Raw genomic sequence first — 262,899 nt, 5'->3', positions numbered from 1 at the left:
TACTGAATTCAAAGTTATTCATAGAAATAACATCGTCTATGTATCTATATGTTAGATTGAAAGTTCGAGCTACAGAGACCTTTTTCTGTTTAATTAAGTTCTGGATAAATTCTGCCTCATATGAGAACAGAAATAAGTCTGCAAGCAAGGGAGCACAGTTAGTGCCCATAGGAATTCCTATACACTGTTGGAAAATGTGCCCTCCAAATTCTACAAATATGTTGTCGATGAGGAAATCAAGCATACTGATAATGTCTTTCTCGGTATAAAACACTTTAGCGTTAGTAGTATTTTTAACAAAATATGTAGAATTATACCCCAATACCACATATTTGTAACGGCGTGAACCGTTTTTGTAGAAAAATGCTTGGTTGATGATGTTTTTCAAGCGTTCTTTTAATTTATTATGTGGTATTGTGGTATACAATGTGGAAAAATCGAAAGTTTTAATAGATGTTATATTTGAAACAGATCTTGATTTCAAATTTTCCAAGAGTTCCTTCGAATTTTTTAATATCCACAATTGATTTATACCATACCGAGAAAAGACAACATCACAGTATGCTTGAAGTCCCCGTTTAACAGTATAAAGAACAGAAGTCAGTTTCTTTGATAACTCTGTAGTTGAACATTATGAAGATCCTGCGATAAACCTAGCTTTGTAAGGTGTTTGTGGAGCTTTGGTATCCAGTATAAGCTAGGCAACTTATTATGGTCATCCTTTATTGTAACGTTAAAATTATCCATGAATGACTTATGGCTTGCCAAAATTTCAGATTTGCTGAACATTGATTGTCTGTAAGTGGAGTTGGTGGAGGTCTTAGTTACACCAAGTTCGTCTATAAGACATTCAAAATAATATTTCTTACAGACAAATACAATGTTATTGGCAGCTTTATCAGCAGGAACGACAACATATTTGTCATGGATATCATTCAAACACTTAACAGCATCAGGATCTTTAAATACAGAAAAGGGTCTTCTGCAAACATGTGATCTTAGTCGACCAATACGGCCACGAACTATTTTCCTTACAGATTTGACCCATTCTGACAGTGTGTCCAACTCTACATCCTCCCTTTAGCCCATTTCCTGGCATATTCTTCAACAGAGTCCATAACGATCTTAAAATTATAGTTCCAGTTGATCCTGCGAGGATCACAGTATTCGATATTTCTAAGTCTGTATTTTTTCCATTTTATATTCTGAATAATTACATTAAACATATTTCACTGTCTCCAGTACATTTCATTTAAGTATTTTCACTTCATGCACTTTATCCCTTTCACACATGTTCAAATATCTGACCAGAGAACAAACACTAAATAGTCCAGGATGGGAGCTACAGTGTCATTGACGCTATTTTTGACTTTTGTGATAGGGGGGGTCACCATGTTTTTGAAATGCCCAATAGGGGGGGGTCAGTGTGTTTTTGAATTTTGACACAGGCTCATCATTGCCTAAAATGCTAGTGTCAGCCACAAATTTCATCATTCAGTTGTATTTTTCGGCGCGCCCTAACTTTAATAATCAGTCATATTTTTCAGCACACCCAACTTTAACATATCAAGCATACATACATCAGAGATATCTGTATGTTCAATATTTTTCAGCGTGCTCTTCAAGCTCATTACTTTAATATATCAGACATTTTTCAGCATGCCCTTCAGGTGCATGACTTTAATATACAAGGCATATATATCAGAGATATCAGGATGTTTCATATTTTTCGGCGCGCCCTTCGGGCGCAATACTTTAATAAATCAGAGATATCTTGATGTTTGCTAAGTGAAAGTGTACCATTATGAAATCTGCATTTCATATGAAAAGGATGACAAATTCCTGATACTTTTCTGTTCCCTCTATGAGAATTCAGTATGAGAAAGCAACATGCACAAATATTTCACAATATATATTTGATACAGTGACTTATTTTAGAGATAGAAAAATGACAAGATATCTTTCCTTCTCATTGATGCAATTATTTTCCTTTGTTGCACAGGTTTTCTGTAGAAAGATGCTTTTTTATGAACAAATAACAGTTAAAAAAGGCAGTTTTTGTCATTATTAGCTGTGCTTTTATGGTTTCAATGCTACAAGAAAAGGTCCTCTAAGACACTGTACACATCAGATTTGGTTAAAAAACTCTCTCTATTGCTCCTTAGGAGATTTAATTGGATGGTTGGCAAGTCTTAACACCCATCAAAGTTTTTGATTCACTGGTTTTGCCTCTTTGATATTAATGATTGACATCCATTTCTGTACAACAGTTCAGGACATCTGGTTAAGCATAGAAAGTGTGCAATACATTCACAGCTCATTCAAAATACAGCTCATTCAAAATGTACTGTATTCAAACTTTAAGATTGACACTTTGAAATTCCTATCTTACAACTGACATGTCAACAATTTCATTAAAACATAGAATGACTATTTAAAATATAAATATATGTAAAATGTAAATATATATATATATATATATATATATATATATATTATATATATATATATATATATATATATATAATATATATATATATATATATATAATAATTTATGTCCACCTTTTGTTTTACTGATGTCGCGCCCGGGGGGGGGGGGGTCACCCTGTTTTCGAAATTGGAATAGAGGGGTCACCCCGTTTTCAAAATTTGGAATGGGGGGGTCAGCCACTTTTTGACATCGGCAAAAAATAATCCACCGCCCCCCCCGGCCGAAGAAACTGACCAGTCCCTTAGCGGCAACCCTACACTCGGCACTGACAACATTTTATGCTGAGGTCCGGACTCAGAAGGCGAACTGTACTCGAAGAAGTCTTGTGTTTTTGTTTCTTTGCATGTTAGCTTGTTCGGTGTAATAAAAATAATAACACATGAGAGCTTGGGCAATATCACGATTTTTTGCCTGCCCTCCGGCTGGTGCACAGGTCGAGTAGGCTTATTTGTGATTATTTTTCCTATTATTATCATAACAAATGATTATGTATATTAATAAATCATTAATATGAATGTTACAGAATATTAAAACATTTTTTACAGACAATGTCGTCTACTTTGTGTTAATACCGTCTGGAAACCCCAGTTGTGATAATCATATTTTACACATTGTAATCTGCTTATGTGAACAACCCTCTGGAAACCCTTATATAGTTTCACAATCTATGCCAAAATATACAAGTGACTCAATGCCCAGGTTCAGTCTACGGCGAGAGTTACCATTGCCATGGTTCAGTCTACGGCGAGAGTTACTACACAGTGACACTGTGTAGTAACTCTCGCCGTAGACTGAACCTGGGCAATGGTAACTCTCGCCGTAGACTGAACCTGGGCAATGGTAACTCTCGCCGTAGACTGAGATAAATGTTACACCTTATCTCCAATTCGATACAGTTATTTCAGCTATACTATGAGTAATGAAAAGATACTGGGCCACGCCCCAAATGAAATGGCAAAATTGGACATTTGAAAACATGGAAATGTGCATTGTGGGAAAAATAGTTTGTCAGAGGGAAATTTGAATGGTCGCAAAGTGCCACATACCTGTACATATACAGTATATATACCTGTTTCCTACATTTCAATCTCAGCCCAAAGATTTTAAATTTAGAGAGAGGCTTTAAGATGATAAAACCATTTGAAAATTGAAACTTAGTTCCATTTTGATTTTCTTTTTTGAAAATGCAAATCGGTTTATTTAAAATCTTCTGAAATGCTGTCATTTGACTTGTCAGTGCAATCTGTCCATGTCACAACCATACCAGAGAACAATAATATTTATTGGTCAACACAAAAGAGATGATATGCATGTATTTACAGAGTGTGTTCACTTATCTAGAATCAGTGAACAATTTAAAAGCCAAATGTAACTGAAAATTAATTCAAGAGGCTTTTGGAAATACAAGAAGGGTACACGGAAATGAAAAAGTTACATCCCAAATGGTTCTTGCTGTTACTGTGATAGATTTTTTTTTCTTCCACATTAGCTTGCCAGTTTTTGTTTCATAAGTCATCTAAGGCAGATTTTTTTCCCCCTTGTATCTGCTGGGAATTTTAATTTTGTCGAAAATCTTCCACACCCCCCCCCCCACCAGGATATCAAATGGTCCACTCCTTACTGACGTTGGCGCCGCCTACCCATGTGGGGTGATTGGCTTAGTGTTAAAATGGGCAAAATTTGGCCAAATTTTCCTGTCGGGCAGTCCTTAGGCAGCTGCAGGCACAGTTACATGTGAAATGCATACCACGCGGCGGCCGCTATGTACAGATGTATCGAACTACACGTAACCGTGGCTACGGGCAGTCACGATCACGGGTGGTAGGACCGTACAAAAATACTGTCAAGCTTGGCAGCTGCATGCACAGGCGCTCCTTAGCTGGGTAGTCTGCTACGTAGATCGATTTCGGATCGATCTATTGATCCCGTAGTCGATATGCCCGCCACTGCAACCTAAATGTGTATTTAGGTTGCAATGGCGGGCATATCGACTACGGGATCAATAGATCGATCCGAAAATCGATCTACTTAGCAGACTACCAAGCTAAGGAGCGCCTGTGGCTGCATGGCTTTCTGCAGCTGCATAGTTTATGAACGACTATTACAAAAGTAAGGATATTTTTGCCCAACCGCAGTTCTGTTCCACTTTTCCAATTTTATGTTATTTCATTCCATTCATTCATTAATTTAATACACCGGGATATAACCGCGCTGGCCGTACAATAAGAAGTTAAAAACACAGGCGCTCCTTGCTGGGTAGTCTGCTAAATAGATCGATTTTCGGCTCGATCTATCGATACCGTGGTCGATATGCCTGCCGCTGTAACCTAAAGTGAGTATTCAGGATACAGTGGCAGGCATATCGACTACGGGATCGATAGATCGAGCCGAAAATTGATATATTTAGCAGACTACCCAGCTGAGGAGCGCCTGTGGTTAAGAAGTGTCCGCACGCCGAATATGCATGCGCCAAATGAGGGCGCACTTATACGCCGGCGAAGCGGGTCAACAAGGTCACGACGCCACTTGTTTGTTGGGTCATTCAGTGTTCATGTCGGCCTCAGCTGAAGGCTAAATCTCTGCCATTCATGATCAAATCGACATTTCTTAGAAGAGGACCATCGCGGAGTTTGTGTTTCATATACATGCTCAATCTTCACGGTACCTTCTGTGAATTCGATAAGCAGAGAGCTGCTGGGCCGGGCCCTGTTGCTACTGTGCATCCACCAGATGCAGTGTAATTGTCTCATAGGGTACATTGTACTCATACACAAGTGAATCGGATTCAGCAAGTGAGTACCATGCATACCCATCGACTTAGAATGATACTCCATGCTGTTCCTGTTTACATTGCAATGTCATATTTCAAGACTATATCCAGTGCTGTTTTATATAATGTAGTTTTAAAGGGAAACCGTCGTCGGAACTGCGCCTGTGCGAGTTTCTTGTTTACAAACAATGTACTTCGTGCACGATATCTAGATGCACTTCATCATCATAGCTGCAACATTTAAATTATACGATGTAGATTATGTCAGACATGTTTTACCATCGTACCTTGGATACGGTATTACAGTGTTTATATTGGTCGTATGGTACACATATGACCTTTGAGCGCAGTTCCGAGGACTGTATTCCTTTAAAGCCGCAATCCCAGGTTCCCACATTAGTGGAGTTCTCTTCCCAGTCAATCACTTGGCCAGTATAACATTAATTACACAAAGTGATCTCAATCTTTTGTCACCTTTTGCTAATCCCGCAAACAGAGTTTATACCAGCGTTTGATTGACGGTCGGTTCAATCGCCAACAGTCATTGATTCCCCACCACCAACAAATTTCTTCCAGTCGCGTTAGAATTTGAATATAACCACAGAGTTCGATCGGCAGCAGCTTCGTGCTGACCGCTTTGCAGTCTATCTGCATTTTTGTGGTCGGAGAAAACTAAAAAGTGGCATTTTCTGGAGCGTGTGCCGGCGTGTTGCCTGTTTGGTGTCCACTTACACAATGAACGCCGCAATAGCTTGGTGCCTTTTTGCTGCGAATCCGTAGCCTCTGCCACTCGGGTAGCTTGGTCATTGGAGTGGTAGGCCCCACTCCCAGCAGAACACGTCAAGGAGTGGCAGGGCTCGTTTTCGCAGCAAGGTGCCTTTTAAAGGAAGGCTGCACTTTTCAATCCCAGGTTCTCGCATTAGTGGAGTTCTCCTCCCAGTCAAACACTTGGCCAGTACGATCTTTGAATTGCAGTATAGCTAAGCTTTCTGGAGCAACAGCTGTTGCCACACTGGTACAGCCTATCAGACAATAATATCTACTAGCTCTGAATGGCAGTGCTGTATGTAACCAGCTGTAGGCCTCCCACCAACAGTAACAAACAGCCCTGCCTCACAGAACTAAATATATGTACAGTCCAATCATGTTCCACTTGAACTTCCAGTAACCATATGCCAACTGTGTGCTTCATTACAATCCCTGGATTATAATTTGATGGTTCTGATTTTGGCAAAGATCCGTTCCTCATGATCGGACAGAGGTTATGATTTTTACAGCTTATATGTATCACAAAAGTGGAAAGCCACAATGGAGTCAGTCCAGAATCATTCCAAAAACTAAATTACATGCAAAACAGGTTACAATATTTACAAACAACTTGTATTGCAGGGCTCGAAATTAGCAGTAGTCTGGCATCAAATGACTACCAATTTCTCTTTGCAAAATGGTAGTCACAATTGACTACCAGTATTGAGCTGACCATTCTCCGTTGTGACAGGCAGAAAAGAGTACTGACCTAGTTGATACTGTAATTCAAACCGGTCCATGGCATCACAGACGGAAATTTTGTAGCAAACTTCACAAACTGTTCTACAATTGGTAAATGATTTTGCAATGTTTATGTAAATATATATGTTTTTCTCAATCTCATTTCATCAAAATTCTTTTCAACATGGTTGCGTCAGTCATGTATGTACAACACGTAGCTCTTTCATGAGTTGATTTTTTTTCAAACATGTGAATGTTCATGTTTTGCTGCAACCTATTTTCTATCATTTGTTTTAATACTTCTGGAATTGAAAAAGTGACAAGTTACTGCAGCTATAAAAATACACTCAAACTTTATTGAATATCATGACATGTACATGTAAAAATGTATTTTATTTTATAAACAAATGTTGACTACCAAGTTTACTCACCAGACAACCAATTTTTGAAGTTGGTAGTCACAGCTGACTACTAAGCAAAAATGTTAATTACGAGCCCTGTAACGGAACCCCTTTGGTTCACATCACACGCTAACACTATCAATAAACAATGAGGTATACTTTGCCAAATCAGATAAACTGGAACTGTATAAAAAAAGTGACTGGGTAAACACATATTAGGTTAGAGGGGTTTGAAGATGGTCATAAACAGGGCAATGACTCTATCAGAAAGTGCAGATCCTTGAAAGATAGTGTTACAAATACTTAGCCAATCAAAATTACTGATACACCTCACAAGAAAACAAAGAAATAAGAGACATGCTCAAAAAATGAGATCCCAAAAGTGTAAATGACTGCTTACTCCAAGTACTTTTAAACAAATGTACACCAATACAAAGGCTTTTGTAAAACACGTAAATTAATTATCTGTAATTTAAATGTACTTCTAATGTAATAATCATGGACTTTACACGGGTGTTGTCATTTTGTAACTTTTTTCATACATCATCACACTGTATTGCATAGGACCAAAGTCACTCTTTTTGACCTCTTTCCTGAAAGTTGTTTCATGCTTTTCAGTAGAAGCTGGAATAAATTCCATGGCTGGCGAGGTCATTTCTCTGGCTGTAAAATCTCAAAGTTGCAAACAAATGATAAACGGATTAAGAAAATAACTGACTCTGACTGTTGGTCCATTAATATCATTTACAGAAATGTAATATTTTGCAAACAACGCAATCAAAGTGCAGATTTGCCATTCTTGCATGTTCTTTGATCTGCAATCTCATGCAAACTGAGAGCTTTTTTTACCAGGTACAAAATGTATTGTCATTGTTTGATTGACTCAAACACTGATAATGCAAAAAATTTATAAAGAGTATTTATACCAATAGTGCAAAATAAATTGGAACACCTTTCAGATTTCACCATTGTACACATCAATTTCTTCCTTTGGCAGTGTCTTATGTTATTCTCTATCAGTCTTACTCAGTGAAGAAATTGAAAACACCTCTCAGATTGCACCATTGCACACATCAATTTCTCAAAATTTTCCATGCAAGAGAGTGGATATCCCCCTCTTGCTCTCTCCCCCTCAGCCTCTTGCGTTTCCCCCCTATACTTTCAAATTCTCCCCTGTCAGAACCCTGTGTTTGTGCTGTGTGACTTCTTGGAAAATACTGAAATATTGGCAAATGTACACAATTACTCTCCTTGCTGTGAACAGTCTAGGGTCTTTACTGTAAGATGAAGTACAGTGTACATTCTCACCATGCATGGCTGAGTATACACTTTTATATGTATGCAAGCTTTTCTAAAGAAATCTTTATTGGCAGTGTCTTTCATATTGATTATTTTGTGAATGGAAAATGCTATCAATAATATTCATATCTTTGGATTTCATATCTTTGAAGATTTTTAATCTGAGAACAACTTTCAGCTGAATGTTACTGCCATATATTAATTCCTTCAGTATTTGAAAAAAACATATCCCAATAGATTGCTGACAAGCAATTCTCATGACATGTTGAAAAACTTAATTAGCTCACACTGTTACCTTCAAGCTCTAGTATTTTGATATTTTGGTCATGAAATTTTGCTTTTACGAAATGGCTGATCCTATGTCTGTAATAAGTGGTTAATATATGAACTGGGTTCCATCAGTCAGGGTTGAACAACTCATTTTTCCTGCCAGAGAAATCATCAGAACAGCTGTTGCAGTTCTTGGATTATTTAATTCTCAGCTGGTATTATCTGATATACTGACTCCAGTGTTTGCACACTGCTATGATGTTACCATCGTTAATACATATAGCTTCATGTTGACCAATATATGACACATTATGGGAATTATTCAATACCAGAACCAATGAGGTCTTTATTGTTATCTTGTTTGAAATAACTTTACTTGAACCAAGTTCTAAAATTACTTGTCATCTGTCAGTATTATCATAGTCCAGTATGTAGAAAGTTAATATGCTATTGAAAATTACTAGACACAATGCAACAAACAGTTCTGAAAAATATACTTGCAGTGATACAAATTTTCCTTCAAACACACATTAACAAATCTCTAAAATAGTGTTTTTTGGTTTTTTTCATTTGGCAGGTTATACCATCGTAGGCTGCAGGTAACATTCTGATGAAGAAGTTCCAATGATCATGAAGGTATTTGCATCCAGGAAAATCAGATTCATATTTTTAGTAATTTTACTCGTAGGAATATTTTTGTGTGTTCTTAATCTGTACGGAGTTGATATCACACTGCAGAAAGATTGGAGGAAATGCTCTTGTGTTGGGCAGCCATCTTGTTTGTGTGATACTGCCAGAAACTATGATGTGTCACAGAGAAAGACAAACATTGATAGAAGCAGTGATGGAACATCAAGAATATCAGTTGTTAAAAATCCACCAAAAAACAACGCTCAGAAGTATTTTCACCAAGGAAAGAATAGAAAGAAGAAGACAGAACTTCATGAGAGATTCACTACTACAGAGGAAACAAATGATACCGGTCGCAGGCAGAAAGAATCCAACAAAATAAAGAAGGATTCACTCTCCAAAAATGCAGTGAAACAAAATAAGGATACCCAGACCAATCAAACTATCAGTAGTAATGGATCTAGCAAAAAGCGACAAAATAATGAAAACACGATGAAGAATGGTGCAAAAATAATGAAAGACACAAATGAAAGGCAACATGGTAGTGATTACAATGGAAAATCTGTAGCTCGTGAAAACAAAGAGTGTAAAATCCCTCGCCTTGATCCATTTCACTCCAGTCTCAAACATTTGTTTGAGAAACCATCAATTCTTCAATGCCAAGAAAAGAATGGTGGACCGGATCTGACTTATTTTGATACAAATGAGAACAAAGTTTATATCAACCACACAGTGCTTGGCCAGAAAACATTAAACATTTGTAGTTATTCATACATTGTTATGCTGGATGACTCCTACACTGTGTTCAATGATTCAATAATTATAGAATTCGATGAAAATACTGACTTTACAAAAGATATTCTTCTAATAGATAATGTAATATCGGATTATTTTGGTACTGTGTGTTATGCTGGTAATGATGACAAGGAAGATGGTGACATCTACAGAGATTTACATGCACACATTGTGCCTCAACCTGATGTCTTTCTTCATGCAGAACAAGTTAAGCCACTGCCATCAACAGCCTTGGGAGTTGACGTTATTATTGTGGGCTTTGATTCAACATCACACATGAACTTTATTCGGCAAATGCCTAAATCCTACAAGTTTTTGACCTCTGTAATGCAGTCTACAGTACTGAATGGCTTCAACATCGTTGGAGATGCGACATCAGCAGCATTGATACCAATGCTGACCGGTCAGTTTCCACAGGACTTGCCAGAAGCTCGTCGAAACACTCCAGGTGCTACAACTGTTGATGTCTTTCCATTAATATGGAATCAATTCAAACAATTAGGATATGTAACATTATTTGCTGAGGATTCTCCCTATCTTGGTGCTTTCAATCGCTTATTCAATGGCTTTGAAAACCAACCAACAGACCACTATATGAGGACATTTTGGCTTAAATCTGTTGAATTAACTGAAGATTACAATAGCATAAGTAATCCTAAAATGTGCCAAGGAGCTCAACCTTCTCATCGGGTCATGTTTGAATACTTGAAGGAATTTCAAATCAGATACAAAGACATTCACAAATTTGGTTTTATGTTTCTGACAGAATTGACCCATGGAAATATTAACTCTATCAATCTAGCTGATGATGATTTTTATGAATACTTAAAATTTATGTACTTAAAAAAATATTTGGAAAATACACTTTTCATTGTTCTTGGTGATCATGGAGCTCGATATACAGCTATCCGTGCCACGTTACAAGGAAGACTTGAAGAGAGATTACCATTTGTGTCAATCCATATTCCAAAAACTCTGCGTCGTACACACCCTTGGATGTTTAAAAACTTGAAGATTAACGCTGACCGACTGACTACTGCATTTGATTTCCATGCAATGTTAGAAGATGTGATCAATTATTCTCCAGAGGTGAATGATTCCAGACGAAATGGACAGAGTCTGTTTAAAGAGATTTCATCATCACGTACATGCCGGAAAGCTCACATAGCAAAACACTGGTGTACCTGTTTGGATTGGGTTCCAGTCGAACAAGGAAATGAAAAGGTTTGTATCCTTATATGTAGATGTAATCTTAAATTTGATAAACTTCATGGATTTAGGACTATCAATTAATCTTACTTTTCATATAATACTGTGTGAAAAATGTAGTGCCTCTCATTGTTGATTTTTCTGAACAACTGGAACAGATTAGTTTGTAAGTTTGTAAGCATTGCCAATGATCAACAAAGAACAGATTGTGTGTCTTTCACTATTTGCATGCAGTGTATGGTGGTATTATAGTTCCATTCAGTATTTGAAAGTGTCTCACCATTCCCTTGCAATTTATGGTGGAGTTAAGGTAGAACGCACCTCGGGGACAGACATTCGGACTCTCAAACTTTTACAATTCTCTTCTGATATACCACATGTGGGGGTTTATTTTAAAGCTCTTGGTGAAAGAAAACTTTTCACCGGCTTAATTTTTCGAAATTCGAAAATTTTTATTTTTCTCCATAGAGTTAACACAGGGATGGCGGCCATTTTGAATTTCTAATATCGGTAAATCTTGGGAAATTTGTTTCTCTAGTACCAAAATTTGCACGGTGACCCCTATTTTTATTCTTGATTTTGAAAGAGAATGATTGAAAGATTCCTTGAAGAAAGTTAGAGCAAAAGTTTAAGTCTTTCACTTTCGAGGTGCATACTACCTTAACTTCCGTTCAGCATTTGTTAGTTTCTCTTGGTTATCAACACAAATCAAGCAGTTCTGCAGTATAATTCTCTGGGGTCTGTATAGCCTAAATGAACACCGATATTGAATTGCCCAACCAGTAACTGATGTTATAATTACATGGCAAAGTCGGATTGTTCTAAGGTTCTGTTTGAAATAAGGCTGTATATTTTAGTTTGCTATTTTGAATCTTTGTCACCTGCCATTGATAAGAACTAAAAAGAACAGTAACCATGTATAAGTATTGCATTGTTATGAACTGAACATAGATACACATCTACTTCTGTAGTATATAGAGTTACATACATGTAGTACATGTACAGTGTGTTTGGTACATGTATCAGTGAATGCAGAGTCCAATAGCCTTTGATAACATTGTGACCTTTGATCTGACAAAACTGAAAACTCTTGACACCAGCAAATTACTTTTTAGCTCACATTTGGTATACCAATGTGAGGTTATCGTATAAGCTGAAGTCGGTGGCGTCTGTATGTATGTGTGTATGTATGTATGTATGTATGTATGTATGTATGTACATATGTACAGTACTGGTATGTCCATCAACATCAAAAACATGTGAACCGCTGCACGTTTCAGCTTGGTATTTGGTGTGTTGATGCATCCTGGGCTATAGATGGGATTTTGTTCAAATGAAGTTTGCATTGCCCAAATTATGCAAATGAGCTTACAAAATGTGAAAATGGTCAAAAATTAATGATGACTGAAGAACCACTCTTTTGATTGCTTTGAAAATTAGTATGCAAGTACCTTAGGTGGACCTTATACAGTTATATGTACGGTATATTGTGAAGCTATCTTGAATTTTGTATTTTTGTGGAGATTTTTGGTTATTTTTCTCATTTTAACCCTTTCAGGCCTGACTTTCTGGGAGCATACCCAAATTTCCTCTATATGTAGGGTATCTGGCCTGAAAGGGTTAAGTAAAAAATTCTTCTTCTCTAGAACCACCAGCCCAATTGCTCTCAAATTTAGTTTGGATCTTTGCAAGGATGTTACACTTCTAATTTGCTGAATTACAACAGAATTGGCAAAAATACCGTTTTGGGGCAATTTTTTGTCAGTTTTGGTCAAAATATCATAAAAAATATTTTTCTTTAAAAAGCTTTTATATTTGGTGTACAGTTGCCCAGGGATGACAATAGTTGGATATGTGGAAATTGTCCAGAAATATGCAAATTTGTATTTTTAAGACAATTTTGTCATTTTTGGTCAAGAAAACATATTTTTAAAACAATTTTGTCATTTTCGGTCAAGAAAACTTGTTCTCAAAAACTACTTGTCTGATAGCTTTGTAATTTGGTATAAAAGTCCTGAAGGATGTTATCTTCTGCTCAAAGTGTTGGGAAACCCCAAATTTGTATAATTTAGGTAATTTTCTCAGTCTTTGACCTTAAATGACCTATACCAACCCAGGATATGTTGTGAGACAGTGGTTAAGGCCGTGAACATAATTTTGTCATATTTGGTATCAATTTGTAGTGAAATTGGATCCAGAAAAGTTTTAAACTAAGCTGAGGTTAATTTTTTCATTTTGGACCAATGTTTACAACTTTTCCATGCACGACACACATGAACTGATAAGAAATTTCAAACCAGGATAATTCCAGATGTCATAATCACCCCCACAGTGGAAGGCATTTTACCATCTGTAACTAACTTAAGTGCTGTTTACATTTGAATGGCAGAACTGATAGCATTTTAAAAATCCCCAAGGTTTTAAATAAATCACCTAATTTATATTTCACCGCTCTCCCACCTTTTTTGTCAAGCCTAATCTCTGGCTGATTTTTTTTATTGACATGTGCAATGTATGAAGGATCTGCTTGCCTCATTGCTGCAGAAGTTGGTATGCATGTTTCTAAAGTTTACCTCCAGTACCTATATGTTGCAGACCTTATTTGCTGTTGTCATTCTTGTTTTTCTGGTTGTACTGTGTAGAAATCATTGTCATAATATCAATGTAGAATTTTGCTACACTAAACAGATAGAAATAACATTCATTGTTGACCTTTGGTACCAATACTACTAGTATGTAACAATTGCGATCAATGTGAGCAACACCGTATCATTGGCGGTATTTTTAAAATACTCATGTTCAATGATGACTGATTCATACTGTAAATCTTAAACAAAAGCTGATTTCTGTGCAACAATTCTGCTGAATTATGAGTTCTTCACTGTGCAAGCAGTATTTTCATTCTGTATGCATACATGTATTTACAACGGTGAACGCATACCTTTGGTCATCATGCAATAGTGTCACCCAATGTACCTAGGGGGTGTTATGGGGAACAATAATTCCAACTCTATTTATAAAATTCCATATGAAAAGCCTTATTAAACAAAGTGAATACATACTCAGAATTCTGTCCCAAATAGGGTGTATATCTTATTATGCTTTCGTATTGTCTACAACACCACACATCTTGAACAATACTGTTGCTCTACAAGATATTTTGTCATGGAGTACCAGTTTTATGTGAATAAACTTATATTATTGTGAAGCAATTTCTATTTAGATGATAGTGATTCACAAGATTATTTATTTTTGTCAGGGGATGGCTCTGGAGTGATTGCTGTAGAAACTTATTTGTCAAAAGCTTCCAATGGATTGAAGCATTGATATCAAAAATGTGTTTTGCTGAAAGAACTTCAGTCAGTGGGTACATGTATATTCAAAACAAAGATAATAATTTCATGAATACATTTTAGTGATTAATTCAAGGCCAGTTAGAATGTAGTGCCACATTTTTTACAATTTATGGAAAATAAAAACTGCAAAAAATCCATCATGTACAACCAACAAGTATGATCAATGTGTATAGCAATAGTTCTTAATTTTCATTATTCTCATGAATTCACCCTGTTATGAAAGAATTCTGTATCAATTACCAATAGCTATTATTAATTCTTATTTCTACAGCACTTAATTGTGGATTTTGGTGTATTTTTTATCAATTCTCTATATTCTGATAATTGCTCATTTCTACTAGGCTGCACATTAATTCAAAGCTCTTTCTGTCTGAATATTTATACTACTACTAATACCATAATAATAATTAATTTATTTCACAGGTACAGCATGCAGCAGGAGAGTTTGTGAAGTATATCAATAACTTAACTGAAGCATATCGGGAACACTGTGCAATTTTACAACTGAAGAACATCAGCCATGCAGAACGCAATGTACCGAACAATAAAGTAAGTAATTATCAGTTGATGTTAAATCTTCCATGACAAATTAAAATGGCAAAAACACAGTTATCAATATGCTTGTAAAACTTCTGATAGATTTTTATGTTTCTACCCTCAGCGAAGATAGACCACAAGATTTGAACTGGTTCATGACAAGTCCATGTACATCTACTTGTATGCATGAGTAATAGCCAGTGCATACATGTATAGGGGTGAACTGGTCCAAATCAAGTGGTATATCTGTTGCTGAGATGTTTTATTACTATGATGTCAGTGTATTGAAATTCTGCCATGAAACATTAAAAAAAGGGATTTTTCTGTCATTGAGACTTTGCATGTGTTCAAACTGTTATTTTCCCATCTCTTCCAATCACATTGGTTTAGTTTTACAATCAACATACTGGTATAACTATATTAAAGTTAGTGATTTTTGTTTTTCATGAGACGCATATATGTACCAGAAAAGATTTTCTGACAATACAGCCTCCAATATCAGAATATTTTAACCTCTATTTCAAACACCAAAGGATTAAATTGTGGGTCACTTTGATGTAACATGTGAAAATTCACTTCAAGAATTGTTCATTGCAGAAAGGGTCTTACTGCTGTTTGGTCCAGAAATATTATCATGTTACCAATTTATCAGTAAAGTTCTTAATTGCAATTGAAAAGGAAAAAATAATGCACTTGACACAATGAAATACTAATTCTGCTACAGTGCTAGGTCCATACACAGTTCTGTATTAAAACTTTGGGCTTTCAGATAGAAATCCTAGGGCTATAAATGTATTCCAGAGATCTAGTTACACAGGTATCAATATTAAAACTTTTAGTATAGGTCTTTTAGATAGAAATCCTAGGGCTTTAAATGTGTAAAGTACACAAGATGCTGCAAGTATATGTGCCTGGACACAATTTGTAAATTAGCTCCTGATTATGCTGAATTCACAAATGAGACGTTTATAAAGGTACAAATGTACATGTATGAAAAACTGATGTGAGTATAGAAAATTATGGATTGTTGTGTTTAAGAAGCACAAAACTCTGGCAAACTTCCTTCATATCAGGTCCAACCATCCTATCAGTGTCAGAAAATGTCTTGGACTAAAACCATCAACATTTTCAAGCACAATCACACTCATGTTATTGGATAAACCCTGAGTTTGAGTGCTTTTCCTGATTTTCAATAAAGTTTTTAGCATTCATTACTATCTCATACATACTGCCGTCTGGTATACATGTATAATGAAGAAGTTGAAGACTAAACATGGAGAGGCTTTTGCTCTAAACATGAGAAGTTTTTCTCAAAGAGGGAGTTTACAAGCAGAGTGCTTGTACTTGCCATCTGAAAAAACTTAAACTATAAATTGAAGGGACAAATGTTGCATATCACTTGTTTTATGCCTGCTATATTATGATTATATTATTCCAGTATATTGATGCATGGTGCTAATACTGCTATCTGATTGGTTGAGACGTGAAAATAACTGTGTTATATTGGCAATATAGCATGGTTGAAACAGGCATGAGCTCTTAGCTAGAGAAAAATTTTCTTCTTGAGGTTTCACATGAGAATTTCCATTTTTAATATGGTAGCAACAAACCACCTCAGCAATGGGTAAACCACTAGAATTTGACCAGTTCACTCCATATAGATGCACTCACACTATCGCTTATGAATGTTTGTCAAAACTGGTCAAACTCTCATTGTGTACCATTGCTGGGTGTGGTTTATTGCTCATATGCTAAAGTCTTGTAATGCATAACATGATTTATGTCACTGACAGATGTTTTTTAACGAGATGAATTACTTAAATGTCAGTTAAATGTCACAGATACAACAGCTGCATGCCCTTTAAAAGTTTGAACAAATGAACAAAAATTGATCTCAAACTACTCGCAATCAACAACAGATCAGACTGCTTTATGCACATACGTGTAAGCAATCTTTCTGCTTTAGAAAAAATATGCACACAATTTTTTCAACAGAATGCTGAGTAAACCTGTGTCTTTATCTTTACTCTGTGACATTGTTTTCAATAGAAGATAAGGCAACACAATATGATCATACATTTATCTTCTGGTTTGTACCCTTGCTGCCAGTATATCACTATTTTCATTTGATGAACAAAGGTGATGGTAAAACTGCATTACCATAAATGGGGTCAGCCTAATTCAAAATTAAAAATTTGTCATCTAATTTATCTGTTTCAAATAGACTTTTTAACAGTCTTTTCAAGTCACTTTTCCAAGGCTATAAGAGAAACTATAGATATGAAGAAAAGAATCAGTAAATCTTGAATTGTGCTTATATTGGTAGCTTACAGATGATATACCATTGCTTGGTGCACTGTATATACATGTATGATAATATATATGTATATAATATATATACAATATATAATGAAACACGTGAGCATTTTCAGTTCATATCTGGTTGTTAACAGTGAATCTTTTGTCCACAAACCGGTCTTTATTGCCTTAGCAAAAAATACCCAGCTTTGCCATCTAAGTTCCCCATATTAGGTAATAGAAAAGCAATGTGTCACTAAGATTACATAAATGTTTATCACTGTTTTACTTCCGTATGATTGTTTCCCATATGAAAATTGATTGACTTGCGTAAATGATTAACTCCCAATCAGTGTCATTTGAAGCAAAGTCCACCTCTACTTGTTTGTACGAGTTTCCTTTAAAAACTTCCCACAAATTTGTATTAAGGAAATTGAGAGATTTCAGAATTTTAATTATGAGAAACAATTCAATTCCTCATTCTCTTGTCTCATGCTCTGCTTTAAAGGCGAGGCACTCACTCAGTCATTCTAATATCTCCTTCATATGAAGCATTTCATTTCTTTTGATGTGGAAGTCCTCATCTTGTATTTGTCCAGCCAGGGTGTAAATAGAAGTTAGTGGGATTTGCAATCTCTCTGCTGTTATGCAAACACACCTGCTATCAACATGGAATTGGTTGTTGAAATTTACTCCTTGATTCAATTAAGAAGGACACAGGATTGAAGCAAGTCAATTGGAGATTGCGCTCTTTGATTCACAAATCATGCAAATGGGGATTGCTGATAATTGTAAATAGCGCCACCAGTGTCAGGTCAGCAGTTTATCAGCAGAGCTCCATAATGCCAGACCACAACTTTGCCTTCATGTTCCATTTAATATTTCTGTTGTACATATAAAAATTGATATTCTACCGTTTGAGGAATTCTATAAAAAGAATGTATATTTACTCTATAATGTTGTGAAATCTTATGAAAACATACTGTACAATCAAGTAGTGAGTACATTGGGTAAGGCCAAGTTCATTTACACATTGATTATCATGCTTTATGAGAGCAAACATTCAAAAATAGTTGAAGAAAATTGTACTATTGCCTTTGATGTTGCCTTGGTAATCAATCATTGGACCAAAAATATGGTAAATGTAAAGAACATCAAAATGGAGTACATAATACTCAACATTGATGGCAATTGTAAATAACTACATTTATTACAGAAACATACTAGGATGATGTCCTTTGAACAGTTCTGTGTACAGGAACTCTTGTGTAATGGTTTATTGGTTAACATGACAATTTTTTTTTAACAGTGTCGTCAACAAATCTGTCAGCTTTACCGGCATATATATTAACCACTCACTGATTCTTCCTTGGATATCCACACAGAACAAGTGCATTACCGATACTGCAAATTACAGTTGATGACCTGTCTCAGTGAATTTCAGTGATTTAGTAACAATATCAGTGTATGAACAGGAATGTTTCAGGAGGCTTCTCCGGCAATGTGTTGAGAGTCTTGAAGCATAGACAGTGGAGGGAGTTACCATCCTCCAGTGACAAGGATCTGTGCTTGTTGGAGTCACCACTGAGACAACAAAGTTTGCAACTCAACACATTCATGTAAACTTTTACTGTACTTTTCACTTTTTGATAATAAATACAGGTTCTACGGTTTAAAGGAACATGGGATGATGATCAACGGTTTGCAGCCTTTGAAGATCATGTACTTGTAGATGTACATGAGGTTGCTGTTGACTACCAAATCACCATAGAAACTGTTCCAGGACATGGTCTTTTTGAAGGAACTGTGAAAGTATTCACTGATGATGAAGGTAAAGATAAATGTGTGGTGGATGCAGAGATAAGCAGGATAAATCTCTATGGTAACCAACCCAAGTGCATTGCTGAAAAATATCCTCACATTACAAAGTACTGTTATTGCAAAAAACAATGATACATGACAGTGACATTGAAGTGAATGACTAAGTCGTCAGTTTTAGTCCTTTGTTTGATTTCGAAGGTGTGTGACATTACTGTGTATTATATCTTTGTCAATGCCAGTGAATTTTATGACATCATGCCCTCAGATTGTTGCTGATAATGTGTCCAATTGTGGCCCAAGATGTTTTTTGCATCTACAAATTCACTGGCAACACCAAAACTATGAAATAAGAGCAACAATGTACCCCCTCACTGCCCATAATTGACTCAAGCAAACTTTGCATTCCATAAAGTACTTGGCTTCACCTTGTGTATGTTGTACAAACCTTGCTTCATCCATTATTGGTCGGGAAAGGGTACTTTATTTGTACTAACATGTCATGAATGGCTCAGGCAAACAATTAAGTACTGTCAAACATTCCATGGTACAGGTAGATTTAGTAGAATGACAATCAAAGACTATTTTTTGGAACATGCTATCCATTCTGATCGCAAGATAAAGTAATGATAAGGACTGCAGTAACATTAAAATCCTTTTACTACCATGGTTTGACCCTAAACCTATTGTTATCCATGATGATTGCAGAGAAAATTTGGGAGAACAGGTTAAAGGTCATTGGTAATTAACTGAATATTTTATCAGAAGTGACTTAAAGGCAATCACTTGCATGCTTTGGTGTTGATAGCAATGTTTCATTTTACAAAGGTTTTGTTTGGTAAAATGTATTGCAAACTGTTTCCTCATTCATTTACAACCATGTCAAGGTGTAATTTTACTGTTTGATGTAGGTAAGCACTTTAAATAGCTTCACATTGGGTAAAAACATAGCTTCACATTGGATAAAAACATTGATGATTTAGTCACAGCAAGAGAACAGTCTCCTTTTCGACACGAATTCCAGTACATATTGATCCAAAAGCTAGATTGTCTGTCGTAATCATCAAAAGTAAAGACTTCATTGCGATTAAAGTTACCTTGACCCTGACCCTGACTATGGTGAGAAACTGGCAAGTGGCTGGGATTGAGGTGAAATGGTCATTTGTAGTCATAAACATATGGAGAAGTGGTACTGGAGGTGAAATAGTCATTTGTTAAACATAGACATTTGGAGAATGGCACTGGAGGTGAAATAGTCATTTGTAAACATAAACATCTAGAGAAGTGGTACTGAAGGTGAAATAGTCATTTGTAAACATAAACATCTAGAGAATGGTACTGAAGGTGAAATAGTCATTTGTAAACATAAACATCTGGAGAAGTGGTACTGAAGGTGAAATAGTCATTTGTAAACATAAACATCTAGAGAAGTGGTACTGAAGGTGAAATAGTCATTTGTAAACATAAACATCTAGAGAAGTGGTACTGAAGGTGAAATAGTCATTTGTAAACATAAACATCTAGAGAAGTGGTACTGAAGGTGAAATAGTCATTTGTAAACATAAACATTTGGAGAAGTGGTACTGAAGGCATCCATGGCCAGAAGTCGGGATTTTTTCATTTTAGACATTTTTACATTTTAGTAGTGCATGTTTGACATGTTAGGTCGGAACTAACAGCCGAACTAACGTGACCAAAAAAGCCAAACTTGCAAACCTATCGTGTATCGTGCAGACCCAACATATCCGCACCTATCGTTTCTAAAATGTCTAACGTGTATGCCAGGTCGGAACTAACGTGCCTAAAATGCCAAACGTGCAAACCTATCGTGTATCGTGCAGACCTAACGTTAAAGAACCTATGTCTAACATGTATTGCATTTTAGGGCGTACAAATAAGTCCTATTCTATCATGCCAATCGTGCAAACCTATCGTGTATCGTGCACGCCAAACATGGATGCACCTATCGTGTCTAAAGTGTCTAACGTGTATATCATGACTGCACGATTGACATATGGTACCATTCGACTTATCTGGACATACACGTTAGACATTTTAGACACGTTAGGTCCGTACACGTTGGGTCAGCACGTTACACGATAAATTTGCACGATTGGCATGATAGATTTTGACTCTTGGACAACCTAAAATGACATACACGTTAGACATTTTAGACACGTTAGCTCCGTAAATCTTAGGTCGGCACGTTATACGATATGTCTCAAGATTCACGTGATGGCCTACAAACACGGTAAGGTCTAACTCTATCATGCCAATCGTGCAAACCTATCGTGTAACGTGCCGACCTAACGTGTACGCACCTAACGTGTCTAAAATGTCTAACGTGCATGTCATTTTAGGTTCTCGACATGGGTCAAAATCTATCATGCCAATCGTGCAAACCTATCGTGTATCTTGCAAACCTAACGTGTACGGACCTAACGTGTCTAAAATGTCTAACGTGCATGTCATTTTAGGTTCTCGACATGGGTCAAAATCTATCATGCCAATCGTGCAAACCTAACGTGTACGGACCTAACGTGTCTAAAATGTCTAACGTGCATGTCATTTTAGGTTCTCCACTTGAGTCAAAATCTGTCATGCCAATCATGCAAACCTACCGTGTATCGTGCAGACCTTACATGTACGGACCTAACGTGTCTAAAATGTCTAACGTGCATGTCATTTTAGGTTCTAAACATGGGTCAAAATCTATCATGCCAATCGTGCAAACCTATCGTGTATCGTGCAAACCTAACGTGTACGGACCTAACGTGTCTAAAATGTCTAACGTGCATGTCATTTTAGGTTCTCCACATGAGTCAAAATCTATCATGCCAATCGTGCAAACCTATCGTGTATCGTGCAGACCTTACGTGTACGGACCTAACGTGTCTAAAATGTCTAACGTGCATGTCATTTTAGGTTCTAAACATGGGTCAAAATCTATCATGCCAATCGTGCAAACCTATCGTGTATCGTGCAAACCTAACGTGTACACACCTAACGTGTCTAAAATGTCTAACATGCATGTCATTTTAGGTTCTCCACATGAGTCAAAATTTATCATGCCAATCGTGCAACCCTATCGTGTATGTCATTTTAGGTTTTCAACATCGGTCAAAATCTACCATGCCAATCATGCTGACCTATCGTGTATCGTGCAAACCTAACGTGTACGGACCTAACGTGTCTAAAATGTCTAACGTGCAGACTTTTACAGTGTTTAGTCATGCACGTTTGCCTTACACGTTTGGGTTCTATAATGTACAATGGCATACAACTCCCCATAGCACGATAGCTTCAACAATGTGAAACGTGCATTTTTACCAACTACTGGCCATAGCTTACTGAAGGTGATGTGTTTTTATGTACTCCCAATCACATCTGCTGCAAAACAGTTTCATAGAAGCAAACTTGTGGATTATATCACATCTGGTTACTTTTTACAAATTCTAAATTTCTAAAATAATTCTGTTGTGTCACTGTCACTGTACAGCAGTAGAATTTGATTGTACATCAGAATTATTCACAATCATAGGTGTAGGTGGTTTGCATTCTATGAATGTAAGTAATTGGATCATATAAACAGAATATGGTGAACAATATCTCAATTGATTGCTTTATTTTCGGGAAATCAGTGTTGAATACAAATAATGCTACGTAAATATTCCTGTGAATGACCGAGTGTTGCATTGTGCAAGTTTTCAAAGCTAGCATTATCCATGCATCAAATTTTGAAGATTTTATCGCAACAAATGTTTATTGTGTATTTTATTTTCTTTAAGACATCAATATTTTTTAACATGCCAAAATTATGGAAGACCTTAACAGTACAGAAATCATGGATGATTTAGATTTAAAGTATTTCTATAGGTAATGGTCCAGAAATACAAAATTTTTGTGGTACTTAAATTTGATACCAGATCATGAACACATTAATTGTATTAACAATGTTGAAAAGAAATTTTTGAGCCAATTTTTGTGTAAATGTGTGGAAGTCAATCAGGGGCAAATTGTACATGTACCCTGGGCAGCTCATAGTAAAGCAGTACTATGCAAATCATTTTGAAGTAAATGTGTATTGGTAGATAAGGGCATGTAGTTTACAATTATGAGATACAACACTATCTTCTACCTTTCAAAGGTTTGCGAAGTAAAAGTATTCTTAAGGTAGTATGCGCCTTGAAAGTAAAAGACTTAAATTTTTGCATAAATTTTCCTGAATGAAACTTTCAACCATTCTCTTACCAAATCAACAATAAAATCGGGGCTCACCATGCAAAGTTTGGAACTAGTGAAACAAATTACTCAACATTTTGCAATATTTGAAATTCAAAATGGCTGCCATTCCTGTATTAAAATAAACTCTATACAGGGAAAATTAAATTTTGGATTTCCAAAAAACTAAACTGGTGAAAGTTTTTCTTTCTCCAAGAGCTTTAAAATAAGCCCCCACAAGTAGTAGATCAGAAAAAAATTGTAGAAATTTGAGTCTGACTACCTGTCCTAGAGGCGCGTTCTACCTTAAAGGTATACAGTCATCTGTAATCTAAATATGCCCATATATGGTCAAAGGGTGTTCCTTGATATTCAAAATGCCCATGTTAGGGCTCTGTTTTAAAAAGCGGCCACCTGCTTAAAATCTTTGATTGGTTAGATTTTCTCTTTCCATGGTAACTGTGGCAAAATTAGAACAGGTGACAGTATACTGTTAACTAGATCAGATATAGAAACCTTAGCATCACAGTCTACCCAAATGTCAAGTTGTGACATCAGTCGGGGTGGTTGTTTTATACCAGGATATCAGTTCATCCATGTATCGGATGCTTTTTGCCAGTAGATTTGTATTTCTGTACATGAGATAAAAGAGTACACAATGGGAACACACTTCAGATCATAAAATATTTATTATATCATACCAGTATATTGATGGTGCAAATACAGCGATCTGATTGGTCGAGACGCGAAAAGAACCGTGGTATATTGGCAATATACTACCGCTGGCATGCGCACTAGCTCTCAGCTTAAGGAAAATTCCTTTTCTGACGTTCCATGCCAGAAGTTCAATATACTGTTATGATTTAATAGCAATAAATCACACCCAGCGACGGTATACCACTCGATTTTCACCATTTCACTTCATATAATGCACTCGCTATCGCTCGTGCATATATGTCATGAACTGGTCAAAATCTCGTGGTATACCATCACTGGGTGTGCTTTATTGCTTAAACACATCACTTTCTAAGAACCCAGTTTTGGAGTATTTGAACAGCAACTTGTTTTGACAATTGCAATTTTGCATGTATTCATAGAATATCAGTGCCTTGTCATTGTCTTAACACGCAAGTGTACAATGATTTTATTGTTTTTTGTTTACCTACCATTGTAGGTTTTACCAATCTTACCAGGTATTTTGAAAAGGAACTATTTTACAAATAAGCATGGGTGCCCAGTTTATGTCAGTTTTTGTTTTATTACAAGATGTATTTTTATCACAATAACTATGTGATTGAAACTTTATAAGTCTTTTTAAAATAGATTAGTTAGTGTAAATGTATTTTATTTACACTTGATGTATTTTTACTGGTTTATCCGATGTTTTAATGAACATAGTTGATATTGATGGTCGGTGTCATCATTTCACTTAAGTATTTTGAAAGAAAACTTTAAATAAAATACAGGGTGATGATTTATTTTTACATTTGTGTGAAATCAATTTTGTGAGTGACAGTTCTTTGTAACATTCAGGTCAGTAAAAACACACAAGTTGAGTACTTTTGTTGAGGCTGATCAAATACTTTCAGTTTAAAACACAAATTAATATCAACATTTGACTGTGCTGAGCCACAATAACTGAAGGAAACATTTACTCAGAGATAATTCTCTTTACAGCTTCATTACTATTTGAGGTCAAAATAGTATTGCTAAAAAAGAAAGCCATGTGTGGTGCATTGATGATAGTAGTGGAATGGTAGGTCACAGCTTTCATGTTAATAGCAGTAGAAGATAAGGCTTTCATGAGGAAAGCAAACAGTTGAAACTCAATAACTGATTTACCAGGTAGATTGTGAAACAGATGAACAACCAGTGGACTGCTGCTTCGCTAAAATATTGAAGGATAACTAAGAATGTACTGGTATTTCCCTGAACATAAATACACTTTGGAATTCACCTTGATGCTTTGTACAGTCAATGTCTTGCAAGTGAAGAACGGCAGTCCATATCTGTCAGTACAATAGCAATTCTGTTTTTTACCTTCCTATGATCTTTTACCATTGATTAGAACCCATAGTCAACAGCGGTGTTCTAAAGTAATGTTTGAAGAAATAGAGATCAGCATTTTGGACCCTTGCACTGCATCTGTAAGTACTGCTCAGGGACTTGCAAGAATGAAATCATACAAAATGTAGCTATGAATTCATACAGGTTGGTAGTCAGTTTGAATTTGAAGATCTGAAGTTGGCAATTGGTACAGTAAAACTAAAAGTTTTTCAATTTTTGATACTCAAATTTTGTGTGTGTGTAGAATATTGTTTCTTTTTTCCCTCTGATCCACTATTTCATGAACAGACTTGCTTGTTTTGTCTATGTAGCGGCCTAATGTTTGAGACAGTGATATCAAATTGAACTGAATACAAATAAATACCAGGCAAATTTTAGAAAGCTTCCAAGAAGTAAATTTTGTTTTCATTTGACAGCAGAGAAAAGTATATTTTTTCACATTTGAGGAGCTACTTTTTTTTCGAAAATTCTCCAACCCCTCGCCTAGATACCGAATGGTTCACCCCTAAGTATTTCAGAAAACCGATAATATTAGGACTAAAACCTTGCAACGACTGTTGTAAGGTTTCAATTTAAAGTAATATGACCTTTTAGGCGCTGTGCAAAGAGAAAGACAGTGAGCCATTGTTAGGAATTCTCAAGTTCATGAGTATTAACCCGAAAGTCGTCCAAACATATCTTTTAGAATGTCTCACTATGAACATCTGCACGTGACTGTGCATTGTTGGTGTGGGGTGTATTCTCACGACCGTGGGTAGAACAAAGTGTTATTTTAGTTTCAGATTTCGGATTACTTTGCATCCCCCATGAAGGCAAACTATCTCGTAAATATGATACTCCATCGGAGGTAGATAGCTATCAACTGACTAGCAGTGGAAACAAATCATGAGATGTCTGGATCTGGAGTGAGACTACCTGGATGAAATTCAATAACTGCATTGTCAGCTGAGGCAAACCAACCCTGTTTCATACAGCCAACCAATCATGCATATTATCGAAATATCATCTTGTAATCAATTGGAATTTAAAGCGAACGTTAACACTTCAAAAGTTACCGCCTAGTAAAATTTTCAACTTGGAACTTTACCTGCTGCTGGCTCATTCAACGTTCTGTGCTTGGTATTCAGAACAGCTCCCTCTCCGTCCACGCCGTGAAGTATATTTTTGCTGTCAGGCGACAAAATATTTAAATCAAACTTTTCCTGAAAAATAATACGCTCATAATTGGTGTTATAGTTTATTTATAAACGGTCTTCTGCAAGCTACTGTCTTGTCCGCAACGAGTACAGCATCGTGATGTTAATAATTTACCTCAAACGATAGACCGGATCGACAACGGTTTTCTTATGTGTCACTTGTGACCATATTTCTCTTCGCTGGAAAATGGCACAAAATTACGAAGAGCATCCGATAGTTTGAGAAAATTATTTCGTTTCCTTATCAGAAACTCCTCAATTAAATAAACATCTGGTCCTATTATCTCCGATCACTCAAACGCTATTTGTCGGATTCTTGCACATTTTTATCAGGGGCCAACATTTTCAAAAAATTATTCAGAGAGGAATATTCTGTTATGTTGTTACAATTCTGGATAATTTCTTCTAAGAAAGCCGACAGAGAGATTTCTTGTAGCTTGGTGTGCTATTTACCAGACCAAGAGTTAGCCTGAGATTTAAAAAGAAAATTCCTCCGATATAAGACATGTTAGGAAGCTCTGAAGACAATCATTGGATTGCTCAGACGCCTGGGATTCCGTACTGCTTGGTAAAGGGTTGGAATGGAGTTTCTGCATGTCCGGCGCCATGACGGACCAGGATAGTTTATGTGACACATAAACTGGTCCGTCATGGATTGACCAAATATGATGTAATATCGTATCATACTTGTATAGGGCCTTAATGATCATTCTAATCAAGGAAGTATGTCACATAAATGACTGATTAACATAATGATATCGGTAGGCTGGACAAAACCTACTACTGTACAACTTGAATTACATCAAAACAGTTTGTTCCATCGTGTAGCTTATAGCCTGAGAACTCCAGTATCTTCAAGTAGGAGTTGAAAATTAAAGATTCGAAACTTTTCTTGGCGCTTTTAAGTCTTTATAGCTTGGTTTTAAGTCTCTTGACAATCGAATATTGCTATAACAATTCTTACCAATGACCTTGAAATATTCAACTTGTCTAAACTGGTATTAAATATCTATGTCACGTCCTCACGGTTATTTGGATACTATGGTGACGAAACGAAACCGAGGCTGAAACCTCAGGCATTTGGTATGACGTGTATAAATGTATACACCGTCGCTATCAAAATTCTGACTCTAGTCAATTAATATTAAAAGTTCCCAAGAGAAAGTATTTCTCTTTCGTCATAGAACATCCTTCACGTCTAAAATTTCATGTCCCCGAAGAAGTAGTTTTCATTGTTGTGACGTGAAAAGTAAAAACTTCACTGTGATCGAAGGATAAAGGTAATAGAAGAACGCTTATTAACTCATGAGACGGTGTGAAGATTTTAATCTCATGATTTCAAAGTGATCTTACAAGCAGTGTGTAGATTAATTTTGGAGTTACCATTGCCCTTTCATATATGAAATATACTCGACAGTGTTACCCCACAAAGTACAGGATGATGTATGCTAGCATCATATGATGAGCAGACATTTAATAAAGGATGAGGGAATGGATCTCGGGAAATGTACATTGTTACTTCCATATAGTCACACTTTGATCTTTTTCACAGTATTTGAAATCTTCTCAGCTTTGCGAGTCTTTCAATGAACATGTCGCTTGGTGATATGAATCTTTTGAAATTACTTGTTTGGCAGTTGGTGCACATCGTGACCATCGATATCGCAGATGGACGGCAGTCACTGAAACACTGAGAAAGTGTTGTTGCAGACAAAAATATCTCCTGACAGGATTAAGAATTAAATTAAATTAATTAAATTAATTAGGTTTAAATCTTATTTAATGAGGAAATAGCCCTTTCAAGCGATGGGAAGCCGTTATTTTTAAGTTAGTCGTTATTTCGAATTCCAAGGCTAGAAAGTGAATTGCCGAGCTACACACAATCTATTTAGAAACTCCCACAGTCCCTTGTGGTTCGATACACGGCGATGGCCGCTGTGCATGTCGTGCGTTCTTTCTAACGCATCCATAGACGTGTATCCATCCACAGGCGACTGTGTCAACAACAAAAATCGTCGCTACGAGCTCATAAAACAAAAACAGTTCAATTAAAATGCATAGCAGGTTATAATGGTTGTCCCTGTATGACACTGAGAACAACACAGCGGCACATCTCATGGGTTTAATCATCAACTTTTATATGCATGTACACGTGTACATTTGTTCTGTTTAAAAATAGCTTTACGATATCGTCTAACGCAACATTCCGTCGGTAAAGCTGAGTTCACTACCGGCATCTTTATGTTTGTATTTCGCGTATTTCCGATCAGTTCTCGTGAAAATTGGGTCGTTTTGAACAGCAAAATCTGTATGTATAGTACAAAATTGACGTCGACAGTATAAAACAATAAAATGGAGCATAAATGTGAGTTTTTTTCTGCAAAAAACAGTACATTACCACTGGCGAATCAACGAAAATTCATCTGGGTTAAGATAATGGTTGATCTTCGTCGAGTGAAAACTCACAATGATTCAAATTCAGACCAGATGTCGTTTTGATAGTGTAGCCTATATCTGCTAAAGAAAGCACAATCCGATATAACTTCACACACTTTTGAAATCCATACCACGCCATGGTTCCGTGTAACCATATAGGTACTAGTCTTTTTCACCTCCATAGTGTACTTTGTACATGAGATCGTCACAGAGACAAGGTTTATCACCCGAACATTTCAATTAGTCAAGGTTTATCACCCGAACATTTCAATGAGTAAATGAGACGTGAAAGTTATTAATTTTTGTTTTCACACTCCTGTCACTTAAAGCCCCGTTAGCAGGGCCGTAGCCTGCGGGAGAGGGGGGCTACCCCCTGTAATTTTTCACACTGGCAACATGTGAATTTATGTAAATAACCATATCTCAGCAAAGCCAGGTTCTGCCTTCCATGGCATTTAATTTGGTCAAAGTACGGTCCTGGTTAGTTATGGATCTTTTGCATTTACTGACGAAAAACGTACAATCCGAGGATTTTTTTTTTATTCCAGCACGGTCAGTAAGCCATGTATTTGAAAATGTATCTGTATCAATCCTTGGTGATGAATTTGGTCAATTCTTCACAGTTTTTGTATTTTCGCTAGCGGCGGCCATAATTTACTTGCAAATGGAAATCATATGGTCGTTTAAATCTAAGTTGTACGTTCGTGGCCAAGTTTTGAAAAACAGACATAGTGTGCACAGATAATTACACATCACATTCACATCTAAATGTGCCACTATACAGTACAAGATAAATTGAGGTCATTCATCTAGATACTTTTCCTGTGTATCTGTTTATCTCTGTCGCAACAGTAAAATTTTCTGAAATCAAAAAATTGTCAACTTGTTTATCAACATTTATTATCAAACTATACTTTATACCACTTATATGATTACACGATATATCCTCGTAGATTATGCCTGACATGAAGTAGGTTTCGTGAAGAAACAGCCGAGGTGGGCCCCGGGAAACTCTCTCCACAACTTCGCCAGCCAAAGGTTTTGTTCGGGCAAGGACTTCCCCTCAAAACAACCTTTACATATAGACTATGACACCGACCTAATTGATTAAACCGTGCTGACCGACTGGAGATGCTCTCCAGTAACTGATCGCGACACCACAGCATCGTCTCATTTTCTTGCATTTTCACAAGCAACACAATGATTAAATTCAAGGTCTTCAGGTATTCAGATTATTTTCAGGCCGATATCTCAAAACTGATTTTTATTTCTCAGAGATTGGAGATAGAGTCATCACTGCCCGCGATAATGGTTTGGAGATTGTACCAAAACAAAAACAAAACAAGACAAGGCAAAACAAAACAAAACGATGTAGTCGGTACTGTTGAACAACTGGAAATGTAGAGCGTCATTCCATCCATATTATTTTGGTAAACTCAAAGTACAATAGGGGCAACGCTGTATCTAATATCTATGGTAAAATATCATCGACCAGCATCCAGTAAATATTTAAAATCGTTTTAGAAAGTTGCGTAAACAATTTTCTAGATTTCATACGTCGGTACACCGCGCTCTTTCTGGAGTAGGGTATATGAAGGTTGCGTAGAACCCATGGTGCGCCGCGGCTACCTCCATGGCAGGACCAAACAGTGCCCGGACTTGTTCAGGCCTCAGCTGACCTATGATGCCTGAGCTTGGTAAGGTATAAGATTACTCAATTTAAACTAGTATGCGCCTCGAAAATGAAAGATTTAAACTTTCCAAAACCTTTCCTCGATGAAACTTTCAACCACCTTCTTACTGATCAAGAATAAAAGTCAGGGTTCACCCTGCCAAATTTGGAACTAGAGAAACAAATTATTTGAAAATGGTCGTCATAGTGTGTCAACTATGTGGGGAAAATTCAATTTTCCATTTTCGAAAAAAGACGGTGAAATAGTTCTTACTCCAAGAGTTTTGAAATGAGCCCTACAGAGTAGAAATCATAAAGAAATGTAAAAATAGAGCGTCAGTATTTATTTTCTGTCCCCGAGGTGCCGCAAGTCTTGTGGTCTTTTCCATTTCACCACATGATTTCTCAAATTGATTATGAACACTCACAGTAAAGCTTAGTGAGGTTTATGTTTGAGCTTCTTATCATCATTGGTCCAAATGATTCTCGATATGTCTTGTTCACTTGGTACGGGCAACAGACTGATTCGCCGGTGAACTGACAGGTAAATTTCAAGCTATACCCAGAATGAAAGAATATACAGAAATAAGTCTGATGCTGAAGGGTGCCCAAAGCATTACAAAATTTAATTTCTTCGGAATGTCTGACAGAAAATCAAAAGCGAAATGTTTGGCACTTGTAAAAGCTGTAGGCGGATCATATATTTCAAAGGCATTTCATCAAATGTACTGAATATGATTTATCAGGTTTCAAAGTCCAATAGAACTAGAAAGAGAGTATGTAAACATTGTTTGGGTGGTGTCTGATGAATGACAATGGAGGCATAGTCTACTTGGAAGGCACGATGTTTGACGGATATGAACTTTGTCACATCGTCTGAGTAATCACACTTATGATGGCCGTCTTGGACCACGTACACAGCATGTCAATCAGAAGAATGTTACAGAGGTACGGTCTGGGACTGGGACACTCCCTATATTGGGAATAGCAGTTGAATTGAACAGGCAACACGAAAAATCAATAGGCATGCATTCCCCCAAATATCTTCACACGGATACGAAGACACGCGTTGTCACAAGTCAAATGAGCATGGTGCGCATCGAATCGTACTAATTTCGATCATTTGACATTTTGCAAATTTTACTTCAATTCAGGATTCTCATACTTCACTCAAGTGACGCACCAAGTGGAGTATGGAGTATTTCACTATGAAGTGACTTGCATTTACTAACATAGACTTGTCCTGGCTAAGTATTCGATCTTCTATTTTGAACAGTTTGACACTTAAACTAAATATGTATTTAAAAACTACAGCAGATAAAACCATTTGCGGTAAAATAGATGCATAGATATAAGGCACATGGAACCTTCTACACAATAGCTAACATTATCTGTTAGGTTAAACATGCATACATTGAATAATATAGAAAAATATTAACATTAGAAATTAAAAACCTGTGTAAGATCTCGTCAGTGGATTCAAACATTTTTGTTTTAAAATGATTTTGTGAAAGAGATGTTATAAATAAAGCTTGAGTCCATAAATAAACAAATCACGAATCAAATAAAATATTAACTTAGATTGGAAGTAAAAATGATACCGATGAATTTAGAAGTTGTTCTGCGCTTTCGGCTTTCCTATATCCCATCGTATCTAACAAATATGAACAGTCAGGATCACTTTCAATTTTCTTCACAAGCCCAAACGACATTTTTTTGCGCCAAAATTGTGCAGTTTCTCGGGAGTTTCGTTTAGTCTGCCATGCATAGTAAGCGTGATTACCGTCAGCGTCTTGTTGTGTGTTTTCGTTCAGCCATCGCTTGACGTTTTGATTAAGTTCCATTCCTAGGAAACTGTAAATTTTTTGTGCCATCCCGATTGGTTCTTCGGATACGTCCTCGTAACGAACTGCCATGTAATTTTCCTTTGGCAACCACTGGGCATGTTTGCTAATGAGAACGTTTCTCAGCATTGTAGAACAATACACCCTAAGCCTACGTAGGAGATCATCGTCGAGTTGAGTTTCGTTGAGTTGTATGTCAACTTCAGACTTTTTATTGGCTTGCCAGTTGCTGATATGTATAGGCATTACGGATGACATAACGCCTCTTGGATCCCGGATTAAGTTGATGACGCGGAGATTGATATCCGGATCAGTGAGAAGATGAAGAAGGGGATATATGTCAAATACCCTTATCTCCTTAACAGCTACTTTGTCAAAGTGACGACACGATTTTGCCGCTATTTCTGGCGTCACAGTTGGACACTTGGCGAAAGTGTTTTCCTTGATGTTCCAACCAGAGCAGAAATCACTGTTCACCCATGCTGGTACAACGTTTCTTTTGGCACGAGGTGGAACTGGATTGTACAAACTGTCCAATATAACTTTGGCAGCTCCTGAAAAATTACATTTGTAAATATCATGAAGAAGTTCTACACCTCTTACCGTTAGCATTGGGTCGTAATCGTTCAAGTTAAGTCCCTTTGGCGGTTCAAAGAAGTACAAAAATTCGGGCTGTTGTCTGAATATCTCTCCAAAAAATGACGATCCGGTACGCATGCTCGCCATTATCAACACATTAAGTCTTGATGTCACCTGGACTTCAGTATCTGTCCCTGTTCCGGTAGCCTGAGAGAGCATAAGTTTCTTATCTTCTTGTTGTTTGAAAAGGTCTTGACTTCTAGTCAAATTTTGTAAAAGCTTGTGCAGTATGTCCATACTGTTGTCATGGTTACTACGTATAAGTTCAAGGAGTTCCAAATTATTTTGCCGGTCATTCATCATAATGTGTTTGATAGTTCGCAAAGTGTCGTTGATATCGGTGAGATCCTTTTGTAGGGGATTGGATTCTGGAACTGGAGACACATTATCATTGCCCGTATAGTCGCGTTGAACAGAAACCGTAAGTCCACCATCACTGTCCTCCAGAACTAGTTCTCTCATCCACCCGAATATCAGAATGACATTGAAAGCGACGAGGAATATCAAGATCACCGTGGTCTGCTGACGACGCATTCTGGAGGCACTAACTTGAAACAATCCCTCCGCAGTATTTATAAGAATGGGTGTGTCACCATTTGATGACGACTTTATTGGCTGATAAGAGTCAGACCAACAGTGCTATCGTGTCAACTGACCTAATCCTACTCACAGGTACTTTATGCAATTAGAGTCTGCGCAGTTGGTTTACAGGTTTAGAGTCTACCACCACAATGAATACGAGGTATCGACTTACGTCCATATAGCACTGCACTGCGAGCAATGGCAATAGTATAGGTCCAAAAACTCCAATTTGAGATAAAATTCCTTACAGTTAGCCTTTGAAATCAAACACAGTAATCATACTGGTCTAAAGTCACAGCAGTTCCACGGTATCGTAACGCATAGAGAGTCAACACTGTGAAGCCATATGGGCAGTTATTTACACACTGTAACTACCGTATACCTTATACGTACCATCCGTTAGCTTTCATTCACCTGTAAAGTTTGACCTAAGTATTCGCATCATTCACTTTGAATATGCTGTTACTGGTTGGCACAGCATAACTTCTCACCAAACGTTCTTCTGAGGCGTGGTCTAGACTAATATTGGTGAGGACAACTTGTGTTACCGTAACGCGTGGTACCTTGTTTTGCGAGGACACTCCACAGGCGTTGGTTTTCCCGGACACCATATGTCGACTTTCAAATTAAACAGGGTTTCAATCCGTAAATAGATCACGGCAGTTACCATTGGTGGTCTGTGTTGGTATGCCAACTCGTGGATGGGGTACCGTTCAAACGAGATCTTCCCGTAAATGTCTGAGGCTGAGCCGGGAGGCTAAGTTGCGACATGAGACTACACAGTACAGGCTGACTACCGCACTAGACACACAGTGCAGTGCCTATCACAAAGGCATGCATACTAAATAACCGCACGTCATTGGCGACCTTTTGTTTCGCTGGTATCCTTACTTTTGTTTCGTTTTTTTACGTCGTCTCACAGCGTTATTCAAAAAGACCCATCGTCTCTTCTCAATAAATTCGCTCCGACATGTTACGTAATTGTCTATTGAAAATATTAAGTCTAAAATTTCTTATACGAAGACATCCATGACCCGTGACCTCGGATCACAGCGTTCAATTATTAACTTCAGCCTCCTAGTGAGTAGATTTGGAATGCCACACCATGGAGACTACCTCCATGGCCACACATAATTGTGTGTTTACATAAGGTAAGGTCACGGGCGCGAAGGTTCGAGTAATCCTTGTGATTGTGTACAAGTAAACAACAGGAACTCGATGTTTTCTCGTTTTTTGTTCGTTTGTTTGTTTGTTGTTTTTTGGCTTACGGATACTTACATATACACAGTAAATAACAAGATATCTGAAAATGAAGATATGTGGTTATTTGTTCGCTTGTTTGAAATAAAGCAAAGAATGAAACAAAAAATGTAAAACTAAAGCCAGAACAATGCACGGCTTTCCTCTGACCATGGACGCTGTACACAATTCAGGACTATGATGGCTACAAACTCAAATTGTACTTGTTTGGTCTTACTGTGAAATGCAAGCGGAGGTCCATCCTTTATCTCGTTGATGCGCACACGTTTGCATTTAGTTCTCGAAAATTACGTGTAAGACTCTTTTACAATCCGAGGCCTTCAGCTAATTTCATCTTTGTATTACTTCGTTACGTTCGTTCATGAACGATGGTAACATACATGTAATTATCTAGGCATGATGAAATCGTTAGGTCAGTTTCCATTTCAATATAACCAGCAAGCGGCATACGTCACTAACCATGTTGAAACATATGATTTTCCATAGGGTGGATTGTGGGTAATTTTTGAAGTTTATTTTTGGGGACCCTTCAGCAACTATAAAGTGGAGTCTTCAGAAACACGGGAATGTCACAGTCAGGCAAATCATGGAGGTACCACGGAGAATCATTGCATGGATTGGAAATTTCCATTTACATCCTAACAGAGTGAAGACCCTTTGCGAAATGTTTTAATATTTTTCCACTTCTGTATTCCATTCATTAAAATTTGTTTGAAATTTTGCGTGAAAGTAGGACGGATTCTCCAGATATTCAAGCTACCACAATTTATCATTTCAAAGCAACTTTATTTCTTCATTTTCCTCTCTGCTACCTCCATGGTGTGTCGAAGTAAACCAACAAGACAATATCTATAGAAACGATCTCATAGCCTTAGATGCCATGTATTGATAAGACTGGGTCAAACCTTTCAACACTGAAGGCGCCCTAAATTGGTGTCAAGATGAACGCGTCAGACTGCTGTATGTAGCTGTTATGTGATATATATCTGCTCAGCGTGAAATCTACAGTTGATTGCGTTTTTACAAGATTTTCTCCCAAGCAATCCAAGTCGTGAACCCAAACGGCACGCGGCGTCCAAAGTATTCCAATACTTTAATAGGGGTCATTTAAGGAAGTCCTCGACCCCATGACATCAGAAATTTGAACGTATCCAACGCAAAACTAAAATATAATTGCGGAGCTCACACGGTAAAACAAATATGTCAAATTTGCCACGTGTTATATTCAAGTTAATCAAACACAGTTTGAAACACCTGCTTTTCATATGGTCATGAAATCACTGCATGTTAAAATTTGACAGGTAACACCTGTCAAACCATTCGCTGCATCTGTTCCGATCACACGATTCAAGTTGATGACAATATTTACGTCCTTATCATTTTACTGAAGCTTTGAAAAGTTTCGTCGCCAGTTTTTGTATTTAAAATGCCAATGGTTACGCACTCGTTCATTCTAGAGAAATGCTAATATTCAGGATTTCTCGATAGGGCCGTAGCCTGCAGGGAATCTTCCACATTGAGAATATCTAAATTTTAATAATTATGTAAATTACTCAAATCCTTGTTAAACTAGGCTGTTCTAGCCCCTTGGCAATTTGGTCAGGCTAGGCCCCCTGACTTATAAGGTACACCGAATCAGAAAGAATAGTATTGTATGTGTCATCTACATAGAACATAATTTGATGCTCAGAGCCAAATATCTAGGCAGCAATGACAGCAATGGGTGAGTATATTCTCACAGAGCCCCCTCGATTCGTCCAGATAGTGTACAATTTAGGGGCCAAACGCCGCATCTCTGCAGAAACAGGAGTTGCCAAGACTATGCTGAACTCGAATATGCCTCATTTGTTTGGAACAGTGTTAACAAAGTGACGTTTACTCTGACAACCTAGAAGCCATACGGTGTAGTTTTGTTAAATATTTGTGTTAACTTGTAAAAGTAAGGTTTGATGATTATTCATGTGATGATCTGGGTGTTAAATTTAATTTACCAATGTTGTCTAAAAAGCGCACTTATTTCGACCTCGTTTTTTACTCAAATCAATTAATGCCCTTCTTGATTGCCAACCATGCAATTTTCAATTTACGCATTCCTCGGTGACCAACTAGACAGAAAAGGACATTTCATGAATCTAGTGATAGAGTTAAATTTAACAGCAATTCACATTTTATTTGCATTCGAAAGCTATATAATAGTTTTTATCAATGTCTGTCAATTTTAATGTTTCGGCTTCGAGCTTTAAAAGAAAAGGAGGCTAAAAGCGTTTGTTTTTGATTTTATGTTTTTTTGTCCTTGCTGTGTGTCATTTGTTGTAAGTTGCTTTCTTGTTAAGTAACAACATTTGATGTTTTTACTAAAATCCTCCTGTAGGTGCAGATGTATAAGGTTTTAGACTATATGTATCTATGTTAGAGTTCGAAATAAATAAATAAATAAATAAGTAAATAAATAAATATGCGTGTATGCATGGTGTCATCTGCGTTCATTTTTGTGAACGGGCTTTTGTACAGAATTAAGTTAAAGAACACAACAGCAACAACAACAACAACAACATTGTCATCATCATTTTCTACCAAGGGTAAATGAAATGAGAATTAAGATGAACAAGTCAAATGTAATAAATAATGATAATTCGTCATTTTCAGATTCACACTATTTGAGAACTAGAAATCACGTTTCAAAATTTTTTACCAGCAGTGCGCTGTGTGGTCGAGAAATACCTGTGCAATCGTTTATTAATGAAAGAAGTGGGAAACGGTTTTGTGCCAATTTGTTGTGTCTTCGGATCAACTGCTAATAACTTTGCTATGGGTTGGCAATGAGCGAACTGCTTTAGAAGTCTTACTCAGTTGATCCTTGTATTGACCCCTTTTAGCGAGAACGTGACCTTTCAACTTTCACAAAATGTAGGACTTAGCCCCAGACTTCATTATTTTCCAAATAATATCTTTGCATGTAATTCTGCACCATGGTCTCAGGAAGACATCCAGCTGACGATGTCTGGCCTTCTATTCCTACAGGTCACTCTACATAGTTTTCTGTTTCAGTCAATCATCGATGTGATATATATCTGCATATTTCGACTATAGAAGTTTGTTGATGCCTAAAATAAATAAAGGTTTATGATTGGTGGCGATAACCACCAATCATAAACGCGATATCTTAGTTTACATCGATTATCATAAACCATTGGGAGATGTGTTGCATCGCCGTATTTTAGATTTCAAGCAATGATCCACTGTTACTGTTCCATTAAAATGTACTATAACATCGACTGGTTCACTCTTTTCCGTAAAACTGCCAAAACTTTGGTTATAATTTAACAATTGATGACGAAAGTTTCAGCGCCCTGTGTTTACAAAGTGTTCGATGAGTTTCAGTCAGACGTGGCAGCCATGATTGTTATGGATACCTGATTCAATAGTTGTAAAATCCATCACTTGATTCTGCATCAAGTAGGATATTGATGCATGCTCAAAAGAACTGTTTGAGTATCTGATGGCAATTTTCTAAAGTAGAATGGTTGAGTTCCTATGGTTTTCGTTTGTAAGAACGGAAATTACTTGGCTATCTCACACTAAAATTTCAGCCTCGGAAAACTATGTATCCCTGCAGATCACAGTGTAACAAGAAGCCGAGTGTAGGCCTATATGTAATATGATGTCGTTTGTATGGTCCACTCTATTTACTCAATTGCTAATTCCACGACTGTAAATCATATATCACACAATAACGCGGACCTAATCACACATTTTCTACGATATAGAGAGTTGGAATGGCTCCATCTGTACAAATTTTCCAACATAGCCTACGAGTAGTTTCCGAGTCTACGCCAAACAAAAGAAGAAAAATATCATATCGTATTAACGCGAGAAACGAGATCACATGATCACCTGCCAATCAAAATGACGGCAACCGTGTTTGTAGGCCATTAATTTTATGATAGATCTGATACAGAATCTAATGACCACAAATAAACTACATTTGATCGAACCACTGAACGCAAATAAACTAAAGGTATACCTTTTCATCACGATGTTTTCATCGAAAACTATGATCATCTTGTATGTTTTAGTCTTTGCCACGTTTACTTTGTGCAATATCTAACGTTATACACAGACACTGTATTAGTCTCAAAAGTATTGGCCGATTAATCGGTACGACATTGGTATGCATTTATTTCTGTGCGGCGAATCACATGATTCTAGATTTTCGCCTTGCTCCCATTTCCCTTAAGATTGATTCTAAGTTGTAATCAAACATACCACAGAAAATGTTTAACGAATCAATCTGAATATGTCAAAAACATGAAGCATTGCCATATGTGTGGCAACTAGTATTTCAGATTTGGGGTTGACCATTTGGTAGAGGTGGAGTTAAACATTGACGTGGTTCTCTGGGTTTTCTTACTCCCGGTAGCGTCATTGGAGTGCTGTCGCATCTCATCGTAATGACGGGATTTCTTTATCTTTGTTAAACAAAACCATCAACCAGTGTCATATTAGGTCAAATAAGCAAGCAAGAAAATCGATCAAAAGGGACTGAACAGAATCGTATAATATTTGGTATAGATTGACGCCTTATATTTGGTGTTCCTATTTCATGTGCAATGTCATGCAACTTCCTCTGTTTTTGAAAAGATAGGGAGCATTAGCCTCATAATACCTTTACATTCACCGTGTATTGATCAGAGCCTGGCCTACTATGAAGAGTTGTTGTGTGTGGAAAAGCATACCATGTACATCACCACGCAATACACTTTTACTTTAATTGTCTTTACTTGTATGCATATTCACATTTCCACACACTTATTCAGAGTGATGCCATCGGATATCCCTAAGCGAATTTCGCGAGGACATACATTGTTTGGGGAAAGAATTCGGATTGTCCCTCAACTTACACTAAGTTTACATGTACTTCGAGTAGTTACAGGTAGTTTTATGGGAAATCCCAAGACTATGTGCAAATTCGCAAAGCCATGTGACAATGAAAAGTTGATATCCATGATTTATGTCCGCTGGCAGTTTTGGTTTTGATGCATCGAAGATAATATCGGCAAGTACAATAACAATCGTTCTAAATAACACTAAAGGGGATTCCGAAGGGCGAAAAAGATTCAACTGTACTTGGAATTATTTCATAATTTTTCGGAGAGTCAAAATTGTAAGCACTAGTAAGCCTGTAAAGTGTGCTCTTTTAACATTGTGTTTGTGGCTAAGAGTGGTTTATGAGGAAAACAGCGATTCATTCCTGAACACGTACATGTAAGATCTCGAGATCTCGAGGATTATGTTTCCATACACGTTGCAATCAATTTGCATACCAAGTGACGTGTCATTCGCGATCTTTCACTAAACGAATGTGGAAAACGGACGAGAACGTCGTGTTTCCAAGCATGCCACTGGTCCGCTTCTTCGCATTTGCATGTCTCGTCGCAAATTCTGCAACCCGGTTGGACAGTAGCCTAATTAATTAGTAGCCGACGAGAACTCGTCCGTTCCTTTCGTCGTCTCTCGTCTCATTATAATAATGGGGCACTGCTTTATGTCACGAACAAGACAATTGACAGAAATAGTTGCAAAAAGGGACCGTTCATTGATGCGGTCGACGGGAGGGGATAAATTGCCTTGTTAGGGTTATATATTTGGAACCTTGGATTGGCGGTGAGATTTTTAGATGATAGGGTTAACATCGTGAGTGGCACGACTTCCACAGGCCAGGAGGTAAATCATTCATTTTTGCTAACATAAAAATACCTATTACACGCACAATATACGGTGATAGTAGCGATGGTTTTAATTTACTTATATATTAGTAACCACGCAAAAAAAAGAACCAAATAGACACTGTTGTGGGATTTTCCCTAGCGAAGTCTTCGCACTAAGTTAATGTGGCGCTGGATGAGAAAGGCACACACATCGACAACTACAGGCATGATTCAACGAGGTTGGCGGTACAGTTCTTTTGTGGCTTTATAGGTCTTTAAATATGCTATCACGTGCTCCACGTTAATGCGACACCGATTAAATTCACGATTGAATATTATGCGATCCATTCGATTCTGGCCAACAAGCTGACTCGCTGGAAACTGTAGGAAGAGGATATGTTCATGTATCCTTGATCAGCTAATAAATATGTATCATTCGGAATATCCAATTCCAGTCCAGAGCCGATGCCTGACTGGCAGCAACTGAAATTGTCCGTTGTCATTTAAATGGCCCCAAAATCCAGACTCCCCCTGTTGTCACAAATTAATTTGGTGCTCATCGCATGACAGAAAATGTCCGCTGTAAAAGTTGTGTTGTGGTTCCATTATAAGACGATATATTGCGTGCAACGTACCGTCAATGGTACATATTGCGTTTGGAAAAAAACTCCCTGTGTCCTCGGAGAGTTTCAATATCCTCCCTTGAAGGCCATCTCACCATTCCTCTGAAATAGTGCCACAACAAGGGTACCAAATAAGTAATTTCTTGAAACGGTTTAAATGCTAACTTGAAACCATGATGCCAGTGTATCTTCATTTAGGTACTTTCTTAACCAGATCAGTACCAGCAAGATTCGACTTCTTGGTGTCATTGCTCGACGCTCAGAACAGTTTAACCTTGGATACATATCGGTGACGATCTGATTCGACGACTCCTCAGTTTCGCCAGTTTGCATCCAGAACAATGCAATGAAGAAATACATCTTATTTTTTTGAATTTGATTTAAAACAGGTGATAGGTATGTAAAGTAATTTTCCAAGACTAAAGGCGCCGTGAATGTATCAAGGGACTTTTCGGATTAAACAGGTTGCGCAGCCTACAATACTTGTAACGCCCACATGCTTTCATAATGACAAATCCCTAGAATTACAGGAACACGATGGACAGATGTGCATTTATATCGACACTCACCCACAGTCCTGCCATCCATCTGCCATAAGCGAAGCTATTCTCGGATTGGAAGGCATGAATCGAGCGCTGCCGTGACGGCAACACAAAGCAGCGCCTGAATATTATAATGAGACGAGAGACGACGAAAGGAACGGACGAGTTCTCGTCGGCTACTAATTAATTAGGCTACCGTCCAACCGGGTTGCAGAATTTGCGACGAGACATGTTAATGTGACGAAAGCGGACCAGTGGCATGCTTGGAAACACGACGTTGTCGTCCGTCTTCCACGTTCGTTTAGTGAAAGATCGCTATTTCAACGTCATAGCTGAAAGGATCAATTTTTTTTTTATCAATCCATCATCCAACGGTGTTAGCCCAATTACAGGATGGGTTACGCATAACCCACAAACCCCATATGGAGCACTGACGAGTAAAATGCCTTGCTCAGGGGCACAACACCGTGGTAGTCTCGAACTCACCGACCCACTGGGCCTTGAACTAGTTCTCGAACTCACCATCCTCTGACAGTGAGTCCGTTACCCTGACCACTGGTCCACGATGCCTCCTGTGCATCATTTTCTTACCTTTGTTTCTTCTCGACTTTTAAATAAAATTCTGAATCATCTGTGGATCTTTAATTTATCTTTAATGGAGGTTACTGAAAATCGTCACGCGATCATTGCATGTAAACCGCTTGGATAATTAATGTAGCGCAAATTAACATTTTCCTAAAGAGATATGGCTGCCACATACCGATTTCCCACTCTGTACACCCACGTTGAACAGACAGATGATGGGTATCACACAATGAGCGTTCATGCAACGGCATGTAGACAACTCTCATTAATCTTTCAAAACATGGCGAGGAATTAGGCCTATGTGGAAAACGAAGCTGTTGCACTTTTCAAAAATAACTTGATAGAACTGTACGTTAGTTACGTACATGAAGACTACGACATAAGCTTACAAACACGCTAGGTTAACACGTTGTCATCTGAAAATTTATTTTAAGGATTCAGAAATATATATGGGTTAAAACATATGTAAGATTAGGTTGTTCTTCCAAACGTTGAAAACGATAAAAAGTTACCTGGTGGAAGGTAGGATTTCAGAAAATATGGCAAGAACGCACGAGTACCAAACGACGTTAATTTTGGCCACGAACTGTATTTGAAAGGAAAAAGTCGCTCTTTTGTGACCTTTTTGTGACAGTGTATAAAGAAAATATTGACTACTTGCAAGCAACTAATAGCACAAAATGACGACGGTGCTTAACCGCAAAAGTGTCACTACTGCTACTTTTCTGAATGCATGCCAGATGATTTCAGTTGTGGACTTGCGACAAAATGGATTTCCCTTTTTCGACTTGCTTATTAAACTTTGACAAATAAACATTAGGCCTACAACAATTATTTGGGAAAGCTGTTGTCCCTCTCTTTGGTGATGAAAAGGGCAACGCCAATTTCATTACAGGGTTCAAACTTCGTGCAAACATCGTATGCTCAACCATGCAGGGTGACGGTTGTGCACAGACTTGATTTAGTAAAATGTTTCACTGAACATTTAATCTTCTCTGGCTGCAAGCAGAATTGAGGTTGTGCGTAGTTTACTGGTAGCCTATTTCGGCATGTTTCAAGTCAGACCACACAAACTTCTGTTCATGTCAAACTACATTAATGAAAATAGCTAAAAAAGAGCGACTTTGTCCTTTTAACTTGAATAACTGAGACTTCCATAGCAATGAGACCTAGGAGAGGCCTTCAACCACTGGCACTCGCGGACTGGGTTGTCTGCTTGATCGATTCCCTGGAGATCGATTGATCGTCTGCTCGATTTATACACTTTGCTCTACCCTCCACTGCAACTACCCAACCCACCAGTGTCTTAATAGCCTTCAACAGTTTCAGATGTCGTTCACTTCATACTAAAAACACCAATAAAGACGAAAGTCGCATCGACTTCGTAATCGGCATGACGAAAAAAACTGCTCTGACACTCATTTCCTACACCCCCGAAATTTAATGGTTCTTACCTGTAGTTTCCGAATCCCTACAATAGTAAAATAAATTTCAAGTGACAACATTTGGCACGGTCATACTTTTATTTTAAAAAATTCAATGCGTCATTTTTCTTTGCAAATTTAAAATACATAAAACAATAACCAATGCTGAGCACACATAGCCCTGCCTACGTGCTGTGTGTTTACGGCGTTGCACGGTGGTGAGAGGCCAAATTTATACATTTCTAAAAGCCAGGAACACAGAATCGTCCGCAGCTGGGCCGGGCTATTAGTATTACATGCACAATGTCATTCTCACTCTCGTCTGTCACGAGTTATGGTCATATGTGACCGTTCAGTGACCCTGATTGCAAGTCAGGTGATCTACGGCCACCCAACTCGTTAGCGATTTGTTCTGTGTAACTTTTTAAAAATACAAATTTCTTGTGAAATGACTATGTATGATCACAACAAAATGTTTTCACGACAGTTTACCTTCTATATCCATTAAGCGATATCTACGTGATTTTCAAGTTGTTTTATCAAGACTTATTTCGAAGCAATGCGCCTGCCATATTGAAATTATTGCAGAACTGTGGTAAGACGCTGCACGTGATCACTGCAGTCGACAAAAACACACCAGAAGTTACGAGGGAAAGGGGTGTTGTTCGCGTTTATCGAGATCAAGCTGCAGTCGTTGGCAGAATACAGTCATTTTGTTTGTATATGTCTACCTTTTCACTCGTAATTTACAGGGTTTCCAAGTCACTAGCTAAAGTATCGGTTTGAGTTCTGCAACAATTCAAACTGATCGCAATCATGACAACCTTCGGAAACCTGTTCCTAACGGCTTTTGTAGCTGTCTTGGTCATTTGTCCGTCTTTTGCCCTGTCTCCCTTCGTCATACACGAGAGTACAGTCTGGGAGACAGGCCTAGGCGAAATCAGTGCATACCGAACTCCTATACTAATCAACACGCCCGGTGGACTGTTGGCCTTTTGTGGTGCCCGGAAATACTCCAAATCTGACACAGGTGCTAAGGTAGTCACCATGAGAAGATCTCTTGATGGAGGCCTGACATGGAAACCTACCGTCTTTCTTGTGGACGATTTTGATGCTCCAAATGGACTCAACATCGGTGTAGTTATTGTCGACACCAAAACCAATTTAATGATTCTGACTTTTTCTTTCTGCGTTCACAACCTGTGTCCCGAGCATATTCCGAGGAACTACCTTATGAGAAGTTCCGACTGGGGATATAGTTGGACTGAGCCAGAAGATTTTGCACAAAACAACCCTTACTTCCAAGCCTGGCCGTATGGATTTGGTCCTGGTTATGGAATTATCAAGCAGTATCCACCAAATGTTGGTCGAATGTTTGCGTGTGGTCACACCGTTGATCGAGACAAGTTTAAAACACAAAGCATGAATTGCCTGTACAGCGACGGTATGTTTTTAGCTCCATAGTTTGAGCTTGCCCTACTGAAAAATAGCTCTGCATGGCTGTGTGTTACCGGCGTTATACGGCCTCCCACCACAGAGTGGGAGGCCGTATAACGCCGGTAACACACAGCCCTGTCATGCAGAGCTATACTGAAAAAGTACATTCGTGGTTTAAACAATTAATTTCAGTCAATGGGGAAAGTTATGCACATCAGGACGGAAAATAAATCTTTGGCATGCCTAGTCTAGTTTACCGAGTTGAAATAGTCTATCAGGCTATAAACGTGTCTTTAGAATTGTGTGCTGCATAACTTTGGATCCAAGTACAAGGTTTGAAGGAAACTTCAAGATATGAGAATGTTTGTTTCATGTATAAAATTTGTTATTTCAGACATGGGTAAGACCTGGACAATTGGCGCATCGATCTACTCTGTTCCATATGGCATGGAAAAGAAGTCTAGAGATCTGATTGCTGGAGAACCACAGGTAAATATATAATTTTATTTTCAATGAAATATGAAGGATCAAAACTCTAATGTGTTTGAATTATTTTGCCCCATATAGAAAAAGACAAAGATTGATGAGTGAGGCCATACTAGCTTCTCATTATTTATGAATTTGTCATCGAATGTACACTCACAACTGTGACATTGTATTACCACTACCTCCATGGTACTACCAAAACTGCTGCTTGTTGTAAAGTACTTGCCATTGTTAGTGTGGCAGCTATTATGAAGTCACATGACTTGACAGAATGGATCATGTGATTAAGACAGGGTCAACAATACAATGAGAGTTAATAATGCATCAGACACAATGACAGTTAACAACACATATTGAACAGTCTGCCAAGATCTTTTAGGATCATTAACCAAATGTTTCGGAAGCAGATGTCACTTTCCACAGTGCATATTTCAAAAGTCCAGGCACAAGGGGGACTTTAGTATTTGACAGGCATAGCAATGCATTGGTCAAAATCTTACAATGAGACATCCACAGTTCTTGTTGTCATTTTGCTAAATCATTGAACAGTCGTACGGTACATTTACTCAATAACTTGACATTTGTTGGAAAGAGTTCCTTAAACATCAGTCCGTTAAGAGTTAAAATATGTAGAGTATTTGTCCCACTGTATTGAAGTCCAGGAATTACAGCAAGATTTGTAAACTGTAACATATTTGCTACAAGGGTTTTGGAACACAGGTAAATGATTAGGAAAACCTGATACCATTTCTGTTGTCCTTTACAACAGAATAGGATATACCGGTACCTAGGGTACCCAGGGATGTAGAACATTTTGGTTACAGTCTGCAAAAAATAAAAATATAGGTAGCTAAAAGTAGTGAGGACACATTCAATTTTGTGCAAAATGTCACTGATTTTTCATTAAACTGATACTTTCACAGCCAGTAAATTTCAGCCTGCTTATTGTTTTTCCCAGCTATTTTCTACATCTCTGGTACCTCAATAGGTTTTGTCGGAGTACCCATCCTTAACAAAAACATGGAAATGTAAAATATTAAGCAATGTCGCCATCATGCAAACCTGTGCTTGATTGATGCCTGGTATGGCAATGTTGAATATACTTTATTACAACAAATTTTGGATGGTGAAAGGGGAGGGGAGGAACATCTTTTTAAGACTTATTCATGTTGATAATGTGTACATAAAACAGTTCATGTTTTTTCAACATCTGTGTCATTATGAAACTTCCGGTCAAAGTAGAGATGAATGTGATCTTTTTTTGAATTGGATTAGATGAAGATTAAAGCTAAGAATCAGCATAGAGCTGAAAAGAGGAAGAGATAATTTATCCAAGATAAACCTGTCAATTTCATTGTGATTCACCATGTTTGCTCTCAGTACATGTACTTACAACTAAGTCAGTGTTGAACGGTTGGATATTGGTACTGCAATAGTCCAACAACACCTGTGTGGATCTAAGTGAAGGATGTTGTTTAATATGTTGCTATTTTAGCTAGCAGCTGAAACTGTTTAGTAGTGTAAGACCAGAAAAAAGCAAAAGTGGCCTTAAAAGTCCATATTGTGGGTTTTAGTAAAATCCAGCTCTAATAGTTACCTGATATTTCTTTCAATATTTCCAAATGTTGCGAAAGAAAACAGCCTTCTATGATGTTGTAGTCACTGTCTGAATAAACATCGTTGCTTTATGCCAGAATAATATGCAATTTTCATGGGGTAATAGCAGTAGTGATTTTGATCTGTACAGTTAAAAAAGAAGGCAGAAGAAAAGTACTACTGTATGATTAAAGAGAAGTTACTGAGTTTCTTCTGTAATGGTTAAATCTTTTCACTCTGAAAAAATCGATTTGATTGCTTACTTCAGTGGGAATACCAGCATTCCACAAATCATACTTGAAAATATACTGTTGCAACTCTACCCTAACTTCGTATCATTCCATCATTGCGCTATCACAAAATACCCCTTCTCATGACTGCTAGGTGAACTTGTGGCTTCCTTTATCATCCTCCTCAAAAGGCAGTAAGCATTTGATGCTCTTTCACCTTTTAACTCCATTTGTTAGGATCCTCTCCTTTTATTATCGAGATGTGACCGTCACAACGTAATCAAAATGATTTGAGTAGGAGCTTTGGTGATCACAGTTCAACTAATTAGTTGACTTTCAGTTCAATGGTAGCAGCTGAGTAGTTATCACCAAAATATATTGTACAGTCACTGTGATGGTTATTTGAATAGTGTAATTTAGCGTTAGGGTTTGCAAGAAGGAATTAGTTAAATGTAGATGTCTAGACTGTAGTGGACTGATATATAATATTGATCAAGATAACTTTCCAGAGTACTAGAAGTGAGAATGATATTGATACGGCCCAGGAATACTTTCCAACTGTGCTAGCACTGTACCGAGGTAGCTACGCAGCATGAGTGTATCCAGTTGTCATTCGTTAATGCATATTGACCTTGCTTTAGTGAGTCAAAAATGTGGACTATCCATATCTTTACAGCCATATTTTCAAGGGTTTATGGTACAGTCAAGTGAGAGTTAAGTTTTACATGTTTGATGGGTAATAAATTGTCTTCAGCTAATTGTGCCAGTAGTTTCCCTATTGTTTGACACTTGTGTCACATTGGTCTTTTGAAGAAAAGTACAAGCAAACTAGTATCCCAGCATCACTGATGTGCTAGCATCAGGTAAGCCCTTGATAGTCTAGTACTGTACTAGCTCAGTATCTGCAGCTGCCATCCCAGTGCTAGTCCAATATCAACCCTGTGCTAGCTGCCATCCCAGTGCTAGTCCAATATCAACCCTGTGCTAGCTGCCATACCAGTGCTAGTCCAATATCAACCCTGTGCTAGCTAAGTGCCAGTCCCATATCAATCCTATGCGAGCTTAGTGCCATCCCAGTGCCAGTCCCATATCAATCCTATGCCAGCTTAGTGCCATCCCAGTGCCAGTCCAATATCAATCCTATGCCAGCTTAGTGCCATCCCAGTGCAAGTCCCATATCAATCCTATGCTAGCTTAGTGCCATCCCAGTGCCAGTCCCATATCAATCCTATGTTAGCTGTAGTGCCATCCCAGTGCCAGTCCCATATCAATCCTATGCCAGCTTAGTGCCATCCCAGTGCCAGTCCCATATCAATCCTATGCTAGCTTAGTGCCATCCAAGTGCCAGTCCCATATCAATCCTATGCTAGCTTAGTGCCATCCCAGTGCCAGTCCCATATCAATCCTATGCCAGCTTAGTGCCATCCCAGTGCCAGTCCCATATCAATCCTATGCTAGCTTAGTGCCATCCCAGTGCCAGTCCCATATCAATCCTATGCCAGCTTAGTGCCATCCCAGTGCCTGTCCCATATCAATCCTATGCCAGCTTAGTGCCATCCCAGTGCCAGTCCCATATCAATCCTATGTTAGCTTAGTGCCATCCCAGTGCCAGTCCCATATCAATCCTATGACAGCCTAGTGCCATCCCAGTGCCAGTCCCATATCAATCCTATGCTAGCTTAGTGCCATCCCAGTGCCAGTCCCATATCAATCCTATGCTAGCTTAGTGCCATCCCAGTGCCAATCCCATATCAATCCTATGTTAGCTGTAGTGCCATCCCAGTGCCAGTCCCATATCAATACTATGCCAGCTTAGTGCCATCCCAGTGCCAGTCCCATATCAATCCTATGCTAGCTTAGTGCCATCCCAGTGCCAGTCCCATATCAATCCTATGCTAGCTTAGTGCCATCCCAGTGCCAGTCCCATATCAATCCTATGCCAGCTTAGTGCCATCCCAGTGCCAGTCCCATATCAATCCTATGCCAGCTTAGTGCCATCCCAGTGCCAGTCCCATATCAATCTTATGCTAGCTTAGTGCCATCCCAGTGCCAGTCCCATATCAATCCTATGCCAGCTTAGTTAGTGCCATCCCAGTGCCAATGCCATATCAATCCTATGTTAGCTGTAGTGCCATCCCAGTGCCAGTCCCATATCAATCCTATGCCAGCTTAGTGCCATCCCAGTGCCAGTCCCATATCAATCCTATGCTAGCTTAGTGCCATCCCAGTGCCAGTCCCATATCAATCCTATGCCAGCTTAGTGCCATCCCAGTGCCAGTCCCATATCAATCCTATGCCAGCTTAGTGCCATCCCAGTGCCAATGCCATATCAATCCTATGTTAGCTTAGTGCCATCCCAGTGCAAATCCCATATCTATCCTATGTTAGCTTAGTGCCATCCCAGTGCCAGTCCCATATCAATCCTATGCCAGCTTAGTGCCATCCCAGTGCCAGTCCCATATCAATCCTATGCTAGCTTAGTGCCATCCCAGTGCCAGTCTCATATCAATCCTATGCTAGCTTAGTGCCATCCCAGTGCCAATCCATATCAATCCTATGTTAGCTGTAGTGCCATCCCAGTGCCAGTCCCATATCAATACTATGCCAGCTTAGTGCCATCCCAGTGCCAGTCCCATATCAATCCTATGCTAGCTTAGTGCCATCCCAGTGCCAGTCCATCCATATCAATCCTATGCTAGCTTAGTGCCATCCCAGTGCCAGTCCCATATCAATCCTATGCCAGCTAGTGCCATCCCAGTGCCAGTCCCATATCAATCCTATGCCAGCTTAGTGCCATCCCAGTGCCAGTCCCATATCAATCTTATGCTAGCTTAGTGCCATCCCAGTGCCAGTCCCATATCAATCCTATGCCAGCTTAGTTAGTGCCATCCCAGTGCCAATCCCATATCAATCCTATGTTAGCTGTAGTGCCATCCCAGTGCCAGTCCCATATCAATCCTATGCCAGCTTAGTGCCATCCCAGTGCCAGTCCCATATCAATCCTATGCTAGCTTAGTGCCATCCCAGTGCCAGTCCCATATCAATCCTATGCCAGCTTAGTGCCATCCCAGTGCCAGTCCCATATCAATCCTATGCCAGCTTAGTGCCATCCCAGTGCCAATGCCATATCAATCCTATGTTAGCTTAGTGCCATCCCAGTGCAAATCCCATATCTATCCTATGTTAGCTTAGTGCCATCCCAGTGCCAGTCCCATATCAATCCTATGCCAGCTTAGTGCCATCCCAGTGCCAATCCCACATCAATCCTATGTTAGCTTAGTGCCATCCCAGAGCCAGTCCCATATCAATCCTATGTTAGCTTAGAGCCATTCCAGTGCCAGCCATGTACAAAACCACTGCTAGCCCACTGTTAGCCAACAGGTTCCAATATGTTTACCAAATGTGAAAACTTATCTTATTCATTTCTCTATAGTCAAGAGAAAGAAACTTTCACACTGTATCTTTCAACTTTATACTGTGTACAATTTTGTCTATTTTGTATATTGTATGTTACATTGCAGCCTGTAGAGTTACCAGATGGCAGCATCACAGTCAATATCCGCAATTCCTACGGTTATCACTGCAACTGTAGACTCATTGCTAAGAGTTTTGATGGTGGAGTATCATTCCCGTGGCAGAACATCACACTGGATGAAGAACTCATAGAACCAGGATGTCAAGGTAGCTTACTAGTACACAATAAAGTCATGTATTTTTCCAATCCAAACTCTAATGCAGGAAGACTTAACATGACAGTCAAGTATAGTTTTGACTATGGAGAGAATTGGGTTGGTTCTGTACAAATCTACCCTAATGTAAGTGAATATTCTTGTCTTTCACCAATTGATGATAATAATATTGGTGTCTTGTATGAAAAAGATGGCTACCACAAGATGGGATTTGCAAAGATTAGATTAAATCCATGATTCCATGGAAAATAACATATGCACCGCAATTGTGCTCTGTCATTGAGAGAGATTTATTTTCTATCAGAACAGCTCTTGTTTGAACAGATAGAGTATTATATACCAATAAAGTCATAAGATTTTCAATTTTCCGATGATCCAGTCGTTTGAGATATTCTATCCTGAAAATAATTTTGCTTTGCTTCCAGTACATAACATGTACATGAGCACTGCAGATATAAAAATGATTTGTCACTTGGTGAAAGAATTAGTCTTTGGATGTTTACTGTAGATCTATTATTTTTGTACCTGTGTACCGAGGCTCACAATTCATGCAATTTACAGTTTGTATTCTACAGCTAGAGATAATACCTGAATTTACAATTTCTTTGGAAGAAAACTTGATTTGATCATCCATGAATATATAAAATGTGATGTTCACAGTTGTATATGAAATTTGTTTGATCAACAGTCTTTCCACAAGATGTTACTGCCCTATACAATACATGTAATCTAAGGATAATATTTGACACATTGTTTACATACCGGTACATGTACTGAGTACTGTGTACACCGTTCCTTTCTTCAAGTAGTGTATATTTAACATTAAGTATGATATTCAAGACTTGCTCTCTGGCAGAAGTAGAAATAAGTTTAATTTCATTAACAGTATGATGACACATTTCAGTGAAAGTGCCTTTACTAGCATCATGGTCAGTTTCAAAGATAAACACTTGTAGTGATAAGTTATGAAATCTGGAAGCTTTTTGTGGTATATTTTATAACTCTAATATTCATTCCATTCAGAGAATATAGACCTTGGATATAATAAATTTGTAAAGGGTTTAACAAAATATCCAGTCTTCTGATGTTCTGGCTATGCACCACCATTCTTTGTAAACTGAATTTACTTTAGTCCACTGGTTGGCAGATAGGTTACGCTAGAACTATCTTCATAACAAGTGTACAGTCATGTGTGTGGGCTATTGAGCTATATGCAGGCTATCAAACTATATGTATGTGCAGGCTATCAAGCTATATGCAGAACATAAGAACACTAGGTTTTCCATGATATTATTGCTAGATATCACCCAAAGAGCAAAAACATTTTTCACAGTGCTAGCTAGACTGTCGCCAGTCACTTGTACCGCTTTGTTTTGCGTATTGGCGTAGCTTCCAGTCGTGCCTTAGGCACTTGGCCTCGTGCCTTCAGCGCTCAATCGCCTGCGTTGGATTGCTACTGTACTTAATAAAGTGACTCCGTACAAAAGAAGGCTCGAGGGACTGTCGACAGTGTAACTGCTAGCTGACATTTTGCCAAGTTCCAGGCTTTACCACCAAGACTTTTTACAATTACCAAAGTGCAGGTTTAAAGTTTACAGTGCAGTGAATTTTATATGTATCAAGCATTTTGAATAACCAGTTTTATATTTTACATCTTTAGGTCAAATGCAGTCAGCAGACTAGTTTCTGTTGAAGTTACAAAATCAATAAAGGACATTTTGATCTAAAATATTACTTTTGTGATGTCGTGCTCAGTAACTGCTGATTATATGGACATATTGATATACCATGGACACATATTCAAACATGGACAGTAGAAAAAGGACTATCCTTTGCTTCAAATAACACTCTTGAGTAACATAGGAGTGTTTTGTGACATGGTTGTTTCCTAGATCTTGTCTTGTTTTCATGTAATCCTTCAAGTGTCCTTAGTAAGTGTGTACAGTTTTGAAATGTGAACTTCATCATGCTCAAAGGATTTGTCACGCTGTGTCTGAATGGCAAGGGTTGAAGTTGATGAAAGGGAGATGTCCCCCAAGGCCAAAATTCCTCATACGATAGTTTCACTGCTAATCATGTGATCAAAAATACGTACATTGATATAAGGATATGGCAACCTGCTGAGTTTGCCCTATTTTAGACTTTGTCAAGGTCATTTCTGGCGATCTTGAGTGGTACACTTTAAAAATAGATGAGATGGAATTCATAAGTCGGTGTGAATCAAAGGATTTAAAAATGAAAGCAACAACACACTCCAAGTATGCTTCTATGAATGAGAATTCTTCTGGACAACTATTCACTCAATAATTCAACCACTCCTGCATTCTTGAAATACTTGAGTAGTTTGCAAAGTTAAGTCATCCTGATCATCAAAGACATGGTTCATTCAAGAATAAACCTACTTTCAAAATGTTGAAATGTAAGAGGGGGAAACTATAGTGTGTTTTTTCCCCAAAAATAATTACTTCAGAAATCACAGGATAAAATTAACACTGGAAAAATAGACGCTTTAATCATGCACTGAAATGAAATTGAAGGCAGCCATTTTGGCCAGTTTTCTCACTAAGTGTGCTTGATATTTCTGGATGATGATGTAATGTTTGCAAAGGTGTACATATAATCTGGGCACCTATGCCTAAGAAACCTAAAGAACGTAGATAAAATTGAAATAAGGCTGAAAGTATTTCAATTTTATATCTGTTGCAATCAATCTGAATGTATGTTGAACAAAGACATGCTATTACTGACAGTACTTCATCATGCTTTCAGAAATCTTGGGATTCAGGCGAGTCTTTAAAAAGTGTAAAAGCCACTTACTATAATTTCTGATTTTGTTTATGTCCACAAAGTTGGTGCACACTCAATGAATAATGCTTGAAGATGTGTGGTGTAAGTCAATGGTCAGTTTACCAAATACAAATAATGAATAATGCTTGAAGATGTGAGGTATACGTCAATGGTCAGCTTACCAAATACAAATAATGAATAATACTTCAAGATGTGTGGTGTAAGTCAATGGTTAGCTTACAAAATACAAATAATGAATAATGCTTGAAGATGTGTGGTGTAAGTCAATGGTCAGTTTACCAAATACAAATAATAAATAATGCTTGAAGATGTGTGGTGTAAGTCAATGGTCAGTTTACCAAATACAAATAATGAATAATGCTTGAAAATGTGTGGTGTAAGTCAATGGTCAGCTTACCAAATACAAATAATAAATAATGCTTGAAGATGTGTGGTGTAAGTCAATGGTCAGCTTACCAAATACAAATAATGAATAATGCTTGAAGATGTGTGGTGTAAGTCAATGGTCAGCTTACCAAATACAAATAATGAATAATGCTTGAAGATGTGTGGTGTAAGTCAATGGTCAGCTTACCAAATACAAATAATGAATAATGCTTGAAGATGTGTGGTGTAAGTCAATGGTCAGCTTACCAAATACAAATAATGAATAATGCTTGAAGATGTGTGGTGTAAGTCAATGGTCAGCTTACCAAATACAAATAATGAATAATGCTTGAAGATGTGTGGTGTTAGTCAATGGTCAGCTTACCAAATACAAATAATGAATAATGCTTGAAGATGTGTGGTGTAAGTCAATGGTCAGCTTACCAAATACAAATAATAAATAATGCTTGAAGATGTGTGGTGTAGTCGTCAATGGTCAGGTTACCAAATACAAATAATGAATAATGTTTGAAGATGTGTGGTGTAAGTCAATGGTCAGCTTACCAAATACAAATAATAAATAATGCTTGAAAATGTGTGGTGTAAGTCAATGGTCAGCTTACCAAATACAAATAATGAATAATGCTTGAAGATGTGTGGTGTAAGTCAATGGTCAGCTTACCAAATACAAATAATGAATAATGCTTGAAGATGTGTGGTGTAAGTCAATGGTCAGCTTACCAAATACAAATAATAAATAATGCTTGAAGATGTGTGGTGTAGTCGTCAATGGTCAGGTTACCAAATACAAATAATGAATAATGTTTGAAGATGTGTGGTGTAAGTCAATGGTCAGCTTACCAAATACAAATAATAAATAATGCTTGAAGATGTGTGGTGTAAGTCAATGGTCAGCTTACCAAATACAAATAATAAATAATACTTCAAGATGTGTGGTGTAAGTCAATGGTCAGCTTACCAAATACAAATAATAAATAATACTTCAAGATGTGTGGTGTAAGTCAATGGTCAGCTTACCAAATACAAATAATAAATAATGCTTGAAGATGTGTGGTGTAAGTCAATGGTCAGCTTACCAAATACAAATAATAAATAATGCTTGAAGATGTGTGGTGTAAGTCAATGGTCAGCTTACCAATTACAAATAATGAATAATGCTTGAAGATGTGTGGTGTTAGTCAATGGTCAGCTTACCAAATACAAATAATAAATAATGCTTGAAGATGTGTGGTGTAAGTCAATGGTCAGCTTACCAAATACAAATAATAAATAATGCTTGAAGATGTGTGGTGTAAGTCAATGGTCAGCTTACCAAATACAAATAATAAATAATGCTTGAAGATGTGTGGTGTAAGTCAATGGTCAGCTTACCAAATACAAATAATAAATAATGCTTGAAAATGTATGGTGTAAGTCAATGGTCAGCTTACCAAATACAAATAATAAATAATACTTCAAGATGTGTGGTGTAAGTCAATGGTCAGCTTACCAAATACAAATAATAAATAATGCTTGAAGATGTGTGGTGTAAGTCAATGGTCAGCTTACCAAATACAAATAATAAATAATGCTTGAAAATGTGTGGTGTAAGTCAGTGGTCAGCTTACCAAATACAAATAATAAATAATACTTCGAGATGTGTGGTGTAAGTCAATGGTCAGCTTACCAAATACAAATAATGAATAATGCTTGAAGATGTGTGTTGTAAGTCAATGGTCAGCTTACCAAATACAAATAATAAAATAATGCTTGAAAATGTGTGGTGTAAGTCAATGGTCAGCTTACCAAATACAAATAATGAATAATGCTTGAAAATGTGTGGTGTAAGTCAATGGTCAGCTTACCAATTACAAATAATGAATAATGCTTGAAGATGTGTGGTGTAAGTCAATGGACTGCTTACCAAATACAAATAATAAATAATGCTTGAAGATGTGTGGTGTAAGTCAATGGTCAGCTTACCAAATACAATAATGAATAATGCTTGAAGATGTGTGGTGTAAGTCAATGGTCAGCTTACCAAATACAAATAATAAATAATACTTCAAGATGTGTGGTGTAAGTCAATGGTCAGCTTACCAAATACAAATAATAAATAATACTTCAAGATGTGTGGTGTAAGTCAATGGTCAGCTTACCAAATACAAATAATAAATAATACTTCAAGATGTGTGGTGTAAGTCAATATTTTTACAACACCCATCTGGTCCCCTGATACTGTTACCTCATTTGAAAACCTTTGGAGTAACTACAATTTTCATTGTCTTGTTTCATAGAGAGCACATTCCAGTAGGGATAGCGGCAATTTTGAATTTTGAATACTGCTGAATTTTAGTTCATTCACTTCTCTATGTAGAGTACCGATATTTGCATTGTAATATTAGATTTCCATTCTGATGAAATTGAAAGAAGTGAACAATAGTTCAATACTTTTAGTTTTAAGGCATATTTTACCTCAACACCTCATCATGAATTATATCAAACAGAGAACAGACTAAAACACTTGATATAAATTCATTGAATAACACTTGTTTTGTCAATGTCGAACCTGAAGTTCTCATTTTTAATATATTATGTATGAATAGAATACATGTATGAATCAGTATCAAAAACTTCTACTTTCTGATTTCTGGAAGGTTCTAGATACTGATGGAAAATGTACTGTATGGCCTATGAGGGCAGTCTTCATCATATCAGAATTTTAAGTTATGAGCAGACTGAATTCAAATGATAGTTCTGTGTAACAGGATCAGGGGATATCTGCTGATTCCTCCAATGTTATAAACTGTAAAATGTATCTTTTAGAAAAAAGACAGCCATGTAGTATGTTGAGTCAACAATGGCTATACCAAGGACCTCAACTGAAATTTAAGGTGGAGCTGCATGTTGCCAACAGTTTTTTCAAAGCAATCTTTCTCATCAAAGATGACAAGGAAACCCCCTCATACTATATATTTTCAAAAAGCAGAGACTCTAAAGTTTAGTATGGTAGCAGTAGTTTACTCGAAGGATGAAGTGGGTGTACATTTGGGGTAAAAACCTCAATTTTGGTATTAATGGTAAAGATTAATTTGTCAAAAACTTGACGCTATTTTCTGAAATGTAATATTTCACTTGAAAGAAGAGTATATGCAGGAAAAAAAAAATTTTTTTATATTATCCATCATCTTTAAAAAAATGGCAAGGGTTGAAAGACTGACACTCAAAAAAAGTGATTAACAACATTAAAATGCCTGTTAATCAAAATGTAAGAACACTATTGCCAAACAAAATAGTTGTTTTGTTATATAGCGTTTAAAGAACATAATGTGAAAATTTCAGAAAATTTGACCAGCTAGAATGGAGTTATTATAAATTCTTTGGAAATTTTGAAATTGGGAGGGAAAAGAAGCGAGGAAATCAGGTGATTTGCATACATTTGCATAAATTAACACTTCTTAATCATGCCACTTGACTGCTTGACAAGCTAAAAGGTGAACCCAACCAATATTTTAATCTTGGGTTCACAAATTAATTAAAATTGAATGGATATTTGCCAAAAAAATTATTTTTGAGCAAGATATGCTGTGTTGGGTGCAGCGCCCCCTTAATATGTTCTTATGAAGATGAGAATATCAAGATGTTGATCCTTGTGTATATGTGTGTTTAATCTCTCCTTAAGATAACAGACACTATGCAAATTGAAAACCAGAACTAGATTTATTTGTACTTATCAACTGTACAGTAAGTTGCAAAAACAAACTACAAAGTGGATATAAACTTTACATTACTATTTTACTTGTTTGTTTCTTGTGTATAAATGACAAGTATTGTTTAATCCCTCAAATCTGAAAACAATATTGATCTTGTACAATTACAACTGCAAGACTTTGTTGTGAAAATATACTGAGGCTCCTGAAAAAAATGTAGAAACTTCTCCTTTTCATCAAATGTGCTACACTTGTAGTCAACTTTTTTATTAGCATGAAAGTGCCACAGTTCTATTTCATGTTATATGAGATTTTTTGCTCACCTTTGAAATAAAAAAGATGATAGTTTAATTTTACATTGAAGACATTCCCAGTCATTTACACTATATTTACAATCTGCAATAACAGTGTAAAATGTTTACTAGTAAAATGTTTAGATTGTCATGGATTATGTATGCAGCAGTCAGCCTCTGTTATATTTTTTCTTATAACAGGACTGTCCATTGTATATTATTAACAGTGACTGTGACCTTGACTGGAAATTTGTGGCTTGGATATTTACAGTGCGGATTAAAAACTGCCCAATTATTTAGTTAAAGAACAGAAGCTGTAATTGTTGAGATTGAAATTGTTGAAATTGAAAATTGACTAAGTATTTTGAAAAATATGTTTTCTTGACTGAAATCACAACATTGTCTTAAAAATACAAATATGCATATTTCTGGACAATTTCCTCATATCCAGCTATTGTCATCCCTGGGCATCTGTACACCAAATGTAAACACTCTCTGTCCAGCAGTTTTAAAGAAAAACGATTTTTCACAATTTTTTGACCAAAAATGACAAAAATTGCCCCAAAACGGTAATTTTGGCAATTTTTTCATAATTTCAATAAATAAGAAGAGTAACACCTTTGCATATATCCAACCCAAAAATTCAGCACAAATACAAAATTCATGATATCTTCACAATATACACTTATTTTCAAAGCAATCAAAACAGCGGTTGAGTCATTACTTTTCGACCATTTTCACATTTTAAAGCTCATTTGCATAATTTGGGCGATGCAAACTTTATTTGAACAAAATTCCATCTATAGCCCAGGATGCATCCACATACCGACTTCAGCTTATACGATAACCTCACATTTGTATACCAAATGTGAGCTAAAAACAGGAATGCTGGCTAAACACTACAACAAAATATGTAAATGTCACTCTCATTTCATCAAAAATGAAGTAAGATATGCCTGATTTCCATCTCGGGCCATCTAGTATTCATCGGCAAAATTAAAATCAAAATTCTAATCAGGAGGCTACCATGAGCGATATTATTCACACACGTGAAAGTGTCAACACGATAGGCCTAATGACAGATCAAAGGGGGTATTCTCGATGGAGATTTGATCAAACATCGTCCTCAAACCATAAGCTTATCCTAAAATAGAGTCTGCAAATCTTTGATCTTTGTAGACGACGTTGGATTCGCATAGACTTGAAAACGGAAACCCGAACCGATGTAAATTTACGGGTTGCGTGTAATTAGTATTTTTCAAATCGCATACGCATACTATTTAAAACTCCTTATGTGCAGGTAAATTCGTACGTCCCAAAGCATTGGAATAAGTTGAAAGTATTGCAACAGTTCTGATTCTCTAAAGCAGGAACATTTCAACGTAAATATATATGTCAATGAATGCGATGTCCTTCGATGAGTACAGAATAGCACACGCTAAGGTTTCGCTCATTTCATGTAATGCTGGGTCACCACAACTAGGATAAATAATACCGTAAAGCTTAAATTAATCTACATACAAAAAGTTATTTAAATCTAATTCTTTTTTTAAATCTCGCTTTAATTTCAAATGGCTTGGCAAAAATTGAACTGTACAAGCCAAAAACAGATGAGCGGGTGTTAAGTGTACGATTAAGTATTCAAGCTGTTCAGCTTCACTTTGGTTACGTGAGCTACGAGTAGAGTGTATTTTAAATAGAACACAGGCATATCAAGCTACAACAATGCATTTGAACACGGAAATAGCTCGGAATCAGTCTGACATTTATTAGCAATGAAAGAAACTAATAAATGCGTAATAACTTCACCTAGATTACGACGCAGCATGCTCAATCTGTGTCGTGATTAACTAGAACAAATCACTTGAAAAGAAAGATATGGGTAAACATGAAAACTGTAATTTGGGATAATTGGATGGTGAAGTATTGTCAGTTTGATCTGCAAATGTAAGCTCATCTGCTTTTCTTTTAAACTATGAAGATTCATTATACCCACATTATTTCCAGTCGTGTTGGTAGTGTCTGCTAAATCGCATCAATCAGAAAAAATGGAATGAAAACTGTGCAAGATACTGAACAATTATAATTTAAGACCTTTGTTTCTGAAGGCACCCGTCAAGAGACAAATCTCACTGTTTACCAATGGCATGTTTTGGTCAAAATGTCAGTGACTTGACTCTGTAGGAGAGCGTATTTTGCAAAAAGCTCAAAATGCTTTTTAGCGACAAAGTATATCGCCCTCTATCAGAAGTACGTACAGCGGCCATTGTTTTACCGTTTTGTTTTAAGATTTTCTCAAATTTGCTTCACACCAGTGACGTTCATTAAAATTGACTGAAACTATAAAGAAAGGTACTTTTGATTTCCTGCACTGAATCTAGAGTTTTCCAAAATCTTGGAAATGTGCGGGGACATTGAAATAGGATGACTCGATGCGTCTATAGTGTACATCACACGCAACACTGCAGGAAAGCTTTAAGATCTAGTTATTTCCTGCACTCTCATTCTCTTTCTTCAGAGTCTCCGTTTTCCTCTTCACTTTCTTCCTTCTCTCTTTTTATATCTTAGTGGATATTGATGTATGCCATCGTGGTCCCTCCACAAAAGTGATGCCATTTACGGGGTGATATGAAGACTGATAGATCCAATGCGTGTGCGGGCGTTACCTAACCTCGAGTTTCACTTCGACACGTCGGGCTCATTGGGACTGAAGAGGCTGGTAAACATATATTAAAATCAGAATTATGAAGCACAGCTATTATTGAGAGAAGCGTTTTTGCATTTTACCAGAGTTGAGCTTCCTTTCTTTTAATCATTACTTGGAAAAATCACTGAAAGAGTATGGATCATGCTTGACACGGCCGACAACGACGTAAAATTTGAAGACCTCGGCACGTGTTAATTTGATGTTAAATGCAGCATATGTATGTGCTCATAGCACGTCTGAAACGATGCATACACGCTTAAACAAGAAAAAGTTATTTCTCAGGGAAATCCATGTCTACGAAAATTGTTTGAGACATAAATACATATATGTGCCCCATTTGATATGTTTTTGAATCTTTCAGTTTGCTCGAGACTTGTACGTCTCTCGGAACAACAACAACAACAACAACAATGATGATGATGATGATGATGATGATGATGATGATGATGATATTCCATTAAAAGTACAAAAACGAATATGTAGTCTGAATACGCTGAGTGTAAAGTTTGCAGAGTGACAGAGTACGAACAACCAAACATTCATTAATGGTATACCGGTACAGTGTGTTATAAATTACCATACTATCATTCCATCGCCTACAGCAAGCAGCAGACTGAGATGATATCGCAAATTGTTATTGATTTCAATACCTCAAGTACATATGTTTGAGTTTTACGCTCAAGACGATGTCCCTTGTCAAAAATGGACTGCATCTGTAAAGCTTGCCTTACCACACGTTCTATAGTTACAAGACAAAGAATTAAACGTTTTATCGCCAGACATCGCTCTCTTGTGTCTTTTTTCCATCATGTTAGGGGGTTTACTTATTCAATTAATGACAAGGAAGAGAATGTGATCTGGAGACGGAAACCGTACTATATTTGATAAGTTTTGCGACAAGACGCGACGACAAATCTAATAGCCTTGTCCTCTAGGAATCGACGTGATACCCTCCACTGAATTGATCTTGTCCATGATTAAACCACACTCGCTAAAGTGCCCCTTAGAATTGGATCGATTGAACATTACGGTCATACAGCAGATGTACTCCATCGTAGAAGTCTCTCACATTCAGAGGTCACTGTCACTGATACAAACACACTGTGTATTGTTAGTTTCACATTCAATTAGAAATTAAGGGATGTTTTGTATGTGAAAAAGAAATTATTTATGGCCGCAGTAGAATAGGCAAAGTTTGGTCGAATAAACAAGTTTTCGTCAGAACACAATTTTCGTTAATATCAAATCAGTAAAGATATTTTCGAAGGGTATTAATAACGAAACGCTGATAAAGTATGCCATAACAGCGCGGCCCCCTCGTGTCCAATATATTTGACCTCATTTGTATCCAAATGACCGGACGGCGACTTTTTGGTCCTAACAGAAAACATTTAAAGATTTCAAATCTGCCAAGAAAACCAAAGCACCATACAAAGATATTCTTTTGAATTAATTTCTTGTTGAATATTGTCAACATAAGAAGAGCTAGAAATGGATATTATTGCGGAATTTCATGATGTAGTGATCGAACTGTAAAGTCATATGCCCGAGAACACGATTTCAAGCTATGGACTGGTAAAAAAAAATTCCATATTTCAACAGCTCTCCGGGCAAAACGACGCTCGTTGGCCGAAATACAAAAACTCTTTTTCTACCACATGCCGAGTCGTATCATGCATTCAGCGGGCCAATGCCTTGCCAATAGAAAATTAAATAAGATTTAAGCTACAGAATTTTTTGTTGAATTTGCATAATGTTTGACCATACATGACCCCCTATTTGAGTGCATCGTGAAGCCCCCACCCTACACACACACACACACTCTCTCTCTCCTGTGGAGCTGATGGCAGTGATTGCTATCAGTCTTTCGTGATCACGGCACTTTGCTCCATCAACTCTTCAATCAATATATCACCGTTGTCGTCCTTGCCATTATCGGGCATTCATGTCAGTACGTTTTCCTTCCATATCTTTTCTTTCACTTTTTGAATGTCAATTGTATTTGCTTTTCTATCTTTTTTTTAATGCTATGAGTATAAGGGCAGTCACAATGATGCCTATTTTGTCTGATATTGCTCGAGTGAAATAGAGTGAAAGTCATTTATACAGATATTCTTCAACAGACAGTTGAGATTCAGCGTGGTAGGGTGAACGCCACACACTTGCCAGATATACTTAAATCATTTTCTTGGATTTCCATGATCTGTCACTTTCTTAGATAAATTCCATGCATTGCGTCCACCCATCTGGAAAGTTTGACATGAAAGGAACGGAAGTGCACCAAAATACACTGTAAATGACTTTACTGACATACAAGATCAAAACAAATCTAAAACCGTCAGATCATATCATCATATTTCATGCAAAATTCTGCAAGGAGACGTTCACTCGGTTTGTGTCATACCAGTACAAGATCACGTTGATCCTCTCTGTTGATTCGTTTCAGTAAAGAAACATTGCTATGCTGACAGAATAACCACGGATGATCACTTTCTGGTGATGTGCAGCGGCTCGGAAGGTTATAGCAACACAAGGAGCCTGAAACTATTGTGTATCTGATTGGCTGTTTAGAAATGGTTCAATAAGAACGATGAGTTTCTGCCAACCAATTAGCTAAAGCTTCCCAGACGCTGCACACTAGCCAACCGATCTTTCCATCGTATGGTCGCACTGCTTTGGTGGGTCTGGGTTTGAGAGGCGGTCTGTGCTCGAATTAACTATTAGGCCAGCGAAATGAGTTTAGCATCAGACTGACTGTTCAATATCCGTTGAACTGCACACCAAATATGCAAATGATTGTAACTCATTTCCCACCTGTCATCCCCTCTAAAATGTATGTCTAATTTCGTCGCCAAGGTAATTATTCATCTTTGACCTTCAAAAGATAAACCAATCGGCGACAGCCTGACATCATTGATGAGCTAGATTCCAGCACATCGATCATGACGGCACTTGAATCATCAATTACTGATCTACTACACAACTTTAGATTCAGAGGCGGTTGCCATAGCTGCCTCGTTTCCCTTGGATAAACTTTGGGTATTCTCACTGATGCAAGTATTGATTAGGTCACATGCCTTAGCGTGTTCGAGTGATAAAGGATTGAAATACCACAACAGTTGAATTGCTCTTTGATTTAAGTTTGGTTTTCGGCAAGATTCTGATTCTCAAGAGAGTTTCTGTCGTCATGAAATTTGTCATAGTGACCCGACTAATATCGCACTTATTCCATACTATGGATTAGCTTCTTATCTCGTTCAGCCAAGCAAAATTGAAAATATTATTTTACGACAAAACAGTTCTCGGAAATGGCTCAGTGTCTGCTTAATTTAATAATTTAAAAGCCATTTTTTCATCTTAGAATAAACTCACAATAATTAATTTAAAAGCCATTTTTTTTCATCATAGAATAAACTCACCATAATTTTTATGCTGCGAGAGTTTGTCGATAGCCAACTTGATTACATACATTTGAAGTGTTACAGCTGCCGTCTGCATTTTCTCCAAGTGAAAGGCGTTCACAGTATCGAGTTCATGCGGGTCACCCAGCTGTCGGACCATGTTTGCATTCAAATCATTTTTCCATTCTTTATTTGCTTGAAAAAATTGGAAAGCATTTCTCTTGTCCATTGCAAGGAAAATGTGTTCTTTAGCTCTGTTTAGGTGGACGCTCGAGGACTTAAAAAACCTGCAAGGTTGCTTTCGGGTCTGTGTGATGCATAGAATCTTCATTTTCCATAGAACGCATGCATATTGAGTGTGTCACTTTGTGGGCACTCAACCCTGCTAATGACCTGGTTGAAATATCTGAAAGCACTTGGTACTCGTATTACGGCGTAAGTGTGACTTCCAGAAGGAAAAACTCAAAGAAACGCAAGAAACGAGCAAAACCAAACCAACAAACTATAGAACAAGATGACAAGTGGCAGATGCAGTGTGTGAGTAGTCAGAAACAATCCAATAAGGCATTCCACGTACTGTGTATTACCACCATGGACAGATTGATCAAATCACTGATTTTTTCTTCACAGCGAGTCACTTATGAACTTCGAAATTTCGTGAACACTGATCATAGCCATCATTATACAAGATTAGAACAGAACTAGCATGGTATCGATGAAAAAAGTAAGATGTGATGTTGACAATGTAGTACACTCTGACTGACACACTACAGAAATGCTAGCAGATTCGTCTTTGCAAGATATCAAGTGCTTAGAAAAATAAAGTTCTGCAGAAACAGCTAGCTGTATGAAGTCTCAACAACATGTAGGTATTGGTCATACTCTTACTCTAGATACGCTTTCGTTTGTAAAATCCCTCTGTAATGATTATAACGCTTGCAAAAAAATACAAAATAAATGATTTGAATCATTCTTCAGACGTTCGACATCGAAATCACTGGCAAGTTGTCGTTTAACTGACAAAAGGTTGGGGTAATTAGGAGTATTAATTACCCATTGAACTGAACACGGAATGTACATTGAACTGAACACGGAATATACATTGAACTGAACACGGAATGTACATTGAACTGAACACGGAATATACATTGGAAAACGCATCCGCAAACGAATAAGAATAAGTAAATGTTTGGAGATTGTTTAGATTCATCAAAATCCAGAGGACATTTCCCGGAATGTGATATTTAAGTCCTTAACAAACCTAAACCACGGTCCATCCACACACAGGGACCGTGCCTTAACAAAGAACTTTGATTACACTTGTTTGCACTTTACTTTTTCATCACAGCAAAGGAAACTCATTATTTATTCATGATAACATTCATTTTCATATATTTTCTTGGAGTTGGCAAATGCCAGATTTATAGCTTAAGTGTATAATTTAAAACTTAGTTTTAATGGTCATGCTTGGTCATGTGAAAGTCTTGTTTTGTACGGTATAATTTCGGAGGCACCAGCTGTAAAACTTGACCTTTTAGTATCACGTGATCAGCGACATTTGCAGCGTCCCTGGCGACAAAAGTACAGTATAGTGGTTAGCAAAGGAAAAGGTATCACGGATATTGTGATAAACACAAAATATTATGTCGTATCCATTTTTTGAACGCGACTTCAGGCATTTAAGTATTATAAATTAACGCATTTCCGTCTCGAAGCCATCTAGTTCTCATCGGCAAAGTGAAAAGCAAAATACTAATTAGTACCATGAGCGATGATATTCACACATGTGAAAGTGTCCACACAAATAATGACTGTAGGATTTGACGTAACCACAGTCTGCTGAACTCCTTCCAGAACTGCCTTCATACAGATCATCTAGGATTTCTTCAATTCTGAAATGCTTCTGTAATTACATCAATTACGAAATTTCAGATCAAAGGGGTTATTCCGGATGGCGATTCGATCAAGCATTGTCCACAAATCGTACCCTCAAACAGGTCTGCCGATCTTTGATTCTTATAGGCGTCGTTGGATTTGCATAGATGTGAAAACTAAAACCCTACGGAACCGATGTAAACTTACGGGTGGCGTGTAATTAGTATTTTTCACACCTCAGGCGCATAAGCCTTACTATTTAAAACTCCTTATGTGCAGGTAAATTCGTACGTCCCAAAACATTAGAATAACTTGAAAGTAATGGCACCAGTTCTCATTCTCTCTGAACAAGCAAAGCGAGAACATTTTAATGTAAATATTTTCCATTGCATGCAACGTCATCAGATAAAAAAAGAATAGCACAAGCTAAGGTTTCGCTCATTTCATGTAATGCTGGGTCACCACAACTAGAATTTAATTTGATAAAGAATAAATATTCCTTATGTGTATCATAGCGCAAAGCTAAAATAATCTACATATAAAAGTTATTTAAATTTAATTCGTGTTTAAATCTCGCTTTGGCTTACGATGACTCGGCAAAAACTGTACTGTACATAGACTAGCGGGAGATCAGTGCGCAGATTAAGTGTTCACGCTACCATTCGGCTCAACTGTGGTTTCTTGCCTGTTAGCTATGAGGAGAATGTATTCTAAATAGAATACACGCATACCAAACTACAACTATGCATTTGAACACGGAAATCACTCGGAATCAATCTGTCATTCATTTGCAATGAAAGACAATAACAAGTGCGTGCGTAAATAACTTAACCTATATTCCTACACAGATCACTTCAAAAGAAAGATACGGGTAGTGTCCGCTAAATCACATCAATTGCATTTTAAATTCCAACACAAAGGAAACTCAGTACTCGCTCGATAAAAGTCAACTTCAGAGGGCTCTATAGTACTTTCAAATTGATTCACAGAACGCCAGGAATTTGTTTGGAGTTCTCGGTCACGTCGGGGAGGCTTCACACACGTGACAAGGAGTGCAGTGTCGTCTGCAACTTTGAAATAATGGCGGCTGATCATAGCGCAATGAGGGACGAGGCCCTTACAACAGCGGGATTTGCATTCTCACTGCACAAGAACTTGAAGATATCGTTAATAGCGAAACCTCAAGTGCAAAAAGGACGTAAAATTGTATGCTTGGGTTGTTTTTGCTTCTTTTCGTGAAGAAATTTGTCGAACTTTTCACAATGCATCTATCGTAGTAATTTTAAGCACACCAACGATAATAACAGCATGAGCATTCAGTATGTCCTGTCATATTGCCTGGTACTTGTTACTGTTTTCCTGCATATGGCCGCGAAAAATTAGCAAGGTGCTTCTGGTAGCATGTAACTATCGGGGTTATACGGGGTTATTGTTCCCATGACTAGCCAATACGTAATCATCTAGTGTTATTGGAAAAAGAGAAAAACTTATACCGTGCTGATGTTGTCAACTGATATACATATTCAGACACTGGCACTGAAGCTTTGATTTGGAAAATTTCGTCATTGCTAGCACCTCAACTACCAAACAAATGTGTCGCCCTCTTTAACTTGAAGAATACGACACGGCATAAAATAGTGTATTCGCATATGAAATAAATGAAGAGATTTAAAATATGAGCTGCAGTGAATTAATGTAATATAACGACCCTTATTTTGTAAGAGGGAATGGGACTGTACTAACATGTGGACCATTTGATATCCGTGGGGTCGTATGGAAAATTTCCGAAAAAAGATTCCCAACAAAAGTCAATAAAAAATCAGCTAGAAAAGACTTGACAAAAAAGATGGGTGAGTGGAAAAAAAAACGTACGTAAATAATGCTACCTCATTAATCTTCCAGACCCCCCCCGATATCAAATGGTCCACCCCTAAAACTAAATCTTTCCCCTTCTACGGAGATATTCCTCGAGTACTTCCCTAAAATTAAAAAAATAATTCACGATCAACAGTGTGTATAAACATAAAAAATTCATGAAAGCAATGCTCTTTAGAGTGATTTTGAAACTCATGTTTTTGTGAACATTTGATCTTAAATGAGTAAATGGAAGGGGGAGTGAGTTCCCATGGATCGTTTACTTGTCGTTCATTTTCCTGTAATCCACTTTTCGTGATCAATTTCTCCAGTTACCGATGAGATAATTGTACTTTAATTATGTTAGATACAGCGTTTACTTTGCGATGTTTCTCATCCCTTTGTAATTTACGCACAATCAGATCACTGATTGCTGAGCACGGGTGACATTAAACTAAGCGATGGCAAAGTTCAAGTTCGGTTACTGAGGCGTGATAATGAAAATTTAGGAATGTAAGATGAAATCATAAGCTGATACCGACACCATCCTGCGCTGTGATTTTGCTGTATTCTAGTGACAATTTTAAAATGTAATGAGATAAACTAATCTAGAACTGATCAGCTATTTGATAGCGTTTAGTACGTTGGTTCAGGGAACGTCATTCCTGATATGAAAGAAGAGTTTCATTCTAGTGATGTATTTTCCCCGCTTTGATTCTGTTTACATGGTAGGTCAGTATCTGGGGACACAAAACGCGTTTAAGGGCAAGAAGGTTGACGCGATTACATTTAGCATGGCACCTGCTTAGCCTCAGCAATTACTTCTGTTGATAAGAATCTCCCTCAAGATAAGTGAAGTATTTTGCGCCGTATTTCCATTACAGGCCCGATTACAGGCAAAAATTGCCAAGTATGTATGTATGTATGTATGTATGTATGTATGTATGTATGTATGTATGTATGTATGTATGTATGTATGTATGTATGTATGTATGTATGTATGTATGTATGTATGTATGTAGGTATGTATGTATGTATGTATGTAGGTATGTATGTATGTAGGTATGTATGTAGGTATGTATGTATGTATGTATGTATGTATGTATGTATGTATGTATGTATGTATGTATGTATGTATGTATGTATGTATGTAGGTATGTAGGTAGGTAGGTAGGTAGGTAGGTAGGTAGGTAGGTAGGTAGGTAGGTAGGTAGGTAGGTAGGTAGGTAGGTAGGTAGGTAGGTAGGTAGGTAGGTATGTAGACTATGTAGGCATGTCTTATTAATCCTCACATGTGTCATTGTGTATATGAGTGTTTTTGCCTGCAGTTGTGATTGATCTACCTGACAGGGGTGATTTTTCACTTAACTGTCATCAATTCCTGAATATACCGGTATGTAAAACACTGCAACACTTTATGACAATTTTTACAACTACGCTGTGTCTAGTTCTCATGTCTATTCATTTGCCATAATATGTTTTACAGATCCCAGGTGAAAGGGAAGCAGAGTCCTTCGGTATATTAAGTGTTTTAATGAGATTGCCCCTGAGAAAAATTGTTTCTGCGTTTAGAGTGTTTCGCAGATGGTGCCATATGCCTAGGAAACGAGTAGAATGCGGTTTTCAGTGATTCTTAGACAAATGCGATTCTCATGACTGTTAGACAAATGCGATTCTCAGTGACTCCTAAACAAAAGCGATTCTCAGTGACTCTTAAACAAATGCGATAACAGAGCACACCTCTGACATTTGCTCTTAGACGTTGACAAATCCCCCCATTTGAAGTCACACATGGTGAATGCCACATGTGGGGCTCGGCGTTTTCCATCTTTCGAAACGTACCCCCCCCCCTCTCTGTTCGTTCACCGATGCTACTTATCTTGTATTTGATGATTAAGTTGAGCTACATTTCTCGCTATAAATGGATTAACAATCATGCATACAGGTCACTGCTCAATTACCCCCTCCTCATTTTATAAATTATCCTTCGATGAATTGATTAGCTTTGTGAACAGTTGATTCGGAATGTTTCACTTATTTTTACAGATATCTGCCTTGCTGTCCCAATACCAACATTCTAGATATATACTGATAAGGTTTTCATAGTATTCGTACGTTTATCCTACCGTAGATAAGTTTGGCGTAGTTCCACTACAAGTTTAGAGATTTCATTTTTATTCAAAGACATATTATTCGTGTCTTTTTGCATATTTGTTTTATTGTAGGAATTGATTCATCAGAGTCGAAAATGACTTCACTCTAAATTTCGATGGAAACTAAACAAACCAGAAATTTCACACCATATCATATTTAACATAAACCTTTTTAAAAGTACAGTAATTTTAGATTGTTTAATCAAGCGGTCGATAATTTTCATTGATTTCTAAAGCTGGAACGGAATTTTTAAAACTATTTTTATTGTGTACGGTTTTCAAAGGACCCCTGTGAATACTTTACTCGATTAAAATCTGTAAGTTTCTCGTATAATAGTGCGTTGTTTCCGCAAAAGAATTTTATGAAATACAACAGTGGTTAATTCCATACTATTCAACAACATCCCATTATACAAATTTCTGACATTATTTCAAATGACTACAAAGTTACCGACTTTGTTATATGTCCGTTTTGTCAGAAAGCGGTGAAGGTACAAATCAAGTGTCATGTCAACAAGCAACGCGCTATCGGCTTTGATGTGCAACGACGAAATCAGGAGAATGCCTGCAAGGTTCCAATTTGACTAGGTATGTAGTCATTTTTTTGGTAATGAGAGTGCGTGGAGATAAATATATGGGTTAAGTTGAAACACGACTCTGTCAAGTAGTCCATTAATTTAAATGTGCTTGACCGACATCATTTCTTGATTGAAACAAAAAAGGCTTTCGGTTCTATTGTAAAGTGTGTTAGATAATCTTTGATCAATTATTTGTATTCTAGGTCATCGTTTGAGAGACCGCGACTGCCGTGGGTGTATCTTGTCGTGTAGCGATATCTTCCCAGGGTTCCATTTCAAAAGTAACTTGTTTTTTACTGAAAATGTCTAGGGCCATTCGGCTGATAAGAGTTCACCAACTTTACTAACCGCCAAACTTTTACGTTGACTTATTACATGGAAGATTCCATTTCCCGGGGTTCAGTTAATTGCGTTTGGCCACGGCCCCTCAATCATGTGAAAGAGGGACCGTAGTTTGATTTACCCTACAATGGAAATCGTATCGTCTGATAAACTGCCGCTAGTCTTGAATTGACCATACTTTACAGATTATATATTCTGCCTCGTGGGCTTAAACTCTTTGACCAATCTAAACATCTGACAATCTCAAAATTAACCTTCAAGGATAGACAAAAGAAGACGTTACCTTGTGTAAGTGGTCAGAGAAAGCACATACACAACAGCGTTTAACAAAACGAAACGACACATAAAGCCCCAAGCAACAATCCATTGGGCACAATGGACGCTACTAGTACGTGCAAAGGTACTTTGGAATCCCAAAGGTACAATTTCGGCAATAATGTATGTTTCTCTTTGAGATCAATAGTTGGGATACATCAGATTATAAAGACACACTATGTGTAGAATACCCGTACGCCTGCATTTTGAAAAGTACCGTCCAGCTATAAGTGTATACCTGACCAGCTCGATGAATATTAATATATCATTGTGATTTCATGGCATAGTCAGGATTTGATATTTGTCTTATAACAGCCATAGTGTATAAAAATGTTCGAAACGCCAAGGGAACTACGGCAACGTCAAAACATATATAGGTATGTCATCGCATTAGGTCGCCACACATTTCATCTGAGGTGGCGGTTTTCAATGAGAACGCAAAGGAAACCTATAGCGACATTAAAGTTCACACGCGATGGAATTAAATTTCCCTGCTGTAAAATAAAACCGAGTTCAGTAGGAATTAAGTGCTCTTCGATCATTACAACTAAGGAAAGTGCATTACCACTCTAATTAGCAATAATTGTATTACAGAAATAGCAAGCCGCCATTTCCATGCCGTTAAATTTAATGAACCACCTTTATCACCTTTTTTTCGTGAAGGCCGAATGAAAGCTGGCAGATCGTATGATTACTTATGCTGAACATTATTCCTATGACCATTCCACCATCACGCTGATAAAACTCACCGATTTAGATCTAGTTTCCATGGCCTCGTCTTTTATTTTGATGACCGATGACAAAACATTTGGTTCCGTGCTGCTGTTCTTCATCTATGTAATCCCTGCTTCTGCAGTCGCCATGAACGCACAGTTTCATCTTTCAGTTCAACGTAAGCCAACAGAGATGATACTAATACCAATGTAAATATTTAGTAAGCCACAAATTATATTGAAACTACATAAACCCTATCTTTATCATGTGCAAAACCTCGGCAACATAGTATTTAATCAACATCCAGTTACATCACATGCTACTATCGGATTATGAAGAGCAATGGAAATATCCAAATAATGGGCAAAAATAAATATGTCTTCACTGTCCCAAACGCGAAGTTCATTTTGTAAATTGGCATGGTTTTACACCGACAGATGATATTTGTACATGTACATGATGGGAATAAACCGACCATTCTCTGCGCATTGCTCCACGGCAATATAGCGTTTAATGGCCGTGAGCAAGTTGCTCTACAAAATACCGTTGATGAAGTTTGACTGTTTTCCATCACATGGAGTTTTATTTGCCGACACATAAAATGGTAGTATTGAATGGTAATATAGAAGCCACATAGTCTATCAACATTATCGTCCATAAAACCACATCTAGGAGAATGATTTCTCAATGTTGACGCCGCTCAATGATTATAGTTCTCGCATCATAGAGTAGTGAGACATGTCTATCTTAGCCGTCTGAACAAACCCAATCATCTCATGAAAACTAAACTCTGAGTAATAGTAAAACCGACACCTCGATTGAAACACAGTAAATCTCTAAAATTGAAACAGTATTTCCTAGTCCCCAAACTACTATAAAATGCAAAACTACACCAAGTATCGCCTCATAGTGTTTCAAATCAAGACGATCAAGCGGTGAAGGTATCGTCTTTCCAATGAAGATCAAACTCAGTACCTACGGAGAGTAATCAAGACGACGACTCAATTTCTCGGCATAGGTTTCATGTTCTGACACACGTTTACCGGACAACATCAAACTATCGAATATTTGGAGTTTTCAGTTTTTCAAAAAAAGTACGCTGGCCATTAGTATGATCTGCAAACATGACACCTGTGCAGCAAATTTTGCATGTTTTATTGAGATCAGGTTTACCGGCTACTTTTCTTATCGTCATTGTTTATTCCCATGGCAACCACTGTGTTTATATCTGACCCAAGGATACACTGTCCTTCGTTCAATTTTCCCCCTGATAATTTGAGACAGTTAATTCTGAACAATTCAATGAAGCCGCTGCACCAACTTGTTTATTCATTATCGACAGTGTAACGCAGTACCCGTACACAATAGATGATCATGATTCTGAAACAGATAGGTTTGACAATGTTTGTCGTTGAATTTGTTCAAAGAAGTGAGAGTGAACGCCCGTTTTAAGACGTCACTGATAAACAGGCTTGTACAGGCTTGAATACCTGACCTTTGTTACGACGAAATGATATCAGGTCATTATATCAATTTTTGAACAGTGTGGTTTTACTTTGAATTGAATGTATTGTTACAATTAAAAGGGACAAAGTCGGCCATTTTTCACAAATTAAATGAAACTATGGCGAAAATGAATTAATAGTCATGACCATTAATTCATTTTCGCTATGGTTTCATGTATCGTGTCTAAAACATGGGTTGAATATATGCATGGTCACCCATTTATTCAACGTCTTTCAACATATCAAACAATATAAGTAGTATCTCGTATCAAACAAAATTCATGAAAAATGGCCGACTCTGTCCCTTTAAGAAGAAAGGAGTAATATTCGCATTGCATCATGGGGAATACTCTTTTGGCTTGCACAAGTACTCACGATCTTCAAAGTATGGACGCCACGTTCAATGCAACTGCATACTTTATTGATTAGAAGATCGCCCAAGACACGGCTTCTCCACGTCTGCTGTATCTTGATATAGAACGAATGACAGGGTAGCAGAGAGCGACATCGTTGAAGGATGGGGTTTTAAACAGTATCTCAAAGGCGTAGCTTTACACATGCGATAGATATGAGTTAAAGATAAAACATTCAACCAATTATAAATGCATTCAGTGGTTATCTGCAAGGCAAGTCGTCATATCATCCCCTGTACATGTGGATATAATGCCTGATCGTATTCCAGTTTCCAAATGCCACGTGAATGTCACTATCGTTCTGTGGCTGTGTTTAAAACTGCTCATTGGTATGCCAAGAGGTAACAAGTCGGCATGATAATAGAAAAGTCCGCATTTGCTGTTCCGTCTATATTGAGTAAACGACTGCCAAATGCAATATCCTTTATGTGCGATATTTCAAAAGTCTTGCAGGAATGAGTTTCGTGCAAAATAGCATAAAGACAGATATGGGATTCGCTTTTTCACATTCTGAGATGACGAGTGTGATAGATTATCTGGTCGTTGGATTTCGGCAACAGCTTATAAGAGGGTTCAAATTTTCTTGGACACCAGACCGACGTCGATTACGTATGTAGAATTCCTACCATGCTATAAGCTTATAAGGTTTCGAAAAATTATAGGCAAGGCGTAATTAATTTGTGAACTGTTAGCATTAATCGTACAAGAAATCCCCCGAATGTTAGGAACACCTTTTAAAGGATTAATGATAACAATTTGTGACCTTTCCGAAAAATATTTACCTGGCCATTACTGTAATTCCTGCCGACAATGATAATTTAGAGTTGACCATTCTCCTCAAGCCTGAAAAGTGGAGCAATTCGAGAATTTTCGAAGAAAATGCTTAGGCTATATGCATTAAAGCAGATCAAAGTTTGGAATCACTTCTCAAGAAAACAACTTGCTCCGATAATATGCAAAAGTATCTCAAAATGCTAAACTTGCGTGTGTCAAATCACAACGGTAGTATTAACTTTCATGCTATTATGAATAGCACAGCATTGCCATGCCAGTGCACGTTGCAAAGAGCTGCGCATGTCTGTCGAGATGTGTAAAATGTGCGACAAATGCAAAAATAATGTTAACTGACAGTTGTTTGCCAAAACTTTACCACTTTGACTATGTTTAATAAATCTCCTCATATTGAAATGTTCAGCCCAGGTCTGCTGTATTCGAAACAATACAGTGTAATTCTTTTCTTGAAGGAAATAATATTTCAATATGTGTGATCGATGTTACAATGCTCCTGATATGAAAAAGAATGAAAATGAAAATTAATAAGAAATATTAAACCAGAAACATATATATTAAAAATGAAATTAGAACTAGCTGTAAATTCGTGTAAAGCATATCATAGGCACGATCCGTGACAGACGACAGAGTGCTGCATGTAAAGAGTCAGCGTTAGAATGTTCATTTTCACTGTTACTTAATTGATTCAATTAATATTAGAAATCGCTGAAGCCAAAACTGAAACGGTAAGAGAAAATGTCAAGGACACTGAGATGACAGTTCAGGTTGCCCTTGAAGAACTATATACACAGACTTTTATGCACTAAATTTGAAAGATACACTCAGGCTACCCATTTTTAAAAACGGTTGAACATTACATGTCCACAGAAACATCCGAACTTTTAGTGGACATTGGGATTTAAATGTCGCACTCCAGTCAAAAGTATTTGTCTTGGTCAAGTCAGTGATACCTGCACTGTTGAAAGTCCGTTGTCACAGCAGATGTTCTTGTTGTCATGGTAAAAAATGTTGATGTGAACAGATCAAGGTGCTCTGTTGCAACTGACAACAAAACCCATAAAGTTTATTTGGCTGCAAAACACGAGTGACAATTACATACTCTACGTATATGAATGGTATTATAGATATCACAGATATATCAGGTATTAATACATTTAAGAGATACAGAAATTAAACACTATTCAAAATACAAAGTATATTGTACCTGTAACGGGTATTGATCTGCCTGTCAATGCAGCTTTCTTTTTAAGACATCAAGCTCCGGAAACATGAACTGTTTGATTATTTGGTTTGTCAACATGGCCTGTATTGCGAGCAATGAGTATACCCATGGGTTACAATTAATCTCACATTCAGAACTATGCTAGTATTACATCGGTTGTATGGTTGCATCAGTATACTGAGCAGTAGCATTTCAATTTTCTTTTCTGGACTAGCAGTAGAAAGAAGCTGTAGTTAAATACAAAAAGAAAAAAACAACGTCATCAAATTTAGATAGTGTGGATAGTTTTTTTGGAGTTACGTAAGTCGGTCACTTTGTGAAGTGGTAGGATGGCTGTTATTTTAAATGCATTTATTCACTGTAAATGTATGATTGTAACACATTTTTGATTTTTTTACTGTTTGATCCCAAAAAGTAGTTCACTGAAAGACCTCATATTCGTTAAAGTTTGTATGTACAGAAGGAATACATTTGCATTGGCTCAATACCAATGTATGTACTTCAGTGCGCTAAGGGGACCGACTCTCTTGACTCGATGAATATTAATTTGACTAAGAGGGGACACCAATAACTACTGTACATGTACTTTGATATAATCCTGGTGTTTCACTTAATAAAAACACGATTTGAACTAATTTGGGATAATTGGATCTTCATATTTTTCAAATTTCTCAAAAGTGTTAGGTGCCCTTTTCCTATAGCTGAATGTTGCAATATTACAATTTACTCACAAAAAGTGTATAACTTAAAAAGAAAAGCAGATGAGCTTACATTCACCATCCAATTATCCCAAATTAGTTCCAATCGTGTTTAGAGTCGAACTTTTAAAATGATATCGCCATCATTGAATGAAAATAGTTAACAGCTTTTGTATTCTTTTCTGTTGCTTTGTAAGGCAATGAAAACACCATGAAGGCTACTTTATCGACTTCAATATCGTTTGTGGATGGCCCACAGAGTCATGGACGTTTTGAATCTCTCAAGGACATTTTTTGCGGAAAGTTGATTGCACTCCTCTCAAATTCCTACAAGTACCAAATGAACATTGCCTAGGCTGTTAATTTTGTTAATATTGATAGATGAATTATGAATAGCGAAATGATTAGATAAAAGGTCCGTAAACGTTCAGTCAGGCTAGCCCAGTAAATAGTGTCATAGGACAAGTCGACCTCTTCTTCACAAGTACTTCTCTGACAAATGAGGTATTTGTATGTGTCAGTGTATAGGTGTTGATTGGATGAACATTAACTCATCTAATGGATTTCATGTTTAGTGAAGTACTGAACGGCTATGAACACATGCGCCTTAATCGTAAATCCAAACTTTGATGAAAAAGAAAAGAAGAAATATTAATTCAATATTTGAAATGATTTCTGACAGATTTACCGAGTAAATGAAAGAAAACGTGAGTCACCAGCTTTGTGTTTACAAAATACATTTGAAATATCAATCATGGTGTTTGAGATGTTCGCCTTTTACCTTACGGCGCAGAGAGTCTTGTGATGTGTCGCCAGAGTTGGAGACATCCACGATTAATCGTTGATTACTCTTCAGTTCGTTTTTAGACTCTATTAAGTAGGATTAGTTTAATTGCCTGACGCAAAGCTTGACTTCTCTTGGTTGTTTGCCAATATGGCTTGGCCGTTAGCAGAGCCTCATTCGATGTTTACGATATTATCGGTTATGCGTACTTATGACGACGACACGAGAGATTTACGACACAATCACCGCCATTCTGTGTTTGCTTTCTTCTAGTAATAGTCGTTTGCCACCTGTGTACGTCAGTTGACACTGTCCGTTGCAGCGAGCCTAGACTGTTTATTCCTTTGAAGTGACGGTATGAAAGAGTTCATCTCTGTTGGACGCGTCAAGCAAACAAATGTACCCAGTCATATACGGTACATGCGATTAATGTAGGTAGTGTCAGATACATCATTGAGCCTTGTCACTCTCGTCAGAGGCTTGATTTCACAACAAGTCGCATTTTCTCTCGGTGGAGATTGGTGTGAGAGTTATCTTTGCCTTGATAGATGAAAACACAAAAGAAAATCAAAGCAAACACAAACAACTTGAATAGCATTGGTAGTGCTCGTACTACTGATTGCATCACAAGATGTGATACTGATTTTTACCGAAATGGAACTTATGAATTTCGATAATGGAATAAAACAATGAACATAACAACAACAAATTGCCGATATCACTGTTGTAATGGTCATATAGCATTAATCATCATCATCATCATCATCATCGTCGTCGTCGTCGTCGTCGTCGTCGTCGTCTTCAACAGCAACAGCGGGGATGCGAAGTAAGCAAAGATGTTCAGCTATATACCTCGATGACACTGTGACATTTCTCATTTCAGTGAAATTATCGACAAGGCTTAAAACGCTGTGGAGCTGTTTTAATTTCTCACATACAGGCGTCCTATTCAATTTCGTAGCTCGAAAGGAAATTGAAACGAGTTTACGAACAAAGTTTAATTTAGTTTAATGTAGAATTTGTTTATGAGTGAAGAATTCAAAACATATCAATCAAATATCATGGCCAAGCTCTGGCGAAAATTCCTATTAAAATTAACGGAAAATATAACGGACAGGCATCGTAACTTTATGATGAAAATCATAATTTTTGGGTTTTGAACTAGTTTATGTGCAAAGCGAGTACTTTTTAAGAGCGTGAGAAATTTGTTTTACATGCCAATCATTGACTCTAATAAACTGGCCTCTATCATTGACCCCAATAGACTGACCTCTATCATTGACCCAAATAAATTGACCTCTCTACGTTGCTATGATTTCTTTAAAAATGAAGGTGCAGGTTACAAATGGGAAAACATATCCCTCAGTGTAATGGTCATTGGATATGCTGTAAATGTAATGCCGATTGTAAAATAAGGATCAAGAGCAAAAACCGACATTTAATTTGAGAGACGGATGAATGAACGGTAACAAGTCTGGTAGAGAATCGTTTTGATATCAATCATCACAAGATGTCCGATTCACAAAGTAAAACTGCAGACTTACACTTTTGTATGATAGTGTAACTGATAGTTGTCCTAAATATTTAATTTTTACTAGTTTCGTTACGTTGACAGAGTGTTGTTATTTTGTGAAAAACCATTCTATAAGCTTCCTCTAGGATTATCCGTGATATTTAATAGTAACCGTGTTTATTGTTCGATCGCTACAAAGGTTGTCGTGTTAACGTCTTCAAGTTTCCGTAAAAATACTAAGTTGAGAGAGTATTGCTGGTCGCTGATGTCATGCGACTCGTGTTGTTTGACGATTTGGATGAAATCGAATCACGATTCCATCCACCGCCCGCCATGAACACGATGACAGAAACATCTTGTCTGAGTTCCATACAGAATCAATTGGAGCTGAACGAGCTGAAAAAGTCTCTGCTTGGTTTAATGGATTGGAAGTGTGACGTGGAAGTAAAGTAGGGGCAATGGGAAAGGGTTCGATTTTCCGGTTTTTTTTGTCACCAAGTGTGTCTTCCTGAGGTCATATGCAATCGGCCTTGATAATAATGAGACCACAAGGTGACCATCTTCACACGAAATGATGTACCACTTCATGAAACCAATGGCAGGGAGTGAATAGCAATAATAAAATCCAGATCTGCTAAAGTGTTCTTCATCGAAAATCACAAAACCCGGGTGACATCCCCTGTCGATAAAATGTAATTAGTTTCAGCTGAAATTTCCATTGTTGCGAGTTTAAATCACCGTCAAAGTTCAACGTTGCGAATACGAATCAATAAAAGAGTTTGTTTTTTGAATTAAATCCACACAGCATGCATTAAATAAATCGCAATATAACGTTTTGATAAAATTAGTCAGGTGAAATAGCTATAAAAAGGTTCCCGTGGGAGTTGTCAATCGTCAATTACAATCCCTATTCTCTCTTACTTTTCTAATGTACCATGTCTAGTCTGATGGCAAATCTAATTTGTTTCCTTTCCAAAGAGATTGGCCCTGCAAGAGGGGCAAATTATGTTTATGAATAATGTATTAACATTTTCGAAGTTGGAAATTTGTTCACTTTTGGCTTAATTGTTGTAGCTAGAACGGAGTTGCCACGTGACCATAAATAGTGCATGCAATATTAGTTTCGTGTAATCGTCAAGTAATTTTAAAATTTAAATTGTGGCGATATCCAAAATGATCGACTCAAAACCATTGAGGCCCCCTATGTCACTCAAAAAAACCCCAAAACACAAACACACATAACATACCTAGCGCACATGTAGAACCATATCATAGCTGTGAAGTATTTTTCTGAGTTTAATGTTTTCAAGGCGTTACAATAACAAATGGTAGTCATTTTTGTATTGAAATTCATAATTTTACCGATTATAAAATGTTGTAAGGACCTTTTTTCTCTTTTTTGTTGATACGAAAGAACACATGACTCCGATTTGTATATTCATATTTTTTTAAAAACTGCTTAATACAGACGTTTAGAGTTAATTAAACAAAAAATTTCCAAAAACTACCGTCAAACCATCTTCAATTGAATGTTTTTTATCAAATAATAGGTACAGTCTATTCTTTTGGTGTTTTAAAGGTTACATTCAAAATATAATTCATGTGCACATGGGAATAATTAATGGAAATAAACTATCCAAAGTGACATTGTCTTACAAAATAATTGAAAACTCCGAAAACACGTAGGCGTGATGTTTGCAGTGTCGTTTGCTCTGTGTTCGGTTCTTTCATAAAGCTGAATCTCTCGTTGACACTGGCAAACACAAGATGTGAGCAATAGAGTCACGTCTGCTTATGTGATAAGAAAGTCCAATCGCTTGTAAAAATGAACGTGTAGCGGTTCAAGTATAGCTTGACAGATTGTATCACATCGCCGATTGTTTACTCAAGGGAAGAATCTGTTTGCTCTAACTCTTTCCAACTGACGTTCCTTTGACGAGTTTCCATATACATGGCCATCCTTCAACGTCCAGACGAGACAAGTTGAATCATTCTACTCTATTGGATTTACTTGCCCTTTGACCTGGAGGGTAGCAACCTTCCCTTCGTGTTCGTTGAAAAGCTGACAACTTCTGGATAAGGTAATATACATCAGTTCAAAGACATTAATCGATTGGTGTAAATACACATGAGATTTGTTGATTAAGTGGCGCAAATTGGTCATCTTTGGTATCTTTGGTAGGGGAAAGAGCAATATTATTTTATCATGTATGTAAGCTTATCTCCATGTAGCTGAGACCGATAGAAAATATACATCAATCCTGAATAACGTTAAATATGGACATCTTTTTACCAACTGAAAGATCTCTGAGTAGATAGGGGACCTTAAAGTTACATAGCTATAAAGAGGTCTCCGATATGCAAAATGAAATTTAAACAAACAAACGTTCAAATAACCAAAAAAGGTACTCTAATATGATATGTTTCCGATAGACAATTTGTGACAACTTGTATGGTTCATTTTTGTAAATGTCAACATGGCAATAGTTTCCACGTAACCGTTTTAGTCAATTGCTGATCAACAGCTCCCGTGTATGCGGCATGTGGACACGTATTTTATAAGATCTTCATGGCTACATTTGAAGACGCAGACTCTGACTATGTGAGTTTTGTTGACTGAAATCCTGTGCTAGAGTATGTCAGATGTGCGTAATCAGACCATTCGTTGACATATCACAATGATTTAACTTTTTCCCCAGATCATTTTTGCGTAACACCCGAAACTCCATGACGCTCTCCGCGCTGTATGATCGTAGGTGATGAGCTCCCGTAGTTGAGTCAAGATAGTGTGGAAATCGTTGATTTCGACATCTTTGACAACAGAGCAGAATCTTGAATGCTTTTCGGAATTCCCGATTAAATACACCATAAAGTATTGGATTAACAGTGCTATTAATGTAACCCATCCACAACACTATCTGATACATAGTCACAGGAATGGTACAATTGCACACTGGTTCAAAGGTGAAGAGTGTGAAGTAAGGAACCCAGCAAATAATGAATGCACCCATCACTAAAGCCAGGATTTTTGTCGCTTTGTGTTCATTAACAAAGGGTTTATTCCCTGAATGTAAATTGATCTTCCGAGCTTGGTTCTTAGCGATCAACAGGATCCTGACATATACACACGTCATGACAATCAGCGGCAAATAAAATAATAATATACCGTCAAGAAAACTGTAAATTGGATTGACTGTCAGTTCACAATGGCGAGGGTCGTTATAGTTCTGTACTTTGAAATTAGGAGCGTTCCAACCCATGTGTATCGGTAGAAATGACACAAGGACAGATATGCACCAGACAGCGGCGATAGCGAGAAAAGCTCGCTTACGAGACATCTTAAGAGGGTATTCCATCGGGGTCGTTATGGCAAAATACCGATCAATGCTGATCACGAATAAATTCAATATGGACGCAGTACAGAATAAGACATCGAAGGACTGGTAAATATTACACAATACTGGACCAAAACTCCACTCTCGTCTAATCTCGTTGATAGCGCTGAATGGAAGTACCAATATCCCAAGTTGTAGGTCGGCTAAAGCTAAGGAAACCACGAAGTAATTAGTAACGTTCCGCAATCGACGATTTACAACAGGTGCTAGGCAAACCAATGAATTACCGAATACAGTGAAAAATATTATCAATGATAACATGGTTCCTATTAATGCAAGAACGCCTCGAGAACGACGTAGTTGTTCCACCTGGGGTTCTTCAGTCGTATTAAAATCAGAAGCGTTGGTTGGGAGTCCTGAATGTGTCCATTCATTGCCAATCACATGTGTAGTTACCGGGAAAACACAGCTCTGTGACACGTTGGTCCAATACGTCAAATTATTTCCTACTGACCCGCAGTGCATTTCGACGACTATTTCTTCACGTCACACAAAACTGAACCTCAGGATAAATCATAAACATCCAGGTATGGTGTCTTTACAATGTTCGGCGATCTTGCCTACAGCAGCAGAGTATTATCCGATGTTTTTGGTACGTTGTACGTCTACCTTTCAAATGAAATAAATCGTTTGCATAAAAAACGTATGAGCTGCTATATAAGTCAAAATACTAGACACATAAGTCGATCAATGGAAACGATTGAGGAGGCGATTGAGTTCCACGTGCATCATTCTCTTCCGTTGAAATGTTTGAGAGATGATCTTTAGGTCATGACACACTCCTTGTGCCAGTCAAGATAGGAAAATACGTTGCAAGACACCATCATCTCAGAAAACATCAACTGTCGATGTGCATCATTCCTCAGTACTAAAATGCACCATATCAAATCACGGACTTGGTTGATGGCACTGTTACTAGGGGTTTTTGGTGTCGGGTGCACGTCAATTACTGGGAGTATCAACACCTACCTTATATACATCTGCCCAAAGGTCCCCGTTCATTGGCTGTCTGGTTGAAGCAATAGTTGCCACCTCAGACGTAACCAAGGCAACGTCAAGCGTTAGATTTTAAGCGAGATTCGTTTGTTTATTTCTTCCCTTCTGTCGAGAAAGTTGAATGTAGTAGTACTAGCCAGTAATTTGTGTCTTGCTAAGTGTACGCCCCGCAGAGACTTTCAACGATCATGAGAGTGTCGCTAAAATTTACTCCGAGGATTTTCTTCTTTGGAAAAATCGCGATGCAACTCTTTGTCGTTAAACGCTGTTACATATCTAGGAACAGTATTTCACTCAGCAAAAGGAACATTTATATTTCCGGAGAGAAGTGGATTGAATTGAATCACAACCTTTTGATCGAAATGGTGTGGTGTACCTTGTAAAGCCAACAGAACATTTAAAAACAGCACTGATGCCCAACGCCAACTCATCTATAAATCGCCAATAAATGTTGGGTTTGTTGGATTCCCAGAAACGTTGCTTCAACCTGTGTAAGGTCAAGGTCAAGGGCCAGTGTACAGGCAATTAATGACAGGAAATAAGTAGAGTCTTCTCCAAAAGGAAATCGCATAAGACGTCTCCTCACATCCACTGTATGAAGTGTATTCAAATAATACATCACATTTTCCGATTTACTCGACGTTTTCCCCTGCGGCACTCGCCTTTATCACCAGCTGACTAAGATTTCGTTATACCTTTCTCAGTATTCCCTGATACGAAGCCAAGAGGGTCGTTTCTGACAGATTAATCCAGAATTCTGAAAAGAAAAGAAAATCAAATGGAAAAGAATGGTTTATTTTCAGATTGTTGTAGTGACCAAACATTCAGTCACGACCGATCACCACTTCTAAAGTAAATTGTTGTTGTCTCTAGTCCATTTGTTGCAATTAAATTGTCTTACAGTTTAAATGTCATCACAAAACACCACTCTACTTTCATCATGTGTATGACGTGTACTTTCAGAAGTTGATAATAGACATTGTAATGACGTGTGATGCCCGTAGCGCAGAAAGTCACAATTTACAGATATTTTGAACTTGAAAGAAACCTGATGAGAGCATTATATTTCATTAGGTGTTAAAGAGACCGGTCTGTAGAACGTACAAGAAAGCGACAATTGAATGTTTTATCACCCTAACAACTGACACCTTACGCACATATAGCCAGGTATTATGTGTGAATCTTTTGTAGGTCAGGGGTCAATTTACTGCAAAATTTGGCATACCCTTGACGGAGAGCCAGAAAGTATATTGCTAAGATCAAATTTGATACGTGTCCCTCGTTTCCAATCATTCTTATAATTCTCCTATCGCCATGTCAATATAACCAAGCTATGGCGCAGCATTGCATATAGTTGAAAACAGTTACAAAGGCCTGGCTTGTAAAACAATAAACGCTGTTCTATAACTGTGCATGTCCGTTGTTTTATATTTATGTATATTTATCAATGCAGACTCGACACTTTAATTCACATGCTGTGAATTTATCAAACAGAAAATGGTTGCAATGTTTGATACAATTTTTATCATTCTTGTTTCATGAAACAATTACTTTTTCTTAGTTTTCTCATGGAAGACTTCACAAGGTATTCAACTTGCAGAAGCTACGTGTTCAAATTTTGCCAAAGAATTCTATGCCAGACTAAAACTTGTCAACCATGAAATCGAACAGGAACAGGTTGGTTGCATCGACAAGGATTAAGGTTAATGGTAAAAAAGCTGTTACTATACATTGTCATTATTTTTGTTAAAGAAAACAAGTATGTTTTCCGCTTGTTTATCCTAAAATATGTTGAACAAAATACATCATACCATTGTTGACAAACGAACCCTTATCCGGATTAAAATAATGTCACGTGATGTCAAATGTCAACAATAACATTAGGCATTACACACGTATGAATGTACTGACAGAGTTGATTGCTGGCATTTATACATGGGTTTAGGAATAGAACTGAAAAGTTTCAATTAATAGCGCTTAGTTGGAGTCCATGTTTTTTTTATTTTATCACAACTTTTAATTTTCATCGAAATATAGTTATAATTTAAATATAGTTAAGTATACATTTGAACTATTTGTCCCATAAATATTCTTTGAAGTTTCAACTGATATTTTTCATCTCATCTCATCTCATGCCAATATCCAAAAAATAGTGTGGATTGTACCATATTATTTGCATAGTGTGAATTGTGCCATATACACAACTATTATCCAAATAATAGTGTGGATTGTGCCATATACACAACTATTATCCAAAAAATAGTGTGGATTGTGCCATATACACAACTATTATCCAAAAAATAGTGTGGATTGTGCCATATACACAAATATTATTTGCATAGTGTGGATTGTACCATATACACAACTATTATCCAAAAAATAGTGTGGATTGTGCCATATACACAAATATTATTTGCATAGTGTGGATTGTGCCATATACACAACTATTATCCAAATAATAGTGTGGATTGTGCCATATACACAATATTATTTGCATAGTGTGGATTGTACCATATACACAACTATTATCCAAAAAATAGTGTGGATTGTGCCATATACACAAATATTATTTGCATAGTGTGGATTGTGCCATATACACATATTATTTGCATAGTGTAGATGTTTCAGAGTTCACCAACTTGAATTGTAAAGCAATCCATTGTCATAAAAATCTGGAGCATTTATAGACTCTGATTAGACTTGTGTGGCACTATTTCCGGTTGCTTTGATGTGAGATCTTGTCCTTCTACAAAACAAGGTAAAATGCCCGTTTCCTGTCTGTAATTGAATACACAATACCAAGCTCACTCTTTCTGAGAAGTTGAAGTGACTTCATTTATATTCAGGAGACTTTGTTGTCAGAGATTTATTTTACAATGTCCTTACAATAGCGGCGTCTTTTACCATTTATTACATGATTTGAAGTCTCAACCAATACTATTTGACGTTTCTGTACGCACTGAAAGATGTTTGTCTACTTACCAAAATAAGTACATGGATACATATACGTTTCTAAATTTTTAAGTTGCAACTGCCCATTCAAAATGTACAGCCTCAAAGAGATATGAATATTATATGAATGAAAACAAGAAACAACTACTAGTAACACGATAATTTTACCCTTCCTTGCTCGACAAAAAGCTCTAAATTAAAGTTTATTTTTGAAGAAGGTGTCGCAGAGCAACATCATGATAGCTCTGACGACCGTGTTTTTGAAATTGCGTTTAAAATTGAATTTGACCGATGTTTACCTGGTTGGTAGGTTACTGGGGAGACTTGCAAAGTACGACACGGCTTAGATTGCTTAAACGGTGTAATTGAAAGAAACCGAGGGTGAAATGGAATGGTACTTCGTGAACAAAATTTGAAAAGACGCCGCTATTAGATCTTTAAGTGGCTGCTAGGAGGTAGACCGTGAGAGAAGCACTACGCTTATTAGGAGTCTCTGCTAATTCGAATGATGACTTCGTACTGCAACTAGCCATGGAGTGTTTTATATTGCCTCTCAAGTGATTTCGCCTCGCCATTTATTATCTCTTACACATGCAAGGACTTTACCGTACGCTTTAACAAATAAATTCTGCAGTGGCTCCTGGAATTCAAAACGGATGAAGATACACCGCGCTGAATTTGAGAGTTTAACTATTCTGCCAAGCAATTACTGCTTAAGAATGCATGCTTATATACACAAAGGTAACTTAGCGTCCAATGTGTCATTATCCATTGCCGTCACGTATGTTCTCTCATAATGAAACATTGCGTGCATTCACCTCAGTGCTGCCCCCTCCACCACATCGCTCGCCTGTTCTCAAGGGAAAAAACATAAATCCCTTCCTTTGCCTCGTGGTTAGATTCGTCAATGACACATTAATCTGCCCTCATTACAAAAGTTTTTGAATTTATAAAAGCCATAAGCATGATTTATTTCCCATCATTTGTGTTTTTTCCTTCCCACTTGTTTCCATGCATACATTGAAGAGAATATTTTTTATGGCTAAGACATGCAAAGTATGATTCTTAATGGATATGTTGAGCATTACAGTGTGACTGTACACTTAACAATTATATATATACATATATCTCGTAAATGCACATAAAAGTAAATTTAGACATAATTGTCTCTCATAAATATGTAAAAAAGCCAAATCACCAGCAAACGTTTGCCATTTATGAAACTATGCTAAAGAAGACATCCTGATGGTCCTTGTTATGGTTAACGACCTCAGCACTAAGTTTGAAAAGATGAACATAGTGCAATTCGCGACAGAATGTTTACAGGCAGTTTAAAATAATTGTATTAATTATGTGATTATGAGGAATTGGACCATTTCAAAAACTCAGAAAGTAACTTGGTTTTGTTTGGAAAACGCTAAGGTAACATCCTAAATCATATGATATAAAGAGCTGACTGATCAAGATTCACATTTGTTAACCAGTAACTTGTCTCCACGGATTTCTTGTTTTATCGTGTTGAATAATATATAGACAAAACATTCTTAGCTTGATTATATATCTCATCGAAAACACAGCATGACGAAAAAAGCATCAACTGTATTTGTCAAGCAAAGACAAGGCAATAGAACTGGCAGCACACTAACAAATTGCAACAAATTGCAATACAAACTATATCAACTATTGCTTGCTTCTTACTTGCACACAATTAAAAACGACATATAAGAAATTAAACTTTTAGGTGATTCTTGAATCATTTCATTGGTAAGCCAGTCGTATTATATATCACCGATGTGATGTGGTTCTCATTGCCATCTTTAACAACACAAGTTAGAAGAATTTAGCGTTAAGGTTGTGTGTGAAATATATTATTTATGAATTAACGGCCGGTTGGTGCTGTCTCAGGATATTTGGGTACATACGCTATGATTATTTGTCAATTATTATATTTCATTGAACAACCCATCCATCCGTACACAGTAGCTGATAAATAACCTCAGTCAGTTTTCGTTACGGTGACTATTATGAAAGTTTCAGTTCATCATATTCTTACAATAACACGTTTTGCTCGCAGTGTCTACAGAAGAATATACTGCGGCGCCAATTATGAGTGAATTGAATACAATTGATGAGACATTTACTACAAGATTGCATCGCGGAAGTTGACGCCTAAACCCCATATCAATTTTATAAATAATTTTATGATCACTTTGTATTCGTTGGACACATCTATGAAATCGAGTCAGATGAATATTAGTGTACTCAGTTCAAAGCTATACGATAGGCGATAGACGGTAGACGTACGATTCTCAAAATTAAAGTCTTGACTAATACTGCTATGTACAACCATTCTAGGTGTAATGTTCCCCTGTAAACCCACATAAAATCAAATCGCACATAAAACAGGAAAAGGAGATGAAGAGGACTCACCAAAACATCGGCAACTATTCAGAATTAGACTCAAGACAGCGAAAGATGCTCTTTATTCATCTTAAATTATCAACTGTTGTCATTATTGCTTACAACTGTAATCTCGCTGTGTTACGATTGTAAATTTTACTGCAATTGGCTCCTCTCTGCGGCCAAAGGTGAAATGTGTTATACAAAAGACAGCAGAGTGGAATTCAGCTCGTCAATGGCTAAAACAAAGTACGGTTGGCTGAATTCGTTAGTGAATATCTACTTCAGGAGGTAATTGGTAATTCGCATTGCCATGAATGTCGTAATCGTTTTTGTTCCTTCTTCAGTAATTTGACGATCTTGACGAGTCTTATTTGTGTCGGCTCTGTCTGTGAATTCCTCGAGCAAAGACACTCTTATGCTGATGTCTTCTCATCTTGTCAAGAACTTCATTGCTTTCACTCTAAAAGCCGCAATCGAAATTCCAATGACAGTTTTAGTCGCAAAAAAGGATGGACTCAATTTCTTCTTCACGGTTTATTTCTTAATTTTGTATCGATTGAAATGTGTTTTTCTATTTCACAACACATGCTGGAATTGAATAACGGCCATAGATAAAACTGCGCACACGCACGTTCCTTAAACATTGCAACGATGGTTGGCATTACCTTTGTGATTGTCGAATAAATTCTCCGATATCGGTTTAAACTTCAATAGAGTCTTAACGGTGGATGGTATCATAGATACGGCACATTGAAGTAACTTTCACCACAGTGTTGAACTCAGATAAATATGCCATTTTGACCTTGTTTGATCGGAAAACTAACCCTGTGCAACAACACCTGACAATCAGAGTCTTATTTGAGTCAAGGGAGGTGACTATTTATTTTGTTAGGAATAGTTTTGGCAAGTAGTGGCCAGACGTTTCTTGATCAATATTCCAAGTCTGTGTAGCAAATAGTTCTTTATCAGTCGCTGGAGTAAAACTTTCCCATGGGCAGTGATCACTGTATTGACTTGATAGATTAGTCTCCTTGTTGATTTTTTTTTTCCAAAATTGGCAGGCTTCCAATGTTCTGATCAACATTTTTGGTAATTTCAATCTTTAAAATCTCATTCAGAAGATTAAATTCAACACCAACATAACTTACAAACAACAGCATTCCGCGGTAGCTGCATTTTGCGAAGAAAAACAAAACATTTCTGTTTAAGCACTTCCTTAAACAAATATTTTAAGCTTTCCTATGCAGTGTAATACAGATAATATCAAAGTATGGAACCACATGCAAACTGAGCAGGCATTTCTTGTATTTAACGTTCTTATGTACGCAGTCGCGTTTGATGATTGTATCTTTTGCAACCTTCAATATTCTATCGCTGTAACTAATGCCCCATACTGCAATATGTATAGTATGCCTTAGTAGTCTGTAATACGTAGTATGCCTTGCTAGTCTGTAATATGTAGTATGCCTTTATAGTCTGTAGTATATAGAATGCCTTCATAATCTGTAGTATGTAGTATGCCTTCATAGTCTGTAATATGATGTATGCCTTCATAGTCTGTAATATGAAGTATGGCTTCATAGTCTGTAATATGAAGTATGCCTTCATAGTCTGTAATATGAAGTATAGCTTCATAGTCTGTAATATGAAGTATGCCTTCATAGTCTGTAAAATGAAGTATGGCTTCAGAGTATGTAACGTTCTTAGCACTTGCTTTGTTGAAAATGATATGGCTACTATGTTTATCGAATGTTAACTCTAACTATAATACTGTTAGTTATTGTTTTGAAAATGCAATTTTATGCTATCAATAATGCAGTTGTTTGTTTTATCGTCAACATGTGCAAATGTTGATGCGAAGGTAATTTCAGACCTTGTTTATTTTATGTCACAAATAGGTAAAGTACATTAAAATGTATTTGCTTGACGACGAAATCACTGACTGATTCAACATACTCGACACAACTACACTAATTAAATGTGCTCCGTTGAATCAAATTTTACTTGCACAATATCTTTAATATGGAAAACAACTGAGGTCAGCATTTCGCGAACATCTGTCGCACATGATCATATTTAAAGTGCAAATAAGTTACTGTCGTGAAATATTGGACCATGTCATTTATCAACCGATGTTGGTAAAATCAATATAATCCAACACTCGGTGTTGCTTAAGAGATATCATGATGCAGATATCCTACGGTTAACGCAAGCCGTGGAGAACGAAATATTTACATTTTTCTTTGCCATTTACCAATTAAATCAACAGTTCGAGATTTTTTGTAGATAGCACATTGCAAGAAATAAATTCAAAAGTTTACTGCTGTAATGTATACATGTTTGTCAAGATATAAGGATAGTTAAGATGAGTGACTGTAGAGGTATAATACATAAAGAGGGGAGAAATTGTCTTACGCTTCATAATACTAGTATTGTGCGACAAGCATTCAAACAGAAGTACAATGTAGAAAGGTTAGTTTATAGGATTTGATCCTCGACTGGATCATAAATACATCCGAGGTCGATGTACGTGATGCAGTAGCCGGCTGCGTGATAAACAATTCCTAGAGCTTACAGATCTGAAACAATTCCAATGAAAAGAGTCCAACATATAGAGGCGATCGTCCAGGATTGACTGGGTGAATTTTTCATTTGTGCGCTTCCAATTATCTATCGTGAAGGCAGAAATAATCAGCTGATTGTTACAATTTAAAATATTGTCATTTCAAATCGTTTGTGACATGATATTAAAGGGATAGAGTCGTCGAAACTGCGCTTGTGCGAGTTTCTTGTTTACAAACAATGTATTTCGTGCACGATATCTAGATTATAGTTGCAACATTTAAATTACTTGATGTAGATTATGAGAGACATGTCACCATGGTACCTTGAATACAGTGTTTGCATTGGTCGTAGGGGTCCCATACGACCTTAGGATACAGTGTTGCCATTGGTCGTAGGGGTCCCATACGACCTTTGGATACAGTGTTGCCATTGGTCGTAGGGGTCCCATACGACCTTGAGATACAGTGTTAAAGTAAATGATTTGCAGATCATTGTTATTTTATATCCATGTTTACGTCTTTGTTAAAATTGGCAGATAAATCTGACACTATCTTATCAGTTATTAAAGTTTTTGTTTGAATACAGAAATTCCATGGCAACTCTTAACCTTTGAATGTGCAAACAGTCTGTCGCGGAAAGACTGTACTCTAAGGGCAGTTCCATTCTTTCCTGTTATTCTGTTGGAGTAGACTAGAGATAAATGACACAAATGTAAATTCAATTTGGATGAAACATATCAGCAGAGGTTTCCTCAAAGGTATTCGTATTTAGAGCCATTGGTACCATTGTGGTTCCATAGGTTTGCATACTAATGAGGTGACATTTATGATTTAGATGATAAAAAAATCTCCATTAAGCGAATTGTAAGAACAGCTCATCTATGAAAACTCATCAAGTAATTTTACTTTCTTCAAAATATGAATGTTTGTTCAACACTCAACGATGGAAATGCCGCCACTTTCAAGAAAATCAGCTCTTGTTCGACTGAAACGTCAGACGAATGGACGTTTACGGAGATACTTGTTAAATGCAGTCTGTGAGCGAATAAAGACATCGGGTGAGCGTTGATAGAAATTGAGCGGGCCTCTACGCAGCATTCCTTCTCTCAAAGGAAATGTTAAACTCGAGAAGCCATAATTACAATTCAGGTTGTCACCTTGTTTAGCGTTTTAGATAAAATTACATTCCTGAAATTACAGTCTAAAGATGTTTTGTGGTCTGAGTAAGATATACGATACTAGATTTTGGTGAAACTACCTGTGTTTTAAGAAGAAAACCTATAGGGCGATTTGTTTTCATTATTCATCATAATTCAAACATAAGGGGTATGTCTACTTGCCGCGAAAGCCAGTGATCTGTGATGTTTACACTTCTATTCTGTTACGGATGACTTTACTCCGACCTTAGGTCTTAACCATAAATTAAACAAATGTTCAGGAATACTAACACTTTGATCAGACAGATTTCTTGAAATAAACAACGGCGCGAAGCATCAAAGACAATGAAAACACATTCGACTAAACGTTCATGCATCGCATGAATGTAAGAACACGTGGTGAGGTTTCAAAACCTGCAAATTCCAGTTATAGCTGATTCAAGTATGCAGTTAGTCCATCTCATTAAGTTAGTATGCGCCTCGAACGTGAAGGACCTTTGTTCACACTTTCCTAAAAGAAACTTTCAACCATACTCTTACCAAATCGAGAATAAAAACTAAGCGTCACCATGCAAATTTTGGTGCCAGAGAAAAAATTATCTAACATTTACCGATATATTCGAAATTCAAGGCCGCCATCCCTGTGTTAACTCTATGGAGAAAAATAAAATTTTCAATTTTCGAAAAAAACAAAGATGGTGAAAATTTTCTTTCTCCGTCTGAATATCTGTCCACAAGGCGCGTTCTACCTTAAATCGAGAAAATCATATCCTCGCCTGAGCATCACTAATCACCTGTTTTCTCGATTCGTCAAATTCTGAAAGAATGAAATGTATGACCACATACGCATCTTCATGTAACTCAACCATACAATCCCCTACTGTCAACACCTACTTCCTTTCCTGTGGATTTGGCATCTTGGTAAACAAGTACGCGAAAACGTCAGACTGAAGGTCTCTTATTGGTATTTCAAACTGTTCTCCCCTTAAACTCCTCTTTCCTGGCTGTCATTCTGCAAACTACGAACGAGCACCATGGTTGATTATCCCTTTCCTTGCCATATGCTTACCGTAAGTCACCATGTCTGGGTTAAAAACCGACACAGAGTGACGTGGTACAGCTGGCACACTGTGCTTACATAATCAGCTACCGAATCGGGCCTCGCTTGCGAATAATTAGAACTCCAAACAGATCAGACAGATGGCTGTGATGTCGCATCTCAATCAAGTTTGATACATACACTGTTGCTAATATTGCTCAAATGCCGCTTAATAAAACCTATTTGGGCTGAAGCTCAGTAAGTCTAACGTTTTGAACGGGCATATTAAAGCCGTAGATTACTTACCGAGAATGGATCATCACAGTGCTATTCATGCAAGTGAGAGATCGACTCTGTCTTGTGGTTAGAACTACAACAGCGCGTCACATACATTTTGACCACCCTCTAAGGTTGTGATAATTCGCTCTGTCTTTTGATCTCGCAAAGGCTAAGAGCGAAATATTTACGACGGCATTCAGATGACAGAATTACCCACAAACGATGAAAAAGAAAGAAAATAATAATGATCTACCGAATAAAAAATATTTCAAAGGTAAAATAGGACACCAGACAGAACGTTTTATTCAAAACAATATTTAGAGTGACAAAAACACGTTATGCCAGTAGTAAACATAAAAATACATGTCAGTAACAAACATAAAAACGGGACAAATGAAGTGATTCATTAAGAAAAAATGGAAGAGAAAATGATTAACTCTATCCATCAACTGGTCAGACTAATTTTCATGTGCTTTACGATAACGTTGCGACTGATCAAACTGGATTTATTAAATTGATTTACAACCAGATTTGATAACTTGTCAATGTTTTATATAAACATTCCAAATCGATCATAAAAAAGGTATAATAAAGTGTGTGTGTGCGACACACCTTCAGATCTTAAACTGCAATAAGTCAAGTTAGCTATCAACCAATGCTGAGCTACATTGAATTTAGCCTTTGACTTACAAGTGGCTCCAGGCTTTCGAGGTTGCACTTGGTCTATCATATTGAGGCGTTTATCTGACTCTTGTTTAAAATTCGTCCTATACCGAAACTGTACAACACTGAGAAGACACCATTCAGATAAGAGCTCTAGTCTCTTCCTTGTAATAATAATAATAAGATATTCCTAACAATTTATGGATCTGTTAGGCAGCATTCACAGACACCTCTGGAGGGGAGGGGGTGTGAGATTCCTAAAAAGTTCTCAGATTTTTTTTCAAATACCCTAACAAACTCACAATGTGTTTAAGTCCCCTTCTGACTTGCTATATTTTTGAAGTCCCCCATTAAAAGGCAAAATGTGGCAGATATTGTGCTTCGTCTAAAAATATCAAATCATAATATATTGGAGTTTATTGTGGGCAAACTATAAAAAGTTTTCCCATAAAAACAAGCTATATCACTACATTTATATGTTTGTGATTATTCAAGTAAATGTACTTTGCTTGAATTGGCAGCTAACAAGTGCATTTGATTTTTTGATTTCATCGATAATGTTGATTCACTATTCATGGTAGTCTATGAGAAAACTATGAACGCGTATTTTCCAACACGAAACTAGCAATATCTGTTCATCTATAGACGTTTGATAACTGATATAAATGTACATGATAAGCATGGGTGTTTACAAGTGCACATGTGTACAAGAAATTCGCTACAAATGTTGATCCACTATACATGGGAGACTATGACAAAACTGCGAATATTTTTTCCCAATATAAAACTCGCAATATTTGTGCCGCTATGGACCCTGAATAATTGACATAATTGTACTTCGTTAAAAGAGATTAGTTACATGCGCATATGTGTACAAGAAATTTGATTTTGGAATTTCACCGAAAATGTTGATGCACTATGCATTGTAGTCTATGAGGAAACCATGAATAAGTTTTTCACACACCTGTGTATTTATAGACGTTTAATAATTGATATTAATGTACTTGATTAGACTAAGGGGTCACAAGTGCATGTGTGTGCAAAACTTTTCATTTTGGAATTTCGCCGAAAATGTTGAGCCACACTATACATTGTAGTCTGTGAGGAACGAATAACACATAGGTTACCGTTATCCTCTCCCAAATTGTTATTCAAAGGTTGTTTGATCTGAAGTTTCCAGTTGTTATTGGACGCTGTTACGCCCCATGATTAGATACTAGGCATTGTGCTGTAATGAAACACAAACACTTATCGATCGGTGACAGATGAGCATTTATGTAGATTGTAGACATGAACAAGGTTTTACCATTGTCCTTGCATTCATTTGAACGCAGTTTAGAAAAAGGCATGTTTTAAATGTAATTTAAGCTGGTTTCTTAAATTACACTCATTTAAATCAGTGTTAAATTTGCCAAGGGTTGAATTAGCATGCAAACCAAGATTCTCAAACTTCACTGAGATATTAACAAAGACCAGTGGCCCTGTAGCACCAGCTCCGCTAATAGTAAATATGTCGTTGATTGAAACAATATATGGAGGGTCATCATTTTCTACATTCGTATTATATAAGTAATTGTTTTTATGAGTTCGTACCGAAGACCATCCTTGCGGTTAGAAGTGCAAAATCTCTTAAAACCTGGTGGTACAATTAACCCCAAAGGATAGATCAAACTATTCGGCGACTACTGTGTGTCTCTTGACTGTGTGACGTCTTCCAGTCTATTCCTTGTCGGTACTTGTCGGGAACTATAGATGTAATATCGTCCCCAAATGTAATGAAATCACCCATAAGTGTAATAAAACATCAAACATAAGTGTAATAACATATTAACCGTAAATGTAATTTCAAAAAGAACGATAAATGTTATAGTAATTAATCACTTACATTTAAGGTTGATTTTTGTTACATTTATGGGTGATATTACATTTATGGGTGCATTTTATTACAATTATGGTTGATGTTACTTTTATGGAGATTATTACATTTGTGAAGGTTACAGGGGCAGTCGGATTTGTCTTTATCTAAACAACAAACTGTGCTTTTTTGAAGCCTCTTCATTTTTGTGTATTTTTGCCTATTATCTTAGGCTCTCCAATGCAGTGTCGCTAATTTTGCTGTTTGTGTCCCAGATTGAGTGACAGATCACATCAATGTGTTCTCCATGTCTGCGGTGATAATAGAGCCTGTATACCGCACAGTGTAGTAAACAGGGAAACCAAGTTACATAAGAGTAAATCCAATGCAATCATGTTACAGAAGTTGCATTATAGTGTGTATCATTTACTAAGTACATTGACCAATAAATCAACACATCAGGATTCAATTTCTGGTACATTTATAGTTGAGTTTAGTACCTTTTTGGTTACTATGCCTGTTACGTTTATGGTTGTGTGCTGGACTGTTTTATTACATCTGTTGTTGATTTTATAATAATTATGGTTAGTATTACATTTATGGAGACTATTACATTTATGGAGGTTACATGAATATGTATCGCCAGGACAATCACACCAGTGTTGATGTGTGCATGGATGTTATTTCTAAAGGACGGTTTATGATTTTTTTTTTCTCCGTGAATTGTTGCTATGGTATTTATGGCAAAGAAGGTATCAAACTAAAGAAAATGACGGTTTACTAAAAAAACGGGCCATAAAAGTTGCAAAATGGAAGTGACTGTCGGCAGCAAAGTAGCCGGCAACATTATCGCTTCCCGTATCGCTAATCTACTTTATATCTGTCGTAGATTGAATGTATGTCGATCTCTGGTGCAATGTATCGAAAGTGAAATACATGTATGACAACTATTCGATAGCATAAATTATATAATCAAATTGATACTGTTCTCTCGTCAGGCGCCATTAATAGAATATTGATGGAATATTCTATTCTCTTCCATTCTGAACCTTACATCTCAGGTTGTTCACGCACACCATTATTTTTGCAGAAGTTTGCGACTGTGGTAATGACATTACATTATCGGCACAATTCTAAAAGTTTTACCACATTTACGATGCCAACGTTGTCAGACAAATTACGTCAATTTGGCATTTTTGACCACCTCAAGTATGATATGCACGGTTCGCTGTACCAGGCCTGCCCATGCAAATATAAGAAAAGGGTAGTTTTTCAACGTACATCGTCAGATTTGATTCAACTTAGGCCAACTTGTTTATTTCTATTTTGTTAAATTATAACAGAATCAGTACGAAACGTATTTAATTCTTGGGTCACGTGACCAAAACTGATATTTTCCCGCTTAAATCCATTATTTATTAAAAAAACAATATTCAAACCGGTGGTTACAAGATTTTGTCGTTGTTTCTGCATATTTAGCAAGAGTACATGTCATTTATCATACATAAAATGTCGCAATTTGGCATTTTGAACCGGTCAATATGGCCATTACACAAACTTGTGTGCTATTTTACATTAACTATCCATTTTAATTTAGATAACTTTGTGTTTTGCGGTTAGAATGTACAATTACTCGCAAGATATATGATTTTGGCGGGAAAACATCGTCAGCTGGTTACATAACTCGGCTCGTATCTTATGATATTCTCAAGTTTCGTTTTCCAATATAAAGGAATATACTTTGGCCAAATTTCACACCATTTCAACCAGAACATTCCTTAAAATTGCTTCCTTGCTAATATGACATGCTAATAATCTTACAGCCAAGCCTTAACATACATGAGACATTACAACTCACTATATATTCCGAAGATGATTGCTTGAAAGAACTAACAAACCATGAACATTGCGTAGATGCAACAGTTAAAGTTAGTGCCTAATCGTTCACTTTTGATATCAAAGCTGCAATACACATTATCAGATTCGTATTTCAGATTTTTATAAACTTACGTCATGCTACGTTTAACAGTATAACAAATAGATTTTTTATTACTTACAAAATCTATAACAATGCCAATTCCTGCCACAATACACTTACTGGACAGATATACAACAAATCGATCAATAACAAGGTCTATAGAAAGGTAACAGAACAAACTCACTGAGCACCGCACTGGGCAAGAACAATATAAATAGTGCGACACATGTCGCACCACAACTGTGTATAACTCCGCCTGACTACAGTTTTTATAAACTTACGTCATGCTAAGTTTAACAGTATAACAAATAGATTTTTTATTACTTACAAAATCTATAACAATGCCAAAATGTAGGAGAATTGCAAGTTACACCTTTTTGTGTATAATTTGCTAGATGTGGTACCTGGTGAAAATGATAAGCGCTGAATATGCCCGTACGTTGGTTTATTCATGTTTTAAAACATCCTTCGTATAAGAGTCCTTAACTCTAGAATGGACATAATGATCCATAAAGACAGACCTAGTTTTCCAGCGGCCTAACTTCATAACAATGTCTGGATCACAGTCTGTATCAATAGCCACTGTAGCTCCTGTCGGCCTGAAATCCTTGGCTGTGTAACCCTTCCCCCCAAGGCCCGCTAATGTGATAGCCTCATCCATGACACTGGGCAAGAACAATATAAATAGTGCGACACATGTCGCACCACAACTGTGTATAACTCCGCCTGACTACAGTCAAAATATAACCTTGATTGTGGCATCTATCCATTATTAATTCAGATGATATCAGCGTTAACGGAATATTAGCCAGAACTGCGGTAGTTCTAACATTACCGAGAAAGGAGTAAAAAAGGAAACAGCTGCATGTACTTAAGCTAGCATTCATATATTTTTTCTCTTTCAGAGATTCTCACCACACAAAACGCTTTTTCAATATTGAAATATTGTCACCTCCAATTACTTGTCTGAATTCCATAGCAAGCAATAATCTTGTCGCCTGGCTTCGACAGATGTGTAGTTGAGTATTCGATGTGGTCTTTCAGATGCTATGGGAAATCGCGTTCTCTTTTGATTGCACGTCAATGCTACTCTAGTATGCTTGCATTAATGCGTGCCATTAAGTATGGCTTTCGACAGCACCGTGTGCTAAAATAGCAATGACCGCGGATCAAAAGGATGAAATAGAGGAAGCATTTTAGTGACAATTAGATTACAGCGCTGTGTACTTGACAACCGCGTGAATGTAAAGTGAGCTGAACCTTTGCAGTGTAATCAACATATCTTAACGTGACATAATGAGTCATGACGTAATACGGTTTTCCATATAAGGCATTATGTCTGAAAATAGAAAGAGTGAGACACATACATACATGCGTGCATACATACGTACGTACATACATACATACATACATACATACAAACATACATACATGCATACATACATACATACATACATACATACATACATACATACATACATACATACATACATACATACATGAGTTTTCTCTCTACTGCGCAATTGCGCCTATTGCGCATTTCCAGCCATCGTCTGCCCTGAAAAGTTACTGACTACGCGGAAATCGTGCACAAAGCACAGCAAGCATATACTGATATATGAGGGGATGACCCAAGCACATAGTGTAGCGAATTCCGTGTACCAATGATGGAATTTGGGGAAATTCCACCTTTAGCATTGTGTAGGCACACGTAACGCAATGCAACACAATCTTTTGATCGGCGCATGGGGATCGGTGCATATTTGTATGGATTTAAACTCCCAAATTTCGACCGAATCGTGTCCAAGGGAACAAATACGTCAAAGTCCAAGTCGGGTTGACTTGTGGGTGACAAATCAACAGATGATAGATAGCAACCGAGCACATCACAAGCTGCCAAAGATCATGATGTCGATGTTAGTACGGGTGCTGCATGCGACATAGACGACGCAACTCAAAGACAAATAGAGAGACTGTCTCTCTATTTGTCTGTGCGCAACTGAACTGGATGACGATCGTAATGATATCGGGGAAGCGTTTCCTTGGAAGGCAAAGTCAACATCAAAAGTGACTGCCCCCTAAAATGTCAAGTCTGCCCCCTAATTTTGATGAATGGGGCAGAAAGTACCCCTTTCAATTATTATGCAGAGAGAACACCGTACATACATACATACATACATACATACATACATACATACATACATACTTGGAGCATGTAAGATATAGATAAACAGGTAGACATACGTACAGCTAGTCATACTGGTGACATACAACTACACAGCATCTCACAAGATAGCGTATTTTGCCTGTCAATGGCAAGTAGATAACTAGACATTGAATTTATCGGACATGATTCAAAATACACACGCACGCTTTTCCGTTTTAGTGAATTTACTAAAACTTGTTCTAGAAAGGGCATCTTCTTTCAATAGGACACGGAAATCAACTTATTCAGAAAATAGTCTCATACAAGGTCAAAATCCTCCTGGTAAATTATATTCTCTTCAAAGTTCAAACTGCAGAATACCAAACACTGTATCAATGTAACATGTGGATCGTGCAGGACTCTTGAATTTATGACAATGTGAAACTGTCTAAGCATTAAATACTACCAAAGCGCTGAGGGCCATCGTACTTCCTACTTCAATATTTCAACGCGACTTCTCACTTCAAAATTTCATTTCTAAATTTAGAAACTCCTACACATTTCTCACTTCAAAATTTCGTGCGACTTCTCACTTCAAAATTTCATTTCTAAATTTAGAAACTCTTACACATTTCTCACTTCAAAATTTCGTGTAATGGGGACTTCTCACTTCAAAGTTTTGCTTCTAAAATTAGACACTTCGACAAACTTCTCACTTCATAATGTTGACCACCCACAATTCCTGTAACAAGATGGTGGCAGTCAGGACACATGGTCGAGACGACTGAGATCGTGTATGTTTCGCGATTTAGCAGGTAAGATTTTCATTTATTTTATCATGTCAGTTGATGTGTGCAATAATGCAGCTGCCGCGAACCTAATACCGAGGTACGATTGAAAACGTTTGAACACACGACCGATGAAATAAGATGATCAACGAACTGATCAAGGACGGTGATTCCTCCATAATTAAAACATTCCCCCATTATTTATGAGCGAATGTGTGGATAGGCAATATTGTCACTCACAGAAATCTCTCATACATCAATTGCGTAAATACTTCTTCGATTTATGCAGATTTCCTCAACAGAGGTCTACGGACATTTACTCGAACGAGCTCTTATATTGTTAGAAATTGTAGTGCTGTAACTTAGGCCTTCTGTTTGAAGACTATTTACAACCGAGATATTTTACCTGTAAAAGGTAACATAAAAGCATAAAAAACATCACAAATGAGTTTTAGTTTAGGTATTTTGTAATAAATGACACTGAAACGTTCATACATCTGACAACAAAATTAAGTTTCTGAATTTATAGGCTCTGGTACGTATTTCTCACTTCAACTTTGTAGATTTAGACTTTGGCACGTTTTTCTCGCCTACACTACAGTATTATTATTTATTATTTAAGTTTCGCGAGGACTTCTCACTCCAAAAAATGTCCAACTGCTCACTTCAAAAATGTTCGACTTCTCACTTCAATATTTCGCGAGGACTTCTCACTTCAAAAAAATTCCTACTTCTCACTTCAAAATTTCGCTCTGACTTCTCACTTCAAAATTTCGTGAGGACTTCTCACTTCAAAATTTGGCTACGACTTCTCACTTCAAAATTTCACGAGGACTTCTCACTTCAAAAAAATTCCGACTTCTCACTTCAAAAAAATTCCGACTTCTCACTTCAAAATTTCGCGAGGACTTCTCACTTCAAAATTTCGCGAGGACTTCTCACTTCAAAATTTCGCGAGGACTTCTCACTTCAAAAAAATTCCGACTTCTCACTTCAAAATTTCGCTACGACTTCTCACTTCAAAATTTCACTACGACTTCTCACTTCAAAAATTTCCGACTTCTCACTTCAAAATTGTGTTTCTAAATTTAGACCTATCTACGCATTTCCCACTTCAAAATTTAGCCATCCCATAATTTCTTTCACCACATGACACAGAGACTAGATGGTCGCCAACGCTGGACATTATAATCACCGTAACACGGTAGGACTGTCTCACGATTTATAGTTAAGATTCACTTGATCACGATGGCCAAAATTCGTGTAAGCTTCGCGATTTATAAGTTAATTTCATCGTAAGTCAGCTGATGTGTGCAACAATGCAGCTGGTGCGAGCTTTACCGAGGCAACGTTTAACATGTTTGGACAACTTACTGATCAAAGATGATCAACTTACTGATCAAAGGACAGTAATTCCCTCACAATTAATAAATTACTCTCCCATTTATGAGCGAATGTGTGGATTGATAGTATGAACACTCATTGAAAGCTGTAACACATCAATTTGTGTAAATACTTCTACGATTTCTGCTGTATGAACAAGCACTGTCCTTAACGGAAGTCGACCATCATTTACACGATACTTCGAGCTGTAGGCCCTAAATAATCCTTATATATCAGGCTGTAACTTAATCCTTATATAATTAGAAATATCGGGGTAATACTGTAACCTAGTCCTTCTGTCTGAAAAACATTTAAAAGCGAGATATTTTAGTCTTCAAAAGCAATACAAAACATCATGAATGTGTTTTGGTTTTGTTACTTTCTATACAGTAAAACTCCAAGATCTTACAAATCACATTCCTAAATGCAGACTTTATCACGTACTTCTCACTTCAAAATTTCGCGAGGACTTCTCACTTCAAAATTTCACTACGACTTCTCACTTCAAAATTTCGCGAGGACTTCTCACTTCAAAATTTCGCGAGGACTTCTCACTTCAAAATTTCACTACGACTTCTCACTTCAAAATTTCGCGAGGACTTCTCACTTCAAAATTTCTCTACGACTTCTCACTTCAAAAAAATTCCGACTTCTCACTTCAAAATTTCGCGAGGACTTCTCACTTCAAAATTTCACTACGACTTCTCACTTCAAAATTTCGCTACGACTTCTCACTTCAAAATTTCGCGAGGACTTCTCACTTCAAAATTTCACTACGACTTCTCACTTCAAAAATTTTCCGACTTCTCACTTCAAAATTTCGCTACGACTTCTCACTTCAAAATTTCGCTACCACTTCTCACTTCAAAAAAAATCCGACTTCTCACTTCAAAAAATTCCGACTTCTCACTTCAAAATTTCGCTACGACTTCTCACTTCAAAATTTCACTACGACTTCTCACTTCAAAATTTTTCCGACTTCTCACTTCAAAATTGTGTTTCTAAATTTAGACCTATCTACGCATTTCCCACTCCAAAATTTAGCCATCCTATAATTTCTTTCACCACATGACACAGAGACAAGATGGTCGCCAACGCTGGACATTATAATCACCTAGCTGTGATATCGCCACGGTCCCTGTGGACTGTGGCGATGACCCCAATGACCCGATCGCGTTCAACATACGCCACAAGTACCGCTGCGATATCACAGCTATATAATCACCGTAACACGGTAGGACTGTCTCACGATTTATAGTTAAGATTCACTTGATCACGATGGCCAAAATTCGTGTAAGCTTCGCGATTTATAAGTTAATTTCATCGTAAGTCAGCTGCTGTGTGCAACAATGCAGCTGGTGCGAGCTTTAAATTTACCGAGGCAACGTTTAATATGTTTGAACAACTGGATGATCAAAGATGATCAACTTACTGATCAAAGGACAATGATTCCCTCACAATTAGGCCTAATAAATTACTCCACCATTTATGAGCGAATGTATGGATTGATAGTATGAACACTCATTGAAAGCTGTAACACATCAATTTGTGTAAATACTTCTACGATTTCTGCTGTATCAACAAGCACTGTTCTTAACGGAAGTCGACCGGCATTTACACCGGATATACTTCGAGCTGTAGGCCCTAAATTAATCCTTATATTATTAGAAATATCGGGGTAATACTGTAACCTTGTCCTTCTGTCTGAAAACCATTTAAAAACGAGATATTTTACTTTTAAAAGCATTACAAAAACATCATAAATGTGTTTTGGTTTTGTTACTTTCTATACAGTAAAACTACAACATCTTACAAATCACATTCCTAAATGCAGACTTTGGCACGTACTTCTCACTTCAAAATTTTGCTACGACTTCTCACTTCAAAAAAATTCCGACTTCTCACTTCAAAATTTCACCACGACTTCTCACTTCAAAATTTCGCTACGACTTCTCACTTCAAAATTTCACTACGACTTCTCACTTCAAAATTTCGCGAGGACTTCTCACTTCAAAATTTCGCTAGCACTTCTCACTTCAAAATTTCACTACGACTTCTCACTTCAAAATTTCAGCACTTCTCACTTCAAAATTTCACTACGACTTCTCACTTCAAAATTTCGCGAGGACTTCTCACTTCAAAATTCCGCTAGCACTTCTCACTTCAAAATTGTGTTTCTAAATTTAGACCAATCTACTCATTTCCCACTTCAAAATTTAGCCATCCCATAATTTCTTTCACCACATGACACCGGACAAGCTTCAAGATGGTCGCCAATGATGACATTATCACCGTAAAACGGTAGGACTGTCTCACGATTTATAGTTATGATTCACATGATCACGATGGCTAGTAAGCGTTGCGATTTATAAGTTAATATCATCTTAAGTCAGCTGATGTGTGCAATAATGCAGCTGGCGCGAGCCTTACCGAGGTAACATTTAACCATAGACCCTCGAGAATAACGTTTCTCGAGGGTCTATGATTGAACATGTTTGAACAACTTACTGATCAAAGCCTTTGACAAAGGACAGTGATACCCCCATAATTTATAAATTAATTGTTGTTTGTATCGGTGTTTATGTTTATAGTCGTGTTGTTGTTGACCAATAAAATTCAACGAACATAAGTCTAATCATATCAAGTTCAAATAGCCTTTGTGAAAGCTGATGGTTTGTGTTACATGTAACGTTTACGTGTTATTGCAGATCAAGGCCGCGGCCGCTGAGTCTTGCCCATCACAACGTCGCTGACCTAGAACTTCTATTAGTCCAACATGGCGGCTAATATACGAACTGTAGAATTACAGCAGGTACGTTAAACCAACGTATGCTCGATATTCAGTGATCTTGACTCAGGGATAGCGATACAGAGTTTTCTGCACAGGGCTGTGTTTTTCATCGTGAGATTTGATGATGAGAGTGTTTGAGAGTCGCTACAGCCGAACGCAACAAACACGAGTCCATGCAACATGTACACGTGGTACTTGTCAACCGACTGTGCCCCAAACCACACAACAATATTGTAGCCAATAAAGCTGTTGCCATGCATGCAGAGCTTGATAGAGTGAGTGGTTTGAAACCAACAAAGTTCAACGTCGATAAGCGAGTCATGTGAAAGTTACTGAAACAGCGAGAGACATTAGGGAAGCGTCAAATTACAGCTGTTTTGCATCATCAGCGGTGGACGATTTCATCACTGCAACTCCCATGACAAGGGCAAGACTGCTTTTTCTACCCGCTTCAGCCACTTCGGCAAATGTGCATGCTTTAATTGAAGAGGGGTCAAGATACCATCATCCAGGGGTGATGGTGTACGGGTTTGAATCCTCATCAAATAAACCTAAATGTATTGTATGGCAAATTACATAATCATTTTGTGACTGCAGCTGTAAGCACACCCGGTACGCCCAGCCATATGTACATGTAAATATGCACCATTCATCATTGCCATATTCCATCACTGTACAATGTTGAGTTTTATTGATGATATTATAGGTATATGCATCAGTGATACCAGTCAAGCTTTGTGTGGAAGCTCTAGGCTGTCTATTGGAAAGATTTGAGTGGCTATTGCTCTCAGGGAAACCAATATAGATCTCTATAATTTTGTTTTTTTTCTTGTCAATGATTCACAGCTTTTGGTAGCCCTGTTTGACACTAGGAGAGGAGAAGAGCTTTTCCATGTCTTTCTACAGGAACAGGTCAGTAAATATGACATCATCTGTGATTAAATAAGCTTATTTTTCTTCCTCCAGTGAATATTCCTCGAATTCCTCTAAAATAACTTTGCTGTTTCAAAGCATTGTCTTTTTTGTTCACCATGTGAGGTTCTGTAGAATGTAATGCTGTCTTATTGTATGTGTTTTCCCTATACATTAAAAAATTGAAACTGTTGTATAATTAGGTGCTGGATAAAGAAACTGTTTCTCTGATGACTGATGAAAGCTTGAAGGCTATGGGATTGAAAGCTGGAGAAATTGCAAGGTTAAAAGTTGAAGTGGCTAAAGGTAAGTGAATATCCCTGTGATATTTGTATATAGTTTCAGGTTGTTCTGTATATATGTAGCTGTTCAGCATAGTTTCTCAAACTAAGGGAAAGGTGAACAGAGCACTCAATGGATCGTTTGACTTCCATGACCATTAGAAAGGATCATTTGATATGCTAAAAGTCTGTCCTGGAAGGTTTCGATGGGGGTTTCTGATGAGTTTTAAATTTAGACATGAAACTTGTATAACTTAATTGTTTGTTTAGTGAAACTTGTAACATTATTAAAGTTGCTTTTGATGCATTCTTAATCAAAGTTGCAAAGTCTGGCCAATGTAATTATTGGGATATATATATATATATATATATATATATATATATATATATATATATATATTGTATATAAACAAAATTACTTCAAATTACTTAAGTTTCATGCATCCTGCAATCATCAGAACTTGAATTCATTGATAAACAAAAGCACAATGGTTATTTGATGCACATTGTTGTTACATGCAGAATATTGAATGTCATCGTTACAGGGAGTTGAACAAGTCATTGAAATTCATTACAGAACAAAGACACAGAAGAAACACAGACAAAAGTTCCAGCTAACATCTTATAAATCCTGTCATTGTAATGCCTTTTGTAATTTTTAGTTGAAACATCCACTAACTGTATATCAGACCATGATTCTGTTCTTTTTTGGTTGTGCTCTCTCAGATGAAAAGAAAAAGAAGGTCGTTGATTTGATTGAGCAAATACGGCTGAAAAATGTGAAGAAAGGAAATGCTCGGAAGTTCAAAGGTCAAAGGGTATGTCCTGATTTTCATACTAGCCAACCAAAGTCTTTACTTCTAAAAGGCAAGGAAAATTTGTATATTTAAATCTATAAGCCCAATACTTTTAGCAAATCCACTGTCTACATGAAATCTAGCTAGCATTCATAATGTTTGAACATTGATCAATGAAAAACATCCAAATCTAATAACAGGACTTGGGCTGATGTGTGTCATCACACTATCCCACACAGTACCATAGAGATGTATTTGTATTGTTGTTGAAAACTCAGTTAAGTCCTTCTGGTGATGTGCAGCGTGCTCAGAAGATTATATCTGATAGGTTGATTGTCACTATTCATAACAACCGAACTTAGGGAGTTAATTTGTATTATTCATTTATAATGGTCAGATTCAGCCACCAAATTGGATAACAGCTCCCAGGACGCTGCACATCAGCAGCAGAAGGACTTAACTGAGTTTTCAACAACAACAGAAAGACGTCTCCATGGTCCTGTGTGGGATAGTGTAAATTAATGTACTAACATTCTTGTAACATCTGTTCCCAACTGTCAATAGCAATACCAACTTTCAGTTTTCTAATTAATCATCCCAATCAACATATTAGATAGATGAACTGGTATAGGAGACATTGAAAAACTGACTGAAATATAACGTGACCAGTCGTCCAGCAATAATCAATCTAAGTGGCATATATTATTGAAACTCTATGTGACAAACCCCCAAGCACCTACTCCAATTTTTCATATATTTCTCAATTTTCATGACAGATGTTCATTAACCTGCTATCTTGCCGTTGAAAGTGTCATAGACTGATTTTACATTATGTCCTTTTTATTTCAAACAGGTCACTCACCCAGTGGCAAAGACACAACATTGCAAGGTTAACATTGGATGGTTACATTCTGAAAATGGTCAAACTTTCAAGCAAGTAAGGTTGCAAGATGGTGGAGGGACTAGAATTTTGGACTTCCCTTCAAGTGATCTGGTAACTGTTGACAGCATTAAACAGAGAAGTCTCAAGGTCTTTGCCAAAGGTATCACAAAGTTTCTGTCGGCAGACTCTGTGACTGCTAGTGTTGGTAACTTTAATCGGGAAGAAATTGATGACTTCAAAACCATTGATGGGGAAACGTGTGATTTTACTGAATATTTGAAATCACATGGACTGTATGCCAGTAAGATTAAATTATACTTACTGACACAGCCTAATCTGTCTCTGCTAGACAACAGGAAAGATACCTCAATGACTGAATCTGATGAAAGGGTTGAGCAAACCAAAAAAGTCACTGAAGCGTCTTCTACATGTACATTGTCAGATATGCCATCCATATCAGATATTGGACCATCTACACCAAATGTTTCACCCCATATCTCAGCTAGTACACCTGCTATGGGGTCTGATATGCCATCCATACCAGAAGGTGGACCATCTACACCTGCTATGAGGTCTGATATGCCATCCATACCAGAAGGTGGACCATCTACACCTGCTATGAGGTCTGATATGCCATCCATACCAGGAGGTGGACCATCTACACCTGCTATGAGGTCTGATATGCCATCCATACCAGAAGGTGGACCATCTACACCTGCTATGAGGTCTGATATGCCATCCATACCAGAAGGTGGACCATCTACACCTGCTATGATGTCTGATGTGCCATCCATACCAGAAGGTGGACCATCTACACCTGCTGCTATGAGGTCTGATATGCCATCCATACCAGAAGGTGGACCATCTACACCTGCTATGATGTCTGATGTGCCATCCATACCAGAAGGTGGACCATCAACACCAAATATCTCACTCCCTACCTCATGTAGTACACCTAACACACAGACCAATCCAATGCTACATGAACTTGATGAAATTGAAGTAAGACAAGATTCTGTCAGTCAAGATGATGAAAACTCAGCGGTGAAAACCCTAGCGGTGCACACAGAAGGTCAACTGCCAGAGTTTCAGTATAGTAAGATTGACATTTCATATTTCATGGAGAAGGAATCAAGTTATTCAGAGGTGGTGACAAAGTTTTCTACAATGAGCAGATCTGAATGTCATCAATATACGTCAATGTTCGACCCTGATGTTAGTGAATGCAACCTTCGTGACATTGACCCCATACAGCATGGGTTTAAAATTCAGGCCATTTCAAAGCAGGGAAAACAATATTTAGATTATACCTACGACAATGATGAAGTAAAGTTCACTTTTCCATCTGCAAATGGTGAAGAAAATACCAAAATCATTCTGCATGGTCCAGGAGAAATCTATGGATATGATGGTAATCAGTGATACTTGGTGTAGTGGCATCATGCCATGGACAAAGTGGCACTGTCTACACATGGAAAAAAGATGGCAATATCCTGCTGCAGGGTTGTGATCAATGCTGTTGTGCTGCTATTGAGTCTGGTATATACAGTGTTTCTGTAACATTTGATGAACTTGTGGAAGAGTCTGAGTCTGTGCTGTTAGACATATTGATCTATCTGAATGTCTCCAACAAATGAGTGAAGAGCCATGTCATGACGAGTTGTGCAAGAGTGGTTTAAGTGAAGCCACTACCCAGAGCAGTACATGTACATCGGGTGTGATTAAAAACTCAGGAGTAGTGAACAACCAGCCAACAACCTCACCAAGAGACACACAGAAGGGAAGGCAGTTAACCGAAGCAGCAGATCATGTCCCAAATGTTGAAACCAATATTTCCAGTCACTGTGAGAGAAAGCAGTGTTGTAGCAGCAGTCCGGGTATTCCTTCTGTACAGATGAGTGATGTAAAATACAGTAAAAAAGATGAGATTGGTAGGGGGACATTTGGTGTAGTCTACAGAGGTAGCTGGGCAGGAACATATGTAGCTGTTAAACAAATAAATGTGAGAAATGTTAAACTTTTCCAGAACCGGGTGAAGAGGGAAATTGAAGTCCATAGCAGAATAAGGCATCCCAACATAGTTCAACTCATGGCTGTTGGAACTGAAAAGAACCAACTGTATATAATTTCTGAATATATAAATGGAGCAAATCTTGAAGAAGTTCTCTTTACAGGAGCAGACTTCAAAATACATAACAAACCGTATGTTGCCAGTCAACTTTGCCAGGCTGTTTCTTATATGCATTGTAATGGAATCATACACAGAGACATTAAACCTGCTAATGTATTGGTAACAAAGGATACTTTGGTCACAAAAGTGTGTGATATGGGTATCAGTAAGCTGAAAGAGATGCATCAGACTCTTCAAGGTGGAACTCAACTTGGTGTTCCAGGAACACCTGCCTACATGGCACCTGAGTGCCTGCTTGAAAAACAAGCTGCCACACCAGCATCCGATGTCTGGTCACTTGGTGTTACACTGATAGAGCTTTTTACTGAGCAAGATGCCTGGAATCTTGATGATGATGGTGATAGTGCTGGTGAAGAGGAACTAGTATCTCCTCTCCAACCCCTGTATGCTATAATGAAACGAAGAGAGAAACCAGAGTCTTTGAAGCTGATGTCAGCATCCTGCAACAATGCTGTAGTGACTTCCAACGTAAGCATTTGTTTGGATTATGAACCCTTGCAAAGACCAAGTGCATATTCACTTATCAAGTGTTTCCCACGCACAGTGTAAAAGCTAAAGGTAGACACAAATCCGGCATACATTATTCTACATTTTAGCTCCTCGGTTTTATATACTGAGGAGCTGTGGCACACAGTCCATGTAGCCGACAATGAGATGCAAATTATATGCGGTAAAGGTCTCCTCGACTAACTTTCAGCTGGTTGCTCACTTTCTACTATTTTTATAGTATTTTATACAAAGGCACAGACTTATTCTACCTTCAACTTAAAACTGATAGTGATTTTGTAGCTCATTCTTTACTATTTTTCATAGTTTTTGGTAGCCGGTAACAGACACTTCGTGTTCGTGTCGGCTACATGGACGATCTGCCGGAGCTGTTAGAATTGAAAACCAGTATGGCGGCGTCAACTTTTACTTCCTTCTGTCAACTTTTACTTCCTTCTGTCAAGATTTGGCGTCAACTTTTACTTCCTTCTGTCAAGATTTGGCCAATTAACTTCCGTCTGTGTGTCCATGTGTCATGTGATAAACTGGTGGGGGCCAATTACAGTGATATTTGATCAAGCTGCAGAACTTCATTAACCAAGGTGTTGTTTTAATAGATGTGTATCTGCGATTTTTACGACATTAACACAGCATGGCTTGAGTTGGTCTTGTTTACATCTTTAATCAGCTATATGCTCTCAGTTACACAACACACCAGGGCCACTCCATGCATGTCAAACAGAGAAACATAAACAAATCACCACACTTTGCAATGTCATGTATCTGCATTTTTACTTGTGATGAACAAGTGAGCATGAAAGTTCAGGTAGCTTTGGGAATTGACTGGCTAGACCAGCATCATATCAACTTACATGTTCAAAATACATTTGTAAATGTATTTGTGGAGTTCCTGATTGGACTCAATGGTGCACTGCAAGAACCTTTTCAACATAGCGATTCTAATAAAACGTAAAAAAAGACAGTTTGTTACAAGCATCCTTTTCACTGAAACACTTGCAAACATGATTATGATGTGTTCTATTACTTGTAGCTCATTTCATTTATACCATTTAGACAAATTTTTCACTATTATTTCTATTTTTAGCTTTAAGGTATTTTTAAAGTTGTAACAGCTATAGTACTTTCTCTTTCGTTCTGTTTTTGAGGTATACTGTGATGAGAATGTTCCTCACAGTATTTCACGATTCGATTCATTTGTAAGAACTAGGATTGCAATGATTAGACCGTTGTTAACAACAGAAAACTTATCATTGTGTCCAATTGTCAGGAATTCCCAAAATTGTTTAATATGTAGATTCACTGAGACTGGACAAGTGAAAATTTCAAAACCTTCCTGAACTTTCAAGCTCATTTGTTCATAACGAATAAAAAAGAAAGATACATGACATTGCAAAGAGTGGTGATTTGTTTATGTGTCTCTGTCTGGCGGACAGTGGAGTGGCCCTGGTTTGATGTGTAACTGAGAGGTGTTGCTGATTAAAGATATAAACAAGACCACATCAAGCCCAGCTGTTAATGTCGTAAAAATTGCTGATACACGATACCTTGGCTAATTAAGTTTTGCAGCTTGATCGGATTTCATTCTAACTGGCTGTCAACTTCAATGTGTTTTTGGTACATAGAGATAACTATGGGAGCAAAGTTTTTCAACAAAATGTCACATGACCAGCCACTTCCTGTGTTAATTATGCACATACCTAATTCTGGGCTTCATAATTGAGCTATAGTTCTGATTTTTGTTATGTAGGGATAACTATGGGATACAATTTTTTGAAAAATATCACGTGACCTCGATTACCCTTGTGCTCGATTTCACAAATACTACTGTAGCCTTTCATCTTTTTTGCATATTTATTGCTCTACTGTTAGACTATTGCTTTGCCTTACTCTTGATAGGAAGGACAATCATTGTGCAAACAGACTGCAGCTTGAACTTTTAACACTTAACCAGGTGGAAATGAATGTGAATTCACTTGAATGGCCACCCAACACATATTAGCTATATTGATAAGTGCATATGTAGTGTTGCATTTGTAAAGGAGTTGATTAAAGAGAACAAACATTGTGAAAATGTCCAAAAGTAATCTCACCTGGCTTCATCAGACATATAGTGTTATTTTCTTGAAAGTGTATGCCAAAACCTTTTGATTTGCTTGTATTTGATCTCAAATGACATAAATGTGTACAGGCAAATGATTAGTCGTGCAGATTTATGCAGTTTGCCATAAAGAAACCTTCAAAGTTCAACCCTTTTGTGTGTTTTTGTGTTGGGATTTGTTGAATGTTAAAGATGTGTTGCTCTTGTTTTTAGTTCCCACGGACAGCGTCCGGGGGTACTTATAGGTTTGGTCATGTCCGTGTGTGCGTCCGTCCGTCTGTCTGTCCATCCGTTCACGCAGATATCTTAGAGATACCTGGAGCGATTTCATTCAAACTTGGTACAAGGATTACTTCATATGTCATACATATGCACGTTGATTTGTTTTGTGATACGATCCAATATGGCACCAGGCGGCCATTTTATTGTGATTTTTACATGTACAGAGCCATAAGTCAGACATGTGTTAACCGATTTTATTCAAAGTTGGTAAAAGGACATTGACCAATGTCATAGATATGCACGTCAATTTGTTTTGTGATACGATCCAATATGGCTGCCGTGCGGCCATTTTTTTATGATTTTCTCATGTACAGAGCCATAACTCAGACATATTTCCACCAGTATCATTCAAAGTTGGTACAAGGACATCGACCTATTTCATACATATGTAGGTCAATTTGTTTCACGTCATGTAGCAGTATCATGTCAATTATTGAAGTTTCGTAATTAGGTTGATATGTCAAGAAATACTGCATCAAATTTCATGAAACTTTGCACAGATGTTAAGCTCACATTGCATTAACAGTGAAAAAGACATTTATGAGTGTCATTTTAATTAATCTGTAATTGCATATGTAATGAACTATCCTAATTAGAGTGATATATCCGCAAATACAGTGTCAAATTTGATGAAACTTGATACAGATGTTGATCTCATAGTGTTGTAAATACTGCATCAAACTTTATCAAATATGGTACCGGTGATAATCTGTTAGTGTTAGGATACTACGCAAAAATATTTTGCAACATCCTGTCAATTAATTCCTAGTTGACTCATTTAATGACCTTTTGGCCTACATTGGTTTATGTTTTCATCACCATGGAACTCATTCTTGGCCATTGAGCGCCATCTGTATCAAAGTATTTTTATCACAGACCTAATTAATGAAGAGAACCTTATCCTCTCTGAGGACTTGTAATCAAAATACCCATTAACAAGTGGGGACTGTGTCATCAACGATGACTTGTTAAGGCTGGTTTTTGAGAAAAAAGAACTGAAAATGCCTTTTTAAAAGCAAAATAATACATTATGACTTGATATGTTGTTTTATCATTATTGACATGTTTCTACTTGTTCACCCATTCTTGCATTCATCATTGCAATAAAATGCTGTGAAAAAATGAACCTGATGTGGCCTGCATCTGTTCACCTTGATCTTAAGGTAATATGCACCTCAAAAGTGAAAGACTTGAACTTTTGCTCAAACTTGCCTCAGTGCAACTTTCCACCATTCTCTTACCAAAGCAAGAATAAAAATCAGGGGTCACCTGGCAAACTTTGGTACTAGAGAGACAAATAACTTGCGATTTCTCGATATTTGACATTCAAAATGGCCGCCATCCCTGTGTTAACTCTATGAGAAAAAATAAAATTTTTCGATTTTCGAAAAACTAAGACGGTGAAAACTTTTCTTTTGCCAAGAGCTTCAAAAGGAGCCCCCACAAGTGGTAGGTCAGAAAAAAATTGATAAAATTTGAAGGCCTGAATTTCTGTCCCCGAGGTGCGTTATACCTTAAAGTATAGGATAAAGCCCGAGTACGAGGGCTCTTCTGGTATATAAAGTCCAACCCAACGATAAAATGTCGAGGCCGCAGGCCGAGACATTTTATCGTAGGGTTGGACTTTATATACCAGAAGAGCCCGAGTACGAGGGTTTTATCCGACTTAAAAACTATCGCCCCTAACTGATATATTTTCGTTTTCAATGTGTTTACGTCAACCGTCCCTTTTGTCAATGTAACATATCTAGGATGTGAATTAAAACTTTTATTTGTGAAATAGCCTTCCAATGTAATGGAACATCCTATAAATGCCCTAGGGCACATTAGTTTATGTTTGTACCACAGCAGATTTTGTGTTGCAGCTGAATTCCGCTGTGTTACCAAATTTGAATATTAAAACGTACCAGATGTCTATAGAATATGACATGTTCACTTTTGATTGGACAGTACTTTACTACGGCGCTGTCATTCGTTTCTGGAATTTGGTGACCAAGGCTTTACGAGTAGATAAAACACCCTGAATTGAGCACTCTGATTGGTCAATCAACAGTAGATAGTTTTTAAAGGCAAATATAACTTTCTGTCTTGACAGCCACACCATAGTTTCAATGTTTTACCTAGTGTACCTGCTTGGTTTGTACGCATGAAACAAGTAGAAAACAGGCTCTATAATTTTATAAGTTTGTGATCAGAATACAAAATTCCTTAAAAGATAAGATGATCACAACTTCCAGTATAAGGAATACAGTCACTCTAAATGTATACAATAAAATTAAAACTGTGCCTGGAGGATTTACTAAAAATACAGAAAGCTGCTTCCTGTCGGTAAAATCTAAAAAAATTCAAGATTTTAAAGACTTTTGCAGATTTTTTTTACGCATTTGTGTTCTCATTTATTTTTTTATATTTTATATAACTAGTTTGAAGATTTTTTTCCTAACTTTCTGCTCTGAATTTTTTTCTGTTTTTGACCACCCCCTCCCAAGATCTAATGGTCCGTCCCTTACAATAGCTTTGCCTAGCAATAAAACGTGATTAAAATGGTCATTGACTTGATGCCAGGAAAAGCTACATCATGTCCCCTCTGGTACATGAGCTTACAGGATTCATTGCAAAAGCTTCAATGCTGTTGCTTCTAATAGGATGAGAACTGTAGCCACTCAATAATTAACAGTTTTAGCTCTACAAGGTGAGAAGCATTGTGTGTGTATAAGAAGTGCAAACTTTACAAATAGCGTTCCTTTTTTAAGGTAGTATGCGCCCTGAAAGTGAAAGATTTAAACTTTGCTCAAACTTTCTTTTAGAAATCTTTCAACATTTCTCTTTCAAAGTCGGGAATAAAAATCAGGGGTCACAGAGCAAATTTTGGTACTGGAGGAATAACTTAAGATTTACCGATATTTAAAATGGAAAATGGCGGCCATCCCTATGTTGACTCTATGGAGAAAAATTAAAATTTTCGAATTTAGAAAAACTAAGCCAGTGAAGTTTTCTTACACCAAGAGCTTTAAAATGAACCCCAACAAGTAGTATATCAGAAAAGAATTGTAAAAGTTTGAGAGTCTGAATATCTGTCACTCAGGCACATTCTACCTTAACTGCTGCAGATTGACTCACAGGTCTACGTTTCTTTTATGGTGTACACAGGTCACAAAGAAAAACACTAAATGCTCATGCTCGTCAAACGTTTAGTTTATTTCACTCATTTGGTCAACATAGTTTGACATGCAGAAAGGTCGTTAACTGTACTGTTCGATAGCATGTAGGAGTTCCAAATAAAGTTCATTTGCTTCATTTACTGTTGTTGGCACCTGTTGCTGCGGTTTAATTTCATTGAGTAATTGAACAAACTCGTCACTACAGCCATACAATGGAGGTATTTCTGAATACAAATCAGACAATATATCTATCTCACTTTTATCTGCTCTGGTTCCATAGTCACGAGTATTATATATGCTAGGTAAGAAATACAATACATCTGGTTTGCCTCTCACATTTTCTGCATTTCTCTTGCTTGTAATAAAATGCAAGTTCCATTCAACAGCAATATCATGAAGCTCTTGTTGTAAAACACCCATATAACAGAATCGTAGACACTCTACATGTATAGGATCATGATCATGGAACAGTCCACTGTCTCTTAAATCTTTGAAATAGTTAATCCACCAATCAGCACCCTGCTTGCGCATATTGCTCCACCATGCCTCGATCCTCTGGTTCGACGTACTTTTGCCGTACATGAAACTGTTAATTCCAGCAAGATCATCAGAATCATTCCATCTGAAATATGGTTGCAAATATTCAAGAGCAGAATTTTCTGTACCTCGGTCGCACCTTAAAACTCTTGGAACAAAACCAATTTGTTTTACATAGTCAAGAAAGTAATTTGCTATGATATGTGGGTTGTTATTGCTGGTAGCAACCTCCAACCACAAAATACGCCTACTGAAACCATCGACTGCCCCGTGAATTGCAAAACCAAATGGTTTCAACTTGTCATAGCCATCCACATGCCAGATAAAATTTGGTCCTGGTGAAACATATTTTCTTCTTAAAAGGCGATGCTTTTTACGCCTCTGGATACCGTCAGGATCAAGGATATTTAGCAGGTGTAGAACAGTATCCCGATTCACCCGCAGACCGTATTTAATTTTTAACCTCTTCCACATGGCTCTGTATCCAAGGCACTTCCCACTACCTTGTATTTCACTTTGTATGGTAGCAACCACTTGTTGCAAGTTTGATGCTGTTCCTAGACATTGTCTGCGTTTCAGGCCATATTTCCGCAGAAGTCGCTTCAGATGTCGTAGACTGAGAATAACACCTGCAAAGTTACAAATGATTCAGGCTCGTAAATGTCAAAACATATATATTTTATTGATTATAAAGAATTTAAAAAGTGATGGAGGAGTATCAGTATTACGACTTAATGCTACAGACACCAACAAGTGCTCTAATTAGCTTAAGCGCATTGCAAATATGTGTATTACTTCATTCAGATACCGCAACATTGAAAATGTGTTCAGTCATTGATTGGAATGAAACAACATCACTAAGAGCCCCAAGGTATCTAAGACAACAGCCTTTATGTGCATTTCAACATTGAATACTTACCGTGAGAGATGGCCAATGCGGCAAGAATTTCTTCGTTTGAATAGCATGCACTGAAATAAGCCTGAATCAGACTCTCTCTATAAGCGCTTTCATCGGCTTGAGCATTGACTGCTGGTGTGTAGTCAGGTAAAATGCAATTTACTGACGACAATCCAGAGCAAAGAAAACATACGAGGAAGACGATCTTTCTACCATCCACCTAAAATAAAGGGGAAAGGGTTGTACATTTTTAACAGTAATAAAATTTCAAATGATCATACAATCAGGTATAGACGCGTGGAACGTGTTTACATAAACTCAAAGATTAATGTTAAAAAATATCAATATATCTTTCATGGATGACGTCTTTGTTGTGATTTGTCTTTTAACTTCCTTTACTGAACCGAACGTTTCGATGGGTTTTGGCGAGTTGGTTGGTAACCCATGATGGAATTTCCACATCTAAGGTATAGAAAATACATAACACAAGGTCCGTATTAAGCATTCCCCAAAGATACGCAACTTAAAACCAACCTTCTTAAAATGACCAGACATCATCGTACTTCAATACCCACGACACTGTTGGCAAAATAGGAAATATATTTTGGTTAAGACAAGTAAAAACATCTTGTACAAGCCAGTCATCATGCTGACACTCATACTGCCAAGCAAATTTTTAGCAAATGAAAAGAAAAACTTACACTAGGTCTAAATTTCATCAACGGAAAAGTTTGACGTGAGAAATATGCGATCAAGTGTAAGCTTAGAATCAGAAATTTAAAGTGAGAGATGTACGTCCAAAGTGTGAAAGTAGAAACGAAATTTTGAAGTGACAAATCAGAAATTTTTTGAAGTGAGAAGTGAAAAATTTTGAAGTGAGAAGTCGGAAATTTTTTGAAGTGAGAAGTCCTCGCGAAATTTTGAAGTGAGAAGTCGGAATTTTTTTGAAGCGAGAAGTCGGATTTTTTTTTGAAGTGAGAAGTCGGAATTTTTTTTGAAGTGAGAAGTCGTAGTGAAATTTTGAAGTGAGAAGTCGGAAATTTTTGGAAGAGAGAAGTCGTCGCGAAATTTTGAAGTGAGAAGTCGGAATTTTTTTTGAAGTGAGAAGTCGTAGCGAAATTTTGAAGTGAGAAGTCGTAGTGAAATTTTGAAGTGAGAAGTCCTCGCGAAATTTTGAAGTGAGAAGTCGTAGTGAAATTTTGAAGTGAGAAGTCCTCGCGAAATTTTGAAGTGAGAAGTCCTCGCGAAATTTTGAAGTGAGAAGTCGTAGTGAAATTTTGAAGTGAGAAGTCCTCGCGAAATTTTGAAGTGAGAAGTACGTGATAAAGTCTGCATTTAGGAATGTGATTTGTAAGATCTTGGAGTTTTACTGTATAGAAAGTAACAAAACCAAAACACATTCATGATGTTTTTGTATTGCTTTTGAAGACTAAAATATCTCGCTTTTAAATGTTTTTCAGACAGAAGGACTAGGTTACAGTATTACCCCGATATTTATAATTATATAAGGATTATTTAGGGCCTACAGCTCGAGATATATCCATTGTAAATGCCGGTCGACTTCCGTTAAGAACGGTGCTTGTTGATACAGCAGAAATCGTAGAAGTATTTACACAAATTGATGTGTTACAGCTTTCAATGAGTGTTCTTACTATCAATCCACACATTCGCTCATAAATGGGAGAGTAATTTATTAATTGTGAGGGAATCATTGTCCTTTGATCAGTAAGTTGATCATCTTTGATCAGTAAGTTGTCCAAACATGTTAAACGTTGCCTCGGTAAAGCTCGCACCAGCTGCATTGTTGCACACATCAGCTGACTTACGACGAAATTAACTTATAAATCGCGAAGCTTACACGAATTTTGGCCACCGTGATCAAGTGAATCTTAACTATAAATCGTGAGACAGTCCTACCGTGTTACGGTGATTATAATGTCCAGCGTTGGCGACCATCTTGTCTCTGTGTCATGTGGTGATATTATGGATGGCTAAATTTGAAGTGAGAAATGCGTATATAGGTCTAAATTTAGAAACACAATTTTGAAGTGAGAAGTCGGAAAATTTTTGAAGTGAGAAGTCGTAGTGAAATTTTGAAGTGAGAAGTCGGAATTTTTTTGAAGTGAGAAGTCGGAATTTTTTTGAAGTGAGAAGTCGGAATTTTTTTGAAGTGAGAAGTCCTCGCGAAATTTTGAAGTGAGAAGTCGTAGCGAAATTTTGAAGTGAGAAGTCGTAGTGAAATTTTGAAGTGAGAAGTCCTCGCGAAATTTTGAAGTGAGAAGTCCTCGCGAAATTTTGAAGTGAGAAGTCCTCGCGAAATTTTGAAGTGAGAAGTCGTAGTGAAATTTTGAAGTGAGAAGTCCTCGCGAAATTTTGAAGTGAGAAGTACGTGATAAAGTCTGCATTTAGGAATGTGATTTGTAAGATCTTGGAGTTTTACTGTATAGAAAGTAACAAAACCAAAACACATTCATGATGTTTTTGTATTGCTTTTGAAGACTAAAATATCTCGCTTTTAAATGTTTTTCAGACAGAAGGACTAGGTTACAGTATTACCCCGATATTTCTAATTATATAAGGATTAAGTTACAGCCTGATATATAAGGATTATTTAGGGCCTACAGCTCGAAGTATCGTGTAAATGATGGTCGACTTCCGTTAAGGACAGTGCTTGTTCATACAGCAGAAATCGTAGAAGTATTTACACAAATTGATGTGTTACAGCTTTCAATGAGTGTTCATACTATCAATCCACACATTCGCTCATAAATGGGAGAGTAATTTATTAATTGTGAGGGAATTACTGTCCTTTGATCAGTAAGTTGATCATCTTTGATCAGTAAGTTGTCCAAACATGTTAAACGTTGCCTCGGTAAAGCTCGCACCAGCTGCATTGTTGCACACATCAGCTGACTTACGATGAAATTAACTTATAAATCGCGAAGCTTACACGGATTTTGGCCATTGTGATCAAGTGAATCTTAACTATAAATCATGAGACAGTCCTACCGTGTTACAGTGATTATAATGTCCAGCGTTGGCGACCATCTAGTCTCTGTGTCATGTGGTGAAAGAAATTATGGGATGGCTAAATTTTGAAGTGGGAAATGCGTAGATAGGTCTAAATTTAGAAACACAATGTTGAAGTGAGAAGTCGGAAAATTTTTGAAGTGAGAAGTCGTAGTGAAATTTTGAAGTGAGAAGTCGTAGCGAAATTTTGAAGTGAGAAGTCGGAATTTTTTTGAAGTGAGAAGTCGTAGTGAAATTTTGAAGTGAGAAGTCGGAATTTTTTTGAAGTGAGAAGTCCTCGCGAAATTTTGAAGTGAGAAGTCCTCGCGAAATTTTGAAGTGAGAAGTCGGAATTTTTTTGAAGTGAGAAGTCGGAATTTTTTTGAAGTGAGAAGTCCTCGTGAAATTTTGAAGTGAGAAGTCGTAGCCAAATTTTGAAATGAGAAGTCCTCACGAAATTTTGAAGTGAGAAGTCGGAATTTTTTTGAAGTGAGAAGTCGGAATTTTTTTGAAGTGAGAAGTCGTAGTGAAATTTTGAAGTGAGAAGTCCTCGCGAAATTTTGAAGTGAGAAGTCGGAATTTTTTTGAAGTGAGAAGTCGTAGCGAAATTTTGAAGTGAGAAGTCGGAATTTTTTTGAAGTGAGAAGTCCTCGCGAAATTTTGAAGTGAGAAGTCGGACATTTTTTGAAGTGAGAAGTTGGACATTTTTTGGAGTGAGAAGTCCTCGCGAAACTTTGAAGTGAGAAAAAAATAATACTGTAGTTTAGGCGAGAAATACATGCCAAAGTCTAAATCTACAAAGTTGAAGTGAGAAATACGTACCAGAGCCTATAAATTCAGAAACTTAATTTTGTTGTTAGATGTATGAACGTTTCAGTGTCATTTAGTACAAAATACCTAAACTAAAACTCATTTGTGATGTTTTTTATGCTATTATGTTACCTTTTACAGGTAAAATATCTCGGTTGTAAATAGTCTTCAAACAGAAGGCCTAAGTTACAGCACTACAATTTCTAACAATATAAGAGCTCGTTCGAGTAAATGTAAATTGAGGAAATCTGCAGAAATCGAAGAAGTATTTACGCAATTGATGTATGAGAGATTTCTGTGAGTGACAATATTGCCTATCCACACATTCGCTCATAAATAGTGGGGGAATGTATTAATTATGGAGGAATCACCGTCCTCGATCAGTTCGTTGATCATCTTATTTCATCGGTCGTGTGTTCAAACGTTTTCAATCGTACCTCGGTATTAGGTTCGCGGCAGCTGCATTATTGCACACATCAACTGACATGATAAAATAAATGAAAATCTTACCTGCTAAATCGCGAAACATACACGATCTCAGCCGTCTCGACCATGTGTCCTGACTGCCACCATCTTGTTACAGGAATTGTGGGTCGTCAACATTATGAAGTGAGAAGTTTGTCGAAGTGTCTAATTTTAGAAGCAAAACTTTGAAGTGAGAAGTCCCCATTACACGAAATTTTGAAGTGAGAAATGTGTAAGAGTTTCTAAATTTAGAAATGAAATTTTGAAGTGAGAAGTCGCACGAAATTTTGAAGTGAGAAATGTGTAGGAGTTTCTAAATTTAGAAATGAAATTTTGAAGTGAGAAGTCGCGTTGAAATATTGAAGTAGGAAGTACGATGGCCCTCAGCGGCTTTCGTATTAAATACTACCAAAGAATATTATGATTCCAACCCGCATTATCGGATAGAACCAAATCTTAAATTTTCGTGTTTTGTTTCTTTGTCATCTGTTCAATAAATTCATCACTGATGCGCCACTAGCATGATAAACTGCCATTTTTCATAATAGAATTGAAAGAAATGAATCGATGTGAATCGAGTTTTTAGCTCTCCGTGGTAGTAACCAAGAAGTTGATAGTGTTCTGAAAGTATCAAATTGTATTGTTATGAAATCAAAACAGATCCCAACGATCAGTATCATTCTCGGTCAATAATTTACTGGGATATTATCTTGATCCACTACTCAATGGTGGTACCAGGGGGCCCGGATTTGGTAATTTGGCATGCTATCCCCGTCAAGACCCAAAGTCACAAATTCAGTGTAATTCGGTAAAGCAACCATATTATTGTTGTAAGTTAAATCCAGGAATGCTATTACTAGTCATTTGAGAAATAAGACATGTCAACTTTCGAGACCACATCTCCTGACCTACCATAGAACTTCTGAAGTGATCTAATTTACTTTCTGAGAATCCCTGTCTCACTACGTTTTTGTGTTGATAAGGTATGTCACTCAAAAGTCTTCATATGTGTTACAAGCTCTACCTTATCTAAAGAGTCGTAGGCTGGAACTGATGATATATTACTGAACAAGTGGGAAACGTTTATGATTTCAAAATTGAAATCGTCCCTTTTGTCATACAGTTAATAAAAATGTATCGAGGTATGATACTGAGCCCAATACTTTCAGTTTTCTTTAATATGCGTGACATTTTGAAAGACGTACCGGGGATAATCGGATATACTAGGATTGTGAGATCATCGATATATCTACGAATGTCACTTAATATCCTGATTTTTGAAGAGATTATATGAAATCAGGTTCATACGAATACAAGAATAGCGTGCAAGAAGTGGTGTACAGTTTGTGCCCATGGGAATGCCTACACTTTGGCTGAAAAGTAATTATAAACTAACCCAGATACATGGTTATGTTGAAATAAGAAATTTCAACACAAACTAATGACAGCCTGTTTTTCAAATGTACACTAAACTCAAGCAGCAGTATTTTACATTTTGTTCTGCTACTTACTGATAGATACGGATCAGAAGTGAGCCTTAGCTGGGTAGAATATGTTTGTTTTAGAGTTGAAGTGAATGATGAGATCATGATACACAATCTGCGGTGTGATAATAATCGTAAACCTTCATTTTATATTTTGTATAGAAATCACTAAGATTTCAAACACTTTCCATCTTACCGATGAATTTCCTACAGTATTGTTGACATTGTACACGAAATGTGAGGGCATACTAATACATATACGGCATTGAATTACACGCTATGAAAGTGATCCATTTGTGGGACCGAACGTGTCTTTGGCATATCTTGTTTTATATGCCGATGTACATTATAATCATTTCCTGAATGAGGGTAATGAGGTCCAGAAATAAAATTGTTCAGTTTGCTTTCATAACTACATTAAATTTATCTACCTGGTAACAGTTCTCCTCAGTAAGTAGATTATTATTATACTAGTATGTGTTTATTGATTCCTTCATTCAGAGTTCTTCCCTACTACTGTCTTCAAATTAAGCTTTATATGGAGTGTTCCATGAGTTTCAAGTACTGGCCATATTGCTGGGTTTAGATTTAACCTGTGAAATTTCAGATTGGTACATTTTAAGACAAATCAGTGAGAAAAAACTACTTATACATCATTGGTGATGATAGCAATTAACTGTTGACGATTAATGACGTCACGCTCATTGAAATTCTACAAACAGTGACAAAGTATCAACGAGGAACATTGAAATTCTGTTATAGTATCTCTCTACTCGTTGATAGAAATCTTACATAAGACAGCATGATCAGGCTTGACGTATGAAGACTTCATTATTAGTAGCCCGTTATACAATTCAAATGTATTTTCTCTTTCTCTTATTCAGTTTTTTTAATTAAAAGGACAATACAATGACGGATGGATTGAAACCCCTTCAGTGATTCATTGCGTTTTCAAATTGGATGAATCTTTTAAAGGCGTATTTTTTCTTTCCCTTTTTTACCGTTCGAAAGTGGTGAACAGTGAACACAATGTTCCAACTAATTGTATTTGTGAAAAATCTACATTCAGATATATTTTGAATTTTGTAAAGAGTTGTTCAGATAGACAGCACTGTGTTGTTAAAGTTGAAAGATATAACTTACTTCTAATTCAAACGTACCATCTCCCTTCTCTACATTTGAAATATTTAATACTCCAGGGAGAATCTGTCGGAATTGTATTCTAAAAGTGACATCAAGTTTAGATGACAAGACACGTATGTATTGATTGTGCGATCTATTGAAAATGATAGTTATCCACCGCTGCAATTTGTGAATCAGTAAAAGTGCCACGAGAGACAATCTCCATGATATCCTGCGGCAATATCGTTAGAAAAGATCCTCGACAATCTGAGATGGTTGTTCTATTAATATAAAAATATCCTTCATACAGTAATTTATCTATTTGTGTAATACGCTAAACGTACACAGTCATGCATACATACGTAATAATACATACATAGATATATAGACAGATACAAAGATACATACACATGTACACATACATACATACATACATACATACATACATACATACATACATACATACATACATACATTCGTAAGCATGTATACATGCATACATATAAGCTTATGCATTCATACATCCGTCTGTCCATGCATCCATCCAGCCAGCCATCCATGCATCCATCCATATATCCATCCATATATACATAATATATACATACATGACCAAGTAAAGATATTTTGTAATGAAAATGTCATGCAGGGAATCAGATGGGTAACTAATTAGTTATGTAACTAAATTTACATGTGTTTTCTTCAGATATAGTTTGAATGAAAAATTGAGTAAGTACATTTAAATAACGTTTTACATACCGTAAAGCACCCGAATGCATGTTGTTTACTACCCCTTGCAACGTAGTCGATCGAAATTTATCATCTGATATGTATAGTAATAAGAGTTTTCAAGCGTAACACTGCAGAAAACTTATTCACATAAAGCAGTGATATTAATGGTGAGCACACTCGCCCAAAACAATTCGGGAACGGTTGCCAACTTTAATAAGATGTCGGTAAAAACAAAGGTGTACTGCTGTCAGGTATATCGGGCGTAAAGACACAGAAAACCAATGCAATTCTACAACCCTAAGCGCATAGATATTTAATGATGCGTCATAAGTAGCTAACGTGTTTGGTGGCAGTGACTGCTGGATCGCAACATATGTCTGTCTGTTTGTCTGTCTACGCATATATATGTATGTATGTAGTATGTATGTATGTAGGTAGGTAGGCGGGTAGGTAGGTACATGTGGAAGGAAGGTAGGTAGGTTGGTTGGTTCACATGGCTGATAGGTGGATGGTTAAGTAGGTGGCTATGAATGCATCAAAACTCACTATTGTAAAACAAAACAAAGCTTCAAGTGCCGTCTGCTGACAATGAAACATATTTCTTATGACATGTAACTTAGCCCAAGATAAAAACAGTTTTAATCGCGTTGCAACGCACTTAGACTGTGTGTTCCAGTTTGTAAAGAAAATGCAATGAGTTTAATAGCCTCTATCCATTATACGCTTCCCTTCGCAAATGTAAGCTTTCAAACTGCCCCAAGCAATATCCTAAAGGTTAAAACCCAGCACTTGTAAGCTGATAAGCAAATGACACAGGTGCAAAATAAGTCCAATTCGGAAGAATGTCATATTCATGCCACTGATCATTCCCTTTTTTCCAAAGAATGAATTGGAAACCCAACTTCGATCAATTTACTTTTCAATCACTCTCAGGTTTGTGGAGATCTAGTGAATTTTCGACTGATTTGAGGAGAGTCTACGGACACACCGACAATAGATGCCGACCTAATTGAGTGTAAATCTTCATTTGAAGTTGACCACGTACAGACAAGATTCAAATTACAAAAGATAATCATTTTCTCCAACTTGTTATGAATTGTCAACTGCAGATCCACTTTACAATACACCGCTTTTAGAGATTCAGCGATATCTCTAATGATTTAATCTTTGTAACAATCATACTTGTCATGTAACAATCATACTTGTCATGTAACAATCCTACTTGTCATGTAACAATCATACTTGTCATGTAACAATCATACTTGTCATGTAACAATCATACTTGTCATGTAACAATCATACTTGTCATGTAACAATCATAATTGTCATGTAAAATAATGCTTCCTATATCAACTAAATCTATTGCTGATGACGTATTTTGATCCAAGCACGGACTTCTATCACTCATTCCTGTTTACCCATTGCAATCATCTTGGCCATTAAATTCCTCCAGGAACTGACCCTAAAAGCACTGATAACTGAACATCTAGTAATCATATTTTTTTTCTAAATTTGTCTGATCTGATTTTGTTTACGCATGCCTGACAGAGGTCGAGAAATATCTGCTGGAAGTTACCCTTACTCTCACCCACCAGCCATACATCTTGTAACATGGTGATATCAAAACACTTCCAATTAAGGATTCCATCACATTAAAATTTCCTACTCATGTATGACATATTCTGACAGGTAAGAATGAATGATTACATGGTTCTGTGTTAGTGCTTAGCAGAACGAGGTCATGCTATACACAGTTCCAGACACTAGATTTACAGAACAAGTGCAGAATGAATCATTCCTCCGTATTGATTTCAGAATCCCAACCCCGGAATCAGACTGAGCAGGGTTTTAAATTAAGACTAAAGGTTAGTTAAAATACAGGGAGGATGTAACAGCGATTGTTGTAGATTTACACGGGGAGTAGGAATTGAATTTTATCTCTGGAAGCGTGTGTGCTTTCCGACAAAGAAACCTGAGAAATTGCCTATTAAGAAAGACAAGTCAAGACAACTTGGTTTTCAAACTGGGGATTACGAGACAAGATTCAAATGCTCTTTCAAACCTTCACAAAGACTGCTAAAGATTGACTTTATACTTTCATTTGAAATTTTCGTTCCATGATTAAAGTGCTATCTGTGATCCTTGCTGAAGAATCCGTGTTTCTCTATAGGTGGAGTTTTGCAATTCAAATTGTAAATCAATTTGTCCACCTGTCACACATATTAAGATCACACCTTCATTTGCATTATGTTCTCGTCGTCCATATGTCGATATGCACCGCAGCATATGTCACCGCGTCAGTCATTGTTGGCACATTAAAATTAAGCCTTTGAGTCTGTCTGTCTGTCTGTCTGTCTGTCTGTTTATCTATATGTCTGCCTGCCTGTATGTAGATCAATATGTAGGTCATTCTGTCGTATGCATGTGGATCCGCTGGTAGGCCGATCGTTATCACATGTACAACCACGTAAGCACGACTTACAAAATATGAACTGTAAGTCAGTATTTTCCGTCGCGCTCTTTTTCATGCTCTCTTTCACAACAGTTTCACTGTCTTTGACAAAGAAGACACAAAATTTCAGAATACAAGGGAATACAATCTATTAATTGTATTAGTTTACATTTCATTTATTGTTGTACCAAGAATTCAACGGCAATTTCACTATCATTGACACAATGAAATTAATTTTGAGACTGTAGGGTGCATGGTAACTATGTGACAATTTATCAAAATCAGCGCCGAAGGAAATAAGTAGTATTGTCTATATACAAGTTGCGTGTTATAGTCTGCTGTCTTGATATTATATAAAATCTGGACTAACAACTCTAGGAATGAGAGTTGGCTGATGGCATGATTGTACATGTATTTAGTAGTGAATTTTGATCCCAAGTGTCATTAAGTGACTGGCAATTTAGTGATTGCATCGAGAAGGTCAACCTGGAAAATATGAAACCCCGACCTTTTTGCGATCCCCAAATGACTACGTTGGATCCAATACTTTTATTCAAATTGACTTGTCATGGATACAAAGTATGTAGATGGACTGTCAGGTTGAAATGAAATTACTCTCAGACATTCAGTGAATAATCTGTGCACTTCATAAAATAAACTAGTGACCTGTTTTCTACGACGTCAAAGTTACGTTGATCTCAGCGTAAGCATGGCAACAGTGTTGTGATTTAAGTTCACTGGATAATGCCAAGCGTGTGTCCCGAAATCTCAAGTACAGGGTTGCAACGAAATTAGAACGTGTTAGAGAACCATTTTCACAGTTTTGTGTTGCTTTTTGTAAACCAAGTTTTATACGAAGAGTCGAACATTTAGAAATAGAATTTCAACATTCAACATATGTTTTGGGTGGTGCTTGGTGTCAGAAATCTTCAAAAATTCCCCTTTGAAATTCGCAATGATAGCTAAAGCTGCATCATCTACATCTAGTGTGGAAAATTTGACCCTCATTGACCTTTGACCTTTATTTTGTATTTGAGAGGTGGCTCGCATCAATGACTTCATATTTAATCCGGTATGCTTTTTTTCACTATCATTTCTTTTCGAAATTATTTACGTATACGGGGCTTCGTTGCTTCAGCATTGTAAACGATAATGGTACATTCATGGTTGTTGTCCCCTCTCAGTTTTCTATGAGATTTATTGGTCTACTTTAAAGTCAGACATACATTATCATTTAGACACCAGCTACGACAAGGAGAGTAATCAGGTTAACGGGCCTTTCCATAATATTTGAGGTTTGTGGTTAAAAGGCATTGATTGACAGGTGCAAGTAGACATGTATGTCACGTATTGGTTTTTGATCGTGAAATGTATTCATAATAATAAAGTGGCCTACTCAACCCGCTGTCCATATTGTTATTTCTCTTTTCTTCGTTTTGTGACAATTGCGTTACTATGATAATAATGTAGCTCACATCTCAGCCAGGTTTTACTTGGAAATGAGCAAGAATTGAGGTTGATCAGCGTAAGATATACTCTGAACTATTCTCGTAATGATGCACTACTGTCATTGTTAAACACAGAGTGAACAAGACAGCTGCTACTGTAAACATTAAATACATCATACCAAGTCATAAAACCAGAATACCAGAGTAGCTTTCTTTTGCAGACTTTCGGAACATTTTGGACCGGCATGTGTATTGTATTCGATCAGTTTGAGAAGACAAATAACACACTGAAAATTGATTGTGTGCAATTGTGAATTATTCGATTTTGATGGTAATTTAGTTTGAAAGTCAGATTCAATTATTTTGTACATTGCAATACCGTTGAAGTTTAAATACGTTATGGATATTGACACAGTGAAGCGATGACAGCTAGCTGACCATGGCTTGTTACAATCACACTGCCTGAATGTTCATTTCCCAAACAATAACTGATTCCATGGAAACAAACTTAACACAGCAGATCGGGATTACTTTCATCAATAATACAAAGATACAAACCAGATCAAATCTGACCGGGCTGTCAGTCTGGCTAAGCCTGTATGAATATCAACAGCTCCATTACTGTTATGAGCAACAAATCGTTAGGGTGAACTACCCCCGTTATGTATTGTAAGACTGCAGATCTTATAGTAGCTGTATAGTCGAACTGCCAGTCAATTAATTAACTTACACGGGATATCGCCACGTTTTTAATGCTAGCACATACCTGATCTGCACATCTGCTTTGTAAAATGCCATAATACCCACGGAGATTCTGAGTAAATTGATATAGATGGCCACTGAATTCCCAAATCAACTGATTGGGTGAGAGAAAACGATATATTTATACATGCAGCATTCTTTATTACCGTGGCTAGATATCATGACAATCACATTAAACATCCCTGACACTAGACATATCTATTTATCGATGCATGTCTGTGTTGCTTGGGGTATAGTGGACGGTAGTTTGGAATGACAGTAAAAGACGATCGGGATTGGAAAACATAAACATGCCTCAAAAGGAATAAACCATTTTAAACCAGGGTACTGACTTCCCACCAGGCTGAGGTTCCATGTTAAAAGTCATACCAGTATGTACATGAACAATATCTCCCATTAACAATTTACAACTAAGACAAAGCTTTTCATGTGAAACAGGAGAAATATAATATTAAACGGTGACACCAGTCTGTATGCTAAGGCTGCGTTAACAAAAACCTCGGGGGGGGGGGGTCCAAAAAAGTTCTGAGATTTTTGCACATATCCCCCTAACAAACTTACAATGCCTTCGAATCCCCCTTCTGACTTGCTATAATTTTTGAAATCCCCGCAAAGGGCTAAGATACAAATTACAGGTGATCGCAATTTTTTACGCGAGCATTTTTGAAGGGTCATGAAATTTCACGCATGCCTGTGGAGGGTCACAATTTTTTGTTCAACTATTAGAGGGGAAAGTGTGGTCGATGTGTGAAAGTGATAGTGTTCACGTCGAGGCTATGTTTAAACTTCATCCAAAATATCAAATCAAATTCCCCTCTAAAATTGTAAACAATTTAATTCATCAGGCTATTGTAGTATATGTTTGTATAGTGTTCTTTGATGAGCAGTGTTTCTAAATCAAGAGCTCCAATGTGTACATGCAGCTTGAAGATATGCAAAAGTTAGAAATCGATAGTGTTCACGTCCAGGCTATGTTTAGACTTCATCATATACGGACTCCACAGACTTCGGCGAGTACTTAGAGTTGAATTAACATTCGAAGAGGTCATCTTGCTTGAGGTGACGATTTTGTTGTGTCCGATAGTATCTTCCTGCTACCCGTGTATTGATATCTATTGGCATTTCACTTCCATTAAGTTAAGTTTAGATTCAAGCATTTTGTATCGCAATGCCGGTATGCATGTATTTTTATCATTTTTATCACTTCCTTGTCCAATTTACCTAAGTATGTCAATGTTTCATTTGAATGGTAAGGGACAAGATTTCATTATATGAAAAAATATCCTACGAAGTACACTTGATGGCGACGACAATACAACAGATTGCGTAAAAAGTGTATTACTCGTTTAGTAGTTGTGTTGGTGGGTATGTCTTCGATGCTTTATGGCCTTCTGAAAAAGGCTGTAAATTTTGGTAAGTTTCAAGCAATTGGTTCTTTGTATCTCCAATATATCTTAGCGTGTCTCTACAACTGATTTGCCGATTACAGCTGCGTTAGGCAGCTTCCTTTCAGAGAGAGGGGAGTCTGTTTAGCGTCTAAGCAAGCTATGTGGAGATGGACTTTCTATCAGCTATGTACCCTTACAACTTCGTCAATACAATCACCGAACTCATCAAGAAGGCTAATTCCATGTGGGGATTATAAACCCATTTCTTGTGTGTAATTGCGTTTTCTTATTTTTCAGCGATGAACATGTTAATCAGTATAGCCGTCGCTGCAAACACGGAGTAAAAATTTCCGTACATGAGTTAAACGATTCTATTTTAGCATTGCTCTTGCAGTCGGGGTCTAGACCAGACCCAGTGGAATATGACCGCAATTTACCGATAAAGTGAGATTGTTTTATGCCGTGTCCTCATCTTCTATATCTGCTTATCTACCTCAACATTACCGAAAAGATCTGGAAACCAGAGGCTATGGAGTTAGCGATGTAATCATCTAGAATTCCTTTAGAAGAGGCCGATGAAACCTAGCCTACACATGTGTGTTCGATTTCTTGGTTGTCGTGTTTTGAAAGGTTAACCTTCTTTCCTTCAAAACAATCTACACCGAAACAAGAAACGCCACGAGTCAAACATCCTTATTAAAATATTGATGATTTATGAGATTGCCTTACACGACTAAATGGCGTACAATACCCTGAAGCTGAAACAAAAGTATTGAAATTATCTGAAAGGATTATTGTGCGCCCAAAATCCAGCCAACGAAGGGATGGAAATTCATCACTTGTATACATCGTATTTGACTTGACCATGATTACAGAAACTCACCGGGTACATTTGGACGAAAATTCCAGAAATACACACGGTACTATATTTTGACTACCACATTCACATAGTACTGTTATTATCGCTTTGTGATATCCGTAAACAGATCTAAATGTCCCTAATGGTTCTTGATTTCTCGATCTTGAGTCAACCCTTATTGTGAATTCCACGGGGAAAACAGTTTCTGGGAATCAAATAATTGAAGGCATAAGATAATTGTGCACATCAAGAGCAATTTGCTTAAATCAGGGAGGGGTGATTTTAGTAACTCGCTCAATTGAAAAGACGTACCGCTAATTATCATAGCGTGTCGTGACACTGAACTAGTTGATTTTTTTACTTTTAAATTTCCGTAGTCGTGAATTTGTTTTGAAGAACATGAACATCCCTTCTGCCTCATAACATGGCGAACACTTGTAACTATGTAAGTAGGAGATTCTAAAAATAAACTAGATCACACTGACGCTGACAGGAAATGACAAGTCACTCGCATCTGTCTCTCTCTCTCTCTCTAGCTATTGTGTAAGGTAAGTTTTACCCTGCACAAAGCATTATTTGCAGTAAGTTTCATTCACTTTTTTGATAAAACATTTAAACATTTTTATTATATCACACGATTTCACAAATTTCCCGTTTTTCTGCTTTCACATACAACAATTTTCTATAAGCGTCATCTTTGGTACACCTTACAAAAACAGACACATGAATATGAGAACATGTCGATATCCAATCTTTGGATTAATTGGTTGGATGGTACAAGTACATAGCAAAGTGGGCCTCAAGCTCATGATTGAATATTTTTAACTTCATCGATGCTGACACGATGTAAGATTTTGCCAGAAAACACATCGACTTTAAAGCACATTTTGCTTCACTCAGCGGCTTGATGAGAGAACACTCAACAGCACACATTAAAGTGGCATATCATATGCCTCAGATACGTTTCAACTGTTCAACGTCTGCTAGCTAACCTTCGATTTCCTTGGTATTTAAAATAAGTATTCGGGTGAAAGTCTTTGCTTTGGGAACTGTACGATAACATTTGAGACTCCTTCAGCTCTTCATTTAGTCTATAGGAGCTCAAAGGCCCAGTTGCCATGCAACGTCAACAATAATCACCATTTTCAATGCTTATTCCGAAAATTCTGCCGAGACTACTCTGCTTAGCATTGACCACCATATCGGAATCAAAAATTTCAAACTTAAAAACTAAAACCAATATTAATATTCATGTTGATTCTTTCTTGATGTTTCAAGCGTCACATATCAACGTTTTACGCTTTCATGATTTAATCCTTTGTAACATTGTTTGATTATGAAAGTTTAAAAACTTTCAAAAGAAAATGTGTACTTGTATGTTGTCATATCGGAAATCAAAATGTGTTTTGTTGTATTTAACTTATCATATCTGACAACGAGATCGATGATTATTTGCAAGCAAAATGATTATTCGTGCCGAAGCATTCAGCTCAGTGTGATATGATTATTTGTGCCGAAGCATTCAGCTCACTGTGTTATACCACCTGACCTACTGTAGCACGCATTCTTATTTAGATGATTTTTTATTTTGAAAAGTGCCTGCACTAGTCACAGTTGGGAGATTTGTTGAGAGAGCACTGACTTGACAGCAACCCTTGATACATCAAACAAGGTAACGTCCACTAATTACGGTAGAGGAGGTGATGACATTGTGGCAGGGGAGGTCATAATTTACAAGCCGAGAGCAAAGGAGAATCGCATTTTATGAACCTGTCTAGCAGTGTAATATTTCATATTTGCCAATTTTATGACCAATCTGAACTTATCTTCTCGCTAGTTGCGGTACGCTGAAATGTGTTGGGGGATAATTTTCTTCCATTAGGAGGTAATTGAAGGGTAACTACACTTTCGGGAATCTGTTTGAGTTGAAAATGTGATTGGAGCATGTTGTCTTGAAATCCAAGAAATGAAGGGAGAGAAGTGTATGCATTCGTTATACATGTAAATTGTCTGTCTGTCTGTCTGTCTGTCTGTCTGTCTGTCTGTCTGTCTGTCTGTCTGTCTGTCTGTCTGTCTGTCTGTCTGTCTGTCTGTCTGTCTGTCTGTCTGTCTGTCTGTCTGTCTGTATGTATGTATGTATGTATGTATGTATGTATGTATGTAGGTATGTAGGTAGGTAGGTAGGTAGGTAGGTAGGTAGGTAGGTAGGTAGGTAGGTAGGTAGGTATGTAAGTTTACGTGTTTGTATGTATGTATGTATGTATGCATGTATGGATTGATGGATGGATAGATGGATAGATGGATGGATGGCTGGATAGTATTTATAAATGTCACAGCATGAGGAAAAAAGCCATTCAATGCGGCAGGCTCAACGATCCATAAGTGCGTTTCCCATGCAAGAGATATTTTTTTAATTTTCGTTTCAATCGCTAGCTATGTCCTACATATCTTGCATTATTTGAAAGCATTGAATAAATTATCAAGCAGCCTCATAAAATTCGATATTACCAAGCTGTCGAAAATGAAAGCAGTAAAATGATCTTGTGCCGAATTGTTACGAGCCCCTGTATAATATTGAAGAAAACGGCTGTTCTTTTCCACTAAAATCTAAAATTGACGCTGAATGACCACGAGTACGAACAACACGATTGGAACTAATTTGGGAAAATTGGATGAGAGTAATTATTAGGAAAAGGTAACGAAATCGAAATTTTTACAGCTGAAAGTTTACAAAATGATAGAATAGTGTAAAATTTGAAATATTGTTCTCATCGGACAAAACAACGAAAACACAACGATTATTGCATACCTCTTTCATTGGATTCATTTTTATGAAAATAAGTTCATTTTTGTGTAAATGTACTGAAGAAACGAGACAAAATGCTTAAAATTTCTCTAATTGACGAATTTTGAGTCAGGGCACTTTTGAAATGCCCCTGACTTTTTCATGAATTTAAGGCTTCATAAACATAAATTGAGTCAGGGCACATTTTAAAAGACCCTGACTGACTTAACTGTAAATCAATCGAAAAGCTTCATTTTGGTCGAGGAAAAATGACAAACTGACATTATTACTAGTGTTTCAGTAATGAAGAAACTACAGACAAACTCTCATATTTTCATCCAAATGTGAATATTGTTCATATGTTTTGAACAATATTGCATTAGATACTATCATGCACCGATTCTTACTCATAAGATTTCAACAGCATCGTAAATTATGTAAAAAAATTAAAGATTTCAAGCAAATATGGTGTAAATTAAGAAATTTCTAAAATTCTTGAGAAATTCTGCCAATCCAATTATCCCAATGTAGTTCCAATCGTGTTGAACGTTAATGACAGATAATCGAAAAGAAGGCAAAATTATTTGAAAATGGTTCTGCAAATATTTGCATCCATACGATATCAAACTTTCCCTAATCACCCATTTGTTTACCATGGATAATCAATTCGAGTATTTCAAATGACTCACTCCACGTGTCTTGTCTATTTCGTGTCTAAGTAGACTCAGACGAGATATATCAACCTGAGAACGGACAAAACGACAGGTGAATTTCCAGCTTCGGTTGCGGAGGGAATAACTCCGTCTTCTTCAATTTCTCCAACAATTCATGCATATAATCGTTCGGTGTATTTATGGCTAATTTTCCTTTTGAAATGCAGGTTCGTAGTGTTTTCAATCATCTGCATGATTTGAATCAATTGGATTGAGTGTACGAATCTGACATCATAGTTTATTACTTCATGTACCAACTGAACAGGATAATCTTTAGTTTTACATCTGCACGCAACTCTATGTCTGTGTGTCTGTCTGTCTGTCTCTCTCGTAGACAGATAAATAGACCGACAGAAACACACATACATATTTCCTCACTCTCGCACAAATATATGTTAATTACATGAACTCCAAAACACAATATAATCATAAAATGTAACCTGGCCTTACATGTTTTCATTTCCCTTGTTTTCTAACATAATAGTTTGGAAAAAAATAAAGCCAACAGTCAATTCAGTTGATGGCTCTAGAAGACCCACATTTTATACTGGATCGATTTTATGAAGTGAAAAACTATGTAGAGGTTACACGTTGATAGAGCGATTGAACAGGAACCTTTCTCACGAACCACATTTGGTAACTTCCTATTTTAAAATATAGTTTAGCAAACATGTCTCACACATTTCAAGTCTTTGTTCTGACCTAATTCAATTCAATATTGAGGAGACAAATCGGGTTGGTTGAATAATGATGAACTGATCGTTCTGTACACATCAAAGCCAATGAATGTGTTGATCAACACTTTACAGTAATTACGGCAGATGTCAGTCTCTATGAATCATCGCTTTCAAACTACCGGGGGTTAGTTGGTACAAGTATTCGATTTTGATCCCTCACTCCGAAAAATGTTTGATTCCTATACTGCCTTAAATCACTCTAATCTACTCACCATACAGGCTTGCACATAGCAATTTGGTAGAACGTAGCAGCTTTCCTCGTTTTCACGCTCAGCTTTGTACTTATCCGAAAAGAGAAGCAATTTTAACTCCCTAAACACTTAGTCGCGAGTGGTGGCGTGACACTTTTTGAGTGTCAATAAAGGAAGTGACGTAGAGATACTTGACAGTTGGTGCTGTCGTTCGGTTGGTCAACGCGTACATCTTGATGAGGACACATCTTTTCGGGGATGTAAATGCCCTGACAAATATTCTTCGTTTTAAGTATTTGATTGATAAAATGACTCTCGCATTGTGCATCCTCGTGTTTCTCTTTGGCATCCCCATATTTAGGTAGGACTCAAAGATCACAAGAAGGAGGATACATAATATGAATATGGTTTCCATAGTAACTGATGTGCGGTATGAAAATGAAACCGAAATGCTGAGAAAAACAAAAGGGTACAACAATATTACGTAATTACAATAATGAACAACGACAACAACGACGCACTTCTTAGGCCTTGCGCAGCGACAAACTTTGATCAATTCGAAGATAATGGAAAAGTTTATAAGAAACCAGGCAGGGAAATACAAAAAGGTTACATATAGGTAGGGAAATACAAAAAGGTTACATATACAAAATCTATATTTAGCTTCCATTTTTAGAATGCGATGAAATGTATTTCTCGTAAAATGAAATGAAAACAATATTAGACAAATAAACGTAAGAATTAATTTGTAAAACATTCTTTTCATTTCAAATGCAAATGTTTATCTGGTGATAATTAAGATAGGTGTCATGCCTGATAAAAATCACACAAATTACTTCAGAGAGGCCGGGTTCATGTAGATTGCCCAGTGTACACCTTTCACATCAAAGTTGCAACTGAGCCGAAATGCAGATTGAACGAAACTCACTGGGGATTGGAGATTTTTTACAAAATCGACTGACACCGCAGCGGAGATCACGCTCTCAATCATTCTATTATGGTGCACTAATTAGAAAGATCTATTTGTGGAACGTATGATTTCTCTCACAACCTGAGGATTATCTGCACACAGGGGAATCAAATCGTCTCGCCAGTTCAAGCGTTGAAATTAACGTTGCAGACAATTCTGTTGAATCTTGCACCCAAAACATAAAATACAAGTCGCTGTATAAACATCATAAAGTTGTATTCTCCAACATGCTCCGTGATAAAAGCACTGATCCAAATTCGTTAATCCTAGTCCCAAAGTTTAGTGTTATGCAGTAGCACTTGACAGGAAGTCAAACACTTATCCTCTGATGTCTCATCCTCGTTCACGGGTAATGTTATGTCGGAAACAAACTTGAGATAAGGTACGTTTCTTTTCAGTTGTACATAACATCCTCGTTCACCAGCGGTGCTATTAGGTAAGACTATTCGACCTGATATTCAATCTCTGTCTCACTAAAGTGTCACCCCTGTTGGTGGATAGGATTCGAAACGGTATTCATGGCAACGTCCCATATGCTGTAACCACAACTGTTCGATTGTTTAAGCCTGTTAGCTTTGTAAGATAAGATGTTTTAGACAGTGGCTTATCTAATGGATTAGACTCTGTAATCCATTCTAACGAACCGGTCTTTATTGAATTCGCAGCACAATAGAGCTGTTGAAACTAATGACAACTTTGTAGGGATCGGTATTTGTAACCCCAATTAATTTTTGCAATTACGAGACATATGACTTCTAGGAGCTCACAATGGCCGCATGAAGTTAAAGACCAATCAAATTAAACCAGATGGTAAAAACATGAAGATGGCGGGTATATCTGACGAAAACAGTTGTGATCGCATAAACCGTATAGAAGGTCGTTATGTGCAGGCAATGCGAAAAACTGTTAAACTATGGACATCTTTTGAAAAAGGTGGTTGCTAATTGACGGCTACATGAAGACTACATGAAGCAACTGTGTGCGGATGATGGCGTTTATGTTCAAAGCAAATGTTAACTTTGTACAGATGATCCAATGATTGCATGCACAATATATGGCGGCAAATTGCAAATTATATAGCAGACAATTATGTAGTTGACCACATAATGGTTATGAGTATGTGCTGACTACATAGTGTCTGTGTGCAGTCAATGATCCAACACGTTCTTTTACAATGATGGTTTGAATGAATATTTGGACTTAAAATGGTGGCACAGTAGTTCCGCATATTGTTCGAATGAAAGTCGAAGAGAAACATTCAGAATAAGATGAGTATTAAAACAATTCTAAAGTGAGAATAACGGCTTAAAAACACGAGTCCCTTTTCTACCGTATGCGAAAACGTTTTTTTTTTATTTTCTCCCCGAATTATAAGCCATGATATTTTAAAATGTTGTCGTCAAAATGATAGAAAAGTGAATCAATGGCAAGGTATGACTGTCGATTATTTTTGGAAATGTGGTTAAATATCTTGCATTATGGAAACTGCATTAGTAGCTTGGAAATGTTTGATGAGATATATGTTTGGAGACTGTTATGTATGTGTGTAAACCAAGACGCTGAGTACCTGTAACATACCACGCATCAATCACCTTTCAATTATTTAGATTACCAAGGAGACTGCCATTACTATATATTGACGTAAGTAAACACATACATGTGTTTTCATCAGATTTATCCAATGCTTTCTACAGTTGACAACTTCACAGAAACGGCCTGTCAAATTTACCAAATGGCATAGCTGTTTAAGTCAGACACACTACCGGAGATCAAACAGAGAGACGAGGTCCTAATATTGAAAGGATAGTATGAATTATTTCTCTTCAACAGTAGACACATTTCTCGTATTATTCTATCACTGCTAAACAAGTTTCATTGCCAGGTCATTTAGTAAAATCTGAAAACGTCGCATACAAATCCTCCTACTTATTTGCTATTGATTTGTCATACAGTAAAATAGGTTGATATCTTCAGTGATAAAATAACAATTATAAAAGTTCCCCATATTGTCAAACAAATCTGAATTTTCTATCTTCGTGAATAAATCAAACTCAGCCAATCATGTAAAATATACTGATTTGATATTCGACGACGCACAATTTTTGTTAAATTTACTACTTATCGAAATCTAGCTCAACATTTTAATACTTATCCACTTGAATCTTTGGAGCAGTCAGGTTGACTCACGATGATCGACATCAAGCATTCGACGAAAAACTAAAAACGTGATGAAGCATAATGGCGAGGGGATGTCCCGCTAAGTCGTGATAACCATCACGATTCACGTCCAATGCTAATTTGTCAAGTGCCATTAAGTTGAAGGTGAAACTGAATTCAACATTCAAGTCCAATCTGACTGAAATATGAAGTCGTGATAAAGGTACTAATAGGGATTTGATAAAGGCCCACACAGAGGAATCTTACAAACAAAGTAATTAAATCCAGCAATTCTACAATTCACGATGTCAATAATTTGCAGGCTGCCCATCTTGTTTAGATTTCTAATGAAGGTTTCGACTACATTTTATATTCTGAATGAGTTAATTGCATCTAATCCTATCAAAAGTGTTGGAAATATGCCGGCTTCATTAAATTTGTAGCAATTTCAAATTACTAAAGTTATTACCGAACATCTCATAAATATAAATCCTTTAGGTGTTTAATTGGACGTCAGTAAATCTATTTTGCTGTTGAAAATGTCATCATGGAAAGATGAAACTTGACAGGACTAAACATAAACCACAATGGGAGAGATGAACACATAGTGCTAGAAATAACTAGCTGTGACAAAGCAGTTGTAATTATTTGTCAGTTTTTTCTGACTTGATTTTCTTGAAACGTCTCTAAGTATCAAAACAACACCGATGAATCATATTGTTCTTTTTCCTGCTTGCACCACTTTCTATTGAGATTTATTAAAACAATGCTGGGTGAATCATTATCTTTATCGATGTACTCCTCCAGCAAACAGAAAGACTTAATTGAGCACTAAAGACTTCTACTGTCATCAAAATCTCTACAGATGTTACCATGTTTCTAGTATTCAGATTGATTGCAACTCTGTACAACAAAGTGAGTCATTTCAATATTCGCAGTTGTAACCAGAGTGAGCTACATCCCAGATACGCCTATACACTCTACCCACTGTAAATGTCCAGCAAGACGTAGAAATTTGAAATCGCGCCGTGACATCTGCACTGCTAATATCATAAGTTTTCAGACATTGTTACTGAGATGGTAGTTGGCCTATCATAAGAACCTTTAATAGAAATTTCCTCTCGGCAAATAAACTCACAACTCTCAGTTCTCGTTAGGTTATATTTGTCTTGAAAGAGCAAAAGTTTTTCTTGTTTATTTCTTTGATAGACGTTGAAGTGCCGCTGGTAAAACACCATTGACGACTATTGCAATAATAATTTATCTGCAATAAAAATGAATTCACTATATGCCAAAATTTTAATAATTCATCAGTACCGGTAAAGGCTGTAACAGATGAAAAACAGTCAATTAACAATCATCGACCAACGACAGCTACTTGAAGCGTAAGGTAGTCTTCATACGCAAACCTAACATTACAGAAATATTTCTATCCACGAAATTCTTCTTTCAGGTACAGGCCACGGTTCTTACGTTGTCTGAATCACAACTACGTTCTTTCCTCTCCTTCGCCAAGTATTCCCGTTACCATAGTAACAATAGCATACCGTCTTCTCTTATGTATACAAACATGAACAGGTAATGACTCAAAACTCCTAACGTCTGATGCGTGTGTTTAAATCCGTTATTTCTTGGCAGTGTCTGTCATACATAATATTTTGGCAGCACCTGAAAAACGGCCATTCGTCTAATGACTACATCATATTGAGATTCCAATAGCCGAAAAATGAATTTTAAAGAAAATTACATGATGATTCACAGGAATCTTTATTTACTTTGAACATTTTATATAACTTGCCAATCACACCGAAGAAACAATCACTCATTGCTACATCAAGTCTTTTTTCAGCGTGCCGATATGTCTGGTACATGTCCAGTCATTCACTTGCAAGCACTGCAATGCTAATGATTGGTTGGTTAATGCGGTTCAGTGTTGTATACCATCCATGATAGTTATCTTCAAGAAGTTAATGGGAAACTGAACGGCAACCGGGGTATGACTATTACAGTTATCTCATACGATATCAGCTTTAAATCCATCAAAAGGCTTGACGGAAAGAAACGCAATGATTATCAGTGTGGGCGTGATTGCTTGGTGATAACAGTCACATCGGCACAATGTCATCGTACAAACATTCATGTAACGCTGATAGTAGTAATCAAACGGCAAATTGAACGTTCACAAAGGTAAATCGGACAACATTTTGTGTAGGCTCCAGGTTAACATGATATCGTATCATACACCATGTTACCCTTAATTATGTTGATCGTCAAGCAATACCCTTCCCTTTAGCGTTGGTGATATTTTTTCTGACAGTACCTCATGCATGTTTTGGCAGATTAGCAGAAAAACTGAATATTGCTAGATCTCAGAATGGACAAGTCTGTGCGGTAATTGTAGCCTTAAAAACCCTTAATATGCATTAACCACCAACGAATTCAGAAGAAAGTTTGTGGTATTTTTATATTTCAATCTTCACTGTAATCGGTCGACTTTTTGTGGCCATTCGGGGTTTGTTTCTCTACAAGCTACACAGGGGCCCAAGCCAATCGGGCTTGGGTCCCTATTGTTTTTATTGGAATTTAATATTTAGGGATCCAAGCTCCAGGGCTTGGGTCTCTATTGTTTTCACTCAGCCGATTCTTCCGTAAATTCTTTGTTAAGCTAGATTGAGAAAACTATAGCACATAAAATCCTCAAACTTGTCAGGTTGATGATATGAGAAGTCGTGCAGCAGACCCAGCAAATTGTGATTGGTTATATAACCTGCCACTTGTCTTGAATTTTGTCAAAAAATATCTCCTTCTCTCAAACCGCAGAGCAAATCCACTTCAAAGCTTGCACACAGCATCTGCTAGTTAACCTCCTCAATGTTTGTCAATTAGTTGCAGCAATAATTCCTCAAAAAATACAGTCATGACGAAGTTCGAATTTAAGAAATTTCCCCATAATTAATCAGTTCGTCCTTGAAAAGATTTCAAAATCTTCTTCTCCAGAACGAAGAGATGAATTATGCATGCGGCTTCTTAATTTGCCAAGGTGAAAATGATTTGTCATGCCGTTCAGAAGCCATAACTCATTTTCGTTCCGCTCATTACTATAAATATAGCTAACTGTAGGCTACCTAGCAGGGCTAGAGAGTTCAAGTTTTCAGGAAAATGGTCAGTTTGGGATCAGAATTTGTCCTTAACATATATGGTTGACCGACGATCCACTTTTGCAGTTTTGGATATTTTCACTAGCAACAAAGTCCCCTCTGCACATGGGTCTTGAAATTGGCGTCAAATTGATCCCTTAAACCCACAGGCAATACATACAAAATTGAAATTGAAACAACCAAAACTTTCAGCCCCTTGCAAAAGTTCTTTGTTGACAAAGTGAATGTGATTATGGTTCCTCAAGGTCACCCAAAACCGACATGGACCACACTTATAACAACAAGCAATCTATAGTGATTTCATAAAAAAACTAACCACTTGATGACCCTTGACCTGAGCATCAGCACATCATCTTGTACAGCTTGCCCATAGGCCTAGAGCTGTGGCTGATGTTGGGAATTGGCCAGAATTAGAGCATAGCCTGAATGACCTTTGATCAATATTTACATTTATCAATGACTACAGCCATGTCCCCCGTGAGTAATTAAAACAAATACGCCTCTGTGGTGAGCCACATCCACAAATATGCTCGAGTGACAGTTAAAAAGGCTAGCTATTTCCGCTCTGCAGTCATATTTAGGGACAGCAAATTTGGATCGGTCACGTGGTTTGGCTGCCATATTGGTTTTAGCTGAAAACCTATGAACACCATGGAATAATGCTCAAAAACCTTCTTCTCCAAAACCAACGCACCATATATGATCTGAAATTTTACTCATATGATCACAAATGAAGGGGGATTTTTAATTTACAAAGTGAATTAGGATTGATCACATGGTTTGGTGGCCATAATTCAATTTGAGAAAACTTACGAATGTTCAAAATACTTCTCCAAAACAAATGCACCATTTGAACGGATTACTCATGTCATCATTAGTTTAATTACTATCAAGTTCGCAAAAGACATATGGATTGGTCATGTGGTTTGGCGGCCATATCGCCATTTGGAAAACAAACCTATGATAAACACGGAATGATATTCAAAAATCTTCTTCTCCAAAACCAACCCACTATTTGAACTAAAATTTTACTCATATCATTATTAGTGTTGTTAAGTGTTGTTAAAACGATAAAACGATAGATTGGATCTATCGTTTTATCTTTAATTTATATCCAACACGATTGGAACTAATTTCGGATAATTGGATAGTGAGGTAATGCGGGTTTAATCTGTAAAGGTAAGCTCATCTGCTTTTCTTTCTAAGCAATACATTTGTTTTTATGAGCAATTTGTAATATTGCAACATTCAGCTGTAGGGCACTTACACTTTTGAGAAATTTGAAAAATATAAAGATCCAATTATCCCAAATTAGTTCCAATCGTGATATCTATTGTATGATCAAAGTCACGCCTACAAGACAACGTTTAAAATCCCATTCTAAAACAATACGAGATACATAACAAACAAGGGATAAGTTAAGGCAGGAGAAATACAACGAAACAGAATTCAACAGACAACCAACGAGTAACCCAATAGATTTAGACCATCATGGGAGAAGCGTATCTTGGGGATGGCAACTGTCAAGCTTGTCTACCGGGAAATAAAGTCTGTTGGTATCAACGAACTCTGAACGTCTCGTGTAGTCAATACTTTGAAGATTCCCAGTATCTCTCAGCAGGCCAATATGAGTCAACGAGATAAATAACCCTGTGTAAAACGGATAGTAACAGTGTGTGTACTTTCTAGATTGTAAAATGCATTGCGATTGGTCACATGGTTTTAGCGGTCATATTGCAATTTGCTAAAAACCTAGCAACGATAACCATGAAATATTATTCGAAAATTTTCTTCTCCGAAACCAACATACCATCTGAACTGTAATTTCGCTCATATCATCATTAGTATATGATAAGTCATACAGTTTGGCGGCCATATTGACATTTGCGAAAAAAACCTACGATAACCATGGACTACACCCATAGCTTCGGCAAAACTAAACTGTTTTACAAAAATTCAACATGATAGAGGTTGTCTTGCATAACAAAGCACTTATTTATTGAACTATCTTTCCTCATTCTGGGAACCATGGCAACCGCTTGGGCCCCGCCAACGCTGCTTGTAGCTTTAATTTTCATTTGTGTCCCTCTAAAACCGCTTCCTACACTCAATTCTACCGTATCTGTTTTTAAATGTTCCTGTAATGCTGTATAGCTGACACTTTCATCTCTCGTTCCACTTCCCTTTCTTGGCAGGCGTATTTCTCTGCCATCCTCCCTCTACTACCTGTCCGCCTGCCTGTCAGTCTGCATCACCGCCGATCTGTTTGTCTGCGTGGCTGTCTCCATCAGTCGAAATTAGACTCTGATTCTGTCGCCTTGAACAAGGATTAGTCATAACTTATTAGTTGTTGATTTATAGTAAATGGTATAAATGTGATTATTCCTATTCATCAGTTAGATTAGTATTTGACTGTGAATGGAATCAAATTTGTAAATCGACTTGTTTTTATCGCCGACCGTTTTTGCTGACAGACAGGATAACGGTAATATATCACAGAAAGCAAAGTTTATTGGTGAACCATAAAATTTCAGACAATGTGACTATATCAGAATCAAGTTGGGGCTATGAATTTTATCTGATAATGCTACGTGATGATAGATAGAAAACCACAGAAAATGAATAAAAACAAACACGTGATCTAACAGCTTGCTATACCATGCATAAATAAATTATACATTTGTGAATTCACCATGTTGTACTCGCATGATAGGTATAGATTAGAAGAACTGACGCCACTTAGTGTTGTGACCTTGCTGATCTCTGAACAAGCATATCCGAGTCATTTGGTCTTTCATGACCTTAACAGCAAACCAATGTTTTCTGTTACTAGTGTTAGCGTACATACGTGAGGTAACGAAATGAAATTACTAGTAGATGGACATTGACTGACATCCTGGAAACACAGTAAACACATCCTGGAAACACAGTAAACAATATTTTGGTTCTGAATGCGGCCATCACTTTACGCTATCCAAATGATATTAGATGTATGCAACTTTGCATTCAATTGTTGCCGTTATAGTCAAATGCATTCATGGTAATGACGCATTCCTTAAACTACTAGAAGTAGCGGACAATTCTCGCACACGTACATCACTAATATACGTACATATACATACGTACACATATACTTACATACATACTGTATTTCCCTGGCTCAGTCCCCTATCTGTTGTCTGTCTGTCTACTTTAACGCACAGGCGTGTTCTTTGTCATAGTTAATGTATTCTCTATGAGTGTAGGTGTTCATTACTGTTCATCACATTGTTGGGCGTGATAGTGCGTAGCTTTCGATGTGAAATCCCTTTTCAGAAAAATTACAAAAACAAGAAAACAGAAACTGACTATTCCATTAGCATATTGAAGCATGGAGTAGAAAATGCGGTGAACGTCTGATATGTCACAAACTGACAGTGAAGGAGAACAGATGACACTGAAAAGGTCAGTTTGGATTAAATATCCGTCGATGAACATGTCAGATGGGACCCTTGATAAAGTAAACTTGCTCACTTGATTAAAGTCAACATATTGACGCCTGATAGCCCAGTTAGACACATCAGATACATAGATCACTCTCAAATCTCTCCGAGTATCGTTATAACGAGTTTATGCAATTGTGGTCAGAGGTATCGTTCACCTGCACTTGTTGTCATGAGGGCAGTATCCATTTTCTTTGACCTGCAGACTCTGTAGATGACATGTCTCTATGTCTTCGTTACTAGCACACACTCAATTTGTCAATATCCAGTCTTCGGATTCAATATCCGGGTATATGCTTTTCTATCCGTGATTTTGTCTGGTAATTGTCGACTGTCTGTTCTGGTTATTGTTAGTCGTCTAATTATAGAAGTTTAATGAGAATACTGAGTGTATTTTGTGCGTGTAGTAAACGCTATGTGTATAAATATTACACTGTAAAATTGAATGAGGAGTACAAAATATAATGTGATTTCAAAATTTCGCACATGTAGCAAATTATTAGACCATGTCTCGGTCCCCGAGTTGGCATAAAGTAATAAGAGAGTGTACTTCACGTTTTGGTCGTTGAAGGCTGTCTTGCCTTGGCATTTTGATGCGAAATTTTGCCCAAACTTTGATATCATGCCACTTTTAAGAAGTCAATTCAGTTAAGATATATATACGTAACAGCCATTTCGCAAAGAAAATCAATAATTTTGGTTTCGACTTCTGACAATCGTTGTCATCTTAAGATAGTTCGCGTCTCGAAATTAAAAGACTTAAACTTTTGTCCAAACTTTCCTCAATGAAACTTTCAACCATTCCCTTTCGAAATCAAGCAGGAAAGTCAGTGGTTACCATGGAAAACTTGGAACGAGAGAAACAAATAACCCAAGATTTACGACACTTGAAATTCAAAATGGTCACCATTCCTTGTTAACTCAATGCGGAAAAATAACATGTTAAATTTTCACGGTCAAACTTTACTCACTCAATCGAGTTTCAAAATGAGCCCCCAATAAGTGGTAAAAAGTGGTAGACCAAAAATGTATTGTACAAGTTTCACAGTTCGAATATTTGTCATCAAGGTGCATTCTAGCGTAAAGGGACAAAGTCGTGCTTTCGTGATCATTTTTGAAATCAAGAAAACGTAGAATTGTAGGTAAAGTCACTCGGTACATAAGTGCATAAGTGTCAAAAATTACCCCTTTGCTTAATGCAAACAGATGATTTCATTCTTGACTACAAATCAAAATGGATTTTTTCTTATTCCTGTATCTATGTTCAACCTTAATGCATGAGATCATAACTTTATGTAACAGTGTATGTTCAGTGATGCGTGATGAGAGTTGTGCATGGAACTTGATTTTTGGTACAGATCGTAAAATGTTTCACTGAATGTTTAATCTTGTCTGGCTGCGAGCAGAGTTGAGGTTTTGCAAAGGTAGGGCTCGAAATTAACTTTTTTCCCTGGTAGTCCTGTTGTCCCATTGGGCTACCATTTTTTGAAGTTGGTAGCCCAGCGACAAGGTCTGGTAGCCCATGCATGAACTGAAGAGGTTTTTTTCAAGTAAAGGATATTTTTATTTATATCTATACAATGAACGATTTATTTTGCATGATTCTATCCAGTAAGTGAATTTTCTAGTCATTTGACATCAATACCTGCAGATCATAGCCTTAGGAGAACGGTGACGCCTCAAAGTTTGATGGCCTACACAGTGAGGCTACCAACAATTCTCCATGATCTGTACACGCGGAGATCACTCACTGAACTGAAGGAAATTTCTCCTGTACACAGAACAACTCGGTCCATATTTCAAAATTCTGGCAACATAGTTCTGATAATCAGAATTTTCTGATTTCTCACTGTGAATAATGAGAAGATCGTACACTTCGGAAAGCGTAATTTGTGGATGGCCCGACAGTTTTTTCTTTGCAGTTTGAATAATTTTGTGTTTAATTGTGACTGATAAATTGTGATTAAATGACTATGAAAGTGAATTTTCATCGGCCATCATTTCCCGAGCCTGTCATCAAAGTACACCAGTTCAGATAATGATATGTTATTGAAAGTTTGTCACAACGAATTCGACATGTCCTTTCTGTGTCCAGCTGGGTTGACTGTACGAGCGTCGGTCATCTCACAGCGATCAACATCATGTCGCCCACTAAGTACTTTCATGTCCCAGGCTTTGGTAGTCCGTGTGGGCTACCATTTTATGGGTTTTGGTAGCCCCTGGGAAAAGTTGGTAGTCTGTGGACGCGAGACTACCGCTAATTTCGAGCCCTGAAAGGTGATGTGTCAAAAAATACCAACTACTTTTCATATCAAATAAATTCACGAAAAAAGCTCAAAAAGTGACTTTGTCTCTTTAATCTATATATTGACATATTTTATTTACTATTTATATATGCTTGCCAGGTCATTGTAAATATCAGCTCGTCTATCGATGGGATTGCCAAAATCTTCAATAAAAAAAATCATCTGTAACACCAGAGGCATAATGTCTTACACTACAAGGAATATTTAACAAGTTACGGATCATCATCACTTTAGGGAATCCATAATCGTCTCTTGGGGGCGCTGTATGAGTACGTCTCCAAGGGAAACATGAATGAAAACAACAATAAAAACGTATTTTGCAGTCCATCGTTGGTTTCGTGCATGATATACACTTCTTTCAGAACAACTTGCAATATACGAATACATTTCATCGTCCTATATGTCTGCATGAAATTTTGAAACTTATTTCGTTGTTTTTCTTTGAACAACACTTGAATGGAGAAGAGTTGGTATACAGTCATGATGTCTTCACTGAAGCTGAACCGAGAAATCGTGTATGGTGGCATTTACGTTTGACGATATGAAAATAATATAGTCAAGGAATTTCAAAACCGATAAAATTGAATGGGCATTTTTATCTTCTGAATGAGATATCTTTTCTTCCACCCAAAAAACCCTAAAACATACAAAACACAAATCCACCGATAAAAAATAAAAATAAAATTCTTTTTGCAATTTTTACTAGTACACGACAGGTTCTTTTGCCCCGGTCATCATTTCAAAATACACAATAGAGGTATCTTGATATTAGATCAAGTTTCAAATGTATATTTACCACACTATGACGAAAGCTTGACACCATTAAGCTGTGATCCAGAACGTTTTACCATTTCATAAGGGCGATTCAGCAGAAGCGAGGCGGCCATGGCGAATGGTCATCGATCGTAGAAACGTTCAGAAAACAGATTACGGTTCAGTCAAGTTAGAAATATAAATGATTGGTTTTTGACGATTGGATTTGCTCTGTCGATTATTGTTTGATGTCGGGGGATGGGGTTTGTTGTTGAAAGCAACGTATTTTGATAATCTATAGTGTCGTCATCAATGAGTCCATAATCAAACAATGAAACAAATTCGAGCAAGGTTTCATAGTTTAATATTTTATTTATCGAAGATCACTCTTTGGACATTTCTTGACCTAACTGAGTATTTTTTTTTCATTTTTTGTCAAACTTTCCTTTGATGGAGTTAATCTGACGGTAACGATCAATCAGATTCTCAGATGAATCGTGTTTGGGGGAGCTATCTCGTCGTTCCCAGAAGAACAAGCCAGGGTTAAAGGTTATGACCTTTGACACTGATAGTATTTTTTATGGCATCTCTACGAATGGAAATCTTCCTTTCTTGTGACGGTGAAAAAGATCCTTGCAACCTCCCTGTTGTCGTCATTGATATCTCCTCCTGTTTGTATGTAATGGTTTATTTGGTCTACCAGTGAATCAATAAACCCTACCAATCAGTAATCTGTGTGCAACCGACATCCCGTCTGTTGCAGGTGACTGTTGACATCGGTAAATTTCAATGTCAAAGGTCATGCACATGGTGTTTATCATATCGAAAGTGTGTTAATGTGCTTTCTGAAGAGCAGTGTCTGCTTGGTAAACAACAAGCTACAAGGTGAATCCCAGGGTATATCCCCTTCAAGTTCACAATATAACTAATGCAGATAAGGAAACATCTTTGAGTTCGGAGTATGATGACCGTGGCTAGTATATTCTCTGCGTTCAAACATTTGCTTTGTCTGAAAGAGGACAATACGTGACGCAGTATCCAGTCAGTTACTGCCTTTTTCATGTCAACTCTGCGCTGTGACTAGTTTGAGGGCAAGCACCTGTTTACATTCAGCAATTTTGTAGTTTTTACCTTGCACATACAGACTGCAAACTCGTAATGTATCCTTATACAATTATCCATAATTCTGCCGACTCATCGTGGTCGTTCAACGGCAGTGCAACATTTTACAAGTGGTATAGCCACAAACTGATGACGTCAAAATCGCCGTACACAAAACACAGACGCCCCGTAATTGCGGCACTGACTAACTAATAAGGTTAAAATAATATAAATTTGCACTTTCTTCAAATCACTGTCACAATTTCCGACTGCTTAGTTTTTGTATTGGGTGAAGTACAGTGGGGGCCAGGAATTGGGGTTAGCTGACCAAATTGTCGGAACTCCGCTCGCTTCGCTCGCTCCGTTCCGACAATTTGGTCAGCTAACCCCAATTTCTGGCTCCCACTGTGCTTCACCCGACACAAAATCAAGCAAATGAAGACCATCACAGACTTTTTAGGGTTAGGGTTAGTTAGTTCATGTGATCGAGGCAATAATTCCGTCTTATTCCGGGTTCAATATGTCCCCTCTCACGTTTTATTCATCAAATTTGTTGTCATCTACAAACTGACCCCGACGGCAATGGCCATATTGACCCCTTTTCAATATAGCCGTTGCCAAAGACAGCACACAGTTACATAACAGAATTCAGAGTTCATTCAAATGCAAATAATAATCAATGTGACGGTCAAAAAATCTTTGTATGTTTTCATTTGCATTACTTCTTCTACAGACTGAAAATCACACCTGTACATTAGTTCAAACTCTGTTATTGATTGGTTTAATTTTTTGTCCACAATTTTTTTTCCTTTATCTTTGCCATCATGCCTCCCAATAGATTTTTAGCCAGGCTGTATTATGGAAATTTATGAATACACGAATGTAAAAATAAACTCTGTAATAAATTCAAGTTCCGGAAGTTCAAATACAGCTTGAGCCGACATAGTTACAGACATTTGGTGATTGGAGTCATTGGTCGCAATATTTGTGCTTGCTTTTTAATTTCCGTTGACCGCCGTACGTAATGCCAATGCTTTATCGAATTGTTCCTTCAGGTTACAGTATTATTCTGATGAGTGACAGGGGCCTTATTCTTCGTTGTCCAAGTCTCCTCAGTTCTCTCATTTCACCGCTAATCATTGTCTTCATTTTGTGGATCCTAAAACCTTCGCCCACACCAACACCTTTGAAGGCATGTGGATGCATGCCATGCGAACTTGGATTGGCTTCACATCTTCAGACTTATTTCCAACTTATCTTTATAAGTTCATGTGACGGAGGCGTTTCGGCGATAAAGCTAAGGCGTGGATTTTACTTGTTCAACATATTTCAATTCTCTGTCCGTCAAGTTTACGGTCCCCTTCATCGATTCATTGCAACTCTGCACATAACACCATATTATCCAAATGTTTTGAGACGGTCTAAAAACTAATATCACGCCTAAGTTTACAACTAAGGAGGCCACTGCCGCTGATGTGTGATACTGGGAATGCACAAACCAGACGAAGTTTGTGCTTGTGACAGTGTATGGACCTTAAATTATTATATTTGCAGCGAATTTCGTTTGCTTCTGTACTTAATTCACTTCGTCGATGGGTGGAATTTTTTATGTTATTTCCGTGGCATATCCAACGAATTGTTGTTCACGTTTTCATCTACGATAGCAATGAAATATTGCATTTCATACATGTTGAGTGATGAACCAATTTTATATAAAAGTGTATCCTGTCAAAAACGAAACACACACCTTCCGTACTGTAAAAAAGGCAGCAAATGACAAATTCAATAATAATGTCAACACAAAGTTTTCAACATATAAAACATCCTCAACAAGTAACAATTTTATACTTTAACTGTGCAAATACAACAAATAATATGAAAAATATTCAAGCAATAACAAATCTGCACATACAACAAACACGACAATGCAGAGAAAAAATAAAGACAGGCAATAAAGCAATCAATGCAGAGGCATAATTCAATAAAAGAAGGAAAATGCGTAAAAGACTTTCAAATCATTACAAGTGAACATTATAAATTAATCAGTTCCTGCTTAGCATTATCATCCTAACGTTTATATAAAACACTGCATCCCTATCTCGCAACTTGTTCTCGTGGAGTACAGGTTATAGGTAGTGCTTCACATGCTGGAGGTGCTGGGTTCGACCCCCGGCAGCGGTAATAGTTGTTGTGTAAAAAAAACGTAACTAATAAAATAACACTTCTCTCCCTTGTCATTAATCAACCGTTGCTTCCACATAGGTATCAGGCTGGCTAAAGAAGACGTGGATAGAGTAATAGGATACTACAAAATGAGGGAATGGAGTGAAGATAGCAAAAAATTGGGACCCTTCTTTTCAATCATTTCCCCCTAAGTTTCCAAGCCCCATTCCTAACTCTTACCCCAAAATAATTTATCGCCCCTTTTAGAACGTAACCTTTGACCTCATTTCCATAAGTACGCACATCTTTGACGTCATCAGTTTGTGGCTATACCACTTGTAAAATGGTGCCAACGGCAGTGCAAAATCATGCGACTGCACTGTTTTCTGAGGATAATGAGGCGCTTGTGAATACACCTGATACACCTGTCATCGCCTATGTCAAAGACCGTTAAAGTGTTTGTTTGTTTTTCAGCACATGGCACGGACACCGCGATTCTGTCACAATGGCAAAGTGTATCAAGTCTAAGGGAACCTTACTCATTGTACATTATATATATCGGAAAATCCTGTTGTTTGTATTTTGACATTCCAACTTGGTAACCGCGAATAAGCACGATTTATGTAGTTTATCTCCTTTTTGTAAATCTACAATTGTGAGCCTGTAAAATTATCGATTCTTGATTACAATGGTACCTTCACTATTCTCAAAAGAGGGCAACACGATAGACCAGCCAATTACCCATGGCTGGAGGTAAACGAACTTTGACGTTTTCCATAATATTTCATGAAGACGTCGTCCATGATATCTCATGAAGATTGGATGTAGCATACTTGAAGTCATCGATTAAAATATGAATTGCAGGTTCAAGGAATATTATTTCATATTGAAAGCTTAACGCATTTTGAAGTTTAGGATTATAAAAACTTAGACTTATATGGTTTCTAATCCAACATTACTTTCATGTATTTTTAAGTGTGGTAATAGGGGCAAAATATTAAGGCCATCGGTTCTATTCAGTGCAATCTCTTGACACCATGAGGAAATATTAAAACTGAGTGATTCCGAAATCAAACTGACAGAGACCGACCTATCCTCGGCACCAATCAAGTTCTGCCAAAGACATCGATAGGATCCCTGCGACTATACTCTACTTGTAAAATATACACTGCACTTTTTGTGACGAATCAGTTTAACGATATCATCAAATGATTTTTCACGTTAAAACATCGACAGTATGACAGGCAAAGCTTTCTCCTTGATTAAAATTCGTGATGGGATTGTTAATTTTAGTTGCAGTCGATTCATTTGGGAAAATTTAGTTCTGACGGCATCGATTAATACAAGATGTTTGGACTCTTCTTTCTTATCTATTTTGAACAGAGTAAATTCCCCAATGCCACACAGTGCATCAGTAATACAAAATAGTTCAGATTGAGAATAGTGTAGGAGACTCACCATCTGCTCGGATAGTTGATTACTGGAGCAGTTCTTGAGGTAAACCAAATCTTGTTTGAACCTCTGACAATTTTCGGAATCTTCTGAATACAGTCCAAAGTCGGCAGCCAATACAAAATTCACCTGTCATAAAACCAGCAGGGCGTGATTTGCTGGCTTTCAAGTTATTGTTGGCTGTAGCTATCGTATTAATCACATGTTTCTACATACAGCCTGAGAGAGATTTGACACGTTTATCGTCGAGGACACTACAACGCGCCAATCTCTTTACAGGCATCTGCAAAGAACAAATACACCGCATTCACTGGTGGCCGTGAGGGTATCTGAATGTATCCAATAGCAACATGGGATGCATCAACGTGTACACTGTATGACTGGAATTACGAAAACATTGGCATGTGAACCCCGATCATATCAAGAACTCGTAATCCCACAATACCACGGCGATAATATTAACATTGATAATAGCTACCTGACATCCATGAATATTCCGCCACACCTTTGGGAATGACCCGTAGCGCTGCTTGTAATATTAAAACATCTGACTAAAAATAGCCGTGAAACTGTATCCTGGGAATGTACAACCATGATATATATCCTCGTGTCCAGACTACGTTTACATTTTGGTGTGTTGACGATGAGATTAGACTCTGTGGGTCATGTCGGGTCAAATCTGACTCAGTAGAATTGTAATTTGGTACAAAGCACAGCAAACGAATAGGATTAACGAAACAAACAAAACAATCCAACAATGCAACGCAACAGAAAGTATAAAGTTTTTTCTATATTTCTTTTTTTCTTGTTTTAAATGATGTGGCCTAGGCCCATTCAAAGGTGTGCGAACACAATGACATAAGGTACATCGTTAGATTACCAAGCTATTACGGAAGATTTTTTTAGACTTTCAATGGTCGACGTACAACAGTGACTATTTATCTCAAATGTAGTTGTAGGGGTTTCCTATGCTAAAAGAGCAATGATCGGAAAATTGCTTTTACACGTTTTAAAGAATAACAGCAGAATATTACTTTGCTGGAAAAATTTCAACTTCTTTAATACGGGCTGTGTTCAGACCAACTTGTTTGAAGTGATTTGATGGCCATTAAAGGTTGTCAATCTCTTAACTTCTGCGTCCATTTCATGTTGATATTGTCTTTTTTGAGATTAAAATTAAAAACACTCGGTTGGTTCAATTCATTGCAAATAAAAGTTACAGAAATATTGACGAATTTGCTTTGTGAAGTAGTGACGTTTATAACATCTTCAGTGAAATACATATCAAAAAATGAAACACAGCAAAATATTTCATTTATGGATTGCTTATCTACCTCTTACAAGTAATGGTTTTTGTTATCACAAGATCATCAAAAAGATATGTGGCTTTCCAAAAGCTTTTATTTATTCATGTATTGGATCCATTATCTAACAGTGGGAAGGCCAATTACTGGATTAGTTACCCACCACTGGGTTTGAGAGAAGCCATGAGAAGTGCAATGTTTTGTTATGGGGCAGAACGCAGGGTATCGAACTCATCATCCTCAAGTCATGAATGCAATGCCCCGCTGGGCACATCTCCATCATGCTTTTCACTCGAAATAGGGTTTGAAAAGTGAAAGAAAGTGAAAAACTGATCGTCATGTTAGCTCAGAAACATGGAGTTTTTCATAAACAGCGTGTCATTGTCCGTTTATGTGATTTTTATTCCAAGCTGGACTTCACAGTTTTTGGAATGAAAGAATTATCCAAACTCAATAAGGCCAACATTTATTCTTTACAACATTTCATACACGGTGTAAAATTCTACAGACCCTTTCCTTTCATCGGAAAAAATTACCGTATTTAGATTTCATGGTTTCATTCTTTCACTTTTAACAAATACCATATCATAGATGACATACTGTCAGTGACCCATGGTTGACAAGCTCATATTAACGAATTTAATTGTGTCAGCTGTCGCTTAGCAACAGCTGTGTCTCCTAAATGACATAGCTTTCAGTTTATGCAGAGTATCAATCATAAAATGACACATCGGAATGCACAGAGATTTTCTATAGCCCTAGGCGGCAATAATTGAACTGTTTCGTGTACGCAACGGTCATGGCGTAGTAAAACGTTAGATTTACGGAAGGAAAGTATTTCAGTATTATACTTGTCACAATGCTTTGTTCATTTGCCGAAGAAGGAATTTCTTATGATATTATAAATCATCATTAGGAAGAAAAACCTTAGAATTTTAATAAAGATACAGCTGATAGTTACCACAACTGAAAGAAAGACGTGGCATAGATAATTGAGTAAAAACAAATTTTCATCGATAAATAATGGTTTTATTCAGCCCAATATTTGGTTCATATTTAAATTACCGTCACGACACAACAGTTTTTAATACTAGCGACGTATCTTTTAATTTTTATGGAGAATCTAGGAAGTATGAAAATGATATTTTCTTTAACATGTACCCTAGCAGCAATTTCGATGGGGCAGTGCTTTAAATTCAATTTCCATTGTAACGAAAATGAGCGGCCTCGTAAGCTGTTCATAATCCTCTCAGAGTTTATATATGTCACAGATATAAGCTTGTGGGAACAATTGAGGTAATGTCACGGACCTATGTGAAACAATCTAGGTGATGTAACAGACCTATGGAAAGCAATCGAGCTGATGTCACAGATCCATGAGAAACAATTGAGGTGATGTCACAGACCGATGGAAAACAATCGAGTTGATGTCACAGACCTATGGGAAACAATCAAGGTGATATTACAGATCCATGGGAAACAATCAAGTTGATAAGGAAAACTGGATGATTGGTGAAATTGAAACATTTAGAAGGCATCGAAATTTCATACCGGTACAAATGCGCTGACTCTACACCCTTACGCGGTCTTTATGTCTCCTCAGTGAGGAAGACAACCTCTCACTAAATTGAAAGCTGATGCAGAGAAATAGCGCTGTACACATTGCTCCGACAATCAGTCAGTTTTAGCTAAGACCATTTTACGTTTCACATTTCATGTACTTGGGTATGAAAGGTAAAAGCAGGAATAAGTAATTCTATTAACATATTGACTTGTATGGGAGTCACGAAAACATTTTAAAGCTTAAACGCTGTGCTCTATACAGTTACTTTTGAAATTAAGTCAGATGATGTGTTGATATGAAATAACGAGAAAAGGTCAAGATTTTGAGCCTTAAGACTATCGGGCCCAGCCTGGGATAGTTTCTAATGCTGTCTGGGGGTGCATTAATTAAAATACTGATAGCTTGAGCAATGTCAAGTTGTTATAAAGTTTGACTTGATTCAGTTAATACCCGACTTCTTCTAATATTTGCTATAAAGGGTCAGACATTATTCCGTACAATTATGGAGGTTACAGGCTAGTGGAGGACATCCACTGTTATATCGTTGAAGCCCCTTAGTGCATCAGGACGAACTATGTCACTTGAAATACCATAGATTCTATGGCATTACATGTCAGTGGCGTCCACAATGAGAGTATGTATATCAAAGAGCGAAGAAACATACCTTCGTGTACAGCATTTTGGAGCATAGTTTTGATTTGAGAAACACAGTGCGAAAGTGCACGACGACAGAGTGCGAGTGACCTAGGCGGACAGACATCTGCATAAAGACCGGCATCTGTGCAGTTAGAGGGCGAACAGACATCTCCACACAGACCAACATCCATGGAGTTAGAGGAACGATAATCGGGGTATTATGCGGCCAATGTACGAATGCTATTGTAGCGTTTATACACAGTAAGAGACACTGAGGCAGACAGATGTCAAAGAATGTAACAATACAAACAATGACTGCCTGGTCTAAGGGAAATCTTTATCTCTTGATCATCCGCATCGGCATTACTTTTACGAATGTTCGAATCATACATGTCATCGAAAACTCCAATTTTATGTACAATTCTGATGATGGCGATCACTATTTTAGTTTAAGACGAATAGTCAAACCATGGTATATACAGGGCAGTTGCTTATACTCATCACAACACTACGCAATATTTTGGCAAATTTGTTTTAGCGGTACATCTTCCTTCGACGTTAAAGTGTTATCCTCCTTGCAGAGGTTTTATGTGACATCATTGTTAAAGCCCAGATGATTTAAACAGTCTGAATTTTATAGCGTGCGAATGAATTTGTGAAATCCCCAGACCTTTCATGATTTAACGATCCCCCGCAGCGGACGTAGCTTAGAGACTGTATCTCAGATATTCATTGCCTTAGTTGAAGCCATAGCTTGTACCTTGGAAGATTCTGAGCCGTTTAATACTAAAAATAGTATGGAACACTATGTACGGAGAAAACGTCGTCACCTATCTATGCAGAACAAGCAACTGTACCTTATATAGTTATGCTCTTTACTTAAAATGTTATTTCTGATAAACAAGGCACTTGATAAACCACAGGTAATGGTGTTAATCTAACATTATGTTCAACCCATCTTAAACTAAAATCGATCGGAGAAATGAAAATAAAAATATGGTTCCACAAAATTCGTGGAATCGCCAAACATGAATTGGTAGAACTTTCACATTTCTTATTCCACGGTGTGTGATAGAAATTTAAAATAATGTTGGCGAACATTTTGATTTTCAAGGAATAATATATGCCTTGACTCGGAGTTTACGAGAAGGGTCATTTTTCCCATCTACCGACACTGGTCACCGTCCTACGTTTGTGACAGGCCATGTCTAGTGCAATGCTTTAACGAAATGTTACCATTCACCTGGTCAGTACATCGTACCTTGTAATGTGTCAAGTGATCAAATGATTATAAGTTGTATTCCGAGAGAAGATATTCAGTGAAATTATAACTCGTAATGGAACGCACAGCACTGCGAAGCTGTGAGACGAATCTTCTTGCTCAAGAATCGAAGTTGTTGGCACGGAACCGTTAGTCATTATGACACCATGCAAGCTTAGAAGCGTCCGCGGAATGTAACAATGCAGACTATCTTTGAGTAATTCCCTTAAAGTCTTAAAATAAATCTTGTCTTTCATCCAGCAACCATCCACAGGCTGTGCATTGAGAAGACATCTATTTTTAGAATTACAACAACTCGTTGAAGAAGGACTATAATTTGTCTATTTGCCGATGATCGGCGAACCTAATCAGGTTTTCTATTCACACACAAGCGTATAATTTTGTACAATACTTGGTCCTGTGACTCGGTAGAAATTAATGGCGCTTTCAATTAATGTTATGTGATGGACTGCGCTCAATAATGTTCACTACAAAGGTTGCCATGGAAACTGTTCGTAAACATAACGGTTTTAACAGCAAAGGATGATTTCATGGTACAGTAAACAGCACGGCTTTGTTGAAAGCGATCCATTCACCTGGTGTTAAAAAGACAAAATTTAAGAGTTTTTTCTACTGATTTGTTATCTTGGATGACCCTTTGCAGGCCTTCACGCTTCAATGCTCAGATTCTATCCATACTAACTCACAATATAGATCTGCGCATGCGCTGATACAGGTAAACAGTTTCCTTTGAAACTTCCGTTACACTTACGGACGATATACGAATGAATGGCAAGACGTCATCAGTTCGATAAAGTCGATATTCTGTCTATTTTATGAATACATGGACAAGAATTTTCGTAGAGTAGATGACAGAAAGGACTTGCCCTGAAATGAGTACCAATAGAGTCAGTTTTGAATTAATAACCTCTGTCACAACCTTGTAAATTAAGGTTATCGGTAAGTGTACATGGATATAAAAAAGACTAACTGTTTCTATTCATGCTTCCTCGTCTTCTCCCTCCTCCCAATCACTATCATCATCTGGTAGTTATTGCTTCACTGTTTGTTACTGTCACATTTCCATCACTACGATACATTTTGGCAAATTAAATATTTCACTAAAGGTCAGACTGGGCTAACACTCAACGCAACAACCTGTAGGCTCACCGTGAACCAGATTTTTGGGCTAAAATATTGAAACTAGGATTACAGATTTGCAAAAATGAAAATTTCTCAAACTTTACAAATACTTTAAAATATGCCAACTTCTAATAGCAAGTTCTGATATCATTACATGGACATGTTTTGATCGGAACAAGTACCAGGGATTATAGGTAGTGATCTGTTTATTGCAGAACAACTCGAGGGCGGGTGGAAGCCTGCAAGTTGGGTCAGTGTACCATTACAACAGAACCATTGTCACCTAGTTACAACTTCTATTGCCTGATTGCCAACAGCCTTTGAATCGTTTTATTTATGTTTTGGAGCTAACACAGAGAACCTCCACCGTAGAGATTCATTGCACCTAACACAGAGAATCTCCCCTGTAGAGATTCATTGCATTTGATAGATTCGTCTCTATGACTACCGGTACCAGTCTTTCTCCCCACGTATACAAATCAACAAGACTTTGTGGGAGTGTTTTTCCATGTACAGACCTCTCTCAAAGAGGACGCAAGTTACCTTTCCCAAGGTTACCAGTCTCTCTCACCACGTTTCTGCGAGCATTGGTGCACGTCTCTGTCGCTAGGGATATGAACAACCATGCAGAACACGGGTACGCCTTATTGCTCTTTGTTGAGTGTATTGTGCTCGATTCGTCACGCATCAATGATCAAGTCATGCGACGAATAAAAACAATTTGTACCAATGATGTGAAGTCAAGAAAAAAGCCGTGACTTGTGCAGCAGCTTGTGAAGACAAGTAAACATTGAAAGAGAACAAAAAGTCAGTTTGAAGTCAACTTAAATTTAAGCGAAAGAACCTGCACATTGAGTTATGCTCGACGCAGTGCCTGCGCAGTAATTTCACAAATGCAATAATGTTTACTTTCATCAAATTGATATTGATACAATGCGCTAGTGCAAACATTCTACATATTTCAAACATGCTTAGATCATTATTTCCCAATTAAAGGTGAAATGAAAAATGAGACAATAGAAGATTGCCAGTACATCTCATACACAACCATCGTATCCATTTACACGGGCATCATGATCGGTGAAAATTTAATTTCCGAGAGAACATTTACTGTGCGCTGAGGAAGAAAATAATCTGGGAATCTAGTTTGCTTTTCCAAACGCAAACACATCTGTCCTAGTTAAAGGCATTTCATCAATTGGAGCTGTCGTCATCAAGCTTGTTTCTCACACGCAAGATAATCTCATTAACATACGTATTCTTTGTGAACTCATTTCCGGAAGGAAAACGTATAACATTCAATAGTTTCTAGTCACAATGTAAATGAACATTTTCTTCTCGGTAAGAATGCTCCCATCTTTACGAAATTAATTAAGTAATTAAGCATGCAATTGCCAAAGTTTTGCACAGACTATGAATATTTAATACTCTATAACTTATAGCGAAATTGCTCTCATGTACACGTCTTGTCTGCTTGCCAGTTGTGTGTCTCTGTCTCTGTTTGTTTGTTTGTTTGTTTGTCTGTCTGTCTGTCTGTCTCTCTGTCTGTCTGTCTGCCTGTCTCTCTGTCTGTCTGTTGACGCGATATCTCAAGAACGGCTGATAGTATTGGAATGAAATCTGGTACATAGATTCTCTTAAAGAATGGAAAGAACTGGTTGTTTTTGCTCGCTTCCATAATTAATGATTTTAGAAAAAAAAACGGTTATATACATGAAGAAAGACTACAAATGTTGATCACACTAACATATATTATCAGCAGCTATTAAGGGATGACATGAAAGTTAATTACTAATTTGCATATTTGATGAATCTTCCTAATTAGGACTATACATCTTGATTGCCTCAACCAAACTTGACAAAACTTGCTATGTTCATCAAAGATACTATGATCCTATAGCATTTTTACTTCATGTAATCTCCAATTTTCATATTTCATGAACTTTCTTTATTAGGGATATATATCTGGATTGACTCGTATAAAGTTGACGAAACTTACTATGTACATTGAAGATACAATGATATAACATAAGTGAAATACATTTAGCATTTTTACTTATTTTGCATATTTAATGAACTTTCCTAATTAGGGAATATACATCTTGATTGACTTGATCAAAGTGTACGAAGCTATGCTATGTTGAAAGTTGATTTAGCATTTTTAGATAAAGTAGTTACTGATTTGTATAACGAAGTTTCCTAATCAGGGATATATATCTGAATGGAATCGATAAAAGTTGACGAAACGTGCTAATTACATTGACGATCCTATGATATAACATTATTAAAAGCCATTTAGCACTTTTACTTCAGCTAATTATCACTTTGCATATTTAATGAACTTTTCTAATTAGGGATATATATCTAAATAGACTTGACACAAGTTGGCATTTTCAGTTCATATGTGGTTTGTGAGCCAGCCGGCCAGGCGTTCACAGGGTTAGCGCCATCACTTCTCCAGGTCGGTAACTCGATAACATCAAACGCGTCAACATATTGGACATTAACTGATACTTTATGGCGAGACATTCCTTTGGAAACACTTTGCCGTTTATTTCATCTATGCAATCTCTGTATCAGAATCCCCCTTCACTAACCACAGCTTGACTTGTTGGTCTTATTCCTGGCCTGTGATTAAATTCATATAGTGTTTTTCGAAAGTTCACATCATCTGAAGGAGACGTTCTTTGTCATGCAGTGAATGCCGTTACTTCTGCCATCTGCGTCCAATAAGTCGATGCGTACTATGGCCGATGAAATCCCGAATTCATAGTTTATGGAAATCATAGGAAACCATACAATAAGTGCGTTTGTGCCATGAACAATAAAATGGCTTTTACAGTCGGTTCGCAGACTTAAAATAGCTTAGCCCGCTATTGACAGCATGGTTACAACTTTATCGTTTTATTACACGGCGTACAATACAAGGACGTTTATATACTTTCTATCATATCGGTGGCATCTTAGTCAGGAAAAGTCTCCGTACTGCGCATGCACGATTTTGTTCCGTCGGTAGTACGCGTCTCGAATGAAGGACTTAAACTTGAGAGCTGACATTCAGCATGCAAATGTTGGTACTTGAGAATGGCCCTTTAAAAATTTGAGCTAATATAAAAGTCACAGCATCCTGACGACAGCTAGAGAAGTCCCATTCGAAACCATCAAACATTTTGTTCTATGCTATTCGAATGATGTCAGATCAAAGGATATAATAAAACTACTGCCGTCGACAGGTTGCGGTTAAATATAGAAATAAACGTCTCCACAGAGATGAAAAGTTTGGCATATAGCTGTTGATTTTAAATTTACGCCACGAAAGAGAGCACGACATTCGGAAGTCCCGATTAAATTGTCCCTCAGGGATATCATGTGTTGTATTGGCAAACTGCCAAGGTTAATCGGTGATCGTAAAATCCACTATCTCGGGTAAAATTTATTTCTAGACTGACAGCTCAATTTAAAATAGAATAGTTTTGATGATGTTCCAATTTGCCGGATTGTCTCCATTGTTCGGAAAGTCTTTCATTGATACGTGTCGTTGCAAACTGACAATACCCTAAGGTGTGTTTGTGTTCAGGTTGCGTGACCAAGCCACTGGCGCTACATTGCAGATGTGTTGTTCATAACGTTCAAGCAAAAACTTTTCAACAGTCAGGATTGAACATTTTGTAACGAAACTCTCCTCTGCTTGTTCGTGGCTTACAAACACTATGTAATAATAGAGTTTGTCAGATTATTAAACATCCGTTTTTGTGAGAAGGTTAATTGGTATGTGTTTTATTCAATGTATTTCCCATGTAATGGCATTAAAAGTCGATGGAGTTCGATGAATTGTGAAGCTTTTGATTGTTTATCGGAAATCGTTGTTTGTACGTATTTGCCTATGTTGATTTTATTTGAATTATTCACTGTACAATAGTTTTGCAAAAGTATTGGTTAAACGATTGACTGCAACTTGTGTTTGTAATTTTATTTTGGAAACCACTACGTTAAATGTCGCATTAACGGTATTTACCGCGGCAGCGAAAAAAAACAAATCAACTGTATTATCTTTGGTACTTTGAGACAAAACTAGCTTAAACAGGATACGGAATGAATTCGTATGGAACGGTAGTGGCAGAACAACAAATGTAATTTAGATACTTTGTGAAGGACACAGCAAGGCAGGCGGAACAGATGGACTCTGGGTAACGGAAGGTTATGCTGTAAGCATGTGAACGACCTTGTCATCTGGCAATCAGTGATAAAACAGCTTAAGACAGGTTGGGTTTGATGTATGCTGGAAACTATGAGAGAAATATGCACGATACTCAGGTTGAAAAGTCGTTAAAATGACCAACGATCCCTGACAATCGGACACCTATGAAAAGGTCTTCATTTTATTAGCACATCTCTCGCGAAATATATTGTACTCCCTTGACCCCATGCTGAAGTATGGTACACACAGTGGCAACTATCGTCACCGCAGTTGAATTATTTGACAGTCTAGCTGTCTTCTCGGCGTGAGCGCACGCCACACTTAATTACACTTATTTTTGGTACATCGTCGGCCAGGGTTTATAGTAGAACATTTTCACGCGGGAAAATATATATTTCATGAAGAGAAAATGCAGTGCAAGGGCCCGTCGGGAGAGAGTGTGACAATTTTGAAAAAAAATAATCATTTTGATGCCCATAGGCAATGTAATAAATACAATTACTGAAATATGTTTTATTTTTAAAGTACGCAATTTTTAATTTTTTAAAAATTATTCTTATGCCATTAGGTGCAATCTGAGGAAGGAAAATTATTGTTGACAATATGTTCGATTTCCGAGATAATTCAAGAGATATGAAGAGTACGAGAGGGGTATGTCTTCTCGTAAGCTAATTTAAAAAAAATACCATTTATGCACTTAGTGCAATCTGAGAAAGGCAAGTGCTGACAAGGCAAGTTATGTTTTCGCATTTGGTTTTGGCCGAGTGAGATTTTGGCTGAGGTGTTACGACCTCCAGGCTCCGTTTTCATTTTGTCTGTTAGGTCGAGCCATTGTATGGGGGCTTTGCTAATTTGCATCAGAGCAGCAATGTTTCGTGCCTGTCCCAGTCTTTCTCCTATTTCACCTCTCTTTATCTAATCATCATCTATTGATATAGATATTTCTTTTTGTAGCTGTGTTGTCCAAGACTCAATGGGCTCATTGCATGTGATGATAGACATACACTTTTCTATAACGGTAACTAGAATTATTTGTACTTAATTGACTTTTGGGATAGCTGTAGTTCATAGTCGTCTATCTCACCCTGATATACAGATCGCATTGCAGGAAGGCTAGTAAATGTGGCAGCTGAAATTAAAAACTTCGCAAGAAGCGAACCCGATCATGTCTGCCAATATCTTCTTTGCATATTTTGTACCCTGATGTTCATTTTGTGTTGCTTTTTATCTCGAAAACGAAACAATTGTCTGTTATTCTGGTCACTAAGCGTAATTTTGTTTCATATTGACTTCGACAAACAATAGCAGAGCAATTTATATGTCGCTTCGTTTCCAATGTCGTTTTGATGTTGACAGATTCTACGTATTTACAGGAATAAAACTGTTTGCTAAGATTTAAGCTGGTCGCTGATGTCATTTGGTTTATAGATTCTTCATGACATGGGACCTCGTTTTCTTATCAAAAGTAAATATTCCTAAAAATACCATTTGAAGTTACATTTCGTCATCTATCTCGTATTTACAATTGATAGCCAATGCCATGACATTTTTCCTTTTGTATCAAAATAACGTATAAATATACATTCATATATCATTTTCCATCGTATCGGATAAACAAATGATGCTACAGGCAGAATTTACAACTTCTACATATGATCAACACACTGAGCTTTCTACTATCAACTTTGTACTTTTCTCCCGCAGTAAATGTAAGCTATTTCTCGCTTTGAGCTGTCTTAAAAATTGCATTCTGATATGATGATGACGAAAGATTTTGATCTTTCCGGCGTTTGCCCTTCCCTGTGTTAGTGGAACCTTTCCATGACGTTGTTTCTAGTCAAGCCTGACGGCAAAGTGACTTCAAGTGTACTTGGTTTTCGATGATGTTAGAAGACGTAGTTATTCTAACTGAAAAAAAAACCCGTAAAATCAAGCCGAGGAGCTAAAATGACATTTTTGATCCACAGGACGACTGTTCTCGGCGCATCCCAACATCGCTGACCTCTCCTTGTATTTTTGGTCTGCTATTATTGTGACATATGCGTACTGAAAACGTATTTAATTTACACGATTCAGGCAAAATTTCAATGATATCGTCGCTCAGTGTCACAAAAGGCGTACTTCTTTCGTTCACTGATGTAACGCATTTAGATGCACTAGGCTGCATTGAACTCAAATAAAGCGATATTGTCGACAACTTAAGGAAAAGATTGCCGTTTTGTCGTGCCGCAACATCAGCCATTGACATTTGACATCACTATATCTTCTAATGTTTTGTGGAGACACAATGCAGATTATTAATTTCGGCGTTGTTTAATAACGTGTCTTGAAAATTCACCGCCAGCGAAAATGCCGACTGCCGTTTTCTAATGAAACACTGCGCTTCCGTGATCTGCGTGTAAAGTATTAAATTCAAGATTTGGATTTCATCAGTTAAAAATAATCGTCATCATGTTTACTTTACACAACGTGAGACACTCGTAATACAATTAAAGATTGCTGACGGTCAATTTTACGAAGTGTTGTGTGATATTTCCAAAAAATATTTTTGAACAAACTTTCCTACCTTCTCGTTATTGTGTTTACGCACAGGCGTAACTTTCCAAACTCTCATGGTTAGTTGACTGGAAGGCGATCAAACTGATCCCGTAACCGAAATGTTTATATTCAACACAGTCGATATAGTAATTTCCACGTACATAGTTTAACATTGAAATTTACCTGTCACTAAAACATGGTAATGTAGGCAAATGTCAGTTTTAATTTATTTCTCATGTAAATTGTTTGAACTCATGCCCGAGATCTTCATGTACAAAGGTATCATATCATATTTCCTTCTATGATTACAATTTTTTTACATTTCATTTGATGATGCTTTTACAGTTAATTCGTCATATTTGGCTCTTTTTCACACCTTCATTCACTGATATTATTCTATGTATGTATGTATGTATGTATGTATGTATGTATGTATGTATGTATGTATGTATGTATGTATGTATGTATGTATGTATGTACGTATCTATTGAATCAATTAATATGAATATTTATACAAGTTATGATACTCGTGGCTTAAATGAACCAGGCATATATTAGCAGAATACATAAGCTGTTGCATAACCCCCACCTTTCTGAGTTAAATCTGAATATAAAGTTAGTGCTACACTGAATTATGCTGGTTGTTATTGTACGCGTAACCTCATAAACCTACGGCAATGGTAACTTAAAATATACGCGAGATGCTGAAGTTTGTTTTTCATAACTCCATGCTTTAAAATTTAGAATCTGAATTAATATTGTTTTCGATCAAGCCATCTGGCTAACTCACATTAGTAAATGGTGAGACATAAAGCTGATCAACACCAGGAAGTAGCAAGGTCTAGTGCCAAAGAAACATTTAGTCTAAGACTGCTGGAAATACTGTAATTATTCAGTTTGTGGACGATGTAATTGTCATTTTCACCCGGTACAGGCTCTGAAACGGCTGTTCAACAAGTTTATGTTAATAATTTGATCAAAGAACTCGAGAAACTCTAGAGAGATCATGGTCTTATAAACATAAAATAACAATAAAAGAAATAAACACTGGTCTATAGGGACGTTGGTCAAACTCAAAATTTAACAAGGTCAGAGGCCATCATATCAAGTAGGAGAAGTTGTAACCATATTTTGGATGTTTTTTTTTTCAATGGAGAAGGTCACAGTTCATTAAATGGATTGCAATGGAGATGATCTTAGTTTATCAAAGTGATTCGGGGAAGGTTACACTTTGCTTAATGAAGATGTCCAAATACTCCGAACATTTTATACGCTGGGCGTGTGTTTCTTTACAGACTGATACATATTGCCATACAACCATACATTAACCATACAACCATACATACACACACACATTGCATACACACACATACATACATACATACATACATACATACATACATACATACATACATACATACATACATACATACATACGTACGTACGTACTTACATACATACATACATACATACATACAGACAGACAGACACACACAGACAGACACACAGAACTATAGACATTACATAATTTCACAGACCGAAAGTCAGACAGACAGCTAGACAGACACACACACGTAGATAGATAGAGAGAAAAACGACTTCTGAAGTTGTGAAATGTTATTAGTCGCGCCAGCGGCTTACTGACTACGCATGCGCTTATTCATAATAGCGAGCGCAGCGAGAGCGGCCGAAGGCCGCTCGCGAAGCGAGCATTAAGACTAATGCGTGTACAAGAAATTTAGAATGGAATCTCTATATACCTACGAGTTTGAAAAGAGAGCACAGTTCCATGGAGGCGGCCATTTTGAATACTTTTACACGGATTGCGTGAAATTAAAGATATCATCTACCACAAAAACTACTCGACAATGTGTATTGCCGACAAAAGAATCTCTCTGTTCCAAAGAAAGTGTGAAATTTGTTTCAAAATGACTATTTTCGATCACTTTTGAAGGCCCGGTTCGGTCATCACTAGGCGCCGCCATTTTGAAACAAGCCTACTCTCGCGAGAACGAACGGTCAACTCACGCGAGAATTAAAAATAGTGTGCTGAGAGCTACCGACGGGAATATCAAGTACGTGTTTTACATTGGACTGCCTCTGTTCCCGCCCCTGTTTAATATAATAAACTGATTGGAATAATATAATTTATCAGTTTTAAATAATTTTCGTTAGTGAACTTGGCATTTCCGAGTTAAATTGCTATAAATGTTATTCTAGAAAACAATTGACAACAATTCAACCTCAACGAGTCAATGGCTAAGTTATGAATCATGCATCAAACACAGAAATTAGCATGCTATTGCCTGAAAACATCAATGACGATATACTACGCTGCGCTCGCTCTCAGGTCAGACCTGTTACATATTATACTATGCGAGTAACCGGAAGTGTACCCTTCTTTCATGGGCGCCGCCATGTTTTTTTTTTGAGTACTCGTAAATAAACAAATACGAAACAAATTACAATTATATAACATGCCTTTTATAAAATATACCTCTTTTATTAGCCAGTAAATGTTATTATGCACCTTGTCGCTGATACAAAATATCGTTAATATAGATAAAGGGAGAAAACTGTCGTGCATATGAACGGGGGCGTACGCAAAGAATGCTGGGATTGAATTATAGAAGAGCGCCCCCTGTGTCAATAATTAGATTCAAAAATTGCCAGTTTTTAGACGGAACGCTATAGTTATCAGCTTGCAAGTGGAAGGTGGGCAGTGCGGGTACCATTGCAATGATAATGATTGCATAATACGTCCCTTGTTTAACGCAATAGGCTGTTATCATTGTAAAAATTGCCAATTTTTGTCCAAAATTTTTACACGCTACAGAAAATCTATACCTGCCCTGCTGCAGGGTTTGACGTCGTGTACGTACGTGAACTGCTTTCATCAGAGGGAAACTGGGCATAGTTGTCATATAAACGTTTATGAAGTAACAATTACAGTTTATCATGAATCAATACAAATACCATTGCCAATCTTAACCCCTGGCGCGACACCAAGGGCTGAGCCCTATATTATGACTATCGAGGGACTACCCGACCTTGAAGGCGCGGCGTAGGTATGTGTTTTAACGCGTCTGTAGAAGGCTGATACCCCCTTCTTGTTAAATGGCGGCGTCCTGTACATACTGCACCGCGGGGCTTATGGAACGACAAGTGTAACGTTCGGGATAGCAGTAGTATGTTATCGCCAACGATGGTTGCGGTACGAACCGTTATGGCACAGACTGCTGACAATGTACAACGCTGAACTTTACTGGCTGAAGGCATTTTGTACAGGGATAACGATCCGGTCGTGATGAGATTAGGATTCATTGATTTTAAGTCCAGAGTTTGTGCGCTGCTTGTTAAGCAGACCTGAGGTGAAACCTTCGCAGCCGTCGATCGATACTCAGTGACAGTGACGCTCAGAGAGAACAGTACATATTACTGCGGCGAAAGTTTGTTTGTTCTACATATTTTCCAGTTGTCTGGATCTTGTGTTCTCTAGTCTAGTCATGGATTCCAATATGACATCATCATCGATATTACACTCAACAGCCTGGACAACAACGACTAGCACTAGCAGTGACGGGGATAACTCGACCCAAATATCACAGTTGGGAAATTCAACCCGAACGGTCTATTTTCCTACGTCCACGCGTGTGCACCATAGCACGGTGTATACTGACACATACAATGCTACCTCCTGTGATAGCAATGTAACTTTCGCATTGAACAGTTCGGACAAGAACTTTACCAACTGTACAGCGTTTCAACAACTTGAAGACAATGACCAAGACGGGATTGATCGACCGCTGGTTGCACTAATATTTATCGGGTTTATCTTATCTACATTTATTGTCGTAACAGTGTTAGGTAATATTCTGGTGATACTATCACCGATTGTGAACAAGAGGTTACGCACTGTCACAAATTTCTTCCTAGTTTCCTTGGCATTTGCAGACACTCTGATCGGCATTTTGGTTTTACCGTTCAGTGCTTACAACGAACTTCACCGCCGATGGCACATGGGAGCTCCATTTTGTAACGTTTATGTCTCTTTCGACGTTCTTTTCTGCACGGCGTCTATTCTCAACTTGTTTGTGATCTGTGTGGATCGCTATTTTGCTATAACACGGCCTATGGAGTATCCTCTGAAGATGACAATGAGGAGGGCAGTGATCGCTGCAATCGTACTCTGGGCTGTCTCACTGCTGATTAGCTTCCTACCATTACATTTGGGATGGAATACACCCGATGGAAAAGTACAAAATTACGACGACCCACACCAATGTGGCCTTGTGGCAAATACAACCTATGCTCTAGTGGATGGTATATTACTGTTCTTCATACCATTGACATTAATGGCTCTGATGTACTTGAAAATTGTCTTGATTGCTCGGAAGCAGGCTCGAAGCATTAGGAGAACCACCGTCTATGACGCTCATTACAAACGATCCATCGACGAACACAAAGCGACAAAAATTATTGCCATCGTTATGGGGTGTTTTATTGTATGCTGGGTTCCCTATTTCACGGCGTTCACTTTCTGTCCCGCTTTTCATTGTAACTTGAACGCCGATGCCTACGCAGTCATCGTATGGATGGGTTATTTCAACAGTACAATGAATCCGTGCTTGTATGCATGGCTGAATAGAGAGTTCAGGAAAGCTTTTAAAACCATCATCTGTTGTAACCGCTTGGTTCGAAGAAAATCTAGAACAAGAAGCTTCTTTGGAGACAAGGGCGATCCTACCTCTACGTCATCAATGACAATGACAATCACTCGTTACAATGGGCCACAGGGAAATGGTTACATGGAGATAGGTAATGGCAATGGCGCCAGAGTTTAATGAACTGTAAACGTGTATACCGTCAACGTTTGTACTTGCATGTACATTCATTGTTCTTCGCTGAGACAATTGGTTGGCATGTTTAAATCAATGGACAAGAATTATTTACTATGATTATACACTTTCTGTAGCTGGTCAATTATAGTTTTCCACGAAATTTGAACTGGTCAGTGGCACCCATAGTGGATATGAGCTGTTACAGAAGAAGACGTGTACAAAATTCAGAAAAAAACCGAACTTTCTTTAATTCTGTTGAGGCATAGACCCTAGAGTTTTTCTCTGGGGTCTATGGTTGAGCATGGAGGTAGCAGAGACTACCTTCATGGGTTGAGGTAATGGTTTCCACATACCATGGAGGTAAAGAAGCTACTACACCCGTGCTTAACACCATTAACACTTCATTAACTATTTACATAACGGGAGCTTTATTTATCACAATGTGTTTGGAATTCATTGACTTTGAGCAAATTGCGCATGTTAGATGATTCCCATAATTGCATTTAGCAAGATCCTAACGTGTTGACAGGCGTTACAACAATCACAGAGGGTACCTAGCAAACCACGGGAAATCTAGAGCAAGCAAGTTGTGCCACCAACAAAGCGACAATATTCATGTTGCATCACCGTCATTTTCTGGTGACGACAGTTGCTGTCTTCAACGGAAAGCCTAAATGGTTATAATAACTGCATTTGACAGGTGTTGTGACTGATATTTGTAGGAGCTGTTTCATTTATTGCTGTACAGACCTGTCTGCTGTTAGACAGTTGACTACCCACAAACGCCCAGTCTGACGCGCTGATGTCTCAACTATTGACCTTTTGCAAGACTTGGGTCAAGCAGCTGTCCACATTACTGTCAGATTATTGAACAAACACGAAAAAGTCGACAAATCATAAAGTTGTACTTACTTTTAAATAGGAAATTAACAGGATATTTTGAACTGTACAGTTATGTAAGTGTGAAGCCCTTACACTGACCTGAGGTCGATAATAGTTCATCGTAATGCCAGTACTTAATGAACACACAATAGCTTAAGCGCACGGTAGCACTTGCATGGGGCTTTTATACAGTACGGTTGAAAAAGTCAACAATTTTGCGCTTAAAATAGAACACTTGTCAGCCGAGCTTTTACAAACTTCACTAGGCCGAAAAGTATTCCCAGCACGCAATGTTTTTCACAGTACAATATTGTTCGTCATGAGAGAGCTGTCATTCAACCGACTCAGCCGTTGCTGTTGGTTAATGTGTTTTTATTCAAAAAGAAAACTATTTATCTCGTCTGCCTTTGTCTAAAACATCAATCACCAAATAATGAAGCCAAAGAAAATACAAACAGTTTCTGGTGAGCATCTTACACTTAACGCCACCTCGTTTGTAAACCACTCGCATATCACCACTGTCTGCTAAGATACTATGTGCCTCGAAAGTGAAAGACTCCAATTTTTACTCAAACTTTCCTCTAGGAAACCTTGAACCATTCTCTGTCAAATTCAATCTTTATAATAAACCAAGGGATCACCGTGCAAATTTGGTATAAGAGAAACAAATTACCTTACATTTACCGACACATGGCATTCGAAATGGCCGCCATCCCTGTATTAACTATATGAGGCAAATCGAAAGTTTCAATTTTCATAATATTGAGACGATGGAAATTTTACTAACACTAACAGCTATAGAATGACTCCACACAAGTGGTAGATCAGAAATAGTATTGTAAAGTAAATTGAGAGTCTGAGTATCTGCCCCCGAGCCGCATTCTATCTTCAACTGTGTTTCACTTGAAAAAAAGTATTCCCTTTTAACGTGATTTTGTTTCAAGACATGCTAGTTGATGTATTGACAACTGTCTCAAATCATGATCGTCTGGAGTTGATGAAATAACGAACGGAAAAGCGAAACGCGGTGAGTGAAGTATCTACTAACGACAAACATTTCAGTAGGGACGTCGCTAGTATTATCACGGATGATGAATGTCCATCCTTGATAGAGTAACTACAGGCGTGGTATATGTATCCTTCGGTATTGTATACACTTCACAATCTACATTTCTGTTCCACCGATTGTAGCCCTAGTTTACAGTACACGCGCTAAAATTTATTGAATGAACGATGCTTTTATGAGAAAAATGAAATTTAACAATCAATTCAGAGATAGCTAACAATCAAAGAGTTGCTCTGTCACGCAGCAATGACAAAAGTTTCATATACAGTTACTGTACAGTGAGTTCGCAATCGTTTACATCATCTATCTATCAGTAGAATGATCAATTTTCAAATGTAAGTTTGTAACTTGACAATAAACAGAAAACAATTTATCACTTTCATGGTTGTGTGTTCAAATATATCCTCATGTTTTTTAGCTACTATAGACTATAGTCTATAGAAGCTATTGGGATGGGTATCCGTCCGGCGTCCGTCGTCAGTCTGTATGTATGTATGTATGTATGTATGTATGTATGTATGTATGTATGTATGTATGTATGTATGTCCGTTTGTGAGACGTCCGTCCACTCAAATATCTTGAGAACCGCAGTACTTACTGATTTGATATTTGTTGTGTAGATGAAAAATATGATTTTGAGAAACTGTTTTTTTTAATTTTTTCATATTGTTGAAAATATGCAAATTATCGCCAAAAAAGGCGTTTTTGGTAAAAAATCTTCTTCTTCATAACCGCTGGTCAGACAGCTTTATTATTTGGATAACCCAAGTAAGATTTGTTCAAATTGTGATGAAAAATGCAAATCTGTATTTTTAAGGAATTTTTGGTCATTTTTGGTCAAAACTTTATTTCATCAAAACCGCTCGTCTGACAGCTTTGATATTTGGTGTACAGGTTCCTACAGATAACTAAATAGGATATATTGAATATATAATGAAATCTGCGATTTTGTATTTTTGGTGCAATTTTTGCCATTTTTGGTCAAAAAATGTTTTTCTCAAAAACTACTTGTCTGATGCCTTTGATATTTGGTATACAGGTTCCTAGGGGTTGTCTTAGTGTGATATATTGAAATTTGATGAAATCTTCAATTTTTGTATTTTTGGATCAATTTTTGCCATTTTTGGTCAAAATATTTGTTTCTCAAAAGTTACTCATCTGATAGTTTTGATATTTGGTATACAGGTTCCTAGGCTTTATCTTAATGTAATATATTGAAATTATGATGAAATCTTCAATTTTGTATTTTTGCAGCTAATTTTGCCATTTTTGGTCAGGCCATCCTGAAATGAGCTATCAAAGATATCCACCTTCTTCATCAATACATGTGTCACAAAAAGTTATCCTCCACCTTCTTCATCAATACATGTGTCACAAAAAGTTATTCTCTACATAACACAGCAGAGCTCTGTCAACTGTTGAGTCGCTTGTTTTTTCAAAACCGCTGGTCAGACAGCTTTAATATTTGGTTTACAGGTCCCTGGGATGACCTTAGTGAGATAATTTCATACAGTCAGGAAATGCTTAATTTTGTATCCATGTCTATAGTAGCTTCAGGGACTTTGGCCCTATGTTTTGCATGTCTTATTTCTTTCTTTTACAGTAAAATGTGGTTGTAATATACTAGTATGTAATTGCGTTGTACTTGAAGTAATTGTGTTATTATTTGCAACTCTTTGCTTTTAGCATTTAACATTTAGAATTTCCAACAAGGTCATCTGTATGTGTGTATATATATATATATATATATATATATATATATATATATATATATATATATATATATATATATATATTATATCTTTAGATATTAGAATGTAGATGAGTAAGAAGGTACCAAGATCAGCTGACACACAGCTTACTTGTCGCAACTGATGTCTTTAAAATATAGTCCAGGATTGTAATGACTATTGAGGGACCTTCGATTACCAAGACATCAGAATTAGGTAACTTTTACGTTTGGAAAAGGTTTTGTTTTAGGTCACCAGGCCTGAATGGATATTAAATCATCAGAGCAGACATTGTAAACCGGCCTGTTTGATTTACTATGACACTGCCAACGATGCGTTGGTCACCTTTTCCAAATGAATAGAAAACAGCGTTGTAATCGTTGGAAAAGACAGTGAGAACATTGTATACTCTATAATACCAGAAAGTTTACTCTTGTTTCATATCCAGGTGGAAATAGGACCGACATCATGGGAAAAAGTAATAGTCACGCTACTACGTATGCTTCAAACAGACTTCATAGCTCCCTCTCCCCCCCCCCCCCCGCAACGCATTGTGGCCCTCTCCTGCTCGGATTTTTAGCTGGTGTCACCCAGCTCAGAATCATGACAGGAGTGCGTAGCCGGCGAGGGGCTGTGTGAGAGTCTATAGATGAAGGCTGTTTACGTCAACACATTGGACTTTAAGACTTACTGTCACGTTTGTAAATTATATGCAATGGGGCTGAACACTGGGCGGTTCGGCATGGACTGAATACATAGCCACTGTACTCGTTATAAAAACTGAAAAGGAGAAGGGCCAAGAAACACTGCAATAGATCATGACGCGAAAAGCAAAAAGGAATTGGTAAAATCACCTAGCGAAAGGAATTTCAGGACCGTGAATCCCGTTTCTCACTTCGATAAATTTTTTAAAGATTAAGAGGCCAATAAGTATGATGTTAGTTGAACTATCGAATGAATTATTTTTTATCACAGCTGCAAATTTACATCTAGGCAATTAGCGTCGGGAGTTACCATGACACCGTCACCTAAATAAGAAAATGCCAATTCATAGCAATTTGTATCATGATTACACTTGATTAAATTGCATGATTGTATTCATTTCGTTAAATATGCATGGTTGGATACTGTAACGGAGATGAGTTAGGCCGCAGATATTTTTATCATCACTCAACACGGATTTCTCTCATCATCTTGGTAAGATAGCTTGGCTGCCATACTTTCCAATGTTTTACGGCTTGAGAGTGCACAGTTACAGCCAATAAAATGAGCGACGGTGACATAAATCACGCATTGCTCCACCACAGCTGTAGCTGACAACACGACATTTAGGACAATGTGTTCTTGTTCAGTCTCACTGAGAAATTAATTTATAAAGAACCGGAGTACAGTTCGCTGATAGACAGACAGACAGACAGACAGACAGACAGACAGACAGACAGACAGACAGACAGACAGACAGACAGACAGATAGATAGATAGATAGATAGATAGATAGATAGATAGATAGATAGATAGATAGATAGATAGAGATAGATGGATGGATGGATGGATAGAGAGATAGATAGATAGATAGATGGATGGATGGATATATAGATAGATGGATGGATAGATAGATAGATCCAAAGGCATACAAGACAGGCAGAGACGAAGACATGATTTAGGGACAGAGATGAGGTACAGAAGGAAAGAGACATAAAAGCACAGACAAGGACAGGGGAAAGCTGATACGCTTTAGCATGTCTGTTTTAGCATGTCTGTTGGACGAACAAATCCTTTGGCTTTCTCATTGAGGTCTGAGTTATTTAGTACAACATAATTCTACTCGACAGCCTTATTATGGTGAAATAAGTAGGTACTCTTTAAGTGTTGTGATGTGGACGGAAAGTTGAAGAATATCGAAGATTTCTCATTGATCGTTGAACCAAGAAAAATCACGATTGATATCGAAAGCCTACCTGATGTAGCCCAACAAGCGCCTTGTTAGATCTTTCTAATCTGGAATACCCTCCAATGACATTCATTTGACATTCAAGGACCTAAATAAATTATTCTTGCGTGCTCCTAATCGATCGGAAATACCGGACCGTCTTGCTTAATTATCCACATTATTAATATTATACGAAACAGTATGATGTTCATACACAGCCAGGTCGATTGGAATAAATTTATCCTGTATAGTGAGAGAAATAAGATATGGCTAAAATTTTGTTGATTATCACATACTGTTCCGAAAGTTCGTTTCAATTTTCTGCTGAAGAGTAATTATTCATGAGGTAGCGCAGCTATTAGCTAATTACTTCCAAGCCTAATGTATGTGAAAATAATTGGTCAGCGTGTAAACTGTTTTTTACTTATTTCAGACTTTGTACTGTTGCAATTTCTCGTATGAAGCCAAAATGTTTACATTTGAATTATTAACCATTAGACATATAAGTGGCTGGATGAAATAAGATTATATTGTTTCCACGTTCCCCGCCATGACCTCACTATTTATAGAAAATAACAGCACATCAATAGTAAGGCGAAACTGACATGTATCTTGTTGTGACTCTGAGTTTCACTACATACACTGCGCAGAATAACATAAAACCAAAGGTCAAAAAGGATAAGCCTCCGTTATTTTGGCAATAGTTGAATGAACTCTGAACTACTTTTCAGCGTTGCAGTGAGCCTCGTTTTATTCAACTGAAGATTCTCCCTTCACACCCGTTTCTGTCTCTGTCTCTTTTTGTCCCGGTCTCTCTGTCTCTCTTTATTGCCTGTCAGTGTGTCTGTCTTTCCCTCTCTCTCTTTCTCTGATCAGCCACTACCACCATCACCATCACCACAACCAGCATCAACACCACCACCACCACCATCACCATCATCATCATTATCATCGTCACAGTCGACTGTGTTACGATAACCATCACATTCGGACCTATTGTTACTGACAGAATATTTCTTATCGTTGATACTTCTTAGATCGTCGATTGTAATCCCTTTTTGTACATCTCGCCAACATTCAAGATGATTTGAAGTATTTTATGGACCCTCTTTTTAATTTTTTCATCAGTGAGGTACAAATGTATCGTCCTATTTGTTTCGATATGACATTTGTGTCGCTGTCAGTATGTGTGAATATTTAGAAATGAATAGTGGTACGGCATTTGTACCGGTAGGTCAAATTACGAATATTTTGCGTGGCCGTCTTTCGAGGTCACCCGCACTGACAATCAATCAAGATTAATCGTATTAAATATTCATACTATGTCACATCATCTGGCGACAATTCTATCAGTTTGATACATTACATGACAAGTCGATCATACTAGAACATTAGAGTTGTACCAATGACGGCACATTGCGTCACTGATGAAAGTTACCATGGAGATAGTCAAATAAATGCGGTAATGTCATCACTAAGTTATGTACGGCTGCTGTACTGCATAATTTGTACCTTGACAGTTACACTATCCATTTGCCTCGTGTTTAACACAACATGACAGAGCTGGTTTCTCTCTGTAATGAGAAGTCATTTCATTTGTCAATTAAAATGATAGGAGCTTATTATCTGGTAACAAGTGAATGTAGGATAGCTTAAGTTCTGCAGAGTTTCAATGTGCAGTTCTCAGTATCAAGGAAGTTTCACAACAAACCTGCAAGAATTCGTAATAGCCATTATTATTAAGCAATTATTAGATTATCCATTGTTCTTTCATATATACATGTACAGCATGACAAGTCACCTCGTCGTAACGTAACAAACTTGAGAAATGTATGTTATAGGAAGTACTCTTGTTCGATGGTTTCTTCATCTAAGAGGACAGACAGCAAATGTCTCTTTTAGCATCAATCAAGTACAATTCTCACGTTGCATGGCTGTTCTGGTTCAAAGATTATCGTCGCCCTTTCGAGGGAGGTAATGGAGACACTGGAAGCTTTCATTTATTATGAGATGATGGGTCGGAGAATATCAGGGTGGTCCATCATATAAACTTTGACCCCCATTCCCCCTATTAAATTGTGACCCTCCCCCTTTACAAAATTTGTAAATCATGACAGCCCCTGCTCAAGGCGGGAAAGTTTGAAATATGCACGTATGACGATGACAGAACTGCTGAGTTTGTTATGAAGTAAAATGTATCCAGATATTCTGAGTGATCACTAGACAGGCATTCATTGATACCACGGATGCACTTTGAGTGTGAATAATGATTCAGACTTTTTATCGGATTGTCATTCATAGAGAATACATTAATTAATATAGGTTTTTAAAATGACCCTCCCCAAATAATTGCGTTTTACCCCCTCATGAAAACTGTCAGGTCTATAAGATCTTCAGTTCTGAACAGACGAGGTGATATTTACATAATGCGGGACAGCTATACGAATTCTTGCAGGTTTGTTGTGAAACTTCCGTGATACTGAGAACTACACATTGAAACTCTGCAGATCTTAATTTGGCACAATGTCCAGTTATGTAACGTTTGTATTTTGCATTCACGCGGTCACCTTGAATTTATTTTTGACGATGTAGCGACTTTTGCGAACCAGAAGGGTATATGGTTATTAGAATCTGGATTGAGCACAGATCACGGACAATTTTAACACACACACTTCATCAACAGGTTAACAGCAGAATTCCAAAACAGAATCTTCCAATTATCGGCTTTTCAGCCAATCTACACACACAAATAATATGTGATGACTGGCCGTTCATTGTGCTCATAGGGTTCAATGACCGCCATTGCGTCAAAACGTCCCCCTCTTTTTTGAGGTTGTGATGTAATCGACCAGTCTTCTTTAGATTGTACTTGACAATAAAGTCTCAGCCAGAATACCACTCAACCTGCTTTGCTCAATTGCTCCAAATTGCCGATCGATTCGAGTTTTTCAACGGTCAATTCCTGTAGTTGGGTAGCCCTCCGCCGTTAATAATTAATAAAGTTGAAACTCATTGGAACTCAACCTTTCCTCTTTAATACTGCATTTATTCTCAGTACCTTTTCCCCGCTATCATAGATTTTACCGAGGCAAGGGTGAACAAACACCGACGCTTTTGGAACTGCTTTATTGAAGTTATAAATGATGCAGTCATTTAAAGTCTTCTGGCTTTAAAGGTGACGCCTCCTGTTTGTATCAGTGTAACTGAGCATTCAGTAATTACAGGGGGGGTGGGCCGGGGGAATTTCGCGAACACCTGTACCGTAAAATGTGACCCTCCCCCCAATCCTCCTGTCTAAAATGTGACCCTCCCCCTTGTCCGACATTCTAAAACTTGACCCTCCCCCCCCCAACCACTGCGGTATTCTCCCCTGGAATAACTAAAACAGTATCAGCTAATTTACATAACAATTGGTTCAATTGTTATGTTAGGGACAAATTACAGAGGGGAGGGCTGGTGTTTTTGGAGGGACAGTCGCAATTTATCACGCAAGAATTTTTGAAGAGATATGGTATTTCATACATTTTAGGGAGGGTCACCATATTTTGTGCAACTATAAGAAGGCAAGATGTAGCTGATTTAGTGCTTCATCCAAAAATATCAAATCATAATACAAGAAGTCTATCAGGCAAATTATTGACAATTTACCCCCACAAAACATGCTATATCTGTATTTTATATATGTTTGATAATGTATTTAAATATACTTTGCTTGAATAGGGAAGCAAAATGAACATTTGTGTACAAGAAATTGATTTCTGAATTTCATCTAAAAAGTTGGTTCACTATTGTTTATGGTGAAATTATGAAAAGTTTTTTCCAATACAAAAATAGGTAAATCTTTGCATTTGTGTACTCTTGATTATTAATATTAATGTCTTGATTAGACTAGAGTGGTTACAAGTCTATGGTTGTGTAAGAAATTTGATTTTTGGAATTTCACCAAATGTCATTCAATACACTATGCATTGGGGTCTATGATGAAACTATGAATAATTTTTTTTCAGTACAAAATTAGATAAATCTGTGCATTTATGCATGCTTGATTATTTAGATTATTGTTCTTAATTAGACTACAGTGGTTACAAGTCTATGGTTGTGCAAGAAATATGATTTCGGAATTTCACCAAAATGTCCATACACTATGCATTGGGGTCTATGATGAAACTATGAATAATTTTTTTTCAGTACAAAATTAGATAAATCTGTGCATTTATGCATGCTTGATTATTCACATTATTGTTCTTGATAAGACTAGAGTGGTTACAAGTCCATGGTTGTGCAAGAAATTTGATTTTGGAATTTCACCATAATGTCGATTCACTATGCATAGGGGTCTATGATGAAACTATGAATAATTTTTTTTCATGACAAAATTAGATAAATCTGTGCATTTATGCATGCTTGATTATTTAGATTATTGTTCTTGATTAGACTACAGTGGTTACAAGTCTATGGTTGTGCAAGAAATATGATTTCGGAATTTCACCAAAATGTCCATACACTATGCATTGGGGTCTATGATGAAACTATGAATAATTTTTTTTCAGTACAAAATTAGATAAATCTGTGCATTTATGCATGCTTGATTATTTACATTATTGTTCTTGATAAGACTAGAGTGGTTACAAGTCCATGGTTGTGCAAGAAATTTGATTTTGGAATTTCACCAAAATGTCGATTCACTATGCATAGGGGTCTATAAGTGTGTGCGTATTTTGTTGGTGATTTCCTATTCAGGAAATATCACACGGACAATCAAAGTTTTGGCCATAATATCAGCTTCTGTCAAAAGTGACCCTCCCCCCAAGATAGGTTTATAAAAAGTGACCCTCCCCCTTGAACTGTTTTCTAAAAAGTGACCCTCCCCCCAATTCCCCCGGCCCACCCCCACCTGTAATTACTGAAGGCTCCCGTTTGTATCAGTGTAACTGAGAACTCACGGTACGCATTTGCCGCAACTGAAAGTCATTAGTTTATTAGAACCCGTTTCATGTTTCAGGGAAAGCTATTGAAATGAAAGCCAACGGATAAGGCCTTGCTTGGTTTATCATGTGAACCCGAGATCCCTCTAGGAACAACGTCTGTACAGGTATATCATTACAGTCATATTCAGCTAGTCGGTGTGTTTTAGTACATCTGCTAGCTAGCTTAATATCTTTAAGTTGTACAGCGTCCTGCCTAATATATTTCCTTTGACATCATAACTAGCTGTAATTGATTTTAAAAAGCATTGCTTTTCCTTATCAAAATAAACGCTTCCTGTCATAAGAGACCGAGTCGGCATGGAGATGTACATTTGAAACTGAACACAATCGGATTTACAGTTTATCGGAGGGCAGCATTTAAAGGGGTTGTGTTATTGATATCTCTGAATCTTGCATTATTTTCACCTTACTTAGTACATGGAAAATAGTGAATTGCAATTAAGGCTAAGTAAATGTGTGGATATATTTCAGTAATGTAATATTTCAGGGATGTGATATTTATATTACATTCAGGATGATTGTGTGATAGAAGTGTTTCATGTCAATTTAAACTGCTACATATCTCAAAACTTGATTGACATGAACAAGTATCAATTTTTTTGAGAAGGTGCTGGTATAGATGTATTCTCAACAAAGGCCCAGTACCTTATATTCTTCAACTTACATTGCCTCATGGCAGTTAATATTAATACACTATGACATACTGAACTCTATGGTCAACAATATATACTATCAGGGAGCCGAGTAGAAGGGTTATTGTCATTTGGTACGGAATACCTATATTATTGTCAGTATATACACATGGCTTTTTACAAAACGCTCAACAACTATAAGATGGTTCACCGCTGTCAGCAAAATTGCCACGTAGTCGAGTGGATGGTCATCGTCTGGTAGGTGCATTGTGGTGCGTCCATATCATGCTTATAGGTAGGTGCCGGTATGAAATAACGAACACAGAGGTGAGCGGTACTTGGACACAAGTCTACGAAGTATAAGTCTACCACAGTCAAAGCAACCTTGGATTTGCTCTAAAGTCAGTGACTCACAATCTCTGAGTCCTTGTACATCTCTCTAATCAAGTGAAATATGTATCAATGTGGAAAGTGTATAAATTCAAATCGTTTTCAAAACTGCATATGGTAATGAATTAGGCATTCATCTATAATTAAGTACAGAATTTAGTGGAAAAGGCCAAAGGTTCACACAAGCGCTCCAAACTGAAGGTTGACAAAACAGGATGCAGTGGACAAAACAGTTATTTGAAGGTCAGAAAATTCATCAGGTGAAACTTATCAGTGTCACGATACCTAACCTATTTTAAAGCCAGAGCTCTAGTTGTTTTCAGTCGTTGCTGTGAAAAACAAACTCATAAAATACAAAAGAATTGAATGTTGATCTCATTTAAACGTTATTTTACCAGCCTAATACTTGGTATAAGTTCGACTTTCACGGATTTTGAGGAAATTCTAGTCACAGGTTCCCGGATAATGACGTGGTCATGATCGGTTTGAAAGAAGAAATGATCAGTTCAAATGAGATGGTGAAAAGACAGAGTCAAACAAGAATGGAGAGATGGCTTTAGTGCAGAAAGATATTACAGCACATTACTTCTGAGCTAATTATGTTTATCCGTTATCTTTGTTCATCCGGGCACTAATGCAGTGACGTAACTTCAGAAGAACAACGAATTATCAATTCCACATACGTAACACCAGACATGTCCAAGCATTATTATCGCTGCACATTCTTTATATGATATTGCTTCCATATATCTTCAAGGAGTTGGTTAGATAGGAAGCTAGATGCGGGTTTGAGAAAATGAAAATATCGGCGTTACTGTCCATTGCACTCTGTATAGTTTGTCTTATTTACGTTCTGGTTCTGTCCTTTTATCAATTAGTCGACGTCACACTGTTGACTTATAATATGCAAACTAGCCCAGACATGAAAGAAGTGGGAAAGGGCGAAGCTGATCAAAAGGAGATGTTTTGCGGCGAATTGCTGATTGAATGTTTGGATCCTCACATAACAAAGTGTGTGATCAGTATGGCTGACAAGAGTTGATCTCTTAAGCTGTCCTATTTTTACCGGAAAACGATCAAAATGGAGGTATTTTTATTTTAAAAGCATATGATTGTTATATTTAGCATCGAACACATCGTGAATTCTAACGACTTCATAAAATGTACAACGTAAAGCGTGCAATAACATAGTATGCCATATATCACCTTAAACTCTTTCAATTTTATTGAAATGAATGTGGATGAACACATACAGAAGGATGTGTGTGAAAATTTATCACTTGGCAATTTCTAAGTCCTGTATTGTGCTTTGTGTAGCAGGACATTATCAAATGCTTAAAATCGCACTGGTATTCCATATGTGCCACTTTAAATGCTTGCAGGGATGAAAAAACCACTATTTGGCACGAAGTAGTAATATCAGTTTGAGAGAAGACTGAAGTCTCGTAATGTATCGGTGTGAGAGGAGACTGAACTCTCGTAATGTCTCATTATAGCATCCAGGCTGGCGGCTACCTTCACACGTAGTGATAAAAGCTTACATACCATTTTGTATTTCAGAAATTCAATGCTGCTTGAGGGGGTTTACTTAATCACGAAACGACATAAAACGAATGGAATCGTAACTCTCTGTGCAACATCTCAGCAAACATTAACATATCGTCTGCTATGAAAAGGCTCCGTCCAACGATGACGCCAATTGTCTATTGGTGTTACGGAGCTTGCATTGTAATGGTGTTTGTTTTGCAAAGCTGTTTTCTGTTTGCTAACAAATAGTTGAAAGAGGTCGTATGTTTCTGATTTGTGGAGTGTCCAGTATTCAAGTCATAACCCGACTATTGTTAATAAGACAGCATGTATTTTGAAAATGTCAAAGTGTACATCGGTTGTTGAAACTCTAAATTTTCCCCCGAAAATTGTCTGAGTCGTCGTGGAATTGGAATAGTCCCTAGTATCTGTGATATTTTCATGAAAATCATTTGTACAGTTTTAAAACTGACCCAACAAGCTTTGATAGATGAAGCAGTGGCCACAAAGCCGATGCTATATTTAGTAACAAATACACAGCTGCAACCAGTACTATTCATTCTTTTAATATGAAAGCCTGATATAGCACAAAAAATGATATGGAATCTATACACCTACTGTTTAAGTTAAACAATGAAGTAATTACATGAAGCCGTTGTTCAATTAAAATGCAAGCTGCTTTTTACTTTTCCATGCGGCATATCCAATGTTCACCTCGGCCAGCTAATTAGCTAAGCCATAATATGATAGCATTTGAAAAAAAATTCATATTAGAATAAGTGATTTTATTTCGCATTTACTACATTCACACTGTTACTCGTGAAATGTATTTGAATCAGTTCTTGATTTTGATATGACACAAATCACATTTTCTGTATTTTTCATGACGTTAATTTTTTAGTCATATGACGTATGGCTCGGTTGCTTTTAACTTAAAAGTACTTTAAACTGCGAAACTCGTCTGTGGTCACTCACTTATTCAAGATATTCTGATCGCGAAAAAAATTCCCCGAAAATGCCCAAAAAGACAAAAAGCAAACTATCTACCATTTTGTTATGCAATTTCTGAAACACAGTTTCTAGTACGATATTGTCGAATAACAACCTCGCCAGCACAATTAAAGGTTAAAGATGAAGGTGTGATGTCTTCTCTGCTAGATGGGTCATAATCGGCGGTAAATTCTGTGTAAGAAGTCGATGAAGCTAAAGAAATTGAATGAAAAAACTAAAACGAAAAACCCTGTATGTCGCCTATGCAATTGCAGTCATTGACTTTTATCTAACAAACTAGGTTAAATCTATTCTGTGACGAAGTTTGTGTGGAACACTTATCTAAATTGGGATCTGTTGAAGGCAGTTTTACCTGCATGCATTATAAAGTGACTATCGACTTACGTGGGCGCATTGTATCAGGAGTCACTGATTATTGATGCGGTGAATTCATCACATATTAACATAATGAGCCTGAAAACACAGAATGTTATCATATATAATCCTCATGTGTTGACTATCCTATTTCCCATGATGCGCGACTATTACCTCTGTCAAGTTACCAGCATGGCCTTCATTGAGCAATGCACGTCACTTACGTCACGGTTTGCAACTGCAAATTTGATTACTTGCAATTGATTATTATAACCGGTAGCCATGCGATTAAAATTAAAGCAACTGATGATATGAACTTACTAAATACTTGGATTTTTTTCAATTTGAAAGAAAGTGACGCAATGATGTTGACGATTACAAGTTTTGAAGGCCAGAGAAAATATGGTTTCTCAGATTTTTTGGCAAGGCTTCAGGGGTGGTGAGCGAAATATTTTTTAACGAACAACAAAATCTACATTCTTACTGATTACTTGGAGTCTATAGATTTGTCCACTATAAGAGGCATTCCATACACAGGCAGGGTTGACAGAACAAATGCTGCCGGGCGTTTCCACATTCTCCCAGCAGAAAATAAGAAAAAAATATGCAAAATAGAAATGCCCTATAAAAGCAAAATAACTATAGTATCGTTTTTTACGTCCTCAAGGTGGGGCCTAACATTTGCGCTTTTTCATTTTACTTTGACCGTATGATGTTTTAGCCTCACCGACAACACTAAAACAATTGCAATAAAGGAAGTATATATTTGCCGCAATTTCAAAAGAAAAAGAAATATATAAGTGTGTCTGCGATTTTTCTGAGGCTTTTTATTATTTTCTATGACGCGACAAACTTTCCGGGTGATGATTAATCCATGATAACACCTTTAAGAGACTGTAATAAAAACAACTAGGGTAGATGAAAGAAAGCTGAGAATCATTTTTCGACGTCATTATCTTGTTAATCGTAAGTGATAATTTCGACTTTGAACACAGCGGTGTTTGTACAGAGGAAGGTGAATTAATTAACACAACAGATTATGTTATACACAAGCTACACTTCTTGAGAGTTCCCATTATTTTCTTTCTATTAAAGATTCAATTGTTACTTGCTGTGTATGAAATCAACATTAGTGTACTAGTGACGCTGATTATAAAAAAACTAACGTTACAGGTCTCTTATGTATTGATCGTAATCAATTCAATGAAATAAAGATGTCCAAAACCCATGACGGTTACCAAGGAAACTAGATAATCCTGACATTCCGTTCAGCCATTGTATTTTCTACATCCTCTCCGTTTTCAAGTGCCGACGTTCATCTCCTTATTTGGGAACGACTTCGACAATTTGCTGCTTTTGCCTGCCGGTATTAAGTTCTCATTATGTGAAAATAACCTTGAAGATATAAATAGCATCGCAATCGGAACTATTTCCCTCGTTTGGGGATGATGGGTCTCATTTTTGAAACAGAGAGGAAGTAATTTGTAGGTTTTCATTTATTATCATCTAATATCTTATTGAATTTGATGAAAGCCTTGTTGGCTGTAATTGATACACTTTGTCAACCATCATTAAATATTCATATTTCAATTTTGTTCGTCAGAAGCAGCAATTTCATAAGATGCAAATTCAAATGCAAATCTGCTCAGAGGAATTAAAATCTTGTAGCATCATTCGAAAGATAGATCAAGCTTACCAGTTATAGTAAAAGTAATTCATCTTTTTGTATTTTCTAAAACAAAGTAGTATTCAGCCTTAATGGTATTTTATTCAACTTTCGAATTATTAATCAGTAGATAGGTATGCAAGGAGTATGGTACTAGATTCGTATTAGGCTACATACAAATGTAACGTAGAACTCTACAAAATTGCAGTTAAGACTTTAAATGTTGCTTCAGGTAAAATTAGAAAACTATGATGGCAATGCTTTATAAAAAGGTGTACTGTATTTTCCATCATTTGTCCGTATTAAAAATGATCCATTGAAATACAATAGCTAGTCATTGTGAATACCAACCTTTACTGTCATTTCTTTGCTGGAATAACACGGACAACGATAGACCCTGAGACTTTAGCTGACATTATATAACATGTTTTGGTTGATATTTTTTTGAGTAATTGAATCAAGTAAACTTTGCATAATCAGAAGTAATCATTTTATTTATTTACCGTTAGCTTGTTATTCCTTTCGTGTTCGACTACACAATGTATTTATGATAGAGGATATACTATTTTTTTTTTAAACTCTAGTCGTAATTCGGTCATCTTTGAAGTTTGTGAAATAATAAAATGATAAATTTGAAAAAATGAAATACCAATGTATGGCAGTTTGCTAAAACTAGAAGACATAAATATTTGTGAAAAAATTCAATAGTTTTAACAGTATATTTTCTGCAGACTTTGTATGTTTTAAATAGGTGAGAAAATGCAAACAAAGAAAAAATAACTTTTAAGGGCATTTCCTGTGGTTTCTTTAAATTGGTGAATATAATAAAAAAACAAAGATGAGGATTATATCTCCGATTAGATTCTGAAAATTTCACAAAAGCGCATCAGACATATTTCAGTTAATTTGTAATTATTTCATATGACAAAAATCGAAGTATCTTACAATATTATACTGATTGAAAAATCCATATATATAGCCGATTTCACTATAATGTATGAAATCCTTATTTGTTTTACTAGAAGTTATACCGTCTAGACCTAAGTATTTGATGTCTTTTGACAGTTTGAAATACTTGAACAAGGCCACGTGACCGCTACCAGAAACACTGTACGAAGCAACACTTGCAAGATTACTACGCAGCTACCAAACTTTGGCGTGTTGCCAGTAACAGCCAACCCAGCCTCTGACTTTCCCGATGAACTATTCTTTGGTTCTAAAATTATCAAAATGTATTGAATGATTAACTTTTACCTAAACAAATTTGATCACAGACTTCCATTTTATGGGATTGCCAAAAATGACGCGTAGGGTGTGGTGTAAGTAAAGCTTCAACTAGCATTATGGTTATGGTTGTTTGTAGTATGTTGTAGGTAGAGTTAGCCTATTGATGAATGGATTAACTGAATAATGACTGGAAGAATGATGTGGATATGTCAAAGTCCGATCGGTTTCCATCGTTCTTCTAATAGATTGCTTCAGAGATAATTAACTTTTAATCATTCTTCGTTAATACTTTGATTCCCATACAGCAGATATGGCCGATTTGTTATTTTTAGTGACAAAATAATCATTTGATTCAGCAGTATTATGGGCCGTATTAGAGCTAATTAACTCAATAACAGTCTGTGCTTTTATGACGGAATGAGTTATAGAACTTGTTTACAAATTAATTGTATTTACATAACTTTTCTATGATAGACTTCATGTTTTATTTGCGATGGCGTAATCAAAACATTTATAGCCTCGTTTTAATTGATGTATTTGATTCAATTCCTGTGCTACCTCCATTGATCAACACAACTCCCTGGATTTTTATGTCCTATTACTAGTAATTGACTCACGGTAGTGAGCAATGGGGGGTCACTGACTTGGCAAAGAGGAATGAGACAGGTGTGTATGTAACTGAACAATCAACGATACACCCTTATTTACTTTAAAATCTGACTTATTCGGTTTGTGTTGTCCAGTCATCAATTAGATATCAAATCTCTCCACACCATATGTACTCTTTACGTTTACACACAGTGGCAATGCCTTGTCTTTTCAAACAAAAACCGCGAACGAACAAACTAACCTTTGTTGTCATGTTTATTGTTTAAATCATAGCGCCTCACGGCATACAAACATGACGTCTGCCTTATTGTCCATGCCATCCTACAAAGAGTAATCATTGTCTTCATGTGTCTTCATGTCGGCCAATGGCTATCTTTTGTTCTGTCTAACTGGCTCTCTTCCGTCTAGTTGTCTCCATGTTTGTCTGAGTCTATTTGTATACCTAACCATAGACTCTTTTTTTCTGAAGTGTCTTTTGTCCATGCTATGACTTAATCGACAACAAACTGTCTCACATATTTGTCCGTTTCTGCTCCCACTTTGAAATCATCACGTGACACAATAGTATACTGCGATTGACACATTCAAATTTTAACCATAGTCTTTTCTCACCATATGTTTACTATTCATTTGAAATTGCGATCAAGACACGTTATATGAAGAACCAATTTGAAGATGTCTTCGCATATGAACAGTTTGGACTGACAGGTCAGCTGTACCATGTGTTGAAATGACTCACTGGTGTTATTTACAGACCTACAGATTGTTGGTATTTTGTTGGTATTTTGGTTTTGAAAATAAAAGTGGCTCGTGTTGGCCTTCATTGTGTCTAAAGTCATTAAAATTAAATTTGGTTTATTTGTTATTTACTCTTTAACAATCACGTTACCACCTTGGCAAATTACAATTTAATGTTTCTGAATTTGAACAGAATCTTTAAAAACCGTAGTTATAAGTACAAAAGTTTGCAATAAATTCGAAATTACTGACTCAGCGAGTGAAAGCTAGATAACTGAAAGCATGTATCAAGGGGTAATAAAATAGCGCTTGAAAGTATGACTTCATTTGTCGACGTTACTTTCGTGTTTGGTCTAGATATTCATTGGCAAAATGAGAGACAAATTATCTATTTTGTCAGGATTGTAAGAGTGCTTGCCATGGTGACATGAGGACTAACCGTAGTGACATGAGGACTCACCATGGTGACATGAGGGCTCACCATGGTGATAGGAGTGGATTGCTGCGTGACGGAAGCGATTAGTTTTGTCGTTCATATTAAACGTTATGCAGGGAAGAAATCATGCTACAGTCAAAGTAATAAGAACGTGGAATTTTGGGACTTGCGTTTTTCTCCAATCAAGTAAATCAAGCAGAATACTGAGTATTACTAATACAAAGTACTTAAGGAATAGACAGTAGAAAGCTATTCTCTTCTAATGTGAGAGTATGCCTTCATTTGTGATAGAGTACCATTTACAATAAAGTAGTTCTAGCTTACCCTTTTACATCGTAGTAATTTCCTACTCCTGGTGAAGAGATATATGACCTGTTGTGAATGCATTGCAAATAGTATTTTACCCATTTTTTTTCTCATTTTTATCGCATGGGTAAGAATGCCGAATGAAATTAATTAGAGTGAGCTAGAGATGACTGGAGCAATACTGTCTTCAAAGTACATGGTGAAGGCAGGGCCTAGCCTCTTTGTAAAAATTATATAACTCAACTCAAAAGATATTAGAAAATTTTCATATTTAATAAAGTGAAAATAAATAAATTTAATAAATAAATTTCATTGCAACACAAAGCAAAGAGGGGTGTCTGGTCTATGCCCCCTCTGAAGAGGTCGTACTTTCAGGACATGATGCGGAGGAGACATTTGACCTGAAATTCATAGAGTGAGTATTGTGTTTTTAGGGCTGAAAACAACCTACCTAGGGAATCAATTCGTGACTATGCTAAAAAACGACACGATAGGGAGTGTCAGCGCCGACTGTCATACATATAGTTTTCGAAGTTCAAATACAAAAAATGTTATATCAATATCATGACTTATTAATATTAATGTTAAAATACCATATGCGTTTATTTTCAGCAGTACCAAATTTAGACTGTCAATGGTATTCCAAAATAGAAACCAAACCGAATATCTACTCCTGAATTTATGATAAGAGTGTACTTCTCTCACTGTGCTACGGACCGCAATGTTGCAAATGGCTTGGTAAACTTTTAGTATTTCAGAGTTGTGTATTTACACATTAAATACGTTGTTATGGAGCATCGATCTGATAAAATTCAAATTTGATAGGTGACATGATAAATATTTACTTTTAGAAATATTACGAAATTATTGCCAATGAACTTACGTGTGTGTCAGCAAAGTTTGGATTTTCTACGACCATTGGTTTTAGTGTGTGTAACACTACTATGTGATATAGATACATGAAATCATTGTCTTCAAGAAAACAAGTATTGAAGTACGGGCCAATATATGGGGTAATACGAATTTACAAACCTCAAAAATCAAGTATGGTATGGTTATATTTGGAGTTGCTGTTATTGTTTCATCCAGTTTTCTTTTAAACAAGTGTCCATCGCTAACTGTTGATTTCCTATATTTCGTTGTAGCCCAGACCTTTACACTGTCGATTTTCGAATTGTTTCACTGCAGTTCAGAACCTTCAACTCGATTTCCGCAATGACTGTATTTTGCAGTCCAGAATGTTAGAATTAGCAATGGTTTTGTGTCGATTATATAAACACGTTTTCCTATGTTTTCTACATGTTTCACTTCAATACTCGTTGCGTTTGCAGTGTAAATCTATATGTTCCCTTTTTCAAGACAGTAACCGGACAGAGATCGTTTGCTGTATACAGCGCTTTAAATATTTTGACGCAGGCTTATATTCTCTCCTCAGTTAGAAGTAACGGAAGTCTAAAACGCTTCAAGAAACACGTCGGTAGTTTTTACATAGCGGTACTGAATTTAAAAATAACGACTCTTCAAAGGACTCTGATAAGTCATTAACTGCAATAAATTCCATTGTCTTCACTAATTTGTCTTGTACCATCTTTATAATCTTAAATTCTATTGTCTTCATTAATTTGTCTTGTACCATCTTTATAATCTTTTGTATACTTATTTGAGCATTGTTATACATTTTTCGTATATTATCTGTTTTCAGAATCTGTACTTTGAGGGCTCTGATGTACCCACTGACTTATTATTTTACTCAGACTGCCCTCATTGAATAAAGTATTACAATAGCCTGCGATCAAGGTAATATTTCAGTTTTTAATTGTTAGTACGTCCGACTGAAAATGAAGAAATCATCTCTGGGAAATAAATTCTGCTTGGAAGGATACTTTTCTTAAGTCATATCTGTCATAATTTTTGTTAATGGATCGTCACAATTGTCAATTCATTCTTTACGTTAGAGCCCCAATAGCTGCGAATTTTATGAAGTTCTGTTCTCTGTCACATGATTAGTTTTAGAAAATGGCGGGAAATCTAAAATGATGTTAAAACATTTGAATTTACACGCCAGTTTTGACACTTATGGCAGTGTCAATACACTTTTTCAGTCTTTAATGGGTCTTATTCAAAAGATTGGTTTATCACACATTCGCAGCTACTGAGGCTTTAAACTTTTTAGGCATGAATGAAAAAAACAAAACTGTAGACGCGTGGTGTAGGCATTTATGCAGGCGTAAATCAAGACTTGGGCAACTCCATATCACTCTCTATCAAGGTGTTACATAAAGGGTGATCAAACCACTTGATACGTCATCAGCAGAATAATGTGATCAATAGAAACTGTGAGAAGTAAGCATGCGCATAATTGCAATTATTGTGAACATATAGCAAAAATTTTTAAAAATCCATTGTCGTTTGTGTGTACCCTAAACTTAGAAACTTTCCAGTAAAAACAGCATTGTAATATAAATATGTGCAATGTTGCAATGCATCACGGGCAATTTCTCTACATTTCAAGGAACACTGTGTAAGATAAGACACAGGTTGTTGCAATCTTACTGTTTTTTCCTCGTCTTGTAGATATTTTTAGTGAATCGATCACCCTTAAAGTGCAGTGAATTATAGCCTTACCGAAAAATTTAATAAAACGTTTGTCCAACAGTACCGCTGAACTAAATTACATTCTGAATTACCCGGTGCAAGCGAAATTGCAATTTCACACTAATGGAATAATTGTTAATTATTATTTTCATTTTCCCTTCAATTCTATTAATTATAATTATCGGCAGTATATCATTTGTACCAGCTTCAACTGAATTAATTGGTTTTTAAAATTTTCGGAAGTTTCAACAAATTTGCAGATACATTCACATAACTGGAGTTTCTGGGCGAGACCACGTGTCAAAAACGACAACCCATCAACATAGAAAGTAAATGTCTTTGTACATTATACGAGAATTGACTGTAGACTAATTTATAGACACTATTACATTTGTCAAATTCTGTCACCCGCTAACCAGAATATATGATGTGTCATGGAGGAAACTCGCCTTTGTGTATGTGAAGAACAGAAATACAGTGACTTACAGTTTTTGAAATCTTCCAATTATCTAAGGTTTTCAAAGGATTTGCGACAATCTATAGTCTTTATCTGTACATATTCTTTCAGACTTAAACGGGTATGCATCATGCGGTCCCCGATACTGGGATTAATTCTAAATGGAAGATAATAGCTCACATACACATATGATCAGACTGTAATATTGATAAATCGCTGAGACAGTTAGTTACGATTGCTATATATTACCACGATCACTAACCAATCACTAACCAATCTTCGGCAAAAATGGTTGAACAGTAAAACCAATTGCATTTTTCTAATCCATTTTTACAAAAAAGTCACGTCTCCACGCCTGAATAGCTGATCAATTATTAATTCCAGGATGATGCAGTCTATATTGTTACTCTCTAAAGCCACTCAATATCATTAATAGCATACTCTCATTATCCGATCTGCGTCCACAGTCACGTTACCGATTCGATCGCCTCTCTCGTCCACCAGCGTATACCCGTATCTCCATGACAGTCTACAAGGCGTCAAGGAGCGTCTTAACGCCATTGCTACGAAAAGGTCAAAGATGCTTCTAATTCGACGTCAGCTTCTCCCATTAGGTGCCTCAAGATAAAGAATAATTCGCCCAAATGCAGCGAGTTTCGCACAAAAAAATTGACATAATTTTTTCCCTTATTCTCGATGAAGTTTTAAGTTTTCATCGCTATAATTCAAAGCAGATAATTTTTCTTAATGATTGAAAACAGAATTAGGAAAAGGGAGCATAATTAATCGAATTAATCCCCACTTAATCGTTGAAAGCCACACAGATTAAACAAGAGTTAACTGACATATTCAAACAGGGGACGTATACCTTTTATTTGTATCGTCTGAATTGTAACGATTTCATCTTCAAGTACACATTAGTGCCTTGGTCGTACAACAAGAATGTCTAAAATGAGTTTGCGGGCCTACAACATCCATTCTCCAGAAAATGTTTTCTCTCTACGTCATCGCCCTGCCTCACAAGACAAAAATAAAATCCTTCATCATGAAGAACGAATGTGCCCGATCGTCAGTGACACGACAGCTCTCATGTCCTTGAATCGAATGCCCACGCAGCAACAATGCCGTGCCTATCTGTCAGAAACTGTGTTAGAGCCTCAAACTGTTGCCATCAAAACTGCCCTTATATTATCGAAGACTACAGCATACTGGTACCAAGCGACCGTATAAATGACAAAAACGAGTAAAAGAAATTCAGCGTGTAAGATACAAACAACGGTTATTGATAGCTTTATTATAATTGTATGTTCTCGAATTATACACGCCGGATGCGAAAATAACGTTTTTTAATGGGTCTTACTCTTCGTCCGTCAAACAATAGCAATATGCTGCATATGTGTGTTAGCCATTACTAAGATACATGTTTGTATTTAATTTTATCACATACCTTGATAAAGGCTAGACTGGCCAGTGATATTAATCATTTTTAAGTGGCTTACGTGCGTTCAAACGGAAATACAACCAACGCTATGAACAGCGACGCCAGCGTTAGAATTGTCTTATCTTTGCCTATCAAATATAATATGAGAAGACTATTAAAGGTACGAAGCATTTCTTAAGCATAAAGAGTACGTTTTCCTATGATGGCAGCCCTTTCAGCAAGCTGTATTTCCAAGATTGTAACAGAGATCCCTTAGAATGAGCTTTCCGTGTATAAATTTTGCAATAATTTACTTTGTGTCATGATAAATGATGACATTTCTGAATGTGCAAATTTCGTTGTCATTTCAAGGAGTGAAATGAAGTCCGACTCTATGCTATATTGGATAATTCTTTTGGAAATTTTTTACGAATTGTCAAGCATTTACAGCAGCCTAGACTATGTGCGCATATATCGAAGCTATATCTAACTGTTGCACAACAAATTCATCACATGGTATTCATCATGTGGTATTCACCTGACATCCGAGGAAATGACCAATCAGGAACAGGGATTAAGGCAACGATAATAGTATACCTATCGGAGCTTAAGGAATGTGCACTGAATTGAACGCTCTATTCCAAACTGAATAATTATTGTTCATATTGTGATGTCACGCCAACTCATTAACGTTTCAAAATCCTTGTTAATCCACGCATCAATCAAAGCTGAAGCTAAATCTGAACAAATCGCATCCCCTTCTTTGTGATTGCATAGTCAACAAAGCTAAATCAATTTTATCTTGCAATTTCTGCAACCACATATTATCTAAGCAATGCATAGTCCGTGTCCCTGAACCTGAGTAGAGCATAATTTTTCTATCATATTATCGAAGACATGTGACTAACTTACACTTTCATAGATTAAGGTTATAAAAAAAATGACTGCTTCATGACAAACAATCATAAAATATCGTCACTCACAAAAATTAGAGCGCGACAAATTTGTTCAAACGAGAAACCCGACTGCCGATAAATGTGTAAACATAAAACGGGTTTCTCAACAGCCACACTTATTTCAAGAAATTGTAGAGGCCGCTTGTCTCATTTATCATTTATAGGCCTACCAGTATAATACTTAATAAGTGTAGAACGGTTCCGAAACAACGGAAGTAAACGGTAAATGAAATGGTCAAAATCCGAATTTTGTATGATGGCTATAAAGTATATCTTTCTCCCTGGAAAGGCTTTCTTCGTTTATATCTATTACAATGTATATGTCTCTCATTTCCATAGCTTTGCTTTAAAAATTTTCATGGGTAAACATTTCTAGTTTCCTTACAATGATAAACGCAGGCACGAAGCCCAATACCATTTAGAAAAATAAGCACGTTTGGTATAGCGCGGTCAAGAGCACTCGTAATGTGATTCTAACTTTAATACACACGCCTTTCTCTGTTTTCGTGACCTTGCATACAGGCAATTCCAGAGACAGTCAATTTCTGTCTACAACTTGTGGAAGTCACGACTACATCGGCGTCGATTCCTCAATGTCCTTAACCTCCACAAACAACAACGTAAAGCAATCACAAATAACCTGATATGCATAATCACATTTTCCAAACTACTGGGCCGTGTATTCTTCTATTAAACAACACTACTTGATTGGAGGTTTTGATAGTACAAGCCGTGTTACAAACACGCCAATCACAGAAGCATCTCTCTCTCTCTCTCTCTCTCTCTCTCTCTCTCTCTCTCTCTCTCTCTCTCTCTCTCTCTCTCTCTCTCTCTCTCTCTCTGTTATCTTTTTATCTATCCATCTATCCATCCATCAATCTGTCTGTTCGTAACTACAAATTTAAGCAATAAATCACACCCAGCGACGGTATATCACATGATTTTGACCAGTTCACCACATATGTGCACGAGGTATAGCGAGTGCATTTATGGAGATATTGGATGGACCATGGAGGTAGCTACCTCCATGGATGGACTGGTCAAAGTCGAGTGCATTTACGGAGATATGGAGTGGACTCGTCAAAGTCGAGTGGTATACCCGTTGCTGAGGTCATAATATTAAAATGAAATTCTTGCGTGAAATGTCAAAAATTGAATTTTTCTGAAACTGAGAACTCGTGCCTATTTCATCTATGCTATATTGCGATTATAGCACGGTTTTAGCTATCGCTCATGCATATATGTCGTGAACTGGTCAAAATCTCGTGGTATACCATCGCTGGGTCTGCTTTATTGCTTAAATAAATGTGTGCATATATGTAATACACATACATACATACATACATACATACATACATACATACATACATACATACATACATACATACATACATACATACAAAACAACGAGTTATATTTTTTTATATTCTGATTCTTGTCGTTCTTCAACGTCGGATTGTTCATCGTCGAAACATGTCATTCAGCGGAAAAGATGCATTTCGATAAAAGGGAATCTAGAGCGTATAACAATGTCATTCTTTTGTTCAGTTCAGACATTGCTTTCTTCGCTGAAATGAAGCCCTACTAACATAGCAGGCAAAACAAATTCAAGCTTAAGAAAGAAGCGGGTTGTGGTTTTTATTGTTAATTACCAGCGCCGTCCATGCTGCATTGATATTGATTGGCATCGTTTGTCGCATGAACCCTTCAGGCTGTTAGTTGCTTTAAAATTATCAGGGATCGTCATTCGACACTAATCAAATAGCAATGGGATCATAAGATATAGTTTTTAGCGTTTTGAATAGAGTTTACACGGCAGAGGATACTCAAGGTTTCCATGTGAAGGCAGGGAGAATAGTTCCTACCAAACCTTTCGTTGCGGCATGCATGTGATGTTATAACCCATGTAAGTTATTAACAGTATAAAGTAACCATCGCCTACATCACTCGTACACTAATGTAAGCAGATGCTGCTATGTACAGTCATACTTTCATTTTGATCATGTGTTACTTTGTACTGCTGTAACAGCAAATATGAAGTTTTCTCTCGACAGAGTAGATTTCTTGCAAAGATACCAATATGGAATTAATCCTGGAGATGACATTGCAATAAACGTTGAAGTTACTCTTCCAATGAACAAAAATTTATATAATCAGCTAGATGTCGGTGAAGTACCGAGATTAGAATTGACGTATCATAGTTGAATACACATAGTGTGACCTACAGCAGACATGTGTTTCAATTCTGAATACATCACATATTATGATAATTGTTCTATTGTTCTCATCGATACGACCTCCATAACTTTACGCCAACAAATTTTGGCCACAGAGAAAATAATATCGTTCCTAGGATTTTGCTGCCAAAGTAATATCAGCAATAACGAGCTATGTCTCCATGGTTTGACATTTTATGAGTGTTCTGAAACATTTTAAGCAAAATTTTGACTAGACTGTATTGTTATCTGGGTGACGTGATGATACATAGCAAACGAGACCTTCTTGTACGCTAATAAAATCTTGTTATATAACAACACCGACAGTTTTTCTGCCGACAGTTCATTGTCACCTTGAAAGATGATGAATAGGATTTATATGAAATTAATGTGTTCGCGGCTATTTCATTGACAAAAAACTCCAAATACATTAAAAAAAGCGAAAAAGGAAAAAGTACAAACGGTGATTCCGTTGAACAATATATATTGTCGTCTTCAGTTCAGTGTAATTTTGTTGTTTATATCACGTCTGAACAAGTTTTCTACCTTTACACAATGTTAAAAGACACGGTACTATTTACACAATGTTAAAAAAACGGTAGTATTTACACATTAAAGTATTCTAGGAATGCTACTTAACTTAAAAGAAAAGCGGAAACGACATAAATCATTCTTTGTAATCTACATGTAAACTATTTTCATGCCAAAATGATCATACCATTTTTCGTCTGCTTCAAATGAATTTGACAGCTCATCGTGGAAATATTTCAGACGACTGAACACGCACCCGCAAAACCATTAACGAGTAGAGTTAACGATCACAGAATGTAACACGAAGAAGGATGGATATCTAGAATGGGTCACTTGATGTTTGCAGACTTGTCACACTAGTTTATATCATCTTCATCACCCCTAACACAATGGCTTCAAGTATCTGTATATGTATTACTCTTTATTACGACAGCGGAGGGACCGTTGGCAGTGGTATGGAAAGACGCCACCATCAGGGAAAAAAAACCCAATCAATTCGTTGTGTGGTCAAGTATTTCAATTAACATGAGAAAGGGAAAATATCGAATTATATAACATGATCTAATTCTTGGTATCAGTTTTGTATAATTACTCCTGCTAATTTTTTGGAACATTTTGTTTATTATGATTTTATAGGTGTCGAATGTCGGTGGTTGTTTTGTCAGTTAGATCACTCAAATTATTTGCCTTGAAACCGCTACTTTGCTTAAAATCTAAGCTGTCCCGGGAAACACGAATTCACAATTATCTGAAGATCAAAAACTGTATTCTTGTATTCTGTCCATTACAATGGAAATTCAATTTTTGTGGGTCATAATGTCGGCATTGCCAGCCACAAAACAAATATGTTATGCCTTCGTAAGAGAATAATTTCAGCTGAAAGGTTAATTTACATAACTATTTAGAGTCCAACACCATATGTCAGAATGGCATTGCCAATTTGGCAGGAGAAATGGAAGCAACTGATGTGTGTTCATGGTCATTGACTCTTGAATAACCGCCCTCGTGACAAAAATAGAACTCTCTCTCTCTCTCTCTCTCTCTCTCTCTCTCTCTCTCTCTCTCTCTCTCTCTCTCTCTCTCTCTCTCACACACACACACACACACACACACACATACACACTATGGTATCTTATAACTAAATCCAGGATATCTATCAAAATATCAAGTGTATTATTCAGTACAAGTTCGAAAACGTGATCGAAGTCTGTACCGTAAGCTTGCACAGTTAAAGGCCGTAGCAATTATACGATCCACGTCGACATGACATGAGAGGCGCTAAATTCCGTCGATTTGCTGGCCCAATCAATCATAGCAATGGTATTGCCATATACGTGAGCCGTTACATATGAACGAACAGTAAGCCACATTGCTGACATTAATACGCCCTAAAAAGTTGCCTATAAAACTGAATTATTTACAAAAGCAGACAGAATCCCTACCTTAATCACCGTCAGGTAAAACCTTTCCTATGCAACGCTTACAAGAACATGATTTTCACCCAGTCAAGAGAGACTTGCATCCTATCCCTGAAAGCTCCGTCACATACACACCGACTGTTTGAAGTGCTGGTTATTTTCAGGGCTGAACATTATCTTTTCGGGGTGGGGGAAAGATATATTTGCAAACACTGTCGTGGATATGATTGTTGAAGCCATTGTTAGAGAGAGTTGTCTGGTAATCTTAATTAATCACGGAAATTGAAAGGGACAACAATGTTTGCAAAACCAAGCAAAAGAGAAGTATTAGTTATGAAATGAATCTTGCATTGTGTTTCCCGATGACGTATCAACTTCGCCTTTCATAAGTATACGTTCACATATGGCACGGTAGTAAAGCCATGTGTGAGAATTACGACGCGACAAACCATACTGTACTTTGTAGATTTTTTCGTCATTAAGAATTTATGTTATTTATAATCGCAAGATATGTGGTATATTACTTTTCATAGAACATGATGTTGTTCAAATAACTAATGACACTCTAGAAACCGACCCTTGCACTTTTCTGGCACGTAGAGACACTTTTATCAACTAACCTCTTTATAATGTCAACCATAATGCGTGGAATTGAGGGCGTTTGTCGCCAATGCATGTTTGTTGTCGGTTACAAGTAAAACAACACTGTTGATGACTAGGTGGGACATCAAGTTTGACAAGCAAGTACAAGGCCATTAAACATTACACGGGGACTTTTACAGAGAAACATCAATTGTTCGATGGTTTCAAATGAGATATTTTCTAGTCAAGAGCTGTGTAATTTTCGATTTATTGAATGAGCAGTATATTTATCTGGTAAATAATAAGTCAATCAACGCAATTCATCAGTTTACTTCGACACAGTGTTCGTTAAACAAGACAAAATTTTGATAACGTAGATACGAGAAGAAGCTTTCGCAAATTTTCTGAGAATCACTGTGTACTCGTGTATCATTGACCACAAATCTATCATGAAACAATATTAATATGTAGTTCTCAGACCCTTTAGTAAATTTTTAATTTTATTTACAAAATAGTTTTTATATATCCATTATAGTTCCCAAAGCTAGATGGACTACATACTACATATACGATACTATAAGAGGAATTAGAGAGCCGTTTATGAACTTCTTTGTGAATACATAATGCCATAAACTGAATAGGTAAAGCGATATCTGTCTTTGTATTGGCCTGGCACGGTTATTAGACCTATACTTGACATTTACAAAAGGTTTTGTTGTTGTTTAGTTACTGATGTTGCTTCAGTAATATAGTCTTATTTGAACGGTTTTCCAATGTTGAAATAAGAGGAGACTCCTGCTGTGATGAAATATCTTACATTGGTTTATTATTAGCTACAACATGAATGGAAGTTTAATCCTGTCATTTTATTCCCCACTTATTATCTTGTAAAGTTTTGTTATTTATTAAGTTTCATATCTGTGACTGGAAACATGTCGTTAAAATTAGATATGGTGTGTTTTGAAACTTTAGATTTGGACGAGAGAAAGCGGCGTCTACGTCATACACATTATAAAAGACAATGCATTTGTGGTATTAGCTTATAGTTTGGGTTTGTTATGTACGAATACATCTCGGCAATCGTACTTTCTATGAGAGAAGCGCTATTTCGCTGTCAAATTCTACCACTGACACTTTATAGAGCGAAGCTTATGTAGGTGATCTTTTTATGCATACTCTCAACTACTTGACGAAAATTCACCTTGCTTGGGGCTCTTTTCAATGTATATAAACCACTAGCAAATCACTTCCAGTCTTTATGCTATTTTAACTGATTCTGATTGTTGTCTGCATCAATCAAAAATTTCTCTAGAAATTTCTCTAGAGTATCTAAATACCTTTCGGTTCGTCTGTCTTTGTCCCTCCACCCATCCAACCTCCCCAACCACTCTTTTTAACTATCTATCCATCCATCAATCAATCAATCAATCGTCGACCCATTGGCAACCTACCAACTTGGTTCTCAGTCAGACTACCTTTCTCAGACCGTCTTTCCACCAGTTTACCGTGTATTGCTTAGTTATGTCAGATATTCATTCTGCTCCACTGTCGTTATGTAACACCAACATATCGAGATTTGACTTTCCTCAATCTTTAACAGTTGCACCTTATATAGCCGATGTATATTTTAATTTGTTTTCTTTTTCCGAACAATACATTTACTAAAAACATTAGTCGCCATCTTGCACACAACAATCTGCTTTTATCACCGTGACGGTATCCTTGTTGTAAAACATCTGCGGCCAATATTAAAATCTACTAATTGAAAAAATATAATTTCCATACGGATTCTATTAGCCAGGATTGGCCTATCTGAATATTATTGATAATGAACCTTGCACTGAATGTTGCGCCAGGCAAATTTCATTTCACTATTTATACATGTCATCTTCAATTAATACCCTAGTGAGTGACATACGTGATATTCGTTAATTATTTTAACACAGCCCGCCCATTAAAAATGAGTGTTATCATGAAACATATTTGCTTACGTAATAAAATCGAAACCGTTTACACTGTAAGCAGTTGTAGCTGAGGGAATATGAAGATGTACTGATAGATACTGACTTGTTAATCCTGACTTTAAGTACACTCATGGGTTTGCTCCCAGTTATCTTTCGAAAATGATCTCACTCTATGTTCCTAGTCGTAACTTGAGGTCAGCTGACCAGTTCAGACTTTTGTCCGGTGCGATCGCGCACAAAGAAGTATGGAGATCGTTCGTTTCAGTGTAGCAGCTCCCATACTCTGGAACATTCTTCCATTACTCGGCGTTCCTCCCCCCTGTCAACTTTTAAAATCAATGTATAAGCTTTCCTTCTTAAATATGCTTTTTAGCCCCATTTCTTTTTTATGGTGTGTTAATTTTAATCAGCGTCCTTGATCGCATTATTGTGGATATTGTAGCTTTATAAATTATTATTTACTTATTGCAAGCAATTTCTTCTGACCTCTACAACCAAGATTGAAAATTCTTCTTTTCTTGTTGTCTAATTTTACCCTTCTTTAACATAACCGATTAATATCCCTTCTTCCTGATATTTAAGCTTCATTAGTTGATGCCTTTTACACATTTTCCACCATTGTTATCGATTTTGTTAAATAGAGTTTCTAATTCAAATATTTAGATCTTGTCAAAATGCCCATCTTCAACTCAACAATACAACCGTCATGCACAGGTGAATTGAAGTCCGGACTACAGTGCATTCGTTTACATTTTACATTGCACGTTTAACGACTTAAGCTAATATTTAATATTTCAACAAATTTTACGGACAAAAAGAGTTAAATTTAAATTTACCGCTATTATTATTAACTAGAATACAAGTTATAAAAAAATACTACCACAGCTACAACCTTAGCCGCTTTATTTATTTATAAGTTGGCGGAATTCGTGCCGACATTTTGAAGTTATCAAGTTGATATCGAAAATTATCTCAACGGTACTTTATTAATTACCGCTACATTGTGCTATAGAATAAGAACATTCTGCTCGACATTGCTTTTGAAATCTTGCCAGTGATTACTTGGAAGTGACTTGGTCGGAATTGCTAACCTCAATGTCCCCTTTTAAATCTGACATTGTCTTTTAGGTGTTCTCGGGAGACAAATTGTTCCATCTTTTTAATGTAAAAAAATGATAAAATCAGAGTTTCTTTGCCTTCCATCGCCATTTGTGATTCACACCACAGCATTGTCTCGCATCCACGCGTTGCCATGACGTCGTTAATTACTTGAAAGCATTCTCAAGCGAAGTTAAACGTTGGCGGTTTTGATGCGATAAATTACTTTGTTTCTCATTGAAACTAAAAAGTCTGTCAAGCCCAAGCATACGAAAAACTGGGTGTGATGTGCCTGTATATTACTTCCATGTTGAGATTTCAGGAGTAAATACAATTGATATTCAGTGCTAGAAAACCACAGCCGTGTCATGTAACGGGATTGTTAAATGTAAGTAAGTACGTTTCGTTTAGATAAAAGCTTTATTACTTACCTTCAAGGATTTTATGATCAAGTAACAAACTCTATGACGCCCCTTACATTTTGTTTTAATCGTGTATGACTTAAATGCAAAACCTGGGTGACTACCTAAACTCTCGATTGATTGCAAATTTCACGATACTCTCGAATTTCTAAAACTAGCACAATACAGGTATAATGTGCACAACAACAGATATTATGTTTTGACCCAGGAACTTGAAAGCAGCCGTATGAAGGATTTTTGTCATCATCTCTCGAACAAAGTTAGATTTCCAAAATTGTGTTAAGTCATATGTGATCTGACATCATACCAGGAGAAACAGTCATTTTCATACATTTTCATATTTTAACTGTATTTCAATGAAAAATCATACATTTATATCCTGTCATTAACCGAATTTGGGTGTAAACAGGAATGAAACATTATACTCCCGGTTTGATGGTAGAAACAAAGTAGTAAACCCTTAAATCATTATTATCAATGCAAGGTTCACGCAGCTGATCTACAAGATACTTACCGTACCAGTGCGACACTTAAGGCTATTTGAATACAACGATATTACAACATTAAACATCCATATACACAGAGATATGCTGGTACTATGACAAATTTGATTGTTGAATTTTAATAAAGTAATAGTTTGCATTATTTATCGATTTATGTCAAGAGATAATGAACTTTTAATAAGGTAATAGTTTGCATTATTTATCGATTTATGTCAAGAGATAATGAACTTGACATCACTGCAATTACTTGCCATTGACATAATTATTTCACAATAACCAAACTTTGATTTCCTATTAATTGCTTAACAACATAATATAATTTTTAGAATAATACCGGTACATCTCGAAGATTTGCCTCCCCCAGTGACCTTTGATAGATGGCCCCAAAAGCACAGATACATACACGAAGATGGATCATATTAATATCATATCTACTACTCGATAGCTCTTACTTGCATTCTTTCAACACTGACTTAAAGGTCTGAGTTTATTTATACTGTATTGTACGTTGTGATAATTACATGCAAGGTGTCAGGCATATTCTATACCACTCGTACGGTTTAAAACCGTAAGAGTGGTATATAAATTTATTTGTATCTTGATGTGATAAGTAAACCAAATTATTCGATAAGGCCAGGCTGCATGTATTCACACGCTGGTCAATATATAAGTGAATTTGAAAAAAAAGATTTTCAAACTTTCATATATGTGCACTTCACGAGACTCTTGTTAATTTACAAAGGTTGTTATCGTCTTCAATTTATACGTTCAGTAGTCTCCCTCTGACAAGTGATGGGGATTTAGGCCTGTTAAAGTATCCTTACTTTTTTGCATTGAACTAATCTGCGCCTCGGGAGCCGATATTCTGACTCTCAAATTTTATAAATTTTTTTGTCAACCACTTGTGGGGCTCACTTTGCTTATGGAGTAAAGAAAGATTTCACCAGCTTAGTTTTGTGAAAATCGAACATTTAATTTCCTTATAGAGTTAGCAAACACAGGAATGGCAGCCATTTTGTATTTCAAGGTATTTGGAAATATCGGGTAATCTATTTCTCTAGTACCGAATTTTGCAGGGTGACCCCTGATTTTTATTCTTGATTTCTTTAGGGAATGTTTTAATGTTCCTTTTTCGAAAGTTTGAGCAAACGTTTTAAGACTTTCAATTTTGATGTGCGTATACTGCCTTAATAATTGTTAGGAAGGGCAACTAATTAAACCAACAAAAGATGACGCATTTGTGGTTGAGTTACTGCGGTTGTGACGCAAACAATGAGTAAGGGGTAATTTCTGTTCCTCATTGTGTCGAATGACTTTACATAGGCTTGCTCCACACGAAGGGAAAGTGGCCTGAAGTGCTAATGAAGTACATAAAATACAGCTGAAAATTTTCATGAGAACAAAACAATTTATGTAAATTACATGCAAGTTTGATAAGTAGGATGTGCTTCTGATGTTATAGATCAATCAACATGGTTTATTAATTGACTAATAGTGGGCGGAAATGTAACAGTTACCAGGTTAATTGTCGACAATTGTCCTCCGGCTCTACTGTTTACGAGGAAGAAAAATATGCGAAAATGCAAAAGTATAACAAAATTGCTTCTATCTCGTCCCTAAAATGTATCAACTTTGTACGTGTGTTCTTTTTCAGTGTTGACAGCTATTGCCGTGACTTTAAAAAACTAATAGGCTATGCTGTGTTGCAGCAATTCTCGCAAATTAAATGTAAGGCTTGTAACAAAAGGAAGCTCACCGAGATAAATATGTTATGCTTTGGTAAACAGAAAAATTGAGGTAGAAAAATATCTACCTTTACCATAATCCACCATAAAATTTGAATCCATAAATGATAAATCGTTCGTGTAGAACTATTAAACTTCACACCTTGGTGTCTTTGTAGTTTTAATTTGATACACAATGCTTTAAATCGCAATTTAATCATTTTCGCTAAATCGAGCGGCGTGATTCCTTTATGTGCGAAATTAGGCCGATGCCCCCTCCCACCGACTCCTTTTAAAAAGGGTTTATTCATATCATGGTTGCCAGGCAACATGAAGAGTACAAGAGACGCTGGAAATATTAAAGTTCTATTATTATAAACGATTGAAAGGTGAATAGAGTGCTTGATTATTTAACTTGAACTTCATTGAATATGAAAAAAATCAAAGGTTATTTGAAAACCACGGGACGCATTTAGTATCATAAATTGTTTTGTAGAAAATGCAACAGCACATGATATGTTGAAATAAGTTATTGAAGGTCTGTTAGTTTTATCATATAATGTTTTTTCCCAGCATTTTCCCTGTATCTGTAAAATACATTTTCTCGCACTGCCCTCCATATTATACTGAAATGCACAGCGTCCAGCTTGTCAACACAGTCCTAGACGTGTGTGATGTCCTACTACGGCTGAGTTGTGAATTTGAATCTTGATAAGAATTCATTTGTCAACAATATCATTACAAATTGTACTACGGTAACCTTATCATTGTTAACATTCTTAACAATCGAACATAAGATCATGTATTTTTGTTATAAAAAATAATTCAAATGGTATCAAATGTTCCAGGAAATGTCCGTGTAATCGGTACTCATAGCAGTAGAAAAAGTTATAAATCTGCTATTTGTTGTGTTCATGGTTATCTAAATCGCTAATGTTCGCTGTTAACTAAATGGCTATCAAGCATACAGTTGTCTTCAACCGATCTGTCCACAAAGCAATTCAACGTAAAATACTTACACATCGACTTTGTTAGAGCAGAACATTTACTTCAATTTGTAAAGTTATAACCTACTAGTACTTCAATTTGTAAAGCTATGAGCTACTAGTACTTCAATTTGTATAGCTATGACCTACTAGTACTTCAATTTGTTTAGCTATGACATACTAGTACTTCAATTTGTATACCTATGACCTACTAGTACTTCAATTTGTATAGCTATGACCTACTAGTACTTCAATTTGTATAGCTATGACCTACTAGTACTTCAATTTGTATAGCTATGACCTACTAGTACTTCAATTTGTACAGCTATGACCTACTAGTACTTCAATTTGTATAGCTATGACCTACTAGTACTCAAATTTGTATAGCTACGACCTACTAGTACTTCAATTTGTATAGCTATGACCTACTTGTACTTCAATTTGTATAGCTATGACCTACTAGTACTTCAATTTGTATAGCTATGACCTACTAGTACTTCAATTTGTATAGCTATGACCTACTAGTACTTCAATTTGTATAGCTATGACCTACTAGTACTTCAATTTGTATAGCTATGACCTACTAGTACTTCAATTTGTATAGCTATGACCTACTAGTACTTCAATTTGTATAGCTATGACCTACTAGTACTTCAATTTGTATAGCTATGACCTACTAGTACTTCAATTTGTATAGCTATGACCTACCAGTACTTCAATTTGTACAGCTATGACCTACTAGTACTTCAATTTGTATAGCTATGACCTACTAGTACTTCAATGTGTATAGCTATAACCTACTAGTACTTCAATTTGTATAGCTATGACCTACTAGTACTTCCTTTTCCTGTAAGTGACAAGGATCAGCTGGCATGTCAGCTCAGCAAGTCGATAATATAGCGAGGGAAGCTTTTTTATGCCGTCGTGTTATGATTTGGATTACGCTGTTATTGAAGATGGCATCTCAAAATGTGATATGATAAGCGTCACAAAGTCTTTTCTTCGGCGATCGTAAAGTATTTAACACCGCTAATGATCTATGACTCACAATTTACCATAATTTACTTTCGAATGAACCTGGAAATAAAATTTTATAATTTCCTATAGTGTTGAATAATTACAAGACTTCATTGGGGAAGGCCCTTGACAGAACAGAATTAATCATAACCCGCTGTGAAAAGTTAATTAACAAAAGTAATAATCCTGAAAATTACTGTGTAGCAATTACCTTCTGCTAACAAACCTTCAAAAATGCAAAAGTAAAGTACGGTCAAATGGAATGACGATGATTTTATACTTGTCAGAACATCTTCCGACCGACCAGCCTCTCGAAAAGATTTTCAGCACATTACCAAGCCTTGTTGAAGCTGATAACTTCATCATCGAACATTCACTGTACATCGACCCGACAGCGAGGTATAAGTTTGTTTTGTTGAATACGTGTAACTGTAGAGGAGTAAATGAAAGCCAATCGTGAAGCAGACATAGTCAGACGATTTTTCGCATTAATCTGAATTCGAAGGATAAATAAAGGTGTCTCAATCCGTAAAACCTTTATGTAAATGTTTCGGATGTGATCATGCGAATTTAGGCTTTTGAATTTGGGAAAGTCATCAAGACTCAAATCAACACTAGAAATATGGGGACTGAGCAATTTAACATTGCTATGGAAAAATTACTGTTACCAATCGGTAGTAACACCGCTTTATTTTGACTACGACAACACTCGGATGTCCAAACGCCTATCTAAAACGAATAAATCGGTTACCTTACAAGTTTTTAAACACAATATCAAAAGGAGGACGGTGATCGAGAGTTATAAAAATGGAGGACTGAACATGCTTGATAATTTTACTTTACAAAAGTCTTTATATCCATCTTTGGCACGTTCTAGTTTATTCACTAGTGACAGCGCTAATGGGAAAGCCATACTCTTCAAAGCATTTGAACTGATTGGACCTCATCTCTTGATCATCTGCGTTTTAACACAAATAACAGAGAGAAGATTGACAAGTGAGTCTGCTTAATTCTAGCCACCTTGACATTAGAAGTCAAATTAACTTGTTAATGAAAATATTTGTATAATTGCCACAGCTTTTTCCCTAACTTGCTCGCCTCAGGTATGGTCTTTGTTAATGATATCCCAGACAGAGATTCAGGTTCCATCGAAGAACTTGAAATTATATTTGACGGACATCAAAGAAGAAAATGGATTTCTTAATTGACTCATTGATCAAAGCAATACCTTCCAACTTAAAATGAAAGCATAAAGGAACACTGTCAGGGATTGATTTCATTCAATATTCTTCTGTCTTGCTTGATCTTTGTGGGTGAAAATTTATACAAACTTTGCAACATTAACTTCTTTTATTAAGAATTCCTATCAAAATGCTTCGTACCTTATTTAATTTTGTACTTTCTTGCTGATGGCACACATTTTGATCAATTTGTCATTTGGACTGACGAACGATGGAAAGCTGTCAGAATTTAATTTTGAAACCATACATAATATCTTTTCAAGGGCTCTAATCTTCTCATTTGAATAATTGAAACCAGTAAAACATTTAAAATTTTAATATGACCCATAAGAACACTTGTTTTTTCATAATTTCTGATTTTTAGAGTTGCGATATTAGAAATTTTAAGTTCCACTTTTTCATGAATGTCTATTGTAACGAACACCGTAACGGCGAGACATCTGCAGCCGCGTTCTTCACAGATAACACTATTAAATTGACAAATTGACTAATTAAAGTTAAACAATGAAATGAAAGTAGGCATAACGTGACACATATGACTTTACTACATTGAGGCGTGCGTTTTGTCACATATGTGTTTCATCATCAAGCGTGAGAATGCAAATGTAAGGTTGCTTACTGGATTTATTTATCAATTAGGCACTTTTGTTACATTTGTTGATTCTCGACTTCAATATTCTGCTCCGTAAATATCAATAACATGGTTGTCTTAGCTAGTATAACTTGCCTAGTCGTATTCATTTGTTACTATAGTATTATGACTCTTTCTAAATGTTATGAATCAAGTTATAGAGAGCCATAATAAGCTTATTTCTCAAAATCTTGTTGAACAAGTTGTCTATCAGCAACATACTATAACAGAGAACAGAAAACTTAGTCGTTTCTGATGTCAATTACTAAATTATGAATTGTATAGTGTATAGCGTTTCTTTCTCTTACTGTATTCAGGAATGTCAATGTCACGTGATTCATGATATGAGACATATTGTGGAGTTATCAACTTCAAAAGAGATTGGGCGACAAAATTAAGTTGCAGTAAGGTATCGTAATGATGACATAAAGAATCAGGCATTGGGATGTTCAATTGGAAGAGAATCCAAAGCAATTGGGACACGAATCAAACGATCACTTACTGACAATTTACATTTCCGTTCAAAATACAAAGAATTAATAATGAACTAACAAATGCCGGGCAGACAGAAAAGATATCTTTTTTTATCTGGCTTTATCTCGACTATCACTGTTCATTCTAAAACAACATTTTAGTTTCAATGTTATTGCGGAGCCTCGTCAACACACATGGAAGCTTTCTTGATACATTTGTCTGATTTGAACCTTTTGAAGATACCCCTGCTGTCTTGGCCCTCTCTGTTGTTTGCCCTATTGGTATGGCAGCAGTAATAGTATTTACAGTACCATTACCCTAGTGGTATGGCGGCATTATTGACAGTACCATTGTCCTATTGGTATTATACAATGCAAGATCCGAGGTACATGAATATTCCACATTGATTAAGGGTCATTAGCATAGAATTTTAATACCGAAACAATGCTCATTAATGTAATCTGCATATTTGAATATCATTATACCTCGCATCTTGCACTAATAGATTGGTATGGCAGCATTATTGACAGTGCCATTGTCCTATTGGTATGGGAGCATTATTGACAGTACCATTACTCTAGTGGTATGGCAGCAATTATTGACAGTGCCATTGTATTACTGGTATGGCAGCATTATTGACAGTACCATTGCCCTAGTGGTATGGCAGCATTATTGACAGTACCATTGCCCTAGTGGTATGGCAGCATTATTGACAGTGCCATTGTCCTATTGGTATGGGAGCATTATTGACAGTACCATTGCCCTAGTGTTATGGCGGCATTATTGACATTACTATTACCTTAGTGGTATGGCAGCAATTATTGACAGTGCCATTGCCCTAGTGGTATGGGAGTATTATTGACAGTATAATTGTCCTATTGGTATGGTAGCATTATTGACATTACCATAACCCTAGTGGTATGGCAGCAATTATTGACGGTGCCATTGCCCTAGTGGTATGGGAGCATTATTGACAGTATAATTGTCCTAATGGTATGGTAGCATTATTGACATTACCATTGCCCTAGTGGTATGGCAGTAATTATTGACAGAACCATTGCCCTAGACGTATGGCAGCATTATTGACATTACCATTACCCTAGTGGTATGGCAGCAATTATTGACAGTGCCATTGCCCTAGTGGTATGGTAGCAATTATTGACAGTGCCATTGTCCTATTGGTTTGGTAGCATAATTGACAGTACCATTGCCTCAATGGTATGGGAGCATTATTGACAGTACCATTGCCCTAGTGTTATGGCAGCATTATTGACAGTACCATTGCCCTATTGGTATGGCAGCATTATTGACAGTACTATTGCCCTACTGGTATGGCAGCATTATTGACAGTACCATTGCCCTAGTGGTATGGCAGCATTATTGACAGTGCCATTACCCTTGTGGTATGACAGCATTTTTGTCAGTGCCATTGAACAGGCGACAATACACCACCGTACAATGTATGATATCTTTCCCATGACCCATTTCATCAATCAAATAAATCTCTCAAATTTCAAATTTTATGACCGGGCGCCCGTATGCCGCTTTTCATCGTTGCAGAATACATGCACATAAGCTGCTTCAATCAATTTACTACACTAATTACTCAACGAGTAATATGTCGTATGAGACAATGCTATTGTCGAATCTACCATTAATCACACACTTTTCAACTCTCTACATTTTTCTCCAAATATCTTTTTTATTACAATCATCTTGCTTTTCGACGAACACACTGCTTTACTTGTAAATTGCATGAACGTGTCGTCCATGTCTATTATTCCTACATAATTGGGAGGCGTGTTTCAGTTATCCTTTTCTGCACTATTCAACACCATTGGCTAATTGTATCTAGTTTTAAGCTCCAAATTGCTGAAACATATGGTTTATATGACTGTGCAATATGTTAACATTTCTGCCGCTTGCGGTAACTAGATTTTATGCAGAAATAGAACCGCTCAAGATACTAAATACTAAAATTCTGACCTAGTGCTTTCAGATCACTGCGGTTTTTTGCATTTTCACTACCACCATCACCACCATCATCATCATCATCATCATCATCATCATCATCATCATCATCATCATCATCATCGGCTACACTATTCGAGCTGAAAGTGATCTGAACAAACTCTAGAATATCCAATGCTGGACATAACACTTGGTATTCTCAATCCCTGGTTCTAACATTACTGGATATCTGAAGTGTTCGTTAACATTTGGTCAAACTTTTGTTCTCCATTTAAATTTTTACCGACTAAGATTCCCGTTAGATAAATCCGATAATTAAACTTGGCGTTTATAAAGGTATTCCACACCATGAACGAGTCCATTATTTCACAGAAGCTTGACCGCTATGGGGTAAAGAGGCTAGGCTGTCGTTGTCTTGATTAATAGCTACCTTGACAATCGTCAACAGTAAGTTATTATTGATGGAAAATCGTCAAAGCCAATTATTGTCAGATGTGGTGTTACTCATAATCAGGATTCAATACTGGGCCAAACACTTTTTTTTTTTTTTTATCTGAGAAAAAAAAAGACATTACAGAAATTAATAAAGTAGTGATCATACATCATTATTGTGTATGTCTGTTGTGCTAGGGTCCTGGTGGATATTAGTACTGTAAATTCTCCACTTTTTATTATGGGCAAAAATTTTATCTTTTCTCAAGGCAATGTGATACTCAGTTTTTTGTATAGAGTTCACAAATCTTTTGTATGCTGTAAAGTTAGGCAAGGTCTTTTTACAACGACAAATATAAATGTACCTTTTACCAATAGGCAGTAGGAAATTCACAATACTAGAAAGTTTGACATCACCTAGTATGATCTGCCATATTTTTGGTCTTACTCTCAATTTTAATTTTTGTCCCCATAACATGAAAAATGCTTCCCAAAATAGTTGCACATGTTGACAATCATGTAAAATATGGAGTAAAGTTTCTTCTTTGTTCTTGCAGAAGGGCCAAACACTTTCCTCATCTACATTAATAACACCTCCAACTCCACTAATTTTTTTGAACACCAGACTTTTAACAGCACTAACTCTTTCCAATTCAATAAAGCACGCAATATTCACCTAAACCATGACCTTCATGCCCCAACCCTGTACACACTGAAATCAACCCAGTACACACTGAAATCAACCCAGTACACACTGAAATCAACCCAGTACACACTGAAATCAACCCAGTACACACTGAAATCAACCCTGTACACAATGAAATCAACCCTGTACACACTGAAATCAACCCCGTACACACTGAAATCAACCCTGTACACACTGAAATCAACCATGTACACAATGAAATCAACCCTGTGCACACTGAAATCACCATGTACACAATGAAATCAACCCTGTGCACACTGAAATCAACCCTGTACACAATGAAATCAACCATGTACACAATGAAATCAACCCTATGCACACTGAAATCAACCCAGTACACATGGAAATCAACCCAGTACACACTTAAATCAACCCTGTACACAATGAAATCAACCCAGTACACACTGAAATCAACCCTGTACACACTGAAATCAACCCAGTACACATGGAAATCAACCCAGTACACACTGAAATCAACCCAGTACACATGGAAATCAACCCAGTACACAATGAAATCAACCCAGTACACAATGAAATCAACCCAGTACACACTGCAATCAACCCATTAGACAATGAAATCAACCAAGTACACACTGAAATCAACCCTATGAAATCAACCATGTAGACAGTTAATTAAACTACGTCGACTAGTGGTTAAGACCGATAATAAATTATCGCTTTCGACTGGCTGCTACCTATCAATATGTACATGCTAGTAAAAATTCCTCAAGGTAATAAAACTTCTGATGATAGATGACTGTCGATTGGTATACGTCTTTGATGTCCAAATGCTGCCTACATCTTTCAATAAATTATAAGCTTTCCGGGCAACCACATGACTATTAACAATATTATAACAAATACCACCACTAAAATTCGTCATTTTTATTCCAGCACAAGATTATATGCTTAATCCCGCCTCACCTTAGCTACTTGCATAGAGATTTTGAGCAACATTAAACTATTTCATCTTGAACTTATTTCCGGTTGCATAAGATAACTGTCCATTTAATTACTTTCTCGGATTTCAATTCTGTGCTCAATCCGAGCCAGGCTTCTTCCAATAAATATTGTATCCAATGCCCACGAACAGTGCAGATTATCGTTGTCTCTACATTCAAGTGATCTTAAATGTAATTGATAATTTGATGACATAACAAATTTTATCTTGCCATCCATGATTCCATTCGCAAACCTGTCTCGGGAAATACTCATATCACAAACTGAGAATGTTGAATCTAATCCTGAACAAACGAACACTTGCTGCAGCGAAACCGTACAACCCACTTACCCTTCTCCGATAAAACATGAAATCACGACAAAACATTGAAACTGGAGTTGAAACACACACTACTAATCATTCAAAGCAACAAGTGTAATTAGAAAGCTACTTGAGTTGTGTATCTGTTTTGTTGGTATCAGAGTTTTAATGACTCTGATTCTGTATCTATCTATTCCTCCTTTATTCCTGTGAGTATTTGTGATATTACAGCAAATGATGCTACTTTACGCAGAGTGTGGCCCTGATATTGTCACGGAAGCTTTACCCACTGTAAATGTATATTAGCTGATTCACTCGTTTTTCACTTATACGGCGCAGGAGTATATGAATTGACATTTTGGGTAGTGGAGGAAAGATAAGTTCTGTCAAACTAAATTTCAAGGTCCTAACATTGCATATATTGATAGTTCCTTGAAGTTCATTATTTTATCACATGAACTGGCCCGAATTCCCATCTGTGTGACGTAGAACAGGACGGATAAGAAATCCGAATTACCCCTTTTGTACGTCATCAACCGGAACTTTTTTCTTGCATGGTACCCTTCATGCGGGTCGCGACGTGAACACTAGACCGATTTGTCGTGATCGATGCCATGTGCCATGCTCTCAAGACACTTTTTCAAAAAAGGTGACCCGATAAATTCACACATGGAAACATAGAAGGCATGTCCAGCGAAATTTCGAGTCGCTAAAACTATAGCTTTTCCCGAGAATCGAATGGGGATACCGCCGATCCAGTCGAGTCGCCTCGTAAGGCTCAATGTGGACGTCCCGGTTGGCGATAAACCTAAAATCTTCACCTCAACGGAAGTTCAACTGAATAAAGGAGTACAGTATAATCTTCGGGAAAGCGACATACAGGCACAGCATAAAGTCATTCGACTAACAACGATAAATTTCCTTCATCATTCAAAAAATTCCGTAAATTCTTGCTCGGAATAAAACCTGTAGCGGCGTAAGGTTGTAGCGCTAGCGAAGACATCAACTGTTGAGCTGTAGGCTATAAGGGGTGGACCATTTGATATCCTGGGGGGGGGGGGGCTTGGAAGATTGGTGGAGAGCCATTATTTTTTTTCCCACGTGCTTCACCATGAATTATTTTTTTTCTACAGGGCATATGCTGGCAACTTTTTTTTTTCACTTTCCTTCTTCGAGATATATTTTTTTTTTACCAAATTTCGGTGCAATGTTTGTTTGCTTGGTTTTTCACACCCAGTAACAAGATGCTGTTCTATCGCACACAGACTATATTCAAGAAACTAAATAAAGATATGTAAATACATGTACATTTTTGATTCACTTTACAAAAACATATTTGTAAAATCATGTACATTTATGGCATTTACTTGTTATTGTTGTCCTTACATTGAAAGTAGCCGGGCAATTTAAGAAAGTTGATGGGTGGACTGCGAGGGAGCGAAGAAACTGAGTGGCGAGTGAGCGCAGCGAACGAGGGGGGGAGAGCGCGAGAGGGGGGTGTCCCCCTCTCGCAAGGCGAAAAATGAAATTTTGGAGTGGAAATGGTTTTCTCTGGTGGCATCTGAGGTGACATTTACAGACTGAAACAGTACTTTTGTTGTGTGTCTTAGACGTGGCTCACATACAACAAAACAAACAAACATGATTTTGTTTTGTTTGTATTATTTATGACACACTTATGGTTTTATTTGCAGTGAAGATGTAACATTTAATCTTAAATCACCTGCTGTCTGCTCATTTCATTGCCCATTTCCCATTCTTCATTATCACATAGTAGTTTCCCAAAAACCATCAAACTCATTCAATTCTAATCAAAACACATTCGCTTTTGTTAAGAAAAACATTGGTAAGATAATTCACTATAACAGTGTTCGCATTTACGAATAAAACATGCGTATATAGAAAACTCATAACAATGAAAAAATGTGTAGAGAGTCGATCCAATGCGTAATAATATTACGCATTGGATTGAGTCTCTACGCATTTTTTCATTGTTATGAGTTTTCTATGCGCAAACGATAATAGTAAAATGTTTGCAGGCTGTCTCTCTTCTTGTGGTATTTTGACAAAATCCTTACATTCAGATTTACACATTTCTGGAAAACACTGGTGAGCAATTTCAATTTCAGCATACTTCCTCTAATCAGAAGGTCATGTATACTGTACAATTGTTCATATTCAGTTATTGTTCCTCAAGCTTGAAATGGTTTACTCTAGAGCTACTGCTTGATTTTTATTGATGCTGCAGTGTGCATCGAACAATTGCCAAGATTTTTTTTTTCCGAGTCGCAATGGTCCATAATTTTTTTTCCATCAGCCACCTAAAGCCAGATTTTTTTTTTCGAGCAACTCCACCTGGCATCTTTTTTTTCCCCCAAATCTTCCAAGCCCCCCCCCCCAGGATATCAAATGGTCCACCCCTAAGCTTATGCATTGCAGTGCAGCGCTGTGGAATCCGATGTACTTCGAAAGTTGACTCAGACAACACTCAAAACAGAGTTTCCGTCAAGTAAAATTAGGATGTATCTACGGGTGAGATATATGTCACTGCAAACATCAAAGTCCTTAAGACGAAAACATTGACGACCGAGATCGGGATTAACGAGTTGACACCGGCATGGCAGAGACCGGTGACGGCAGCGTTGTGGGCATAAAGTACATGCAATGAGGTACACTCTGTGTGTCATCGAACGGAATCTTTCGCGCTCGCCACGGTCGTAAACTTGTGTGATATTTTGAAAAGCCACGGAATCTCTGAGAATGAGAATTACTGTTTCGATCGTGTCGTTGCATTTACTTCATAAATCTATTTGTAAATATTCTGAATAACTCTGAATACTGTGGCTATCCGTCGCTAGCACGATGAAAGTTATGTCGACCGACCGTACCGGTGGCCGACTTGCCTTGGCATCGGTACAGCGCGAGACAATGATTGACAGGTTCACGTGACCGAATCCGTATGTCTGGTTGGTGGAGATACTATTTCATGTAGCAAATTTCAGCTTGATGGGATTTATGAATGAAAGTATCTCCTGGGTGACGGGCCGCTTTACTCTTTAAATGAAAGTAATCCGCGTAAGTAAAACACAAATCGCGACGAAATTCATGCAATTTGTTACGATAATTTTGATCCATCTACGTCAAAAGAAAAATAAGAAGACTGTTCATGTGATAAATATATAATCCCATGGTATTTTTCTCTGTTTGACGTCATCGTATACGAGTGTTTTTCGCGGAGCCGCACAACTTCTCGCCTTCGGCTCGAAGTTGTACGGCTCCGCGAAAAACACTCGTATACGATGACGTCAAACAGAGAAAAATACCATGGGATTATATATAAAAATATGATGGAAAAAATTACACAGACAAAACTGGAAAAAATTACAAAGAGAATACAGAAGTTTAAAAATGAGAATTACAGGTTATATTTTGGTGAATAGGTGAATGATTTAAAAGTGAATGACATGCTTATCGTTAGTTAGTATTGTATGTACTTTCAAGTCACTGCATGTGTATTGTATTAATCGCTCTGTAGATCAATTTGCGAATTGGATAGATATATGCACGAACTTGAGGTGAAAGGTCATTGCTTATAATCCCATCCAGATATTCCTGTCCCATTTTTGTTTAATAGGCAAAGGAATATCTCTTAAACGAATTACATTTTAAGATTGAAATTATTGAGAAGATGAAAATGTTTTATCTTACCCCTTTCATTCACTCAACCTAATGTTTTTATCAAATTACTGAAGAATTGAGACAAAGCACGGTATTGGGTGTCACTCTGAAGTCAACTAAAAGGGTATTAATTAACTTTTATTAACTTTCATCTTTTCAGATAAACACAAATTAAAAGGAAATCATTACAATATATATATATATATTGACATTATTTCATAATCTGCTTGTTCATAGAAGTTGAGTTTGCTGGTAATGATCATGACAAGGGTGCCTGCTGGATTTTGTCCGGGCTAGCACATTGTGTAGTGAAAGGTTTATTAGCACACCATTATTCAAACATTTCATATCTATTAACACCTCCATCCAGCTGTCTTGCCTTCCCCTCTCCCGAAATAGTTCCTACTCACACAAATACCAGCATTTCGATTTTGAACATCCAGCACATAGTTGTTCTGAATTGTTTTTCAGCTAGGATTTGAAACATTTCCCCCTCCCCTGTATACGTTCCCCCTCTCCACACTCCCTTTCCCTCTCCCCATACCAAAAATAAATAAAACAACTCATGCCCTCTCCCTACACCGTCAACTCCATGCCATCTCTTTGCCACAAGCTTTTTTCCTGCTGATGTGTATACAGACCGCACGCTAAGCTATACAGTGAGATGAAAATTCACAAACCGTTGATGAGGGAAAACTGCCCGTACGCCCGTCAAGAAAACCTTTACAATTATCAAACTTGAAAATCACTTAAAATGCTTGTGTGATTCTTTTTTTTAACTTAAACCATTATGAAAGACAAGTATTAAAAACTAGTCGGTAAATGAGATTAAGCCATTGAGAAGAAAACAATGAAAGTCAGGATCACATTTACTTGGATAGTCCCATAAGTTAACTGACGGCGCATCAGGGACCACTGTGACTGACCTTGTCACTGAAATCACATAGGGGACTGTGCTGGAATGAAAGAGTGGCATTAGACTTTGCAACAACTACTCCAGGGACTTGATTCACTGCATTTGTTTAATGATGATGACGACGATGGCGATTAGAATGCCAGATATTATGTAAAAAGCATTAATATTGATATGAATTGCAAAGTAGGTGATTATACTTTAAGTGACGTTAATATCCTAGCAATGGAATTATTGGAAATGGGATGGTGCCCACGCCCGACGCTGTCTGACAGTAATCTTTGAAAAGTGGTTGTTTTTATTTTATCCATGTCATATCATATACGTAATTAATTATTTAAGTAATGGTCTACGAAGTCAAGAGGGAGACAAACTGTCTTCCCATGGTGCATTGCTGTGCGCAGTGTATTTGTAAAGGCACTGTGACAATAATTACTTTTGGCAAAGATAGCTCTGTCACGCAAACACTGTGCAGCATATGTATTCGTTATCTTGTTGTCAGTTTTAGAGAATATTTAAAAGACTATCTCTCACAGTTTTCAAACCACGCAGGACTATTCAGCATTTTTCTCTTGATAGAAACTCCTCAGTAATACAATTTGTGTCGCCGACTCGGAGTAACCTTTCATCATTTTTCTCAAAATATCTCATATTCAATGACTTTTTGTGTCCTAAGCCTTAAACTGACTCGCCTAATAACTTGATGTTAACGAATTTGCTATTGCGTTTAAGCGGAGACCAATATAAATGCAGCCGGTGTCATTAAGTATATTTTCTTAGCGTGACAGTCGTTTACGTATAGACACAGGTACTGTATGTTCAAAATAATGGTTTGTAGGCCTAATCATGATAATCTGAACCAGGATGAGAATTATAAGCGAAACGTACATATACACTGAACTGTTCACCGACAGGGAGTTGTCAAAGCGATCCATGATAATGATACTGAGTGAATCTCCTATCTTAATGTGGACAGTCAATATTTTGTGAATTGGGTTGAAACTATAAGGCCAACAAGTACGAAAACAACGACATATGTTTCATATATATATATATATATATATATATATATATATATATATATATATATATATATATATATATATATATATATATATATATATCGAAGTATACAGTTGTCCTCGTGGGAAATTACAGTGCTCGATACTAAAGCAGAGCGTTATAAATGATAACACAAAATTACTTCAAGTACAAAGTAATGCTATCTGTTACTTAAGCTTCATGCATCCTGCAATCATCAGACAGAAGAAGTGAAAAAATTCTTAGCTCGACAGTCTTATATATGTATGATGGGGACATACCATTCTATTTGTAGAATGTTATTTTATATATATATATTTATATATATTTATATATATATATATATATATATATATATATATATATATATATATATTTGATATATTATATATATATATATATAGAGAGAGAGAGAGAGAGTGTGTATATATATATATATGAGAGAGAGAGACTGAGAGAGAGAGAGTGAGAAAGAGAGAGAGAGAAACACAATGTATTCTCACTCTACGCTAAACCTCGTAGAATCACATGTATTTCGATTAAAATATAAAATAAGTTGTGCTGAATAGTTACTGTCAGATGCCCTGCAGCACATCTCTATGTTAAGTGTTATATAGCTTTCATATGTTCTCTTTTTGATTTATTTTGGCAGCTGTTTCAACCGTACTGTGTACAGATAGGTAAGTGTAATTAAAAGTTTAAAATCCACAGAGACTGCCAAACATTTCCATCCTTTGCAATCCTGAATTACCATATAAATGAAAAAAATCTGTCATTATTTCAATTAAATTTTGATAACTGAAGTGTAATGATTAGATTCGCTCGACAGTTCATGTTAGATTTCTCTGGTATTTCAACATCAATCATAGGGATTTTATTTGATGTTATATTTCAACAGTACTTGGGTAATACTAGGCTATTTCGTCGTCTGCACCCTGTAACTTTTAATTAGGCGTGAACCAATGATATTATACCTTTTTTGTTATTTACCTTATCGAGTTGAAAACTATTTTAATTACTGAATAATTGATTACTTGATGATTTGATTGGCATTAATCAAACATACGTGCCGTTCGCTTGCTGAATGTAAGTTTCCAGGTGGATAGACTTTTAGTGTGATATGATCGAATAGACCGAATGGTTAAATTTATTTTAAGATACTTTCATAATGATAAGAGCTAAATACAGCTGAATGCCCATGTCCAATTATTTTTATCAAGCCAATTATCAAGTATTTATTAATATTATTTCTATGGAAACGATAATCGCAATCTTTCCTCCATCAATAAAATTCTAAGGAAACTCATATAATACTTGTTATCACATGCACAAGCCAACTTTGTCGTCTCCGAACAAAAAATACGGGATTTATTCTCTGGTCGTTCTAAGTCACGACAACCCGCGTTTATGTCATCAAGTTTGGTTCGTCGGACCTTTTTTGCGTCGATCTTCGGTGTGCTCGTCAATGTAAACAAACAACACGGCGGCCGGTATTTCTCCCAGTAAAAAAATGTGTCTCACGTGAAAATATCGTAAACATTAATCATGATTATAAGAGTCTGACAAAATACATCAACTAGGCAAATTTTTGAGTCCTCGTGTTTTAGTTTTGTCGCCAATATGCATTGGGGTTCTTATTCGTATAGACCCGCCGACGCCTGAACTTTCGACGCATTGTGTACTCTTATGCGGTAGACATACAGTTTCCACAGCAACAAGGGGTCAGATGCGGTGTCTAGGCCTCCAAAAGTCATGTAATGAAATTGATATTTTCACAGACTACGACAATAATAATCCGAACAATGTAAACACAAGAGTGTACCACCTGTATGTTCCGAAGGAATTACATGAATAAATTGCGGAAACAACGAACTCGAAGCTGGTCGCGTTACCGTGGGTTCCGTACTAGCATTGCAGCCAGGGTGGCGCGACGTTTACAATGTTCGCACCGTCGAGATTCCGTCGGTTTTTGTTCCCGTAAAATAGCGTATCTTTGTCTGGGGTAAATTTCTAGACCTATGCTATCTTTGAAAAAGAGTATAACTTTGCAGAAGGTACGTGTGGACCGAGAAGTCGTATGGCATTTGCTGTAACTTTGGTCAGTTTTTAAATTTTGTTTGTTCTGTGTATCATCTGCAGTTTCTGGTTTGAATCCCTGTACCATGGAGAAATTCCTAATATTTAGCTCATAAATATACCCTATATGAGTATAATCTGCATTGTAATTGTTCAAATTTTGTATTCAGGTCCGGACTAGAATACATTTATCAAGAATAACAATGGTCATTTCACGTATACAGGCTGTGTTGGCAAGAAGGACACCGGGCATTAGGCATGATGGTCGGATTATAGTAAATACTGTAGTTGATACATTGAAACAGTGTAGTGAAAAATTAGTCAAAAAGATACAGCTAATGTCCCTTTAACTCGCGTATATAAAATATTTTATCTAGTTCCATCAATGTGACTTCGTCCAGTCTGAATGGCCTGGGTAGGTCGACGTATTTCAGTTTTGAGGGAGAGTCCCTGCCCGAATAATCACCTTTGATAGCAAAATTGTTAATCTTACGGCCTGCTTGGCTATTCTTCATACATTCTTTAATGTCAATAGATTTACTCCTTGCATATTTACACACTTTTCGATGGAAAAATATTCTTATCGGCTGATCGCCGAGGCGAGATCTATGAGATGTTCTCTAGAATCTATCATTTAATGTCAGGATTACGATTGGGAATACTCCTTTTAAATATTAGTTATTAAGTTAACAAACAACGATTTAATGATAATTTCTTGTCTACTTTTTATAAATGTCTTCACAAACAAAATTGTTTTTCCTCCTTGATATTGAAAACGTCTCGTTACCTGAAATCACATTTACTTTCGGTTCAACAAATCGATACCTATATTTTTAACATTTTGTTCAATCACCAAATATGGAACAAATAAATCACATGTTGTCAAACTAAGAGAATCAAGATATAAAATCACTAAGACATCTCTTAAATGGATACCAAGATGTATGAATATTTATAACTTTTTTATTTTCACTTAAATTATAGATTTTTGACTAACGGTTTACATAATTGGCTCTTTAACACAAATATTGCAATGTAAATTTAATAAAAATGGGGCCACGATGGTTCTAAGCCATTATTTCTGACTTCAATGTCACCTTTTTCTTCGTCATTGCTTAATCAAATCTAGACTTGTATATTTGAAATTGGCAATAAAAGTAAGTAAGTATATGGCGGAAATACATTGTCTAATACTATGTGATTACACATATTTATAGCACTTCTGAGAGATTTATCTGGCCGCGGTGACACGTATTACGTCACTGGCCGCGACGACACGTATTACGTCACTGGCCGCGGTGATACGTATTACGTCACTGGCCGCGGTGACACGTATTACGTCACTGGCCGCGGTGACACGTATTACGTCACTGGCCGCGGTGATACGTATTACGTCACTGGCCGCGGTGATACGTATTACGTCATCCACATTCATCTTTCTGGCATGCATATCTAAAGATCGCAAAAGTCACATGTGATCGTAAAATATATGGTCATTACGTATCATTGTCTATTGCCTGTAATTAAATAATGCAAGATTTGTTGTTTTTTGTTATGACTTAACGACGATACTGAAACTAATCCACTCGCTCGGCTACCGAATCGTGTGCAAAATAAAGTTTTCTGTCCGATTTTTGCAAACTGAAGTTTAATATTGGTTAATAGAAGGTATTCGAAAACAATTGCATTTAACAAAGTCTTGTATTAAAGTTCATTATTATTTTCTAGTAAATATGAGCAGGTGATTACGATAGTGACGACGATGATGACGATGCTAATGGTGGTGGTGGTGATGATGATGATGATGATGATGATGATGATGATGATGATGATGATTATGTAGTGGTTGTTGTGTTGGTGGTAGGGCTCAGTGCTAATGCCCTTTATGATGATGTTTCCATGACAGTGGACGAAAGAAAAAAATGAAGACGAGAATACAAATAGTGATGCAGATAATGCCGCAGGAATATTAAGTTTTACTGTTTTTCTGAAGTGAAAGCTGCACCAAAGCCATGATTCTAAATGAATATGTTACACGCTTCTCATAGATATGGTCGAGTAACGGGCGTTAAGCAAACCAATAGAATTTAATTAAGTAAAACATCATACCAATGAAGATAAAACGAAACCTGGCGGTTCAAATAAGTCGAACATAAGATTTAATTGCGGCACCATGCATGAGTGACAGTTGAATGTTGGCACACTTCAGTAAATGCATTCCAAATTTCATACACAAACATTGTGACTGTAAAAATAACATTAAAAGGAGTACTTTATTAAGAACAGGCGTACTTTTCTGACTATGTAAAGATTAATGTTATGAAATTGATCAATAAGTTACATTTCAGCGTCATGGAAAAGATCGTTGGTAAACAAAGTCTGTGTGGATAATCTTAGATAGGCTTGCAAGGTTTTTAATTGTAACCTCTTATATTGTAAATTCCAAGACTTTTTATAAACGCGAAAAGAACGTTGATTCAAATGATTTGTTGGCCTCGACCTGAGGTACAAAGCATTCCTTGGTATTACCTAGCATAGCAACTAGTCTGGCCGATCAGTCGTTTAGCTTTCTCAGTCCTACGATCAATTTGCCATCAACGCGACAGTCTGCTGACGTTTGTTCCTTCAATTTACTCTGTTTTGTTTTGTTTTGTTTTGTTTTGTTTTATAAGCCCACATACTTTGGTCAAGTCTACATACAAGTCGATTCTATTGAACTATTCCAAAGTAATATATTGACCATTCGATTGTTACGTCGTTACGAGATGGCAGTATGACGCTATAATTAAAATTAATATTTGATATGGAAAACAATTTCGGAGGAGTGGCTATGGTACTAATTGGTATGGTAATAATTACAGATAAAAGGAACGCTAAAGGATGACATTTTTGTTGCATTATTTAAAAAATCGTAATGTACTTCTGTCGAAACACATACTTTCTTTATCATTGTTTGTCATGTATATCAAAAAGATCATCTGATAACGTGAAAATACACTAGAAATGATATCAGAAACGTTGTTGAGAAAATATTATACAGCAACCAATGGATTTATAACAGCGAAGAAGAAATTTCTGTGTGAGGAAATTTAACACGCTCGCGATCCTCACTCACGTGAAAGATTTACCTGTAGGTATGAAGTGCGCCCTCCACCATTGTTGCGCGGAAGCGTTGACATTCACAGTACTTAGGACCGTTCAGTTTTTACGGCCTGGGGGGCCGGCAAAATCTTGTCGCCGGTTATCAAAGAAAATTAGACCCCCCTGCATTTTTTGTGAAAAAAAGATGACCCCCCCCCCCCTTTGTCAGACGAAAAAATTTGATGAAAAATAACCAAAACCCATATGTCAAATTTACCCGCAGGGTTTGGATTTGAACTCCGGTACGCGGCGCACTATATCAATGTAGCAGAGATGCCAGTGCACAAACTTCTCAGCCACATCCATGGAAATGTCTGTTAATTAGGACGACTGTAAGGCAATTTTTAACTTCATTTCCATAGACAACTTATGTCCATCACACTGTTATGCAAATTCCCCTTTTTGTCTCAGTGCTACCATTCAGGGTCGCGAGCATGTAAATGTTCTTTTAAAGATGAGATAGGCACTTAACCAGATACTACTGTAATTTGAGTTGGCCCCGAAGGCAGCCCGCTGCTGATTGTAGTGGGTTGGCAAAGTCCGGGGCTGCCGGTAAAGAGGGTCATGGGCCACACGTCGATCATGGCCATTGCATGAAGTAAACCTATTTATTGTAGTGGGCCGCCGAAGGCGGCCCGCCGGTAAAGAGAGTCGATCGTGGCCATTGCATGAATTAAACCTAATTGGAGTGGGGCACCAAAGGCGTCTGCCCGTTAAGAGGGTCATGGGCCATTACATAAAGTCAATTTATTGAAGTGGGCCGCCGAAGGCGGCCCGCCGGTAAAGAGGGTCGATCATGACCATGGCATAAAGTGAACTTTATTGTAGGTATTATGTTTTTGAAAATGTGGTGACCCCCCTTTCCTACCAGTGAGAAAGCGATGACCCCCCCCCCTTTGCGGATTCAAAAATTACGATGACCCCCCCACGGGCCGTAAAAACTGAACGGTCCCTTATAAGCGCGTAACTTTACGACGCCACCAGAAAACTTTCCCTGTAAAACTTGCAAACAGTTTACAGTTGTAGGGCAAGGAAACATTTCTAGTTCCTTCTTGGTGTAGCAACAATAGTGCTGGGTAAATTTAGTGTTTTGGGGAAACAGTAAACCAAATAATTAGGAAATCGGATGCCTCACACGTAATGCACTTTGTGTACAACATGATATAAAAAACATGTATTTACTCTACACATTTATTGACTATGTAATTAATGAACAAGAATAGAGTAACGCAAAATTAAAGTTTGGAAATACCTACGACTCTATTTGCGTCATTGTCAAATAAATTCCAAAAGCAGAAGTACAGATTCGGATGAACAAGTTTGAAGTCTTCGTTGGCCTAAAATTTATTTCAAACTGTAGATACAGCATAACAGAATCCTGCGTTAAAAAGAATTTTGCTATCGGCTTGCCATAAATATACCAATATTAAAGTATGCCAGAACTAGGTCTCCGGAATCATCGATACGTTTACTGATAGATCCAACGGATAAATCAACTGTGTTGGCAAATGATGTAACTCATGAATCAATTAATTTAAAAGAAAGCGATGACAGTAGCGCAATAATTGCACTGATATGTGGCAGTTAAAACTAAAAAATTAGGGAGATCTAGGAAGTACAACTATAAGTTTTGGCAACTTGTTTCTTTTTCTTGTACAAAATGAGTGCATTTCCTTGTTCTACTCCCTCAAGCATGACGGTCACGGTATGCAGCATAAGTATTTCAAATCAACTGCACCATTCTCAATAGACATTATTCTTGCTAATAAATAAATGTTTAGTGCGGACTGATTCAGTTACCAACAAATTGAAAAACACTTGAAACTACAAACATGCAGGTGTGTTGTTAAGATATGCATTTGGTATTTCGACATGAATCCGTCTTGCTTATTCGATATCATTTGCTACGGTCATCTAGAACCCTCAGACAACACAACACTTTAATATCATTCAACTCCATGGTGCCGTTGTGTCACAGTTGCTTGTGGTTCTATACACGGCGCTGTGGTATGCATTAGCATGCATACCACAGCGGCCATCGCCGTGAAACCTCAAGCAACTGTGCACTGTATCATTTTAAGCGCCCAGATAACAACACAACAACGTTTAACTACTTGTCCAGTGGAAGTAAATGGAATAATATGTATGATTTCTACAGTAAACACACCATATTAAATCACTGGGTACAGTAGGGGTCAATAGGGCCTAGGGCACATATATTTTTAGAGTCTTATAGTCACTCCTTTGTTATGTTTGTGGTAATTAAAATCATTGGTAAACTTCCAGTGATGTGTCAAAATTTACGTAAAGGTGACTTGAATGTGAAATACATTGCGCAACTCAGCCCTGGCAGTTCTAGCCAAACGCTAAGGACACATCAACGAATCAGTCGATGCGCCTTGAATATCCCCCATTGTCACCATATCTTACTGTAAATTCGAATCTCACATTGCCTGCTTTTTTTCCAGTGCCAGTGATCTGTTTGAGTTCTGGTATTACTCACTGTGTGTCAGTAATTATTTACAACTAACTCACCATTTATTCATAGACACTATTTGCCACGTATTGCTTCATAGGAGTGAAACAAGCTCGCTCCCAGTCTCTCTCTCTCTCTCTCTCTCTCTCTCTCTCTCTCTCTCATATATATATTATTAAATAATCACCTTACCAAGCTTCACTATCCATGCCAGCTTAGCAAACGTCACCGCTTTGAGGTCCAAAAAAGCAAACCAGTTCAGTACCAATGGAACTGCTCACTTCAGTTTAAATCGTGAATGATGTATTCTGCCAATCAGCGCAGCAGCGATCTCGATTCCTCTTGCAGCCAAATAAAGTTTGAAGCTGGAGACTGAACACAAACCACCTTGTGTAGTTTGACTTTAAGCTCTCTGAGGGTTTGGTACACTCCGGGACCAATAATACGAAAAGGCGGCGAGGGGAACTCATCATAAATGGAATTTTAGTTTTTCTGTGATCGCAGATGATACGTATACTAAAAACGTGCGTCATTTGATTTATGGTTTACGGTTATCTACATGTTTACGAGGTAAAGCCGGTATGGCATGACATACAAGATTTTCTGTCAGAATGCATATCTAAAAGCCTCCACTATCATCAAATTGAAAAGCTCTTAATTAATGTTAGTGTCACTTTTTGAAATGTTTGCAAACCGTAAATTATTGTACAAGTGCAGTACACGTGGATGGATGGATTTTGAATATTTATTCCACTATATCATACTTATGACGTCAGTGAGGAGGTCACCGTGAACATTTGTCTGTTTCTGGGCCCCAAACTGAGAGGAAGGCGTGTCTTTACGCGGCAAATGATGGTGTTATAGCAGACTACTACAATAGAAAAAAAAGGAACTAGTTCGGATTATAATAAAAAAGATTTACTTCTGTTAGAGACCTGGCTGATCAAAAAGGTCAATGGACGCCGCTTTATTTCCAACAAAGTGTTGTCTACTTTTGAATCAAGACAACATCATTGCCGTATCGTCATGGTGAAATCAAATGTTTCGATTAATAGCACAGACACTGATAAAAGTTGAAAACCTTTTTCATTTGCCAATATTTTCTTAGATTATAAAGTCAGAGTCGTAACTATGGTAATGGAACTCTAAACTCACTCATTTAACGTGGATTGCATTTTATTTTCTCTTCGTAAGTGAATAGTATTTTGCAGCGAATGGTTTCCTACAACTTCAGATACAGGAGCAGATAGAATTACCTCATTGCGTAGGATAATTTTGATAAATCCCTTATGTCTAGGTTAACAAGCAGCCACCTGTTATCATTTCAATGCCACATTGACGAGGAGTGAATTCAACCAAATTATATGCATTATTTTTTTTTCACTGGAAAAAATGCATCTGGTGTATTCGTGTCTCTGAGAGTTCAAGCATGTATACACCCACAGTTCAAATCATGGATGGTCCCTAGTAACTCGACTCGGGCAGAGACGAAAGACAAAAGAAAATACAGAAAGTGGAGTTTTAGGGATTGTCGAAGGGATATTGATAAAAATGAAGTACAGTTTTTGGACAATATATATCAATTTATTGTAGTGGTTGAAATGATTGACAGATTTTTGAATCAATTACTGTTATCTTGACGACGAAAAGATACCCCAATTGGCAAATGTTTACTTCCAAATGATTCTAAACAAAGGACATGTGTTTTTTATTTGACGAAAACGATTTTTGTATACAAGCATTAGCGTATCTTCTTTGAATTTTTTGGAAGAAAAATGATATCTGTAGAAAACTATAAAGGTTTGATCCTGAATAATGCAAAATTATAAAAAATTATTTTCATGGTAGCGTATTTAAAATTAAAATGTATGATAGAGTCTCCACTTTTATCCCTTTATTTCAAACTTTATCCTCTCAAGGGCCGATTTGTAAGTAATCTTGCTTTATTTTCGACAAATAAATAAATTGCATATTAGAGAGGGAAAGAGAAACAAAAATAACAAATGATGAATTGACATCTAAGACGACAGTCTCATTTAATCTTAAATAGTTCTAGGAGATACGAAAAGATTGCTGGCAATACTAACTCTTTTGGCAGCCTGATAGATTTTCTCTACCTTTTTTGAAACTATGGTAAATTATGCCTCGATGATATTAAATCCCATTCGACTGAAATTTTCTCTGAATCATAACACCGATACAAAATATTATTTTTATATTATTTTGGTTTTGGAACTAGATAGAGCCAATCAAATTGATTTCCCACAAAAGTTTGAAAAATAAACTCATAAGAGTAGATTTCCACATTGCTGATAAGTCACCTCGGATATACTTCTAGGGATCTAGTTAGCTGCAATTGTAGCCCTGGTGGGCTGGGCCGTGCGGCTTGGGCTTCTGTCGTGCGGCTTGCACGATGCCCAACCCATCCAGGCATCGCGCACGCCGCATGACAGAAGCCAAGCCGCACGGCCAAGCCCACCAGGGCTACAATTATTGCATGTAGGGATGTAGTTTGCCCTTTACAGATTTAGCTTGCCAGCACCCAGTTGCCAGAACGCCTTCCAATCCTCCAACTGCACATGATATTAACTTTTACGCCTGCTTTCGAACTAATGATGATAATAATCAATATTTGTTTATGGAATATTTGATTTCAAGTTAACATCATTACATAAAATCTTCATGGACTTTTACCAAGGTTTGTACAGCTCCTTTTATTTTTCCGATAACTTTTCCAATGTGTATAATACTTTCGTCTGTATCGACCATTCATCGATAAAGATATATCGACAGTCTAAAAGTTAACACATTCGTAGAGATAATGGGAAAATGATAGAAAATCTGAATAGTAGCATAAATTATTATTGGATTCAAGAGGATGTGAAATTGTAATTACTCTCTTCGAATTGAAAATAAAACAAGCATATAGGGAAAATTGAAAAAGAAACGAGAGGTACTTGATAAAAATGCAAGGTCATGTCATTATAGTGTCGTATTGTCGGAAAGCAGTGATGTTAGTCTAAAAAGAACAAAGCGACGCAATGTAAAAACAGGAAGGTTAAAATTAATTTGTGCAAGCACAACTGAAACTTAAACCAAAGAGTCCATATGGGAAGTCATTTTGATAAACGTGTATTCAAAAGGTTAGGTCGGTATATTTCAAAAGAAAAAATGACAACATTACCTCTTTGTTTACAAAAGAACACCTTTTGAAAAAATAGTGACTCAAAGGTTTTTTCTCAGTGCTTTTAACAAATACGACATTGTATATCTTCATTCAATTGCTTGGTCAGCAACCCACTTACGCATGAAAATCAAATTACTTGTCAAGGGACGCGTAAGAAATCTATGCTGATCGAAAACGACAATTCTTCTGTCTGAATCAGTTCCTTTACATCTCCGAGTGCTTACATTTGTCAATATAAAGAAACTGAAGTGAACTGTGTAAAATCAAAGGGTATGATGTATTTCTTCTGTAGTGACAATGTGATTGTGTCTCAAACAGTAAGGTAGGAATATTACTTTTTCTCACCCTATATATATTTTCTACTCATGACTACAAACAACACATGCAATACAAAAGAAAAGAAAACGACAATAGTTGTGTTTTTGTGCAGTCACAGGGCCACTACACTTAAAGGTAGAACGCGCCTCGGGGACAGATAGTCGGACTCTCAAATTTCTACAATTCTTTTCTCATCTACCACTTGTGGGGGCTCATTTTAAGGCTCTTGGAGAAAGAAAAATTTTCACCGGCTTACTTTTTTTCGAAAATCCAAAATTTAATTTTTCCCTCGTAGAGTAACACAGGAATGGCGGCCATTTTGAATTTCAAATATCACAAAATGTTGGGTAATTTTTTTCACTAGTTCCAAACTTTGCACGGTGACCCCCTGTTTTTATTGTTAATATTGTAAGAGAGTGGTTGAAAGTTTCATTCAGGAAAGTTTGAGCAAAAGTTTAAATCTTTCACTTTCGAGGCGCATAGGCCTAACCTTCGAGGCGCGTACTTCGGAACCAAGTCGATGTGTGGACAACCTAGTCTACACTTTTGTTTTTTATTTCAGAAATCGAAAAAGCATGAAGATAGATGTAATTACATTTCTCTTCGTTACTGTTCTTTTTGTTTGAGTGTGTTTTTTAACACAGTGATTGTTGCATGAAACGGTAGGCCTACATCTCTCTCAAACGTGCTTGCCGGACGGGAGAGATTTTACCGTAGGCTATGAGGGCATTTGAAAATAAAAAAGGCCTGTAATTACTTGTTTAATCACTCACAACAGACTATTAGTTTAGATATGAGTCCTAATTTGATGCAGTAGGGTCATCTTCTGAAGTTTCCATACAGAGTGATACACAATATTGATATTCTGACCACAGTCCCTCGTGGGCTATTCAGCTCTGGGACTATTCGCCCCATAGACGAGGGTTGTTTCTCGCTTATGTACACTCGTCTATGGGCTGAAGAGCCCACGAGGGACTGTGTTCTGACACGTAACAACCCCCCCCCCCCCCCCCCCCCCCCCGTTCAGCATTAGATCGGGTTTTAACGGTGAGGGCGTCATCATTATTGCAAAAATGGCTGCAGTCACAGCTACTTCTCCTCGAGTCGTTCCGTTGAGCTACGACCCTTCTTTCAAAGGTGAGTTAAATTTAGCAGATGCTGATAGCTTTTGCATTCGGACGAAGCAGATGACATGTACCTAAATTGACCTCAAACTCTTCTCGAAATTACGGTTTCCTTTGGCCATTACTCTCGTAAGGCGTAGCTGTGGACGTAGTCATGGAGTTCAGTGACCTACAGTACACAAGGCTACAGCTCCAAGCCGCAGACATGTGTGTTTATGTCTCGCTTTATAGTTGGACCCGTACACTACTGTGCTCCAATGTACATGATTTGTTGAAATGTCGATGTGGCAGGTCCACAAGTCGATCATTTTGAAAGTCACAATTCTATCATCCCATAGCTTACGTGGCATGAAGTGTGTGTACTGTACGCAGTCGTTATAATACATTATAATCTGTTTAGTCAGCTTTATAGAACTTGAGAAGATGAACAAATAAAACATTCTCTCATGCCTCGGCGAATCACATTACTGTTGATAAGAAACGTATAAGAACAATGAGCATAATGATCTGTGATTCAAAACGTAATCACTCCACGAAAACTGTTTTGAAGAGTGAACTCAAAACAAAGCAATGGATGTAGTACATAATCCATACATGTAGACAGTAGAGGGGGGAAGATTTCCCCCTCTACTGCAGACTCTACTGTCCATACAAAATCGCGTTCCCTCCACAAAACCATGGATGTAAAAAATAGACAAAACGTACCGTGGCATAATCTCAATCACAGTCCCTCTATCTGTGTCTCAATGGTGTCTTTAGCAGTCAAGATCCTTCAGGTTTTACTGCACGTTTGTACTGATGCATTTACATACTGGTACAGTATCAGGCTAGTCTGTTAGACAGTCTAGCCATGGAGGAAGAAGGGATAGTTCTACAGTATCATGAGTATCTCCATGGTCTAGCATAGACAACCCATTCATTGTTACATAATAATGCCACAGCTCCTAGTCTGGAACCCATGGCTCATGCATTTTGTGGTGCTGCAAATCCCTGAACACAAAGAATCGATAGACTACAAAGTTCGTTGTACTTTATATGTTGAGCTATACAGCCTTGATTGAACTTCATCAAGCTTCATGTACATGCCCTATATTGACCAATCTAAGGAAGAGCTATACCCGTTCATGAAGGTAGAAAGAACCAGGCAAAGTGAAAAACCGAGGCTTAGTCGGGCCTAGTCGGGTCCTCTGGGTTAGCAATCTAAAGCGAATTCATGTGTGTGCCTATCTCAACGTATCCCATATGCTTTTAGGCATGTCCAAGTTTACAGTTGTACTGTCTAAAAATGGGTGGAGAACGGCAGGGAAAGACATTAACCCCAACAAGTGTGGTTAATTCTCAGAAACATTTTTTTATTTGACAGAAAACTAGTTTGTATGCATAAATACTTCCATATTCGGCACACAACACTTTATAAAGATGGTAAAAAGTGAGAACGGCGGCCCCACGCTACGTACGTTCTATAGCTACTGTACAATAGCTGGAGGTTTTGCCTGGGTATTTGGGTCGGGCAAAAAAACAGTGATTTTGCCGTCCGACCAAATACCCAGGCAAAACCTCCAGCTACTGTACTACAGCTATGTACATTCGAGAAAACGGTACCGGGACATAGAGCATGTTGAGCACACTTGAATCGTCGCTATGCGAAATCTGCTTGTACCAAGAAGAGAATTAATCAACCCCGCGCTCGCGGAGACATGGCAGGCTACGATGCAAATTGCAAGTGGCTATTTCGCCGTACGAATTTCAATAAAACAAATAATAGCAAAAAGCAAAATCGAACCTGCACAAACTATATTCTGTGTTCGGTGGCAAATAAGTAACCATCAGTCGAGGGTACGCAAAATGCTTGATTTTGGCAGCGATCCCTGGCGTCGCGACAGGGCCAGCTGAGACACAATTTAGCTTCGCGAAACTCAGTCTCTGCGGGAATTTCCTATGTGTTTGCTGTACAACGCTCACAATTACTCTCGGCGTGTCAACCTAATGTCAGAAACAAAATAAAGTTTTATAAACTTAATCTTTCATTCTTCCTTCTCTCTTCCCTCATATAAATCATTTGTCAGACTGATTTTTGGGCATGCTTTCTAACTTTGTTGCCAGTGACACGTGCTGATTTATACCATCACAACGTGTCTGCAAAAATATTCCGGACGTCGGACTTACTTTAAATTTTAGATCACCAACCTAGAGGGCCCGACTAGGCCCGACTAGGCCTGGGTTTTTCACGTTGCCAAAGAACCATGACCCTTGAGTGAACAATGTAAGTAATCTCTGCCGTAATACACTAGGTACATACTACATGATGTATTGTATGATGTGCATAGTGTAGAGCCATGCATAAGCCAGCAGGTGCAGGAACCTAGTGATAACATTCTATGATTTATTTGTACTTTTAATATGTACAGTATAATACTGTACTGCACATGTATGTATTTGCACTTTGTTTCTAAAAAACATAAAATATGACAAGATGTCAAATCATTGGAGTGAGGGTGGTCAAATATGGGCATTGTTATCTACATGTATATCAGAATTGCCCCTTTAGGATACCACAACAATAGGTAGGCATTATTGGATAATATTGTCTAACTTTGACGCTGTGGTCTAATATTGGAAGGGAGAGGATGTGGCAGATGTCCAAAGAGCTGTTCTATGGCATGATATCAGATAAAATCGATAATGCATATATCAACTACATGTAACTTCTAAATAATAGTCTGATATTAGAAGACTATGATATATAGACAAGTTCACTACAGAGAAACTCATCCATGTATTCTTTACCTGCAGACCTGACTATTGCAACAGTCTATTCTATGGCATTTCAAATGACCAACTAAATCATCCGCAGTCTGTTCAGAATGCGGCAGCCCGTCTAGTCACAGGTACACGCAAATATGACCACATCACTCCCGTTTTAATTTATTTACAATGGCTAGCTGTGAAAGCTTGTATACATTTCAAAATTTTACTGACTACTTTTAAGATTGTCAGATATGATGCACCTCTGTATTTAATTGACCTGTATGTACCGACAAGAGATCTACGATCTTCTGAGAAATTGTGTGTGCAATTTTAATAAGTCCTACGGTCAGGGAGCTTTTTCGATATGTGCTCCTTTGCTGTGGAATGCACTGCCTTCAGAAATTCGTTTGCTATAAATATTTCATCTTTTAAACGTTCTTTAAAAACCCATCTTTTTACCAAATTTTACTCATACCGGTAATTGTAGTTTTTGAAGTTTTTATCTGTCTTCTATCTTTTTAACAGTTGTGTACAGCACACCTAGACGTTGTGGGGTGCATTTTTAAGAATTAAATATTATTATTATCAATATTATTAGAGGCAGTTGTCTGACATGCTGTATTATCAGATAATATCAGATAAAATTGGTGATATTATCAAATTTCTATGTTTGAGTCTAATATTAGGTGAAGTCATTGTGTATGGCTGACAATATTTTATCAGGTAATATTGCATAAATTGTATAATATCATCAAACTTCTACATGTTCAAGAATCTACTACATTAGAAAGGTGAGGTGGTTGTTGGATGACCAACAAGCTGCTTTAGAGTATGATGTTTACAACTCAATGTTAAAACTTATCAACCACCTGAAACACCTCATCCTTCCATCTAACGTACATGTACATGTGTAGTAGTTAGACAAAATTTGTTTTTTATCATTATCCAATGACGCAGATTGTGGGCCATCTACCCCTACCTCTCCCTTAATGATTTTGAAGTTAGAGCCTTGTATGACAGTACAACGGGGTTTGTGTTACATGCCCAACATGCTGCTTTATCAGATTATATCTAATAAAATTAATAATATCGTTTACCTACTAAGGTATCTGTAGAGTCTAGTATGAGAAGGGGAGAATGTAGTAGGCACCAAACATGCTGTTTTATCAGATAATATCTAATAAAATTGATACATGTACTATTGTCTGTTCTATAAGTCTTGTGTTCTGTACACTATCATAGAAATTCAAAGATACACTGTCATACTGAAGGCAGCCTCAAAAATTTGTAGTGGTTGGCCCTTTCTGTGACTCAATAGTTTGACAAGCTATTCCAGGGAAACTGTCAATGAAAATCTTGATCTCCATTACTCATAATTTTAGTGTAACTGAAATTGCCTGTAAAGTAACCACACTAGTATTAATGTATGATGAAGTCACAGTCCTTCCACCTTGGTGAAATCAATCTGTGTTGTGTCAGGATGTCATGACAAACTTTCTTCTGGTAAATTTGATTTTGTAACACTCTAACCTTCATTATAAGTTACCATAGAGCAATCTTCAAAACAGCAGTGAAGGAAGATGGTTATCCAAGCTGAATGCTTAGATTGTGCAATACTACGAGTAAACTTTCCACAGCTATGACTCTTCCCATAATGATAACACATTGACATTCTGATAGGAGGAGCCTATATTTAACAGGTTAAAAAGTTGAGTGTGTTGTACTGTAAACCCTAGCGTTTGTGGTGGTACATACATCTACATTGAAAATTGAGCTCTGTACAATGTAGCTAATCCCTCTGACATAAATCTTACATTTGGTATTCAAACAGATCAATGGACAGAATATCTTCATACTATTTTGCGAGGGTTAAAGAGGAACTTAAAGTGTGCCAGTGATAGTGTTACCCAGTATGCATATATTTCTACCTTAATCTAATGACTTTGTGAAACATTTCCAGCATACCAGCATTACTTGCATTTTCAGGATATTTGTATTGTCAGGATCATGGATGATTCACAGTATCTCATATTAATATTCATTTCTATTGTATTTTTCAGTTGATGTTCGTCTTCATGAACCACTGTGGTTTGGTGGTCTCACAAGAACTGATGTTGCCATTGACATCATGGTCTTATGTACACAATTAGAACCGCTCTGTCGTAAAGAGCTAAATGAGGTTTGTGCTTTCAAAATCTCCAGTCAAACTAACAAACAAACCAATGCATGTAATATTTTCAAGTAGAAGCACATTTAGCCAAATTACTACACACTAAATAAAAATAGGATTGCTTGTTAGTTGATGACAGTACATAGTTCATTGTATTGTTAGAAAATTATGTTACTGATAATTTCAACAGGGAAAAATGTACAAGATTAAAATATATAATATAATGATACTGTAACGATTTTGTGCTTAGGAAATGATGCTGTCCTGTTACAAGACTACTGGCAAAAGTAGAACTCAAGTCAACTTCATACCAACCCACAGCATTGTGTCCAGCTATTGCATTATTGTGAATATATTGCATTTTATGTAGATGTCTGTTTGCATGATGTATGGAAGGCAAATAATCATCTTTGGAGTTTCATACATCATTGACAACTTGATGTGATCTACACTTTTGTGTATTTGATGTTTTTGGATTACATACTACAATTCAAATATCAAACATTGAAGAATAAATGTTTCAACATTACTTTAAAGGCCAGTAGCTGTAACTTTTGATAAATTTTCACCATGTTTATTTGACTCTGTAAACTCAGAGACAGTAGACATTCTCTACTGTCAATGGTCAACTACAGTTTCTTGTTCTACTCCTGAAAGCATGTTGAGATACACAGTATTCAGCTTGTCAACTCTGTACATGTGTAGACTGCATTGTTATTGTTGACAAGTGAATTCTGGTCCACACTAGAATTCAAATATAAACAATAACAGTGTATTTTGCACTTATGGACGCTGTCGCTGTGTTGGCATGTGAAGTAGGGTGTTTCAATATGCTGGGGGAATAGAACAAGAACATGCAAATGATATACAAACAAAAATAGTGAAAAAAAATCATAAAAAATGACAGCTAATTGGACTATGATTGTTGATACGTGCATATGCTATTTTTGCGATACAGAAGATGACATAAATCCTGCATTTGTTGTTCAAAGATGACATACTTTCCATACACATTGCATTGCATTACAGAAGCAACAAAAATAGCTATGCATCATGTCTGTTTCAGGTTCCAAGACAAGAAATTGAAATTAAGCTAACAATTCTCTAGTGGTCAATAAGCTCAGAACCTCCATCAATTATATATTTTTGGAAAGCCTAGATATATGGGAACATTTTGGTGACCATAGTGTCACCATTGTTTACATAACTATCACATGATAGGTAATTTGCATAACCTTTCAAAAATCAGGTTTCCTTATGTTTTGTTTCAATGCTTTGAGATATATGGCTGAAATTTGTGTGAGTGCAGGTTGTCCTCAGGATCTTCTAAAGGGTGTCTCAAAATTTTTTTTAATCTTCTGAAACACTTTTAAGCCAGAAAAACTTCCAGAGTGGTGACTTTTACGCTAGTTCATTTCTTTAAAATTGTGCTCCAAAAACAACTAAGCAAGATATATAAAATCTGAGACACCCTTGTGAAAAGCTTTGTTACAGCTTGCATTCCAGAAAGTTTGAGTCAGATATTTTGAAGTATTGAGACAAAAAGGAAAAACCGATTTTTGAAAAGTTTATGCAAATTACCTTTCACGTGATGGTTATGTAAGCAATAGTGACACTGTGTTTACCAAATTGTGTCCCTATATCTAGGCTTTCAGAAAATGTATATTTCACGGAGATTCTGAGCTTATTAACCACCTGAGAATTCTCACATTAAAAAGGTCAATTTCTTGTCTTGGAACCTTAATGAGAGTATGAGGGTTTAAAATCTCAGTTCAACACAATGAAACAGATCAATATTTGATTGGTGTATGAGATACATGAATCAAGTACATGTATACATGAAACCCTTATCCATATAATTATCTGAAATAACATTTAAGGAATCATATGCTTGATTTCAGTCGACGAAACCGACAGAGTCAGGAAGGAGAAGGAGAAAATATAGCAATACGTTTGATGCACAAGGTAGAGTACATGTGAATTTATTGTGATGTGTGTAATTTATATCAATTTGTCAGACTGATGTCCTGTGATTGAAGACAGTAAAATATTACTTAGGTACATACACAAACTAACACACCCTTAGTTGATATGTCAGTGGAGAGTTACCTATTACCTACAATGCAAGCAATGAAAAGACAGATTACTGGTAGGTACTGTATACATGGTAGAAAGTGTATCCTAGGCACAGACACATTTACTGACGATTGATCCATGCACAAAGAGTAGTAAGTTTACTGACACAGTGTCCACAGACAAGTTTATGTTATCCCATGTCTATGTCCAGACAGACAATACGGAATAAGTAAAAACTAAAATATGATGAATTCGGTACATCTACGTGCATTGCATGCGTGGACAAGAATAGAGAGAGAGTTTGTCTTCGCTTTATTGATAACAGCAGGAGTGAAAAGAAAGAATTTTGAAGACAGAAAGGACTTTTGGAATAATGCCGACAATGCTTACAGTACAGAAATAAGACAAAACGACTACATACAGTGTACATTTAGTCTGTAGCAACATGTCATTCTGATTAAATTCCTTGAGAATTTGCTTCAATAAATGTACATTTAGACTGAAAGATATATCATTGTTCTTTCCCAGTTAGTTTGCAAGGTCTGATTTATCACAATAAATACTGCTTCATACTGAGTGTAGTCTTGAGAAGAAGCGATCACAGTGAACTATCTCAAACAACATATGTTCCATACTAATGAACGATAGAAAAGGAAATTAAACCCAAAACTTTATACTTGAATGAAACACAGTATAAAATAATCTAATTTTCTGTCCATGGTGCACTGATGCAATGAGATGTTGAATATTGATTCAGAATTTCACGCAATTAACACAAAAATTATTGTCACAATTATCTTTATCAAATACCAAGTGAGGTCAAGTTGAGGTATAATGCGCCTGGGGTCAGATTTTTAGGCGCTCAAATTTTTCCAATGCTTTTCTGGTCTACCACTTGTGGGGGGCTAATTTTAAAGCTCTTGGAGTAAGAAACATTTTCAACATCTTACTTATATTTCTCCATCAAGCTATCACAGGAAGGGCAGCCATTTTGAATTTCAAATATCGGTAAACATAGGGTTATTTGTTTCTCTAATGCCAAAATTTGCTCAATGACCCCAACTATTTAATCCTGGTTTTGAAAGAGAATGGTTGAAAGTTGCTTAAGGCAAGTCAGAGTAAAAGTTTGTTTTTCAGTTTTGAGGCACATAAACCTTAAACCTGTATGCTAATTAAGAAATCTTACACGACCCTTAATTCCATTTTACGTCTCTTTCATACATGATAGCATAATTTGCTCCATTTCCATTCATACCGTAAAAGGTGTTACTGATTCAACGTTTTTATCTGATACAAGAATCAGTTTAGCGCTTCACACTTGCTGGTCATTGACACTGTCATTAATTGACAAGCAATTTTACAGTATTAACACAAATTACTGCTTCTTACACACATGGCCATGTACACTTGGAACTGTAAGTCACTCCTTAGAGGGATTACAAGAGTTCCGTGGTATTGACTTGGGACATGTCATTCACTCTCTTTATTATATTAGAATTGTCAAATTGTCAAGGACTGCCAAGGAAAGTAACTGTAACGCTTTGTATCTCCATTAATTTATTCCATAAAAGAAGTCATTTTCTCATTCATTCCACTTCAGTATATTGTATTAGCCTTGCAAATACAACTCATTGTCCTACAGTTAATATGCAATATTATTGTTGACAAAATTGAATTCTAATTGACTTGCTGTACTACTACATGTACAGTGTACTGGTACATTGAATTCAGTTGTCAACAAAATTGCACAATACACACATACTGTACGGGTCATGTTAGCTAATTGAATGATAAACTTTCCAACATTATTTTGAGAGAAGAACAGGAACAGTGTAACGGAAAATAGACAAAAAGTAGGGCTACATATAAACAATCATAGCTCATAAAATACAGAGATAACAATTAGATTGACAAACAGGCAGAATATTTTTATGAAGAAATAAAACCAGTACCACGCAAGGGAAGTTAATAATTCAATTATACGCCCATGACAAACAAAACTCAGTATGTTAAGGAGGAAGGGATTAAGCATTTTATTTTATTATCATCCATATTACCGCATGCCATGGTTCCATTGATGTAGTTGTATGTGTGTACTACTCAAACACCATGGATCCAGATTTTTATTAAATGTTTGCTATTAAAAGACTGTTTAAAGTAGTCTAGAATCTTGTTTCCTTTGTTAGGCCTTTGTCCATATTCCAATATTGAGTATGAACAAAGGCCTAAAGATGGAGACGAGGTTCTAGACTAGTTAGAACTCAGCAGTTTACCATGTTCACTGGAAGTTCAATCTTAATTTCTTTGTTGAATTTTCACTCTTTAAACTAAACTTTCATACATGTATGCAGTGTACAGACACCAAGTATGATGTGAAAATCAATGAATTTTATTGTGTGTGTTTTATTCATTCATGGTCCCTTAGGATGAGCAATTAGAGTAGTGTAGGTTGTAAACTGATAATTCATTGGCTGTGGCCAGTAGATAAGTACACCCCCTCCCCAACCCTTTTAAACCTTTGAGTGCTGTAATTTTTTCCCACCAAAATTTTACAGTCACATTCACCATTTTTTATGAACATTTCTGAAATTTTTAAATAATTTTGGACCAAATGGATATCATATTTCATTGGCTACAGTTTTTTATCAAATTTTGACAAAAATCTGCAAAAAGTTGGCTAGGGTATACCTTATAAAGGAGACAAAAATTGACGTTGGCGCTCAAAGGGTTAATCTTAATGATGGCATGGCTTAATGCTTCTGTAACAATGAAGTGAAGTACAATGAGGATTAGGATATTCTCAATATTGCACACAGAGAGACCATTCTTTGGCAAGATTTATTGACTTTGTATCAACAGAATATTTCTAATTATTGTTCATTTCAGCCATGGTGTTTGTCACTAAAATGAGAGAGTGTATCCAGAATCTGCCAGATCCAGCACCATCACTTGAAGTAAGCTGTTGTTCACTTTCTTATAACTATTGAAATGTTACCTGTAGTACTGTAATGATGACGGAAATTGACATATTAAAGGGGAAGTTCACCAAGGCTTATTTTCACATATGTGCTAGCTTTGGGGTCGCTAATTCCTGAAAAGCCATTTTTGTCATTTATAACTCACGCAATTTTTTACAAAAACAGGCAAAAATAGTGGTGGAAGTTGCAGTTTAGGGCTTCATCAACTCAAATGTATTTTGAATCATGGGGAAAAAGCGCAAAGCTTGGTGCTTTCATCACATGATATGGCAGGCACCATCTTCTGATGGGTATGGCTTTGTCCACTCACTCATGCTCACGCCGGGCTGTGCGTATCTACATAACATAAACAATCAGTGTGCAATTCTATTTAGAAAGTGCCTTCAGAGACAAAAGGCCCTCACATCTGCACCACCTGTATGCTGGTCATAATACCAGACTCAAACATGATGTATACTTACTTGTCCATCGACATATTTCCTTTGGTAAGTGTTGTAGTCACCATTATAATTACTTGTACGGCTAACAATGTTGAAAAGTTTCGTTTGGAAATAACAAAGTTTACAAAAATACTAGCTACAAACTGTGACTCAGAGAGATTGCAATTGATCACCTTCCAAACAGCACAGAAAACAGAAAAAAAACTTTGACACATTATACAATATTTGCTTGTATTAAATTAAACTAAAGTTAGACTTTTGACATTGTGTACAGAGACCAAAACTGGTATAGCAAGTATTAGAATCCATACTTACTCATTATCCAGGGAGAAAAACAAGCAAGGGTACGGTATACAGTACATGCACTTCAAAAGATTGCTATAAGTTTGTATCTGATTACCAATGCAATGATATAACTTTATGGAAGGAAAATTTACATGTATTAAGTGAGTCTTCAAAGTACCATGTCAAGAGCTACTTCAGACCACACTCCAGTATACATAGACACACGGAATATATCCTGCCACACTATTGCACTATACATAGACACATGGAATATTTGCTGGTACCATCCAACTTTGCTCACATACTGTAATCACTGAGTGATCACACACCAAGCATGGCCACACCACTTCATTATTTCACTTTTGGACTGTATGCTGTGTTCACAACACTCACACTACACATGGCCACACCACTTCATTATTTCACTTTTGGACTGTATGATGTGTTCAAAAACTCACACCACACAGGGCCACAAGACTTCATTATTTAACTTTGGGACTGTATGTGTTCAAAAACTCACACCACACATGGCCACACCACTTCATTATTTCACTTAAGTACTGTATGCTGTGTTCAAAAACTCACACCACACATGGCCACACCACTTTATTATTTCACTTTAGGACGGTATGATGTGTTCAAAAAACTCACACCACACATGGCCACACCACTTCATTATTTCACTTTTGGACTGTATGCTGTGTTCAAAAAACTCACACCACACATGGCCACACCACTTTATTTTTTCACTTTAGGACGGTATGATGTGTTCAAAAAACTCACACCACACATGGCCACACCACTTCATTATTTCACTTTTGGACTGTATGCTGTGTTCAAAAAACTCACACCACACATGGCCACACCACTTCATTATTTCACTTAAGTACTGTATGATGTGTTCAAAAAACTCACACCACACATGGCCACACCACTTCATTATTTCACTTTTGGACTGTATGCTGTGTTCAAAAAACTCACACCACACATGGCCACACGACTTTATTTTTTCACTTTAGGACTGTATGATGTGTTCAAAAAACTCACACCACACATGGCCACACGACTTTATTTTTTCACTTTAGGACTGTATGATGTGTTCAAAAAACTCACACCACACATGGCCACACGACTTTATTTTTTCACTTTAGGACTGTATGATGTGTTCAAAAAACTCACACCACACATGGCCACACCACTTTATTATTTCACTTTTGGACTGTATGATGTGTTCAAAAAACTCACACCACACATGGCCACACCACTTCATTATTTCACTTTGGGACTGTATGCTGTGTTCAAAAAACTCACACCACACATGGCCACACCACTTTTGTTTCACTTTGGGACAGTATGCTGTGTTCAAAAAACTCACACCACACATGGCCACACCACTTTATTATTTCACTTTTGGACTGTATGATGTGTTCAAAAAACTCACACCACACATGGCCACACCACTTTTGTTTCACTTTGGGACAGTATGCTGTGTTCAAAAAACTCACACCACACATGGCCACACCACTTCATTATTTCACTTTGGGACTGTATGCTGTGTTCAAAAAACTCACACCACACATGGCCACACCACTTTTGTTTCACTTTGGGACTGTATGCTGTGTTCAAAAAACTCACACCACACATGGCCACACCACTTCATTATTTCACTTTGGGACTGTATGCTGTGTTCAAAAAACTCACACCACACATGGCCACACCACTTTTGTTTCACTTTGGGACTGTATGCTGTGTTCAAAAAACTCACACCACACATGGCCACACCACTTCATTATTTCACTTTGGGACTGTATGCTGTGTTCAAAAAACTCACACCACACATGGCCACACCACTTTTATTTCACTTTGGGACTGTATGCTGTGTTCAAAAAACTCACACCACACATGGCCACACCACTTCATTATTTCACTTTGGGACTGTATGCTGTGTTCAAAAAACTCACACCACACATGGCCACAAGACTTCATTATTTCACTTTGGGACAGTATGATGTGTTTTACACTGCATGAAGTACCCTTTCCTTTTAAATTAAAAATAAAAACTTCTTGCAAAAGTTATTAGGTGAGTCAAAATTCAGAGAAAGGTGAAGCGTGGCCTTTGCCTTCCTTGTATTCTTCTATGATGTCATGAAGTTGTACTCTTTATATAGCACTGGAAATTTAGCAATCACTTTAATAGCTGTGTTCACTGTTTTCAAGAAGATCACTTGTTCTCACTCACACACTTGCAAACCTGTAAATATGTGCAAGTTCACACAACCCTGAATTATTCCAAAATTCAAAATCAACAGTAAATGGCACACACCTGCAGTGTTGTTTGTTATCAGAAAACTTCTCTTCATGCAGTCTTCAATCAGAATGCCATGTGTAATGATAACAATAACCAAAGGTTGGTAACTCTCCAAGTACATGTACCTACTTTCTCATCATTCAAATTAATCACTATGCATTTCCAGGGATCAGGGACATTATGGTACAATCAAAATACTCAGGATGTCTTTTGTTTACATGTACTTGCAGGACTTCCTTGAAGAAACAGGCCTTGCAACCTTATTTCCCAAAGTGGCTATGTACATATCCAGTCCACATAACTTTCAGCTTCAGACACCTTCCAAGACACCCATGGATGGTCAGTACTCAGCTATTTCAAGGGCCAATAGCTATAACCCTTACCTTATTTTCAGTTTTTTGGATCCAGAAAAATGTGCTTTTTATTACTCTTCTTGCTAAAGTTTGATCAGTTACAAGATATTTGCCTTTCAAAGCAATGAATTGTGTTCAATGCGCTGTATTCACATTGACAAATGAATTCTAATCTGGACTTAAAGGGAGGCGGTCATCAGAATTGTGCATGTGCAACTTTCTTGTGTACAAACAATGTATTTCATGCATGATATCTGGATGCATCACGTCAACATAGCTGCAACATTTGAATTTTGGGATATTCATTGTTAACAAACATCTTTTAACTTTCATCAATCACCAATGTACCCTAGATATAGTGTTTATATCAGTCGCAGGGTCCCTGGGAACCTTTGAACAGAGTTCCGACGACCCCCCCTACCTTTAAATTTTGTTGTCAACAATAATATCAGACATTACAATCACACAGGCTGCACCAACAAGTTGAGTACGAAGCATTATGATGTAAATTTTACTCTTCAACAATGAGATTGATTCCACAGAGAGCGCAAATTTGTTTTTAAAAGTTCGTCTACACGTACATGTATATGTGCAGTTCCCCAATGAGGGCGCCCTCTACTGCCTACACATTTATTTTCAGTTTGGAAGGAAAGTGCATCAGATTCAAAACTTATAGTTAATTGAGCTGTCAGTGTTTTTAAAATAGCTTTATTAAGAGCCGGAAAAACTACAAAAGTTGCACCCCAATGAGCAGTAAATTACAGTGGAAAGAACTACATCTGTAGTGACATTATCCATCTTTGTTGAAACAGCAAGTTTGCTAATCAGTTGGACCAGGTAGTTTCCAAGTTTTTCTTGTGAGAATACATAGAGCATTATTAATTTGTTTATTTTACAGATTATTTTAATCATGTGGCAGCTCTGAACCAAGTCATAGGATTGTGTAATCTCCTCAGTGCTGATGTCAACAATTTACATAATCATAAATATGTAGCGCATCAAATAGCATTACTCTATGTAAGTACTGTTTTCAGAATATTCTTTATTCAGTGTCAAAGTTCGTGTGGTGCTGTCAAATTTCTAAATATACTCTCAGACAGCAAATGATATGACCCTGTCATACATGAAGAGGTAATTATGAAAGATGGTACCATGGAATTTTAACGGAAGACAAAAAGCTCAAACTTGCATCCCATGCTAGCAGTTGTGCTGGATATATTGTCATGTCTGAACTGTTCCAAGCTGCTATTAAGGTGAAGTACTACGAATTACGTCAAAATTAAGTTGTGGTGTCATTTTCTTGAAACTTTGCACACATATTCTTGGATGTTGTGCAAGTGCAAAAATGAAATAAAACATGGGGGTAACCACGCTTGTTTCCATGGAAACGGACGTTAAAATGGCGTCGTTAGAAATAAATAAAAATGATATAATTCACTTAAACTAAAGAAAGCAATTATAAAACGCTTAGCAAATGAGTTAATTTCAATAAATACCAAGACTTAAGATCCATATCTATCGAATGTATAGTTTTCATGATGTTTGTGAAGAAATTTTAACATAAGTATCGATTACAAAATGACTATATCGAAATTATATCACTACATAATTTTCGAACTTTCTTCCTGTCGCTTTGAATGGTGTCATTTTGACCAAACTTGGCGAATAAACTCCTGACATAATACCATTTAGTTTACACTTTTCATAAAAGGTGTCACCACGCTACTTTTTACAACATCTCCAGGTGAATGGGTAATTCGCGCTATATAAATGGGAGAGAAATGTTAATTTTTCGCTCATATTGAATAAAAACCAGCTTCCTAGGGGGTCAAAATATGACAAGGTTATAGGTCACATGTATTTCTAAGACACTGGGTCAAAAAATTAGGTAAAAGCGCAATTTCAACAATGACAGGTGATGTTAAATACATGCACTACAAAATAACCCATTTGCGACAGGCTGGAGTTAAATCTGCGCAGAAACGTTCTAAAGCGTGTGCGCGTCCGAATTCGTCGCCCTTTACCTTAAGTGTACTTTAAGTGTACAATGTATTGTCAATTAATGTGAACTATGGTCATCAGTGGTCCAACTCTGATGCCCACAGACATTTTTGAAATATGAATTATGTATCACTAGATCTGATATCACTTTGTCTTCAACAGGAATCCATTTACAAATATTGTTATTGTATATTCCAAATTATATGTAAGTTAACTCAACCAAAATCTCTCTCAGCCAGCGAGATACATCACTGAAATAGCTTGAAATTTTATTCTGGTAATTCCTCTCATCTAACCATTTATTTATGATCTGACTTTCTCTTTGTCTTGTTAATACACAAAATAAATAAGACTAAAGGTATTTAACCTTTGATATGACAGTCTTATTTCATCAGCACAAAAATCTTTGAAAGATACCAAGGTAATTATGAACTGTATTGTTGTACACGATATTAAAAAAATGGAATTACACAGTTGATTTGAAATGCAGCTTTTTATTAAAAGATGTTAATTGTTTGAAAATGATCTTTTCTTGCACAGCAATCACTTAATCAACTTGGAAACTTGAAGTGTCTTGTTAGCTTCAAGACAAACATTGAAACAAGCTTTAAGAAATTGAAAGTTGGTCTTGAGTCCAAAGGAAGTCAGGATGATAAAAGTTTACCAGATGAACAAAAGCAATGGTGAGTAGTGAATAAATATATTATTAATTTGGGCCAAATGATATCAAAGGACTTGATATTTTTAGTCTTCCCTGTACACAACCACAACACTGGAGTTTTACTGCGATTTTAGAAAAGGGACTTTAAGATGAGAAGCAGATTTACTTCAGACACTTTATCTGCTGAGAAATATCTACAGATAGTAGAGTGGTGATTAGGTAGTGATGTTTCTCAAAAAGTTTTGAAGTAGGCGGAAAATTCAGAAAAGTAGGCGGTTAGCTTCTGTATGCAACCAGGTTCCCTGGGCGGGGGGAGGGGGGGTTAAGTATTTTTTTAAATTGGAGACATTTCTGAGCAATTTCATGCATTCACAGGAGAGGGTTTCAGGGACGGGGTCCCCGTCTCTGTGGGCAAGAAATTTTTAAATTTTGAAGACATTTTGGAGTAATTTTATGCATTCTTGTACAGTATTAAAGACCATTTCAGCATACAGAATAATCATTACCATTGTCAATTACATGTTTTCAAGGGATAAAGTTTTGAACATACGTCAGAAAAATTAATTTGATCACTCGGGCCTGTCAACTGCATTCAGTTGACAAGGAAAATAGCAAAATTTCACCACACTGTTGTGTAGAATTATGTTTAGCTCATGACTTCAACAAACATTTTGAAATACATCATAGAATAGAGGTTTTCACAACCCAGAAAACGATCCGCTAGAATCCTGACCAGCCTGGCTGTACAAAGTTTTTTACTGACTTAAATAAACTTGATTATACAGTAAAATCAAACAGTTTATTCAATTCAATGAATTATAGGAACACAATTTTCAGTGATTTTAATTCACTGTACTAATTTCACAATAAAACGAATCTGCGAGCTGATTATTGATTTTTTGGTGATGTTGAATATAATCGAAAAAGAGAGCTAAATTTCAGTGTTCATGTTTGATAAAACCTCAAACTAACGACACCGAACGCCAGCCTGTACTACACCGTGTGTGTACAAAGCACCGGCAGTCAATTGTAACACACTACACACAACTCGATATCGGTCGACCTGAAATTTGACACTGTGATCGACATAGCGTTTCAAAAGTACGAAAAGTGAGACCAAGTAATTTTTTGTTTATTTAGATTTGATCTAAACCTCCCAAAACCAACAGACAAAGTCCTACTCTTACGCAGATTATCAAAGTTTTCAAGCGTCGACTTTCTCTTCCGCGATGCACACAACCACGGCCCCTCCACAAAACGCGATCGACTTGAATATTGGCATCGTGATTGACCATGGATGGATTGACATGGCGTTTCAAAGTATGAAAAATGAGACTCAGTAACTTTTGGTCGCTTTAGATTTGATCAAAAACCTACCAAGCCCATCAGACAAGGCCCTACTCTTACGCAGAAACCCCAAGCTCTCAAGCGTCGACTTTCTCTTCCGCGTTTGAGAAACAAAAGTCGGCTTCATTCGGAAATGGTCGGCTATTCGCGGGCATAACGTAATTGTATGTTAGTCCAATTTTCGGCTATACCCGATGTGAACGTCGGAATAATTCGGCCTGCGATCAGGCAAGCAAGGTTGACCTCAAGAGCGGCCAGTATGAGTACAACACGTTCGCTGATCGCGGTACTACAGTGATACTGATAGCAACAAGTTCACCGCGTAAATTGCTAGACTACATGATCATGATATAGCCACATCGGCACTTCTGAAATATTATCTCCGGCTTGCAAGACCACCAAAAAAAATCAAAAAATGTTATCAAAACTAGAATTTCCGGGCCAGAGAGCGAAACTGTGCTGAAAAGTAGCCGGCCAAAATACGAAAGTAGCCGGTCAATTTGGCCGGCATCCGGCTAAAAATGAACACGCTGCCGGTAGTGATGTCATAATGTCAAATGCCAGTCACAGTGCTTCCACAAACCAGTGCTTCTAAAAAGGATAGTTTTGTTGAAGTTCCTCTGAATGCATCCTTTTACCCAGTGATAGGAACAGTTTGAAATAAATGAACATCCTGGTCAACAAACCTTTTCATAAAACTGCTGAGACAGCAGGTCTTCTACAAATCACTTCAGAGAGAAAAACAGGTCTAATAAAGTGCTGCTTTCTTCTCCTTGTTCAGTCACTCTCACAAAAAATAATGAAATGAGGTTTTACTAAAGAACCAACAAAAATCCTGCAGAATATCTGCATACTATGATAATAATGACATTCAGTAGGATGCTACATAATTTGTACTTGGATCATAATAAATAAATAAATGAATTACTGTATTGTACCACTTAGTTTGGATCACAATGCGTAGGCTGTCTGTTTGGATTAGCAGTGATCGATATTTTCTAAACCATTTGAGTACAGGTCTAACACAATGGGTGGGTCCAATATTTGTGTAGGTGTGATGACATAGTCCGTTCTGTAGAGCTATCATATGTTATCATAATATTCAACTAAGTGTTGTCTCCAATTCTTAATGTAGACAGCATTGCTGGAAGCTTTCTAGATTCTTCTAAGAGTCAATCATGGTACTCAAATTTGTTACAATAATCTCAATTTTAGACCTGAACCAAAGTTTCATGCAGTATAATGTATACCATCAGTCACATTCATTTCCAATGTGTTACCACAGGTGTAGACTACACTGTACATACAGTATATTATTAATAGTACACAAGCCAAGAGGTATCACTGTATGGGATGCATTTACAGCACTCTAGTTGTCCTCACCATACAAGTACATGTAGTTTAGTGCAGGTTTTAAGACTTCCCTGTAAACTCTCAATTACTTCTCACATAATCAGTCCGGGTCATTTCCAAAATTGGTGACTCATTATGATAATGTATTCCGGCTTTAGGCAATCATCGACCAGATTACATCATTAATAAAGTACAGGTCACGCTAGGTCACAAATTACCCACCAAGTGTGATTGGCAGTTTTAGGCTGCTTATTAAGCCTCTGTCTTGTGAATTTCGACGAATTTTGACTGTCAACATAATCCACGTGTTCTGCAGAAGGTCATGTCCAACAACGAGTCCGATGAGTAAAGAAATATTCGAAATATTTACGATTCATTTCTACCCCCAGTTTATTGTTTTCGCTCAAGTAGCGAGAATCATTTTGTAGATGTTCGTCATCTCTATTAGAAATACTGTTATAAAGGTTATTTGTGTAGGTACCTGTATGGCATTTTGCAAGAAGGAAGAGCGATGTCAGAGCTTTAAAATGATACCTGTTTTGTAGTTGTCCTACGTAGACTAAAAATGGTACGCGATTTTGAAAATGTGTCGACAGAGTGGCCACACAACTGTTCGACATACAGGAGAATTTGTGATTGCTGCCATCTCCGATACAAATGGGGTTTTCTGAACGATCTGCGTGGGTACACAATTTATATTTCGCAGGACTTCAGGCCAGAGTCCAGGAATCACAGCGATATATGAGGTTTAGTTGTCTAAGCCAGACTAAAAATGGTACGCGATTTTGAAAATGTGTTTTGACAGAGTGGCCACAAAACTGTCGGACATTATGACACAATACGGCGCGAGAGTTTGACACAGTGTGGCGTACGTAACCAAGGACGCACGTGGAGGTTGCCAGGAAATACAATTTTTACTGATGGCGCGTTGGCCGCTGATTGGCTAATGATAGGGGAAAATATTATGGTATAGCGTCACCAATTTTGGAAATGACCTGCACTGATAATGACAATTTCTCCCAAAGGTGTCTGATATCTGCTCTAGCACTTCACTTGTAGTATATTCTTTCAAAATTGTCATGCGTACATACTTCTTCTCATTACCCTCACTCACTGCTTGCAGGGCCAAATTGACATTTGACATGATGTCTTCACTAGCTTTATGCCATCAATAACGAGGGCTGGGGGGGGTTGGGGGTTGGGGTGGGGGTGTACTCTACATAAATCTATGATAGCACTGGAGTTACCATGGAGAAAGGTGGCAATGTATGTCAATGGGACTGAAAGGTACAGTGACCCATACTATAGTTACAACAGTTCTATCATCATGAACTGACAATTTTGCTGTCACTGAAGTGAAATGGCTGAAAAAGGAAAGCATAAAGTAAAATTTTGACTGGTACTAAAGTAAACAATAAATGATATTCCAGAGTGTTATGAGTTTGGTATGCATAGCTATATGAATATACCAACACATAACTCCGGCTGTAAGTAGTTTTGGTCAAAGTTAAAAATATGATTCCAATTTAACATGTCGGAATATCTGTATGCTTTGAACAATAGGAGAATGGCAATACAAGTGTAGCGTGTATGATAAATATATATTTTATTTAATTCTTTGATTTATAAGTGATACTTGTGTGACTTGCATGACAACTGCATGTTTTGTGTTTCATTTCTTTCTCACGTCTGAGAAGAGTTTGGGAGAGTTTGTATAGCATTTGACATATATGAGGAAGTTGTCTCCCATCTGTTCGGTACACAGTGTCAGCCATGGTAAGTAACAGGAACTGTTTGTCTTTCTTTCCTCCACAGGGTTCGTGACCTGACGGAATCACTTTTTCAACTCATCATTTCGCTTCCCCCAGAGTTGATCCATCAAATGCTGCCATTGATGAATCTGCTTCGAATGCTTCAAAAACAAAATCACAAATATTAAGAAAACACTGCCAAGAAGAGGATTACGGTGAAGAGATTTTGCTCTGAGACCAGACCATAGTTGTTCTCTAATGATGCAGTACAAATTACACAAATGCTGATATGATGGAAGGAACAGGCAATACTGTGTAATAAGTGATTTATCATATACCCATGCCCAAAATGATACAAGTTACAGGAAAAATGTTAAAGTAGAACACATGTCGGACTCTGAAACTTTTACAATTCTGTTTTGTTGTACCGCCTGTAGGGTCTTATTTTGAAGCTCTTGGAGTAAGTAAAGTTGTCAGTGTCTTAATTTTGTGAAAATTGGGAATTTATCTTTCTCCATAGAGATACATGTAAGACAGGGATGGCGGCCATTTTGAATTTTGAATATCAGTATATATCAGGTAATTTCTTTCTCTAGTACCAAAATTTTTCACAGTTACCCAACTTTTGTTCTTCATTTTGAAAGAGACTGGTTGAAAGTTTGCTTGAGGAACATTTGATCAAATGTTTTAAGGCATGAACTACCTGAAGTTTTAGAACTCTACTTTTAGTCCACTATTATTGCACATGAAGATGATATTTGGCTTCATTCATAAACTTGACAATCTTTGAATTATATTTATTATATGTGACTTTTTCCTCCACATCTTACTGAACACCATATGTAAAAAAGACAGGATTCAAACCAAGGTGCAGGAAAAGAAGTATTCATAGTCCAATATGGTATTACAATATTTATCCATAAAAAACTTTATATCTGTTGATATTGATAGCTCCAGCATCATGCAAAATGGAAAGAGGCCACCATTGCTATATTGTTTGTTTACAGTGAAAGTCACCATGTATCATCAGTCATCACATGCACACTGCCATGCAGCCACTATCTTTATGCTTTGCTACAGTAAAATTGTTTACTGAAGCTTGCATAAGCAACCTGATGACAAGAATTATGAGAGAATTATATTGCAAGATTCAATATACTCTTACTAAACAGTATTTAGCTGCATAAGATATCCTTATCTTCAAATCCCTTCAAATTTAGATTTTGGCAATATCCCTATTACAAGCAGAGAGGGGCAGCTATTATGCTTGTGTACTTTTTTAATTGTATACTTGCAAGTTGTATGATGTAGTTCGGGGACATCCAATGAGTATATCTTGATGTTTTTCATAAGATGTTACGGCAGATATTTTACAGTAAATATCACCAGAGTTGATAACTATGGGTATGGGTATATGAAAACATCTTTTCTTATAAAGTGCAGAAGTATTCACTTGTCTGTGTTAGTAGAGGACATTGATTGATTGACTTGCCACAGCTTAAAATAAGTTGCAGACCTGCATGATACTGGGCCCGACTTCCTCATGGTAGATATAGAAATCAGTGCCTGCCTGAGGGTGTAAATGAGCACTGTATCATCAAACTCATGACATTCTGAACTCTTGAAGTCAATGAAAAATGACAGGTGCATTCCATGAAACATTAGATTCTTCCTTCAATTGAATCAACCTTCCTCAAGGCTTTCATATTAATTCCACTTTATTACTTTTCTACAAAATCTTCAATTTCTGTAACACCTTATAGACATATGTAGGTTTAGGAGCTCTTGAACAAGTTAATTACAAATAAAAAGTTTTTTCTAAAAGAGTTCTTCTTTGTCTTGAAACCAATTTTTGTTTTATCACATTATAAATACAATACCTTGCATGAGTAACATCTATTACTTTTCAATTTTTTGAGCTCAATGTCAGTCTGTTGTGTCATTGTAAAGCAGCTTTCATGAGCTCAATGTCAGTCTGTTGTGTCATTATAAACCAACTTTCAAAATATGAACAAAGTATCCTACTACAGAATAAAAATGAGGAAGTGATATGTTCTATAGACTCAGTACGTGAAACAGATTATGTGATGGCAACACACCCACTTGTACAAACATATTTCTGTGCAAATTTGAGCGTGTGGTTTTGTCAGTACTGTTGTCCATTTTAATTCCAGGTGAAACCAATTGACAGATATCATCACAACTCTAGTATTCTGCCTTGCACATTTGACTTGTTCTCTTGTTTACATAGTAAAAATTCAAATATGAACAAATTCAAAACAAAGTAATTGAAGCTTAAGGTCACTTGTTGTTAGTAAAATGTCAGCATTGTTACAGTGGTGGCTTTTCAGAAAAAACCTTGAAATGTGTTCAAGTTGAGGAATACAGCACTAGAAATTACATCATAGCAAAGCATAATCATTGTATTTTGTTCCTGAGATGAATCATAGACATCTATGTGTGTACTGTTATCTGGTGTACATTCATTTGATTCCAGAATGCTGCCAGCTCTACCTATTGTCCCAGTACAAGTTAGGAATGGATTTCCTCCCAGGAACATTTCATTTACAAAGAAATAAATTCAATCAGGAATCAATTATAATGAAATCAATTATAATGGAATTTAGTATGTATTTAAATTTCAGACCTTCCCTTGAAATCGTGCATTACAAAATTTCATGGCACTTGAACTTTTTTGTGATTTGTATTTTGCATTTTGTTAATTGAACAAAATAAATAAAACAACATTATGAGGATGATAACTTCTGTGTCTTCATGAATTTCAAAATGTTCATTGTGTGAGCAATATTTTATTATTTAGGCAGAGAGTAACAGCATTCCATGAAGTCATTGGATTGTGTTTAAATTTATGGTATAGCATTTGATGATTTGTTCAAAAAATACAACTGGCCCAGAATGCATCGCTGTCTGACACATTCAGACAAGAACATGACAGTGTGAAATGTAGATATTGTATTGAAAGTTATATGAAGATAATTACCAATGCACAGATGTGAAAAGACATCCAAATTCATCGCCCTCCCTCCCTATAATTTCTCTCAAGTCCCTTACTGCATATGCACAGAATTCGCTGGTCATATTTTCTTTATTGTTAAAACTAAGAATACTTTCGAGAAGTTAAAGTTAAGATAAAGTTAAGTTTATTTTTTAAAAGTTAAAGTTGCCCGTTCAAAGTGTTTTAAAACATTTTACTCTAAAAATAAAGTTGCCCGTACAAAATTAAAAGTTCGTGGTGGAGAGATAAAATCTCTTACAAATATTAAAGATATTGTCAAGAAAAATTAGAGTTTATATTCAAAAGTAATAGAGTTCCGTGGCGCCGTGTAGGGGCTCCGTAGAGAAGACTTATGTTTATCAACAAAAAAATCGCGCACGCGCAGCGCGACGACCACTGCCCTTTAAGTTAGCAGAAGTTCAACATCAGATCACATTGAAAGCATGGTAGTAGAGTCCGCACTGTACAATAGGTCTGATTGTAATACAGCTCGGCACTCAAAGATTCATTGACACTGAGTATGACGAGAATAAATGCCCTGTTTTCCGTTCACCCCTCTCACACATTTTCCCATTCATCTTCACACGTGCAGTACTCAAAAATTACAAATGTCATACTTATATCAAGTGTACCAAACAAATTGAAATGTTGACCTAGATTAATTTCAATGGGCATGAGGCGTATGAGAGAAAACAGCTGAGGTCATTGCCCTGCGCGCCTTACATGTCGTCTACAGCAATAAACTATTGCAGGTTGGTACATAAGAATGCAAACGTATGGAAATGGGGAAACAGCGTTGAAAGTGTTTGCCTACAGAATGTGTTTCAACATGCATAGATGTAAATAACAGGCTGGTTGACATTTAGCTTAGATAATTATCTCACTTTATGCTTTATGCCAGTGTAGGCTCTGCTTGCTAATTAACCTACAATTGCCCATACCTGCCATGTTTGAAAGTTTTTACTTTGTGCTTCAAAGACATTAGGGACGGGCCATTTTTTTCAGCATGGGGGATTCACCGTTTATGACTTGGGGAGGGGGTCATCATGTTTTTGAAATGCTCGATAGGGGGTGTCAGTGTGTTTTTACATTACAACACTAGTTCATATTTGTCATGATCGTACCAGCCATGAATTGCATTATTCAGTTGCATCTTTGCGAATTGAAAGCGTCTCTTTTGCAAGGCATCATACTAGCCACGAATGGCATCATTCAGTTACAGTATACTGGTGCGCCTTTTCAACATGTAACTTTAATATCTCAGAGTTATCTGAATGTTTGCAAAGAAAGTCTGTTTTGCAAAGTGTACTAATCACTATGAAATCTGCAGTTAAAATGAAAAACATGACAAATCCTGATCATTTTCTGTTTTCTCTATGAGAATTCAGTATGAGAAAGCAACATGTAGGGGTAACCTACTTTTTGATGGCTTTAAAAAAAAGATCACCCAAGGTTGAAGAAACTGACCAGTCCCTTACTTTCGGAAGAGATACTAGTAAGTTGCCAAATTGATAACATTTTAAAACTATTCAACACCCTGATGAAAATTGACCGGATGTCAGCTGAATTTCTGAGGAAAGCAATTATTTTTTACTGCTGCTTAAACTCGGACTTTTAATCACAGAAATTTCTTCCAAGAGTCACTGTCATGTTCGAAACATACACAGCAACCCCTCGGTACCTATAATCAAGCATTTCACTTTGCTCACGTGTTCACACACGTGAGCATATGTCGCAGCGATGTCTGTCTGTCTGTCTGTCTGCCTGTCTGTCTGTCTGTCTGTCTGTCTGTTTGTCCGATATCTAAAAAACGGCTGGTCAGATCAGAATCAAATCTGGTACATAGATTCAGTTAGCAAATGGCAAGAACAAGGTAGTTTTTGGTGGGTGTGGCGTGCATACTTTTTGCTCATTTGCATAATTAATAATTTTAGAAAAAATGGATATACATTATAAACGACTGCACACAATTTAATGAGATTTGCTACAAGTGTTGATCACACCAAGATATATCAGCAGTGGGAACCATTAAGAGGTGACATGAAAGATAGTTGCTAATTTGCATATTTAATGGACTTTCCTAATTAGGGATATATATCTGATTTGACTTGATCAAAATTTACCAAACTTGGTATGTATATTGAAGACACTATGATTTAACATTATTGAAAGTCATTAAGCATTTTAACATCACCCAAGTCCTAATTTGCATATTTAATGAACTTTGCTAATTAGGGATATATATTTGAATTGATTGGACTGGACCAAAGTTGATGAAACTTGCTACATGTATTGAAGCTACTATGATACAACATTCTTGAAAGTCATTAAGCATATTTACTTCAGCCAAATCCGAATCTGCGTATTTAATGAAATTTCCTAATTAGGGATATATATCTGAATTAACTTGATTGTAGTCGTTGAAACTTGCTATATACATCAAAGATACTGTGATATAATATTATTGAAAGTCAAAAGACATTTTTCTTCATCCAATTGCTAATTTGCATATTAAATGAATTTTCATAATTAGGGATATATATCTGAATTGACTTGATCGAAATTAATGAAACTTGTTATGTACATTAAAGACACTATAATACAATATTATTGAAAGTCATTAAGAATCAATTCCTAATTTGCATATTTAATGAATATTTAATGAACTTTGTTAATTAGGGATATATATCTGAATTGACTTGACCAAAGTTGACAAAACTTGGTATATATATTGAAGACACCATGATACAACATTATTGAAAATCATCATAAGCATTTTTTACTTCAGCCAATTCCTAATTTAAATATTGAATGAACTTTGCTAATTAGGGATATATATCTGAATTGACTGGACCAAAGTTGATGAAACTTGCTATATACATTAAAGATACTATGACATTAAGCATTTTCTCTTCAGCCAATTCCTAATTTGCATTTTCAATGATGTTTTCTAATTACGGATATATACTGGGATTAACCTGATCAAAATTGACGAAACATGCTATGTACATTGATGATTATACCAGGTTAAAACAATATCGATAGTCTTTTCACATATTCATGTCAGCTAATTTATAATTTGCATATCTAATGAGCTTTAACAGTTCGGCATATATGGCTTGAAGGACTTGGCCAAAGGTAATTACACTTGCTACATAAAGTGGTGATACAATGACAGCAGTCAAAGAACGTTAATATTTTTATTTCAGCTAATTACATATTTGTATACTTCATGACCTTTAGAATTAATAAGTGGTGAAATATTGTTCATTATGTTGATCACAATACTTTCAATGAAGTTACAAACATGTGGCAAAGGTTCAAATTTACACATAACAGCAATATATAATGAAACACATGGGCATTTTCAGTTCATATCTGGTTAGCTCACATGTTCACACACGTAAACTTATGTCGTAGCGATGTCTGTCTGTCTGTCTGTCTGTCTGTTGGTCCAATCTCTCAAAAACGACTGATCAGATCAGAATCAAATCTGATACATAGATTCAGTTAGCAAATGGCAAGAACTGATCAATTTTGGTGGGTGTGGCTTGGATCCTTTTTGCTCATTTGCATGATTAATGATTTTAGTAAAAACATATATACATTTAGACATGCTACAAATTTTGATCACATCAACATGTATCAGCTTTGAAAGGTATTAAGGGATGACATTAAATATAATTCCTAATTTGCATATTTAATGAACTTCCCTAATTAGGGATATTTATCTGAACTGACTCGACCAAAGTTAAAGAAACTTGCTATGTACATTGAAGATACTATGATATAACAATATAGGAAGTTATTAAACATTTATACTTCAGGCGATTCCTAATTTGCATATTTAATGAACTTTTCTAATTAGGGATATATATCTCGATTTACTCAACCAAAGTTGACGAAACTTGCTGTGTTCATTGAAGATACTATGATACATCAATACTCAAAGTCATAAAGCATTTTTACTTCGGCCTATTCAGAATTTGCATATTTAATGAATTTCTCTAATTAGCGATATTTATCTGAATTTACTGGACCAAAATTGATGAAACTTGCTAAAAGTATGTACATTGAAGATAATATGATATAACATTATTGACAGTCGTGAAACATTTTTATGTCAGCAAATTCCTAATTTGCATATTGAATTAAATTTCCTAATTAAGGATGTATATCTTGATTGACTCGACCAAAGTTGACGAAACTTTCTATGTACATTGAAGACACTATGATTTCATTATTCAAAGTTATTAAGCAATTTTTTCAGCAAATTCCTAATTTGCATACTTATTGGACTTTCCTAATGAGGGGTATAGGATACCGGGATTTACTTGATCAAAGTTGGTGAAACATGCTATGTACATTGGTGATACCAGGTAAAACAATATTGAAAGTCATTTCGCATTTCCATGTCAGGTAATTTATAATTTGCATATCTGATGATGATGTGGTGAACATTGTTCATGGTGTTGATCATGAACACTTTCAATGAAGTTGCAAACATGTGGCAAAAGTTTAAATGTACACAAAACTGCAATATATAATGAAACATGTGAGCATTTTCAGTTCATATCTGGTTTTGTATATGGCCATTGGCTTTGCCATCATTTGTGGTTGCGGTTGTAACACTGCGTGATATCTGCATGTCCCAATTAACCCAAAACGGGTGAAACCATAAAGTCTATGATACAAGTAGTCCATCATAAAACCTTCAAAGCGCTAATTTACGAATAAACTAACAAAGAACAGCTGCAAGGTCTCATAGTTGACAGAGCTTTATTTCCTTCTCTTAATCCT

The 262,899-nt window shown here is 37.0% G+C and overlaps 9 protein-coding genes across 16 annotated transcripts; 6 read left to right on the top strand and 3 right to left on the bottom strand.

The window, feature by feature from the left end:
- Positions 1 to 4,991: 4,991 nt before the first annotated feature.
- On the top strand, positions 4,992 to 25,069 carry LOC139118366 (uncharacterized). 4 transcript variants are annotated; one of them, XR_011548688.1, is made up of 5 exons: positions 4,992 to 5,285; positions 9,299 to 11,370; positions 15,135 to 15,260; positions 19,209 to 20,757; positions 22,721 to 25,069. XR_011548688.1 is itself a non-coding variant. In XM_070681661.1 (4 exons), exons 2-4 carry the CDS (start codon positions 9,346 to 9,348, stop codon positions 19,497 to 19,499), a joined length of 2,442 nt encoding a protein of 813 aa, XP_070537762.1. In that variant the 5' UTR covers positions 4,992 to 5,285; positions 9,299 to 9,345; the 3' UTR covers positions 19,500 to 21,874. The 4 variants fall into 4 exon arrangements, 1 of the variants encoding a protein (XP_070537762.1); XR_011548686.1 differs by having other exon boundaries at positions 19,209 to 20,953; XR_011548687.1 differs by lacking the exon at positions 22,721 to 25,069 and having other exon boundaries at positions 19,209 to 20,660; positions 20,709 to 21,874.
- A 7,464-nt stretch (positions 25,070 to 32,533) lies between these two features.
- Positions 32,534 to 33,973, bottom strand: LOC139118752 (carbohydrate sulfotransferase 1-like). Its single transcript, XM_070682182.1, has one exon. The coding sequence runs from the start codon at positions 33,971 to 33,973 to the stop codon at positions 32,534 to 32,536; it is 1,440 nt and encodes a 479-aa protein (XP_070538283.1).
- Positions 33,974 to 44,754: 10,781 nt separating this feature from the next.
- On the top strand, positions 44,755 to 53,332 carry LOC139118365 (sialidase-1-like). Its single transcript, XM_070681660.1, has 3 exons — positions 44,755 to 45,607; positions 45,995 to 46,089; positions 51,434 to 53,332. The coding sequence occupies exons 1-3, from the start codon at positions 44,980 to 44,982 to the stop codon at positions 51,836 to 51,838; spliced, it is 1,128 nt and encodes a 375-aa protein (XP_070537761.1). The 5' UTR covers positions 44,755 to 44,979; the 3' UTR covers positions 51,839 to 53,332.
- Positions 53,333 to 80,916: 27,584 nt separating this feature from the next.
- LOC139118364 (histamine H2 receptor-like) lies at positions 80,917 to 230,349 on the bottom strand. Of its 5 annotated transcripts, none has more exons than XM_070681656.1 (4): positions 230,176 to 230,349; positions 155,083 to 155,205; positions 84,009 to 84,792; positions 80,917 to 83,648 (listed from the first exon to the last, which is right to left on the bottom strand). In XM_070681656.1, the coding sequence occupies exon 4, from the start codon at positions 83,502 to 83,504 to the stop codon at positions 82,284 to 82,286; it is 1,221 nt and encodes a 406-aa protein (XP_070537757.1). In that variant the 5' UTR covers positions 83,505 to 83,648; positions 84,009 to 84,792; positions 155,083 to 155,205; positions 230,176 to 230,349; the 3' UTR covers positions 80,917 to 82,283. The 5 variants fall into 5 exon arrangements, with proteins under 5 accessions (XP_070537757.1, XP_070537756.1, XP_070537759.1 ...); XM_070681655.1 differs by lacking the exon at positions 230,176 to 230,349 and adding an exon at positions 201,671 to 201,813; XM_070681658.1 differs by lacking the exon at positions 230,176 to 230,349 and adding an exon at positions 201,671 to 201,813 and having other exon boundaries at positions 80,917 to 83,644.
- On the top strand, positions 104,602 to 111,207 carry LOC139118362 (uncharacterized). Its single transcript, XM_070681652.1, has 6 exons — positions 104,602 to 105,543; positions 105,951 to 106,054; positions 106,880 to 106,945; positions 107,149 to 107,251; positions 107,953 to 108,044; positions 108,877 to 111,207. Exons 2-6 carry the CDS (start codon positions 106,019 to 106,021, stop codon positions 110,326 to 110,328), a joined length of 1,749 nt encoding a protein of 582 aa, XP_070537753.1. The 5' UTR covers positions 104,602 to 105,543; positions 105,951 to 106,018; the 3' UTR covers positions 110,329 to 111,207.
- LOC139118363 (uncharacterized) lies at positions 110,540 to 115,117 on the top strand. Its single transcript, XM_070681653.1, has one exon. The coding sequence runs from the start codon at positions 110,540 to 110,542 to the stop codon at positions 111,644 to 111,646; it is 1,107 nt and encodes a 368-aa protein (XP_070537754.1). The 3' UTR covers positions 111,647 to 115,117.
- LOC139118361 (uncharacterized) lies at positions 117,112 to 123,263 on the bottom strand. The gene is made up of 4 exons (XM_070681651.1): positions 122,910 to 123,263; positions 119,115 to 119,159; positions 118,602 to 118,800; positions 117,112 to 118,311 (listed from the first exon to the last, which is right to left on the bottom strand). The coding sequence occupies exons 2-4, from the start codon at positions 119,136 to 119,138 to the stop codon at positions 117,227 to 117,229; spliced, it is 1,308 nt and encodes a 435-aa protein (XP_070537752.1). The 5' UTR covers positions 119,139 to 119,159; positions 122,910 to 123,263; the 3' UTR covers positions 117,112 to 117,226.
- LOC139118751 (histamine H2 receptor-like) lies at positions 167,975 to 174,889 on the top strand. The gene is made up of 2 exons (XM_070682181.1): positions 167,975 to 168,009; positions 171,580 to 174,889. Exons 1-2 carry the CDS (start codon positions 167,975 to 167,977, stop codon positions 172,562 to 172,564), a joined length of 1,020 nt encoding a protein of 339 aa, XP_070538282.1. The 3' UTR covers positions 172,565 to 174,889.
- Positions 230,350 to 234,543: 4,194 nt separating the features above from the next.
- Positions 234,544 to 257,845, top strand: LOC139118360 (uncharacterized). Its single transcript, XM_070681650.1, has 8 exons — positions 234,544 to 234,625; positions 239,421 to 239,539; positions 241,432 to 241,495; positions 244,493 to 244,560; positions 247,848 to 247,956; positions 248,869 to 248,987; positions 250,512 to 250,654; positions 255,148 to 257,845. Exons 1-8 carry the CDS (start codon positions 234,562 to 234,564, stop codon positions 255,269 to 255,271), a joined length of 810 nt encoding a protein of 269 aa, XP_070537751.1. The 5' UTR covers positions 234,544 to 234,561; the 3' UTR covers positions 255,272 to 257,845.
- The last annotated feature ends 5,054 nt before the right edge of the window (positions 257,846 to 262,899 follow it).

This window comes from Ptychodera flava, chromosome 19 (assembly GCF_041260155.1).
Source record: "Ptychodera flava strain L36383 chromosome 19, AS_Pfla_20210202, whole genome shotgun sequence".
Classification (NCBI taxonomy): Eukaryota; Metazoa; Hemichordata; class Enteropneusta; family Ptychoderidae; genus Ptychodera; species Ptychodera flava.
Note: the sequence above shows the minus strand (reverse complement) of the source record. Positions and strands in the feature narration are given on the sequence as shown.

What these genes read in the sequence shown, in the direction of transcription:
- LOC139118366 (XM_070681661.1), top strand. Translation starts at nt 9,346, where the DNA reads ATGATCATGAAGGTATTTGCATCCAGGAAAATCAGATTCATATTTTTA. An exon ending in TCGAACAAGGAAATGAAAAG is followed by an intron (nt 11,371 to 15,134) that starts GTTTGTATCCTT and finishes TTTATTTCACAG; the next exon opens with GTACAGCATGCAGCAGGAGA. An exon ending in GCAATGTACCGAACAATAAA is followed by an intron (nt 15,261 to 19,208) that starts GTAAGTAATTAT and finishes TAATAAATACAG; the next exon opens with GTTCTACGGTTTAAAGGAAC.
- LOC139118752 (XM_070682182.1), bottom strand. Translation starts at nt 33,973, where the DNA reads ATGCGTCGTCAGCAGACCACGGTGATCTTGATATTCCTCGTCGCTTTC.
- LOC139118365 (XM_070681660.1), top strand. Translation starts at nt 44,980, where the DNA reads ATGACAACCTTCGGAAACCTGTTCCTAACGGCTTTTGTAGCTGTCTTG. An exon ending in GAATTGCCTGTACAGCGACG is followed by an intron (nt 45,608 to 45,994) that starts GTATGTTTTTAG and finishes TTGTTATTTCAG; the next exon opens with ACATGGGTAAGACCTGGACA. An exon ending in TGATTGCTGGAGAACCACAG is followed by an intron (nt 46,090 to 51,433) that starts GTAAATATATAA and finishes GTTACATTGCAG; the next exon opens with CCTGTAGAGTTACCAGATGG.
- LOC139118364 (XM_070681656.1), bottom strand. Translation starts at nt 83,504, where the DNA reads ATGCACTGCGGGTCAGTAGGAAATAATTTGACGTATTGGACCAACGTG.
- LOC139118362 (XM_070681652.1), top strand. Translation starts at nt 106,019, where the DNA reads ATGGCGGCTAATATACGAACTGTAGAATTACAGCAG. An exon ending in GAACTGTAGAATTACAGCAG is followed by an intron (nt 106,055 to 106,879) that starts GTACGTTAAACC and finishes AATGATTCACAG; the next exon opens with CTTTTGGTAGCCCTGTTTGA. An exon ending in ATGTCTTTCTACAGGAACAG is followed by an intron (nt 106,946 to 107,148) that starts GTCAGTAAATAT and finishes TTGTATAATTAG; the next exon opens with GTGCTGGATAAAGAAACTGT.
- LOC139118363 (XM_070681653.1), top strand. Translation starts at nt 110,540, where the DNA reads ATGAGTGAAGAGCCATGTCATGACGAGTTGTGCAAGAGTGGTTTAAGT.
- LOC139118361 (XM_070681651.1), bottom strand. Translation starts at nt 119,138, where the DNA reads ATGATGTCTGGTCATTTTAAGAAG. An exon ending in TGTCTGGTCATTTTAAGAAG is followed by an intron (nt 118,801 to 119,114) that starts GTTGGTTTTAAG and finishes CCTTTATTTTAG; the next exon opens with GTGGATGGTAGAAAGATCGT. An exon ending in CGCATTGGCCATCTCTCACG is followed by an intron (nt 118,312 to 118,601) that starts GTAAGTATTCAA and finishes GTAACTTTGCAG; the next exon opens with GTGTTATTCTCAGTCTACGA.
- LOC139118751 (XM_070682181.1), top strand. Translation starts at nt 167,975, where the DNA reads ATGCCCGAGATCTTCATGTACAAAGGTATCATATC. An exon ending in ATGTACAAAGGTATCATATC is followed by an intron (nt 168,010 to 171,579) that starts ATATTTCCTTCT and finishes TATTGTCGTAAC; the next exon opens with AGTGTTAGGTAATATTCTGG.
- LOC139118360 (XM_070681650.1), top strand. Translation starts at nt 234,562, where the DNA reads ATGGCTGCAGTCACAGCTACTTCTCCTCGAGTCGTTCCGTTGAGCTAC. An exon ending in ATCCAGCACCATCACTTGAA is followed by an intron (nt 244,561 to 247,847) that starts GTAAGCTGTTGT and finishes ATGTACTTGCAG; the next exon opens with GACTTCCTTGAAGAAACAGG. An exon ending in CCAGATGAACAAAAGCAATG is followed by an intron (nt 250,655 to 255,147) that starts GTGAGTAGTGAA and finishes TTTCCTCCACAG; the next exon opens with GGTTCGTGACCTGACGGAAT.